The sequence below is a fragment of the Lygodium microphyllum genome, chromosome 11 (genome assembly GCF_053477565.2).
Source record: "Lygodium microphyllum isolate KBCC chromosome 11, Lygodium_microphyllum_v1.1.10, whole genome shotgun sequence".
Lineage (NCBI taxonomy): Eukaryota > Viridiplantae > Streptophyta > Polypodiopsida > Schizaeales > Lygodiaceae > Lygodium > Lygodium microphyllum.
This window is the reverse complement of record NC_141145.1, coordinates 71466083-71754440: the sequence shown is the minus strand read 5'-3', so window position 1 is coordinate 71754440 and position 288358 is coordinate 71466083. Positions and strand designations below refer to the sequence as shown.

The following is a 288358-nucleotide window of genomic DNA, read 5'->3' as shown; positions in this document are numbered from 1 at the left end:
AAGAAATAAGCGGTCCATGGGTCTTGGCGGTTGAGTGAAAGCTCCCACACTATGGAGGATCACTGATGAGAAAATAGACAATCATAATGAGGCAAAAGCATTGACAAAGAAGAACAACTAATATTATCCAAGCATAATGCAAGTACAACTGATTGATAATGACTAATGGAATGAGTGTGGGGATGAGTGCCTTTTATAGGCTTATAATAGGTGGTATTGGTAGATGGAGATGGGTGGAAAGGGACCATGGTATTCAACAGCCGTGGTTTTAATAAATTGTGCATACATGACCTAGTCTAAAGCTTTATTTACAATCTGTTTCTTTGCCTTGTTTGTTCCAAACAAAGAAGCTATGGTGGATGTGATTGCACATTTCTCAATAGTACAACCTCTTTTTGCTGCATATTTTTTAGTTTGTGTTCACTAACATGAACGATGCATTTGTGCCAGATTTCTACATCCCGAACTACTCCATTATCATGGGCAAACATGGCTGCCTTCAATTCCAAGATAGATGCATCCAAAGTAAACATTCTGTCATCTCTCTTGCCTTTAGCAATCAATTTACAACCATTACCATTTTCTTCAATAAAACAACCATCCCTATTGAATCTAAATTGCAAATTCTATTTTGCCAATCTGTCCAACCGACAATAAATTCTTGGTAATATAAGGTACATGTAGTACATCATGTAGCCTCTTCTTTCTGCCATCATGCATGAGCAACAAAACCACACCTATATGCTGAATATCATGCTGTGTATCATCACCAGTACATACAAATCCATGAGACCTTGCTACTAACTCATTAAACCATTCACCGTGAGGAGTCATATGATTGAATGCTCCTGAGTCTATGTACCACTTCTCATCTTTGCCTTGCTTAGGCATATTCTTATATACATGCTGCATAGAAAACAATCTATCTCCTTGGTCATCTTGAGTACCACTGGAAGATGCATATTGTCCATATTGCCTACCTTTTTCCTTCATATCAGCTTGCTTTTTATGGTAGTCCTTCACAATATGCCCATATCTTCTGTAGTAATGATAGTATTTATCCCCGTTAGACTGCTCATGTGACTGCCAAGAACCACCTTTGCCTCTAGGTGATCTCCCCCTGCCTCTAAAGGCTCCAGATCCTAGTTGTTCTTGCGTATTTGAGCTATGCCAAGCGTTTTGTTGCTAATATCCATATGTGTTTCGAGTGTCTTCTCAACCCCGACAAGCTCCATGAGCTCTATCACCTCTAGCTCAGTGATTAGAGTAAAAGATAGTGTCTCTGATGTGAGATATGCTTGAACCTGTATTCAAGCCAAGCTTGATACATGCCCAATCAGTCATAATATATTGCATCTATGTCAAGTGAAGATGATAGGCATCCTTCTTGCAAACAATAACCAGTCAATATCCCAGTATAACCAACAAAAAATCAGTCCAAAATTTGGATTTTCAGCACTCATAGTATCCCAAAAAGCATCTATTACTCAAGAGGTATGATCCAAGCATTTGTCACTAGCAAATAAGCATCACAGATACTTCAACCCTATAGGTATATTAATTCCAAATTTAGGACAGCAACCAATTCATTGTTTCTAGCTTGCAAATAAGCTCCAAAACTGAGCATTTAACACTCCAATATCATGCTCAAATGCATGATAATAAGGGCATCCTGGAACCACCTGCTGTTTATTGTAGTAAATAGCCAGTCTACATAGGTCTGTGCTGAATATCTCAAAATCTGTGAGGAATTTGAAAAAAAATTCTTCTGCAAAGTTGTAGACCACATTAAAATGGTAAAAAAATAGTAGGTTGTTTCTCCAAAATTCATTTCTATAGCAAGATATAGCTTCTGCAAAAAAAAAAAAAAAAAACAGGCTGCAGGCATAGTCTCCTTTGATGACATTTTCTTCAGATCTAATGTCTTGATGTCAAATGGACACTGCCAAGCCTTCAGGCTTCAAGCGTTCAGCCTCTGATACCATGTTCAAGATTTAGAGAGAGAGAGAGAGAGAGAGAGAGACATGGAGGTATAACAGAGAGTAGTTAACTCTCTTTTTCTCTTCTTCTCATTTTTTCATAATGCTTACTAAAGTCTAATCACACATAATTGATAAACACACTAGGTCACTAACTTACCATACCACTTACTGTGGTTGAGTCTCACCAACTCAGTTATTACACCACACATGTAGAGTGACAGCTAAGATGACAATTGTTTAGATAAGGTCAGTCATGTTAGTGATATTGATCATGAGCTTGATTCTCAACAATAAGTGCCCCTGTTATGTAGGACAGCTCTTAAGGCTCAAGGAAGCTTAGAGGGGCTTTGAGCTAGTAAATTCCCTGTTGAACATAGATGGAGTGTGAGCACATACATCCCAATCACAAGGGATTGGAAGGTCCTATCCTAGGCTGGACAACGTCTTTCTCCATAAAGATAGATTTAGGAAACTATGATGAAGATGACTCACCGGATCAAGACAAGAGGTGCCACAAGTGCGGAGAGGTAGGACACATCCGTAAAAGATGTCCCAACCGCTGATGTTTCCATTGCAATGAACTAGGACACATCCAAATAGATTGTCTTGAGTTAGACCCTGAGAATCAAGAATGTGCGATCAAACAAAGCCGCCTAAACTCCACTTTGGCTCATATTATGAATCACATGATGATGAAGGCTTGGAGCCTGTTGTAACCTTTGAGGATGACTAGATATCCTAGGAAAATCTTCTTGAGGTAATAAGTCTTGTACTTGGAATGAAACCTATTGAATCCCATGAGTTCTGACAAGTTGTTATTTTAAGTTAAGAACTTGAGTAATCAAAGTAGTGTAGAGAAAGCGTGATGGTGGGCCCTAACCCACAGGCTCTAAGGCCCAGTACTGCTTGTCTCCCCCAGGTCTTTTCGAGATGAGAACATCTTGATTCCTCTAAGGGGGAGAGGATGTAACATTCCCCCCACCCCCAACCTGCCCCAGTGACCCCCCGTGCCCCCCCCATAGGAAGTCTTCCCCCCCTTAAAAAATTTTTCAATTTTTTTTAAATCTCTCCCTCTCTCTCCCCCTGCCGTGTGCATGGTGGGGAGAGAGAGAGAGAGAGAGTAGATGTGTGGAAGATGGGGGCATGTAGTCCCCCAGGTGGCAGGAGGATGTCGCCTCCCCCCCATACCACCTCCTCTATAAAGCCCCCCCCATGGGGGCTCGTGGAAAAAGAGGGGAGAAGCTCCCACCCCCATGCGGGCTATCAGAGACCCCCCTGTCAGAGACAAGCGCCCCTGCTGGCCGTAAGCACTTGTCGTGAGCAACAGCGGCCCCCTCCCTCTAGTTCTGCAGCGCCCACCCCCTAGTGTCTGATTGGTAGCCCACCGCACCTGTGACCATTGTAAGAAGGAGAAGGAGAAGGAAAGAAGAGGAAGAAGAAGGGAGAGAGAGAAGAGAGAGAAGAGGAAGAAAAGAAGAAGGGGAAGAAGAGGGAAGAGAGAGAAGAGAGAAGAAGAAGAAGAAGAAGAAGAAGGGGAAGAAGGGAAGGAGAAGAAAAGAAGGAGAAGAGAAGAGGGAGAGAAGAGAGAAGAGGGAGAGAAGAGAGAGAAGAGGGAAGGAGAGGAAGAGAGAGAGTAGGAGAAGAGGGAAGAGAGAGAAGAGGGGAAGAAGAAGAGAAGGAGAGAGAGTGGGAAGGAGAAGAAGAAGAAGAGCAAGGGAGAAAAACAAGAGGGAAAGAGAGAGAGAGTAGGAGAATAAGAGGAAAGAAGAAGAAGTGGAGGAGAGAGAGAAAGAGTAGGGAGATAGTAGAAAAAAAGAGGAAGAGGGAGGGGAAGAGAAGAAGAAGAAGAATAGGAAGAGAGAGAGTGGGAGTAGAGAAACGACAGAGAAGGAAAAGAAGAGAAGGAGAGAAAGAGAGTAGAGGAATAAGAGAAAAGGAGAAGAAGAGAAGGAGAGGGAGAGAAGAAGAAGAAGAGAGAGAGAGAGAGAGAGAAAGAAGGAGGACAGGAGAAAAAGAAGAAGAAGAGAGTGAGAAGAGGGTAACCGCTACGAGTCACCCAAACCACTCTCCTGGCAACGAACCCCATCCGGTGGTCTTCCCAACTAATCGTGTCAAACCAAAACCGTTAAGGTCCGGACTGCCCAATCTTCGCGAGATGAATGGCTCCCAAGAAGAAAATCGCGGAAAGCATAGGCGCCCAAGCCACCGGTAATGCTGGAGGGAGGAGCGGAACAACCAACGCAGTACAAATGAATCAAGCCCAGGTTCTAAGTGTTAAAAATTAATTTAGGAACTATTTCTCGAGGAAGGGATGAAAGGATTGATGTTGTGCATAGGGTTTTGTTTACTCTAGCAACTAAGTTGCATGCACGGAATGACAGAGTTTGGAATTCGCACAAGAGTTTATATGCATGAAATGATAGCTTTTACATGCATAAAATGATAAGGTTTTTGCATTATTTCACATAAAATAATAACTTTTAAACCAATTCAGTGCATGAATAGTCATTTAGAATTCATGTTTCGCGATCATGACTAAAAAAAATACATGAAATGATAGTTTCCGATGGATAGAAACCTAGACCTTCATGAGATCCGGTGCATTAGGAATAAGTATAATTTCTTGCAAATTGTTTTATCGATCATGCTATGGACTATCACAAATAGATACGCTCCTAGCTTAATTGAAGCTCGCGACCTAACCCTAAATGGATTGTTGACCCAAGCTATGCTTGGTTGTTTGAAAAGGTTGTAAATCCCTTGAGCAAGTGTTTTGATACATCCAAGTTAATTTCTGATTGTGCATGCAATGGGATTGCGATGCCTTGAAGCAAGAGGTTGTGCATTCAACTGTTTGTTAATGTGGTTTTGGATGTTAACCCAAGTGGGGCGTGTTTAATGATTGAATGGTCGGGTCTGAGATGACTGATTGCCATGGAAACAAAAGGGATGTTTTTTCTAGTGATTGTTTTTAAGCTGGTTGCTTCAGCTATGGTTGATTTCCTAAAGGGATAATTAAGGAAGGATGGCGTTAGCTACCCATCGCAAACCGCCAAACCCTAACCAAGGGGGTTGTGAATCCACGCCGGGAATGTGGACCGAACCCACCGCGAGAGGTCTCTCTGTGGAAATCACTTGGTGTAGGAGGACGCTTGGGTGCCAATGGGGGCTCTGGCCGTAAATCCTAATGCCTCCAAGTCCTACACAAGTGTTCTACGTGACTCGAGATGGGATCTCGAGGTCTTGATACTAGTTACAAGGAGGAATCCTGGAAGGATAAACCTTTGGGTTTTATTGCTGAAAGACGGAAGGATTTTTCTGCGGAGGCAGAAAGGAGCACTTAATTCTCCTGTATGGGTAGGAGATACACATTAATCCGAAGATAAGTTAAGGAAGTGTTTGTTCTTTTTTAATCTTGTCTTCGTGTATGTGGCCTAAATTACGTAAAGGAACCTGTGACTAACGGGTTAATTAAGGAAGCTGCTTTTATGTGTCAAGCATAATGTGGTAGGTAATTAGATAACTAAAACAACCCTCGAGGGAAGCGTGGTGGATGTGACCAATGGGTTTATCCTACGGAAGGGTGGTCTCAATTAGCCAAGAGCTTTCCTCAAAGGAGATGTTAATAGGAAAGGTTAGGAAAGAGTCGGTCTATGACCTTAGACAATGGGTTTATCCTACGGAAGGGTGATCTCAGTTAGCTGAGAGCTTTCCTCAAAAGAGATGTTAATAGGAAAGGTTAGGAAAGAGTTGGGTCTATGACCTTAGACAATGTTGACTAGGAACCCGGACTTCAAGTCGATCCTAGTGGGAATGGCGGGATAAGCTCCATTGCAGGGCAGACTCGAGAGACCTTAGTTGGAAAACCCCGTGTCATTCCTTGGGAGTGTCGGGTGGCGTCTTCTAGATATATCTCTCGATGGACTCCTAAGACGTGTCCTGTGATTTGAGGAGCAAGCACATTACAATTTTGACCTTGCATGGAGAATGGTTTAATGAGATGATTTCATGCTCACATGGCTATATATGTATTGTTAATGATATGGAGCATGACATTAAGCATACAAGTGTTGCACCACTAGTCATGCATGATGGGAAGAAAAAGAGTCAATATGATGTGTTGTATGTATCACTAGATATTTATTATCTATTGGAAAAATTCCAGAGAAAAATCTACAAGTTAGTTTTAATAGAGATGGTTGTTTTATTGAAGAGTATGGAAATGACTGCAAGCTGCCTGTTAAAGGTAAAAGAGATGGTAGGATGTTCACTCTGGATGCTTCTATTCTTGAGTTAAAGGCAGCCATGTTTGCTCATGATAATGGAGTAATTAGAGATTTGAAAATATGGCATAATAAGTACATTATACATGTAAACATACAACAAATGATAGCCATGTAGTAGAAGAAGATTGTACTTGGTTTGCCAAAATTCAACTATATGGAGTTAGGACATGTATGCTCTAGTTTCCAGTTTGAGAAGCAAGCAAGACTTCTATTTATCAAACATGTCAGAATTAGTACTAGATCATTGTATTTGGTGCATTCAGATGTTTGGGTTCCGTGCACATAATGCATCCTTCAGTGCTGCAAGATATTAATTATATCTCATTTATTGATGATTTCAATAAATATACTTGGCTATATATTCTCAAGCACAAGGATGAAGTGCTAGATGCTTTCAAGGATTTTAAAGCACATGATGAAAAAGAGTTTGGATGTTATATCTCATGCTTGAGATGCGTGGAGATGGTGAGTATGTCTCTTGTAAATTTGATAGGTACTTAGTTGAATATGGCATTAAAAGGCAGCTTACATGTAGTTATACACCACAACAAAATGGTGTACTAGAGAGAAAAAATAGGATGTTTATGGAAGCTACAAGAGCTATGCTAAATGAGAAAAATTTACTGAGCTATTATTGAGCTGAAGGAGTTGTAACTGCATTATATGTCTTAAACAAAACTCCTACATTTAATATTCATGATATTACACCATATGAGAAACTATATGGGCCTCATATGGGCACAAACTAGATATCGACCATTCTAAAGTGTTTGGATGTATTTCTTATTTACATGTGCCACATGAGAAGAGGAACAAGTTATATCTAAAGGCTACTAAGTGTCTCTTTATTGGCTATGCATAGGTTAGAAAAGCCTCAAAATGCTACAATCTAACAACCTGTGAGACATTGGTTAGTAGGGATGTAGTGTCTGATGAGCTGGCTTCATGGTATAGTAGTCCAAGTGTGGTTGTTCTTTATGGACAAACTAATGATCCTAATGCTAAAATTCGTACTATAGATAATACCACTATTAGTGGCCCCACATGAAACACATCCTCTACTATTAGTCCATGGATAGATCGCTTGTAGAGTCATGGTTGTGTATCTATTAACACAAAAATGTTAGTGAGGGGAGATTATATAAAGGAAAAGGGAAGATTTTTGATGTTACGAGGCCACTTACTTCTAGTTCTAAGTCACCTAGTAGTGACAGTCTTGACAGTGAACTTGGTACACCATCTCTCACTATGCCTAGAGTTAGGCAAAGTAAGTATGTACTGTCAAGATTGTGGGAGAGAAGGAAGGAGTCTCACTTGTAGCTTTCTTACACAATGGGGGAATACACACAAATGTGGAGGCTGAAAACAGTTTTCCTTTTCTTGGTTGTGTAAGCCAAAAGAACTCGCATACAAAGAAATAGAAGAACCCTATATATGGGTCTCAAACCAAACTCAACTAACTATGGTGGCATACTAACTGAACCATGAACTAGAGTAGATAAGGATAGCTGTCATCTAGCTATTATTCATGGGCGGTGTACCAACTGCATCTGCAACTAACAAGTCGGTGACATAAATGCACAGCGGTTACCCTGGCATATCACGAGTGGAGCTCGATATCTCAACACTCCCCCTCGAGCTCAATCCCAATTCCTGCACACCAAGCAGGTCTCTGAACTTGCGCAGCTTCTCTCTGCCCAATGCCTTCGTAAATATGTCAGCTACCTAATCCTCTGTGCCAACATAAACTAGATCAATAAGACCTAGTAAAACTCTCTCTTGCACATAGTGATAATGCACCTCAATGTGCTTTGTTCTAGCATGATAGACTGGGTTATTTGCCAAGTGTATACTACTCATGTTGTCACAATAAATGACAACTGGCCCATCTGTAGACTGATGCATATCATAAAGTAGCTTATGCAACCAAGCTACCTCACATGCAGCCATTGCTGCACCCTTGTACTCAGTCTCTGTGCTCGACAAGGCAACTATAGGTTGTTTCTTGCTGCTCCAAGTGACTGTAGCACTCCCAAAAGAGAACACATATCCACTGGTAGATCGTCTATCAGAAATACTACAAGCCCAATCAGCATCAGTGTATCCATGCAACTGTATATGAACCCCAGTCTCATAAAATAGTCCATACTACAATATGGACTTCACATACCTGAGTATGCGTCTAGCCGCATCTAAATGCTGTTTCCTTGGAGCCTGCATAAACTGACTTACCAATCCAACAGCATAGCTCAAATCTGGCCTGGTAATAGTCATATAAATCAAACTTCCTACTATGCGTATGTACATAGTAGGGTCTTCTAGAAGCTCACCTGCATCTCTGCTCAGCTTCACATTCTGCTCCAAAGGAACTGAAATAGGCTTATAGCCTATCATCCCATATTTGGATAGCATGTCCAATCCATACTGCCTCTGCAAGAGCCATATCCCACTTGATGATCTAATCACCTCAATGCCCAAGAAATAACGCAGCTCTCCCAAATCCTTTATCTCAAACTTTTGCTTCAATAGCATTTTCACATGAAGGATATCTTCATCACTGTCACCTGTGATAATCAAATCATCAACATAAATGACAAGTAGCATAATACCTTTCTCTGTTTTTCTCACATAAAGTGAGAAATCTACCTTGGAAATCTGAAAGTCCATAGTGACAAGATACTGTCCTATCTTGTCAGATCATGCTCTAGGTGCTTGCTTCAAGCCATACAAGGCTTTCTTCAACTTGCAAACAAACTTAGGATGAACAGCATGCACATAACCTAGTGGCTGCTCCATATAGACCTCTTCTTGCAAATCACCATGCAAGAAGGCATTCTTTACATCCATCTGATGTAAATACCATCCCTTTGATGCAGCCATAGCAATGACTGCTCTTACGGTTGCCATCCTTGCAACCGGACTGAATGTTTCTTCATAATCAATGCCATATGTTTGTGAATACCCCTTGACTACTAATCTTGCCTTATATCTGTTCAAGAACCATCTGCATTGTGCTTCACGTTATAAGCCCACTTACAACCAATTGCATTCTTATCTTTAGGCAAAGGTACCAATTCCCATGTAGCATTTGCTTCCAAGGCATCCATTTCTTCATCCATGGCTTTCTCCCATTTTTCTTTTCCCATGGCTTGCTCAAAAGAAGTGGGTTCTGGTTTCTGTATCACTTTGACCATATAGGCATAGTGAATGGCTGTAAATCCATCATATTTTAGCCTATCCACAGGATACCTAGCTCTGGCAGACCTGCGCAAAGTAGGTTCACTCCCAGGTGCTCTCAAAACATCCCTGGTCTTCCTTACTCCAGGTGTAACAATAGAAGGAATACCCAATTCATCATCAATGCTCTGTTCTAAGCCACTGGATTCACCATCCACATAAGAGTGACCTGCATTCACATCAAACATGGGCTGATCTACCTTCTCTTTTCCTTTTCGTGAAACCTGCATACCACTATCTGCATTGTTTTGAGGAGATTCTCCTGATCTCAATCTGCCTGTCCATGGCGAAGAATGTGAACCACTGCTAGAGGACACTCCAGGTCCACTAATATTTTGTGACTGCTGCTGTGAATTCTGTGCAGCATTACCATTTTGTGCATCTACATCATCAATCACATTTACTGGTTTATACCAGCTACTCATCTCATCAAAAACAACATCTCTGCTCACTGTAAACTTACGAGTAGAAGGGTTATAGCATCTATACCCTTTCTGCTATGCAGAGAGTAACCAATAAAGATGCACTTCTCAACTTTTGGATCCAACTTGGATCTCAACTCATCTGGCACATGAACATAGGCAATGCAACCAAAAATCTTCAAATGAGAAATATCTAGTTTCCTACCAGTATACCTATCCTCTGGAGTCATCCAATGTATTGCTGCAGTGGGAGTCCTGTTCATTATGTAGACTGCTGTAGCAACTACTTCAATCGAGTAAAAATCTGGCAAGTCTTTTTCGTTGAGCATGGCACGAGATACCTCTCCAATATGCATGTTTTTTCTTTCTGTAATTCCATTTTGTTGTGGGGTATGATTGCATGAATATTGCTGCTTTATGCCATGCTCCTGCAAGAACTTTGCAAACTCATTTGAGAGGTACTCTCCCCCTCCATCTGACCTTAGGCATTTTATTTGCAGGCCTGTTTCTTTTTCAACCATAGCTTTAAGAGTTTTGAAATGCCCAAAAATTTCACTTTTCTTTTTCATAAAATACACCCAAAATTTTCTGCTATAGTCATCAATAAAAGTGACAAAATAATGACAGCCTCCAAGAGATGCAGCTTTAGTAGTCCACACATCAGAGTGGATTAATTCCAATGGCTTCTTACTCTCTTGAACATGTCTAGGAAATGATTTCCTTGCCTGTTTTCCAAACTAACAGGCTTCACATATCTTATGCATTTCTGCAACCTTGAATTTAGACAATCCTGCAACAATATTTTGGGCCTATATTGATTTAAGTCGCTGTACATTAACATGACCAATGCGTTTATTCCATATATCAATATCTGCAACTACACCGGTCCCATGTGCAAACATTGCTGCACTCAACTCAGACATGTCTGCATCCAACGTAAACATTCTGCCCTTCTTCTTTCCTTTTGCTATCAAGCGACCTTTATTTTTCATATCCTCAACAAAGCATCCATGAGGATTAAATCTGACCTGCAAGCCTTGCTCAACCATTTGACCAACAGAAACCAGATTCTTGGTGATATTCGGGACATGAAATACATCTGACAAGTATTTCTTTTTCCCATCCTGCATAGACAAAGTAATTTTTCCAATCTGCACAATAGGATGTGCAGTATCATCACCAGTCTCCACAAATCTTGGTTTTTCCATTTTCCTTGCATCCTGCATCCATTCTGCATGACCTGTCATGTGGTTTGACGCACCTGAGTCAACATACCACACTTCGTTGCCTTCTTCTGCACTTGTCACAGAATTGTTCATGTGCTGCACCATAAACAAATGCTCATTTCTGTCATCACCCTGTCTACTAGAAGATGCATAATTTTCTTGTTGCAATTTTCCATTCATGATGTCATTCTACTTTTTCTAGCAGTCTTTAGCCATATGACCCATTTTACCACAGTAGTAGCATTCAACATTGTTGTTTGCATTTTGGCCTCTTTGTCATCCACCACGACCTCTTTGGCTCCCCCTGCCTCTAGAATTACCATGTCCTCCTCCATAGGACTGGTTTTCTTGAGTTTGCTGCATATTTTGATTTCTACCATGGCCTCCAGATCCGCCTCCTCTACCTCTGCCTCTACCCCTTCCAGCATTTGAGTAGAAGATAGTTTCTTTTAAAGTTCCTCCTGAAGAAGATGCATCACCATTTCTCTGCTCCTCAGAAATTAGAAGAGCAATCAACTCCTCAAAATCAGGAAATCTTTCACGGACGGAAATGGATGTTCGGAACTGTGCATAATCCTTTCCTAGACCATTCAAGGTCACGGAAACTAAATCATCATCTTCCACTAGCGACCCAATGGAAGCAAGTGCATCTGCAGTCTTCTTCACCTTCATGTGGTAGTCATTGATGCTCATACTTTCTCTTTGCACATTGTGCAACTCTTGCTTGAGCTGCATTTTCCTGGATTGCGTATTTGTGCTATACATTTTTGACAAAGTATCCCATGCCTCCTTTGGCGTATTTGCATCCTGAATATGCACAATCATAGAGTCTGAAATATTGATAGATAGCCAGTACATAACTTTTCTGGCTCTCTCATGCCATCCTTTAAATGCATGCATTTGCTGTTGATTGGAAACATCAGGAAGAACTGGTTCTTCATTTCCTAAAACAAATTCCCAATATCCTTTTCCTATAAGAAAATTCGTCATTCTAAACTTCCATGCTTAGAAGTTGTTATTGTCAAGCTTTTCAGTGACAATCTGTGAAAGAGAATCAGACGCCATTACAGAACAGCTTCAACCTCACAAGGGCAAATCTGCAAAACTGACGAAAGTGGTAAGTGACCACACAGTCACTTCCTAATGATGATTTTGCATCAACAGGTAACAAGGATGATTCTGTAACTCCCAATGTCTCTGCCCATAGGCATACGATGCAATTTCTACAGTAACTTTTCACCGACCTGTAGAACAGTGGTCGCACAGCATAAAATAGAGCCTTTTCCTGAGTGCATGCAGAAAACTTCCGCCTTTAAACCAGGCCCTGAAATGGCCTCAAATCAAAAAAACAGAGCAACCAAGGGCTAAAGCCCTTTCCCACAGCATATACTGCCCTCTTGCTACACCGCGAAGGGCGTCTCAATCTGAGACAATGCACTCTTGCACTTTCCGGCTGTGCTACCTGCAGAGACTTGCTCCCAAAACAGAAAAATGAAAGCAACACTGGTCCTCTTACCAGAACACAGCGAACTTGGTTTGCTTTCTTGAGCTCCTTACCACGAACAAGGCTCTGATACCATGTCAAGATTGTGGGAGAGAAGGAAGGAGTCTCACTTGTAGCTTTCTTGCTTGCACAATGGGGGAATACACACAAAGGTGGAGGTTGAAAACAGTTTTCCTCTTCTAAAGAACTCGCATACAAAGAAATAGAAGAACCCTATATATGGGTCTCAAACCAAACTCAACTAACTATGGTGGCATACTAACTGAACCACGAACTAGAGTAGATAAGGATAGCTGTCATCTAGCTATTATTCATGGGCGGTGTACCAACCGCATCTGCAACTAACAAGTCGGTGACATAAATGCACAACAGTCACCTTGGCATATCATGAGTGGAGCTCGATATCTCAACATGTACCACCTCATGAGAGTTACTCACATAGTGCACTATAGTTAAGAAGGTCAAAGGGTGTTAGAAAACCTATCGATAGGCTAACTTATAGTAGGTATTTAGCTAGACATTTTACTTACATGACTAAAGTGATGGGTCACAAAGAGCCTACAAAGGTTAGGGAAGGAGTTGATGATGAGAATTGGTGTGCAGCCATGGATGAGAAGTATGTTGTATTCCCTAAAAAGGACACTTGGGATTTGGTAAAGGAAAAACACCCATTGGCTATAAATGGGTTAATAAAGTGAAATGCATAGCAGATAGATCTCTAGAGAGATACAAAGCATGTCTAGTTGCTAAAGGTTATGCATAGTAATATGATCTTGATTATGAGGAGATTTTCAATCCAGTTGTGAAAATGGCAACTCTGAGGAGCTTCCATTGCTTTGGCAATGTGTAAGGGATGGAAGCTTTGGAAGATTGATGTCAAAAATGCATTTCTAAATAGAGATTTTATTGAGGAAGTGTATATGAAACAGCCTGAGAGTTATGTATATCCTAATTACCCGAATCATGTGTGTCAACTAAAAAGACACTTTATGGGTTAAAACAGGCATCGAGAGTATGGAATGCTTGGATCAGCTTGTATATTCACAACAACTTGGTTTTTAGATTGGACATACAAACTATAGTCTATTTATGAAGAAGACAGAGATAAGTTATGTATTATTGGTTATTTATGTAGATGAATTGATCACTATTAGAGATGGTGACCATGGTATTGCTGACATTAAATCCATGTTCCAAGAGGAGTTCAAAGTGAAAGACTTGGGAGAGTTTAAATGTTTTCTTGGCATTGAGGTAATGACTACACCTTAAGGAATTTGGTTGCTATAGAAACAATATGCATAAGATATGTTGATCAAGACTTATGGAATGATGGATTGTAAGCCCATGGAAACACCGTAGATTACAATGTAAATTTTAGAGTTGGTATTGATAGTGAGATAGCAAATGTTACATGTACAACAAGCAGATGGTGGGTAGCCTGATCTATCTTACCATTAGTCACCTTGACCTCCATTACTCAGTGGGGTTGATTAGTCAGTTTATGTAGAAGCCACACAAACCTCACTTGGATATGCAGTTGTGAGGATTATGAGGTATGTGAAGGGTACCACTAATTATGGATTTTTTAATGAGTTCAAAAAGCCACTTGAGTTGACAAGTTTTATAGATATTGATTGGGCTAGTGTGTAGTCTTAGTTGCATGTGAAGAACTTTGGCTCTTGAAATTGTTACATGACTTGGGTATATGGATGGACACAAAGGTCACATTGTTGGGAATAAAGGCCTCGTGCCTTTAAATGTGCTTGAATGTGAGCACACCCTTAGCACTTTTACTTACACATATATATCTATCTAAAAACCTAAAGGTACACACTTGTCATTGTACCTACAAACGTGCTCACTCTCTACTCTGCTCTATCTCACTCTCTCTGTCTCTTGCTACGTGTAAAGACTGATTGTCTCGATCTCCGTGCCTAACTTGTCACTACAAACTGGTATCAGAGGGTTGGTAACAATGTTTCCTTTCCCAAGAAGTGCAAATCAAGTCTACACAAGAGAAGAAGCTTGCTTCTGCATGTTAGTTGACAGTCTGAAAACCCAAGGTAGGAAACATGTCATTTTTGACCTGGCAGGCAGGCAACTTGTAGCAGACGTGATGGCAGCAGGGGCAGCCACGACCAGGCGCACACGACCAGGAGACGAGTGTAGTGCTGATGACACAAGCGGATAGTGGTTACGGGTAACAGTTGTTGGTGCACGACGGGGACAGGACCAATGGGGCGAGGACATGCCTAACAAGTCAACGGACCCGTCATCCAAAAATTCTTTTTTCTTTTAAAAAAAACTTTTGAAATTCCTCTCCACTCTAACCAAGGTTCATGCGCACAAGCACAAAATCTCAGTTCTGTACAAAATTGAGCCAAAAAATTGGGGCTTTTCCTGAATTCGGGGATCTGAATGCAGAATTGGACAATTTGACTCAAAAATTGCAAAGTTGGTGCACATTTGCCCGATAATTTTGGGATTTTCACATTTTAGTGAAATTCTTTCAATTTCACTAAAATTAGCGCATGTAGGACTTGGAAAATTTGGGGATTTGTCTAGATTTGGTTGGAGCAAGATGCAGTAGTGATATTTGTCTCAAAATTTGCACGAATTTTGTGACATTTTGTCCCTAACATTTGGGGCTTTTCATGTACATGTGCAAATTGGGCTAAAATTTATCCAATTTCTTGACATTGATGCACATTGGACCCTGTGCAATTTGGGGCTTTTGTAGTTTGGGTAAAATGCGTGCAACATTTGGTCAGTTTATGTACATGCAGGTTTAATTCCACGCAATTTGGACATCAACACTTGGTAAAACTTGGGGGTCTTGTTGAAATTACTCTATTTTGGCAAAATTGGCCTATCTTATGCATGACAGAGAAAATGCTGATGTGTGGTTGATGCTTTGACCACAAAAATTTTGGGGCTTTTGACCGTGTGTGCTGAATTTTATGCCTATGGGTACACTTACAATTACAGAAATTGAAGCTAAAATTTGGGATTTCTCATGTAATGTGATGCATATGCCCTTGCAACAAGTGTAATCAATTGTGGAATGTTGTAGCACATGGTTTGGTGCTTTTGAAAATTTATTTACAGATTTGAAATATGTGCTTCTACATGGTTACTTATTACTGGTTAGTACTTGTTTGTACGTTGGTCACTTGGCTGACGGTTTTGGGCCTGCATTTGCTATTTTTTGGTTACATTTGGGCTGAAAATCATGGCTGGTAGAAATCACAACAGTAATCTAATGCACATAAAGAAGCTTGAAGGCGCATATAACTTTGCAGTTTGGCAAAAGCAATGCCATAATATCCTGTTGCAAAAGAAGTAGGCAAAGCCAATCACAAAGGGGCAAAGCCTACGGACATGGAGCATGACGATTGGATTGAGTTAAATGAGCTTGCACACTCAACCATAGAGCTATCGATTTTTTATGCCTTGTTGTTCAACATTGAAGGTTTGGATTCTACATTTACTATATGGACTAGACTGGAAGAATTGTATGCACAGAAGAGTGCTGCAAGAAAAGTGTATTGGTTGAAAAAGCTTATGGATTTGCATATGAAAAGGGTACAGAAATGTCTACTCACTTGAGTGAGTTTAACTCCATTTTCAACCAACTGGTTGCCTTGAAATTCATGATTGATGAGAAATTTAAGGCTACTTTCTTGCTTTGCACTCTACTAGAGAGTTGGGATACATTCATGATTATTATGAGTGATTCTAATGTGATCCTTTTGTATGCCGATGCAAAGAGTGCTCTACTTATGGAAGAAATGAATCGGCAAAATAATGCATCCAATAAGTCTTCCAGTGCTTTGCATACTAGGGGCAGATCACAACAAAAAGGAAAATATGATAGCAAGGGATGCAGTAAATCACGTGGCAAATATGTTGAATGCCATCATTGTGGCAAGAAGGGTCACTTTAAACATGACTGCTACAAATGGAAGAAAGAGAAAGGAAAAGGAAAGAAGACATATGATAGCAAGGAAGAGAAGAAGGACACTTAGCTTAAGAAGAGTAGTGTAAAAATTGAAGAGGTGAATGTAGTCACTCGTGACAGTGACAGTGGGAGTGACGTACTTTTTGTCTCTTCACACTTTTGTGCACATGCTTTACTTGCAGATACAGATGATGGCATGCATACCTAGATTCTCAATTTAGGTGCTTCCTTTCATGTCACCCCTCATCGTGAGTGGTTCTCTACCTATACAAGGGGTTGACATGGTGTTGTCCATCTTGGGGACAACTATGCATGTGAGATTGCAAGTATTGGCAGTGTGCAATTACAGTTTCAGCATGGCTCTATCTTTACACTTCATCTCAAGAAGAGCTTGATTAGCACAGGGTAGCTAGATGACGATGGTTTTCATAGAGTTTCCATACCACCTTTGATGATGGAAAAGGGAAGATTTGTAAGGGATCAAGAGTGATTTCTAGAGGTTGCAAGAGTGATACTTTGTATCCACTTCATGTATCTAGTGTGTTTGACCATGTTGTTGCCACGATCGAGCAGCCAAGTGTTTCTTTGTGGCATGGCCAGTTGGGACACATGAGTCAAAAAAGAATGAAAGTGCTTTCTCGTTTGGGTTACTTGCCTTGTCTTTGTTATGCTGATTTTGAGCCTTGTGATCATTGTATTTATGGCAAACATGAACAAACGTCTCATAAAAAGTCTCTTTCTTTGAAATCTTCTCCTCTAGAGTTAGTACATTCGGATGTATGTCAAATGCCAGGATTATCTTTAGGGGGAAAGAAATATTTTGTCACCTTTGTCGATGATTCTACATGGAAGGTATGGGTTTACCCTGTTCGTAGCAAGGATGAAGTGCTAGACAAGTTTATAAAATTCTTGGCATTGACTGAAAATCAAACAGATAAGACACTTAAGTGTCTTCGCTCTGAGAATGGTGGGGAATATGTGTCCAAGGCCTTTCAGGCATTTTGTGACAGCAAAGGGACAAAGAGGGAGCTCACTGCCCCTCATAATCACCCCAAAATGGAGTTGCAGAGCATATGAATTGGACCATACAAGATAATGTTTATACTATGCTATGTCATGTTGCGTTACCCCATGTTTTTTGGGTAAAGGCTATTATGATAGTCGTTCACTTAATTAATCAGCACCAAACAGGTCTTTGGGGGGGGTATCCCCAAGAAGCATGGTCAGGCAAGCCACCTTCATATGCTCATCTGAAAGTGTTTGGCTGCAAGGCTTTTGTGCACATTTGTAAAGAAAAATGCAGCAAACTTGAGCCAAAGACCTGTAAATGCATTTTCCTAGGATATGGTGGCGAGGATGAAATGGGGTATAAATTGTGGGATCTTGAGAAAAGAGAAGTAGTACGCAACAATGATATTAACTTCCGGGAAGATCGCATGCATAAACAACCCGAAAAGACTGAGGAGATCTGTAGGATTGTATTCTAGGAAGATATACCTTTTGGATAGCAAAATGTACTTGCTGTATAGCAGTAAATACCTATTGTAAATGAACCTATAAATGCAAAAAATAATGTTGGAAATGATCATCTAGCTATTGCCCATGATAATGAGCCACTACATGTGTAGGAATAGCCAGGACAGCAAGTTGTTAATGTTGATTTGCAGGCTGAAATGCTAGGACAACATGTTGAAAATGGAAATTTGCAAGAACAGCCAGCAAACAATGAACATTGGGTTAGGAGATCGTCTAGGGCTACTAGACAACCTGGCAGATTTGTTCCTGGTGTAAATAATATGTTGTCAAAAATGGAATCTCTTGAGAAAAATGGCACTTGGGCCCTTCATGCAAATGGGTTTATAAGATGAAGGTCACTTCTAGTTCCTCACCAAAGTACAAAGCAAGATTGGTTGCAAAGGGGTACAAGCAAGAGCAAGGAATTAACTTTGATGAGATTTTCTCTCCTATAATCAAGATGACTACATTGAGAACCATTTTGGGCTTGCTTGCAATTGAAGATATGGAACTCATACAAATGGATGTAAAGATTGCATTTTTACATGGTGATCTGCACTAGGACATATGTATGCAATAGGGTGGAGTTTGTTGACCAAGGGAAAGAAAATATGGTATGTAAACTCAAAAGGAGTTTGTATGGGCTGAAACAAGAACCAAGAGAATGGTATCATAAGTTTGATACATTCATGCAATCTCAAGGCTTTCATAGAAGTCAAGCGGATCACTACTTGTACATCAAGAAGTTAGATGGCAACCTGATTATCTTGGTCTTGTATGTAGATGACATGCTGATTGTTGGCAGGGATACTCATGCCTTGGAATCACTGAAGCAAAGTCTTCATGGCAGCTTTGACATGAAGGATATTGGTGATGCAAATCACATTCTTGGTATGCGAAAACTTAGAGATAGATCAAATGGCTTACTCTATGGAGGGGGGGGGGGGAATTGGGGTTCCATTGCCTCCATATGTGAAACTCAGTGCAGAGGATAGCCCTACATCTGATGATGAGAAGGCTAAAATGGCCAAGATACCATATGCTTCAGCTGTTGGTAGTTTTATGTATGCTATGGTTGCTACATGTCCTGACATTTTCTTTGCAATGGGAGTGGTTAGCAGATACATGGCAAACCATGGCAAGAAGCATTGGGATGCAATGAAAGGTATTATGAGATACCTCAAAGGCATAAAGGAGTTGTGCATTTGCTTTGGGAAGTAGAAGGCATCAATTGTTGGCTTTACGGATGCAGACTATGCTAGTCATGCGGATTGCAAAAAGTCCACTTTTGGGTATGTGTTTACTTTCATAGGAGGAGCAATCTCTTGGATCACTAGGCTACAAAAGTGTGTTGCATTGTCTACTATAGAGGCAAAGTATGTGGCTGCCTGTAAAGTCTTGTCACAGCACAGAAACCCCCTGTCATCGCTAGCATGTGGTGGGGAGGGGGGAAAGAGGAGGGAGTTGGCATGATGAAGAGGACATGGCAGGGAGAGAGAAGGACAGCAGGAGGGAAATATGAGAGAGCCAATAGGTGGTAGGGATGACGACAGTCAGCGGAGCTGACAAGGAGGCGATGTGGGAGGAGGAAGGCCACGGGCCTATTTTCCCCCCTCTCTTCTTGGCATGATAGGTGGTGGGTGGGGAAAGACCACCCCTCCACCTTCACTCCACGTCCCCCCCCCCCTAAATACCTATATGAACCCCCCCATCGTCAAGGGAATAGAAGGTAGAAAAAGGCTATGACTTGTTGCTGCTCGGTTAAGAAGAAGAGGGAGAGATGAGAGGGGAGAAGAAGAGGAGGAGAAGAAGAAGAGAAGAATAGAGGGAGGAGGAGGAGAAGAGAAGAAGAGAGGGAAAGAGAGAGGAGAAGAAGAAGAAGAAGAAGAAGAAGAAGAAGAAGAAGAAGAAGAGAGAGAAATAGGGAGAGGAAGAGAGAGGGAGAAGAAGAGGAGAAGAAGAAGAAGAAGAGAGAGGGACAGGGGGGAGAGGAAGAGAGAGGGAGAAGAAGAGGAGAAGAAGAAGGAGAAGGAACCTTTCCCCTCCATAGAGGGTGTTCACATGCATACCTTCTCTCCCATTGGCTGCGGATCGGAACCCTGTTTCTGCATGTTCATCCCTCGACCGCAAGCTCATCTTACTCCTCAATCGTTCCTCGCTAATTGAAATACAAGACACGAAAGTCCTATGCAAATTACGGCTAAAAGAGGAGAGACCGAGGATGGCACCCAAGCAGAAGTTGTCACACCCAGATGGCAATCCCAGCACGAAAGCTTCAAGCGAGGACATCTCTACCAATCCAACCACAGTACTACCAATTGTAAGTAATATATTTTTGAATTAAAGGACTTCTTGCTTTGATTTCCACAACAAAATGCATTAAGATGTACTATACTGCACGAGATTAGGTTAAAGTCCGTCATAAAAATTTGAGGATGAAATTTGCGAAGTGCTTGTATCAAGGGAAGTTAATTGCCCTAGTTGCTATGCAACAAAACCATGCATATCATAAGCGGCATATAGTCATTCTAAAGTATTAAGCATCGATAAATCCTCGATTATTCTATACCTAGGACAATATTGTTAAGGCTTGCAGATGCACGTAGGCGGTATGTGCATGGGAAAAATTATATGATACATGCTTCGATGGTACACAAATTGATCTTGCATTAAAGTCTTGCTAATATCACAAACTATTAGTCATTGGGATCTTGAAGTTGCGTAGCTAGTACAAACAACATTCATTAGGACTATAACTATGATGCCCTGAGATCCGTCCGATAGTGACTATGTTTATCAATTCTATTTGGATTGGACTAGATCTGAATATGGCTCTGCCTCCCAAAGGCAAGTAGAGAGCTTAGGGGATTGAGAAGATTGAGTCATAGTCAAAGACCACTACTTCTTTGAAAGAAGGCCAGGTTATTGATCAATATAAGTGACTAATGGAACTTATGTATTGTATAGTGTTAAAACCCCTAACAAATGCCTTAGCTGAAAGAAGGCTGTGTTAAATAATTTTTATATGGAATCGCTCTTGATCCCAAGGGGGAGAGCAAATATGCGATGGATAGTTATCGTGAATATCCTTGAAATGTTTGGAAAATGACACCATTTCTTTTGTTGATTGATCGAATAACGTTCTAAATTATTTTTCATTAAATTGATTGTTGGAATGTGATCTGGATTATTATTCCAAGTGCTTGTGTTTGATGGTAAGTGCATGGCAGGGGTCTGTAATGACAAGTGCCATGGGAAAAAAGGAATGTTCTTGGAAGATGATATTAGACTGATTGCCTTGATTGTGCTTGATTCTTAATTGGAATAATTAAGGAAAGGTAATTTGCGCAGGTGGATCCTCTCCAAGGTCACACCACGTTTCAACCCAAGAGGGCACTACTCAATTCATGGGCTAAAGGTTGAGTGGTAAAAAGGCCAACCACGAAAAGTGTGTCTCACTCCTAGGTCACTTGGGGTCAGTGGAGCTCTTGACACCCCTTGCCAAGTCTAGAATAGAGCTATAGACTGTCATGAGCCCAACGTCTGGGGCATTGGAAGATCCTATTCTAGATACTGGATAAAAGTTATGGTGCCATGTGATTTGGACCGGGACTTGTGTTGGATAGAAGGGATACATAATTCTCCTGTATGGGCAGGAGACAAAGATTAACTTGAAGATAAGTTAAGGAACTTGTTTGTAAAAAGGCTGCTTGTTTTTTATTTTCTGTTGGTGCTATAAATTACACAAACAAACCCTGTTCCCTAAAAGGGTTAATTAAGGAAGTTGATTTTAAGTGTTGCACATAAATGTGGTAGGACCTAATTAGAAAACTAAAGTCATCAAGGGAAGTGGGTAGGCAGAACCCCAATGGGTCTGTCCTATGGCAAGGTGGTCCTAGAGAACTGGGAGGCTTCTCACAAGGTTCTATTGTCATTTGACCCTTAGATATGGTTAAGTTAGAACCCGATTCATGCCATTTCAGGGGACTGGAATGGGATTATGCCTATGAGTAGTGAGGTTGAGCAGTGTATCCCTCTCGTTTCCCATTCTCTTTGAACCAAGAGCGGTATGGATCCGCTTTGGATTGGGTATCTCTACGTAAAGTAGGATGTCCAAAATTCGACACTAGGATGCTGTCAAGGGACCTTGTCTACTAGGAACCCAAATTTTAGGTCGATCCTAGTGGGCTGGACATTCCATTGCAAGGTAGACTCGAGAAACCCTATGCGACAAATCCCATGACATTCCATGGGAGTGGCAGGGGGAGTTGCTTAGACTCGTCTCTCAAAGGACCGCTAAAAATGTGCTTGGATAGCCGATAGGTGGGTATGCTACACTGCCATTGAGCCATGCAAGGAGGCTTTATGGATTTCACGTCTAGTGGGAGAGCTTGGCATCACACAAAGTTACATGTTCTCCATTGTGATAGTCAGAGTGCTATTATGCTAGCACGGAATCTTGTCTTTCCATGCAAAGACAAAGCACATATAGGTAAAGTACCACTTCATTAGAGATGTACTTGACAGCAAGAGCATTGAGCTTGTCAAAGTGCATATAGATGATAATCCTATAGACCTTCTCACAAAGGGTCTTCCAATAGAGCGGTTTGCTCATTGCCGATAGATGATGGGAGTTGGATAGATTTATGCATTTCAGCTTTGTACATACTAGACTTAGCTGATTCTTTTCTCCTCTTAAGGCACATTGCATTTAGGTGGGAGGTTGTTGGGAATAAAGGCCTCGTGCCTTAAAATGTGCTTGGGTGTGTGAACACACCCTTAGCACTTGTACTTACACATATGTATCTATCTAAAAACCTAAAGGTACACACTCGTCATTATACCTACAAACGTGCTCACTCTCTACTCTGCTCTATCTCACACTCTCTCTCTATCACTGTGCGTAAAGACTGATTGTCTCGATCTCCGTGCCTAACTCGTCACTACACACATTGCATGGTGACAACATGAGTAGCGTGTTGTTGGCTAGCAACCTATTTTACCATGCTAGATTAAGGTACATTGAAGTTCATCATGTATAGATTTTCTTCATCATGTAAAGACTAAAGACCAAGAAGCTAACATCTTTACTAAATCACTTGGTAGGGATAAGTTTGTTCACTTCAAAGTGCTATTTGGAGTACAACAATTGACTTGATCTTGAGGGGGAGTATTGAGTTTCAAGATCGGTATCTACACTACATGGATCCATTCAAAGAACACATGCCTAGATCTGCGTTTCAGGAAAATCTGAATAATGCGTCTGAATAATGCTTTTGTGGGGAAGATTGTTTGTGCTTAAGGTATGCAATGGCTCATTATGCAAGTGTTTGATAAAGGAGGAGCTTAAAGTTCATGAAACAAATTCTGAATGCACTGAGAATTCTGGGCTCAAAGAACTAAGTCACTTTTATGAATTCCTCCAACAACAACCGACTCAGAAACACTAATGTCTCTTCTCTTACTCTTTTTCTTCTTTGCTGCACCCTTCTTGGGAGGTTCCACTTCCATCTATGTAGGCTTTGCTGAATTTCCATTCTCAGTTCCCTCCTGCTACTATCTCTGGAACATTGCTTTCAGTGTTATGATTTGCACTTGCAGAAGAGATTATTGAGCTCTTAGGAAACCATTAGAGGCCACAAAGCAAGGTCATAAAACTCTACTTCATCTTCTTCAAGAAATTTCATGGATGGAGCCTTCTTCTATCTCTGACAAAACCTAACAAGGAGCATCAATTCTTGAATCCAATGGTTCATGGGAGCACTCTTCATGAAGAATCTTGATTAAGAAGCTGGATATTATCCTTGGAGAGCTAAATTTGAAGATTCTTGGACCTTTGCAAGCTAAAGACACATTCCACAAGTCTATGTTAAAGGTTTGAAGCATCCACCAATGCTCTTCTCCTCTTCATTAACCATTCAAGATGATTTGGATCAGTAATGCACATGTTTCTTGAAGCAAATCATGGATACTTGATAATGCAGTTGGAAGACAATGTATCATCTTGGCTATAGCATATTGGTCACATGTATGATTATGGAATGTTGAGCCAAGTATATGACTTTGGATACTAGTGCAAATGTATGTATCTTGGCACATGAATGAATGGGCAAAGGTGTAATGCAGTAGGGTTGACAAGACATAAATGTTCATTGGCACTCTTATGGATAATTGGTATCATTAGCAGTGAATCTTGACTTGAAACACCATATTGGAGAATATGGAATTTCCCATAAGTTTGGGACACGTGGTCAAATCTTTGGATTTGTCATAACTTGAACACTATAATTCTAAATCAAGTGCTCTATAGCTCAATAGATTCCATTTTTCAAGTGCTTTCCAATGATAGGTTACATATGAGAGACTTATGGGTAAGTTATGAAGGTGCCACCTTTTTAGTATTCAAAAAATGAGAATTGGGAGATTCCCAAACTCACTAATAATGTGTTTTGATTTCATATTGCCTATCTCTCTGATTTTCACATAAGCAAGAATTGCTTCAATCTTGGATATTGTAGGGGTTGTTTCCACCTGCTTCAACATTCTACAACTTCCTCCTACTCACTGAAGTGACTTGGTATTGGGTATTAGCTTAAATTGGATAAGAAGTACCAAAAACATTTGCAACAGGGCATAAACAGGGTGCAATCCAAATAGGGACAAATCAGGAAAAATTGCTACAGAAATTAGTAGCATCATTCTAATGACAAATGGACAATTTGGCTTGATATTAGACATCACAAGCTTGGATTGGAGCTAAAAAATGCTTCATTTGGATACATATTTCTCAAGTTACAGCCTATTTTGTTCCAACAGTTCATTAGCAGTTTACTATGGATAGACTTAGAGAATCATTTCCAGTATGGGGTGTAGGTACAAAATAATGCAAACCAGGATTTTGAATTGAATGTAGACATTGTGGACTTCAAGTGAAGCTATCAAACATCTCATTCCGATTATAATTTCTCAAGTTATGGTCAAAACAATGCAACTAGCTACTTGGGATAGGGTGCTGTCTACTCTGGACAGTTCTGGAAATTCTTAAATAGAGAGAGGTATTGCTACTCCTGAATTCAAACTAGGGTTTATAATTGATGTTAGACATCCTAAGATCCAGGTCAAGCTATCATACACATTATTTTAAACTCATATTTTTCAAGATAGATTTGATTTTCTACTAGCACGTCATTATGGATATCATGTACCATAGGGGTGATAGACATGAAAACTTTAATGGTTGCATGGAAAATCATGCATGTATTGGGTCTTACGGACAACATGGTGCTTGTAACTTGGGTATCAATGTTGGGCACCAACAAAATCATGCATGTGGAGACTTTAATGCAAGTAGAAGTAATGTCTATGGATAGCATATGTTGGGATCAGTTGCTACTTCAGTGGATGGTTATGGATTCGATTATGGTGGCATGATTAGACATGAATATGCAGCACAAGATGGAATGTATGGGCATAGTTCTTATAACCAGCATTCCTTTTATGGTTATGATCATGATGATTATGCCAATTTAGAACCTAATTCTTTTGGCTGGCAACAGCATATTAGTCATAGTCATGTTTATGATCTAACCATTTGGGGAAAGCCTCCATCCAATGAGTGGGCAGTAGCCGCAATCAAATGCTCCTACAGAAATTTAGGTCCCTATGCATAGACAAGAAGTATATGAGCATGCCTATGTTATGGATACTTCTTCTTCTTAGCCACAAGTGTTTTATCATCAGCCCCAAAAAGGATTGGAAATTCTTATGTGTAGCCTTATATAGTTTACCATGGGCAATAAGATTGTGGTTATGGTTATCATTTGATAGATGGGGAAATTTTCTTTCAATTTTCTTTCAATGGTGTACATGGCATCTACTTGTCAAGTCATATCTTGGACACCATAACTTCCAAGGGCCTATGTTATAAATGCAATGAGAAGAACACTCTTGGGCATGACAATATATGTAAGGCAAAGCATATTAATGTATCAGTTGTTCTTGAGTTCCATACTCTTCATGGCATTGAAAGAAAGCTCATTTCTCATCAATAACTGATAGAAATGCAAAGGCAATTGATATGCTACAAGTGTAATGAGCATTGGTCACCTCATCATGAGGGTTATTGTAGGAATAAACATTTTGCTATAGCCCTTGTCTTGGAAGATCCAATGAAAGATGTATATGTGGGGCAAGGACATGATAGTCATGGGCAGCAAGAAGATGATGCCTATGCTGAAAATTATGCTGAAGATGTGACTGGGAAGCAAAGAAAAATTGCTCTAAATGCCATACATGTAACACATGTAATTGATAAGAAATCGTGTATAGAAGAACAAGAAGAAGAAAATGTTTTTAGTGACCAAGATGAAGAACTAAGAGATGCAGCTATAAATGAAGAACAAGAGTATATATATGTCAGCGAGGATCAACAGGACTTGTAGTCAACCAAGATGATGCATATGATGATGAATCTAATGCTAAAGATGAAAGGGTTGAAGAATATTCAATTGATCAAACAAGCATTGAGGATATGGAATCATTACATGATGATTTTTAGCAGCTTATACCTCATGTAGATGATGACTTTCAGCAACCTATTGATTATGATAATGATGTAGGAGGCTTTCTTCATGATTATGGGGATGATACCTTGCATTATGGAGGTGTTGATGATAATGCTGATGATCTTTCATTCCCATATGATCCATGGATTTACATGAATGCATCTATGGATTATGGACGGGATTTATCACATCCTTTTGATCCTGGAGGTGATAATAACTTTTATGCAGAATACCTCACTTATGGAAGCTTTGATGATGGTTTTTCATCTTATTTGGGTGAGGGTAGTAGTGTTTTGATGGATGACAACCATTTTTTGGGGATTCCTTATTATCTAGGTTGATTTTGGGATGATTTCATGTGTCTTGGAACAGGAGACAGCTTGCTGTATAGAAATTCTGTGATGAAGTAAATTTCCATGCAATCAAGATATGGGATTGAGGGTATAGGTTGATGCCTTGGGTTACATATTTCGTATCTACACCTCAAACACTGAATTTGGACACTTTAGCTAGAAGTTATGGGCATTTTACTTCAACTACCTTATTCAGCCCTACTCTCTGTTTCATGACAGTTACTCCTATCCTATGAAGACCATTTATTGAAGATCCACTTTTGGAGTTTATCATGGATTATGCAGTCTCTACTCTACCTTCTTACATGTTTCCATCCTTGTAATCAATGTAATTTCAACTTTGAGGACAAAGCTTCTTCAGGAGGGGATGGTTTGTCATGTAGGAATTTTGCCCCCCTATTTTTCCTTTGTAAATACCTTCACAAAGCAAGGGATATATGTGTAAAGAAACCCTAATTAGGGTTAGATAGGGATTAGTTAGGGTTTACCTATAAAATGGTAGCCAGCCAAATGTAGCATTATCACTAGATCATTGGAAGACATCTTGTTCTAGGGAACCTTCTTTCTTGTATTCCCTTTTTTTAGCTATGGTAGCTTACCATGTCAATGAAGTTAAGTCCCTTTCCATTTTCAGTTTGTCTTGTTGATTTCCTATTTCTTTATCCATGGTTGGACATGGAACTAGGCCAGTTTAGGCTAGTTAGGTTAGCTTAATTACATCCAATAAGATTTAGAACATCTTGCCCCTTGTTCCAAGCTTGAGTGCATCAAAGAGAGGGAACAATCTCACCCTTAAGTTGAGGCATGGGCCAAGCTCTATACCAAGGAGACCTCTAAGAGAGAGATAGCCACCGTGCACAAGGGTAACTCACATGTCTTGAATTTGTATCAATGTTTTGCCACGTTAAAGATACCAACAAGATCTAGAACATCTTGCCCCTAGTTTACGATGTTTTTGCATAAACTGGCGAATTAGCCCCACTACATAGCTCAATTCAAGATAGGTAATAGTAAGGTAAATTAGGCTACCCACCGTCTGTCTATACATAGTGACATTATTGATCTCAGTCCCAACATCAATGCAAGTTTTCCATTCTGATCCAATCGTGTTTCCATGGCTTTACACTCCATCATGCCATATTTCAGAAACATATCATGAGCATATTGTTTTTGTAATAGCCATATACCTTGAGATGTAGACACAACCTCAATCCTGAAAAAATACTTCAACTCACCAAGATCCTTGACTTTGAATTCAACATGTAGCATTGCTTTAATTTCAGCAAACCCATGATCATCATCTCCAGTGATGATCAAAACATTGACATAAACCACCAAAAAAACACAAACATGCTAAATAAGTGCTTATGCAAGCATTCCATGCTCTCGGTGCGTGTTTCAGCCCGCACAAGGCATTTTTCAACTTACACACATATGTCAGATAGTTAGGTTATACATAACCTTTAGATTGATCCATATACACCTCTTAAGCAAGTCACCATTCAAGAATGCATTTTTAACATCCATCTACCATAATTTCCAGCCCTTATAAGCTGCTAATGCAATAATTGTTCTCACTATTGCCATCTTGGCAACTGGGCTAAAAGTCTCCTCATAATCTAGCTCGTACTACTACACATATCACCTTGCAACCAACCAGGATTTATACCTTTCCAATGAACCATATGACTTGCATTTCACTTTATAAATCCATTTATAGCAAATGGGCACTTTGCCTTCATGCAAACAGACCAATTTCCATGTTTGATTTTCAGCCAATGTTGTGTATTCTTCATCCTGGCAGCACACCAATTCTCATTTGTAAGTGCCTCATTGAACATCATAGGCTCTTTGTAGCCTAACACTTTAATCATATATGCATAATGTCTGGTTGAATACCCAATGTATGTCAGCCTATCAATTGGTTTTTTGACCCTTTCAGACCTCCTCAACTGTGGTGCACTCTAGGCTTTTGCCTCTCATGAGGCAGCATATACCTACTTTGCCTCACACCAAGCGTCATAAAAATTGATGCTATGCCTAATTCACTGTCAAGTCTATCACTGCCAGGTGACTCATATCCATATGTAAGTGGGTCAATCGCATCGTCAAACATCTTTTCTTTTCCATTATCCAATCTCCCCCTCAGTGACATATCCGTGTCATTGGATATAGTAGCGCGACTGCAGAGTCATCTTGTCCAAGGACTAACAGTAGATGAACCATCACATGTCATGGTCCACTCATAGATGTACTAGCTGAAGGATAATTTTCACATAAGCAAGTCTGGTTGGGTCCATCAAAGACCACTACATTTGGATTACCATACCATGAAGCTCGCTCTCAAAAACTACATCCCTGCTAATTAAGGTTTCCCAAGTGGATGGATCATAGTATTTGTAAGCCTTTCTCTCCTACGCATAGCCAAGAAAAACACTTTTGGTAGTCTTTGAGTCTAACTTCTTTCTCTTTTCATTAGGCACATGTACATAGGCAATGTAACCAAATAAATTTAGGTGACTAATGTTGGGCTTGTGCCCATACAGTTTCTCATATAGAGTCAAATCGTGAACCCCAAGTGTTCGATTTAGCACATAAACTGTAGTAACCAGTGCTTCAGGTCAATAAGCATTTGGAAAATTCTTTTCATTAAGCATTGCCTTGGCAGCTTCCATAAGCACCTGATTTTTTCTCTCTACCACACCATTCTGCTGAGGTGTGTAAGTGCATGTGAACTATCTTTTTATGCCATATTTAGCAAGGTACTTGTCAAACTCTCTAGATACATATTCTTCACCTCCATCAAATCTCATTTTCTCTCTCAATCTCATATATAGATACACTGTTTTGATAGAATTGGCTATCTTTGACTCTCTCTCTCTCTCTCTCTCTCTCTCAATCAATCAATCAATAATACATAATCTCCTCACTATAATCCTCAATAATGAATCTCAATAATCCCCTTAGGTCGTGGATGCACCTCCCAAGAGGTATGGGAGGTATGAAAGGGCACCAAAGCCACTATAGTGTCTCTTCATAGCTCACTACTGTCTCTGTCACTTTAGTCTTCTCTTTAGTCTTCAGTAGCTACTTCTTCCATTTTTTTTAGCTCTTTTGAAATTAGATTCATCCTTTCCAAAAGTTAGAAAATTTTTCCAAAGTCACACATTCATTCTACAGAACGCTTACAGAAGATCTACAGAATAGAACAAAACAGGAACAGAGTAGAGACAGAACAAAGACAGAAGCTCTACAGAAGGTTTATAGAGGGTTACAAAAGGTCATTAGAACCTCATAACTCATACTAAAACCATTCCAAAATATCAAAAACTATTCAACAAGCTTTCAAAAGATTTCAATCTTCATCAATCATCAATCCATGCTTCATACAAAAGAAAATCAGAACAAAACAGAAGCTAAATAGAAGGTATCAGAACCAAATCAGAACCTCAACAGAACCTATCAGAACATCACAGAGCTTCATATTTCCACTAAGAATCATCATGAAATTCAAAAACATACTTTGCTCTTTCCTTTTCTATGAAGGGAAGGCAATGGGCTTGGTCTTGCTGTGATATCTTTAGCTCTTACCATGAACCATGGTTTACCATTAGTGCTTTTCAAAACAACTACTTGCTGAAAGAAAAGACTTCATGCTTGTTGAATTGAAACTTTTTTAGTACAGAAATAGACTTTTCCTTCAAGTTTTATTTCAAAATGTTGTAACATTTTTCTCAATCACTAGTTAATGTTTTCCTTTTTTTAAATTCTTAGATGTGGATTGAGGCTTTTAAGGTATGTTTTTCCTTTTCTTGTTTCCTTATGTGTTTGATTTGATTTTGATTCACCTTACCCCTTTAGCCTCCTCCTCCTCAAAATTTAGAAGGATCATTCCTAGGATTGAATGTTAGAGGGTAGAGGGTGTTCAATGCATGGGCATAGTGTTTTACTTTCGCATGAGCCAAGTATAGAAGTTTGGATTATATTCCATATGAGCGTGTCAATCTATGTCGAAAGGTGATGCCTACTTGGGTGATGTAAGTAAGGACATCAAGCAAGAAGTCAACAAAGTCTATGCGACTAGCAATGTACAGTTTCTCCTCAGTGAGGATGTGATCTAAGTAGGGGTGTCCCTGAATGTGTTCTTCCATGGGTTGGTCACGAATGGTCGTCAATACCCTATAAGAGGTTGGAGTGAAATAAGCTGGGTCATACTTTGATGTTTTGATTGTGCGTCATTGTTCTACATTTGTCATGATCTGACATCCTTCAAGCTCCCATTCAAGGCGAAGAGCATACCATTTTGTCAAGAAAATTAGCAAGATGTTTCAAGTCTTCTATCTCTTGATCGTTTTGGCGTAAGCTATGCACTTGTCATATGAGGTGATGAGGTGTTGTTTATTTCTCAAGAAAATTAAGGCACTGGAGTTTCATGGAGAAGCGATAGATGTCGTAGCTGAGGCAGAGATATGGATTGAGTCGATGGATGACTATTTCTCTACTTTGGGAACTGCCTCCATGAATCAAGCAATGATAGCCAAACTTAAGCTAATTGGCCAGGCTCAGTTATAATGGAAGCAATGGTGCAAGGATCAAGGTATTTTTGAAGCCATTATTATGTGGACTCAGTTGAAAGATGTTGTACGTGGATGATACCATCCGCCAACCTACCAGACTTTGAAGATGAATGAATTCTTCAATCTCAAGCAGCTGGAATTAACCCTAGAAGCTTAGTACTCAAAGTTTGTAACCCTACTAAAATATACACCACCTATGGATATTACACAATAAGTATCCAAGTTTTTCCATGGCCTGAACACTCCTCTTAACCATCGTCTTGAAGCAATGCGTCCAACAGACTTGCAAGATACATTACTCTAAGCAAACCCAATCATCCAAGAACTTAAATCGGGCAATTGTAGCAAAGATGAATCTGGAGATCAGGGTAAGAAACGCCACACATGCGGAGAGATAGGGCACATCTATAGGAGATATCCCTACTATCAATGCTTCCATTGTAATGAGCTAGGAGACATCCAAGCAGACTACCTTGATCTAAGTCCAGAAGACATTGAGTCTCTAAGAAAATGAAGCTACATAGGTGCAGTCTATGGATATATAGAGGAATCAGATTGTTAACCCTCAAACGAACAAAGGTGGAAAATCCGGAAAAGCTAAAGCAGAAGACAAATACAAAGGCCAAGGCAAAGAGAAATGGAAGACAAAGACGCACTAGAAGAAGAGTCCTAAATAAGGGAGAAAGGCGCACAAGGAAAAGAGCAAGTCAAAGCTTTTGTAAAAGAGCGCAAGCGCATCATGGTTTAATTCAAGGAGCGTCGGGCTCTCATCCGTGCAATTTGTAAATGTAGACGGGCGGTGGAAAGGAAGTTAGGAGGATAGAAGGACAATGGGAAAAAGGGCGTAGTCTACGGCCGGCCATGTAAAAAAGGGAAAAAGGGGGTGACCGCCCAAAAGGGATTTAGGGTTTTGTATATAAAGTTGAAAAGTGAATGAGAAGCTCATTCTTGTGTGTGGCCAAAAGTAGCTCTCTTCTTCTTCTTCTTCTTCTTGTTCTTACTTGTTTGAGCTTGTGCTTGAGAGAGGGAGTGTGAGAGTGTGAGGGAGTGAGTGTGTGAGGGTGAGGGACCGAGGAGGAGAAGCTCTCCATCTTCTCCTCTCTTCTTCTCTTCTCTTCCCTTCTCTTGTCTTGCTCGCAGACATGGAGCTTGGAGTGTGGAGCTTGAGGATGGAGTTTGCTTGAAGCTTGCACTTGGATCGTGAAGCTATCGGAGTGTGCGGGAGAGGAGGTAACTCGAACGGCATCAAGGTAAGATCACTACACCCGTAAGGTAGGCATTGCGCGTCGGCTATGTGAGAGGTAGCCATTAGTGCTCAGCTTGGAACGCTTGAAACAATAAGCGGTCCGAGGGTCTTGGCGGTTGAGTGAAAGCTCCCACATTTTGGTTCCGTTTGCCGGGACCAACGGATTCAAGCCTTGAGCGCTTGCACGCTTCGAATCGAGCATTGGAGTAGGGTTTTCCCCAAACCGGTACTTGAGGTAGATAGATAGGAAGCGAGGGGGTTGAAGAGGGTATTCAATCTCCTTGGCAAGTAGGATTTTTTGCTTTCTTGAGATTTATATTGTGGAATGAAGTAGTGTAGGTATTTACTTTGTGATTTGTATGCATTTAAGGTAGGAAAAAAACAAAGAAAAAGAAGCAAATAGTAGGGTTTTCTGTTGCTGTATAACAGACTGAACAGGAAAATAGGGGCACAGATCCTTGGAGTGCTGCTCGATTCGAGCACCATAGTGATTCCAGGCATGTCTGGCACTTCTTGGTAGTGTTTTGTACCTATCTGGAAGGCGCTGGCTGATTCGGTGTAGTAGACGTCAGTCTAGAGGCATCGCGTGCAACTCGCAGGCCATCGGCCGGTAGTCTGACCAGGCCGTACAAGTCCCAGAATCAGACTAGTTCAGAATCGGACCAGTCCATAATCAGACCAACCTGTCCGACTCAGACACTCGGACCACTCGGACTTGGACCACTCGGACTCGGACCTCCCCCAAGCAGGTTGGAGAGAAAATGCGCGCCGTGACAAGTCCTCCAAATTGAACCCGAGTGTAGTAATGGCTCTATACGAGCATGGATTCTCACTTGCAAAAGAGCAACCAAAAGCCCATACCTGAATAGAGAGAAACAGAGACCCTAGAACCTCAACGGGCCAATCTAGCCATTAAGGGAAAAAAGGCCACACCACGAGAACACAAAGACATTGTGTTCAGACCATGTCTAGTCAGGGCGGAAGGCAACATCAGCAAGCTACAAATGCCGGGATGACTAGACATGACACTCTTGACGAGAGATGTACCTTGAGCAACACTGCACAGACAACCCAAGACATTGGTGGAGAATCCATGTTTGGTCATGCATGTGGGGACTCAAGGGCATCTATCAGAAGGCTTAAATTTACAAGCCAAGACCTGGAAGATGAAGACATAGTACCACCTGCTTATCTTAGGGTCAAACTCACCGCGAAAAGAGAGCATACTATCGATGCTCTGATTGATGAAGGCGCAGATTTTAATATCTTGACCTATGAATCATGGACCCTACTAGGCCAACCAGAGCTCACACCGACTAGTGCAACTCTTAGCCCTTATGGGGGACACCCACAAGCACTCATAGGGAAGTGCAAAATCCTTGCGACAATTGAAACCGAAAGCTTGCCTATCCTATTTCATGTTCCTCCAAATAGTGCTAGCTGCGGGAAAGAAACCCTCCTAGGAAGGCCCTTCAAAAAGGCGACCAAGTGTGAGGCCGACTATGTACCACAGAGGATACACCTGACACTACCGGGTGTGAGGATAGTCACGACCTTTAGCAAGGGTGACCTCAGCAAACCTCGAGGGAAAGGCAAGGAAAGTGCTGACGTAACAGTCAAGCCCATTAACGAGAGCAAGGACTTGTTGGAAGAGTTAATACAAGCACAGGTCGAACAACGAGAGCCAGTGAGGGAGGCTATGCCTGAACCAAGAAGGTCAAGAGACAAGGCTAAGGATAGGGTTTGGACTCACAAATATCGTAGAAGACCACGACAGAAGCCCAAGCCTTATAGGCGAAGGCATCGATGGAGAGGTACCACAACGCCACGATGGATATCCAAGGCGTTGCTTCGTGCTCAAGGGTATTATGCAGGCAACCGATGGATTTGGTTACCAAAACCCCCTGCTAAACCGCCGCTGTCAGACGCCCAAATTATGTCAAAAGCAAAGAGGCGTAGGAGGAATTCTAAATGAAAATCCAAGTCTCGAACCAAAAATATGGCAGTGATTGAGCCCCACACGATGGAAGTCAAGAAACCAAACATGACCTATCAAAAAGTAGATCCTCGGCCTAGCATGCTTGACAAGCAGATGCCAGATGTAATCATTGAGGATACGCAGGAGCCGCTAGTGCCCAAGGAGCTTTTGATTCCCCAAAAGGATATCAAGCATCATAGGCACAACATTGCTCAGGGCAAGGTTAAATGCTCAACAAAGCAAATAGCACAATCATCTAACCGCCATGAGCAAATCTCCAAGCCAGCGTCAAAGCCACTTAGGAGTTCCAAGTCTCCTACACCCTCTTCCCCTAAATGGACTCAGGAAGCACAACATTCGTCAAGTGCGGCTACTCAATCCCAATCTCTACCTACATCAAAGCTTCCAAATGTCCAAGAGGCAGGACACAACACCACCCTTAGCTCTCAACCTAAGGATGTGCCTATGCAATCCACCGTGGCTAGATCAACGGATACTCGATCTATGCAAGTGAATGCTCTAAGGGAAAGAAAGACATGACCACTTCCAATTGCTCGAAGGACTTGACACCGCAATCCACCAATAGTAGCAAGCCCATTGAACTAGCTGCTACTACTTCAAATCAGGGATCATAGCAGTCACAGCCCTTGGCCGTGACAAGACCCCTTGCGGAACGTGTCCTTAGTAGTTTATCTGTGGAGGAGGTGTCACAACCAACTTCCTCGACAACTCCAGCACTTTCAAAGTGCCTAAAGCCTAGGCTGGTGGAGTTAAACTCAAGGGAGTTGGCTGAAGAGCTAGACTCCCCAAAAAGGGAGGTAGTTGTGCTCTCACAACCTAGCGAGGCTATTCAGCAGGCCACGGCCATGTCCCGTAAGGATACTCTAGAGAAGGAGAATGCTGAGGCCCAACCAAGCACCTCAGCAGCGGTCGACCTAGCCCAGGGTCCTGATCTGTTAGATGCACCTGCACTGACCAAGAAAAAGAGGAGAAAACAGCAAAGACAACAACAATCACAGGTGGTTGTGGACCCCAAGGACATTGGGATGAAGAGTGTTGGAGAGCTGATGAATAAAGCATCGAGTCCACCCACCAATGAGTCCACTAATGCCTCTCCTAGTAGCGGTGAAACCTCAGACACATCCATGTGCTCTGAAAAACCAAAGCAACCGTTGCCAACAACAGTTTCTTGCAACACTCTATCCACTGACAATGGAACTTACATTGATCAATTAAGAGTGGATACAACGCTGTCACAACAGGGTGACAAGACCATACTAGTCACATCCAAGAAGAACCATAACGCAATAACGAAGCCTCTAGAGGAACATGGAAACCCCAAGGGCATGAGCAATCCCAACGTTGACCAATCTTGCTCATCTAGGCCTGAGCCCCCAGCTATGCTAAAGCCCATGCAAACTCCTAGAACCTTGCATGAGATGGCAACTGAGCAAGCCCTCGCTGAACATAGAAGTGTCGCAGAATGCTTAACTGAGCTGCATGCTAAGCTCAAAGTGTTCGCACGTATCTACGTCCTTGCGGACATGGGTGCATGCCCTAAGGAGCAGCTTGAAGAATACTTGCCATTCCCCTTATCCTGGGAAGAGCAAGAACATCTTGACGAGCACTATAACAAGCTCTTACACGAACGCTTCCAACTCATCTCGGGCAAGAAAGCTGATGAACTGCGCTTAACCGTCACATTCAATGAAGTGCTTTGCTGACCGAATCTCGTAGACATAGAGCAACTAAAGCGATTCTCAGAGGGCCGAAGTCAATTTGAGCAGCGTTGGTGTGGAAACCGCGTTGCAATGGCCGAACTAGGAGCTCAGATCATGACAGTCTCTGAGGAGCGATTGGCCAAATGGCGGTCTCAAAGAGACCCAACCTATGTGGCACCAACTTCCCTTCGAGTGTGCTGATTGACATTCGGGGTGCAGACTTAGCTGGAACTAGCCTAGAGAGCCCTCTGCTTGATAAGGTTCTCACTGAGGAGGAGTTACATGTTGCCAGTAGACTCGGACAAGGGTCCATGCTGCTCGAGGTGGCAAAATATCTATTGGTACTGAGTAAGCTGCCACGAGTGCTGGATGCATGTGCCACGCTCCAGTACAATCCTGAGTTCTACAATTGGTTTTTATCCTCATGGAGTGACATGGTTTCATAACATGTACATAAATAAACAACGTGTTTTGTGACTGTGTAAATAATACCGAAAGAAGCAAAGACCAACACACCCCATGAGCGATGATGACCAAGTGCAAAGTGCAAGTCAAAGCTAAGGGATTCAGGTTGGCGATGTCTTGTTTAGCTGGACATTTTCATTATGGTTGAAGCATGTGACTTCCATGTACTCTCATGCCTTTCCAAGTTGATGCAGAATGACACAGGTCAATGTCTAGAAGCGTTTAATATCCACGTCACCACAAGACCACCAACCCCACAAAGAACCATTATGGAGGAACTGACAGGAATACCAAGAAACAAAAGCCATGACAGAAACGCCACTGGATGAGAACCCAAGGACACCTCTGTAGAAAAAGCACATATTACAACTGAGCATGGCCAAAGCATAATCTTCGATTACCTCCTCCTTCTTGGCTAAACTCTATGTTTGGGCAGGAGCCATGCTCTCAACAAGGGCGAACGTCTCTTCATCATCCAGGATTCAATTCGCAAGATGCTCTGCCCTTGTCCATGCACAGCTCACTCCAAGTGCTACCTCAATTGTTCGATGTCTCACATGTTACAAAGAGGTTTACAAAATCTCAAGTGTATCTCTTCATCTCAACAACAGTTCCTCTAGCATCAAGGCTGGTGACACAATCATCTCTATAATATCAATTCTTCATAGCCTTTGAACCCCAACATTTCTCAATCCAAATGAAAGGCTAACACCCTCAATGAATGGCATTGATTGTATTCACTTTTTCCACAACAAAAAAAAGGAAAAAAAAAGAAAAGAAAAGAAAAAAAATAAAGAAAGAAAAATAAAAATAAAAATAAAAAAGAAAAAAAGCACACACGATCACAGCACCGCACCTAGGGGTCCTCAAATTAGGTATGTCCAGTGACCTTGGTCGGCTGGCTCCATCCCTAATCCCCTAGCCCTTTGTATGTCCCCCACAATTGTTCAAGGCACATTAAGGGCAGGACATACCTAGGGAGCTTGTCTCGCCTATGGTTAGACCTGTCACCCTGAACCACTTGCACAATTCTTTTACACTCCATCTCAATGCCATTACAATCAACAGTGGTAAGCAAGGCTTGAAAGACAATGGAAAAGTACACCATACGTTCCAAGCACTACAAGTAGCCACTAGCTAATTGCACTTAGTTGTGTATGGGATAGAGCAATTACAAGGAGGAATCGGTCAATGGTTATGAATGGCATAATCATGACATTAAAAATTGTGCATGCAAGTATTAAGTAAATTTTGCATAGAATCGCTCTTTGATTCCAAAGGGGAGAGTGAATATGAGATGGAATTATCGCATCTATTCTTGTATTTTTTGGAAAAACTACAATTAGTTCTGTTAGTTGATTGAAAAACACCCTAAATGTTTTTCTTTCAATCAATTGATTGTTGCATTGTAAATTGGATAAATATTCCAAGGCTTGTGTTAATGGCCAATGCATGGAAAGATTCTGTAATGACAAGTTACCATGGGAATAAATGAATGTTTTCCTAGAAGATGATATTAGGGCTAATTGCCTTGATTTATCTTGACTCTTAATTGGATTAATTGAGGAAGGATATTTTTCACGCGTGGATCATCTCCAAGATCACACCGCACATTACCCCGAGAGGGCACTGCTCGATTTACAGGCTGATGGTCAAGTGGTGAAAAGGCCAACCATGGAAATAGCATCTCACTCCTAGACCGCTTCTGGGTCAGGTGGAGCTCTGGACACCCCTTGCCTTTCTAGAATGGAGTTGGAGATCCTCGTGAGCCCAACATCTGGAGGCATTAGAAGATCCTATTCTAGATAAAGGATGGAAATTTTGGTGCCATGTGATTTGGACCAGGTACTTCTGTTGGATAGAAAGGATACATAATTCTCCTATATAGGAAGGAGACAAAGATTAATTTGAAGATAAGTTAAGGAACTTATTTATCAAAATGACTGCTTGTTTTATTTTTGTGTCTGTGCTATAAATTACGCGAACGAACCCTATTCCCTAAAAGGCTTAATTAATGAAGTTAATTTTAAATGTCACACATAAATGTGGTATGACCTAATTAGAAACTAAAGCTATCAAGGGAAGCAGGTGGACAGAATTCGTGATAGGTCCGTCCTACGACAGGGTGGTCCTAGAGAACTGGGAGGCTTCTCACAAGGATTTATCACCAAGTGGACTTTAGGTATTGTTAAGTTAGAATCTGATTCATGCCATTTTAGGGGACCGGAATGGGACTATGCCCTACGGGCAGATAGGTTGAGTGGTGCATCCATCTCGTTTTCCATTCTCTTTGAACCAAGTGCGGTATGGATCTGCTTCGGATTGGGTATCTTTGCGTAAAGTAGAATGTCCAAAACCCGACGCTAGAATGCTATTAGGAGACCTTGACGACTAGGAACCCAAATTTCAGGTCGATCCTAGTGGGTTTGGCCATGAACATTCCCTTGTGAGGCGGACTCGAGAAACCCTAGGCGACAAACCCCGAAACATTCCATGGGAGTGCCCGGAAGCGACGCTTAGATTCATTTCTTGATGGACCACTAAAATGTGCTTAGATAGTCAATAGGCAGGCACGTTACAGAGAGTGATCCATACACATTTTCATTTTATAGGTAACATGGTAGAGGACAATGATTGGCAATGAGCGAGAGATAGGGGTAATGATAATAAAGAGAGAGCATACAATGAACACTCTCGAAAGGCATATGATTGCTTAAAAGTTTAGTGATCACCTTGGATGGAAGGGAGGCCCAATGCACAATCCAACGCCTCTCACAATGGGCTAATCTAGCCCATATACAATGAAAGGAGGTCAACAAGACAATGAGTGTAGAAATGGTAAAGATAGTCTACGAGTGTAGATATCAAGAAATGGCAATGGAAAGTAAGTAAAGGCCTTCATGAGATGGAATTAGGGAAAATGCTAAGCACCATTATGAAAAATTTGAGGTCCCAAAAATGCCCTCTAAGGGAGTTTGACCAAGATATTCCCTTAAAAAATGGAGGCATGACAAAATTTCTACAAATGAACTCCAAACTTGTCCAAGATTGTATTTTTAGAGCCTACTCTTCACACAAACTTTAAAATATGGCTAAAATTGCACTCACAATACATATATCCACCTGAAGGGATTTTGCTAAATTTTCATTCTATCCTCCATGTTTTTTCTTACAAATAGAACCTTAAATTTTCATTGGTAAAGTCAAATGAAGAAGAATTGGTGTCTTTGGAAGTTGGAAAATTATTGCCCTCATATTCTTGGATACTACAATGCATGGACATAGCAAGTAAGGCACGTTTTTAGCGGTCCGTCGAGAAATCTAAGTGTCACTGCCCCACACTCCCATGGAATGTTACGGGGTTTGTTGCCTAGGGTTTCTCGAGTCTGCCTTGCAATGGAACGTTTGTGGTCGACCCCACTAGGATCAACCTGAAATTTGGGTTCCTAGTGGTCAATGTCTCCTGATAGCATTCTAGCATCGGGTCCTTGAAATCCTACTTTACGCAGAGATACCCAATCCGAAGTAGATCCATGCTGCACTTGGTTCAAAGAGAATGGGAAACAAGAGGGATGTGCCGCTCAACCTCTCTACTCGTAGGGTATAGTCCCATTCTGGTCCCCTAAAACAGCATGAATCGGGGTTCTAACCTAACAATTTCTAGGGGTTAGAGCCTTCTAGTTCTTTGGGATCACCCTGCCATAGGGCAAGCCCATCGAGGGTTCCACCCACCCGCTTCACTTGATATCTTTAGTTTTCTAATTAAGTCCTAACACATTTATGTGTAACATTCAAAATCAACTTCCTTAATTTAGCCTTTTAGGAAACAGGGCTTGTTCACATAACTTATAGCACTGACACGAAAATAGAGCAAGCAGTCCTTTTGACAAATGAGTTCCTTAACTTATCTTCAAGTTAATCTTTGTCTCCTACCCATACAAGAGAAATTATATGTCCCTTCTGCCCTACAAAAATTACCTTGTCCAAATCACATGGCACCATAATTTCCATCCTTTATCTAGAATAGGATCTTCCAATGCCATAGACATTAGGGCCACAACAGTCTCCAACTCCATTGCGATCCTAGCAAGGGGTGTCCAGAGCTCCACCTGACCCATTGCAAGCTGCCTAGGAGTGAAACACCATTCCCGTGGTTGGCCATTTCACCACTCGACCTTTGGCGTGTGAATCGAGCAGTGTCCTTCTCGGGTTAATCTGTGGTGTGATCTTGGAGATGATCCACTTGTGCAAAATATCCTTTCCTTAATTCATTCATTTAAAAATCAAGCACAATGAAGGCAATTAATCCTAATATCATCTTTTAGAAAACATTCTTGTATTCCCATAGCAACTTATCATCACAGACCCCTACCATGGTCTTATCACCAATCACAAGCACTTGGAATAATCATCCAAATTGCAATCCAATTGTACGAGAATTTAGGGTGTTGTTGATCAACCAACAAAAACCAATTGTATTTTTCCCAAACAATACAAGAATTGACATGATAACAATTCCATTATTCGCTCCCCCCCTTGGGATCAAAGAGCAATTCTATGCAAAATTTACTTAGCACTTGTATGCACAATTCTTAATTTCATTCTTTTTACGACCGATTCTTCCTTGTAATTGTTGTATCAACGAATAATCCATATGCAACTGGGTGCAATTAACTTCCCTTGATACATGCATTTCGCAAGCTCCATCTTTCGAATATTTACGATGAATTTATCCTTTTCAATAACCCATTCTCGTGTGGCATAGTATGGGCCTGATATGTCTCATGCAAAACTAAAGTAAGCAGCTTAACAACTTAGAAATGTATTGTTTATATCCGATATCATAGTTGTATTGGCGGTGATACCCTCGCCCAAAGCTTGGTTGTTGGTTGTGGGATTGCCATCCGCACGCGACATTCTTCGCTTGGCCATCGTCCACAAGTAGATTCAAGAGATAAAGGAGGAATGAATTTGAGACGAGAGAGTGTAAGAGAAGATGGCTTAGTCGAAGACCGAGATAGGGGGAATTGAGCTCTCTCTCTCTCTCTCTCTCTCTCTCTTGGTCTCCTTGTGCTTCGTTGTCCCTCCCATGCCTCATATTTATGGCTAAACAAGAGAAGAGGGGTTGTAGTTGAGAAGAAGAGCTCTTTGTGGAGAGGATCTTGGAAACATTAGTGCTCTGATGCTCAAATCATAAATCTGATGGTTCCATTGGCTCTAAAAGGGGGGTAAAATGTCAAGACACTTGGTTAGAAATCTTTCAAAGTGCTCCTTCTTTTTCTCCCTGTTCAAAGTATTGTTTACTGCATGTAAACTACGATTGTGACACGTGCAATTTCGTCAATCCTTCCTTTTTTTGTATTAAATCTCCAAAACTAGCAAAAAAAATCACTCACTTTTTTTTACATGACATCTAGTTCTAGAAATTTCCATGTCTTTTTAAGATATTTACAATAAGAAATATCTAAAATATCTAAAATTTACTAATGTTGTCCAAAAAGCTAATATTTTTGGACCATCCATACTATACACATTAACACTAGTGATTAATATGGCTATGTTCCTTGTCGATATGAGAAAAATGTCAGATTATGACTCTCTATTTTTTAAATATATTTTTAATTAAATAAAAATTGTTAGTTATTAATGTTTGTTAGTTTTTACTTTACTTAGTCTTTAGTTAGTAGCCTTACTAACTTATTAATTGACTAACTAACTTTCGAACCAACCAACTAACTTTTAATTGCATGGAAATATTACTTCAATGATCACTCTTCTATACTCTTACTAGCTACAACTTATAACAAATGCTTGCAACAAAACAAAACAAAGAAACAAGTGATGCATTATAAAATCCATGGAATAAATAAATAAATACATAATTATTCAAACATTTCAATTCATAACCTTCAATATACAAGTTAAGTATAATTAATAATAAAACACACATACACACATGCAAATCGTATTTCTATATCTTTTCCACAATTGTATACAAGTCACAAAATATAGTCATTTTAACAATAAACTTTTGACTATTTTTAATTCATGTGATGTGAAAGAATAAGGAAAAACATCAGTAAACATTCAATAAGGATGATGAGAACACCAATTACTTTTGCATTTTAAGAATATGCATAGTTACAAGTAAACACACAACAATACTAGAAACATTCATAGCTTTTATACAACACAAATATTCATAAACACATGCATACCTATTGTGTACACATACTTATATTATAATATTACATAAATATTCAATAACCAATGTGTACACAACTTATAAAAAATAAGCATAACATCAAATCATATTTTTAATCAATGATAAACAAAGACTAACGAACTAATTTTTACTTGGTTAAAAACAATACAGTTCAAATGGTATCAAACAATAGCCATACCATGAACTAACATTGTCCAAGCTAGAATGCTAGCCCATTAAAAAAAGTTCAAAAATTCTTAATTTCTATTGTCTAACCCAATGTTTCATATCTAGGATACATATGGCCCCTGAGAGGATCAAATGCCCAAGATATAAATCACTTTGTGATTGTCCCATTGTTTGTTTTACAAAAAGAATGAAGACTAGCAAACAATCAAGGATTACCTTTTGCGCTTGTTGGAACAAGTAACCCAATTTTATTTACATATGCTTTGCTTCATTATTTTCAAGTATCTCTATGCAAACAATGGAATCTGGCTCATTCAAATATTTTCAGAACCATCCACTCAAAGCCCAAGATACTCTTAAAGTTGTCCCATAAGAGAGTTCTTCACTCAAAAGGGATACACTTCTAAGAGACTCACTTGGAAGCTAAAATTTAGAGAAATGCAATCAATGTCCTCTATATATAGTGGATTTTCTAGGATATTATCCTCATGTGGGTTTCTTTGTAGCCTGAATAGGCCCCTTGGGCTAGCTATATACACCAAAAGGGCAATCAAGTTACTGCAAACCCCTCCCAGTTTACCGATATAACAAGTTTCACTTGGTTAGTGTTATTAATATAAAATTGGAGAGTTATTGATCATTTACTTTTATAGGATTGCCAAGATGTAATCACACCATTATGATTCTTGACTGTATCATTCTCTACTATCATAACTTATGTTTTAACCCACAATGTTCGTTATGGCTCCCCTTGCCTCAAGGTTGTTGTCCTTTACCATATATATGTGAATTCTCTTGCAAGTCATAAGGTTGACCAAGATTTTATCCATACCAGCCACCACCTCAATCTCTATCCCACTATGATCTCTACTTCTACTTGTGTTAGGGTTAATCACCCATTCTAAACTATTCTTGCTTTGTGATGAAATTTCTATAAGACCTAAGTTCTTCTCTTCTAATATAAATGTAGGTATCAAATCTATAAAATTAAAAATGATATCCCTTGTGTGTGATGGAGGTTTGGAACTAATTGTTAGAAATAGTATTCTTCGTGTTAATGGAGATTTGGAATTGCTTGTTATCTTCACCTATTTCGTTTACTATATCATCATCAGCAATTTGCACTTTGATAGATCAAGGAGCTTCAACAATGCCCTTAAATCTTCAATTCATAACCATTAATGGGAAAATTGCTATGCTTAATATTCTTTAACTTATATTTTAACTGTAACTTTATGACTTTGATAATTGACCTAGTTATTCTATGTTTCTAAAAGACTATCTACATCTTGTAAATGTCAATTCTTGTTATCCAAAACACTTATGGGAATCCAATACATAACTTTCTTAGCATCTCTATTCCATTTCTTAAATGCCTTTTATCTAGTCATGCATAGCATTTTTCTCAGGTAACTCATGAGCCTTTGCATTGTCTTCTTTAATATTGTCACAATAACCTTTAGCCATACTAATATTATTCAATCTAAACTTCAAATTATGGAAATTATGCTTATTAAGCTTATAATTGATAATCTAATTTAAACCTCATAGACATTGAATTTAAAAATCCAAAAATTTTCTAAACTTGGTAGTTTGCTAATTTAAGTAGACCATCGCTTATACTAGCCTCACGTCATACATATGTGTTAGGTAATACTTGTAATATATGATAGTTTGGAAATATTATATGTCGCACTCAACACTTGCAACTTGTTTGTGAAATGGACAAGGTTGGTTGAGTCCTTAGACCTTACTAGATCTACATGCAAATAACCTCTAGTTCCCAAATAAAACCCAAAATGAACTTGAAACGTAAATTTGATTGCATACACTTAGATAAGAGGTCGACAACATTTCATCACCCACTCCAAGCTATGAATAAGGCTTATTTATATGAGATTATGTGAGAGAGAACTTTATAAGTGTTCTCCAAAATAAGTCTTTCTTGTAGACTCTTACTTTTGTGGTGTAAAAATTACATGACACAATGAACAAAATCTAACTAAAAAGGAGTGGAGAATACACAAAAAATATGAGAAGAACATAAGCTTATTTGATACTAAATGAATAGATACAAAGATGGATTTGTCCATCCATGCACTTCCACATTGAAGCTTAGATAGTGATCTAGTATGATGATAGGTGGGGAGCTTTTCAGTACACCTGGAAGAATTTTGATGAAGTAAAAGATTGATTGATTATGGCTTTGGAAAGACCTTTCCTTTATAGCTCAAGAAGGTAGTTTGGTCAACTTTTTTGGCTATACTATGAATTTTTCGTAGTCATCCACTCAATATTCTAGGGAATATTCCCTTTATTGTCTTGTCAAGGGTGCTACCCATGGACCCTTTTTAAGGGGGCCATTGGTCCCCCTTGAGACCCCCCAACTAGGGGGTTACTTCTGTGATATTTGGATCCCAAAATTGGAGTCCTTGATGACTCTTGCCATCCCAAAAAATGTAGTATGCCTTGAGTTGCTACTAACTTAACAACTCTATTTAATCCAAAGGCTAATCCCACAAAGATCGCCTTTTTGCCATCTAGCACACAGATCTCATTTGATATACAAGGGCCTCTTCCACCATGGGCTTTTGTTTGACAAAAATCCTAAGTACCCTAAGATAATTACAAGTGGTAATAAAGGCAGGGTCAAGACAAGATGAGAACTAGTTGAGGAAGTGCATGATGGATAGGCGGATGTACTGCTTAGTGAAGATTAGGCACTCTATGGGCTTTTTGCATTCACATTGTAGATCCTTGAAAAGTCATACCTACCATGCATTTTCAGGTTGTAATCTACCCCTATTCTCTATGGATATGGCATGTAGGTAGGGTCATTGCACTCGTTTGGTATGGTGCTGCAAAAGGCCATCCAAGCATCAAGGTTGGTGTCCTAGATGCATCACCACCATTGTAGTTGGGCTTCTTATCCATTGACGATCTTTAGAATCTCCTAAACTTTATCTTGCCAATAATCTGCGGGATCTCTTTGCCACCTTATGGGGTGTCTTCTTCTCTCCTCTATCCACCTATTCCCCAGTCATTACGTGAGCTTGATCACTTGCTCCATGACCCTTAGAAATAGAACTCTGTATAAAGAACAAGGATAGTGGAAAGAGAACTCAAAGGATCAGCATTAATTTTCCCATTGCTCCCAAACATCCAGTTCATGGGCCTAGTTTACATGGTTGCATTCCTCTCTTTGTGGGATTTGGACCTCATGAACTTGTTATGGCCTTGCTATGAGTCTCCTTCGTGGCAACTCTACCCTCTCTCTCTACTTGCACTTTCTTTCCACAACCCTCTCAAGGGCGGCTTTCTCACCTTTCTCTTTTGTGTGTGCTTGCATCTGTTGTGTTAGGCTTGGCACTTGTGGTTGTTCCTCTTCATTTTGGCCTTGTTTGAAGTCTGGCCCTTCTTCGCTTGGTGGTTTTGTTGGAGCTACAGGTAGGTGATTGAGTTGGTTGTTTTGGATCTCTAAACCCTAAATTTTCTAGCTCCTTCATGGAGAGCCCAGCCTATCTTAGGTATTGCCATATTGCTTTGTGCTCAGGCTGGTGCTCTCTTTTAGTACTCTTTCATGAAGGACGTATCTCAGGGATTGTCTTGTAAGTTCTAGCTTCCTCTACAGCCCTTCCATGGTGTCTTCACCCTTGGCTTGAGTCACATGCAAGAATCTGTTCAGAAAGGCATATTGTTGGACCTCAAGACTTGCTTCCGCCCTAGTCCATGTCATGATTTGTTCACTTTTTTCCAAGGCGAGGCATTTGGCAAGATCTCAAAGTTTTCTAGCAGTCTATTCCTCCCACACCCTGACCTTTTCTCTCATCCTCTCTATGCCCTAATTTTGGTAGTACTAAGACAACATCATGACCATCTGTTCTTGCTCCTTCCAGATTTCAAGCATTTCCTCTTTCTATTATTTGAGGCAATTCAACTGCTCTGCCAGTCATTCTTGTTCTAAGAGGGCAATTTGAAGTTGGTTTTCCATCTATGTTAGTTTTTTGGCTGCCACTTCGTCTTTTTGTGCCTTGGCCTCATGCATTTTCTTGAGCAAATCTTCCTTTTGTTGTTTCTTCTTTTTGCACTCTATGTAGCCTTGGGTCCTAACCCTTTCTAGCTCCTTAGTGAGCTCATCTCTCTTTGATTCTCTTTAGTCGGTCAAGGTACTCTTGCATATGCTCATTCTTCTTGCAAGAGGACTGAAAAGTCCTCCTCTAGAATCACCCATTCTTCGCTTTCCTTGCCATGGGGCTCTTTTTGTCAAAGAGAGAACTAGAGAGAGAGAAAGAGGAGAGAGAAGACTGTAGAAGAGAGAGAAAGACTGCAGGAAGAGAGAGAAGAAGAGTGATGAGGAGAGAGAAAGACTAGATTTAGAGAGAGAAAGACATGAAAGAGAGAGAAGCCATAGAAGCTGTGAGCAAGGTGGGAGAGAAAGACTATAATTATATTAATGTGACAAAATATGTGAAAAATTACATGTCCTCTCCTTTTATACCAATGTCAGTGTGACATGGCATAATATCAATGTTGTTTACACTAAATCCTTATTCCCAACTTCTTACAATCCATCCCTTCCTGAAAGTTTTTGCCCTAAAAAACAAACCTGGAAAAATTGGAAAAAGATGGATAGAATAGAGTACTACTCTATTTTACAGCTTTACAAATGGGGAATGAATGAAGTATGACCAACTACATGAACTGAAATTGAAGAACAGAAGTAAGCATCAGCTATATACATGATTTGGAGTACTTTAAAAGCATATGGAGCCATAAAGTCTTCAACAAATAATCTCAAAATAAAGTAGATAGCTTGCTGTGTAAATAGACCCTACTGGACCAATTCTGCCATAACTTCTAGTAGAAGTGTCCAAATGAGACGTACCATATATAAAAAAAAGCCTCTTGAAGAGTACTTTAAGCTCATGTAGATAGCTTAATTCTGAAATTTAAGCACGATAAAAACTGTTCTAAAACAGCGTGCAGTCTTGAACCTATCTGCATCATCACTAGCTCCATAAGCAATAGGCTTCAGCCACCCATGTATCCTTCAAGAAAGGAAACTCATCCAATATAGAATCAGTTCTCCAAGAAGCTTCTTCAGGTGGTAAACCTCTCCATTTGATCAAATATTCCACAATAGAAGGATATCGAAGCTTCTTCTCATGCTGACCTATAACAGCCTCTGGTATGTATACTGAATAAGACAGTCTTCATCAATAGGTGGCAGCTCATCAACTATATCCACTGGATCACCATAAAAGGGCTTGAGCTAACTAACATGGAAGACATTATGAATCTTTGTGGAAGAGGAAAGCTCTAATCTGTATGCCAAATCTCCAATTCGCTTAAGGATCTGGTAAGGGCCATAAAACCTGTAGGCAAGCTTATTACTAGATCCATCTTCTAATGTAGAGTACTTGGAATTGGGCACCTTCAATAAAACCAACTCTCCTTCTTGGAACTCTAAAGGCCTCCTCTTCTCATCAGCATACATCTTCATTTGATCTTGAGCCTTCCTTAGATTCACCTTACATTGTTGAAGAAGGGTCTGCATTCTTTCCAACTCTTCCTTCCCATGAGGATTGATCTTTTCATTAAAGATGATTGTGGGTAAGGGCACCTTGTAACCATACAAAGCCTCAAAGGGTGAAACTCCTATACTAGCATGAGTAGAATTGTTATAAGTAAACTCAGCCAAATGTAACCAAGAATCCCATGAGATTTGGACATCATAGTAAAAACGGGGAAAATAAGTCTCCAACCATTTATTAACTCTTTCTGTATGTCCATGAGTTTGAGGATGATAAGCCGATGGAGCCAATTTAGTGCCCATAGATGTAAATACCACCTGCCAAAAGTTACTCATAAACTTTGAGTCTCTATCATGGACAATCACCTACAGTAATCCATGTAGTCTAAAAATCTACTCCATAAACTGACTAGCCACTTGAGAAGCAGTAAACTGAATGTTGGTTGGAATAAAATGGGCTGCCTTGGTGAGTCTGTCTACCACCACATAAATACTATTCCATCCCTTCTTGGTAGTAGGTAAGCCAGTAATGAAATCCATAGTAATATGAGTCCATTTACCAGTAGGAATAGGTAATGGCTGTAACAAACCTCCTGGCTTATGGGTGCTGTCCTTATTCTGCTGACAAGGCATACACTTCATAACAAAATCCTTGACATATTTCCATAGTCCTTTCCAATAGAAACTTTTACTGATCTTGTCATAGGTCTTGAAAACTCCCAAATGTCCAGCTAGAGGCGAAGAATGTAGCTCCTCCTTTCGCTTAAAGGAAGAAGTAGAGGGAATAACAATCTTGTCTTTCAACTAAATAAGGCCATTTTTAAGTTGATAATGCGAGTTTTCTTCCATAAGACCTTGCTGTAATTTTTGAAAAATATGGCTAAATTCCTCATCTAGAAGATAAGCCTCCTGTAATTCTTCAATCCAGTCATTATGCAATTCTGTCATAGCTGAAACTTTGCAGGCCCACATACGAGAAAGAGAATCAGCCACTATGTTATCTTTGCCCCTTGTATGAGTGATGTCAAAATCATAATTCTGTAATGTAGCTACCCAACGATGTTGCTTTGGAGTAAGATTGGACTGAGTAAGGAAATACTTAAGTACCCTATGATCACTATGTACTCTGAATCGGCTGCCATATAAGTAATGGTGCCACTTCTTGATTGCATGCAAGATAGCCAACATCTCCTGGTCATAAACATTCGTGGCCATTTCTTTATCTGTAAGCTTACGGCTCTCAAATGCAATTACTCCATGCTCCTGAAGCAAAATAGCCCCAATGCCACGGCCACTAGCATCACACTGTATAGTAAATTCTTTGGAAAAGTCCGGGCATACTAAGATAGGAGCAGAGGTAAGGAGTTCCTTTAACTGGTTGAAGCTGCTATCTGCAAGAGCATCCCAAAAGAAAGCCTCCTCAACCTATCAGTCAAAGGAGCTACAATTGTCGCATAATGCTTAATAAATCGGCGATAGAATGAAGATAAACTAAGGAATCCTCTAAGAGAGGTAGTAGTAGTAGGCATTGGGGGCAATCTTTTATACATTGCACCTTCTTGGGATCAGCCTGTATTCCTTTTTCACTGACAATATGTCCCAAGTATTCCACTTCAGTCTGCATGAAAGAACACTTCTTCTCTCTAGCAAAAAGCCTATGATGTCTCAATACATCAAAAACCCTCCTCATATGTGCCAAGTGATCCTGTAAAGTCTTGCTGTAGATCAGAATGTCATCAAAGAACACCAAGACAGACTGAAAGAGGAAAGGTTGTAAAATCTTATTCATCAGGCTTTGGAAGGTAGTTGGAGCGTTTGTAAGCCCAAATGGCATCACTAAGAAATGATAGAGCCCACGATCAGTCCTGAAAGCAATCTTGAGGAGAGAGAAGACTGCATAAGAGAGAGAAAGACTGCATGAAGAGAGAAGAGAAGAAGAGTGAAGAGGAGAGAGAAAAACTAGATTTAGAGAGAGAAAGACAAGAAAGAGAGAGAAGCCATAGAAGCTATGAACAAGGTGGGAGAGAAAGACTGTAATTGTATTAATGTGACAAAAGATGTGAAAAATTACATGTCCTCTCCTTTTATAGCAATTTCAGTGTGACATGGCATAATATCAATATTGTTTACACTAAATCCTTATTCCCAGTTTCTTACACTTTTGCAACTTTCCCCTCCGTTTTCCCTTCTATTACTTGTTGGGCTTCCAATTCTTCCCTCAAGTCACTTATCTGCCTTTACTAGATGTTTATTTGACATGTTTTTTTGAGTTGGTAGGCTAAGAATTTTTTCTTTTCAATTTCCAGCTTTGCTAGTGTTGTCTTCCTCTCCTCTTTTATTCTTAGCATGCCTAGCACTTCCTTGACATACTCATCGTACTACACCAACCTTGGCATGGTCGAGGCTTCCACCCTTGCCTTCTTTGGGTCCTTTTTCTAGACTCAGCATCCACAAGAGCAAGCCTCTTTGTTCATAATATGGGGGCTCCTTCACTAGGTGCTAGTCCAAAATGCTACACTGTGTTGACTAGATATTACATCCAAGCCATCATGTTTATTTGGTCCACTGTGGCATCCATGGTTTCTTGGGTGGTAGTAGTACTGGCAACCATGACGGGTGAGGGTGGTTCCAACGGGGCCTTCCCTTTGCCTTCCACCACGGGTCCTTTAGCTGCTTCTGCTACTGCGGAACTGGTTCCATGTGCATCATCTAGGCTCCTTCTAGTTTGCTTTTTTGCATGGGAGGGTTTCTCAACTGAGAGTCTGATAGTGAGAGCCATTTGCTCATCCTCTTCTCTACTTACCCTTTCCTCCTCCTCTTCTTGCTTCTTCCTTTGTTCTTCCTCCATCCTTTGGGATTCTTCTTCTACCTTTTGCAAGGGCATTTCTCCTCTTCTTCCTACTTCTTCTTGCTTGGAATTTTCAATACGATTTTCTTCTAATCCCCCTGGCTTGATGGGATTGAACCCTCCCCCACCTTCTTGCTCACTCACAGTCCCTTCATTGGACTCTTCCTGTTGCTATTGAGCTCACGATTGAACTTCCTTCTTTCTTGAGGCTCTCTCTACCTTCTCTTTCTATGGCTTGCTCACTTCTTTGTTTCCCACCTTTCTTACTTTCGGAGACGTTGATGGGCTTTGTGGGATTGGGGAGAGGTGCTACTCTTGGGTGGGAGATCTCTCTAGAGTCTCCCCTACTTCCTCTTCCCTTTTCGTCTCTCCCATAGCTTCTCAAATGATGGCGGTCTTAGCACCCTCAAAACCCTATCAGGGATGCTTTTGATGCATGCATTTTTTGGTCTGATTTGGTTGTGGTGGCTAGCGACTCCCCTCTTGCAGGTCTTTGTTTCGATGGCAATGCCTTGGATAATGATTCAATTGTCTTGCGAATATAGGCATTTAGGTTTACTTCATCTAGGGGCCATGTTGCAATACTTTCAAGCATCGACACTAGAATTCAAGACATGAGGGTATTGCATCAGTGACTTAAAAATAGGGCATGCACCATCTTGGCCTATAACTAGATGGAAGGGGCAAGGATGTCTACTAGACTAATCCCGTCATCGGTGTGAACCTTTGTTTTCAGCATCTTCAACATACTATAAATGTCCCTCTTTGGTCTCTTCCCCTACGTGTTTTCCAACCCTAAGGACTTCTCCACTATCTCCAAGCTAAGCACAACCTCTATCCTTTTAGGTGATCCTTCCTTCCTGATAGTTATCCTGCCATTGTTCTTCCTTGTGTCAAAGGTTCTTAGGAATTCTATGCACCTGCCATGGTTGATCTTTTGGCCCACCTTCTCTACATATCTGTAGAGATTGCATTGGCCAACTATTTGCCTCACCACTCCTTCCTTGTTTACCCACTCTCCCAAATTGTTGATGCTATGGTATTTCACATGGTTGTAGACTTGTGTTTCAGTGGGGTGGCTAGTTAGTACCTGTTGTGCACTTCCTGTGAGAATGGAAGTTGATCTACCATCTCGAGTTTCTGATATGGCACAACAAATTATAATTAGCTCCTTTGAGATTACTTTTTTTTAAAAATGAAAAATTTTAAGACTGAACATTATGAAATGGTGTGATGTTTTAGTAAGGAATGAAAACTTTTTATACTTCAAGCAATCCACACATTCCAAGCACAAATTCCATAATATATTTTCTTCAAGTACAAGTTCCCTTTATTCATCATTTTTTACTTTTTTTGCTTTTGAAATTTGGTTTGAAGTTTTGAAGTTCAAGTCATGTTTTCTTTTCCACCTTACCCCCACTCCCAGGGAATGATGAAAATCCTTCCTAGGATTGGAGGATGAAGGGTTAAGGGCATGAAGCACTTGCATGTGGTGGTTTATTTCTTCATGAGCCAAGCATAGAACTATGGGTTATATTCTAGATGGGCATGACTATCCATGTTTTGAGGCCTAATGCCTATTTGCATAATGTAGGTCAGGACATCGGTTAGGAAGTCTCTAGAGTTAATCCTACTGGCAACATGTAGTTCCTTAGTTAGGAGTCATTCCAAATAGGGATGAGCCATGACATGTTCCTCTAAAGATCATTTGCGCATGATGGCCAAGACTCTCAATGAGGTAGGAGCCACATAGGTAGGGTCGTACTTAGCAATTTTTATTGTGTGTTTATGCTTAGCATCGGTCATAATTTGGTATCCCTTTTTTTCTCATTGGAGACGCAAAGCATACCATTTTCATAGAAAAGAAGAGTTAGAGTCGGCTAGCTTTGTCAGCTCTTCTAGCACCTAGCTTGTTGTAGAGACTTTGCTCCTACTATAGGATGTGATCAGCCATTGTTTGCAACCTTGCTCTTGAGAGATCTCATTGGTGATTAATTCCTCGGCTACCTTGGGAATCTTGACAAATATGAACTCATATTCCTCCCAAGTGCGTAACAAGGAGTGCACTTCCATTGCTAATGTCTCGTCGAGGAGACCTAAGTTAGTTGTTCATAGTTCCGAGCTAGTGTGGTGAATGTGGTATCTAAGCCTCTGATACAGGTGATGAGGTTGTCCCCTGTATTCACAACTAGGTCTGAGGCCAATATAAGGATGGATCTCTGCTTATAGGAGGGTCTAAGGCCTATGGGAGGTTGGGTTTTTTGGTTGAGCTGGATAGCTCAACTACTGATGCCTACCTCATGGGTGGTTCAATGAGGTGTCTATTGCAATGGATTGGTCTTGCATCTTAGTTGATGTGCTACTCTCTACTTGTGGAGCACTTGGAATGGTAAAAGTATCAGGTTGAGTTATTTAGATGCCATGCGCCTACAATTTGGTTGATAGACCTATTGGGGCTCTATGGATTTGGTGTTGGTTGAGTCAATTTGTTTCTCATTTTTGGCTAGCTTCCCATTTTGTGGAGATGGGCTGGAGGGCCTGGATTGAAGAGGGCACACATGCCACTCATAGTCTTGGGAAACCAAATCCAGTTGTTTCCTTCGTAGTAGCCTTGAGTGTGCAATAGGGATTTGGGCACCCATCACGACTTGACTGTTTGTCTATTTTTGTTTTGCCAGCTTTGTCTCCTAGGCCTATGGCATGATGTTATGTGGTTATGAGTGCATATGGTTCGGCTTCTAGGTAGCTACGATTGGTTTTTAGGCACCCGATTGAGTTGTTGCTCAGTGGTCTTGGATGTGGCTCCCTTGGACTGTGGATGATTTGTCTTGGTAGGGTGGGACAAGTTATGAACCCCCTCCTTGGAGCTTACAGTTGGTTCCTCTATCGATGGTACTATAGGCTACGATAGAGCCATGATGCCCTTGCTAAAAGCCATCACTATCTAAACATTTCCAATGGTGAGATGAATGCGCTATGAGTCAATCGATATTGTAGTGTGCTTGTTTCTTGAATGTGCATCCTAGCGATGATTCCTTACTAGTGGCCTTGGTGTTAGACATAGGTTTTAGACTCGATAGAGACCGCTATTTTGCATTTCCTCAGTAGTGAGTAGGACTATGCCCCAAATGGGTTGAGTTTAGTATTAGTAGGTTGCAATTAAGGCTAACCAATGAGGATCCAATGGTCGTGTGTAAGAATATTAAAGTCAACTTCCTCATCAATAACTGCACCAGAGACATGTTTCTTTTGGGCAGTCACTAATATGCATAGGTAGGAGGTGCCAATTCTTCCTCATCCTCTTCCTCAATCTTAGTGATGGTGGCTACTCTCATTTTTACAGGGGGTTCTAGCCTTGGAGGCCTATATGGTGAGTGCGATGGTGTTGGTCAATTTCTAGAGCTCCTGGCCATCAGGCAGAGTGGCACTAATGGTGGGATCCTACTCTTCGACAGCACCTGAGATGATGTGACTTTTTGGGACCCACTGACTATCCTAGAAGCCTACTTATAATCCTCCTCTTCATCTGACAATGGAAAATTGATGGTGGCTAGTACATGCATCCAATCTCGATCATCCTTGGGGCAAGGGATATACTTTGTTCCTAGCCCATAAGAATTGCTAACTTGTGAGTCTCCTTTCAACATAACCAAGATGACATCTAAGTCGACTAGAGTGGTCTTCCAAGAATCCATGTCGACTCTCAGGGTTTCCAATATGTTGCCTAAGAACATTGGACCGTTGCCCTAGTCTTCTATCACTCATGCATTTCTCATCTAAGGCCAACCTAGCAGGATGACATAGTCCACTTCCTTCATAACTATGAAGTTCATTGAGAACTAGACCCCCACTCTCTTCAAGGGCTAGTCTTTTAGCACTCCAAATGGTTTGACCTTCATTCCATTAGCTAGCATGACATTAAACCTTGTAGTCTCCACATGTGGGTTACTCCAAGCCTGCAAGACTGCATGGATGAGCACACTGACTCTAGCTCCCATATCTACAATTCCCTTCCTTGTAGCATCTTCCAATGCATTTATAGGTAAGACTTCATATATCTCTTTGCCTTTCCAAAAGGCATTTATGTGCAAAGACAGACACTGAGTTCAAGTTCAAGCTTGGTATGTGTGTTACTGTATCATAGTCAGGCAAGTCGATCACTCCAACCTCATCTAGTTTTTCTACCCACTGCTTCAACCCTTGCAATAGCGTCGAGTTCTACTTGAGCAGCTCTCCTAGAGGTAGGGTCACATGGACCGATATCAACGTCATGAGAAAGTTGCCCACTACCTGCTTTTCATCAAGCTCCACAATCTTTTGCCAATGATCTTGGGCAGTTTTTCCCACCTAAGGCATCTAGGCTCTGTCTATGCGGCATTACGTAGGATGCGAATGTGTCTCTTGATTTGAAATGAGTAGGAAAAATTGGTGTGCTCAAACTAGAGAGCTCATCAATCTCATCTTCAATAATGGGTTTGGCATCCTTTAGGTGTGCTTGGGCTTCTCTCACCCACTCCTTAACTTGATCCACTACTTCCAATTTGTGCCTTGGATCATGATATTCTCCAACCTTGACACTTTCCTTTTCTATTGTCTTAGGAGCAGTTGTCTCTGCTTCTATGTCTATGACTTGCTTCCCCTTTAGTAATGTGGTGGCACTCTCTATCTTAAGTGTAATATTCGTCTTAGCCCTTTTTTTCCTTCTTCTACGGCTTTTCTTCCCTATTGAAGCTGCATCTAGGTTTGCTAGGTCATGGTAATGAAATACCAGCCTACTTTGCCTATGATCAGGTTATGATATTCTATGGAATTAGCGTGGCTTCACCACAAAGTGTTTCAACTCTAAACAGTCCCAATGGTATGGATGGCATGATAGCCAAACTAGTGGAAGGTTTTTGCATAGGGCACTCGATGTGCAAGTTTTTGATCCCACACATAGGGCATCTCAGGTCTGCCTTGTCTTAATTGGCTTGCTTCCTTTTAGGGCATCGAGATGAGATATGTCATGGGTGATTGCAAGTCTAGCATGCAATGGGTTCTTGTCCTTCTAGACCTCTTCATCTTCCCGTGCCCAATGTCGTCACCAATACTATTTTGAAATCCATCAAGATGGGATTTCCCTCTTTATTGTATGAGACATAAGGGTTTATGTATGCTTTGTCCTCATTCGGCTCCTCTACGTAATGTATAGGAGCATCGCTTGGTGGATGGGTTACAATGGGTAGAAATGGTCTACATATCCTTGTGGGGTTGATATCCATCCTAGGGATAGCTAGCTTTGAATCATTGGGTGATGAAAGAGCTAGTGAAACTCCCCTTCCGTAATGTGGTGGCCTATTCTCTAGGTAGTAAGCATGATTCTATGGCTATGGGTATGGCAACCACCTCAGTAATCAGAAATACATTGCTCCTCTCCTTAAGCAGGGCATCCACTCGTATGGCTTCTTCAAATAGAAAAGTCAGGATTTGTAGTGAGTAATCCATGATATGTAAACAATGTGCTTCTCCACATATCCTTGAGATAGTGGAATCCTTGTAATTTTTTTAAATAAAGAATGAATATAAAATTTTTAAAAACTTTTGAGTACTTTCAATTTAGATCATCTTAGTTTACTATGATCCAAGTGTACGATAATACATACTGTAATTAGTCAATCGTACTGGTTAAAATCATAATTAAATTACAGGCAAGAAGTCTATAATCTATGCAATATTGTCTTTGCATAATGATATATTATAGCTCATCTCTTCTACTTATTTCTTAAAATTAAATATTAAATTGGATACAAGGGATTTTGAAGGTCTTTCAGATTTCTTTTCTTAAAAATTTTCTATATTTTTTGTAGTTAGACTTAAATATACTCAGCGATCCAAGTATATTCGAGGATATAATAATGTAGAATGAAGCATTTGTCTATATGAGTAATTTTAACGGTTACTTTAAAGTATTAAAATAATGAAACTAAGGTAAGAGTTTTAATTTGAAACTTTAGGGTTTAAAAAAAACATTTATTTAAAACCCTAAATACATAAAAGCTATAACTCCAAACTCATTTTCACTTTCATTCTCTACTTTCCTACACTTGTGCTCTCCTCTCTTCTCTCTTTGTGTGCCATGGCCACCACTCCTGCCTTCGCCACACATGGACTAGCTCCACATGCTACGCACAAATAGGAGACCAAATATACCCTAGCTTTTGTGGGACCTTGACTCTAGAGAGCTCACTTTCCATCATAGACCCTAGCTCTTGTATACTAGCATCATTTTGTGATGCGACTAACCCTCTCACCTGCTCTATTCCAGACTCAGCTCTCAGATGGGTCCCCATAGATTTCCTATATAGTTTACGTGTTGGATCAAGCCATGCAAAGGTAATAAATCAAGCCCTCGTGCATGTGGGGTAGTATCTCCATGCTAGAGAAGTGTCCACCTCATCCTAGGACCAAGCCATGATGGATCTCATCAAGTGTGATGCAGCATTTGCCATATATGTTTTGTGCACTGCTGAGGTGCAAGAGGACAGTGAGCAAGGCATCGACACACCATCTTAGCCACAACTAGAGTATTTTGAGAGGGATCCTGAAGAGATCACACTCAATTCGATAGTAGAGGTAGCACAAAGCTTAGCCATTGTGCACCCACTTCCTTGCCCTATTGAGATGTCGACAAGCGATGAGCCACCCCTTGCTTCTCTCCATGCTATCATCATCGAAGGGGTGGAATATTTACTTATGAACGATGTACTAGAAATTTTGGAGCTAAGGGAAGAAGAGCTATATTATATCATGGTGTGTGATGCACTTGATGATTTTATAGATTTTGATATACAAGATGCGCCACAGCACATGTTGATGAGGTGGCTCAATATGATGGCACGAGTGTCAATGACATCTTTGCCATTGTGAGCATCCAAGAGTAGATTGAGAATGCGGTGCCAAAGTATGAGATCTCAAATGAGGAGTTTGAGCGGTTGTAAGAAAGCATTTTTGGACCTCGACCCGACTACGCAGTACCTTCCCAAGAGAGAGACAAGGGTGCTCCTAAGAGAGAGAAGGTAATGTTATTGGATTAATGTTATCAAATTTGCATCAAAATTTACCAATAGGGTCAGATTCAAGCCCCCCCTAAGGCATCAGGAGTGTGCACATCAAATATTACCGGGATCGGGCCCCCAGAGCTGCCCTTGGCCAAAGGCTCGTGTCTGGGGGCCTGAATCTATAGGGGGACCGATCCCGGAAAAATTTGATGTGCACACTCCCGATGCCCTAGAGGCCCTACTGGTAAATTTTGACGAAAATCTGATGTATATATGTTTACCACACTCCATGCATAGTGAGTTTGACACATTGAGTCTGACACTGAACTTGTGTGATGCAGGACATTGTCTATATAGATAAATTTTCATCTAGATAAGGTGGTCGATCTGGTAGCCAAGGAAGGGTGTAGGACTCGGCATTGAAGGAGCATATCGGCCATCTTGTGAGTGACATTTTTGTATTCCATAAGACATGCTCTTCGGCTTTTTCTAAGAACTTCTTGAAGTTGAGGGTACTAATGAAGGCTGGGCCCTTCAAGACCATCCCAATGAACTCTAACTTGGAGAAATTAGTGTTGCTTGGATGTTTGAAAATCCTCTACTTATTCTCTAGTACTAGGTTTGGGCTACTTTTTTCCATGGTGGCCCGTGGCATGGTTACTGGTGTTGAAGACCCCAATGTCATTAGGTAAGAACTACTAGGGCAAAATGTGTTACTGCCTATGATCATGGGGAGTCTAGCTCAAAGAAGTCTAGGAGAGAGTAGATGTACTTAGTGCCAGATGATATCTCATCACCAATGTAATGTAATTTGTAATATTCTCTTGAAGTAATGAAAACCGATATTTGTTGGATTTGTGTGCAATGTAGTTTGTCGTACACGTTTATTATTGTTTTTTACTTGAATATTATGTATATTTATCAAATTTATATGCAACACAATTCATACCCTAAATTTAATATGTAGTAGTGCTTTATCAAGTTCTATGCAATATGTATTTGTTCGAACACATGTAACGATAACTCAAAGACATAAATTAAAAAAATAACAAGTGAATAAACAAAAATAAGACGCGCCAAAAAAAAATGTATTCATATTCATAACATTTTACATGGGATCCATTACAACCATGGTTTTACAAAATCTCTTTGGAAGCTACATTCTGTATATGTTTTGGTAGTACACCCCTATCATTGTTGATCTCCACAAGGACTATCCTTCCATCACTGGAAGAACCTTACTATCCACAAATCCCTATCGGTGATGGTGACTCTCCTTGCATGTACTATTGCATAGACTGAGTCTCCAAACAAGTTGATGATGTAAGCTTTGGCAGCTTCCTGTGGTGTATGGAGGGCTTGGGCTCTAGGAGAGAAAACCCAAAACTCAAAAGTGAAATGTGTAAAATGAGGTGAAACTTTAAACTTATAGCAAAACCTTCAAAAAACGCTTAAACCTGAATTAATGTATTCAAGCTTTGAAACAATATGACTAGTGATCTAATTTACATGAAATTTTACCTGTGGACTCCTTTAGCATACATCAACTACCCAAAAACAAAAGTCCTCAACAGAAGTCTCTCGGACACCTATCCGAAGACTGGCGTCTAGGACCCTGAATTTAGGGATTCATGGCCCCAGACAGATGCAAGCCTCCAGACAAGTGTCCCAAAGACTTCTAATGGGGCCAATTTTTTAATATCCATAAATTTTTATGATGCCTAGAATGTGGATGAGGTTTCACCAGATTTTGATTTATAAAATTGACGATTCAATCATTTTTTGAAAATGCATTAATTGGATCATACTTCACTGATAATAGAAAAACTCACCACCGCACCGAGTGTATGCAACTGCATATTAAATGTGTTGTCAACCAAACTACATGAAATATTAGAAACTTAAACATTCACAAAAAATAAGTCATGGGTCAAATGGAATATCACATATCGGATATAGTGTTGCCAAATCGTTAAATACAGTAAAGGTATAGTGCATCGGCCCATGTACAACTAATCACTGATGTCTGCATGATTGCGCATTGAATTTATCCTTAACAAAACTACTTTCAAAATTAGAAACTTGGAAATATGCACAATGCAAATCAATTTAGAAAAGTACAAAGCTAGACAGGTTGCACAGGGTTTTTCACAGGTTGAAGGGTTTGATTTTCAAGAGTCATTTTGCCCCAACTGCCAAAATGACTACTATTTGCACAGTACTTGCAGTGGCCGCCCACAAGCAGTGGCGAATTTACCAAATAGATGCTAAGTCAGCGTTCTTAAATGGTAACCTCACGGAGGAGATTTACGTGGCTCAGCCACTAGGGTTTGAGGCCCCCCATTCTAAGAACAAAGTGTGTAAAGCTGAAGAAGGTATTGGCTGAAACAAGCCCCCACAGCATGGTACTAGTGGATAGATAAGTTCTTTTTAAGCTTAAACTTCAAAAGATGTGCCTCACATGCTAACTTGTATGTTTACATGGATGGTGAAAAGTCTGTAGTGATTGCCCTATATGTGGACGACCTTCTTATTACAGGTGACTATGAAGATATGATCAACCAAACTCGAAAGGCTTTCAGTTCTGAGTTTGAAATGACGGACTTGGGCTTATTGCACTATTGTTTGGGAATTGAAGTCTAGCAAGAGCTAGGAAAGATCTTTATCTCTCAGAAGAAGTATGCATGGGAGATCTTGAAGGTATTTGGCATGACTAAGTGCAATGAGATAGCTACACCTATGGAGGTGAATGCAAAGTTATCCGTTGAGGATACATTAGCACTGGCATATGTTGGAAGGTACAAAATGATGGTCGGTAGTCTGATCTACTTGTGTAATACAAGACTAGATATCAATTTTTCTATTGGTGTTTTGAGCAGATTCTCAACAAACCTCATGAGAGTCATTGGAAGGCTAGGATGCGGGTGCTTAGATACTTGAAGGAAACTCTTGACTATGGTATCACATACAGTTCCAGAACTCCTATTGTGGGGAATTGTGACTCAGATTGGGCAGGAGACAGTGATTACAAGAATTTAGTTTCTGATTATTTTTTCTCTTTGGTTTGGGAATTTTCTCTTGGATTAGTAAGAAGTAGGAACAATGGCATTGTCTTCTACCAAAGCAGAGTACAAGGCAGCTTGTTTTGCTCCATGTGAAGGCTCATATGGTAGGTCGGGGTCTCATGCCGACCTAACCACCTTCACGGGCTATAAAAGCTAAACCCCTTCACAGCCATCGATCATCTATCTTTCACCCAGTCAGAGTTGTTCTAGCTAGCCTTAAGCTCTTCACGTGTATTCTCTCTAGATTACCATCTAAGCTTCACTGTGGAAGCGCATGGGTGGATAGAGCCATCTCTGTATCAGTTGTTTGGAGCTAAAGAAATTTTCTAATTCTCCTCTTATATGTTGTGTACTCTCTATCTCTATCTCTTTCTCAGATTCTGTTCGCTACGCTATGTAATTTTTACAAAGAGTACAAAAAAGTTTGGACAAAACTAGAGCTTTGAGAGGGAATGAAGAAATGCTCAGAAATAGGCATATACTTGTCCAAAAATAATAAAATTTTACAAGGAAACTCTCAAGTCAAAAAGACATCTATGGGTTTAAAAAAATCTTAAAATATGATGTGTACATAATTTTATATCATTTTTTAACTTCCACCCTTTTAAGAAGCAAGAATGAGAATGGTTCTAACATATTTTCATGTTGAAAAGTCATGAGGGCATTAAAGAGTTGTATATTAATGATTGGCTTCATTTTTTCAAAAAATAGAATTGTATTTTTTTAGTTATGAGGATTTTGAGAAAAATTGATCTTATCCTACAGTTTGAGAATAAAATAATAGGTGAAATCTACTAAAAATACAAATACAAGATTTGCTTGATTGTAGAAGATCTCTTATTCTAATATTATTTTGGAATCTCTTTTTAGAGAGAGAGAGGTGAGAGAAACCCCTTAAGGGGAAAAAAAGAGAGTCCATATTTCTCCTAATGTCCACTATATACTCCCTGAACACCACATCATGAATTGCTTTGATCTTCTTTGCCTCTTGGTCATAAAATTTATAAATCTTTTTCTCATAACTATAATCCAAGAAGGTACATTTAGTTCTTTTTTGTTCTAACTTATTCCTTTTATCCTTTGAAACATATGCATAACATTCAAATCTAAAATTTTTAAAGTGTGAGATAGATCATTTCTTACCAATATAGGTTTCGTAAGGAGTTTTTCTCTTAAGAGCCTTGTGAAACTCGAGAATGTAGACTACAATAATATTAATAGCTTCAGTCCCCGAAACTAATTAGGCTAATCCCTTGCCCTTAAGTATATACCTTGCCATTTCCATAATGGTACAATTTCGACGTACAAAAATACCATTTTTCTCAGGTGTATGAGGCTTCATCAATTGATACTTAATTCATTTTCTCTTACAAAAGTTATCAAACTCCTTTGCATTGAACTCACCACCTCCATTTGTTCTCAAATCCTTCACACTTTTCCATATTTCAATTTCAACAAGTTTTAACCATTTTTAAACTTACCAAAAACTTGAGCCTTAGCAAAAGGAAGCATACCCACATTTTTCTATTGTATTCATTGATGATCAATATGAAATAAGAAGATCTCACCAAGGCTTGTGTAAGCATTTTACCACACAAGTCAATATGCATTAATTCTAGAGAAGCCTTCATTTCATCTTGCTTTCTTATGGAAATGGCTTTCTCTATTGCTTGCCTATCATATAAACCTCACAGAGCTCCTTGACTTTAGCTACTATGGTAACCATACCTTGCTTATGAATCTTGTTTAACACATAATATCCATTGTGACTAAATATTTCATGCCAAATTATGCATGTGTCCACGCTCATAGTAAGTGTAAGAGTACTTAGCTTATACAGGTTTTTCTTCTTTCTCATTTGCTAATAGCATTTCCAATACTGTCAAGAATTTTTACATTTGTTGTCTTGGTGAACCTCACTCCATGACCAAGCTTAGCTATGGAAGCAACTAATAATAATAAATTTCTGTTAATCTTTAGAACATATAATACATTTGAAAGCTTTTTGACTTCACCATTTGCAGCAACAAAGGAAATAGTACCTATGCTCTCAATAGGCCATTTCATATCATTTGTAATTGTCACAATGATGAACTCTTGCAAAGGCTACATAGAGTTGTATTGAGTTTTCTTATTGGTCATGTGATGGGAGGCACTACTATCCAATACCTACTATGAGTCAATGATAAATACTTCCTCACACCTTCTCAATGACCATGAAAAACTCCAATTTTTCTTCAATTGTATTGGCTATCCCCTATCCTTTATTTTTCATGATGGCATTCTTTTCATTTGCCTTCTTGACATGATAATTTGAAATTTCATGACCTTTCTTCTTACAATCACTACAAGGATATGGAGGCATAGCGATGGAAATTTGCTACACAAAATAGTGACGTTTGCGATGCTAATAGCGATGCAAATCACGATGGTACTCAGACAAAAAAAATACGGGCCGAAAATCGAGCACGTTATTTTGTGCACATACACAAAAGAGAGAGCGAAGGGAGAGCAAAAGGGAGAGCGAACATCTTGCATTTGAGAGGGAGAGGGAGAGAAAGAGAGAAAGAGAGAGAAAGAAGGCTTCACACCGTCACTGCCGCCATTTGCAAAGAAGAGGAGGAGGTGTATAGAGGGCGAAGAGGAGCCTCCAAACCCTTCTTCGAGCATTTACGGTGAGTGCATTGTCCATTCTTGCTTTGCTTTTGTGTTTTCTCTCTCTCTCTCTTATTTATTTTTGGTATAATTTGTGTGTATTGAGAGAGGAAGAGGAAATAAGAGAGGGAGAGGGAGAGGGAGAGGGAGAGGGAGAGGGAGAGGGAGAGGGAGAGAGGGAAAGGGAAACATTAAACATAATAGGGAAAGAGAGAAAGAGAGGGAGAGGGAGAGGGAGAGAGAGAGAAAGAGAGGGGGAGGGGGAGGGGGAGGGAGAGGAAATGAGAGAGGGAGAAGGCAACATTAAACATAATAGGCAAAGAGATAAAGAGAGGGAGAGGGAGAGGGAGGGAGAGGAAATGAGAGAGGGAAAGGAAGAGAGAAAAAACATTAAACATAATAGGGAAAGGGAGAAAGAGAGGGAGAGGAAGAGAGAAAGGGGAATGAGAGAGGGAGAGGAAGAGGGAGAGGAAGAGGGAGAGGGAAGGAGAGGAAAGAGAGGGAAACATTCAATATAATAGGGAAAGAGAGAGGGAGAGGAAGAGAGAAAAAACATTAAACATAATAGGGAAAGAGAGAAAGGGAGGGAGAGGAAATGAGAGAGGGAGAGGAAGAGAGAAAAGGAAATGAGAGAGGAAGAGGAGAGAGAAAAAACATTAAACATAATAGGGAAAGAGACATTAGGGCCAAAAACGCTTCAAAAAAAGCACTTGTAAGAAAATGATTAAGTTGCTAACTAGTTGAGATTTTGGAAGAATGAAAACACCAAATTTGGTTGCTCAGATGTGATTAATGAATTCATCAAAGAGTTGAGCCATTAATTGTTCCTCAAATTTAGTTTATGTCACTGTCACCTTTTCGGCCTTTTTTGTCTTGGAACTTGGGAGAATTTGTATTTTCAAGAAATGTCCACTTATATCGCGATTTTTCTACTCCCGCGTCTTCTTTTCACACGCTCTTTCTCCATTCTCTTTCGCCATTCTCTTTCTCCATTCTCTTTCGCCATTCTCTTCTTTGTGCTCAGTTTCTTATCACTGTGATTGTTGATCTACTAAAATGTTTAGCAACACCTCTGCAAGTGATACAAATGCGAGCACATACAAATACAAACTTACCATCCAACTAGATCAAATTTATTCATATTGGAGAAGTATACATCATCTTAACAGATGAGATGGAGGCCAACAGATTGCAACGAACTCAAGGAAAGAAACATATAGATTTGTGGGTAGATGGAAATATTTATCCAAAGGATCCTTCAATAGGTAAACCTCCTAATTTTTTTAATATTCATGACTACGTGAGATATGTTGGGGAAGGTTATAATGGGATGCTTGGATATTGGAAAAGCTTACACTCTGCATCTTACACATACATGGCTCAGATGAATGAAATGAGAAAAGCATTATTTATTGTAGAGACAAGCATTTCAGAGCTAACAAATAAGATTGACATTTTGGAAATTGCTAATAAGTCATTACAAGACAAGTTAGCACATTTAAAAAAAACTCCAATAGGATTAAGAGAGAGAAAGAGACCATTAAAAAATATAACTAGCTTGTGTGAGAGAGCAAAGAAAAGAAGATTGAATCTTGCAAAAAAATATGTCTCCAACATGTCGGGTATAAATATTCGTGAGAGTGAGGAGAGAATCAGTTTTTTAAAAGAGACCATGAATAAGAATGATATTTTGAGGATTCTTAGGTCACCTCAAAATATGGATTTGAGAGGCCTAACTCTCAAAGAATTAGTGAAGGATTTAAAGGACACAGTAAAACCGAACAAAATTATAGAGACATATGATACTGTGGGCATTAGTCGAAAAGGTTATCGGGCTATCTCAAGATTATGGTTTAAAAATCTAAAATGTAATAGAATAACTGCATTTGGTTTACCTCGAGCCCTAGGAGTATCGGTTGCAAGGACTGCCATGAATTGTAAGATTCCACAAGGTTTTGGGGAATACATTCATATTGAAGCATCTATGCCATATGAAAAGACAAAAAGAAAATCTAGTTTTGAATACAATGTATTTAACAATATATGGGTTGATCTAAGAAGAGTGCAGATTGCAATGGTTCACATGCATAGACTCACGTTGGAGGAATGTCATGGTGTTTTAAAGTTTGCCTTGAAGTTAGATGAAGCACAGATTCAAAAAGGACAAAATATGGAAAGAGTCAGCATTTGCATCACGAACAGGGCATTGGAATATAGCAATGGTGGGGGTCAAGCACCAGTGCATAAGTTCCAGTCTGAGATGGAGATTTGGTGGGTTGGTGCAGCTCAGGTACCAATTGAGAATCATGAAACACTGAAATGGTTGTTTACTAACACAGGTATTCCAAACATTATTAAGTCTCAAAGTGAAGGAGAAATGTTAGTTGTTGATGGGGTTGGTAATTTTAACGTGGAATGGCACATGAGCGCTGACTTGAAAACTATCAAATGTATGCTTGGAATATATAATGGGAAAAATGCAAAATATCCTTGTATTTATTGAATGAAAAGTGTTGGGTCTAAAAATTGTTGGGGCAAATGCTTGGAATATGTAATGGGGAAAATGCAAAATATCCTTGTATTTATTGCATGGAAAGTGTTGGGTCTAAAAATTGGAGCAACTTGCACCTTGTAAAAAGAGCCCCAACTAGAGACTCTATAGATCTAAGTTTGTAAAAAAAACAAGGAAGATATATGGGATCCAATTCTTTCAAGTCATCTTACTAATGTTCATATATGTACTTTGCATGCAGAGATTAGAATTATTGATCAACTTCTCAGGTTGCATCTTGACTATGCATACTCAATTAAGCCTTTGTCTTTATCGAATGAGTGTGTTGACAAATGTGAGGCATTACTCTCCAAAATGGGTTTTCATGGAGGTCAAGTTCATTTAAGAAAATATCCAAAACTTTCAGGGAAAACAAGAGATGTCTTGGCTGATGTCTCAATGGGAGGCTCAAAATCTAGACGATTTTTAGGTAACCATATAGGAAAACATGTGAGCATTACTTGGGAGCATTGGAAAGAGCTGTGTGGGATAACAACAAACGTTGCAACCACACCACGACTTGCATTTCTAAGGATGGAGGTTTGGAGACATGTTGATGTCTTCCTAAAGCTCCTCAAGAAACAAAGAAAAATGTACACGTATCAAGAAGAGTTTAAATGTTCGATTACAAATCTTGTTCACGCAATAAAGGAGGTATGGGGAGAGAAAGATATCACTTTTTATTTTGTAAGAGAGAATATTTAATCCAAACTTTCTTCGATTGGCAGAAACTAATTGTTACTCTTATGAATTTGCAGCATATCCTTCATATCCACGGGCCTTACTTTGTGGAGGAGCAAGGCCCCCTCGCAACTTATAGTGGCCAAGTCATGGAAAAATCTCACTATCAAGCACGTACAAGTTTTTTTCAAAGCACAAGACATGAAGGTGGAGTTACAAAAAGCAATGCTCTTGAGGAGCTATTCAATCAGTTTTTTTGACGACAGCTTCAAAGAATGAATACTTCAACTTAAGAATTCATAGTATTTTTTTACGACAACTTCAAAGAATGAATACTTCAACTTGAGAATTCAAGAAAGGAAAGTACAAAGCTAGCTCTCAGGAGCCTTTACATCATCCTCCCTTTCCGGGATATTTGCTCTATAACGCAGAAATGTTTTTCTCTTGTAGCCAACTATTGATTTTATATCAGTTCGATTTGCTGCCAAAGCATAAGATGAGAGGGCCAGAAAGTATCCAGCTTTAGAAGCAGAGAAACCAGGACCATAACCAAAAATCCTGATTGCCGTAGTTTTCTCCAAAAGCATCACCTTGTGTGCATTGTATTGTAACCCAGAGAAACCAAGTAGCCTTGTAAGTGCCTTAATACATAGTATAGGCCATGTTGCTTCCTCTAAGAAGATGTTATGAAAAACCAAGAAAACATGCGGATCAATCCTTGCTAAGTAATGGCCAAGTGCAACATCTTTATGTGAACTAATACCAACTCTTGTCCCTTTACCCCATCCCAAGAAGTTATCAAAATCTTCAATCTCCAACTATAAAAAAAGATAAATGTCAAATGAATATTGAAATCAAACATATTAATGTATATACATCTTACAAAATTTGAGATAATAGTACGAATTGATTTTCATCATTTTCTAGCTTAGTTGGATTCCATATATTAATTGATGATTGTGCCTCATTGGTATCTTCCAATTCTTTAACATATTGCGACTCTTCTCTTCCAAAATGGGAAATTCCAAGTCGGTCTTCAAGGCCATGGAATTCCTCTTCAGTAATCCCATACTCTTCCTCAGCATTCTTTGCCTTACGAAAACAAAGAGAAAGGGCATCCCCTGCTTCAATAAACTTGTCGTCCGTAATTTCAGTGTCAAGTTTAAGTAACTTTTCTTTCAATTCATTTTCGATGTCAAAAATGCCATTTGTAGCATCAGAAGCCTTTGCAATGATGGCTAAACAATAATCCTCCCTAAGATTAAAGAGCCTTTGAATGTCTGCTTTAGCAGTATGTATTCTTTGTCCTTGATAGGGAAAGTTGGAAGTGAAGCAACAGTATAAAAAGAAGAGTCAGAAACAAGATCTACATTTACATGGTTTTCTTCAATAATGGTCTCAACTTTGAATTGGGCAACATCTAGTTTGCCAGCAATATTTGCTTCTTGCTCAAGGTCCAAACATTCCTCTGCATCATTGTCATTTGCTACATCGTCCAAAAGGCAAAAGCTAGAACATTTTGGACCTTCTAATTATTTCTCATCAAATTTCACAGGATATTTTACAAGAGAAAATGCAATGAATGCAGCTATTTTGGACATAAGCCCGCATTTCCTAGAATGAGTAGAACAAAACAAATCTGAGGTACAAAACCGGTCAAGAGAATGAGATGTACACTTTCTTGAAAATGAGTACTTCTCTGAAGGTGAGCTCCCAATAGGTATGTGAACATATTCCTTTGCATCCTTTTCAACCACTGGAAATGCAAGACTTTCAAACTCAGCAAACTCCTCCAAGAAAAACTTCTCACATGAGTTCAATACATGGTCAATATCCCAGTCAGGGTTGAAAATATCCTTTGCAGTTCCATAATAAGATAACTCCATGCCATTCTGAAGAAGAAAGTCCAGGAGCCTTTCAGATGGAGAAACATCTGTGATTTGAGACAATCCAGAAACCATCAAGGGTGACTTGCCTTTGATTGGAGACTTCTTAGGCATTCCCACACTTGCTGCTAAACAAGGGGAGGAAGCTGTGGGAATTTCAGGGGAGAAGGCAGCACAACCAGAAGCTCTTGTTGACCCTGATGACAATCTTCTTCTTTTTTTAGAAGGGATTACCTGCTCTTGGGAGCCTACAACATCCTTAGGCTCACACATGAGTGAAAATACGATACCGCGCAAAAGTGTACAACCACTCCATGAGCGATGCCTTCTCGTTTCGTATTTGCTAGTTGACAATACGACGTGAATTGGCAAAGCGACTTCAAGAACAATATCTCCTCGCTTCGTATCAAGGGGTAAACAAAATCGCAGAAATTCACATAAGAAACCCTGAAAGTGGACCTCAACTCTAAACAAGCTTGTAAATTTGTAAAAAAAAAAATCATAAATGTTTGACAACCGTGTTTATATAGAGCGAAAAATATTTGCCACATGCGATGCCACGTAGATAGCCACGTGGATGGCCCGTGCAAAACCTAACCAATTAAACACTGCCACATGTCATGGACCCCGCAGTTATAAAAGATCGATTGAAGCTTACGTGACTCACTTTTCAAATCCAGAGCACGAATACATAGCCACATCAAGATCATCCTCACCCTATATCGATCACTGCAATTACGGTATGAGGAGTTGTTTTTTCAACCTGCGCTTAAACATAGTCACGCCGTATCAGTAATCACAAATACGGCGTGAGCATGTACTTTTTTTAACATGCGCTTCATTGTTTTCGCGCCGTATTGAACACTACAAATCCGTGCTTTTCGTTGTTTTCGTGTTGTATACTTCACCACAAATACGGCGTGAGAGGTTACTTTTTAAAGCTTTATTTCGATGCATTCGTGTCATATTTGTAAAATCGTGCTTTAGCCTAAGGCAATAAGGCAAATATGACGCGAAGATTAGAATTTTTTACCCACAGTTTGTCGCCATCGTGCCGTATTGGTCATCCGCAAATACGGTGCAAGATGTGGCATTTTAAAACTTTGTTTTGATGCAGTCGCGTCGTATTAGTCAAAACGTGCTTTTGATCTTTGTAAATACGACGCGAAGATTAGAATTTTTGACCCATGTTTTATCGCTATTGCGCCGTATTAGTCATCCGCAAATACGGTGCGAGGAGCTTATTTTCAAACCCGTATTTGTTATTTTTCTTTGGGCATTTTTTACTCATAGTTTTTAAATGTTCTAACAAGTCTCATTTTTCTGCAGGTTCATGGCTAGGACAAAGCAGACTGCAAGGAAGGTGTATATAGACAGTAAAGAGAGTGAGGAGGAGACAAGGCTTTCAGCTTCTCAATCTTTCCATCCTGAGATCCCACCTACACCTGGTTGCCTTTAGATCCCACCTACCCCTGGTAGCCCTCAGATCCCACCTAACCCTGGTTGCCCTCAATCTCCTGCCATGGAATCCAAACAATCTAGTGCAGAGACAATGTCTTCTCCTACCCAGAGTCAGCTTCATCTTGTACAGTCCTACCCTACAACAACTGCTAAGTTTCCAACCACCCTTGGAGCCCCTATTCAACAAACAGAGCAACCTGGATCCTCCTATCCCGATGGAGAAGAAGAATCTTCCAAGCTGAAGAGAAAGAGAAAGTCTAGATTTTTTTATGTTCAAAAATGTTTTAGTGAGATAAGGAAGACACAAAGAGCTACACAGCATGTGATTCCAAAGACAGCATTTATTAGGGTTATCAAAGATATTTCTTTTAGATTATCAAGGGTGTCCACTGAAGTTGGCATGCAAAAAAAATGGCAGCTTGCAGCCATTCTTTGCCTTCAGGAGGCTTCTTGCAGCCATTCTTTGCTTTCAAGAGGCTGCTGAAGACTTCTTATTGATCTTATGAACGATGCTTACATTGTTGCTGCCCGGGCTCATAGAATGACTTTGATGAATAAAAACTTTAGTATGGTTAGCAGAATCAGGTATAGGTTCGACAAGGTATTGAGGCCTTTGCTCACTACTAATACAAAAGCATTTGAGATCCTTAATGTTCCTCCAAAATTGTCTAGGAGAGTGAAATGGCCAGTGATTGAGGACGTGACACATTTACACCTTCCAAAGACCACCTCCGAACAAGTGCCTGCCTATTAAGAACCTAAAGAAGTCACCCATCAAGAACGACCACAAGAGACTATAGAGTCAGAGGATGAAGTTTGCAAGAGAAAAATCGATGTCCTTGGTCCTGTCAATCTAAAGAGAATGGATGAGGTATATGGGCAAATGGTTCTGAATGTCTCTTACACTTCTTTAGAAGACTATCTTAGTATTTCCCATGAGGAAAAAGGAATGTTTGTTAAGAAAGATATTCAGTTGTCAGATTCACTAGTCTTTTGTTGCATAAGGTAAGGATTTTTAGCTCAAATTTTTTTAATTGAATGATAGTGTTGTTTTGTTCATTGCAATTGACATTCATTTGGTTTTGCTTTTGGTTTTAGGGCGTTGATTTCTTCTCTTAGCCAAGAAATCTCTAAAACTATATTTATCGTTCGTTGATCCACTGTTATTAGTGGAATTGTTTTCAAAATCTCCTTCAAACCTAGAATTATTTTTCAGATCGTTTGATCCAATTACAAACTACCATATTTTTTTTTCTTACATTGAAAGTTATGCAATTTTGCAAAGGGTTTAATGTATACTTCTTTATAGTATGCATTTCTTACTAACATTTTACTTTGCAGAGGACATTGGAGCTTAATATATATTGATATTTTCACTTGAGAAATTATCCTTATGAACTCTCTGAGGGGTATCCACGGTCAAGCAAAAATGTGTGTTGAATACAAATCCTCACTTTTTCGTTTATTGTTTTTTTAATTTATTGTACTTTTTTTATAACATGTTTCCATTGATAGTGCTGGGAGGTTGGTGGTAACCATTTTGGATACTACATATGAGGATATTGCTGATCCTCAAAAACCATATAGTTTTCTCTTACAAGAAGTACCCTTACAAAATGATGCATATTCTTGTGGATGGAGAGTAATTTCAAATGTTTGTAGGATAATAGATTCAAAGATTCTCAAGATAGATGGGGTTAATGTAAGTATCTTTCACATTCTATTTTGAGCAACGTTATTATCTTAAAGATGTAAGGGATACCTTGGAGATGCTAGACTGTACATCCCCAGAATATAAGTTCAAAGTAAACAGTAAAATAGTAGGGAATCCACATGCCTATAACTTGCACCTTAAGATTGAAGGGCATGCAATCTGTATCTGAATCCAAGGGAATCCACATGCCTAGTTTAAGTTTGTATCTCCTATAATCAAAACCCAAAGCAAGAGTTTGTCATGCTATATTATAACACAGAGACAAAGATTGGGGGCATACAATACACCTCATGGTGTCACCCTTATGGTCAACATCTCTAGATTTCCAAAGCTTCCCTATAATGTTATCTAGTTCTACGCTTGCAAAATTTCTACTGAGCCAAGATACTTTTGTTCTCTGTAAGTTTGCTATTTTGAAGCAACCCACAAAGATATGTAAGGGGATAAACCATGATAGGCGTATTCTTCTTGAGATCCTTCCAGCTGTCATGGACTTTTGAATATCTTGACATATTTTTAATTTAAAACTATGCATGGTTGCTTTATCAAGAACCTTCCAAATAAGAGAGGAGAGACTTGGCAATGGCAAATCCTCGATATGTCCATATGTACCCTCTTTACATGGAACCACATATTGTGCATAATATATAAAAATTCTTCTCTCACTGAAAGAACTAACGGTCTCATCAGCATATAAAATGTCTACAAACACCTTATGAATCACATTCAAAGTTCCACTCAAACTCTCCACAGGTTGCCATTCAATACTTGTTGATGGAAATATATCTACAACGAAGAATTCAAAATTAATACTTGCTTAAATTTTTTAAAAAATCAAATATGTCATCAACTTAAAAATTACAATGTGTTTGCTGGGAAACACATTCATTAGGAGATAAGTGTATATCCCTAGCCATGTAAACATGTTGCACTTTAACTAACCACCCTTCATGCGTAATTTTGAAAGTAATGATACGCCCTTTCCAGTGATGTTTTATATCCTCTCTTTTTCTTCTTTTGACCTTGTGAGAGCCTTTTCAAGAGGGCAACATGGTCACCCAATCGTTTATGCAAAAGGTTTTGGGCTCCCATTTTCCATCTACTCCTTGGCCATAGACAGTGCAGGAGTTTACTAAACGAGACGGGCACCTTTTGGATGCCATATTTAGATTGAAATCGCAAAGAAAAGTGCTCACTGAGAAAGGCAAATGAGCAAAGAAAGAAGCTCACCGAGAAAGACAAATGAACAAAGAAGAAATAGTGAAAAGACTAATGAAAATATAGTCGGGGCACCAAAAGCTCTCGACTTTCAAAAAGGTTAGTATTAACTTCACAACATCATTATTATAACCAGTTTTGTCAGATTTTATAATTAAATAAGGACTTCGAGACCATCAAAACATGTTAGAGTTTGGAGATTTTGGCTAAAAGAGAGAAGAGAACCACAGAGTCCACTCTACTATCTCCAAAAAGGAGGAGACAAGAATGCCATATTCTTGCACACGTGGCAAACTCTCTTTGGCCCTTTCTTTAATCCCATGATTAATAAAAATGCATTTTTTAAATCGTTTTTGGCCCTAATGGAAAGAGAGGGTGAGGGTGAGGGTGAGGGAGGGAGAGAAATCAAAGAGAGAGAGGAGAGAGAAAAAGAGAGAAAAAACATCTAACATAATAGGAAAAGAGAGAAAGAGAGGGAGAGCGTGAGGGTGAGGGAGGGAGAGGCAGTGAGAGAGGGAGAGGAAGAGATAAAAGGAAATGAGACATAATAGGGAAAGAGAGAAAGAGAGGGTGAGGGTGAGGGAGGGAGAGCAAGAGAGAAAAGGAAATGAGAGAGGGAGAGCAGAGAGAAAAAGAGAGAAAAAACATTAAACCTAATAGGGAAAGAGAGAAAGAGAGGGTGAGGGTGAGGGAGGGAGAGGAAATGACAGAGGGAGAGGAAGAGAGAAAAGGAAATGAGAGAGGGAGAAGAGAGAGAAAAACATTAAACATAATAGGGAAAGAGAGAAAGAGAGGGGAAGGGTGAGCAAGGGAGAGGAAATGAGAGAGTGAGAGGAGAGAGAAAAAGAAATGAGAGAGGAGAGAGGAGAGAGGAGAGAAAAAACATTAAACCTAATAGGGAAAGAGAGAAAGAGAGGGTGAGGATGAGGGTGAGGGAGGGAGAGGAAGAGAAAAAAGAAAATGAGAGAGTGAGTAGAGAGAGAAAAAACATTAAACATAATAGGGAAAGAGAGAAAGAGAGAGTGAGGGTGAGGGAGAGAGAGTAAATGAGAGAGGGAGAGGAAGAGAGAAAAGGAAATGAGAGAGGGAGAGGAGATAAGAGAAAAAATATTAAACATAATAGAGAAAGAGAGAAAGAGAGAGAGAGGGAGAGGGAGGGAGAAGAAATGAGAGAGGGAGAGGAAGAGAGAAAAGGAAAGAAAGAACAAGGTAGTGGTAGTCATGGTCGTGGTCATGGTTGTGGTCATGGTCGTGGTCGTGGTAGTAGTAGTAGTAGTAGTAGTAGTAGTTGTTGTTGTTGTTGTTGTTGTTGTTTCTTCTATTCATGTTTATTATAGTGGCCATGGTAGTGGTAGTGGTAGTGGCAGTGGTAGTGGTAGTGGTAGTGATAGTGGTAGTGGTAGTGGTAGTGGTAGTGGTCGGGGTCGTGGTCATGGTCGTGGTCGTGGTCGTGGTCGTGGTCGTGGTTATGGTCATGGTTGTGGTTGTTATCGTAGTCATAGTGGTAGTCCTAGTCATGGTCATGGTCATGGTCGTAGTTGTAGTCATGGCCATGGTCGTAGTCGTATTTGTGGTCGTGGTCATGGTCATGGTCGTGGTCATGGTCATAGTCGTAGTCGTCGTAATCGTGGTTGTAGTAGTAGTAGTGGCTTTCTTGTTTGTTTGTTGTTGTTATTGTTGTTGTAGTAATGGTTTTTTTTGTTTTCTTTTTTATTGTTGTCTAGTTTTCTTATTTGTTGTTGTTGTTGTAGTAGTGGTAGTAATAGTAGTTTTTTAAAATTTTCTTGTTTGTTGTTGTTGTTGTTGTTGTTGTTGTAGTAGCAGTAGTAGCTGTTGTTGTTGTTGTTCTAGTAGAGAGAGATATATATTTTGTTAAAGAAAATGAGAGAGGGAAAGGAAGAGGAAAAAGAAAAAGGAATGAGAGAGAGGGAATAAACATACAGAATAATAAAGAAAGAGAAAAAGAGAAAGATGGAGGAAGAGGAGATAATGAATGGATAAAAAACAAAGAGAGAGTGGTGGCTAGGTCCGGTGAGGTCTGCTACAACACCATGAGATGGAAACACTCTGACATATATACGTTAATTTGTGGGTGAGTGGGTGGAGACTTTACATACGTTAATTTTTGCTGAGTTACAAGAGAAAAAATCTATTCTCAAACAATTTAAGAAAGAAAAAAAGAATGATAACAAAAACAAATTGTTTGTCGTAACATAGACAAAATGGAAAACGATGAAGGTCTGGTTGTTCAAGATCACAAGGCATATCTTAATTAGCGTGTCCCATGTCCTTGCTCTCAATGCAAGCTGGCAATTAGACGAAAGCGTCGATTGTCTATAGAACACATACGACACTTCGGGGAGTTTCAATCTGAGATCATTGATCAGGCGATCTTGGATTTTCAGCAAACGGTAAGAAAAGTTAATATCAATCATGCATTGTACTCGCAAGCTAAATGAATACCATATATAAGAAGATTGGGTGTGGCTAGCAAATTTTCTATCTAGGGAAGTGATGTCTCGTTCCAAGGAGGAGTGCACCCTTTGCGGCCAATTAGAAGAGTTTGTGGGCGTGCAATGGATGGAGTGCTTGAGCCAATCCACCACTTGGAAGATACTACCCAATCTATACCGTTAATACTAGAGGAGATAGGCAGCCTTCCAGACCTACCTACAATCTTGGAGCCTGAGATGGAGGCAATGATCGATGCATTGATTTCCATGGATATCGAGACTTTTGATTTGCTTAGAGAGGAAGCATCCATATCATTATATGATGGGTACCGAGTACCTCGCCTGAAGATACTGCTTGCACTCCTACGTGTGTAAGAAAAATACGGGTGGAGTGATGCAAGTGTGACCGAGTTGTTCAAGTACCTTGTATGTACGCTTCATTGATTTCTTTTGGCACTATCATTAAAAACATTTGTGCTTTTTCAAGGTGTTTTATGACTTTTTTTAGGTTATTGAAATATCATATATTACCACCTGCAAATACCATGCCTGAGTCTCATAATGATGCACGATATGTTTTACGAAAGCTTGGCATGGACTACAACAGCATCCATGCATGTATCAATGATTGCATACTGTTTCGAGGAGAATACGAGACTATGGAGACATGTCCAAAGTGTGGTGCTTATAGGTATCGATAGGACTTGCAAGGGCAAACCATCCATCAAAAAGTTCTTAGACACTTTCCGCTTATCCCCCGCATAAACCACATGTTTCGTACGTCCGGCATTGCAAGCTTCACAACGTCGCATGCGCAGAATAGGTCCATAGATGGAGTTCAACGAATATCAACAAATTCACGCGCATGGAGCCACATTGACTCTACCTTTCTAGGCCTTTCCGGAGAGCCAATGAATCTTCGGCTCAGCCTTGCAATGGATGGCGTGAACCCATTCTGTCTGTGCTCAACTTCTTACAGTGTGTGGCATATAGTCCTTGTCAACTACAATATCCCTCCATGGCTTTCTACGAAGAAAGGACATCTCATCCTTAGTTTACTCATCCCTGGCCACTACAAAGTCAAAAATATGGACGTGTATCTTTGTCCATTAGCCGATGAACTTAAGATTTTGTGGGAGGAGGGGGTCACCATGCAAGATATGAGCAAGCGCGATGGTCGACGGTCCGCCAATATTCGAGCCAACTTCATATGGACGATGCATGACTTTTTGGGATTCGGAGAGTGCTCAAGTAAATAGGCTTCCGTTCTCATTGGTAATATCTATCATAGCTCATTCAAGTTTGTATTCATTGGATAGAGGTGTTGGAACAGGTTTGGTTACCTCACGTTATCATGCATGTCCATTGTGCAGGTTAAAGTTAGACTCCCAAAGGTCACGAACCATGAAGAATATGGTATATCAAGGACACGCCACTTTCTTGTCAGACGATTCTCAGTTTTCTACGAGTTGCCATATTGAACCCACTTACAGATCAACCACTTGTTGGATCCCATGCATATTTTCAAGAATGTGGATAGCTTACTATGGGACCACATCACAGGAAAGAGAAACACTATAGGGGCACGAATGGATTTGAAGAAGGTAGGCAAGATGGAGGCGCTTTGGCTGCAGTTGAGTGCTAATGGTCCCGTGCAGCTACCTCGCACTCCTTGGGTTTTGTCCACTAAAGAAGAGTGCATTGTGAAGCAAATAGTCAATCTATCCGCACTCCGACGGGTATGATGCGTTCTCTCAGGTTTGCGTTTTCTAAAGACGACCAATTATTAGGGCTAAAATCCCATGACTGGCATAAGATATGTCACGTTTGTACTAGGAATGGATTGTAATTAGTGTGTGCATTTTGCTATTTAGAATGTAGTCCTTGTTCATAATGCTTTCTCATTTGTGGCAGTTTATACTACTGATCGCGATCGCAAGATGCCTTACTCCAGAAATACGCGAGGCCATTTATAGGTTGTCGACTTTAGTGCAATGGATCTCATAGAAGGAGATTAAGACATCCTCTATTGAATCCGCGAGGCGGGGAGATGTGGAGACGGTCTGTCTCTTTGAGAAATACCTGCCTACCAGCATGCTCACGATACAAATCCACCTTCTTGTGTATCTTGTAGATGAAGTGGAGATTGCTGGACCTATCCATATGCGATGGATGTTCTTCTTGGAGAGCTTCATGAAAACCCTGAAAGGCTTTGTGCGACAATGATCTCAGCAAGAAGGTAGCATGGCTGAAGGTTGGTTGGTGTCTAAGGCGCTAGTACATATTTCACAATGGCTACCAATGGTGGATCCAAACAACAATATGCTATGGTTGCTGAAGGACGATAATAGAATGACCGGAGATGTGGTGGTCAGAAATGGGGTAGAAAAAAGAATGGATGCTGCAATGAAGAAGAAGGTGAATCGCTTTTGTATGCTGCACCACGCCTTTATGGAGACGTGGCTCGCCAGGTACCAACAAGCTAGGCAAGATCGAGAGGAAGCATGATCTGAATTTTGACGTAGTACATGCCATCAACTGATTTGATATCCCGAGGGCATGGAGGAGATGCCACAATTCATGTCAACGCGATCGAGGAGGGTTGACCGCATTGTCTCGCGATGGTTGCATGGAGCGTTGACCGCAGCATCTCACGAAGGGGCGGATGTCTCAACCGAGTGAAAATTCTCGAGGGGATATAGTCCAAAGGTGATGACGTGTTTAGGATTTGTTATATCTATATTTTATATACAATAACTAATTTGAGTGTTTCAATGTACAGTACAAAATATATAGTGCATCGTGGTCGCGCGAACGGCATTTTTACGTGGAGTGTATTGACAAAATGCGCTCCACAATAGACTGTGGTATCATGGCAAGGTTTGAGCAAGAGAGCCAATGACGAGCAACGGATCCAAACACGGTTATAGATGAGATGGAGTATTTTGGGAACTTGCAAAGTATTGTTACGATGGATTACCGTAGCTTCTCCATGATACTATTTGATGTGCAGTGGTTCAAAGTGGTACTTGCAGGAGTTGGACCAACAATTCGACGAGGTCCATTTTGATTTCTCAAAATAGATTCTGAAAAAAAATGGACGGATTTGCGTGACACCTTTGTGTTGCCGACCCATTGTGAACAGGTGCATGAACTCATTTGTTTGTTAATTTTATTACGACATGGTACATGTCACAATAGTTTAACCTCTCTTGTACATGTCTGTGAACATGTAATCTCCTATCAAAACCCCCGACAACCTCAATGGTGGTTTGTTATACCTTCAGCTCCCCGAAGTGCAAGAGTATATGATCAAAGCGATGTTTCGAGCATAGATGAGGACAATATGCAAATAGAGGGGTCGATATTGCAAGGGGTTGAGGCCACCGAAAGCTTGGAGCATGTAGAGGGGCCAATGATGAAAATATAGGAGTCCAAGAATTCTTCGAGAACGAGGTGGACTCATCCTTTTGTGGTGACATGTCTAGCGACCTTCCAGTGTATGCGGAGCTATGTCAGGAGATTGACATGGGACCATAGGATACTTCATACTTGGAGCATCCATTTACTCGATTCATTGACTAATCGCTTATAAGGATACATAAGATATGCATTTTAAGTGAGATTATTTTTTTAGGATTTATATTACTGTGCTTTGTATAATTTAAATTGATTATGCTAACATCATTTTTTGTATGTGCAGGTGACCTTTGTGGATACTTAGATCATCAGGATGAGTTGAGGGATGAGCGATGAGGAGTTGCAAGATATCTTCACGCGCATGTCTCCAGATCAGATGGCACGATTCAAAGACATGACGGACCAGGAGTTGTCTCGGACATCCTCAGGCCACTCTAGCTTCAGATGCTTCAGCTTCAAGCAAACGAGGTCGACGCTCCAGACTTGGGCCAAAGGAAGGGAGTGCTTCAGGATCAGGGGGATACTATAGAGATACGGAGGCAGTGAGCCCACAGTCAGCATGGGATACACATGCTACTCCTCGCTCTCATGCGATTCCAGGGAGCGTGGCTCAGGTGGTTGTTGTGGAGGCATGGATACGGTGTCTTCATCTCATCGTTCTGCTGGAGTTGCATCACCTCCAGGATTTGTCACACCTGTAGGGATGTCTACTCTAGTTACTCCGGCTTTTGCTCAACCATCTACAGGTGGCACCCCTATGGGTGCTACACCGATAGATACTACCCCGGTTGGTACACCAGATGTATAGGGGTCTCCTGGATATGCCCATGAGCGTGGTTGTAGGTGGGAGAGGACCCATCTTAGGCATACCTCAGGGATATGCCTATCTTATTGATGATAGGTCAGGAGCCATCATCATGAATGATGAGGGGAGAAGGGTGATGGCTCGTATGAGAGAGTTGTGCCAACAAGTTTTTCGAGACAACGTCTTAGATCATTGGAAAAACATACCGGAGGGAGCAAGGACTACATCGTAGCATCCTTGCATGAGGATTTTCCGGTTCCAGCCATAGCACATAGATTTTCTACGGGGCTGGATAATGGAGTGCATGCGTGCATATGTCGCACAGATGATCTGTCGCACACAAGGCACTCAAGAGTGGGGTTGCAAAGCCTGAGTGGCTAGGTGCGGACGACTTGCACCGACTGAGGGAGAAGGCTACAGATTCTCCAGGATGTTGGAGTCAACAACGCGAGGTGGCGAGGGCACGACTAGAGGTCGCAGTGGTCCATCATCTTGGGAGTGGCGGCCATAGGACATATCTAGAGGACTTTGTAAGTTTTTCTTTTGTTTTGCTTGCTTATTTTTTTGCAATATCCTTTGTAGTACTGACAATCGTATTTCTAACAATTAGTATTTTGTTTTCTTTGCAGCACTCCATTACAAATCGCGATCCGATCGGCCTTGAGACTCAATATGCAGAGAGGCACAGTCTCCCTACATTGATCAACTGATTGTATAGATGTGGCGGCCCTGTAAGTCACTCATCATTCTTGTCCGTAGTTACCATGTTTAATTAGAATGCATTATTGTATAGTGGTTTCATTTTTTACAGATTCCATTCGATGCTCCTTTGCAGTGGGACGAGCTTTCAGATGGCCAGGATATATAGCTTGCCCTTGATCCCTGGAGCTCACACACCCTTCTTTTGTGGTCATCTGATATGTGTAGACATTTTCTATGTAGTAGTGATATCTTGCCATGATTTTACCATTTGCTTTCATTTTTTGATCATGTATTTATTTCATGTATCAGTGTTATGATTTAAGTACACTTTGTCTTTATTTACATGAGCATTGAACATAGTGTAGAAACTATTTTGTATGGCCCAAATAAAGCACATAGTGCTATATGTGACAGGGCAGCTTCCTGCCCTGCCACAAAAAAAAATTACCCCTGTTACCGTTGCTATTAGCGTCATAAATTTATCTACACGCGTCGTTCACTACAAGATATAGGCCTTATACCGACGTTAAAAGCAACAAAAATGCAAATAACAAAAAAAAATTCCGTCGTCGCAAAAAGCATCGTTATTGGCGACGCCATAGAATAGTCAGTATCAGCGTCGGTATCAGCATTGCGTCGGTATTGTGTAACCGACGCTGATAGCGATGGTTTGCGATGAAACTAATGACGCCAATAACGATGCGAGCAATAAAATTTGTGACGCTAATAGCGACAGTAACAAGGAAAAAAAAATTGTGGCAAGGCAGCAAGCTGCCTTGCCACATACAGCACTCTGTGCTTTATTAGAGCCATACAAAATAGTTTCTGCACTATGTACAATGCGCTTGTAAACAAAAACAAAGTATACTGAAATCGTAACACTAATACATGAAATAAATACATGATCACATAATAAGAGATTGGTACAATCATGACAAGATATCACTAATACATAGAAAATATCTACATAGATAAGGCGACAAAAAAATAAAGGTGTATGAGCTCCAGGGATCCAAGGGTGAGCTACATATCCTCGCCCTTTGAAAGCTTGTCCCGTCGCAAAGGAGCATCAAACGGACTTTGCAAAAAAAGAAGCAACAACACATCATTCCACCATACAATAATGCATTATAATTAAACATGGTAACTACGAACAAGAAAGATGAGTGGCTTACAAGGCCACCGCGTCTATACAATCGGTCGATCAATGAAGTGAGACCGTGCCTCTCTGCATATCGAGTCTCAAGGCCGGTCAGATCGCGATTTGTAATGGAGTGATGCAAAGAAAACAAAATGCTAATTGTTAGAAACATGATTGTCAGTACAAAGGATATTGCAAAAAAATAAACAAGAAAAACAAAAGAAAAACTTACAAAGTCTTCCAAATATGTCCTGTGGCCGCCACTCCCAAGATGATGGACCACTCCAGAGTCATGTCCTCGCCGCCTCGTGCTGCTCACTCCAATGTCCTAGAGAATCTGTAGCCTCCTCCCTCAGTCGTCGGTGCCAGTCATCCGCATCTAACCACTCGGGCTTTGCAACCCCACTCTTGATTGCCTTGCGTGCGTTGGATCATCTGTGTGACATATATGCACGCATGCAATCCATCATCCATCCCGTAGAAAATCTATCTACTGAGGCTGGAATCGGAAACTCCTCATGAAAGGATGCTACTATGTAGTCCTTGCTTCCCTCCGGTATGTTCTTCCAATGATCTAAGACGTTATGTCGAAAAACTTGTTGGCACAACTCTCTCATGTGAGCTATCACCCTTCTCCCCTCATCATTCATGATGATGGCTCCTGATCTATCATAGACTAGATATCCATATCCCCCTAGGATCTGCCTAAGATGGGTCCTCTCCCATCTGTGTCCATGCTCCTGGGCATATCCAGGAGACCCCTGTGCATCCGGTGTACCGATCGAGGTAATATCTCTCGGAGTGGTACCCATAGGGGTACCACCTTGCTGACGGCTGAGCAAAAGCCGAAGTAACTGGAGTAGACGTCCCCACAAGTGTAACAAATCCTGGAGGTGACACAACTCCAGCTGCATGACAAGAAGGAGACATCGCGTCCGTGCCTCCATAGCATCCATCTGAGCCTGAGCCACGCTCTCCCTGGAACTGCCATGAGAGCGAGGAGTCGCACCTGTATCCCGTATCGACCATAGGCTCACTGCATCCATATCTCTGCAGCATCCCCCTGACCCCAAATCACTCCCTCCCTCTGGCCCAAGTCTAGAGCGTCAAGCTTGTCTACTTGAAGCTGAAGCATCCAATTGCGTTGAACTAGATCTAGCAGAGCGCCCTGACTGTAACTTCTCATCCCTCGACTCATCCTGAAAATGTCACCTACATAGATAAAAAATGATGTTATAATAATCAATTTAAATCATACAAATCACAGTAACATAAATCCTTAAAAAAAGATCTCACTTAAAATGCATATCTTATGTACCCGTATAAGCGATTGGTCAACGAATTGAGTAAGTGGATACTCCAAGTATGAAGTATCCTATGGTCCCATGTCAATCTTCTGACACAACTCCGCATACACTGGAAGGTCGATAGACATGTCACCACAAAAGGATGAGTCCACCTCGTTCTCAAACAATTCTTGGACTCCTGTATTTCCATCATTGTTAGCCGATGCTGGCTCGAAGATTTTGATGGCCTCCACCCCTTGCAATATCGACCCCTCTATTTGCATATTATCTTCATCTATGCTCAGAACATCGCTTTGATCATATAGTTTCGCACTTCGGGGATTTGAAGGTATAACATACCACCATCGAGGTTGTCATGGGTTTGGATAGAAGATTACATGTTCAAAATACGTACAAGAGAGTTTAAACCATTGTAACATAAACCATGTCGTAATACAATTAACAAACAAATGAGTCCATGCACCTGTTCACAATGGGCCGGCAACACAAAGGTGTCGCGTAAATCTGTCCTTTTTTTTTGGAATCTATTTTGAGAAATCCATATGGACCTCATCGAATTGTTGTTCCAGCTCCTCCAAGTACCACTTTGAACCACTACACATCGAATAGTATCATGGAGAAGCTACGGTACTCCATCGTAACAATACTTTGTAAGTTCCCAAAATACTCCATCTCATCCACAACCATGTTTGGAACCGTTGCTTGTCGTCAGCTCTCTTGCTCGAACCTTGCCATTATACCACAGTCCATTGTGGAGCGCATTTTGTCAATACGCTCCATGCAAAAATTCCATCTACGTGACCACGCTGCACTATATATTTTTTACTGTACATTGAAACACTCAAATTATATGCCACATATAAAATTTAGATACGACAAATCCTAAACACCTCATCATCTTTGGACTACATCCTCTCGAGAATTCTCACTTCTCCATTGAGACTTCTATCCCTTCGCAAGATGCTGTGGTCAAAGCTCCATGCAACCATCATGTTGACATGAACCGTGGCATCTCCTCCATGCCCTCGGGATATCAAATTGGTCGATGACATATACTACGTCAGAATTCAGCTCGCACTTCCTCTCGATCTTGCCTAACGATCTGGTACTTGGCGAGCCACGTCTCCATGGAGGCATGGTGCAACATACAAAAGCGATTCACCTTCTCCTCCATTGAGGTATCCATTCTTTTTTCTACCCCATTTCCAACCATCACATCTCTAGTCAGTCTATCATCGTCTTTCAGCGACCATAACATTTCGTTGTCTGGATCCACCGTTGGTAACCATTGTGAAATATGCACTAGCGCCTCAGATACCAACCAACCTTCAGCCATGCTACCTTCTGGCCAAGCTCGTTGTTGCACAAAGCCTTTTAGGGTTTTCATGAAGTGCTCCAAGAAGAACATCCATCGCGTATGGACAGGTCCAGCCATCTCCACTTCATCTACAAGATGCACGAGAAGGTGGATTTGTATCGTGAGCATGCTGGTGGCAGGTATTTCTCAAAGAGACAAACCGTCTCCACTGCTCTCCGCCTCGCGGATTCAATAGAGGACTTCTTAATCTCCTTCTATGAGATCCATTGCACCAAAGTCAACAACCTGTAAACGGCCCTGCATATTGGAGTAAGACATCCTGCGATCGCGATTGGTAGTACAAACTGCCACAAATGAGAAAGCATTATGAATAATGGCTACACTCCAAATAGCAAAATGCGCATGCCAATTACAATCCATTCATAGTACAAACCTGACATATCTTATGCCAGTCATGGGATTTTATCCTTGATAATTGGTTGTCTTTAGAAAATGCAGACCTGAGAGAACGCATCATACCCTTCGGAGTGCGGATAGACTTGACTACTTGCTTCACAATGCACTCTTCTTTAGTGGACAAAATCCAAGGAGCGCGAGGTAGCTGCACACAACAACCATCAGCACTCGACTGCGGCCAAAGCGCCTCCAATTTACCTACCTCCTTCAAATCCATTCGTGCCCCTATAGTGTCTCTCTTTCCTGTGATGTGGTCCCATAGCAAGCTACCCACATTCTTGAAAATATGCATGGGATCCAACAAGTGGTTGACATGTAAGTGGGTCCAATATGGCAACTCAAAGAAAACTGAGAATCTCCGCATTCCGTTTGGATGTGATTCCGTGTGGACCATTTTCAGCTCGTACCAACTTGCGGCATTCATACGTGTTGGAGGTCATCCAAGAAAATATTCCCTGCGTTCATGATCCTCTGGCAAGAAAGTAGGGTGTCCTTGATATACCATCTTCTTCATGGTTCGTGACCTTCGAGAGTCTAATTGTGGCCTGCACAATGGACATGCATGATAACCTGAGGTAACCAGACCTGTTCCAACACCACAACCCAGTGAATACAAGCTTGAACGAGATAAAATATAGATATTACCAATGAGAACGGAGGCATGTTCACCTGAGCACTCTCCGAATCCCAGAAAGTCATGCATCGTCCATATGAGAATGGCTCGAATATTTGCTGACTGCCGACCATCACACCTGCTCATATCTTGCACGGTAACCCTCTCCTCCCACAAAATCTTAAGCTCATCGACTAATGGATGAAGATACACGTCCATATTTTTGAGTTTGTAGCGGCCGGGGACGAGTAAGATAAGGATGAGATGTCCTTTCTTCGTAGAAATCCATGGAGGGATATTGTAGTTGACAAGGACTATAGGCCACACACTATAAGAAGTTGAGCACAAACCGAATGGGTTCACGCCATCCATTGCAAGACCGAGCTGAAGATTCCTTAGCTCTCGGGCAAAGCCTAGGAAGGTAGAGTCAATGTGGCTCCATGTGCGTGAATCAACTGATATTCGTTGAACTCCATCCGTGGACCTATTTTGTGCATGCCACGTTGTCAAGCTTGCCATGCCGGATGTATGAAACATGTGGTTTATGTGGGGGATAAGCGGAAAGTGTCTGATAACTTTTTGAGGGATGGTTTGCCCTTACAACTCCTGTCGATACTTGTGAGCACCACACTTTGGACATGTCTCCATAGTCTCGTATTCTCCTCGAAACAGTATGCAATCGTTGATACATGCATGAATGTGGTTGTAGTCCATGCCAAGCTTTCGTAAAACATATCGTGCATCATCACGAGACTCAGGCATAGTATTTACAAGTGGTAATATATGATATTTCAATAACATGAAAAAAATCATAAACATCTTGAAAAAGCACAAATGTTTTTAATAATAGTGCCGAAAAAAAAATCAACGAAGCGTATGTACAAGGTACATGAACAACTCGGTCACACTCGTATCGCTCCACCCGTATTTTGCTTGCACACTTAAGAGTGCAAGCAGTGTCTTCAGGCAAGATACTCGACACCCATCATATAATGGTATGGATGCTTCCTCTCTAAGCAGATCAGAAGTCTCGACATCCATGGGAATCAATGCATCGATCATTGCCTCCATCTCAGGCTCCAAGTTTGTAGGTAGGTCTGGAAGGTTACATGTCTCCTCTGGCATTGACGGTATAGATTGGCCTTGCAAGTGGTGGATTGGCTCATGCACTCCATCCATCGCATGCCCATGAACTCTTCTAATTGGCCACAAAGGATGCACTCCTCCTTGGGACAAGACATCACCTCCCTAGATAGAAAATTTGTCAGCAAGACCCAATCTTATTGTATATGGTATTCAATTAGCTTGTGAGTACAATGCATGATTGATATTAACTTTTCTTACCATTTGCTAGAAATCCGCAATTGCCAGATCAATGATCTCAGATTGAAACTGGCCAAATCGTCGTATGTGTTCTATAAACAATCGACGTTTTCGTCTAATTGCCAGCTTGCATTGAGAGCAAGGACATAGGATGCCCTGATTAAGATACGCCTCGCGATCTTGAACAACAGGACCTTCATCATTTTCCATTTTTTCTACATTACAACAAACAATTTGTTTATGTTATCATTCTTTTTTTTTCTTAAATTGTTATCCTCTCCTTCCATCTCTCTCTTTTTTTTTTCTTTCTTAAATTGTTATCCTCTCCTTCCATCTCTCTCTCTTTTTCTACGTTATGACTATGATCATGACCATGTAATGGAGGGAAAATAGTTAGGTCAAGTTGACCTAAGTATAAAAGGTGTAAGGGACATTGCATAGGTACCATTTTGATAAATATACATCTGTCCTTTCACCTTCTTCCCTGTCCTTCCATGGCTGCTAGCCATTTCTCTCTCCTCTTCTTGTCTTTCTCTCTCTACTTCTAGCCTTTCTCTCTCCTCATCACCCTCTTTCTCTCTCTTCTTGCAATCTTTATCTCTCTTCTGCACTCTCTCTCTCCTCTCCTTCTCTCTCTCCTGTCTCTGTCATTAGAGTTGGTATCAGAGCTTAGTTTTTAGATCCTTTCTTTTCTCCCTCCTCATTTTCAAAACTAGTCTACTTTTAGTCAAAAACCCCAGTTACTCAGACACACAGGTACACAGGGAGTACTATAGGCAGAGATGGCAGCCTTTCTTAGAGTCTTAAATGGAGCTTGGACCAAAAAAAATGGAGGCAGAAAGACAAAAATGGCAGGTCGTTTTTCAACATTGAGGTAAAAATTCCAGGGTTTTAGTGGAGGAGGACACTGCAGCACTTAGAGGAAGCACTGGAGTGACTAGTGGGCATTCCCAAGAAGAAGACAGGTAGCATTGAAGACTTTTCATAAGAAGACATGTAGCATTGATCCTTCCTTTCTCTCTCCTCCTTCCTCAACCCTTGCACTAGTTTTGTTGGGTCTGAGTCAAAGTAATGGCTCACATCTGTGAGTGATATCTCTGAAGAGTCCAAATTCTGGAATGTAGCATCCGCAGTGGCAAGTTTAGAGGCTTTCTCTGTGGAATACGGAATGACACCCTCCGGCCACTTTGTTGGGATTCCAGCAATATCTCCTTGCCCAAGCGCCTCAAGAATGATGCCTTCTCAAACATTGTGGCACCGGGAACTCTCATGTCTATGCTTTGCTGGCCAATGGCACAAATGGAGCTGTGACATCATGCTGGAGGAATCGCACTATCAGTGCAAGCGTCCCACCTTCTCAACCTTTCCTCACGTTGTCAAGCGGAGTCGATTTTGTGTGCGATTTGAAGGCTTCTGACAGGTTGGTGAAGTGCTGGGGATTGTCAGCATCATTCAGCATCCCAAACGCGTCTTTCATCTCCGTCTATGCAGGAACACACCATGCTTGTGGCTTAACAGCAGCTTTCAATGTCCAGTGCTGGGGAGATGACACATCCCATCAAAGCACACCTCCACATGGGAGGCAATTTTTATCTCTTGCGTTGGTCACAAAGGCCCTGCCTCTCTGGTAGAGTGACGGGATCGATTAGTACAATCCGAGCCTCATCTCAGACAAAAGGTTGTCTCCCAGTATCGCATTTGTCATGCCCTGGGACAGTGGCATCCAGGTAATCAAAAGGATTCCTCCCCTCTCTCTGGAGCAGATTTTGTATAGACTCAAGAGGCTTACAGCAAGATTCACCAAGCTTGTGCTTTATCACACCATTCGATTCGCAGATTTGCCATCTTTCATCTTTCTGACAGAGACTGTTGCCAAGCAAAGGAATCAGTCCTTATCTGACTAGAGATTTTCTATCCTATATCTGCTCAGTTGAAGGTTTTAGCAGAGAATTATCAACCTTAAGGTTCATCAGAAGTAGCCATCTTCTTTAGCAGAGCACGATTGGTGCTACAAAGAATCATTCAGTCTCAGACTTCTTGGCAGAGCATCATTGGTGTAACAGATAATTATTAATTTGAGTCCCCTCAGAAGTAGCAATATTTTCTACAGAGTACCATTGTTCTTGTACTTTCCATATTACCAATCGCAAATTGTGATATTGCATCCATTACTGCTAAAGAGAAGGCTACCTATCCACTAGCCAATGGTCAGTCCTTTTTCTAGTGCTGACATTGCTTTACACACCTCTCAGCAGGGGCTTATCAGCGGAGGTTACACAGGGAGGCACTGCTGCAAGCTGTCATATATTGGTCTGCCTCAGCAACGGCAGATGAGGTTGTCCATTCGGACAGCGATGCAGAAGGTGATGAGGAGCATCTGCACTCCGAGGCCAATGATACTGCCAATGGTGATGAGAAAAGATCTAAGCCTAAGAAACCCAAGAAGCCCAAAGTTATCGTCGCAGAGGCTGCAATCGCAATTGATGCATCAGACTTGGCAGCATTTCTAACACAGATATCAGAATCATTTGCCAAATTTCCCGATGTACAGCTTATGCATTTTGCTGATTACTTTGGAAGATCTTTCAGTGCAGTCACACCCACTCAATTCGGTTGGAACAAAATTTTGAATGAATCATTAGTCTCCAACGCTGTGCAGCTACCACTCCTAAACATTCCTGAACCCGTTTGCAAAACTGCCTTAGACTGGCTTGCAACAAGGCCTTTAGATGCCCTTGGAGATCTTGTCATTTGGGGACTGAATGATGTTTTGAGTGATGCTCAACCACAGCATGGTACTCAGAAGGGATCAAAAGGAGGTTATGTTAATTCATCTTCCAAGACAAGGGTTGCCGTTCTTTTTGTTCTAGCTTTAGCTTTGCGCAAAAGACCTGAGGCACTGGTACAGAAGGCTACACTTCTGAGGACAAACCCACAGAGCCAAGGCCTCAAAGGGGCTACAATCAACAGTGGGTGAGGTGAGGCGAGTGGGCCGAGGACTTCTCCATCTTGAATTTCGAGGATCTCTGCAAGCACTATGAGCCTGTTCTATTCAGGGAGGAGGCCCAGCCACATAGCTTTATGGCTGATGTGATGTGAAAAGTAATATACACTGTGACACCTGAGCAACTCCTTGAGAAGATTGATCGCTTCTTTCTGAGCATTTTGGGAATTCCAGTGGTGAACAAGGACTTGAAATGCATTGGAGTGCTTTCCAAGAAGGACAGAGCCAAGGCCTCAAAGGGGCTATAATCAACAGTGGGTGAGATGGCATGATCAAGATTGAATTCTTATAGTTGAGCCATTAACACTTTCGAAGTGATCCACAGGCCCTTCAGGTTGTCACAGTTCTTTGAAAGTGAGGTGATACCAAACAGAAACAAAGTGATCAACATTCTTCAAAATTGATTGCCATTGCTTCAAATGCATCAGAGATTGTTAAAAGTTTTCAAATTCACTTTGTCAGACTGAAAGGGGTACTATTTACTCGGACCAACTTGGAGACTTTTGCACATGTTCACAATTGCATTTTGTCTTAGTACAAGCAACTGCTTACATCCAAACCTAAGGGAAGAGATCTAGAAGTGAGCTACAATGTTTTGGCTAAGGGGGCAGAGATACTTCAACACTCTGTCATTTTGGAACATGCACTTATGGCCACATTTGAATATGCAACTGCCATGTCAAGATACAATGTTCTGGCTATAGGGGGCAGAGATACTTCAACGCTCTGTCAAATTGGAACACGCATTTATGGTCACATTTGAATGTGCAACTGCCATGTCAAGATACATAGAAATTAGTTGTTGATTCTGAGAGGAAATTTCCAAGTGTGGAAATTCAACTGTGTTCAAAATGTTAGCTTGAGAAATCCTTTGCTATTGCCCACCATCCATCATCATTTCAGGGAGAAGCTCGCAAGTGGACAGATTGACAAGGTCTTTAGGAGACCAACATATCCTTGTTTTCCTTGCAGACTAGTTGGTGTTCAATCCATCAGTTACATTTCCATTGCCCTTAGAAGTGGCAAATCCCCAAATATGTAGATGAGATCACTGTCAAATTTGTTGCCAAATGGGAAATGGGACCATTGTCTTCACTACCCCTGAGGAGGGAGTGCAATTTTATGTGAAAGATGGGTACTTTACTTCTATCCCGCCATTACCAAGGCATCTGTGAAGAGGAGAGTCTATATATGTGGTTATAAGTGTGTGCAAGCACTTCATCGACTTTCTTGGTGGCTACATAAAGGCTTGCAAGGTGATCAGTCCTGTCATCTTCAAAAAATGGCACCTTCGAATTCAAGCCATACACACTGCTTGATGATGCATATACTATAGTTGGCTGTGGTTTGGAATTCTTGCTTCAGAAAATGGCACCTTCAAATTCAGACCATACACACTAGATTTGCAGATGTTAAGTGGAGAAAGCATTGGATAATAAGTCTGATTAACTTTTAACACACATTGAACAATGTTCTGTATAGAGTGAGCGACATACAATAGCAAACAATAGTGTGCAGATTTGATTTTCAGCCGTAACACTAGGGATCTTTTGATGCTCTGATGTGGCAAACAATATATGTCAGTTGTTGGTGCTAAGCTAAATCACATATGGGCAATTTTGATAACCAAAGTATTATACAATACGACTTTGGACAACACCTAGGCTATGTACCTTGTCATGAGGGTGGATCATACTCCAATGGATTTGATCAATAGTATGGCTATCATGGGCAGCATGATTACGCTTACAAGCACTCCTTTATGTAGCAACATAGTTCTTATGCAAGTCATGATCATGGACATGTATATGGTAGCTCATAAGCATTGGTCAGCAGCATGCATATGGAGATTCTTATGCAATGCAAGAGTGGCAAGCAAGTGATTATGACTGACATCATGCCAAGTGACCTATGCTCATGGACTTGCCAATCATCATACTTATCGTCAGCCTAGGATGCAAGGACAGTGTTGTAGTCATGTTGAACAGTCATTGTGCAATCTTGGACATCATGTTTATGGGCAACAATATGGCCAAGGTTTTGGTAGTAGGCAACAACAAATAGATGTATTTGGGCAACAACATGAACATTTTTGTGACTTGCATTCTCATAGAGATTACGTACAGCATGACCAATGTTGTGGGATCAATGATCAAAGGCAGCATGCTTATGACGGTTATGCATGTGATGCGTAGCAGGGCTATTATCACGACATGCAGTATGGACAGCATGAGTATCATTATGAGCAGCAGCCACATTGCTATGACCATCCATATGGACAGCATGAGCATTATGGTCATGGGCATGGACAACCATCTGTTGTACATGACCAGTAAGATGACTATGAGCAGCATGTCAAAACTATTACTGAACTGACCAATGGTGATGAGCATGTGTGTAAATTGCTATCTAAGGCTAAACACATTAGACACCTTACTAGTGATACGATATGGGAATTGCATGCTACGGGCTTATGCTATCGATGTGCTAAGATGATATCTTGTAATCATCAAGCCACATGCAGGGCAAAGACTGCCAAAATACTCTTGGTATTAGAGTATTATGATGTAAAGGATGGAGAAGATCTTGTTGAAGACCATTTTGGTATGGGTCTACAACAAGAACTTCAGTTCAAGAAAGAAGATCATGGGCAGCATGTGGATTTGGATGATCATGACCCCATGTGGGAGCCCCTTCAGTCCACAGACCTACAGTTTGAATGCTTGGACATCACTAAGAATGCAGGGTCCATGAATATGCAACACTTAGGGGCTGATGCAGTCCATGCAATGGTGACTTCAGCCTCATATGCTTCAGTCATACAGAGCATGGTGATGCCTGAGAGGCTTATGGAAGAGCTAGCGAATACCACCATGGTGATCATGCTTCCAGCTGTACTTGACTTTGACCTTATGGAAGCTGATCTAATGCATGGCAGCGATACCACTTTCCCTTTTGATCCGGGTGGCTACAGGCTAACCTTGACCCTCTGCATAGACTAGTACTACTCTTTAATATTAGGCAATCTTTTACTAGGTCTATGCCAAGAATCCCCCCCTCCCCACTATCTTTTGCCACTTGTAATGCTATACAGAGTAGTACTTTGCAACCCACTACTTGGCTATACCAATAAGTCTGATCTTTGTTTTTTAGGACAAAAACTTCATTTTGAGTGGGGATGGATTGTAATGGAGGGAAAATACTTAGGTCAAGTTGACCTAAGTATAAAAGGTGTAAGGGACACTGCATAGGTACCATTTTGATAAATATACATCTGTCCTTCACCTTCTTCCCTGTCCTTCCATGGCTGCTAGCCATTTCTCTCTCCTCTTCTTGCAGACGACTATTACACAGTTCTTTCAGACAGACAGAGTGAGAGCAACTATACCAGCCTCCAGCCAGACCTCCGGGCTCACACTACAGCAGGCTGAGGACCAGAGTACCCGACGCCGCACAAGGATCCGAGGGTTTCGAACCCCACAGCCACACCAACAGGAGATCCGGAGGATTCTTGATCTACATCGACAGCAGACTGAGATCCGACGACACTCGACACATTGGATCTCAGATCTCCAATTTGCTCTTTCTCCACCGCCGATGTACCACATCCTGCATCCAGGAGGGATCACCTGCTATTAGCAACTTCGACGACTGCTACTACATCCCAGGATAGTATATCTTCCTGCATCTGTTACATATACACATCGCACCACTTTATCACAGCCGACAGTTGTTCCCCTATCACAGCCGACATTTGTTCCCCTTTTGTAGCCATTATCTGGAGTACCAGAGCTACATATGCACATACACATATACGACACTTATCACACTCACAGCATCGTATTTTCAGTTTCCAGTTTTTAGCTTTTCATTTAGCACTTTTATTTTGGATAGCTGGACCTCATCAGTTGTATCACAGTTTGTCTCATAGGCCAGTTTTGGTCTTTAGAAGACGTTAATATAACTTTCTTTCTTTCTTTCTTTCTCTCCTCATCACCCTCTTTCTCTCTTCTTGCAGTCTTTATCTCTCTTCTGCACTCTCTCTCTCCTCTCCTTCTCTCTCTCATATCTCCTTCATTACAGACCACGACCACGACCACGACCACAACGACCACAATGACGACTACAACCACGACCATGATAACTATGACCATGACCACAACCACGGCTATGACTACGACCATGACCACCACCACCACCACCACCACCACCACCACCACCACCATCACCACGACTACGGCTATGACAACGACTACGACCATGGCCATGACCATAACCATGACTACGACTACGACTACGACTACGACGACCACAACCATGATCCACAACCACGACCATGACTACGACGACCATGACTACGACCATGACCATGACCACGACCACGACCACGACCACGACCACGACCACGACCACGACCACGACCACGACCACGACTACGACTACGACGACCACGACCACGACTATGACCACGACCACAACTACAACCATGACCACGACCACGACCACGACCATGACCATGACCACAACGACCATGACCACAACGACCATGACTATGGGTAGGTTGCACTCACTAAGAATAGAATTGGCGATTCACCTCATCTTCTCTCTATCATCAATGGAATTCTCATTTACCATTTACAACTCACCCATCTTCTCTCCACACTATTGCACACTACAATCTCTATGAGGGCATGAGATTGGGATCTCCACAGATACCAAAGCATGATCTCTAGCTTGATGGTTGCATATATACTACTACTACTCATGGAATAAACCTTAAAATAGTTATTATGCTCAAATATATGCTTGTTAGAGTATAAATTTGTTCCTAAGACTATTCTAAGGAAGAAAGAGGGTTAATGATAAAAGAGTGTCCTTCCTTCAAGTGATTTTATATTATATTTATTAATTAAAATTGATACTTGAAGACGAGTTTCCTAAGAGATCTTGTGGTGATGCTGTTTTAGTTTCGCGAAGCATATATATGAATGATTCTGTTTTAGTTTTCTGTATTTGCCTTTTTAAGAAGAGATTGATTTTATGGGATATCCAAAGTTATTTTTGGGATTACGTTATGAAAATTGAATGTTTTTTATACTGATAGGCTGATTGCCTTCGTTGTATATTTGCGTGGTGGAGGTAGGACAAGCCCCATGTATGAGAGGTCTCTTTGCAAGAAGAACATTATGCTAGGAGACACAAGTATGCTAGGGCTCTCTAGCTATATATCCCTTAGGTTTGTTGAGGATCGGCCTAACCCGTATGAGCCTAGGATGAGCTTATTGTAAGGTCCTATTTACTTTTCTCTCTTTCTCTCCCTCTCTCGTTTCCTCTCCCTCCCTCACCCTGACCCTCTCATTCTCTCTTTCCCTATTAGGTTTAATGATTTTTCTCTCTTTTTCTCTCTCATATTTCTTTTTCTCTCTCCTCTCCATCTCTCATTTCCCTTTCTCTCTTCCTCTCCCTCTCTCACCCTCACCCTCTCTTTCTCTCTTTCTCTATTAGGTTTAATGATTTTTTTCTCTTTTTCTCTCTCCTCTCCCTCTCTTATTTTTTCTCTCTCCTCTCCCTCTCTCATTTCCCTTTCTCTTTCTCTCCCTTTCTCTCCCTCTCTCATTTCCTCTCCCTCCCTCACCATGACCCTCTCTTTCTCTCTTTCCCTATTAGGTTTAATGATTTTTCTATTTTTCCTCTCCCTCTCTCATTTCCCTTTCTCTCTTTCTCTCCCTCTCTCATTTCCTCTCCCTCCCTCACCCTGACCCTCTCTTTCTCTCTTTTCCTATTAGGTTTAATGATATTTCCTCTCCCTCCCTCACCCTGACCCTCTCTTTCTCTCTTTTCCCATTAGGTTTAATGTTTTTTCTCTCTTTTTCTCTCTCCTCTCTCTCTCTCTCATTTCCTTTTCTCTCTTCCTCTCCCTCTCTTATTTCCTCACCCTCCCTCGCCCTCGCCCTCGCCCTCGTCCTCGCCCACACCCACACCCACACCCTCTCTTTCTCTCTTTTCCTATTATGTTTAACATCTTCTCTCTTTTTCTCTCTCCTCTCATTCTCTCTTTTTTTATCTCTCCTCTATCTCTCTCATTTTCCTATTATGTTTTCGTCTCCCCCCCTCTCCCTCTCCCTCTCCCTCTCCCTCTCTCATTTCCTCTCCCTCCCTCTCCCTCCCCCTCTCTTTCTCTCTCTCTCCCTCCCTCTCCCTCTCCCATTTCCTCCCTCTCCCTCTCTTTACTTTCCCTCTCTTTCTATCTCTCTCTCCCTCCCTCTCCCTCTCTTATTTCCTCCCTCTCCCTCTTCCTCTCTCTCATTTCCTCTCCCTCTCTCAATATACACAAATTATACAAAAAAAATAAATAAATAAGAGAGAGAATACACTCTCCCTCCCTCTCGTTCTCTCATTTCATCCCCCTCCCTCTTCCATGTCCTCCCTCTCCCTCCCTCTCCCTCTCTCATTTCCTCCCTCTCCCTCTCTTTCTCTCTCTCTCTCTCCCTCCCTCCCCCTCCCTGTCCCATTTCCTCCCTCTCTTTCTCTCTCATTTCCTCCCCCTCTCTCTTCCTCTCTTTCTATTTCTCTCCCCCTCTCTTTCTCTTTCTCTCCCTCCCTCTCCCTCTCCCTCTCCCTCTCTTTCTCTCTCATTTCCTCTCCCTCTCACTACAACAGAAACGAGGCATAGACGCGCATGTTAGACACGCAAAGTCAGGCGCGTCTATCATTGCATCTATATGTGCGTGTAAAAGAGCGTGTAAATAGACGCGAATTTTGTGTCGATATATCTGCGTAAATAGACGCCAATATAGGCGCGCCAGATGCGCAATTATTTAACAACTTAAAATTAGAATTAATATAATTAAAAAACGAAAGTTAATAATTATTTAACCACCTGAAATTGATTCTTGAGCATGCACGTGTGCGCATGATAAAAACCATAGAATTAAGAATACACATTGAATCATTGAATAAAAAAACCAGAGTTAATAATTATTTTTCATTGCTCTCTAATGAATGGTAGTTCCTCAAGTTGACAAGCCTGATATAAGTAATTAGCGACAAGCGACAGAAACCTTATTGTACAATTAGTAGCAAGCATTGCAATATGTATCTTGTAATTTCTCTACTTGAAGATGATAAAAATACTTCCTTTTTATTATGGAAAATTCAATTTAGCTTTAAACTTGACTATTGATTCTTGAGTATGCACGTGTGCGCATAATAAAAACCATAGAATTAAGAATACACATTGAATCATTAAGCAAATTAAGTATGTTACAGTGAATGATCCATCTCATCTTCAATGAGATCAGCCCTTGCTAAACTATCTACTTCAAGGTCTATGTTACCAAGAGGTAACCAAACAAATAAGTCTATCCCACTATCAGATGTGTTGCTATATTGCTCAATAACTTCATTAATATCATCGACAATCACATTATTGTCTTCTTCTGCGTTTCCTTGAACATCCTCGCGAGGTTCATCTTGTACTATATCACGCATATCATCCATTATGGTGTCATCATGCACATCATCATTAATTGTTGGATTGTCATCCGCTATCTCCATGTTGGTAATATTACCATATATTGGTTTTGAACGATTAGATATAGGGATGACATACCACCATCGGTTATTGTTTACCATTGGATGATACACAACCTGTATTTGAAAAATAAAAGCAAGAAACTTAAATACTTATTATATTGTGTATATCTATCACATGTATACATATTTAAAAATTAGCTTTTGCATACATACCTGCTCGCATTGTTGAGGTAGTACTAATGTGTCATTCTTGTTTTAGTGAAATTTTGTAGAGTCAATGATTACAAAACCACTTAGATGATGTTTGATTGTGCAACGCTCACCATTTGTTACCACTTCACATCTAGTACATATATAAAGAATCGTCTGAAGTCAAGCTTCAGAATATCTTGGATCAAGCCACAATAACCTTCCATGGTACCATTGGCATCCTCGAAGTGAGCAAGGACACCACAATCTGGGTATTTCTCTTTTCATCTATGCGTTGAGTTCGAAGATGTTTACCCTCACACCAAAGTGCATTGAATAATGTGCACTAGTAGTAAAAGAACACAATATTAGTGAGTTTGGGGATCTCCCAATTCCCACTTTTTCAATACTAAAAAGAAGGCACTCGGATAACATGCCCATAAGTTTTCAAAACCATATGATGTGACCTATCATTGGAAAGTGCTTGAAAAATGGAATCTATTAAGCTATAGAGCGCTCAATTTGGAGTTACAGTGTTCAAGTTATGACAATTCCAAAGATTTGACCACGTGTCCTAAACTTATGGGAAATTCCCATATTCCCCAATATGGTGTTAAAGATAAAAGATCAAACATGTCAATTATTTATATAAAATATAACTTATAGAAATAAATTAATTGATAGTATGTCTCACCTTTGATAAGCAACCTCGTGCGTATTCCCACTCTTCTTGAGATATATTAATTTCCTCCTCTTTTTCCATTCTCTCCATTTCCTCATGTAACCAATCTATATCAATATGACGTGGGAGCGCATTTAGATGATCTGGAAATGAGACATTACATCCATATCTGGTGTGAAATGCTTGTCTTTCACTTTTTCTTCTTGCCCTTGCTTCATTATATAGTATCACCCATTTGCTCATTACATCACTATTGAGCACACAAAAACTATTTAACTTACGAAGTTCTTCTTTTGTTAGCACTTTACTCATTCCTTTTCCTTGAGGTATTATAGAGGTCATCCTCAAGTCTTCATCAACTTTCCATACTACGTGGTTGAGAGGGATCCACTTCAGCAAGATATTCAGAGATATAAAAAAGGGATGATTGCACTAACCAACCCTCAGCCATGCTTCCCTCAGGCCATGCTTTTTGCCTCACAAAATCTTTCAAGGTTTTCATGAAGCGCTCAAGAAAAAACATCCACCTTGCATGAACTGCCCCACAAAGTGCGATCTCATCAATCAAATGTAGGAGTAAATGTAATTGAGTAGTCAAAACGGATCGAGAAAAAATTTCCTCCACCAAACAAACCACCTCAACAGATAATACTCGAGCATCTTGCAATGTGTTTGGATCAATTTCCTTCGAGCTCACGTATCTGTCAGGATGTATTTGAGAATTGTTTATTTTTGTGTAGAAATTCAAAGATATATAATGAAAAAATACAATGTATACACACCTCACAAGCTCTCCCATCTTGTAAATGATATCACGTACATCTTTGGATACACAATGGGATATGCTAGTAGGAAGCACGAACTGAATGTAAACAATATTCATAGATCAAATGATTAGTTGAGAAAAAAGTCATCATACCCCAAAGTTTACACATAGTTACTCCACTAATTACTATATTCATGGTTAGAGATACCCTTACTTGAATCATTTTGTGCCAATCGTGGGACTTCAAACCAGATAGTTGCTCCACACCTCTTTTCTTTTTCTTTATGAAGGCTCCCTTGAGACATCTCATACATCTTGTGGGTGTTCGAAAGATACATATTTGTTCCTTCACTATTTTTTCCTCGTTCTTTGAAAACATCCAAGGTGCATGGGGTAGCTCAATCTTTCCTCTGGGTCCAATGCGTAGCTAGGCTCGTCTCATTCGACCAATGTTACGTAAATCCTCCCTTACATTGACTGAATCACGAGCCCCTATCAAGTGATCCCATAATGTAGATACAACATTTTTGAATATGTGCATGGGATCTAACAGGTGATTGATCTTGAGTTCAGTCTAGTATGGAGACAAAAAAATATAGAGAACCTAACAAACAAACAATATATTATGTAAACAATTCATCATGCTAAATACTTTAAAGTCAATCGAGAGAAATGCACTTCTTGCTGACTCATGCCGAGTGGAGGGTGGTTGTCGGCATTAATCCATCTCTCCTTCCAATCTGGAATGGTTAGAGATTGTGGAGTCATTCCATTAGTAGGGAGAACATATTTGGGATGGTCAATAGGAAGAAATCGATTATGATTGTCATAGATAACCTTCTTTAAACGTGCCAGCCTAGAGAAAACTAGAGAGGGACCGCAAATAGGACATGCATGATATCCTGATGTGGTTAAACTTGAACAAACAAGTGAATTAATAAAATGCAATTGATTCAAGTCTTGAATTTCAAATATAGAGTTATATACATGTACCTGAACACTCTCCGTATCCTGGAAAGTCATGCATGGTCCACAACAACATGGCCTTCAATGTGAAATCTCTAGAGGATGCAGATGCACTGGTATCTTACACCTCAATACCTTCCCATAACATTTCTAACTCTTCAATCAAAGGCTCTAAGTAAATGTCCATGTTTTCTACCTTGTGCTTTCCAAGAATTAGAAGGGATAACATTACATGTCCCTTTTTAATTGCCATGGATGGAGGAATATTATAGTTCACCAATACCACTAGCCATACGCTGTATGATGTGCTTTTGATGCCAAATGGATTGATTCCATCCATGCCTAAACCAAATCTCAAATTTCTTGGCTCTTCTTTGAAAACGGGCCACAAATTATCTATATGTTGCCATGCCGATGTGTCTGCAGGGATCCTCCATTTTTCATCACTTGAACAATGACTAGCATGCCATGACATGAGCTTTCCAATAGACTTACACTTGAACATAAGTTTTATACGTGGAACAATCGGAAAATGTCACAAAACCTTACGAGGCACATCCATTGACTTCATCTCCACTTCGTATCTTGATTCGCCACAAACAGGACACTCTCGTACGAACTCATGAATCCCACGAAATAAGACACAATCATTGACGTATGCATGGATCTTACATAATCAAGGCCTCCCAACGATGTCAAATAATGTCTTGCTTGCTCTCTCTTAGTTGGCAATTTGTTTCCTTTTGGAAGCATTTGTGATAATAACCTACATATATTTTTAAAAGTGAGTTAAAAAGCCACCAACATATATTTCTGTTTGATTTCAAAATAGAACAATTAATATTATGATTCATAAGGCAAACTAAATTGATACCTACTTCAATAACGCATCCAAACTGACATTACTCCATCCATAAATTGTTTGCAAGTTAAGTATCTTGAGGGACACACGAAGAATGGAGTACGTACAACCTTCATACAACGGAGTAGATGATGCTACGTATAGTGGATCATCTGGCTTCATAGAGTGACCTTCTCCTGAACCGGTTGCAAAAATAGATGGTGTACCATGTTGTCCAAAATCTCATCCTCTACGACTTGATGGGGCATTTCATGAGGGCTACTATCATGGTCGTGAGTCTCTACTCTTCTTGAAGACTCTGCCTCCTCGCGTTGACGTTTTGCAGCCTCTTGACGCCCACAAGAAGCATCTGAGAATGTGGCACTGCATCCTGCTCAACCACAAAAGGAAGTTTCATGTACGTTGATATATATTGAGTAACATAGACTAGCAATATTAGTGGTAAAAAAAACAATGAATACCGGTGATTTTTCTCGGTCCCATTCTCCATACAAGCTGAGGTGTGGCATTGCAATTCGACGTGCTCGAAAAATACACCCTCGACAACGATCACACATGCATTTAATTTTTCGTCGTAGCCATGCATCTCGATTATGAAGACGTAATGTTTCATCCTCACTTGAGGATGTGCACGTTGACTCATCAGCATGCACCGCACTAGATGATGACGCGATGACATGATTAAACCTAATTCATGACAACATCAAAATATTTGTCATTCATATGTTTACATAAAAACTTCAAGCTAGCGTATTAATTATTCTAAGATCTCAATTTTACACAAAACTCATCATAAATACATTAAAACTTATGATAAGAATTCACTATCAAAACTTATCTTAAAAACAAAAAATTATGATAAAGCCTAAATGCACGTCTATATTTGCGTTTACATACGCGTCTATTTGCGCGTCTATGTTCGCGTCTATACTCGCGTTTACATGAACAATAGACGCGCATATACACGCCAAAATAGACACATATATCAAAATTCAAACCATACTTAAATCATTTCTTTTCAAACTGCGCCTTTCCTTTCCTACGTTTTTTGCGGTTTTGAAGCTTGAGTTTAGCCGACATGCAGTCTCTTCATACCTCACCTCCTCATGACTCACCTCTTCTTTCATTTCAAACACACAAGAAGGGAAAAAGGAAAGCCAAGGAGAGGAAGAAAGAGAGAACAAGAGAGAGGAGAACAAGAAGAAGCAGCAAGCAAGCATCAAGGGAGGGTAACTTACCAAGGAGAGGAAGAAGGAGAAGGAAGAAGCACCACCACCCGCCACACCAAATACCCAAGCTGAGTCTCTGTCTCTCTCTTTCTCTCTCTGCTCTGTCTGTGTATTAGGATTTCTGATTCCATTATGTATTGCATTTTGTAAATCATCAATGGCGGTCATCGGACTAGAATCAGCCGACTGAGCGCGTCTGCCAACGCATCTACATTTCAGTGTAGACACAGGTATAGATGCGAAGAAATGTTTTCTCTCATTGCATCTGAGGACGCATCTCAGAGCGCGTGTGCTGGTGCATGTGCTCTGCAGTCTACACGCAATGATACACGCGCGCGCTAGAGCATTGACCTGGAATATGCATCTGACAGCGCGTCTATACTGCATTTCAGATGCCAATATAGACGCGCTGGACAGAGGGTTGACTTTAGGAATGCGTCTGAGAGCGCATCTAACCTGCAATTTAGACGCGGTCATACACACGCCAGCTCTCCCTGCTCTGATGAAAAACAATATATTTTTGCAATGATGAATGTGACCGATCCCATGTTTGTGTTTATCAGTTTTCTTGTTTATGAGAAGCATTAGCACTTATGTTTTATGCTCAATGTCTAAAGAAAGCTCTTTGAAAATGTTTAGGTATGGATGAAGGTAATATATGATTTTTTGTATGCAAACAAATTTGTCTTTTTCCTGTGTTTTTTTTGCAGATGTCGTATCGTGGTTCATCTAGCAATGACCCGGATTTGGATCGCATGAATGATACATTGGCCTCGTTCGACAAGGGGATCAATGCATTTTTTGGAGGTTTTCCTAGTAAGGAAGACTTCGTGGGAGAGATGACGAGACACCTTGGCTGCTCTCCCACAGCAGACGAGGTGTTCACCATCATGTCTGGAACGCCTTTGATGTCTTTGCCTAGCACTACTTTCCAAACTCCAATTGCAGGTACTCCACATGCAGGTACTCCACCTGCAGCACTTGTACGTGCATCGGCTGAAGCACAAGCGTCAGCCGACGCACGTGCATCTGCAGAAGCACGTGCATCCAGCGAGGCAGAGGGTAGTCGACAGAGAGGGAGGAGGGAGAGTCGAGGGGAAGGACGAGGCTTGTGTGGGGGTTGCCTAGGAGGTGGCGAGTGATCACCCTCACCAGTAGATCACGTAGAGGAGCCAATACGCCAGTACTATAGAGTTACAAATACTGGTGGCATCTTCCATGATGATGAAGAAAGGGATGTAATGGCGTACATGAGGAGTGTCGTGCATGCGAAGTATAAAGATTATTTCATCTACTTCAAAAATCAGAAAAGCGGCTTGTGGCAGGAGGTGTTGAGGGCAGTCCATAGAAGGTACCCAAATCTTGAGGGTCAGCGATTCTCGGATGATTGGGGACACACAAAAGTGAGGGATTTTCTTCACAACAAAAGATCCCACCTCATGACACGCGCCAGGGACTCACTGCGGAGGCAGGAGGAGGGGTGTGGAGCCTATAGCCAACCACCTATGTGCCACCGCATAGAGTGGAAGAAATCCAAGAAGAAAGCAGCAAAGAAAGTGAAGAGTCGCTAGCACGCAAAGGCGTGACGGATCCAAATGGAAACCATGGGATTGTCGCATTATGGATCGGGCGGCAGAGAGTCGTGGGAGGCAGAGTTTGTAAGGATATTTTGATTTTTAGTTTTTTAAATTTTATATTTCTTTCAATTCTTTATATAATTTATTCTAACATATTGTGTCTCATAATTGTTTGTATATATCATAATTGTTTTGCAGACTACTATCGTTGGTAGGATAACTACTCCTAGAGAGGTAGGTTATCATTGAGGCCATAACTGCGTAGCCACATGGCTTCACTTCTATAAGGAGGGTCTCATCACTGAGGACCAATACAACCGGGCTATGAGGATTCGACAGCCAGAGGAGGTATGTTTTTCTTACTTTCTTATTAAAAGTATAGCTAATTATAACTTTTTCTCTACCATGTCTACATAAGCAACCTTGATCTTTTGTGTGTGTAGGCGAACCCGGATGTGGAGCATAGCGAGGAGGGGGATAGCAATGCTAGTAGCCATGGTGGTACTAGCGAAGATGTTTCTTCTTCAGATTCGTAGAGGAGCACCATACCTCCTCTATGGCCTTGTTTTCTTATATATGTATTATCCATCTTTGAGCCTACTGCTTACGGCCACGCTTTAGGTCGCAAGCACTTAAACTTCCCATGTAAATGCTTTTGATCTATAATGAATACATGGACTTTTATTTTCAATTCTCGTGCTTTTAGATCCATTGTCTTTTTCCCAAATGCACAATCTGATGTATGGGAGGGGGGAAAAAAAAAACCAGAGAGTGACCACATGCTCTCTAGTTTTTTTTTCCAGTTCTGTTTTGCGCATCTATCTGCACGTCTAAATTGCAGAAAATGTGCGTTTATAAGCGCGTCTACAATGCAGAGTACACGCGCTTATACACGCACTAGATAATTCAAATTTAAAAATATATATATATCTTTTTTTAAAATGAGATTTTTTGTTTTCCGTTCGCGTCTATGGGTGCTTGTAAAAGCTCGTCTATGAGCGTGTTTATATGCCCGTCTAACTGCCAGATAGATGCGCTAATAGACGCACAAAATAAATTAAATAAATAGCAATTTTGGTTTATTTTGCGCTTGTATTCACGCGTATATATGTGCGTCTATTGCGCATCTATTTTTGCGTGTAAATTCGTTCATACATGCGATTATAGACGCGACACTGTAGACGCGCGGATAGACGTGCCCGTAAGATTTTCTCTATATTCAAAAATCACGTCTAAAAGTGCGTCTATGAGGCCTTTTTGTTGTAGTGTCTCTCAATATACACAAATTAAACCCTAAACAAGTAAAAGAGAGAGAGAATGGACTCACCATAAAGATTTGCAGGAGGGTTTGGCGGCTCCTCTTCACGACGGCGGCTCCTCCTCTCCTTCGCGAACAGCGGCGGCGATGGCGGCGGTGGCGTAGCAAGCCTTCTTCCTCTCCCTCTTTCACCCTCTATGCAAAACAATCGCTTTCTCTCTCTCGCTCTCCCTCTCGAAATGTTTCACGAATGCACGAAATGAAACTCGCTCGGGTTTTGGCCCACTTTTTTTTCTCTGTGGGGCGTCATTATTTGCGTCACTATTAGCGTTGCATTTGCGACGCAAATAGCAACGCCGCTATTCTTGCATCGCTACCCACCGTCGCTATACCTGCATTTCCTTGTAGTGGTTATTGGCGTCGTTATTAGCGTCACAAAGCATCGTTATTAGCGTCACTATCAGCGTCACAATATCGACGAAAATAGTGACATTGATAATGATGCTAATACGGATTGTTCTATGGCATCGCCAATAACGATGCTTTTTGCAACGATGGGGGCAAATTTTTTTATTTATATTTTCGTCGCTTTTAACGTCGGTAAGGCCTATATCTTGTAGTGAATAGAAGGACTCTCCTTGAAATTTCTTTTTACCGTTCTTATTTTTATTGCCATTAGTAGAAAATACAACATCTCCATTGGTAGAGGAACCACCTTTTCCTTTTGCATTGGTAGAGAATGCAACATCTCTAATATTGCTACTAGCTTCTTGGGCTTTATGCCATAACTTGTCCATTAATAGTGTACAAAATTCTTGAAATGTCAAAGTTTAGGGTCTCACTTGAGTGTTTAGAGTAGTTATCAATCCATCAAACTTTGATGGACAAATCCAAAGACACCTATGAGCTACCTCCTCTCACTAGTCTTTTGTATCCCAATGCTAGTCATTTGGTTGCACAAATTCTTAATCTGAGTGATGAATGCTTCAATTGTCTTCCCTTCATTGAACTTCTTTATTGCTAGTTGATTCTCTGAGTTTTGAACCATCATTTAGTTTTACATTTTGTAGTGACTCCTCAATATATTCTAAGCCTCTAATGCCTTAGTTATATGTTGAATCAAGGTTAAAACACTATCAGAATAGCTTATATCTAAGGTACACAATACATCTACATTCCTTTATTTCCAATCTTGTAGAAGATTTGTACTTGGAGGAATCATAACACTCAAAATTGATTGGTTGGGCATGGTTGTGCTTCTAGGTGAGTTCCCAACACCATCTCTAGAAGCTCATAAGAATCAAAAATAGTTATAATTTTAAACTTCCATAAAGTGTAGTTTGTACCATCTAACTTATCTTCACTAAAGGTTGGTGAATGTATAGTAAGAATTTGAATTATCAATATAGCAACACCACTATTTGATGCATGAGATGACATTGCTCCTCTTCACTATTAAAGCCCTTTTCTCTCATGTACTCATTGTGATATCATGTAAAAGTACATGAAACAATGAACATAATCTAAGCAAGGACTAGAGAATCCATAGGAAATATGAGAACAACAAGGATATTCCTTTTATAGCTAAGAAGGTAGTCTGATCGGCCTATCTGACCATATTATAAATTTTTTCAAATTGGCCAAGGAATATTTGCTTTGTTGTTTTGCAACTCAATGTAGTGTGCCTCAAGTTGCTACCAACTTAGCAACTCTATCTATCACAAATACTAGACCTAGAAAGGTTTTTTTTTTCCATCCAATCACATAGATCTCATTTCACATGCAAGTCAAGACCCAATTAACGTCCCAGGCTCACACATGGTATCTTCTAATAATGGGTGCCTTACAACTTAGAGCACTATGGATTATTTCTACCATTTAAAAGGGTGGGACAGTGAGTATATCTAACATGTGGCTCATGGCTTCTCACCTTAATAAGACTCTGATGATGTAAAAACATTGAGAGAGGGGGGGGGGGGGGGGGGGAAGGATAGGAGGGATTGAGTTGTTATGAGACACACACCATACATAGAGAATGCAACCAAGATAGGAAGCTAAAAACCATGTTCTTCTTCTCTTTCTTTTTTGTAATAATAACATAAAGTAAGTTCCTTAGGCAAGGTTGGACGAGAGGAGTTTTCTTTTGTGGCCAACTTGCATACATAATTGACAAGTGGTCCATAATGTGAATATGCTAAGTAGCGATCAAGTTAGATAGACATTGCATAATTCGATAGTAGGTGGACTGGTTGTAAAGTTATCATGAAAGCATATGCCAATGTAGGTATAAACCACTCTAGTGGTGTGAATGTGAAATGATCATTCATCTACATGAGTGCTGAGCTTGACAGCTCAACAAATAGATGGAAAATCCATCTAGTTTTCATAAAGATCTAGCATTATATAGTGTTGTTTCAAGATAATGTTGATTCCAATATTCTATTGAAAACATCAGAAATTGTTATCTTGACTTTAGTGCTTTGAAAAAGAGGAAAGTAGTGATGTTTCAAAAGCTAAAAATCAAGTTTATAAATACTCTTAAGTATGCTAATGTCATCGCATTCAAAGTAAGCATGAATCATGTGAGAATATTTTACAACATCACTTTCCACATTGAATATTGGGCATGTGACATTGAATAAAAAGGCATCGCTTTCCTCATTGCATATTGGACTGACGGGTGACCTTTAGTTAGGGGAGAAGCCCCAGCATAGATAACTAAAATATGGGGACGGCAAGAAACTTTCAAGCTCTTTTGTAAGTTGATAAATATATCAACTTCTTGCCATACTCGTGTAGGGTAGGTGTACCATGATCTTATACTTCATTCCTTATCCAAAGGAGCACACAGAATTGGGAAGATTAGAAACGTCAAAAGGGTTACACGATACATCTTCCTTATAAAGAGGAGGAGGCGGAGATCACGAAAGTCTTCGAACTCGATACAAGGCATTTCTTTATAAGGACAAGGCCTTCAATTGATGGAGCTAGAGACTCGACAGCATTATGTACTTGGTCGATATAAATATAACACTTTCAAGCTTATCTATAATCTCTTTTTCCTTCTCCTCCTCCTCTGCTCCTCTCTCTCTCTCTCTCTCTCTCTCTCTCTCGCGACTTGTTTATCCCTCTCTCGTTGCTTCTATGACTTTCGAGGCGCGTAAAATATAGTTGTATACATATACCTATTCATAATACATGTATTGCTTCTCTCTCTCTCTCTCTCTCTCTCTCTCTCTGTGTGCGTGAGAGTACTGGCTGTCTCTTCATCTTAGATCTTCGGATGTAATTGGACGGGGACCCGCCGTCACCCACGTGAAGAAACCTTAAAAAAGAAGCTCATGAATGGTGTTCTATGGACACGAGATCGGCGTGGGAATGAAGATCAGGGACGACTAGGCAACCGTCCAATCTGTAATAACGTTGCAGTACCGTAATGCCTTTAAAGGAGAAGCGACGAGGCCTGGAGATAGACAGAAGGCGCACCCCAGAGCGAGAGAGAGAGAGAGAGAGAGAGAGAGAGAGAGAGAATCGTCGATCATGAAGGTGGTGAAGCATGAGTTTCAGGTGGGGCAGCCGGCGGAGGCCATCTGGAGGGCGCATGTGAAGAACTTCCAGGTGACGCTTCCCAAGGTCGTACCCCAGCACTACAGCTCCATCGAGTACCTCGACGGCCCCCCTCTCGCCCCCGGCGGCGTCTTCCGCATCGACTTCAACCCCGCATGTAAGCCATACCACTACCATATCTCTCGTATAATTACCACTCTAGCCTGTCTCTCCTATAATTATCACTTTGACATGCTTGTATACTATAAGGTTACGTTAATTGTTGCCTCATCTCGCCTTGCACAAGAAGTTTTTGGCATTTTCCCATGTGGACAAAGGATTTCAGAAGGGGCTTTTTTCCCTTGTTTTTCTATGTTTAACATCATGAGCTTCTACATGGAGGCATCACATACCTAGCTACATACCATTGGGGGCAGGGGGATTGTCATCCCAAGCTAGGGGCCAACAACCCCCTACCCCAATGGCACCTAGCTAGGTATGTGAATCCCTCCCTTCTAGAAGCTCTAGGAAATAATCACAATTTTCTCTCTTTACAAAAAGGAAACTAATCTTAATAAAAAATCAATGAATTCAATCAACTCAACACAATGTTACAATGTAGGGGAGTTACAATGACAACTTGTCTAAAACTTCTTGTGTTGGCTCTTTCCTCTATAGCTTTTCCTCACTTTGACTACCTCAAGGCTAGATTTGATATCATCGACCATGACAATCTCTACTGCAAGGTCACCATCTTTGAAGGAGGGCACCTTGGAAAGCATGAGAATGCCACCTTGATTTACACCTTCAAGGTGGAACCTACGCCAGGAGATCCAAGTTCTTGTATTGAAAAATGGACATTCGAATTTGATGAAGTTAGGGAGGATGAGTTCCATGATTTCATAAAGGATGAGATGAATGTGCTTGGTAAATCACTTGAGGTGCATCTCTCATCAACTACCACCAACTAGTGTGAATCCTGGGCAACTAGCCATAAGATGATATGTTGCCTATAAAATGGTACCAAAAGACACCAACGATAGCCTATAATGGTATAGCTACATCCATGACTTAAGATCTCTAATATTGGCGAACATTATTCCATTGTGTTTATTCCCATAAGACCCTATATATGCTCTATGATGACACAACGTTAATACATTCTTGCAAATGATCACTATACTTTGTAACATATTGGTTTCTTATCTATATATTGTAAGAAATAAAAGTTGGGCCACCTTCAAATGTCACTTTGCAAATTGTTTATAAATAATCTCCTTTACATGTATGAGCTTTAATAAGCATCAATTGTGTAAATATAATTTAAGCCAACCTATTCACTCTAAACTAGCAAAAGTTCACCTCAATTTAATAGATAATCAGCACAAGGTTTTGTATGTTGTCATAAAAACACTCCCAAGACCAAGACAAGCATAGCCAATACCACCATGACCTTAACTACAACACCTTGTTGAGAAGGATGAAAGAATGATATCATGTATCCATTTAGAAGTATTTTTGGTAAATAAAGTAAGGGTCATAAACACTTATACTACAAAAAATAGTGGTAAAAGGAAATTCAAAACTTAGATAAATAAGCTTCCTAACCCTTAAGAAATTTTGAATGTACACGGTAGTGTGTCACCTTCTTCCTTGCAAGATTCACACTTTATTACAACTACTATCGGAACCATGCTCTATTGGTAGTACTAGATCTATCATTTCTTCTCCCCTCATCTCTCACCCCCTCTAACTTTTACTCCCCCCTCGTCTCTTGTGTCTCCCTTTTTCCCTTCTAGTTGAATTGCTTCTCTCTCTCTCTCTCTCTCTCTCTCTCTCTCTCTCTCTCTCTCTCTCCTCTTCTTTATCTCATTTATTTATAACTCTATGTCATATAGAACAAACATCAAGTGAGTTATGTACATCTATAAGATCATCTTATAGATATTCAAAATTCTTTGACAAGAGCAACCATGGTTTTTTATTATCTATGGTGCATTACTTCCTCAACATTACTGGTAGTTTTAATAGGGAAGGATGACACAAATCTCTTGGTAGGATTTTACAACATTTAGAACTACAAGGAATTGTAAAGAGGATATTGTCCCCCTAACCAAATAATTCAGGAGGATATTTTAGATAATAGAAAGCCATTACTAAGCATAGTTAAATGTGTTAAAAGTCACAGATAAGCTAGCTACAAAGAGAGTAGCACTTCATATAGTTGCTAACAAGATAACAAAAGAGTAATATAGGATAAGGGAGTCACTAGATCCTTGGTATCTAATGAAAATTTTTGAAGAAATCTCACACTGATATTGAAGCTAAATATTTTAAATGGGTAGGAGGAGGTCATAGATGTAGGACTAATTGTCAAAGTGAAGATGTTGTTCACTTCATCATTTAATTTTGGAAAAACAATACAAGGGTATCGACAAATAAGAAGGATGTCTATAGGTAGTGAATAAGTTCTAAAAAAGACTATGAATTTATCCATGCCATTATTTATAGCTTATTAAGGTATGCTTACATTAAATGTTATAATCTTCAACATGGTATAACTTGCCTTTACCTTATTTTCTTCAATGAACTCTCTTTGACATTAAAGCACTTCTTCAATATTTTCATATAGATTCTCGTATAAATAATTTTGTAAGTATAATCAAAGCACAAAGATGTACTTAGTGTATATTACTAGATTCGTAGATTTGGTCTCTCAAGTGGTACCACTAAACTCTTTGAACTTGTTTCTCCAAATGATTGACACTAAAAGGATATGAGGGTATAGCGATGCCCATTAGCGACGAGAAATAGCAACGTCACTATTTGCATTAATATTAGCGTTGCTAATAGCGACGATACCCAGAAGAAAAAAAAGAGGGCCAAAACCCGAGCACGTTATTTTTCGCGCATTCACGAAAGAGAGAGCGAAAGGGAGAGCGAGAGGGAGAGCGAACATCTTGCTGAGAGGGAGAGAAAGAGAGAAAGAAGAAGAAAGAAGGCTTCTCACCATCACTGCCGTTCGCAAAGAAGAGAAGGAGATGTACGGAGGGCGAAGAGGAGCCGCCGTCGCAAAGAGGAGCCACCAAACCCTTCTTTGAGCCTTTACGGTGAGTGCATTGTCCATTCTTGCTTTGCTTTTGTGTTTTCTCTCTCTCTTTTACTTGTTTTTGGTATAAATCGTGTGTATTGAGAGAGGGAGAGGAAATGAGAGAGAAAGAGAGGGAGAGGGAGAGGGAGAGGGAGGGAGAGGAAATGGGAGGGAGAGGGAGAGGGAGAGGGAGAGGGAGAGAAAGAGAGGGAGAGGGAGAGGGGGAGGGAGAGAAAATGAGAGAGGGAGAGGGAGTTTTCTCTCTCTTTTACTTGTTTTTGGTATAATTCGTGTGTATTGAGAGAGGGAGAGGAAATGAGGTATAATTCGTATGTATTGAGAGAGGGAGAGGAAATGAGAGAGAAAGAGAGGGAGAGGGAGAGGGAGAGAGAGGAAATGAGGAGGGAGAGGGAGGGAGAGAGAGAGAAAGAGAGGGAGAGGGAGAGGGGGAGGGAGAGAAAATGAGAGAGAGAGAGAGAGAGATGGAGTTTTCTCTCTCTCTCTTACTTGTTTTTTGTATAATTCATGTGTATTGAGAGAGAGAGAAGAAATGAGAGAGAAAGAGAGGAAGAGGGAGAGGGAGGGAGAGGAAATGAGAGAGGGAGAGGGAGGGAGACATTAAACATAATAGGGAAATGAGATAGGGAGAGGGAGAGGGAGAGGGAGGGAGAGAGAAAGAGAGGGGCAGGGAGAAGAAAAGAGAGAAAAAGCATTAAATATAATAGGGAAAGAGAAAAAGAGAGGGTGAGGGTGAGTTAGAGAGAAGAAATGAGAGAGGGAGAGGAAGATAGCAAAAGGAAATGAGAGAGGGAGAGGAGAGAGAAAAGATATTAAATATAATAGGGAAAGAGAGAAAGAGAGGGTGAGGGTGAGGGTAAGGGAGGGAGAAGAAATGAGAGAGGGAGAGGAGAGAGAAAAAGAGAGAAAAAACATTAAACATAATAGGGGAAGAGAGACAGAGAGGGAGAGGATGAGGGAGGGAGAAGAAATGAGAAAGGGAGAGGGAGAGGAAGAGAGCAAAAGAAAATGAGAGAGGGAAAGGAGAGAGAAAAAAAATGAGAGAAGGAGAGAAGAGTGAAAAAGAGAGAAAAGATGTTAAACATAATAGGGAAAGAGAGAACGAGAGGGTGAGGGTGAGGGAGAGAGAGGAAATGAGAGAGGGAGAGAAAGAGAGAAAAGGAAATGAGAGAGGGAGAGGAGAGAGAAAAAACATTAAACCTAATAGGGAAAGAGAGAAAGAGAGGGTGAGGGTGAGGGTGAGGGAGGGAGAGGAAGAGAGAAAAGGAAATGAGAGAGGGAGAGGAGAGAGAAAAAACATTAAACATAATAGGGATAGAGAGAAAGAGAGGGTGAGGGTGAGGGAGGGAGAGGAAATAAGAGAGGGAGAGAAAGAGAGAAAAAAATGAGAGAAAAAGAGAAAAAAATGAGAAAGGGAGAGGAGAGAGAAAAGAGAGAAAAAACATTAAACCTAATAGGGAAAGAGAGAAAGAGAGGGTGAGGGTGAGGGAGGGAGCGTATACAAGAGAGGGAGAGAAAGAGAGAAAAGGAAATGAGAGAGGGAAAGGAGAGAGAAAAAAATTAGAGAGGAAGAGGAGAGAGAAAAAGAGAGAAAAAACCCATATACCTAATAGGGAAAGAGAGAAAGAGGGAGAGGGAGAGGGAGGGAGAGGAAACGAGAGAGGGAGAGAAAGAGAGAAAAGGAAATGAGAGAGGGGAAGGAGAGAGAAAAATGAGAGAGAGGAGAGAGAAAAAGAGAGAAAAAACATTAAACCTAATAGGGAAAGAGAGAAAGAGAGGAAGAGGGTGAGGCAGGGAGAGGAAATGAGAGACGGAAAGGAAGAGAGAAAAGGAAATGAGAGAGGGACAGGAGATAAAAAACACTAAACATAATAGGGGTGAGGGAGGGAAAGAAATAGAGAAAAGGAAATGAGAGAGGGAGAGGAGAGAAAAAAATGAGTGAGGGAGAGGAGAGAGAAAAAACATTAAATCTGATAGAGAAAGAGAGAAAGAGAGGGTGAGGGTGAGGGAGGAAGAGGAAGAGAGAAAAGGAAATTAATTGTTGTTGTTTGTAGTAGTAGTAGTTTTTCTTTTCTTTTCTTGTTTATTGTTGTTTAGTTTTTTTTTGTAGTAGTAGTAGTAGTTTTTTCTTCTTTTCTTGTTTATAGTAGTAGTAGTAGTAGTAGTAGTAGTAATAGTAGTAGTAGTAGTAGTTGTAGTAGTAGTTGTTGTTGTTGTTTCTTCTTTTCTTATTTATTATAGTGGTCGTAGTCGTGGTAGTGGTAGTAGTAGATGTGGTGGTCATAGTCACGGTCGTGGTAGTGATAGTGGTAGTGGTAGTAGTAGATGTGGTGGTCATAGTCATGGTCATAATCGTGGTAGTGGTAGTGGTAGATGTGGTGGTCATAGTCATGGTAGTGGCAATGGCATGTAATTATAGTCGTGGTCGTGGTCGTGGTCGTGGTCGTAGTCGTAGTCATGGTCATGGTAGATGTGGTGGTCATAGTCATGGTAGTGGCAATGGCATGTAATTATGGTCGTGGTCGTGGTCGTGGTCGTAGTCGTAGTCGTAGTCATGGTCGTGGTTATCGTAGTCATAGTCGTAGTCGTGGTCATGGTCGTGGTCATGGTCGTGGGCGTAGTCGTGGTCGTGGTCGTGGTCGTGGTCGTGGTGTTAGTCGTAGTCATAGTCGTGGTCTTCATTGTAGTCGTAGTAGCCATGATCGTTAAAGAAAATGAGAGAGGGGAAGAAATAGAAAAAAAGAAGAAGGAATGAGAGAGAGAGAATAAACATACAGTATAATAACGAAAGAGAAAAAGAGGGAGAGATAGAAGGAGAGGAGATAATGAATGGATAAAAAACAAAGAGAGAGTGGTAGCGAGGTTCGGTGCAACACCACGAGATAGGAAACACTCCGACATATATATGTTAATTTGTGGGTGGGTGGGTAGAGACTTAACATACGTTAATTTTTGTTGAGTTACAAGAGAAGAAATCCCTTCTCAAACAATTTAAGAAAGAAAAAAAGAATAATAACAAAAATAAATTATTTGTCGTAATGTAGACAAAATGGAAAACGATGAAGGTCTTATTATTCAAGATCACAAGGTGTATCTTAATCAACGTGCCAATTAGATGAAAATGTCGATTGTCTATAGAACACATACGACGCTTCAGCGAGTTTCAATCTGAGATCATTGATCAGGCGATCTTGGATTTTCAGCAAATGGTAAGAAAAGTTTATATCAATCATGCATTGTACTCGCAAGCTAATGGAATACCATATACAAAAAGATTGGGTGTGGCTGGAAAATTTTCTATTCAGGGAGGTGATGTCTCATCCTAAGGAGGAGTGTACCCTTTACAGCCAATTAGAAGAGTTCGTGGGTGTGCGATGGATGGAGTGTCTGAGCCAATCCACCACTTGGAAGGTACTCCCCAATCTATACCGTCAATACTAGAGGAGACAGGCAGCCTTCCAAACCTATCTACAATCTTGGAGCCTGAGATGGAGGTAATGATCGAAGCATTGATTCCCATGGATGTCGAGACTTATGATCCGCTTAGAGAGAAAGCATCCACACCATTATATGGTGGGTGCCGAGTATCTCACCTAAAGACATTGCTTGCACTCCTAAGTATGTAAGTAAAATACGGGTGGAGTGATGCAAGTGTGACCGAATTGTTCAGGTACCTTGTACGTACGCTTTGTTGATTTCTTTTTGGCACTATCATTAAAAACATTTGTACTTTTTCAAGGTATTTTATGATTTTTTTCAAGTTACTGAAATATCATATATTACTATCTGTAAATGCCATGTCTGAGTCTCGTGATGATGCACGATATGTTTTACAAAAGCTTGGCATGGACAACAACATCCATGTATATATCAACAATTGCATACTATTTCGAGGAGAATACGAGACTCTAGAGATATGTCCAAAGTGTGATGCTCACATGTATCGACAGGACTTGCAAGGGCAAACCATCCCTCAAAAAGTTCTTAGACACTTTCCACTTATTACCCGCATGAACCACATGTTTCGTACGTTCCGCATGGCAAGCTTGACAATGTGGCATGCGTAGAATAGGTCCACAGATGGAGTTTAACGAATATCAGCAGATTCACGCGCATGGAGCCACATTGACTCTACCTTCCCAAGCTTTATCCGAGAGCCAAGGAATCTTCGGCTTGATCTTGTAATGGATGGCGTGAACCCAATCGGTCTGCGCTCAACTTCTTATAGTGTGTGGCCTATAGTCCTTGTTAACTACAATATCCCTCCATAGATTTCTACGAAGAAAGGACATCTCATCCTTAGCTTACTCGTCCCCGGCTGCTACAAAGTCCAACATATGGACGTATATCTTTATCCATTAGTCAATGAGCTTAAGATTTTGTGGGAGGAGGGGGTCACCATGTAAGATATGAGCAAGCGCGATGGTCGACGGTCCGCCACGAGCCATTCTCATGTGGACGATACATGACTTTTCGGGATTCGGAGAGTGCTCAAGTAAATAGGCTTCCGTTCTCATTGGTAATATATATATTTTATCTCGTTCAAGTTTATATTCACTGGATAGAGGTGTTGGAACAGGTCTGGTTACCTAATGTTATCATGCATGTCCATTGTGCGGGCCACAATTAGACTCCCGAAGGTCATGAACCATGAAAAAGATGGTATATCAAGGACACGTGGCTTTCTTGCTAGAGGGTCATGAACTCAGGAAAGGTTTTCTTGGACGACCTCCAACATGTATGAATGCCGCAAGCTAGGTAAGAGCTGAAAACGGTCCACGTGGAGTCACATCCAAACGGAATATGACGGTTCTCAGTTTTCTACAAGTTGCCATATTGGATCCACTTATAGATCAACCACTTGTTGGATCCCATGCATATTTTCAAGAATGTGAGCAGCTTGCTATGGGACCACATCAAAGGAAAGAGAGACACTATAGGGGCACGAATGGATTTGAAGGAGGTAGGCAATATGGAGGCGCTTTGGCCGCAGTCGAGTGCTGATGGTCGCGTGCAGCTACCTCACGCTCCTTAGGTTTTGTCCACTAAAGAAGAGCGCACTGTAAAGCAAGTAGTCAAGTCTATCCGCACTCCGACTGGTGTGATGCGTTCTCTCATGTGTGCATTTTCTAAAGACGACCAATTATGAGGGCTAAAATCCCATGAGACTGGCATAAGATATGCCAGGTTTGTACTAGAATGGATTGTGATTGACATGCATATTTTGCTATTTGGAGTGTAGCCATTGTTCATAATGCTTTCTCATTTGTGACAGTTTGTACTAGCAATCGCGATCACAGGATGCCTTACTCCAGAAATACGTGGGGCCATTTACAGGTTGTCTAATTTGGTGCAATGGATCTCACAGAAGGAGATTAAGACGTCCTCTATTGAGTCCGCGAGGTGGGGAGCAGTGGAGACGGTCTGTCTCTTTGAGAAATACTTGCCTGCCAGCATGCTCACGATACAAACCCACCTTCTTATGCATCTTGTAGATGAAGTGGAGATTGCTAGATTTGTCCATACGCGATGGATGTTCTTCTTGGAGCGCTTCATGAAAACCCTGAAAGGCTTTGTGCGACAACGAGCTTGGCCAGAAGGTAGCATGGCTGAAGGTTGGTTGGTATTTGAGGCACTAGTGCATATTTCACAATGACTACCAACGGTGGATCCAGACAACAAAATGCTATGGTCGTTGAAGGACGATGATAGACTAACTGGAGATGTGATGGTTGGAAATGGGGTAGAAAAAAGAATGGATACTGTAATGGAGGAGAACGTGAATCGCTTTTGTATGTTGCACTATGCCTCTATGGAGACTTGGCTCGCCAGGTACCAGATCGCTAGGCAAGATTGAGAGAAAGCGCGATCTGAATTTCGATGTAGTATGCGCCATCAATCGATTCGATATCCCGAGGGCATGGAGGAGATGCCACGGTTTATATCAACGTGATGGTTGTATGGAGCTTTGACCGCAGCGTCTCGTGAAGGAATGGAGGTCTCAATTGAGGAGTGGGAATTCTCGAGGGAATGCAGTCCAAAGGTGATGGCATGTTTAGGATTTGTCATATTTATATTTTATATGCGACAATAATTTGAGTGTTTCAATGTACAATATAAAATATATAGTGCAGCATGGTCGCGCGAACGGTATTTTCGCGTATCATGGCAAGGTTCAAGCAAGAGAGCTGACAATGAGCAACGGATCCAAACATGGTTATAAATGAGATGGAGTATTTTGGAAACTTGCAAAGTATTGTTACGGTGGATTACCATAGCTTCTCCATGATATTATTCGATGTGTAGTGGTTCAAAGTGGTACTTGAAAGAGCTGGAGCAACAGTTCGACGAGGTCCATCTAGATTTCTCAAAATAGATTCCGAAAAAAAATGGACGGATTTGCGCGACACCTTTGTGTTGTGCTGGCCCATTGTGAACAAGTGCATTAACTCATTTGTTTGTTAATTGTATTACGACATGGTACATGTCACAACAGTTTAATCTCTCTTGTACGTATTTATGAACAGGTCATCTTCTATCCAAACCCCCGACAACCTCGATGGTGGTATGTTATACCTTCAACTCCCCGAAGTGCAAGAGTATATGATCAAAGCGATGTTCCGAGTATAGATGAGGACAATATGCAAATAGAGGGGGCGATATTGCAAGGGGTGGAGGCCACCGAAAGCTTGGAGCATGTAGAGGAGCCAGCGTCGGGTAACAATAATGAAAATACAAGAGTTCAAAAATTCTTTGAGAACGAGGTGGACTCATTCTTTTGTGGTGACATGTCTATCGACCCTCTAGTATATGCAAAGTTGTGTTAGGAGATTGATACAAGACCATAGGATACTTCATACTTGGAGCATCCACTTATTCAATTCGTTGACTAATCGCTTATAAGGGTACATAAGATATGTATTTTAAGTGAGATCATTTTTTTAAGTTTTATATTACCGTACTCTGTATAATTTAAATTGATTATGCTAACATCATTTTTTGTATGTGCATGTGATACTTAGATCATCAGGATGAGTCGAGGAATGAGTGATGAGGAGTTGCAGGATATCTTCACGCGCATGTCTCCAAATCAGATGGCAAGGTTCAGAGACGTGGCGGACTAGGAGCTGTCTCGGACATCATCAGGCCACTCTATTAGATCTACTTCGACGTGATCAGATGCTTTAGGTTCGAGCAGACGAGGTCGACGCTCTAGACTTGGTCCAGAGGGAGGGAGTGCTTCAGGGTCAGGGGGATATTGTAGAGTTATGGAGGTAGTGAGCCCACAGTCGACACGGGATACACGTGCTACTCCTCGCTCTCGTGGCGATTCTAGGGAGTGTGGCTCAGGTGGTTGCTATGGAGGCAGGGTCACAGTGTCTTCGTCTCGTCGTTCTGTTGGAGTTGCGTCACCTCCTGGATTTGTCACACCTGTGGGGATGTCTACTTCAATTACTCCGGCTTTTGCTCAGTCGTCTATAGGTAGCACCCCTATGGATACTACACCGATAGATACTACCCTGGTTGGTACACCACCAGATGTATAGGGGTCTCCTGGATATGCCCATGAGCATGGTTATAGGTGGGAGAGGACCCATCTTACGCATATCCCAGAGGGGTACGCCTATCTTGTTGATGATAGGTTAGGAGCCATCATCATAAATGATGAGGGGAGAAGGGTAATGGCTCGCATGAGAGAGTTGTGCCAACAAGTTTTTCGGTTCAACATCTTAGATCATTGGAAAAACATACCAGAGGGGAGCAAGGACTACATAGTAGCATCATTCCATGACGAGTTTCCGATTCCAACCACAACAGATAGATTTTCTACGAACTGGATGATGGAGTACATGTGTGCATATATGTCACACAAACGATCGGACGCACGCAAGGCACTTAAGAGTAGGGCTACAAAGCCCAAGGAGTGGCTAGACGCGGACGACTGGCGCCGATTGAGGGAGGAGGCTACATATTCTCCAAGACGTTGGAGTTAGCAACGCGAGGTGGCGAGGGCACGACTAGAGGCCGGAGTGGTCCATCATCTTAGGAGTGGCGACCACATGACATATTTGAAGGACTTTGTAAGTTTTTCTTTTGTTTTGCTTTCTTTTTTTTTTGCAATATTCTTTGTACTGACAATCATGTTTCTAACTGTTAGTATTTTGCTTTCTTTGCAGCACTTCATTACAAATCGCAATTCGACCGGCCTTGATACTTGATATGCAGAGAGGCACGGTCGCACTGCATTGATCGACCGATTGTATAGACGCGGCGGCCCTTTAAGTCACTCATCTTTCTTGTCCATAGTTACCATGTTTAATTAGAATGCATTATTGTATGGTGGATTGATGTGTAGTTGTTTCTTTTTTTGCAGAGTCCGTTCGATGCTCCTTTGTAGCGGGACGAGCTTTCGGATGGCGAGGATATGTAGCTCGCCCTTGGATCCTTGGAGCTCATACACTCTTCTTTTTTGGTCGCCTGATCTGTGTAGAAATTTTCTATGTAGTAGTGATATCTTGTCATGATTGTACCAGTCGCTTTCATTATGCGATCATGTATTTATTTCATGTATCAATGTTATGATTTAAGTACATTTGTTTTTGTTTACACGAGCATTGTACAGAGTGCAGAAACTATTTTGTATGGCCCAAATAAAGCACATAGTGCAGGGCAGTTTGCTGCCTTGTCACAAATTTTTTTTTTCCCTGTTACCATCACTATTAGCGTCATAAATTTACCTGCACGTGTCATTATTTGCGTCGTTATTAGCGTCGCAGTGCATCGTTATTTGCGCTGGTATCAGCGTAGCGACGTTGATACGGACTGTTCTATGGCAATGCCAATAACGATGCTTCTTGCGATGATGGGGGCAAATTTTGTTATTTACATTTTTGTTGCTTTTAACGTCAGTATAAGGCCTAAATCTTGTAGTGTGAGATTATTAGTATTATTGCTAATGACTAGTCTCATCACCACCATAACCACTCTCTAACCATTGAAACTACTATCTGACAGTATCTAAGTTTGTCCTTAGAAATTCTTAAGTTTGTATTTTTTTATTTTGGTGATGTAGACAAATTTCTTCATGAACTTCAAAGAGTGACATCCCTCCATTAACATTGGGTTTTTGTGCTTTTCATATCATGAAGCCTTTTTTTGTTTAAAAACTTGAGGAGAGAGACATGCTATTATGTTTACCATTGTATGAAAATTGATTTAATATTTCTTATAGTGACATCCATGCAAATGGATAGAAAATCATTACAAGGTGGTGCATGTGACTCCTTGTATATGGTTAGGCCAAATGTAGAGAAAAAATGTAATGCTTATGTAGCCATTTTTCTTGAGTGTCAGAATTCTATAGGTTGGTAATATATCTAATAAACTGTCAATTGAATGGCACAAGTTGTATTCTCAGAAGGAGCATCCAAGAACTATCCAAATCCTTTTCTTGTCCTTGTGAGCTTGATGCAACAAATCAATAAGTAGAAAATGAGAACTTTTTTTTGAACATCACAAAGGACATAGAATAATGTCAAATAAGTCTATAACACATCTACTAGGAGACATTTGTGAAAGTTCTTATTCCAATGTTTTCACATCATTTAACTCTATTCATTCAAATAATCTTTAAAATTACTAGTAGGGTTCTCAATTTAAATAATGCTTGATGACTTTTTGGATTATAAGATGATGTTTATTTTTTGCTTTGGAGAGAATTGTACCTTCAAGGTGTAGAATAAAATCTAGTCCATGCAATGGTATAGTGAGTAGTATACAATATTGGTACTTTTTTTTTTTGAAAGGAGGATACTACTTTAAAGAACAATCTATCTTTTGTATTTTGGATGATATATAGCATGCCACATTATTCATTCAACATTGTTTTATGCTTTATTACCAATATGCTGTGTCTCAAGGGGACTAAAGCATATAAGGCAATAGGATAGGTCTAATGGAGGAGCATCTCAATTTCAGGCAACATAATCATTTTAACACTAGTCTTGTAAATTGCCACAAATTGGATGCAAGCCACTTTAGTGGCTTAGGTCCTATCTCACTATATTAGAAATAATACATGTGTATGATACTAGAATTGTATGGTCATTTTCCTGAGGGTAATAAGGCCAAGATTTTTGATGGATGATTAGGAAGGTGGATAGGAGATAAGCTATCACTTCGTTGATGAAGTGTGTGCCTTGGTCACTAACAAGTTCGATGGGGCAGTCGAATCATGAGATCACTTGCTCCCATAAGAACTTGGCAATGTTCGTAGTATCATTTTTACTTGTAGTGCGTGATTCTTCCCATTTCCTTAGATAATCTGTGGCAACAAGGATGTATTTAGCTTATGAATACTGTATCACGGGACTAATGGGTCTGATGACGTCAATCTCCCATTTCTCGAAGGGTTGTTATGCAGTGATTGGGATTAGCTCCATGTGATCCTCATGAATAGGGACCTTAGTCCGTTGGCACTCATCACAATGCTTTATGAATCGTGCTGCATCTCAAAAAAGAGTGGACCACCACAGTTGAGACTACAACACCTTGTGGGCTATCATGTCTCCACTGAAGTGTCCTCTTGCGATTCCACCATGTGCCTTTGTGAGTACGTCATACATTTCATGCTCACACATGCATTTGTGCAACAACCCATCTTGCCCCAACCTATAGAGTTGTCTTACTATCAACTGATAGGGTTGGATCTTTAGGATGAGTTGCCTAAGTTAGGTCTTTTCTATTGGCCATTCAGGTAGTGCATGCTCAAGCACTTGGACTATTTCATCTGGCCCAATATGGCGTCATGTCAGCTCTAAACAAATCTTTTTCACTGGATAAGCGAAATAGATGTGCATATGGAAGTTCATCTACAATGCCTTGTCCAACAGCTTCTCCTATGGCGATGCGAGACATATGGTTAGCCATGTAGTGATGCTTCCCTTTATGTACAACCACTAAGAAGTCAAACTCTAAAAGTAGAAGTAGCCATCCAACGATGTATCCTGTAGCACAAGGTTTATTAACAATATATAACAAGGCTTGATGGGGTCAAAAAAGAAGGTAAAAGGTGTAGCCAAAAGATAATTTCAAAATTTCTTTACAGCAAATATCATGGCCAGACCCTCTCTCTCCAATTGTTGAGCAATTCATTTCGGTCTCAGTGAGTTGTCTGGTAGTAAAGCTCACTAGGTAATCTAGGTTGTGTTCACTAGGCTAGCACAACATAGCTCCTACGGCAAATTTCAAAGTGTCAATGTGCACATGGAACATAAGTGTCCAATCCAGGGCTCGTAGAATTGGTGCAGTGGTCAGAGCCTTTTTCAGTTCCTCATATGTGTGTTAGAATTCATTGGTCCATTCCAATATGATCAACAACTTGTATAGAAGTCTAGCAATCAATGCATAGTTCAGCACAAACTACCGATAATATCCTACATGGCCTAAAAAGCATTGAATGCCCTAGTAATAAGTTGGGGGTGGAAGATTGATAATGACCCTAACCTTTGAGAAGTCTGTGGCAATGTCGTTCTTCAACACTACGTGCCCTAGGATGCATCAGTGGTTCACCCAAACTAGCACTTCAAGGGGTTCAACAAGAGGCAATATAGTCGACACCATTCAAAGACCGCTCAGAGTTTTTCTAAGTGTTCCCTCCAAGTAGAGTGAACACACAAGTCATCCATGAAGACCTCTAACTACTTCCTAAGCATATCTTTGAACATAGTGCACATTAGCCATTGAAAGGTAGCTGCGCGTCAGTCAACCCAAAAGGGCATACATGAGGAGAATGGTGAGGCGCTTGAGATGATGGGTCCATTTTTTGATGTTGTGCTACCTCTAAGAAGGGCACACTAGCAACAACTCAGTGGCATCCACTTTAGTGAGGAGGATATTCGAGTCCTCTCAGACCTTCAAAAGGAGGTTAATGATCGTGTAATGACAGTAACTTAAGGTATCGTGAAACTTTAAAAATTTTGCATATTTTTCTCATATGCATATGGCCTAAATCTTACCATTTATTTTATTTTGCACCTTAATTCTTATAAACCTTCCCTCTGATGTTGAAGAGAAGGATTTCGTCATAGATCCTCTCCTATCAGACAGTTTTGACCCAAGAGAGAACATCATATCTAGACGTGTGCCTGTGGTACCGAGATTGCAATTTGGATCTTGTACAACATTTGATAATGGCATACCATGAAAGATAAGGCCTTTTTGATATGTTTATTTTAAGTTATCTCAAATATTTTTTTAACTGCCAAAATTTATTGTCCTCCTTGCCTTGCAGATCTCATTGGAGCCTGATTGTTTATGATATTCCCACATGGAGATGCTTTCTAACTAACTCAATTGAAGGATGCCATGACAATGTGAAGCAATAAGTTCCATGAGAGGGAGAGGGAGAGTGAGAGGGGGAGGGGAAGAAAGAAAAACACTAATTATGTTTTCCTCTACCAAAACAGCTCTTTGAAAAAGCTAGTAAAGGGCTTCGAGGCAGAGGTTCAAGACCACAAAATGTTGGACAACAAAATAATTATTATTTGCAGAGTGGTAGACTAGGGTGACGGCCACCATAGCTGTGGATGGAGAGTTCCCTACAATATAGAACTACTCTCCTGGAACATCTACTTCGGAAACAAACTGGCAATGTAAGTTTACTTTCTGTTGATTTAACCCTGCATAGCCTTAACAATTTTATACTTAGTCTCATTTCTTTAATTTTATGCAGGGTGAGCACTTAGTAACTTATATAAATGATGACCTTCTTCTATAAAGAGCAGAGATTATTGAAAATCTAGTCAATTGTTCTTCTCATTGAGATCTCACAATACCACTTGTGTATGACCCTCCAGCTCCACACCCAAAACCCCGAGTTGGAATGCCATATCCCCATCCCAATGTTATTGATGTAGGTGATGAGCACTCAACTGACAACACTAACTATTTGGACAATTCTAATATAGAGAGAATGCAGAGATTTTGTATGCCAAAATTATAGTATTCAAATCAGAAATTGCCCTCTTGTATATAATTCAGAGCTTTTGTAATCAAATTTCCATAATTGGAAATGGAATTTAAATAGTTTTTGTATCACTTTTTGTCCTTCTTACAATTTTGCATCTGTATTTCCATTTGTACTAGTCGAGGCAAGAGGAAAATGTGTGTAGTGTGATCCTTAACATAAAGTATTTCTCTCTTTTCTCTGGGGCACCTACACACGTAAGATTCACCATGATTTATGTTATTTGAAAACATGAAAAATGTATCTTAGACAATGTAATACACTTTTGGATTATATATTCTATTTACCTTGTAATTATTGCACTTGAACAAATAAGTAGTATGGATATTTAAATCCTCATTCGTTAGGTCCATTCGCACTTGATGTAAAGAGACGTTTGCCCTTACATTGAGCATTCTTAAGAGCTCATCCTCCAACAAAACATCCAACATCATCACAAGATTATCAGCATCACTTGTAAGTGTTGGTCAATTGCCGCAATCTCTCCATTCACATAATGCCATCTCATGTAATATATAGTCAAAATAAAATCTCATGATACAATCATGTACTTGCAAACAATAGATTTTTTTGTTCCACTTTGGACATAATCCCACACACTTCTTTATATCCCAGCTGTGATCCAAGAAGTCCATACATTTCTCCAATTTGCATATGAATATTAATGTTGATTTCTGAACTTTCTCATCATTTAAAAAAATCCACAAAAATATGTAATGGCATGAAGATTGTGATCTTCACCTATTTGCTAGCTACATTAGGTTGTAGATATCATAGAATATTTGCATAAATCTTTATTTTATAAGATTCACATGTTTCCACTTCTAGGATTGTCCACTCTGCAATATCCAACACGGAGTGGAAGAGGGTTGAGAGATCCAAATCCTGTTAAGCTTAATGGTGCATTGTAAAATTTTTCATTTAAAAAATTCCATCCTTGGCCAATGACTTGTTAGAGGTCACTTTCTACAACTTCTTGCCCCCAATAGACCCATGAATGGCATCAAAGATTCCAAGTACGTTTTTGATAGGTTACCAATCTTCAAGGTTTGATGGATATATATCTATAACCCTAGACTTCAATAAATTCCTGAAACATAAAAACTCGGTTTCAAGCCTATTGAAATTTTCTGAACTTAGAGTATGGTCTATGGCATGGCACATCAATAGGCCAGTTCAAAACCCAAAACTTCCTACCTATATCAAGCTCTGGTTTGGGGATGAAACCCTTACTTTGATGCTCGATTTGAGGTGCGCAAGTGCTCAACATTAAATCACTTGGTCCCAACAACAAAACCAAAATGTAGAAGGGAGCTCACGCTCAATCGCCAAGACCCACTAATCGCTTATTTGTTCAAGTGTTTCAAGTGAGCACCTATAGCTACCTCTCACCTAGTCGACATGCCTTCAATCCTATTGAGGTGTGGTGAGCTTACCTCAATGCCCAAATGATTTGCCTCCTCCCTTAAGCACACTAGTAGCTCCATGATTCTTGATGCAAGCTCAAGCATCCTCAAGCCTCCACCTCCAAGCTCCATCCTCCATAACCACATGGGAGACAAGAGAAGAGAAGAGAAGAAGAAGAGAGAAGATCGTGGAGAGCTTCACCTCCTTGATCCCTCACCCTCACACACTCACACTCTCACTCGCACACACAAGCAAACAAAGAGAAGAGAAGAAGAGAAGAAGAGAAGAAGAAGAGTCTCTTGTTGCCACACACCAAAGAATGAGCTCTCATTCACTTTTTGAACTTTATATACATTCTTTAAAATCCCATGGGCACCCATCCCCATTTTTACATGACCGGCCATTGTTGTAATGTCCCTATTACTTAGTTTATTTTAACAAACAATGTGCGTATACATTCCAAAGAAAATTGATTTATGTTGCACATCCACACATGGAAAAAAAATATAGAATCTCTACATAATTTATAGGAAGCAGGACTGGTTTACTAGAATAGTTTGAAATCTCTAGTATCATGTTTAAATGACTTAATTCCCACTTTATATGGATCCAAATATATACTATGACTTATTTTGAAGGGAATAAGTCGTCCAAGACAAATGATGGATAAAAATAACACGATTTACATACATCTTCATTTTCACTTATTTTTTATAGATTTTTCTAATCTTACCTACGTTGACTTATTGACCAGATGCATTTTGATCATTTTGAGTACCCGAACGATTATATTTGGAGTTTATATGACAAAGATATGATCCAAACACGTTGCAGGGTTTTAAAAAATGAAATCTTTGTCTCTTTATCCCCCTCATTACTATATAAACAGGGGTAGGGCATCACATCAAACACACACACACACAACGACCTAAGAAAAAGTCACATGTGGTATCAGAGCCTAGATTTTAAAAGAGCTTTTAGTGTAAGGTTAAGTAGTCAACATATAAAAGGAATTAATAAAATAACCACAATTGTTTGAAGAAAACCATTGTTGAATATCTTGCACTAACACTAGCAAACACATTGTGCTCACATGAACTTAGCAATGAGGAAGCTACATGTTTGTAGGATATTTTTTCCATCATGTATCAAGTAGCCTTAGGGTCGAATAATTTCTCATTCCGCTAGGCTATATTTGAGATAATGGAAATGATATTTATTCCTCCGATTATATTGCAACCTCATCCTAACTCATGGTACATGAGAGATTTCTGGCCAAGGAATAAGTTACATATGGGGATATATTGTGGGCGTAACATCCTTCTTCACTATGAGCTATGGAGGATTTGATGGGTTGAACGACTAAGGATAGTTAAGATCTATCTTGTATTCAGTGCCTTTTCTGAAGTTACTAAACATTGGGAATGAGCCTATACCTAAAACCTTGTGGGTATATCAGAAAGTGCTATAAATAGTACAATATGAGAGAGTGGTAGTAGTGCCAAGAAGGCCTTATTTTGGTACAAGATGTTTTGATTATCCCCAGAACCACCATATTATGTTGTTTGCCATGTACATGAGAATCCTCCAAGATATGAGAGCCTAGACCCTGATACTTTTCATGAGGAAAGGATCCATGAGATGCTGTATTGGTAGATCATAAATATGATCAATATATCTTTTTAAATACTTTTCATAAATATAAATTTTTGCTATTATTATTTTTGAAGAGTGTGAGTTATGAGCTTATGATGATAATTGAACTGCTTTGACAAGTTAATGATGAATTACGCTTTATGCGAGTGAATTTTGAGATAATGTATTCCACTGCTTACCAGTCAAACATGTTGGAATTAAGAGAAAGCATAATGGCTATCTTAGAGAAGAATCATTTATGGAGTTGTTTAAGCTTCTGAAGGGGCTAAAATTGGAGCCTAATTCTAGGGAAGGAGCAACCCTTACCTGTACTTAGACTCAACTCTATACAAAGATGTGAAATTCCATCTCAAGTTGTTGAAATTGCTTGAAGAACTAAAATTAATCGATGTTCTTATACTATGACAATTAATGGGGAGCCAATGACCCTACATCATTGGGTGTACGACTAATATACAAAGGTTATCTTTCTTGATAGGATAACACTTATACTGGGAGTGTAAAGTCAAAAAATTTATGAGCTTCGAGAGTATCCCAATCTCCCAAAGTCTTATCGATTCCTAGAGACAAAGGCCAAACCACCTCACTTTGTGAAATAGAATAATCAGAATCACCAATTGGTGCAAATTGATAAAACATATAAGGAATTTCAAGAGAAGAAGTTTCTTCTCAAGCAAACATCAACACCTAGGTTTAGCGGTGAAAAAACCAAGTTGGAGCAAGATGTAGAAGCGTGGATTGAGGCTTTGGACGACTATTTCCTAGCCGCTGAAACTATTGCTGCAAATCTTTCCATGAGTGCTCGTCTTTGTCTTATTGGCAAAGCTAAGCTTTGATGGAAACAGTTTTGCCAAGATAAACAGGTAATAGAAGCTTCCCAAACTTGGGAGAAGATCAAAGAAGTTGTGAAAAGATGTTATCTTCCCCCATCTTTTGAATCAATCAAGATGAATGAATTCTACAACTTACGACAATCAAACCTAACCTTGGAAGGATACTATTCTAAGTTTGTGATTCTGCACAAATATGCACCCCCAACGACAATGTCTCAATAGATTGCAAGATTCTACCAAGGACTGAATTCACATTTGGACACTCACCTTGAATCAATGAGACCAATGCCTCTCGAAGATGCTCTTATGTGAGCAAAATCTATGGCCAAGGAAATCTCTCGAAATGGCCAAAAGAACCATCCAATAAACAACTATGGAAGGGGCTATCCAAAACATGGTATTGACATGGCCAATGCCAAAGGAAATGGTAGAGCTAATGCAATCACCCAAGGACCAATGGGATAGGAATCAGGCAATGCTACCAATGCCAAAGGGCTGGACACCTAAGGGCTAATTGTCCTAACCATCCTCAAAATCCTAGCCCAAACCAAGTTGGTGGAAGAGGCCGAGGGAACGGCAACAACAACCCAGACCGTGGACGTGGAAGGACAGCTACTAGTGCCCGGGTAAATACCATGATTGGATAGCCCGAGGAATGCACATTAGGCGAAGAATGTGAAAGAGGATCCATTCATGCTACCATGGAAAGTAATTCAATCTCTAGCTACTTACAAGGGTACGTAGTTTATGATCTTACTCGATTGTGGTAGCACGCATTCCTTGCTTGCACCCAAGGTAGTTAAAAGATTGCATTTACAATCCAAGGGGACAAGGAAAATGATAGTAGAATTGGCTAGTGGGAAGGAAATCGCCTCAATCGAAACTGTAGGGAAACTTCAAGACAGCCATATAACTGAAATAGAATTTCAAATCCTACCAGTAGGATGTTACGATTGCATTCTGGGAATGGATTGGCTCAAGAATAACAAAGCCCAGATCCTATGTGCTGAAGAGGAAATAAATTTTCAAAACTTGGAAGGAGAAACTGTAAAGGCATATGGGAAAGCTAGAAGAAGTAGAGTCCAACTAACCAAGGCAAGTTGACTCAGGAAGGGATTGAAGAAAGGTCAACCAATCTACATGATCTGGTTGAATAAGGCCAAAAAGACTAATGAAGGCACTCTACCTTTGTGTAATGACTTTCAGGATGTCTTTTCAGAAGAATTGACTCAACTGCCTCCAAATCATGAGGTTGATCATGAAATAAAATTGATTCCTCGAGTTGAGCCAGTGTCAAAACGACCGTATGAAATGTCTATTCCTGAAGCTATTGAGCTTAAGGAACAACTGAGGCAATTGATAGAGCAAGGATTTATCCACCCAAGTAATTCACCTTGGGGAGTGCCTGTCCTCTTCCAGAAAAAGAAGGGCGGAACAGTTAGACTCTGCATTGACTTTAGAGGACTAAACCAGGTTATGATAAAAAACAAGTACCCCATACCCAGGATAGATGAACTTTTAGATCACCTACATGGAGCCAAGGTTTTTTCCAAGATTGATCTAAGGTCCAAATACTATCAAATTCGAATCAAGGAACAAGATATCCCAAAGACTACCTTCACCACTAGGTATGGTCATTATGAATTTTTAGTCATGCCATTTGGATGACTAATGCCCTAGCTACATTCAATCGTCTAATGCAAGACATCTTTCGACCATATCTAGATGATCATGTGCTAGTATTTTTTGATGATATACTAGTATACTCCATATCTAGTATACTAATGCCCTAGCTACATTCAATCGTCTAATGCAAGACATCTTTCGACCATATCTAGATGATTTTGTGCTAGTATTTTTTGATGATATACTAGTATGAATTTTTAGTCATGTCATTTGGATGACTAATGCCCTAGCTACATTCAATCGTCTAATGCAAGACATCTTTCGACCATATCTAGATGATTTTGTGCTAGTATTTTTTGACGATATACTAGTATACTCCAAATCGATAGAGGAACATGAAGGTCACTTAAAGATTGCCCTAGTAACACTTCATGAAAATTAGCTCTAGGGAGGTAGGTGTTTTTGGTTTTTGGTTTTTGATCACTTGAGCACTTGAGAGGGCAAAGGGCCAAGTGGTAAGTGCCCTTATTATGTAGGACGGCTCTAGAGGCTTAGGAAAGCTTAGAGGGACTCTGAGCCAATAAATTCATGTTGATCTCGCAGATGGAGTGCGATCACATACAACCCAATTCTGAGGGATTAGAAGGTCCTATCCTAGGCACGGTGTCTTTCTGTGGAAGACGGTTTTGTATCACTCTGCGGAGTGATGGTGAAATAAAGTATCTGATTTTTGAATTTTTTGTTATGTGCTAAAGATCGAGTTTAACGAACCCAGTTTAACAGGTTAATAAAAGGAAGCTGATTTTTTATGTCCAAATAGTGTGGTAGTATGCATTGGTAATTAGAAAACTAAGCAAACCCATTGAGGAAAGTGGGAGGATTCGATCTTGACGATTGGACGCATGTGGCTGGGTGGACCCGATAAGTCGAGTAACTTTCCAACACTGGTTCCATATAGTCCAGGGCTTGAAAAACCAATTAATGTTGAGGTGGAGTGCCATAATTAGATGGAAAACCTCATGTTTTATAGGATAGACAAGTGGGATAGGCAATGCTCCTACTAAGCCAAATTGTATAATAGTCAATGAAGATTTCTAAACATATATGCACCATCCCTAGGATATGTTATGGTTATGGATTGTGGTGAGACATACTTGCCTAGGAAACCTAAAAAATGTTGGATAGTTGCCTAGTTGCTTGTCCTAAACATCTCGACCCAGATCCCATGGCATTCATATGATTAGACGGTTAGGCTGATTTTGGGTCTACCTTGCAGGTGATCACTCGACTTGACCCATGAGCATTGACCTAAGATTCCTAAAGACTCAACTACAATAATTAAGCATTCTAGCATAGAATTAAGCCACTTGTGTGAACAATCAAAACTCAAAGTAGGCAAGCATCATGCATGGTTCAATTAGAGTTAGAAAAAATGAGGGGGAGTGGAACATTGATCCCTCTTTACCTAAGGCATAGTCTCACCTTGGTACCCCTAAAATAGTGTCATGCAGGGTTCTAACACCCCATGAAGTAATCATTGAACTCTAAATCCTAGTTGTTGAGGAGCCATTGACTAATTGAGTCTACCATCCACAAAAGAACTCCTATTTGGGGAAGTTGTCCTCCTACTTTCCACACACACATTCAAGAACATCTTTAGTTTCCTAATTAGAATCCTAGTCTTAGCCTTAACATTTAAAATCATCTTCCTTAATTCATCATTTAGCAAAGGTTCATTACATGGATTTAGATTAAATACACAGAAACAAGTGAAAATAGTCCTTCAAAAATAATCCTTCTATTAATATAATGATCATCAGCATCATACCCTCTCCTCAATGAGACGCAAAACTTACTGTAGGCAAAAAATCACTTTGTACCAAGCTAAAATCCACTCTAGATAGATCATTCAATACCAAGCAGACCAATATAGATTGAAATGATCAATATTGAGTGTTACCTTGGATAGACGAGCAAACCACTTTAGACTAAAACTATTGGTATTGGGCCTTCACCAAACCATCCTCTAACTAGTATAGGGACTTTTCAGATCACATCCAGGTTTTCAAGTCACTAATACTATCTTGGACCAATGAAAGTGTCCCTAGAGCCCTACTAGTCATCACACTCTTGGATGATCAATTTGGAGAGACCTCTCATCTATGGGCCTAGTCTTAACACACCAGTCACATGAAAGTATCTTTTGGTGGTGGGACTCAATAGTGTCTTGGGAAAAATAGCCACAAACTTTCTCCCCATACACTCTAATAAACTACGTGATGTAGGTGGAATAGGGGCTATACTTGTCATTGCAACCACTCACTTTAGTCTCATTGTGGTTGGGACTTACTCTTCTATGGTTGCACTTCATCTCTTTGGGTCCATCATATTGTAATGATACTTGATTGTCTCTCTAAGTAGAGTGGATAATAGAGAGATTGATTGAGAAAAGGTGATAGAAAAGGGTTGATAAGGATTAGTTTGAAGTTGGGATAGGAAGGTAAGATGTGGGCATTTAGATGGTGGCAAGAGTATAATTGTAGAAAATCTAGTTGCCTAGCTCCTTGCTCTCACTATAGGCAAAATCAGGGTGTTCTCTCCTACTCATTTTTGTTCCCATGTGATACCTTGTCCCTCTTTATATACTAGTCAAAAAAGGGGGACTTGCTTTTAGCATTTTCAACTAGCATCGTTGATTATATCAGAGGGTTTATTTCACAATTTAAGGGAGAAAAGAAAGGTGATACATTTTAATCATGGATATCTTTTATGAAAAATAACACTTTTTATAAAAAAGAAAAAATTGGTCTACTTGATATTAGAAAAGAATTCTAGCATCATCCAATTGTAATTGACCATATACTAGGCAACATCCCTCTTGTGACTCACAACTAAGGCAATGAGTCTACAAAGGCTTCATTGGTGCCATTAATTATGTGTAAGGTACAATTGTTTACTTGTAGAAAAAACTTTGTGAGGGGTTACCCATCCTAGTAGTGTCATAACTTAAGCACCTCAACCACAAAGTGACTATGCATCAAGCTATTCCTTGTTATTGTGCTATTCTGTAAAGATATTTTTAATACATTTTTTATGAAATATCATTTTGAGTACCTCCTACTTATAAATTTTTTTAGAACACCTCATTAATAGTGACTTTTATCCTCATTATTGAGACACGATTACAACTAGCAACAACAAACTATAGGAGTGTTTTATTGCATGAAAAGTGGGTACATTACATCTCCCTTAAAGGAATTAAGATGTCCTCATCTCAAAGAGAAACTAGTAGTTCTTTGTAGAGAGTGACTTCATCTACCCAAGTAGTAATCTCTTTAGGGAAGTCTTTTCATGTATAAGATGATCTCGAATAGTCCCATTTCTAAAAATCATTTCTTTTGTCTCAAGAATCCTCTCAAGGTGCATTTCCAAGTTTTCTTGTTTAGCCATTATAATGTGACTGACATCTATACATGTTCTAGATTAGGGACATATGCCTTAATGAGACTCACATGAAATACATTGTGACCCTTGAGGTGAATTGTAGCTTGTATAGATGTCTTCCTAGGCATTTCACAATCTTGTAAGGACTACAATATCTTGGGCTCAACTTCTTGAAGTTTTCCAATGATAAGGAACTCTTCTTTGGTGAACCTTGCTTACTAAGTTGCTTAGAGTACAACTTGGGCACACTCTCTCTTTTTCCTTTTGATAGTGACCCATAGGATGTTTATATAGCCTCTCCCAAGCTAGGGTTAGGGTTTCCCTTGCCCCTTAAGGCCATTCACATACATTTTCCCTCATAGACCCTTGGTTAGGGTGGATTCCCATGCCTATATTCTAACACCCCCCCTGAATGCCAAGGTGGCATTTCATCACAAGACATGCTAAAGTTCCCCCCCTCAATCAAATGGGATGCCTTTATAAATCAGGCTACAAGGATATTCATAGGTAGAGGATATTACAAGACTCAAAAGAGTCGGTCATCTATGGATTGGGAGAGGCAAACTTGGCCTCCAATTCCTTAGGTACTTCTGGAACACTGTGACACTTATTGGTGATATGCCCGGTCTTTTTGCATTTATTGCACTTCATTTTTTCATGATATTTCTTCCAACAATTGCTTATAATATGCCTTTTTTTGTGATAGAAGGAGCACTTAGTAGAAGTGGTATGGACTAACACTTGCTCATGGAAAGTAAATGATAAAGTCCCTTTAGTATGGTTTCTCTTTTCTTCATCCAAGCAAGACTGGACTATACTTGCTAAGGTTGGGTTTAGGATATTAGTTAGGGTAGTCACAAGGGTTGGAAAAACCTTCTTTAGAGACTTCACAAGGATGGCAATGGCAACTTCATCATGAATGGGTGCTTGAACAGAGGCTAGCTGAGCCATAAGCCCCTTTATATGTGAAATAAACTTGCTTAGATCTTCTCCATGTTTGTACTCTAAGCTAAAAAACTCAATCTTTAGAAAGATCTTGGAGTTCTTCCCTATAGCGGTGTAGAGCCTTTCAAGTTCATCCCACTTCTCCTTGGCAGTGGAGAGTGAGTCAATATGATGAATTAAAGATTCATCTAAATGAAGCATGATGATGGCTTGAGTCCTTTCATCATCTTTTACATCAAGGGGATTGGATGGGTCAATAACTTTGGTCCCTTTTATGAAGGGCCAGTAGCCTCTTTCCATCATTTTGTATTTTACTAGGACATGCCAAGGATAGGAATCTTTTTGATTGAACTTGCAAATTTGAGGCCTTACATCTGCATAGGCTGTGGCCATTATAGGAAGGTCTTACCTATTGCCTTAAGAAATGGCAGTGTCTAATCCCTTACAAGAGTAGAAGCTAATAATGCTTGGATCAACCAAGTAACAAGCTAAAGTGATTTAAATCTGATTACCATTAGCAACATAGTATTGGGATATGGTCTATGTGCTTTTAGTTGTATACATAGCATTACAACCAAGAAAGAAGAGGTTAATGACATAAAGCACTTGATGGATTTAATTTTTTGATAAAAACACTAGATTGAGTCAATATCCAGCTAGCAACATGATTGTAAAATGCAACATTAGTGCTTACAAGCACTCATCTCAAAGTTTATGCCACGTGAGATGTGAAATGTGGGTTGTTTGATGAACTAACAAGGTCCAACGAGGGTAAGAGACTTTGAAATAGAGCTTTCAAATCTTCAACTGACTTTGGAGAAGATCTATTAGTGATTAGAATCAATGTTAGTGATAGCAATAGTGTGAAAAAATTGAAATGTGAAGAAAGCTTGAGGTTTGGCTATGGTTGCCAGGAAACAGGCAGTTAGGGTTTTCCTCATAGCAGACAATAGAGGGAGAATTTCTTCAAACCCTATTAGAGGGAGTTGGCCGACTAGGAGGACTATGAAAGCTCTATGGTGGTTGGGAGGATTGCTCCATCTATAGGTCAGCAGAGCTCTGAGAGATGTTACCTATAGATATGCACCCTTTTCACGATCTGTGCAATGTTACCCTCCACGATGCCTTATGTTTCCCTCCAATGTTCCACACTAGGTTTCCTTGAGCTGAGGAAGAGTTCCTTAGAAGAATCCTTGAGCTGAAATCTCCTCCTTTGTTCTCCAAAAGTCCTCCAAGGTCAGGGGATCAAGGTTTGGCTATGGAGGTAAGAAGAAAAAGATGAAGATGATGAATGCTCATGTGCACTTAGTGAAGCTGAGGATAGAGGAAGCTGAAAGGATCAGAGGAGGTTCTACTACCATGTGGAAAAAATAGATTTTGCAGTAAGAAGAATGTGCACAAGAGGGAGAAGAGAGCTCAAAGTACAAGAACAAAATCTTGCTTACTAAGTTTCTTAGAGTACACTCTCTCTTCTTCCTTGATAGTGACCCATAGGCTATTTATATAACCTTTGCCAAGCTAGAGTTAGGGTTTCCCCTGCCCCTTCAGGCCATTCACATACATCTACCCTCATAGACCCTTGCTTAGCGTGGATTCCCATGCCTATATTCCAATAGCTTCAAGTTTCTTTGGAAAATTTATATTGATAGCATCTTCTTTTTTCGATGTTCCATTTTTAGTTTTGTTGGAGGAGTCATAAGGACCTTCTATACAAGTGGATCCAAGGCTTTTCTACAAACCATATAGCTTCAATAACACTTTGTTAGATCTCCTACCTAGAGCTAGGGTTCCTTTTGTTGAAAGTCAGAGAAGGGTTGAGGAAACATAGAGTAGCAATGTGCTATCTCCTCTCATTTCTCATTATTCCATAATCACACATAGCTAAAGTGAATACAACACTTAGATCTAAGTGACCATCTACACTAACTATGATTAAACCTAGAGTCACCGATATATTCAATGTCCACATATGGAGATAGTTGGACAACAAATAAGTGTCAGGTATACACTAACCAAAGGTGAAAGAGCTTCAAGTATTATTCTGACAGTGTATATGCCTGGTACTAGGCAGAGTAGGTACATTCTGCCTCATGAGAGAGGGGAATCGAGTAGTGCACCACCACAGATTAGACACTCACAGAGGGTTAGGTATCATGTGGATAGATTGACTTGCAGTGGTTACTCTGCAAAGCATTATGCTTGTATGACAAAGGTTATGGAAGTTAAGGAACTTGCGAATTGGTGCACAACTATGGATGAGGAAATAAATGCCTTGGCTAAAAATAGTACTTGGGATCTTGTTCCATTGCCAGAAAAAAGACCATTGGCTGCAAATAGGTCTATAAGATTAAATACAAGTCAGATGGCAATGTAGAGAGGTACAGAGCCAAGTTGGTCACTAAGGGTTATGCTCAATAGTAATGGACTAGACTACAAAGAAACTTTCAGCCATGTTGCCAAGATGGAAACCATACAAACAATGATTGCATTGGCTGCTGCTAAAGGCTGCGAATTGATTGCTCATGGTCATAGACAAGGAAGGATGTTCACTTTGGATGCCACTTTACCACCCTTGAAATCAACCATGTTTTCTCATGGCTTAGGCAGCACAGTTAGAGACTTAGAAATATGGCATAAGAGAGTAGGGCATATTAATCTTTAGTGGTCGGCTGCAAATGATATAGAAAAACAACTTGTGACAGGTCTACCCAAGTTTGCATACACTAATATTGGTCATGTTTGCGATGCTTGTGAATTTGGTAAATAGTCACGATTTCCTTTTGTCAAGCATGTACAAAATAGTACATGACTATTGCAGTTGATTCACCTTGATGCATGGGGGCAAGCCCATAATGCATCTATGGGAGGTTCCAAATACTATGTGACATTCATTGATGACTTTAGTCGTTATACTTAAGTGTACATACTGAAAACAAAAGATGAAGTGCTGGCTTCTTTTAAGTAGTTTAAGAAGCAGGTTGAGAAAGAATTTGATTGCTACATCTCTTATTTGAGATTGGACTGTGGTGGGGAGTATGTATCACATGAGTTTGATAATTTTTTGGCTGAAAATGGCATATGTAGGTAGCTTACATGCAACTATAATCCACAACAGAATGGAGTAGCTGAATGGAAGAATAGGGTATTGATGGAAGCTTCCCGTGTAATGATGAATGAAAAGAATATACCGCTCTATTATTGGGCTAAGGTTGTTATGATAGCCATGTACATCTTGAACAGGTCTCCCACTGCAGGCATTCATGATGTGATACCCCTTCAGAGGTTGTATGGTTACAAAACTAATGTAAGTCACACGAAAATATTTGGGTATATTGCTTATGTGCATATTCCTGATGAGAAGAAAAAGAAGCTGGATCCAAAAGCACATAAGTGTGTATTTATTGGTTATGCATAGGAAAAGAAGGCATATAAATGTTATGATCCCTCTACATGGGAGACACTTGCGAGTAGGGATGTTATATTTGATGAGATGGCTACTTGGTATTCATCACCTACAGAAGTACCATCCAATATGCCTTCTGCACATGCTTCTACAGTTGATTTGCAGTAGAGTAATGCATTGTCAGGTCCTAGTGTGACACATGTATCTTCGTTTGTATCTCCATGGATAGAGAGATTGTGTAGTTTTGGCTTCGTCCATTGACACCACTATGTCAGCGAGGGGGAGATATGATGTGATGGACAACAAAGGAAAATACAAAGTCTTTGAGGATGCATTTGGTATGATGACACCTGGCATGATAACTTCAAGCTATGACTCAGCTCTGGTAGTCTAGACAGTGAACTTGGTATTTCGACTATGTATATGCTTGGTACTAGGCAGAGCAGGTACATTCCGCCTCATGAGAGAGGGGAATCGAGTAGTGCACCATAACTCAAGCTCTTGCAGAGGGTTAGGTATCCTATGGATAGATTGACTTGCAGTGGTTACTTTGCAAAGCATTATGCTTATATGACAAAGGATATGGAAGTTAAGGAACCTTCCACTTATGTTGAAGCAGTGATGGATAAGAATTGGTGCACATCTATGGATGAGGAAATAAATGCCTTGGCTGAAAATAGTACTTGGGATCTTATTCCACCACTAGATGGAAAAAAGACCATTGGCTGCAAATGGTTCTATAAGATTAAATGCAAGTTGGATGGTAGTGTAGAGAGGTACAAAGCCAAGCTAGTCACTAAGGGTTATGCTCATCAGTATGGACTAGACTACGAAGACACTTTCAGCCCTGTTGTCAAGATGGCAACCATACAAACAATGATTGCATTGGCTGTTGCTAAAGGCTAGAAATTGCAGCAGATGGATATCAAGAATGCTTTCGTCAATGGTGACTTGGAAGAGGATTTTTATATGGATTAGCTCGAAGGATATGTACACGCTTAATTTCATCATTATGCATGCAAGCTGAAAAAATCATTGTATGGGTTGAAGCAGGCTCCAAGAGCCTGGCATGCAAGGATCAATAATTACTTGTAGAGTTTGGGATTCACAGTTGGCAAGGTTGATCATAGTCTGCTCAGGAAAAACACAGACAGAGGCTTGGTAGTGCTGGTTATTTATGTGGATGATTTGATAATCATAGGTGATGACGACTTTGGGATACAAAATGTTATGAGAATGTTGAAATTTGAATTTGATATGGACTTAGGTGAGTTGAAGTACTTCTTGGGTGTTGAGGTAATCAAGGCTAAAAATGGTTTATGGTTGATGCAGAAACATTATGCCATGGAAATGCTGAAGAAATATGGAATGAATAAATGTAAATCACTTGTTACACCTCTTGATCAGAATGCCAAGTTGGACATTAGCATTGGAGCTAAAATTGATGATGTGACTATGTACATGCAAATGGTTGGAAGCTTAATCTACTTAACCATCACTAGGACTGATTTGAGTTATTGTATTAGGCTCATAAGTTAGTTCATGCAGAAGCCCAAAAAGCCACATTTGTATGCTGTTAGATGGATTATGAGATATGTAAAGTCCACAGTAGATTATGGGCTATTCGATGAGAAAGGTAATGCCCTAAAACTGGTTGGATACACGGATGTAGATTGTGCACGATGCTCATATGATCACATGTCTATGAGTGGTTATGCCTTTGGATTTGAAAGTGGAATGACTAGCTAGTGTAGCAAGAAGCAACCAATGGTTGCATTGTCTAGCATTGAGGCAGAGTATAAGGGTGTTGCATTGGCAACATGTGAGATTGCATGGTTGCTCAAGCTTATGGCTAATTTGGACATTAGGGTGGATGCTCCAGTAACTTTATTTTGTGACAATCTTAGTAGTGTACTTCTGGCAAAAAATCCAATATACCATGCCAGAACTAAACGCATTGAGGTACACTACCATTTTATCAGAGAGATGGTTCTTGCAGGCAGAACAGATCTTATGTATGTGAAGATGGATGAACATGTTATAGACATCTTTACCAAGTCTTTGGGTAAAGATAAGTTCAGTGTTTTCAAATAGCTACTTGGTGTACATATGCTGTCTTGAGCTTGAGGGGGAGTGTTAAGACTTCAAGCTCTTTCACCTTTCGTTAGTGTGTACCTGACACTTAGCTATTGTCCAACTGTCTCCATATGCAAACATCAAATAAGTCAATGGCTCTAGGTTTAATCACAATTAGTATAGATGTTCAATTAGACCTAAGTGCTGTATTCACTTTAGTTATGTGTGATTATGGAAAAATGAGAAATGACAGGAGATAGCACACTGCTACTCTATGTTTCCTCAACCTTCTCTGACTTTCAACACCTTTGAACCAATTAATCATCCTTGCTCTTGCTTCAAATAGCCATGGGTTTCCTAGTAGCAAGGGGTAAGATGTTCCATGAGAGTTGGGCTTTACCACCTAGTATGTCATCTAATAATCTCTTCCTAAAACAATAGTCTTTATGTAAGAAAGAATACCTAAAGGCTTGGTTCTACTTTGATCAACCAATAGTCTGATGAGCCACTGAGTACGTTGCATGCCTTACAAGCCTAGATCTTTCATTGTTATGTCAGTCATGGTGTTCATTGAGGAGTCTCCATCTATCAATGCACTTGCAATGAAACACCCTTCTATCCAGATACTAGTATCTAGAGTGCCAGGATCCACGAAGTAATTGGCAACATCCACTTCTTTCACAAGCTCAAGGCCTTACTATTTTCGGTAATAGCAGGGTTGGCAATCCTTAGACCGCATCTTTGCATGAGAATGCTTTTGAATCTCTTTCTACAATTGGGTGAAAGCATTAACAATTGTTGAAATGTCAAATTAGGGTGGAAGGTATCAAAGTCCTTCACCAAATCATACTCTTTTATGAGATCCATGAGCTTCTCTAATCAGCTAGGGAATGGGGCAATACCCACTTTGGTTTTTCCTCTTTCTTCAAGCAAGGGCTACATCAATGCTTCGTCTATTACTAGAGGTACATCCATCTCTTTTGTCTCTCAGACCTCTAGTTTTGTGGTGTCCTAGACTATCTCTGTAACCTTCTATGGTATTGGTCTATTCTATAGTGTACTGTCTTGTTTTGTATTGCTCTTGGCTTTGTTGGGATCTTGAACTTGATAGTTGTAGGTGGAACATTCTCTTTAGGAATGATTTTCTCTTTTCTTGACACACGTAATTGTAGCTACTTTCAATTCCACCAATTTGGAGGAAGGCTCCTGATTCTTCCATTGGTTGTCAGTGGCATTAGCCTTGGACTAGAATAGTCTTTAGTAGTGTGGCCTTCTCCTTTGTACTGGCTATAGAGGGGCCTGTAATCCATGTACCTTCTAGGATTTGGGTAATTTGGGGAGATGTGATCCTTCTCTCCACATTTATAGCATTCCAATTCTAATCTCTATCCATTGGACTATCTTCCTCTTATAACTTTGGGCAAAGAACCTCCTTAGACTAAAATTAGGACCAAAATCTCTAGGATTTGGGCCAATATCTTGGGTTGTCATCTTAGAATCTAGTATATTGAACCTTACTTCCTCATCTTTATTTCTTCTATCATGCATCTCATTAAGAGAGCATATATCCTTTGTGTGATTCTTTCTTAGGCAATTAGAACAGAATGCTCTAGGGATAGTTGTCTTTCAAGTACATTTAGTGGCTAAATATCCCACTTGATGTCACTTTCCACACCATATGTTTGATTTCATCACATCTCTTTCTCCTCCTACAGTGTTAGATATACTAGAGGTGTTCACTTTTAGTGTCTATAACTATTCTATGATCACATCCATCAACTCTTTCTTGATGCTTGCAATTGAACTAGATAAGTAGTCCTTCAAATTTTCTCCTCTTTGAGTACTTGGTGAAGAATTGTGGTATGTCTCTATAATCATCGCATAGATTGGTTGGATTGATGCAAAGGGTCCTCTATTTTAACTTTGATTTAGAGCTTCTATTGGGGTTATTGGTTTTTTCTAGTTCCAGTTGGTAGGGCTCCATTGTTGTTGTTGATTTGCCATTATGGGACCCGTTTGAGGCCACTGCTATTGTGGTTGAACCATCATTTGAGGCACTGTTGTATCTGCGCGGCCATTGTGGATTTGGTGCATTATATTGTGGTAGGTAGATATACCATTCTTGGCATTGGAAAAGGTAGGTCTCCTCTTCTTAAGATCATAGACAATGTTGCTTCAACTTCATCATATAGTCTTGCACCTTTCACTACAGCTTGCAAGTTGACTGGTCTTCTTAGCTTCATAAACTTACAAACTTTAGGTTGTAGGCCTATAAGAAAAACTTCCTTCTAGATGTCCTCATCCAAGTTATGGTTGGTCCATCTCTTTAGTACGGTTTCCATTCTAGAGACATATGTTTTCATCCGTTCTCCACATGAACTCCTCTCATATTCTCTTTTCAAAATCTTTGCACATGAATTTGGTGAGAAAGGCCACCTTCAAATTGTCTCATGTGCCAAAATATCTTGCGTCTTGTCTCTCATACCATTGAAAAGTCACACCTTTGAAAGTGGCTATTGACTACACACACTACCATGAACTTGGCTACATGAAGATATAGGTTTTCATTGTCTCATGTGCCAAAATATCTTGCTTCTTGTCCTCATACCATTGAAAAGTCACACCTTTGAAAGTGGCTATTGACTACACACACTACCATGAACTCGGCTACATGAAGATATAGGTTTTCATTATATTCTCCCTTAGAAATTGGCAATGAGACTACAAACGCTACCCCAAACATTTCCAAAATAGATCTACTTTGGAAAGGGACCTTTGTTTTATATTGGGACTTCTATAAAAAGTGCCACAAGGGGGTCAAAGGAAGCTTTTGCTACTAGCTTGCTCTTGGCTTTGATTTTTTCCTTCTCTCTTCTCATGTACCTCTAGATTTGTCCTAGTGCTTGCTCCTTATCGTGTTATTAAAAGGCAACACTCATCAATGCTATTTGGAGCTTTTAAAAAGTTGACAATTTTTGTCTAATTGGAAGTCTCTTAATTGAAATACATACTATACATATCAAAGTATTTTCATGGAAGTTTTAGCTTGATAGAAAGTTTCTTGAGATGGTTTTGATTAGAAACATTAGAAGTTTTTGATTTTCTACGAAAATGGCCTCAAAGATGGACATAGAAATATATTGCTTCCTAGACTATTTTAGATAAAGTGTGAGAAGTCCCATTCCCAACATGGCCAATTTTTTCTATGGTTAGGTTATTTATTGTAAGAATGCTCTAATAGTATGTCCATTTTCAAGCTTGTGTAAGCAACTCTAAACACTTCGTAAGGTTTTTGGTGCAGCATGGAAACCTTTTTTCATTATCATTTTGAATGATGGCATTAGCTTTGACCATGGGACCAAGCTATTATGTCATGCATCAAGATTGCTATAATATGCACCTCAATATTGTCCCTTCTCAACACCATATGATGGAGGAAAATATTGATATAAGATGCACCTCAGTGTTGGCCATACTATATTCAAATATATTGACAATGTGTATTTAGTTTAAGAATCTGTGGTATTCACAAGATCATGCATTGTGCTTTTGTAGGTTAAATTTTGTTCTTCCGACCTTCTCAAGCTAAAGGAGTGACCTCAATGTTCTCTCTTCTAAACACTAGAAGATGCACCTCAATGCTGCTACAAGATGCACCTCAATGTTACTCTTTTCCACACTATAAGATGGAGTTTAATAATTGAACCCAATGTTCTTTGTTCTCAACATGAGAGGATGCACTTCGATATTGATACAAGATGCACCTCAATGTTCCTCTTCTTAATATTGTAGGATGAAATTTAAGATAAAGAATGTATTTACCTCTTTTGACATCTAAAAGTGAAGAATGTGCTTTAACCTAATGATACTAATCAAATCTTTAGGACCATTAATCTACCAAAAACTTCATTTCAATGACTCAATTCAAGTCAACTACCTTTACTACACTCTTCTTCACTATGACTAGTACTTTGACATCATAGTACTTTGACACCATAGTTTAGTTAAAGTTGACCTCTTTAAAATATTTTAGGATGCAATTTGAGTAGCTGTTGTCATTATTTTCCACTTTGACATTCACATGAAAATTACTTTGACATTGTACTTAGGTTTCCATCAAGTTACACACTTAAAAATAGATGATAGTTTTTTCAATTCCACTTCAACATTGACATGGAAATAACTTTAACATTGACATGGAAATAACTTTAACATTGTTCTTAGATTTATGTTAGGTTACACACTTAGATATCAATGACACTTAGATATATGTATACTTTTTCTACATGTGAAGTCCATGTTAAGCCCGCTTTGAATATGGTACACTTGTACACTTTGACATCATATTGTTATCATTTTTTAAATTCAAAATTGGCATGAAAATTACTTTAACATTGTTAATTTATATACTTAGAAATTGATAAACTTTAACATGTTTCATGTAATACCCCCTTAGAATATGATACACATTAACACCCAACGAACGCTTGCCAATTCCCCTTAAAATAGGGGTACACTTTGACGTCTTGACTCAAATTCAAGTTTTAATGCAAATAATAAAATCATATGGATTATCAATCATGTTGTTATCATTCTTGACATCAAAATTAGCATAAAAATTACTTTAACATTGTTAAGTTATATACGTAAAAATTGATATGCTTTGATCTATTTTGTGCCAAGCCTCCTTAGAACAGGTTACAATTGACACCCAACAAAAGCTTGCCGAGTCCCCTTAGATTAGGGTGCACTTTGACATTGTGACTCAAATTCAAGTTTCAACATGGATAATCAAATTGTTTGAATGATTTAAAAATTGATAAAATATTATTTTTGATATGATACACTTACCTATCATAAGAGATATGTAGGGAGCTACATGCTAGATCATAATAATTAATAATGTATGCTTACGAACATTTTTGACCCATGTCTCTTGTAAGACTTCTACACATGGTCTTCCTTGTACTAGCTTAGAGAAGTATTGATGACTTCCTACTCATGGTAGACTATCTTGTGGCCATTGTCAAGTACTTCATGATTGAAGAGTTTGAATCTTTTGTAATTCTTGCTCAAATTACATCTTCGTAATCATGCAATTCTTATAGTCCCTTAAGAAGTCTTTTGTATATGTTATCTAAATTATCACAACACCATATACGTGATTAGTATGTGAAGAAAAATCTATTAAATATCCTTGTTTCTAATTATAATATGACTTTGCTTAACAAAGTATCTTGAAGGCATTGTATAGCTCTTTTAAATGGTGAGTAAAAGTTACTTAACATTAGCTTTGCATTGCATAATGCTCTCCAATCACAAGAGTAACCATCATTTTGTAGAGGAACCTATGATATGTCAAGCAAAAGTTTAAAGTTTTAGTGTCAACCTTTATTTACTTTTTGATGTAGAGGCATGTAAGGTATTTTAACTTCTAATGACTACATACTTGTACATCCAACTAATATGCTTTCTCATTTACAGCCAATGCACTTAGCATTGTCTTCACACTGCTGCATTACAATGTAAAATATTGGTTATGTAATTTTTGTTTAGCATTTGTTTCATAATATTAGTCAAAAACCATATACTCTCTAAGTTGAGTATGTGTGTTAGATAGCAAGCTGAGCATCTAAGATCTTTTCTCATGGAGATCCACTGAAACAATATTCCAATGATTGCTAGGTCATGCACATTTAAAAATTTTATATCAACAAGTTTTTTTATTATATAGATCCATTGAAAGAGTAGTAATTTAATTAGTGAAAGCATGCACATTAAATTTGTGAATCAACATCTAATAGTCTCTAAGCTATATACGTTATATTTTAAAGGTAAAATGATAGGACCTATCATTATAAGAAAATACTAGGTTATCAAATTTTTTGATACTATATTTTCGAAAAAATATGTCAACTCCAAGACGTGATCACAAAGGTAGTGACGTCAATGGGTCTATAACTAATATACTATTTTGTTGCTCAAGACTCAACTCTGACTTTGGAATCTTGTAGCCCATCAAAATCTAGAAGTTTGATTTATGTAACAAGCATGCGAGATTCAGAAAGTACAATGTTTATATTATTCCCTCAAAGATGCAAAGATTATAGGGTCTGAGACATGCGTTGCCAGATTGCAATATACATAGATCAATCTTATGCAACTCTACTTTGATCAATCGATCTGTGTCACATATTTCTATTGTTATGGCACCAGAAAGTTGATTTAGAGTCCCTATAGTATTTTCTAATAGCAACACAAAGAAAAATACTTTTTTTTAGTGGCCATATCATAAATTTAAACTTTGGGTCCCTAGAAAACAAACATATAAAATTTAGTGTGGTATTTATGCACATTGAAATACTAACCTTGAAATATCAATCCTCTCTCTTTGAGATCTCTATAAAATAGATCTTGAACCATTGGGCTAGATAGTTTTTAACTTGACATTGTGGGTAAGAGAATTCTCACTCTCTCTTTGATCAGGCAAAGCTTGGCCATGTGATCTTTAAGCTTATGTCAACCCTCTCTCATTTAAGATATCTTTTAGGTAGAGCTTGGCCATATGCTCAAGCTTATGGTAGACCCTCTCTCATTGAGATATCTTTGGGATAGAGCTTGGCCATATGCCTTTGAAGTTCAAAGGCTTGTCATGTCCTTAAGTAGAGCTTAGCCATGGTAGAGTTTCTCTTTAGGACAAAGCTTGGCCATGTGATAATGATTAACTCTCCCTTTGAGATACAAGCAAATACATAACACACATTATCAATGTGTACATGATTTATGAGCTCAACCAAAGACATACATAAATACCCAAATGTAGATTCTCTAATTTGGAACACCTATTCAAGAAAAGGTCACCCTCCATTTCGATACTTGCTATGCATGCTTGCCATTTAAGGTCTTGTTCTGGATCCTTAATTGCATCTTCTCGATCTACCAACCATTTTACATATGCTTTTGCATTTGAAGAAAACTTGAAATTTGATATTCAAGATTGAATCTTTGGTTTAATCCAATCAACACACATTTCTTGCAAAAAATTATATAAATTGTCTTCAATCATAAATTTTTTACACAACTATTGAATTTTTCATTGGCAAATGTATTAAATATAGAAAGTAGCTCCACCTACACAACTCAATCCTACTTTATTTTTTTCACTCTATCAACTACTATATCAATCTTATCTATATCCTTGGCACCCTTTGCAAGCAATATCTTTTTCTATAGAATCTTTGTCTGTAACATTTTTATGTCTTTATAAGTACTAGTAATTGGCTTTTTTCAATCCAATTTTCCTTCTATTATATAATCTAGAAATTTGAGCGGTCATCTCATCAATATTGAAAATTTTCTATTTAAGACAAGCGATAAAAAAATCAATTGCTTTCTTGAAAATGTTGCATAAACAAAAAACAATAGCTCTAATACAATGATTGAGCGGATAATTGTTTTGGAGTACTTTCATCCCATTGTTGGCGAGTTTCAAGAGATTTGGTCACACTAGATGTAGGTTTTGAAGGCCTTCCATAGGTTATCCATTGGGATCTCAATTGCTCCAAGGTGCTCTTCTATGGTTGTTTCTCCAAGTGCTCCCCCATTTATTCATTAGATAAGATAGATATAGCAATCGATACCTCTAGAGGGGCATCCACCACAAATATGTGTCATTTGCTTGATGTAATGCTACTTAATACTCTTATTATCATGTAAATTAATTTTGATGAGCATTATTGTAGTATAAATTGAGTGTTGCCTCCTAATATGTAGTAGAAATAATGGTTAAACTCTTCTTCTTGCTAGGATAAAGGGTAGTGCCTATGTCTACCCATAAGGGCCAGGTTGTAGATAGTACATATACCTATCTAAAATCATTATCGAGGTACAATCTTTAGTACCACAAATCTTGTGTCTCTATCTCTTCTCTCTCTCAACCTGCATCTCTACATAGAAGCTCCATTACAGCTACCTCAACAAAGTGGTATCAGAGCTTGGTTCAGGCAATCAGGAGCTTGGCATTTCTTCAAGTGTAGGAGCTTGAAGTTGAAGGAGAGTTCACTGTGAAGAGTCTGTAGGAAAGTCTGCAGGCAAGGAAACAAGGTTTGAAGCTTCTTCTTTAGTCTTGAAGCTTCTCTCTTCATTTGAGCTTGTTGGAAGCCATCATTGGTCACTTGGGGACCCTCCCCATTATCTCCAACACTTGGACTAGCATTCTAATCTCTTTAGGGTTGAAGGCGTCATCAGCATGGATATGTAGATCTAGTTTTCAACATGCTCAGGACCTAGAGCAACTGCTCCTCTTCATTTGGCATCATGGTTGTGATCCAGACTTTTCATCTAATGCTTAGCATTGAGCATTGAAGTGTAGTATTACACTTGGGGCTAATATACATTCAAATTCAGGTCTAAAATACACAGTATTCATATCTGTAATAAATAGAAGAGCACTTGCTCTCTTGAGATTGATGCTCATATGATAGCTATTTGGATGTATCTTGATGTTGGATGCTTTGGGAACCATGTGGCATTGTCTTGAGGACATTTTGAGCTAATCTTGGCAAGGATTTGGCTCATTTTGACAGAGATTTGGCTACTAGAATAACACGACTGAATGACATTTTGACTGCTTATGCATTATGTCTTGCTTCTAGACTTGGTCTCGGGCATTCTAAACCAAGTATTCATGCTTATGATTGATGTTGCATGCTTGAATTTGATTCCAAAATGCATTTGAGCAGTGATTAAAGCTCTTTTTTGGATCAGCTTTACCTACAGGTCTATTGTTGTACATTCAAGACAGTTTCCTTCATATTTAGGACATCATACCTCACTCTTAGGAAAATTGATATGTTTCTATGCATGAACATTATGGTGATGTTTTGAGTAGCTTTGCATGATCTTTAGAGCTCAATCTCAGTCAATTTGAGAGGATATTTTAGTTCTGAATTTTCAGGACATATTTTTCCTGAATATCAGGATTGATTGTAGGACAGCCACCTGTATTGTTAGGAATTTCAGGACTGCACTCTTGAATTGCAGGACAACCACCTGTATTGTTAGGAATTTCAAGACTGCACTATTTTTGTATAAAAATTGGTATGTTTATTGTCATTGAATGCTTTTGAGGCATTTTGGGCAATGAACTGATGCATGTTATTACTGGTACATACTTGGGGATATTACTAACATACTATTGAGTGGATTTTGGAGCTTCCATTGCTTGTCATTAGCTGGCATTTACTATCTTTGGTTGTGAATCATGGCTAGCAGTAGTGACAATCATCTTGTGCATATCAAGAAGCTTGAAGGAGCACACAAATTTGCAGTTTGGCAAAATCTGTGCTATAATATCTTGTTGTAGAGAAGCAAGCAAAGCTGATTAAAGTAAAGGGAACAAAACTAGCTGATGTAGAGCAAGATGACTGGGATGAGTTGAATGAGCTTGCATGCTCGACCATTGAGCTATCGATTTCTGATACCTTACTATTTAACATTGAAGGGTTGGATTCTGCTTATGAAATTTGGAAGTGACTGGAAGAATTGTATGCCTAGAAGAGTGCTACAAGCAAAGTCTTCTAGCTGAAAAAATGGATTTGCATATGAAAGATGGTATTGCAGTGTCTACTCACCTTAGTGAATTTAACTCCATTTTCAGCCAGCTTGCCGCTTTGAAGTTCAATATTGATGATGAGTTCAAAGTTACGTTCTTGCTTTGCACTCTGCCAAAGAGCTGGGATACCTTTAGGACTGCTATGAGCAATTCTAATGCTATGCTTTTGTATGCTGATGTAGAGAGTACTCTACTCATGGAAGAAATGAATCGACAAAACAATGCATCTAGTAAGTCTTCCAATGCTTTGCATAATAGAGGCAGATCACAGCAGAGAGGCAAATTTGATAGCAAGGGATGCAGTAAATCACATGCTAAGGATGTTGAATGCCATCACTGTGGTAAGAAGGGTCACTTCAAACGTGATTGCTATAAATGGAAGAAAGAGAAAGGGAAGGGCAAGAAGACAGATGACAGCAAGGAAGAGAAGAAACAGAGTCAGCTTGCTAAGAAGAGCAGTGTAAAGATCAAAGAGGTGAATGTAGTTAGCCATGAGAGCAACAGTGGGAATGATGTACTCTTCATTTCTTCATGTTTTAGTGCACATGCTTTGATAGCTAATACAGATGATGACATGCACAAGGATTTTGGATCTAGGTGCCTCTTTCATGTCACCTCTCACCGTGAGTGGTTTATAGACTATACAGGAGGTTGACATGGTGTTGTCCATCTTGGGTACAATTAGATATGTGACATTACAAGCATTGATTGTGTGCAACTACAGTTTCAACATGGATCTATCTTTACTCTTTAAAATGTAAGGCATGTACCACTGATTAGTACTATTCAGCTAGAGAATGATGGTTTTCATACCTCCTTTGGTGATGGAAAATGGAAGATCTGCAGAGGATGTAGGGTTATTGCTAGAGGCTCAAAGAGCGATACTTTGTATCCTCTTCATGTATCTAGTGTCTGTAACCATGTTGTTGACGTGGCCGAGTAGCCAAGTGTTTCCTTGTGGCATGGCCAGCTGGAGCACATGCATGAATGAAAGTACTTTCTCATTTGGGTTACATGCCTTTGAAAGGAAGCGACGGATCGAAGGTTGGACTCGAGAGTTGTGCCGGGAGAGCAAGAGCAAGAAAGGGAAAGACTAGAAATGGGAACTCCAACAGTCACAATGTGTGACCGGGCCTTCCTTTATTCAAATTGTCACTAAAAGAATAAAGAATAAAGTGATGGTGACGGGTGCCCGCCACCTGCAGTGTGCATTGGTGGTGACTATCAGTGTAGTAATACACGGGCGGCTAGGTAGAGGCGCCTTTACCCCCAACAACCTCCCACTTAAAGGCGAATCTGCTTGAGTGAGGAGTGAAAAGAAAAAGAAAAAAGGCAGTACAACATGTACACATGTACAACAGGATGAGGAAAGACATCATCTCTTCCCATGCCCATCAACCTCCTGAGGAAGGCAAAGCACTCTGTAGAGAGGCTTTTCGTGAGCAGATCTGCAAGATTCTGGTCAGTCGAGATCTTGACAAGATCAAGAGACTTGTCCTCAATGACCCCACGTATGAAGTGATACCTCACCTCAATGTGTTTCGTCTTCGCATGGAAGACTGGATTCTTGGCTAATTGAATAGCACTCATAGAATCCGAATGCAATGTAGGGATAGCATCAATACCAAGGTCAGCAACTAAACGACCCAACCAAATGGCCTCCTTGCAAGCCTCAGTGGCTGCAACATACTCGGCCTCTGTAGTAGAAAGGGCCATGCATTTCTGCACCCTGGACATCCAAGAAACAGCACCTCCAGCATAGGTGAATACATAGCCGGAAGTGGACTTCCTACTATATGCATGTCCTACATAATCAGAGTCAGTGTACCCCATGACTCCTATATCCTAGCTGCCATAGCATATGCACATATCTGCGGTGCCCTTCAGGTACCTCATGATACCCTTCACGGCATCCCAATGCTTCTTGCCAGGTGTAGCCATATAGTGTGCCACAACACCAATTGCAAAGGCAATATTTGGACAAGTGGCTATCATGGCATACATAAGATTGCCCACTGTGGATGCATAGGGAATCTTGGCCATCTTAGCCCTCTGCTCATCTGTCTGTATAGAACCCACAGACAAAACATGATTAAGGGAAGAGGCTAATACAATCAAGGGGTAGAGACTACCAGCCTTGGCACCTCTCTCAATCACAAGTCTGCCACGAGTGATCTTCCATGCAGAGTCTCCAAAACATACATGATATCTTGCATCATCAAGTTGTCCAGCTGACATGAGACTACGTGTCAAAGCAGGTACATGACATACATCCTACATAACAAAACTGCTGCCAGAAGGAAATTGCAGCCTAACATCACCAATGTCCACAATATCAAGAGAGTTGTCATCACCCAAGCGCACAGAACCCGAAACAGTACGGTATGAATGAAATCACTCTCGGCAAGGTGTCGCATGAAAGGACGCACCTGAGTCCAAGAGCCAACACTGTACATACATAGAGTGTATCTCTGTCATCTGCGAAGCACTAGAAGAAGCTGCTAGGATATAACAATTGATCCGCGTTTTTTACAATCCGGATTACTATCACAAAATTTGGCCAAAGCCCCCTATCAAGAGCTTACCATATCACTTTGGGTTTACTCTTCAAGCACTAGGTATGCTACATTGCTTCTCGATTATGATAACTCTAGCAAATGGGGGGAACAAGTTCTTAGGAGGCATGTCAATGTAAAGGGTAAAAGGGATGGTTATCTTAGTGAAAATGAAAATGGATTACACCTAGGAGTTGAGTGAGTGCATAGATTTTTTCAAAGGACTAGCCTCCAACTACACATGGGCTATGTCTGCATCACTAAGATTTGGAATCTATCACCATCATTAGAGGACACCTCACCCTAGCATATAAGTCAATATCCACATCATGGTGTCATTTGGATCTTGCACAAAAGCTTACAAGCATGAACCCCTTTTGCCACATCCTTATATGAATTTATATACATATGGGGGACTAAAGTCAAAGCAGCTTTTGGAAGTCGTTTTTTATAATCTCAATAACTCCCAAGAAAAAGCGAATTTCAAGAAAATCCTCATAATGCCCGATCGGTTTCGACCTGGTCTACAAAGTTGCAGAAGAAACTTTTTTCAAATTCCTCACGGATTTGAAGTTACAAAGGCGCAGACTGCTAGCTGCATGCAATTTGCTTCTCTCTTTCACCACACCAACTTTCCACTCTATCCTTCTTGTAATCTATATGGGTAAGAGGCAACCGTTCATCATTTCAGCCCTCACCATCATCAATATTCTCAAGCTGCATAACATTGATCTCTTCAATTTTAACACTGGACTTTGCAGGTACTATGCTGCGATCAAAAGACTTATCATGCACTTTGTCTTTCCCCTTATCTTTGCGCCTTTCATTACGCAATTCATGGCATTGTGGCCTAATATGGCCCTTTTTTCCACAATGGTGACAAGTAACATCTGCATTCCTGCCACGGGATTTGCTACATGACTTCCCACGAGACTTGGACCGAGATTTCTAAGAATCCCGTCCATGGCCATGACCACTGCCATGCTTTCCATATCCATCATTCCTGCCTCTAACTGTCATAGCATGAGACACACAAGAGGCATCCAAATTCTTACGATTAACCTCTTCTTGCAGAAGAGCACTCTCAACATCAGATAATTTCAAGGTAGCAGTAGAGGTACATAATGCAGTGTGGAATACATCCTATGACTCATTAAGAGTACCAAGCAAGAAAAGAGGAGTGACATCCTCTGCAAAAGTGGTCTTGTGAAGTCAAGTTCTTGAGTATAGCATGGAACTGTCTCAAGTGAGCAGACATAGTCACATTCTCCTTCATGCGCAGATCCATAAGCTGCTTCAGCCAACACATTTGACTTGCTGGACTTTTCTTGTCATAGAGATTTTTGATCTTTTCCCACAACTGCCATGCAATCTGTTCTTCCTCAAAGACATTATAGTGAACCTATTCTGTGAGAGACAATACAATAATGGACTTGCATAACTCATCAAGCTCAAGCCATTCCTCATCTGGCATAGTTGCAGGCGGATGCCCGCTTAACCTCAAAGGTTTGATCTGTGATTTTTGCACCAACACCTGCCAAATCTGGCTCTTCCAATAAGAGTAATTTGTACAATCAAGCTTAGTGATGTTGAAAATAGCATGATCAATGGGGACGAACTTGCCATAATGCAAGCTAGAAGACTGTAGACAGTTCAAAATTGCTTGCTGTTTATTGCAGAAAATGACCAAAAAATCACCAAAATCGAGGAAAAATGGCAAAGAAAGTGGAACTAAAGCTGTTGCCCACCAAGTACTAGTGAAGTACATCATTTTAGAGTGTTTCAGCATGAAAAATTCATGTCAGCCCATACATATATGCTTGCTGTAATAAATTTCAGATTTCAGTAAAAGAGAGCTAACAGTGCCAAAATTGGATCCCAAGGCAATCAGATACTACCAAGACCAAAGTCGGCATCATGCGGGCATAGCATAAGCATATGATGGTCGATAAGCATGAGTCCAACACCCAAGTATGTCATACGAACATCTGCTAGTGAGTAGGCACACCCCCTAGGCAACGGGGCAAAGTGTTCATGCCACTACCAAAACTTGACACAAGTAGGTGCCAGTTCATAAAGATACGGATCCAAAATTGAGACTTAGCTCATAAGCATACAGTGAGCCAAGACATATGATGTATCATCCCAAAAGGTAAGAAGTCCCAAAGTCTCAAGTGTCTGTAACTACTCAATAGCATGTAACGGCTCAATGCATAAAAGTACCACCTGCTCAATTTCTAATAAGCATTCAAGAATGCTCCCACTGGCACAAAAGCCATATGTACGAGCTAAAGAGCTCAAGCCAAGGTAAGACACAGTGCCAATGACATAAGTCCAAGACAATACATCAATCGTACATTCGGAACATGTAGGCGGTAGAGCATCTGTATGTAGCATCCATAAGCATGTAAGACATCAAGTACATCCCAAGATACAACTCTTGCAAGCCAATAAATAGCTCAAGTAAGCTCTAAGAATCCAAGGTCAAGCCAAGACTGAGCTCCAATAGCAATAGGATCCAAACAATGTAACTAGCATGTAGTAATGGCATAGGCTAAGCATGCCAAGACCGGTCAGACATAAGCAACATACATGCCATAAGTACATCCAAGACGGAGCATCCAAATTCTTTGCAAAGCAAGCTCAAGCTCAACCAATGATCATGAATCAAAACCAAGCTCTATGTCAAGCCCCAAGTGTCAATACATCACCATATATGCCCAAAACATAGCCCGAAAAGCATAGGCATAAGTATACATGAGTAAAATGACTTCAGCCCAACTGTGTACAGTAGTGATTTACTATTTAAAACTGAGAATTTCAGCACCAAAATCAGCTCCAAATGGTTGTCAAACAATAGGCATACATTCCCCTAACATCCGGGCATCAAACGGGACCAACCGGGCATCAAATGATAATGCCAGATAAGCAGTAGCATCAAATGTCAGTGTAACACTGTCATAAACTACTTGTGGACTGTTATGAAAGTCCCAAAATAGTGTTAAATCAGTCCAAATTCTATGCCAACACATCAACCATCAAAACCAAGCATCAAAGCATGTTCATATGCCCGAAATGGAGCCTTTCCAAGTGCCAATGGAGGTGGAGAGCTATTGTTGTGACTGTCAATGCTGAAGACACATATGGGAGGGCTGCGCGATTCCGCCAACTGTAAATGCTGGTCCTAGGGCTGCAAAAAATGGTGGCCAAGCTTTGAAGGGGTCCGGTTAAAGCCAAGGAAGGCCTGAATCAAGCTCCAGCAAGTCTTGTTCAAAGGCAAGTGAGATATGAAGCAAGGGAGCTTCAATGGTGGCTGCCCCAATCTTGTTTATAGCCTGTGAGACCTAAGAACTGAAGTAAACCCTGAAGAAAATGATCAAATACCTCTGATGTAATGCCTTGAAGGTGCTCAACAATGCCACGAAGGTGCTCGGGAAGCTGGGGAGTGACGGGAGCTTGAAGGAGTCGGATATTTGCCGGGAAGGAGACCCAATGCAAGTATGGATTTGGTGGGATGCTAAAAATGCTACGAACCAAGCTCAAGAGTCGGAAAGCAAAGCTCTGATACCAGTTGAAAGGGAGCGATAGATCGAAGGTTGGACTCGAGAGCTATGGCAGGAGAGCAAGAGCAAGAAAGGGAGAGACTAGACATGGGAACTCCAATAATCACAATTTGTGATCGGGCCTTCCTTTATTCAAACTGTCATTAAAAGAATAAACAATAAAGTGACGGTGACAGGCGCCCGCCACCTGCAGTGTGCAGTGGCGGTGACTGTCAGTGTAGTAATACACGAGCGGCTAGGTAGAGGCGCCTTTACCCCCAATAGCCTTGTCTTCATTATGCTGATTTTGAGCACTATGATCATTGTGTTTATGGTAAGCATGCGTAGACATCTCATAAAAAGTATCTTTCACTGAAATTGATGCCTCTAGAGTTAGTACATTATGATATATGTCAGATGCCGGGGTTATCTCTAGGAGGAAAGAAATACTTTATTACATTTGAATATGATGCTACTCAGAAGGTATGGGTTTACCCTATCTATAGGAAGGATGAAGTGCTTGACAAGTTTCAAAAATTTCTGGCATTGGTTGAGAATTAGACTAATAAGACACTTAAGTTTCTTCGCTTTGATAACAGTGGGGATTATGTGTCCAAAGCCTTTCAGGAATTTTGTGACAGCAAGGGGATAAAGAGAGGGAACTCACTACCCCTCATAATCCATCCCAAAATGGAGTTGCAAAGCGCATGAATTGGACTATATAGGATAAGGTATGTACGATGTTGTCTAATGTTGCATTACCCTATGGATTTTGGGCAGAGGTTGTTATGATAGCCATTCATCTGATTAATAGGTCACCGAATAGGTATTTGCGGGGGAGAGTTCCTCAGGAAGAGTGGTCAGGAAAGCCACCTTCTTATGCTCATTTGGGAGTGTTTGGTTGTGAGGCTTTTGTGCACATACAAAAAGAAGAACGCAAAAAACTGGAACCAAAGTCTTGTAAATGTATATTCCTAGGATACGGTGACGAGGGTGAGATGGGGTATAGACTTTTGGATCCCAAGAAAAGAAAGATAGTATGTAGCAATGACATCATCTTCCATGAAGATCTCATGCTTAAGCAGCTTGAGAAGATTATGGAAGTCAAGAGGATTGTTTTCAAGGAGGATGTACCTTTTAGACAACCATTTGTGCCCAGTGGATAGTAGTGCATACCTGCTATAAATACTCTTGAAAATGTAGAAAGTGGTGTTGGAAATGACCATCAAAAAGGTATTGCCCATGATACATCACAGTATCATCTTGAAAACATGTAGTTAGGATAGCCTAAATAGTCAGGACAACATGCTAGAATTTTAGGACAACAACCTATACATACAAAATTGTAGGCTCGTATTTTATGATAACAACCTGTACATAAAAAATTGCAGTCATGTATTTCAAGACATCAACCTTAATTGTAGATTTGTAGGCCCAAAATCCAGCAAATAGAGAACCTTCGCTGCGTAGGTCAACCCGACCTTCAAGGCAGCCAAATAGGTTTGTTCCTGGTGTGCAATATGCTATAGATTATGACATGGTTACTCACTGTGATGAGCTGTCATGCTTCAAGGAAATAATTACTAGACCAAACAGTAAGAATTGGTTCAAGGCCATGTTGTTAGAAAATGAATAACTTGATAAGAATGGTACTTGCGACTTGGTGTAGCTGCCTAAAGGGTAGAAAACCCTTCCATGCAAGTGGGTTTACAATATGAAGGTCACTTCTAGTTCTTCACCAAAGTACAAATCATGGTTAGTTGCAAAGGGGTACAATCAGAAACATGGAATTGGCTTTGACAAGATCTTCTCTCTCCTACTCAAGACGGCTACTTTGAGAACCATATTGGGCTTAGTTGCAATTGAGGATATGGAGCTCATATAGATGGATGTAAAGACTACATTTTTACATGGTGATTTGCATGAAGACATATACATGCAATAGCATGAAGGTTTTCTGGCTAAGGGCAAAGAGAAGATGGTCTGTAAGCTCAAATTGAGTTTGTATGGACTGAAACAGGCAGCGAGGGAATGATATCATAAATTTGATACTTTAATATAGTCTGATGGCTTTTAGAGAAGTCAAGTTAATACTTTAATATAGTCTGATGGCTTTCAGAGAAGTCAAGTTGATCGCTTCTTGTACACTAAGAAGGTAGGAGATGGCAGCCTGATTATCTTGGTTTTGTATGTTGATGACATGCTGATTACTAGCAGGGTACTCATGCCTTGGATTCATAGAAGCAAAGTCTTCATGGCAGCTTTGACATGAAGGATCTTGGTGATGCCAATCACATTCTTGGGATGTGGATACTTAGAGATAGATCAAAGGGGTTACTCTCTCTATCTTAGCATGAGTATGTATCCAAGATTTTGCAGTGTTTCAATATGGAGGGGGGGAAAGCAATTGGAGTTCCATTGCCACCATATGTGAAACTCAGTGTAGAGGACAACCCTACATCTGATGATGAGAAGGCTAAAATGGCCAAGATCCCTTATGCTTCATCCGTTGGCAGTTTGATATATGCTATGATTGCTACACATCCAGACATTGCCTTTGCAGCAAGAGTGGCTCGCAGATGCATGTCAAACCCTGGCAAGAAGCATTGGGAAGTAGTGAAATGTATTATGAGATACCTCAAAGGCACAAAGGATTTTCACATCTAATTTGGTAAGCAAAAGTCATTTGTCATTGGCTTTACGGATGCAAACTATGCTAGACATGAATACTGCAGGAAGTTTGCTACAGGGTATGTATTTAACTTCATTGGAGGATCTATCTCTTGGATATCCAAGCTGCAAAAGTGTGTTACATTGTCTACTATGGAGGCAGAGTATGTGGCTCCCACACTGAGGCATGCAAAGAAGACTTATGGCTGTCATGCTTGATTTTTGAGCTTGGGATTACTAAGATTCCTATTCTCCATTGTGATAGTCAGAGTGCTATCATGTTAGCACGGAACCTTGTCTTTCATGCAAAGACAAAACACATACAAGTGAAGTATCATTTCATTAGAGAGGTACTTGACAAAAGTTCATTGAGCTGGTCAAGGTGCACACTAATGATAACCCTGCAAATCTTCTCACGAAAGGTCTTGCAAAGCAGAGAGGTTTGCCCATTGTTGGCAGATGATGGGTATTAGATAGGTATAGTCTCTTCAACTTTGTATATACTTAGACTCCTCTACCTTTGGGCACATTGCCTTTGGGGGGAGGTTGTTGGGATAAAGGGCAGTGCTCATCTTTGCCCATAAGGGCCACGTTGTATGTATTACTACATATACCTATCTAAAATCATTATTGAGGTACACTCTTCAGTACCACAAATCTTGTGTCTCTATATCTTCCCTCTCTCAACTTGCATCTCTACACAGAAGCTCCATTGCAGCTAACTCAACATTTCTTTGACTAACTCTCTTGGTGTGGAAAGGACTTTCCCGTGAGAGTTCTTATATATTGGCATTAGATATGCACAAAAGGAGGTTGGCATGGGCTCTTATTGAAATTTTCTCAATAGGTTACATACACTTCCCTTTGGCCTACAAATGTGTTGGGATGGAGCTTCCTTGCATTTTACTACTAGAATGGAATATTGTTTGTCAAGGCAAAATGGAAAGCACCGAGCATACACATTAAGTATTAGGGATCTTGAATTCTTTTTTAGCTTTGCAACTTGTTGTTTATTGATTTGTGGCATCAATAAAAGCTCCTAATCCTTAGTTGTTCTTTTGGTGGTGCTAGATCTCTTGCTTTTGATGATTGTCCTTTTGGTATTGCCTTAGTTTTTTGTTGGGTTTTCTTCTTCATACCTTCAAATGCTATGACAATTTTATAACTAGTTAGGGTTTCACTTTGGCATACAAGTTCCCATCCCCTAGTAAACATATTATCATGAATATCCCGCTACATTTTTTCCACATTGTATACATCAAAGAGGATTTGATATTTGAATTTTCCAATGATGACATCAAGGCAAGATAACTCTTATTGACTAGTGACCCTTCCAAAAACAACTTTCTTTATTGTCCAATATCATCCCATTTTAGCTCATTGTCCTCGTCATTTAGGACAAACAAGTGTTGCTTGTTGAGAAATTTACTAGAAGGGGTGAATATTTCAATGTAGCAAGACTTCACATCAAAAGATGAAAAATTCACTATAATGGGCTCTTTCATAACTGAGGCCTTTCTTTTTGAAGCCATCTATTTATACACATTACAAAAGAATAATGTATATAACATAGATTCAGATACTCTAGAAACAACTATTTCAATGTAGACACAATCATAACTTTATAAACACAAAATCAAATAAAACATAAGGTCCAAATTAGCCATATGTGCAACAAATGTAAGCCACATCTCTTGAGATGCTGAGCTTTGTTTAAATTTTATGTATACAATGTAGAATGAGGTACTCCAAAAATAATTATTTCAACATAAACATAATCAAAACTTCAAAAAGTCATATATGCAACAAATTCAAGCCATATCCATTGGCATGTAGAGCTTTGTTTAGTTCCCTTTTCTCTCACTCTCTATCATTTGATTTTCATGCTTTGTTTAGCTTCTTTTGGTGTTAGGACACTCATCTCAAGTTTATCAATTCAAGTTAAGGCTTTTTACTTTATCATTTTTTGTGCTTGGCACATGAAATCTATCTTGGAGATCTCTCTAGGTCCAAGGTTGCCATATGCTCAAGCGTAGCATGGAAAGTGTACCATCATCTTCCAATGGGACACATTAAACTCAAAAATTCATGGCTAGGATGTACACAAAAGATAGTTTAAACTCTACTTGTAGATCTCTCTAGGTGTAGGGCCTGGCCATGCACTCAAGCATAGCATGGAGAATTTCGACTGAGACATGAAGATAGTCTAGATTCTACACTCTCAAACCTTGCTGAGGGAAACATAGCTAAAAAAACATCAATATGGTTATTCACTCTCATAAGGATGTCCTTGGGATAGAGCTCTTATTACTCTTGTTTTATGATCTCCTACATACAGTATGATCTCTTATATAAGGATACAAATACAAGACTAGTGCTACATGTACATGGAGATCTCCTTGGTGTAGCGCTAGGTAAGATTGTTTCTTCTCTATCATGTACTCAATCCTAGCGCTACATGCAAGATATTCCAAATCTTGATGGATATCTTTAGCCTCTGGCACTAAGTACAAGATAGTTTAGAGAACACCAATACAAATTCAGGACATGGGAGTCCTCCTTGTGCAAGATTCTTATCTCTCTCTTAAAGATATGCTTGGTGTAGAGCTTGTCCCTATGCTCATGCCTAGATCTAAGGGTGGGATTTTTTCCTCTCTTTGATGCACTCAAGCTTGGCATTAGGGGCAAGATGTTCCAATTCTAGCACAAACAACAATAAAAATTTTGGATATGGAAGTCCTCCTTATGTAATTTAGTTATCTATCTCTTGGAGATCTCCTTGCTCTAGAGCTTGGCCTTGCACTCGAACTTGAGAATCGGATTTTTTCCTCTCTTTTATGCACTCAAGCCTTTATTTAGGGGTAGTATGTTCCAAATCTCATTGGATATCTCTAGCCTAGCACTGAGTGCAAGATAGTTTAGAGAAAACCAATACAAATTCAAGAGATGGGAGTTCTCATTGTGTAAGATAGTTATCTCTCTCATAGAGATCTTCTTGTTGTAGAGCTTGGCTCTATGCTCATGCTTGGACCTAACGTTGAGACTGTGGGAGCCTTCGCTCAACTTCCAAGACCCACGGACCGCTTATTGCTTCAAGCGTTCCAAGCAAGCTCTAATGGCTATCTCTCACCTAGCCGATGCGCCGTCAATCCTAACAAGTGTAGTGAGCTTACCTTAGTGCCGATATGAGTTGCCTCCTCTCTCACGCACGCTGGTAGCTCCACGATCCTAGATGCTAGCTCAAGCATCCTCAAGCCTCCTCCACCTCCAAGCTCCATCCTCCATAGTCGTGCATGCAAGAAGAGAGAAGAAAAGAGAAGAAGAGGAGAGGAGAGATGGTGAAGAGATTCACCCTCTTGATCCCTTACTCTCACACACTCACTTCCTCACACTCTCACACTCCCTCTCTCAAGAGCACACACAAGAAAGAAGATGAGAAGGAGAGAAGAAGAAGAAGACTCTTGTTGCCACACACCAAAGAATGATCTCTTATTCACTTTTTGAACTTTATATACACAAACCCTAAAATCCCATGGGCACCCATCCCTTTTTTACATGACCGACCATTGTGGCAAGATCCTTTTTCCATTTCTCTCTTCTAGCCTTGTGCCTCTAGCCTACGCCCATCTAATATTTTACAATTGGCACAGGAGGGAGACTGGCGCTCTTTTACAAGAGTTTTCTGAGTTTTTTGAGGCGCCTTTTCATTTAAGGTTGCGCTTTTTGCCCCGGTTCATCTTTAGAGGCCGCTTGCATGTCTTTGCTCTTTTTCCATCTTCCTTTTGCTTTTTCCTCCATTTTTCCACCATCTCGGCTTGGGGTTAAGATTACCCCCCTCCTAGATGGGTGCCAGTCCCATGGCACTTTTGCGTTGGTGTAAGGGTGAGGGCCACATGTAGACTCAGGTGCTTGTGGAAGTTCAAGAATGATGTTCGTCGGAGCAGCTCACTAGATGTCATGGGTAGATGAGGGCCTCCGAAGTTGGTGGTTTGGCACTTTTGGGGTGCCTGAAGAAGAAGGTGCGGTGCTCTACCTAAGGGGACTGCCTCCTCAGTGTGTTGGTGCAGTGTGTTTGTGCTAGTGGAATGGGGAGGTGGTTGAACCGCAGGTGAGCCCGGGTGATGTCCCACACTTGAGGACCCATTTGTGCCAAGGGAGTGTGGTGCCAGTGGCTTAGGGTGACACGTCTAACCGTAGGTGAGTGTTACCTCCCTAGGTGTGTCATGCCCTTGATGTGCCCTAAGCATGATGTGGGAATCAAAAAGGGCTAGGGGGTTAGGAGTGGAGCCAGGCGACCAAAGCCACTGGATACGCCTAACTTAAGGACCCCTAGGTGCAGTGATCGTGATTTTTTCTTCTTTTTCTTTTTTTTTGATACATTTAGGGATAGTGTTACATCAGGAGTATGACAGCCAAGTTTAATTCTCATCATCGGAATGAGGGGGGAGGGAGGGCGGATGGATTTTCATAAAAATTGGTGGCTTTGCATGTACCCTTTCAGGTTCATGCGGACGTGGAGAGAGGTGCTGGATAGGAAGGGGTGATTACACCTAGTGAATTGGCTATCGCTCATATTCTCTAGGGGAGCTAGGCAAAAGGAAGGTAGGAGGCTAGCTCTCATCATTAAGCGGGCCATAACGCAGCTATCAATAGCATTAGGATAAAAAAAGAGGGGAGGCAAGCCATTTTCTTGTGGTGCCGGGTCTTGCTGAAGTAGGAGCTTAAGGAGCCTAAGGAAATTACATGTGGTATGAAAGCGGGATTGGGACAGGAGGAGAATTCAGCGAGGAAGCGCATCATGGAGGCGGGTAGGCTTCCTAAATCAAAAAGTAGAGCATCCTCAAAGGAGGTGGCATTGGAATTGTAGATGACGGGGAAGTCATGCCTCCCATGGAGGGTGGCGACAAAATCCATGCTTACCCTATGAGGATACGCCATGAATGTGGGGTCGTTCCTCTCATGGGGTTGGGTGTTGCAAAATGCCATCCAGGCGAGCATGTTGGTATTGCATATTCGCCTTCTCCAGAGGGGTTGGAAGTCGTAGCCCCTTACTGTGTGTGGCACTTCGTACACTTTGTCTTCCAAAATTTGGCTTCCTCCGTGCCCCATAGAGTGGGGGTCCTTGCCCTGTCATCCAGCCATTTTTGGCATAGTCGACTGCCAGCCACGATCACCTCCTCCATTACTTTGATCGGCAGGACCCTTCTCAGGCTATTAGGCATAAGGAAGCTGAAGGAGAAGGGGTCCGTTTCGATTTCCTGCCGTTCCCAAACCACCAACTCCGTGTGGAATTGCATTGGGAGGTCATCGGGGCATGGTGGGAGGGATGTGGATGGCCGCACGACTGGCCTAGTCTATAGCTGCCTCTTGGCTTCTTCCACCAAATTTTTTAGTCGCTCCTTGAGCGCGGCTTGTCTGTGTCCAAGGGCGGGTCGAGTTGTTGATGTTCCTATTCGTGCGGTGAGGGGGGTTGTGGGATTATTTCTTCGTTGGTTCTTCTTATGACGAATTCGATGTTAACATCCTCCCATGCCGATCGTCTAGCTGTGCCCCTTCCTCAAAGCCAAGTGCATCTGCCTCTTGGGGGTTAGGCCAGCCAGTAGTAGATACTTTTGCTGTTCTTCCAAGCCCAGCCTAACCTCCACAGGTTGGGGTGGCATCTGTAACCCTGCATGCAAGGCTCTGCGTGCGATGCTTAGCTTCTTTTGCACCACCTCCAACGGCTCCTTTCCCTCCGGTTGGGTTGTGTCTAGTAGTGTGCTGAGGAAGGCCTGTTGCTGGGTAGTGAAGGCTATCTGGGCGGCGTCCGCTTTGCTTTCTGCCAAGATTTTTTACTTCTCCACCAAGGCGAGGCACCGCGCCCGTGCCTTCACTCGTTTCTCATTCTGTGTGGCCCATTCCTCAGCCCTTTTGCTCATTCCTTCCATGCTCTCCCCCTAGTTTTGTGCTAGGGTTACGAGCTTCTACTCCTGGGCTCTGAGCTCTTTGCTCATGTTGTCTTGCTCTTTCTTCTCGAGGTGTAGTTGATCGGTCATGGACTCGATCTCTTTTCATTGTTGCTCCATCTCTTGTCTTCTCTCCTCTTCTTTGGCGTTCAATTCCTCCATCATCTGCCCAATGGTGGCGGTTTTTGACTCAAGTTTCTTAGATTGCATCAAGAGGAGCTTGTACTCCCGCTGCATCTGCACAAGTTCTTGATTCTCGTCCTCCAGCCGCTGTATGTAGCTTTCTTCCCTGTCCTCTTTTGCTTTCATTTGACGTTGCTGCATGGCGATGATGCGGGTTTTCTCCAGTTGAAAAGCCACCACTGACTCTTTCTCCGTCACCAACTCAACCACTACCATTCTTTTTTCCTCCTTCTCTCTCTCCAGTTGGGAGAGCAGCTCAGCGATGTATTCATCGTAACTGGCTGGTGGCGTCATTGTTGTGTGGGTGGGGGTGGTTGAGGCCTCCATACGCGGACGCTTCTGGTCCTGCCTTGATTCCACATCTGTGGCTGGCCTTTTTGGTCCGTGGTCATGGTTTCCGTTCTCTTCCCTTGGGCCATTTCCTTACTGATGAAGTATTGCATCCAAGCCACCAGGTTGGACACTTCCAAGCTGGTGGGGATGCTAGGGGTGAGCGTTGTGGGTTCAGCGGGGGGTGCCATGAGGGTGGGGATAGGATGGAGGGGTGCTTTGCCTTTTCCTTCCGAGACTGCGGGGGGCGCGGGTTCTGGTGCCTACATGCTGGAGCTAGGCCCTTCTTCCCTTGGCTGGTTCCAGGCTTCTGGGTCGTCTGCCCTGTATTGCTACTCGATGGACTGGCGTGTAGCCTCGGCCAAGTTCTCCTCCTCCTTTCTTCTTAACTCCTCTTCCTCCTCCGTGACTCTTCTTTTCCTTTCCTTTTCGGCCTTTTTGTATTCTTCCTCTAATTTCTCTTTTTCCTCCTGCTCTTCTCTTCTTCTCCTTTTAGCCTCTTGCTTTGATGCCTTCTTAGCCTACCTGACTTGCTCTGTTGTTTCTTCTTCTTCCTGCTTCCTCTTCCTTTCTCTCTCCTCGGCCTCCTTGAGGGATTGTCTTTTCGCTTTCTCCAAGTCTTCCTTCTCCTTCCTACGGCCTTCATCATGTTTCTTTTTCTTTTGCGCTGTTTTTTTCTTGGTCTCCTTGACGTGCTTTTTGCTTTTCTATTCTTTCCCTTCTTCCTCGGTCTCCATCCTATCACTGGACCTCTCCTGGTGTTGATGAGGAGGTGATCTGTCGGGTGTTTCCCCCTCCCCCTCTTCTGCTTCCTTCACGGCCTCCTGGATAAGCGCCGTTAAGATGCCCCCGTAGGTGATGAACGAGGCGTTGGAGGAAGCTTTCTTCCTCTCTGTAGCCTTGGAGACTAGAGACCCACCACTTGCTGGCACACTTCCTGCGCTTTGGCTGCATGGTCAATAGTTTTTCTTACATACCCGTTCTAGTCAACTTCATCCAGGGTGTGGGCCGCTATGTTCTCTAGCACAGGCATGCGGATTCGATGCATCAAGGAGTTGTAGCACTGGCTTGAGAAGAGGACATGTACTATCTTTGCTTACAGCCTAGCTTCTACGTTGGGGATGTCTAGGATGCTAATGTCGTCATTGGTGAGTACCTTCCCCTTTTTCATTTTCAACATCGCATAGACATCCCTCTTCTGTTTTCTCTCCATCTTTGGCTCCAACCCCAACGCCTTCTCCACCAAGGCTGGGTCTAGACGGACCTGCACCTGGTTGGTACTTTCTCCTCTACCCACCATCACTATGCAGCATTCTTGGTCTGGGTTGTATGATCTGAGGAACTCTACACACTTCAGGTGGTTCAGCTCTTGTGAGAATTTTTCAAGGTACTTGCTGAGGTTACATTGCTCGACCACCCTCCTAGCTACTTCCTCCCTATCCACCACAACTTCTATGTTGCGGACGGTTCGAAACTTAAGTTGGCCGAAGGCACGGTTTTCTAGGTGGATGTGATATTGCTCTCTTTCATCGTCTGTGAATGGGAGTCGGTGCACGCGGTCTTGCTGCGACATCTTGTGTTCCTATCATAAACATTAATTTTCATTAGTGCTTGTGACATAATAATTTACTGAAAAAGAAAAACTCTATGCTTTTGAATGAATTTGTTAAGATCCAATGTAGATTCTCCTTTTTAGACTTTGACTTTTTTCCCTTTACTTCATAATATATGCTTATGTATTTCACTAATTCCCCCTCCCCTTCCACTTAAGAAGAATCCTTCCTAGGATTTAGTGTTAGAAAGGTGAGAGCGTTTGGCATGGCGGCGTAGTATTTACTTGTGAAGGAGCCAATTATAGAATTGGGGGTTGTACTCTAAGTGAGCATCGCGGTCCAGATCAAAGGGTTTAATCTCCACTTATGTGATGTATGTGAGAACATCTGTTAGAAAGTCACCAGAGTTGACCCGGCTAGCAATGTGTAACTCCTCTTCGGTCAACAAGCGATCGAGGTAGGGGTGTCCTTTGATGTGTTCTTCTATGAGACGGCCCCATAGAGTGGTTAACACTCAATATGAGGTGGGCGCGACATATGTGGGGTCATATTCTACTGTTTTGATAGCACGGCGCTACTCAACGTTGGTCATTATTCGGCATCCTTCAACTTCTCATTGCAACCTAAGAGCGTACCAATGCCTTAAGAACTGGGATTTTGTCTCAGCAAGTCTTGACAGCTCTGCCACTTCTTGGTCAGTGATGGCAGAAGTGGCTCGCTGATCATACGACGTGATGAGGCATTGTTTGATTGCTTGCTCTTTGGAGATCTCACTGTTAAGAAATTTAGCAGGGGAGGTAGCGGCTTTTGCAAATTCGAATTCAAATGTTTCCCAAGAACAAGGCATCGTTTGAACTTTGGTTGCAAAGGATTCATCCAATAGGCCTAAGTCAAGGCGATCGTAGCTCAGAGCGAGCGACACAAAAGTGGCGTCCAGTCACTTAATGCAATCCACCACATCATCCCCTGTTTCTTCAGCTAAATCAACTGCTAGGGAGAGAAAGGATTTCCTCTCGTAGGAGGGCCTAAGGCCCGTGGGTGGTTGGGGTTTGGTAGGACTTGAGCCTTTGGCGATGAAAAGTTGCGGTGATGAGTGTTCTTGAGCTTGCAATTGGGTCGCTGGGACAAAGACTAGGGTAGCAGCAGCCTCAAGTGACAGCCTGCTGCTTTCAGGATGGATTTGGAAAGTTGGATCGACTCTGGCGGGTGATGACTCTTGTGGCGGCAGCTGTTGCTTGGGTCGATAGGCTTGGGCGACTCTCTTGGGTTCGTGCGTGGATGAACTTGATGGTTGCGAGTCCGAGAAACTCTGCGGCTTGTGGTTTTGAGGTTCTACAGTTTTTGGGATGATCAAGCTTGAGGCTGGCATACGAGTGGTGCCTCTGCCGTGTGGGCCTTAGGTATCCATGGCCAAGCATTACCCTCATAATAGCCTTGTGCGTGCAAGAGGGCCTTGGGGACCCATCTTTGACTGATTACACGTCTATTCTTGTAACTGCGTTTGGGCCTTCTAGGCGTAGAGTTTCTAGTCTTATGAGGGTAGGAACGTCGACTTTTAGGTAGCTGTTGCGGTTGTTTAGGCATCCATTGAAGGCGAGGCTGTGGGGCCTTAGCTTTGGCTGCTATGGGTTGCGGTCTATGAAATTCGGGGAGTGGCAGCCGTGCACTACCCCCTCCTTAGACTTGACTACATATGTTTCTATCGGTGGCTTTGTGGCCTGGGATAAGGTTGCACAGCCCTTGCTAAAAGCTATAACAATGTGAACGTTGCCTATTGCGAGGTGGATGCACTGCGACACATAATCGACATTGCAGTGAGCTTGCTTTTTGAAAGTTCGTCCCAGCAGGGACTCTGTGCCTACGTCTTTAGTGTCTGGCAACACGTAAAAAATCAGTGGTATAGTCACAGACTCGATAGAGACGGCGGCTCTGCATTTACCCAGAAGTGTGTATGAGTGGGTCCCATATGGGCTTAGTTTGGTAGTGGTGGATTGAAGCTGTGGTTTGCCAAGTTGAGTCCAATAATCGTGGGTTAAGACATTGAAGTCTGCTCCCTCCTTGATCAAGGTGTTGAAAGCACATGTTTGTGTTGCCGTGACCATGATATGGAGGTATGTGGGTTCTATGGCTTCCTCATCCTCATCGTCAATTTCAGTGATTGTGGCTACTCGTATTTTGACAGGCGGTTCTAACATCGATGGCTCATGCAAAGGATGCGTAGGAGGGTAGTACTTCTTGACACAACTGCCATTGAAGAAGCCTATTTCTTCATCGTTTAGGGTCTCAAGTTTGACATTGCCTGTTTGGCTGATCGCACAAACTTTGAAGGATCCAAGACCCCTAAATTTCATTTTTTTCTTATGTCCCTTAACTGAGTAGAGGAGCACTAAGTCACCCTGTTCGAACTCGCGTTGCTTGACGTGCTGGTCAAACCAGCTCTTGCGTCGGGCTTTCTCACAGATCAATGCATGGGTGGCTAGAAGACAAGTCTCCGAGAGGCGTTCGAGCTCAACTAGGCATTGCATCCATGCCTCCTTCCCTTCCCATCATTCTTGAAGCGCTATTCTCAGGCTAGGAACGAAGAATTCTAATGGTAGAATCACTTATGTTCCATATGTCAGCCTAAAGGGGGTTTGACCGATAGCCGTTTTATAAGCTGTTCGGTAAGCCCACAGAGTTGCCATCAACTTGTTGTCCCAGTCACTACGTGAAGTAGAGACAACCTTGGTTAGGACATTGACAAGAATCTTATTCGTTGATTTGGCCTGGCCGTTTTCCTGAGGGTAGTATGGCAAGGATTTGCGATGGATGATGAGGAAGGTGGATAGGAGATGCGTGATCACTTCATTGATGAAGTGCATGCCTTAGTCACTGACCAGTTCGATGGGGCAGTCGAATCGTGAAATCACCTGATCCCGTAAGAACTTAGTCGTCGTTCTAGTATCGTTTTTTCGTGTTGCTCACGCTTCTGCCCATTTATGAGGTAATCCGTGGGCACAATGATGTACTTGGCCTGGAATACTGTGCCGCATGACTGATGGGTCCAATGAAATCAATTTCCCATTTTTCAAAGGGTTGTCGAGCAATAACTGGGGTTGATTCCATTTGATCCTTGCAAACTGGGACCTTTCTGACACTCGTCACAATGCTTGACAAATCGTGCTGCGTCGTGGAAAAGCATGGGCCACCACAGTTGAGACTGCAACACTTTTTGTGCTGTCATGTCTCCGCTGAAGTGCCCTCCGGCAATGCTGCTGTGCGCTTCTAAGAGCACATCATGCATCTCATATTCGCACACGCATCTACGCAACAATCCGTCTTGCCATAGCCTATAGAGTTGGCCTGCAATCAACTGATAGGGCTGGATCTTAAGGATTAATTGCCTAAGTCTGGATTTTTCTATCGGTTGGTCAAGCAGTCAGTGCTCAAGCACTTGGACTATGTCATCTGCCCAATATGGCGTTAGATCAGCCTTAAATAGATCTTTCTCACTGGAAAGGTTAAACAGATGGGTGTCGGGCAGTTCATCAACAACACCTTGTCCAACGGCTTCTCCGGTGGGAATGCATGACACGTGATCAGCCATGTAATGTTGTTTTCCCTTCTGTACCACCACGGAGAAGTCAAACTCTAAAAGTAGAAGGAGTCATCGAGCTATGCGTCCTGTAGTGCAAGGTTTGTTTACTAGATAAAGCAAGGCTTGATGGTCCACAAAGAAGGTAAAAGGCGTGGACAAAAGATAATGCCAAAATTTCTTCACTGCGAATACCATGGCTAATCCCTCTCTTTCTATTGTCGAGTAACTCATTTCCGTCTCAATGAGTTGCCTGCTAGCAAAGCTCACTGGATAGTCTAAATTGTGTTCACTAGGTTGGCACAACACTGTCCCCACGGCAAACTTAGAAGCATCGATATGCACGTGGAAGGTAATGGTCAAGTCTGGGGCTCGTAGGATTGGTGCTATGGTTAGAGCCTTCTTCAATTCTTCGTATGCCCGTTGGCATGCTTTAGTCCATTCGAAGACAATAAGTAGCTTGTACAAGGGTCTAGCGATCAACACATAATTCAGTACAAACCGTCGATAGTATCCCGTATGGCCTAGGAAGCATTGAACTCCCTTGTAGTTATTTGGGGGTGGAAGGTCAACAATGACCCTAACCTTCGAGAAGCCCGTGGCAATGCCGTTCTTCGACACCACATGCCCTAGGATGCATCCATGATTCACCCAAAACTGGCACTTTAAGGGGTTCAAGGAGAGACGATATAAGCGACACCGCTCGAAGACTGCTCGGAGTTTGTCTAAGTGCTCAATCTAGATTGAGTGGACACAGAGGTCATCGACAAAGACTTCCAACTCCTTGCGAATCATGTCCTTAAAGATGGTGCACATGAGGCATTGGAAAGTGGCAGGGGCATTAGTCAACCCGAAGGGCATGACTATGTAAGCAAAGACACCCCACTTGGTGGCAAAGGCAGTCTTATGCCTGTCCGCAGGATGCATTTGCACCTGGTTGTACCCTGAGAAGCCGTCCAAAAAACTATAGGCTTCCTTGCCTGCCACTCTTTCAAGCATGTACTCGGTGTATGGCAACGGATAGTTGTCCCTCTTGGTAGCAGCATTTACCTTCTTGTAATTGACGCACACTCGGATTTTTCCATTCTTATTCATCATGATGACTATGGGCGATACCTAGTCTGTATGCTCAATTTTGTAAATGAATCCTACTCTCATCAGCTTATCAATCTCTTCCTTGACAGCATGAGCATTTTTTGGATTCATAGGGTATAGTCGCTGCTTGACCGGCGTTGCGTCTGGCATCATGGATATGTTGTGAGTCACGAAACTCAGATCTACCCCCTTAAACTCTTCTAAGGACCAGGCAAACACATCTATGTACTCTCACAAGAGAGCGACGAGACTCGTTTCTTCTTCATTAGTCAAGTCATCGGCAATGAAGACTGGTCGGGGTGTTTCCCCTTCCTGGGCTAGGTCCACCTCTGATTGGTTCTCTTGTCTGTGCTTGACGTTTGGCACCTAACAAAACTACCACCCTGTCCCCTTTTTTGAATTTCGTGAATCCTTTAGGGAGGTCCTACGATTTTCGTTGTTCTTCCATTCGAGTATCCCTGGGTTGTTTTACCTTTTCATGCCTTAATCGTCTGTGCCTCAGGTGGACAGGTAGGCCCCCCTTGGTGCGTCTAGTTGTAGGCGGCCTAGGGATTTCTGGATCACTATCTGAACTAGCCTCCGATTTAGAGTTGAACCCTCCATCTTCGCTAGAAGAGGTGGTCTCCCCTGGTGGGCACAGTTCAGATGGTGATTCAGTCCTAAACACTGATGTCATTCATGGCTGGGCAAGTCCTTCTTGCTCAAGGTCTATGGCTCCTACATGTTCCAACCAGGCGCGATCACATTCCATGCGCATGACTCCTCGCTCCATCCTGAAGTTACTCTTTTTCTGCGGCTTGGAGTCTGCTCGTATTTGCTCTATTTCTTATCCTTCAATGTCGTATTCCACGGTATCTACCTCACCCTCACTTTCATCACTGAAGGATTGGCAGTCTTCGTATTCGTCGTTAGAATTCTCTTCATCAGACTGCTCGTCGTCTCCTAGGGCTTGGTATATCTCTGGTTGTTGATTAGGAACGAGAGCCGAATTATACATGAGGTTTAAGTCATGCACTCTGGTCCATTGCCACTTGGATTCATCTAAGAGAACCTAGAGTGGTTTGAAATTTGCAGCTGGATTGCCAGCTAGCTTGTCCGTTAGGTATTCTAGTATCTCTTGGAGTTTCCTTTTGTTGGTTGGGACTTGAGAGTTGGCAGGCTTTGATTTCCCACGAAGGCTTCCTGTCATCATGCAGACTGGTACGGAGGGTGTGTCATTAGCCTTGCCAATTTTTTTGATGACTTGCTCATATGCCTCGTGATCAGAGAACGGCAGGTCGATTGTAGCAAGGACATGCATCCAATCCCGCTCGTCCTCTGGGCATGGGATATACTTGGTCAAGGGCCCATAGGACTTCGTGACCTGAGCATTACCCTTGAGCATAGCAGAGATGGCATCTAAGTTGACTCGTGAGGTCTTCTAGGTGTCCATCTCTATTCTCACGGCGTCCATCCTATTGCCAAGGAAGATCAAGCTGTTACCCCAATCTTCGATGACTCTAGCATTGTGCATCCAGGGGCGGCCTAATAAGATGTCATAGTCCACTCCCTTCATGACTATAAAGTCAACGGAGAACTGGACACCTGCGATCTTCACTAGCCAATTCTTAAGCACCCCGAATGGCTTGACTCTCATACCGTTTGCTAGTGTGACATTGAACCTGGCAGTCTCAATGGGTGGGTTTCCCCAAGTTTGAAGCACTGCGTGGCTAAGCACACTAACCCCAGCCCCCATGTCCACGATTCCCTTCCTCCTTGTATCGCCTAGGGCTAAAACCGGTAAGACTACATGCATCTCGAAACCTTCCCAGAAGGCATTGACGTGCAAGGACTTAGGCATAGAGTGCAGTGTCAAACTCGGTATTTGCGTCTCTGCATCATGGTTGTGAGGGTCTACCATGACCTACTCTTGTGACCCTTCAACCCACTGCTTAAGATCTTGGCATAGGGTGGGGTGCTGCCTAAGTAGATCCCCCAGGATAAGTGTTACAAGGGTAGTTACCAACGTGGTCAGGAGATCGTTCGGTGTTTGTCTCTCCCCTAACCTGGATCGTCCTGACCAGTGGTTGTGGCTGAACCGCGGCCCTATAGCAGCGTCGAGGCTTGGCCTTAGTGGCACCGCTTGAGGTGCAGTTGCTTCTCTTGACTTTGGTTGTGGAGGCGAGGTTGGCGTACTTATGCTGGAGAGATCATTGATCCCATCCTCTATGATGGGCTTAGCATATTTTAGATGTTCTTGGGCTTCCTTCACCCATTCCTTCACCTTTTCTATGGTCTCTAATTGTTGCTTCGGATGCGGGTATTCCCCTACCTTAGTGCTTCCCTTTTCGGCCGTCTTAGGGGCTGAAATTTCTGCCTCTGCGTCAGAAACCTTCTTTCCAGCAGGTAGAGTTGTAGCACTCTCCGTTTTTAGTGTGATTTTAGCTTCCGACCTCTTCCTCCTCCGTCTACGGCTCTTGTTCCCTATCGAGGTTGCATTGAGATTGCTAGGTCCTGGCAGAGATGCCGGCCTGCTTCGTTTGGGCACAGGTCATGACCTGCAATGGGATAGGTGTGGCCTTCCCATCGTGGTTCTCAACACCAGACATCCCCAATGGGACAGATGGCTGAGCTAGATGATGGCTTTCGCCTTGGGCAATCGACAAAGAGATGGGTGATTCCGCACTCAGCACACCTTTGGTCAGCCTTGTCCCTGTTTTGCTGCTCCCTTTCAGGGCAGCGTGATGAGACATGACCTGGGTGACCACAAGTCCAACAGGTGATTGGATCCTGTGTCTGCCCTCCTAGGCCTTTACCTTGTCCTCTTCCTAACGCCATCACTGGTATGGGGCGATAATCCATGAGGACAGCATTGCCCTCATCGTCATGCAAGATGTAAGGGCATATGTAAGCTTCTGCCTCGTTTGGTTCTTCCACATAGTGGACCGGAGCGTCACTCGATGGATGGGTTACGTAAGGACCAGGTGGTCTAGGAATGCTTGTGGATTTATTTCCATCCTAGGAACAGTCGGCTTAATGTCGTTAGGCGCAGGGAGGGCCAATGGGACTCCCCTTCCGAAAGATGGCTGCGGCCTGTTCGCTAGGTAAGGCTAGCCATATGGTTGTGATTATAGAAGTCTCCTTGGCAATCTACAATGTGTGACCTCATGTTCAAACCTACCACAGTTAGTGCAAGGCCTTGACCTAGGGTCTTGACACTCGGCTGGCAAGTGGTTTCCACCATAGTACATGCATTGGATGTGTGGGCGCGTTGGTCATCTCAACATGTCATGCAACTTGGCTAGTTTCATCTTAACTTCAGCTAAGTCGTGGTTTGTTTTGGTGGTTTTCCCTTTATCCTGGGATGATGGGGCTGATCGCTCACTTGAGGCTGACGCTCTCTCTGAGCTTCGTGAGTTGGTCTCTTCTAGGTTTGCGCTTCTGGAGCTCCACTCCTTCAGCTGATCGTCAACTCGGATGGCTTCCTCAAAGACCCTGGCTAGTGCATCTCGCTGCAAGCTCCTCGTTCTAAAACCCGCTGATGAATACACTTGATACTACTTTTTCAGTCGGTCACTCTCCAGTAGGGATTCTCTTAAAGAGACTTCGCACATGGGTCACATAATCGTGAATGTCCTCCTTCTCTTTCTGCTTGACGTTTATCAAGCGTACTAGTAGGTTATCGGAGTATCGGGCTCGGAAAATCTCTTAATGAAGAGATCCTTGAGGCCATCGAAGTTGGCTCTCTCTGCGTTATCTAAGCTTGTATACCACGTCCTACCCTTGTCGCCCAAGCAAATCCTGAACGCTTGAGAGCATTGAGTCGGGTCGTTGAGGCCGTTGGCTTCGCAGACTTGCTCGAACTGCTCAACAAAGCTGTATGGATCATCATGGGGTTGATACTTATTGAGTTGCTTGGCAACAATAGGGATTTTAGACTGGCTCTTTGAGCCCTAGTTTTCTCCTAGTCCTGCGAGCAGTGATGTCGCTAGAGTCATGGCACTTTTGTTTACAGCCGTGTTGTCGAGCAGTCGCTTCATGAGAAGCTCACTCAGTGTTAAGTCTCCTTCTAGTGCTCTCTCATGGTCTGTTCGATTTCTACCAGCCAAGTTCAACACTCGTTGCACCTCTTGCAACTCCATGCTTTGCCTTTGGCTCCTAGCCTGCTGATCCCTATTGTATTCAGCCATGCTTTGCAATGCTTTGCGGGCCAACTTTCTCTCTCTTCTAGATCTGTGATGATAGCGTCTGCTATCCTACCGGGGTGCTCATACCGAGCATGAGTGTCGTAACTGCTAACCAGATGCTGAATAGCATCTGGAAAGGCTTCTAAGTCTAATTCCTCGTTAGATTTGTAGTCTGACCTTTCTTCTGACCTTTCTTATGCCATTGTTGAGTTATCGTGCTCCACCAAGCTATCAATTGGGTTCAGTAGACTTGGCAAATCCACTTCGTCGGTGTCCCTTGCTTGGTTCTACTTTTGCACGTTGATGGTTTGTCTTTGTATTGGATTCTTTCCTACTGGTGGGTTCCTTGAGTAGTTTATCTGGGTGAGTTCCGTTAGTTATTTAATACAGTCCTCAATTTATGGCCACTCAATGTGTCTTTCCCTGTGCACTTGTGCTCAATCAGGCCTTCCGTTTCCTTAAGTGTACTTCAAGTGCGAAAATTCAGGGTGAGTGCAGCAACCAATTTCTAGACGTCTTATGCACTCTCGCGTTGTTTTGGGCTGAATAGGCTTGTTGGTCAATTTTCTGGCCGTCTTGGCAGGGTTTAGGGTTTCTCTAATATGTTGCCTCATTCCTTTTTTGTTCAATCAGGCTTTACAACTCAGCGGTTTGCATCTAAGCCTCCGGGTCTCGCAATTGTCCACTTCTAGCTGCTAAGCGGCGACGCCCTATGATTTTGCCTATTCCATGTGCCAGAATCGAGTTTTGAGCGTCCTAAGGGCTTTCAATAGTTTGCGCTGCTGAGTTCTAGCCGGGTCATGTCAAATTTCTGGTAAAAATCCACACTCGTCCCAACTGGTCTGAATTGCAGGGTTTGAGTGGGTTACTCAGATGGGCCGAGGCGAATGGCCTGAGGGCCAAATTTGGGACTTGGACAGGGTGGACTCGGACGGGCCGAGGAGTGGACTCGGATGAAGTCGCTCAAACGGGCCGAGGCAAGTGGGCCAAATTTGTCCATGGTCCGAATGGTAGACTCAGATGGGCCGAGTAGGTTTGGGCCGAGTGGGCCGATAAGGGTTTTGGCTGGATGGGCCGAATGGTAAGGGGCCGAGGTAAGTGGGCCGAGGGTCGAGTTTGACACGTGGCAGTGGGTCGAATTTGTCCACGGTCTGAATGGTAGACTCAGACGGGCCGAATAGGTTTGGGCCGAGTGGGCCGATTAAGGTTTTGGTCGGATGGGCCGAATGGTAAGGGGCCGAGGGCCGATTCTGGGACTCGGCCCAGAAATGACCGTTCAGAAGGGCCGAGCGCAGCGCACGTAAACAACGTGAGTTTGATTTCAATCGTTTCTTGTGATTCACTCAATCATACCAGGCACAAACCTCCAGATCCTACCTAAGGAGGTAAGAGAAGGGATTTATATACCTGGATAGAGTTGTGGGCTCGTCGTTGGTGCGATCGAATCTAATCGGGCGCTAGCTCTCTCTCTCTCTCTCTCTCTCTCTCTCTCTCTCTCTCTCTCTCTCTCGCACCACTTTATCACAGCCGACAGTTGTTCCCCTATCACAGCCGACATTTGTTCCCCTTTTTTAGCTATTATCTGGAGTACCAGAGCTACATACGCACATACACATACACGACACTTATCACACTCACAGCACCGTATTTTCAGTTTCCAGTTTTTAGCTTTTCATTCAGCACTTTTATTTTGGATAGCTGGACCTCATCAGTTGTATCACAGTTTGTCTCATAGGCCAGTTTTGGTCTTTAGAAGACGTTAATATAACTTTCTTTCTTTCTTTCTTTCTCTCTCTCTCTCTCTCTCTCTCTCTCTCTCTCTCTCTCTCCCTCTCTCTCTTTCACACTGAAATGGTTGCAAATGAGTCCTCCCTTGGCCTCTTGGCTCTTATACCCCTTCCCGGGTATGGTGTTGATGCCCCCAATCACTCACTTGCCAATCTTAGGCATCACAAGCGAGACTTTTGCCATTTTTGCACAATTTTTTACCCTGTTTTGCAACAGTACACCCTACCCTTCTCCGGTGCGATTTCCTAATCCTATCCTACTCTAAATGCAACAAGAATCGAAAGCAAAACACTGAAATGATTACTCCATGTTTCCTAATCATCAAACAAATAAAATAACCCAAAATACTTACTTGTTTTGCATATCAAAAACACCCAAACTTCCTACCTATCTCAAGCTCCGTTTCGGGAATGAATCCCTTACTTCGATGCTCGATATGAGGCGCACAAGTGCTCAACCTTGAATCTGTGGTCCCGGCAACGGAACCAAAATGTGGGAGCCTTCGCTCAATCGCCAAGACCCATAGACTGCTTATTGCTTCAAGCGTTCCAAGCGAGCTCTAATGGCTATCTCTCACCTAGCCGACACACCGTCGATCCTATGAGTGTAGTGAGCTTACCTTAGCCGATATGAGTTGCCTCCTCTCTCACCCACGCTGGTAGCTCCACGATCCTAGATGCTAGCTCAAGCATCCTCAAGCCTCCTCCACCTCCAAGCTCCATCCTCCATAGCCGTGTGCGCAAGAAGAGAGAAGAGAAGAGAAGAAGAGAAGAGGAGAGGAGATGGTGAAGAGCTTCACCCTCTTAATCCCTCACTCTCGCACACTCACTCCCTCACACTCTCACACTCCCTCTCTGAAGAGCACACACAAGCAAGAAGATGAGAAGGAGAGAAGAAGAAGAAGACTCTTGTTGCCACACACCAAAGAATGATCTCTTATTCACTTTTTGAACTTTATATATACAAACCCTAAAATCCCATGGGCACCCATCCCTTTTTTACATGACCAGCCATTGTGGCAAGGTCCTTTTTCCATTTCCCTCTTCTAGCCTTGTGCCTCTAGCCTACACCCATCTAATATTTTACAATTGGCATAGGAGGGAGCCTGGCGCTCTTCTACAAGAGTTTTCCGAGTTTTTTTAGGCGCCTTTTCATTTAAGGTTGCGCTTTTTGCCCCGGTTCATCTTTAGAGGCTGCCTACGTGTCTTTGCTCTTTTTCCATCTTCCTTTTGCTTTTTCCTCCATTTTTCTACCATCTCGGCTTGGGGTTAACAGAGACTGTTTCATGTCTTTGATTCCCTCAAGGCTAACACTAGGGGAAAGATGTTCTAAGTCTTGTTGGATATCTCTAGCCTGGCAAGGCTTATAAGATATTTTAAAGAACATCAATACAAATTCAAGGCATGGAATTCTCCTTTGCAAGATAGTTATCTCTCTCTTGGAGATCTCTTTGGTGTAGAGCTTGGCCATGTGCTCATGCCTAAATCTCATGGTGAGATTGTTTCCTCTCTTTAATGCATTCAAGCTTGGCACTAGTGGCAAGACATTCCCGATCTTGTTGGATATCTCTAATAGGGGACTAAGTGCAAGATAGTTTAGAGAACACTAAGAAAAATTTAGAAATGAGAGTTTCCCTTGTGCAAGATAGTTATACTCTCTTTCCTTTGTGTCTAAAGGTTGGCCATGTGCTCATGCTCGGACTTGAGGGTGAGATTGTTTTCTCTATTTGATTCACTCAAGGTTGGCATTAGGGGAAAGATGCTCCAAGTCTCGTTGGATATCTCTAGCTTGGCATTGAGTGGATATCTTAGAGAACATCAATACAAATTTATGACATGGGAGTTCTCCTTGCACAACATAGATATCTCTCTTAGAGATCTCCTTTGTGTAGATCTTGGTCTTGTGCTCATGCCTAGACCTAAGGGTGAGATTTTTTCCTCTCTTTGGTACACTCAAGCCTAGCACTAGGGGAAAGATGTCACAGATCTTGTTGGATATCTCTAGCATGGTAGAACACCGATAGAAATTCTCAAGACATGGGAGTTCTTCTTATGCATGATAGTTGTCTCTCTCTTGGAGATCTTCTTACTATAGAGCTTGGCCTTGTGCTCATATCCATACTTTAGGATTAGATTGTTTCCTCTTTTTTATGCACTCAACCTTGATCTAGGGGCAAGATGTTCTTGATCTTGTTGGATATCTCTAGCTTATGTTGAGAATCAAGCTCGTGATCAGTATCACTGACATGAACAACCTTATGTAGACATGTATCATCTTAGCTGTCACTCTATATGTGTGTTGTAATAACTGAGTCGGTCAAACTCAACCACAGTTAGTGGTATGGTCAGTTAGTGACATATTGTTTTTATTAGCTATGTGTGATTAGAGTCTAATAAGAATTATGCAATAATGAGAAGAAGAGAACAATGAGAGTTCACTACTCTTTGTTACAAACCCATGTCTCTCTCTCTCTCTCTCTCTCTCTCTCTCTCTCTCTCTCTCTCTCTCTCTCTCTCTCTCTCTCTCTCTCTCTCTCTCTCTCTCTCTCTCTCTCTCTCTCTCTCTCTCTCTCTCTCTCTCTCTCTCTCTCTCTCTCTCTCTCTCTCCCTCTGAATCTTGAACATGGTATCAGAGCCTGAAGCCTAAAGTCTTAGCAGTGACCATTTGACATCAAAGACATTAGATCTGGGAAAAACGTCATCGAAGGAGACTGTGCCTACAGCTTGTTTTTTGCAGAAGCCATATCTTGCTACAAAAATGGATTTTGGAGAAACTGCCCACAAATCTTGACCATTTAGATGTGATCTACAACAAAAGAATTTTTTTTCAAATTATTCATAGATTTTGAGATATTTACACAGACCTATGTAGACTGGCTGTTTCTGCAGTAAATAGCAAGTGGTTCCAGGGCACTGGTGTCTTTCATCCTAACAATGTATATGCCCTTATTCTCATGCATTTGAGCATGGTTATGGAGTGTTAAATGCTCAATTTTAGAACTTATTTGTAGACTGAAAAGAGTGAATTGGTTGCTATCCACAATTTGAAAACAATATACCTACAGGGTTGAAGTATTTGTTACATTTATTTGCTACTAGAAAATGCTTGTATCATACCACTTGAGTGGTAGGTGCTTTTTGGGATACTGTGAGTGCTAAAAGTCCAAAATTTGGACTATATAGGGGTATTGACTGGTTATTGCTTGCTGGAAGGATACTTATAATCTTCACTTGACATGGCAACTGTATGAGATTTTTTAGGATGTTTTGAGGTCTGAATACTCTTGTTTTAGCATAGAAAATAATGATGGTTATAGTAGTGGACTAGCTATAAACAACATGTGGTTAGAGTATTTGGTACTGCTACTTGCATACAGTACAAATATTGATGGTTGCTTGGTCACATATTGAATTCCCAATGTACCGAGACATGTCTACGGTGGTTTAAGGATATTTTTGTGCTAAGAATACCTTGATTATTGCAGAGTTTATGTTGTTGGTTATAATAGGTTGTTTGCCTATCATAAATTGCAGGAAAGTCTAGTGAATGTCAACATCAATTCTATGCATCTATTGATGCTTGTATGGACATAATTTGTTGCTAGGATATTTTGCCACTACCATATAATGTTTTGATCTGATTTGAGCTTGGTTTATGCTCAATTGACTGTGTTTTTTCATTGCTAGAATACAGTTTACAGCAAGCAAGTTGTGAGGAAACTCTACCTAAAGAACTGTAGGAAACTCGTCATGAACTATAGGAAATTATTCCTGAACTACAAGAAACTGGTCCTTAACTACAGGAAACTATTCTTGAACTAGAGGAAGCTGGTCTTGAACTATAGGGAGACTATTCCTAAATTGCAGAAAGTTTATTCTTGAACTGCAAGGAGTCAAGCACTTACAAATTGCATATATAATTGAGTACCTTAGTTGCAAATATGGCAAATGCTCAAGGCACTGAGAATATCACTCAAATTGTGGGAGAGAAGCTTGATAACAAAAACTTTGCTCTATGAAAGTTCTAGGATGCAAAACTTTTTGATCGGTAGAGGTTATAGGGATTTATGTACGGGGGCTAAAGCTAAACTTGAATTGCCTAAACAAAATCCTACACAAGAATAGCGGAGAGCTCACTGATAGTGGTCAAAAAGAGCTAGTAAAGTACTGCATTGGTTTTCTTTGTGCATTTGTGAAGTGATGGCTATGTAGTTTACTAGCTGCTATTCCCCAAAGGATGCTTGGGATGCACTCATGAAGAATTATGGTAATGTCACACATGCAAGAAAGATACAGCTGAAGTAGTATATCAACAACAACATGTCTAGGAATGGCAGGAGGATTCAATTATGCACGACTGAAATAAAGGCCATAGCTGACCAACTGGCTACTATTGAATCTCGTGCTTTAGAGGATGATATGATTGCAATAACATTGAATGGGTTAGGCAAGGAGTATAAGGCATTTGATACATCCATTTCTGTGAGAACAGAACCCCTTGATTGGGATGAATTACTTGCACTACTGCTACATGAAGAAGTAAAGCTTGTCTTAAATATAGGTTCAAGCACATCTCAAGGTAGAGACACTGTCTTTTACTCTAGTCAACAAGCTAGAGGTAGTAGAGCTCGTGGAGCTTTTTGGGGTCGAGGAGACACTCGAACACATATGGAAAACAATAGCAAAATGCTTGGCATAGTTCAAATACGCAAGGACAATTAGGATCTAGAGCCTTTATAGGGAGCATGAGATCACCCAGAGGCAAAGGTGGCTCTGGGCAGTCGCATGAGCAGTCTCATATGGATAAAGGCTGTCATTATTGCGGAAGATATGGGCATATTGCAAAGGATTTCCATAAAAAACAAGTTGATATGAAGGCAAAAGGAAAGCAACATGGATATTATGCATCTTCCAATGGTACTCAAGATGACCAGGGAGATAGACTGTTTACTATGCAGCATGTATCTAAGAATACGCCTAAGCAAGGCAAATATGAGAAATGGTACATAGATTGAGGAGCATCCAATCGTATGACTCCTCATGGTGAATGGTTTGATAAGCTAGTAGCAGGGTCTCATGGATTTGTATGTACTGGTGATGATACACACCATGATATTCAACATACAGGTGTCTTTCCATTGCTCATGCCCGATGGTAGAAAGAAGAGCCTACATGATGTACTACATGTACCTTCGATTACCAAGAATTTATTATCAGTTGTTGGACAGATGGAAAAATAGAATCTGCAAGTCAAATTCAACAGGGATGGTTGTTTTATTGAAGAATATGGCAATGGTTGTAAATTGATTGCTAAAGGCAAGAGAGATGGCAGAATGTTTACCTTGGATGCATCTATCCTAGAATTGAAAGTAGCCATGCTTGCCCATGATAATGGAGTAGTTCAAGATGTACAAATTTTGCACAAATGCATCAATCATGTTAATGTAAAAAAGTTGAAAAAATATGCATCAAAAAGAGGTTGTACTTGACTTGCCAAAGTTCAAGTACATTGATCTTGAACATGTATGCTCTGCTTGTCAATTTGGAAAACAAGCGAGATTCCCGTTCATGAGATGACATGTCTGAAATAGTTATTGGCCTTTGCAATTGATACATTTGGATGTATGGGGTCCTACCCATAATGCGTATTTTGGTGGTGCCAGGTATTATGTATCCTTCATTGATGATTTCAACCAATACACATGGCTATACATTCTAAAGCACAAGGATGAGGTGCTAGATGTCTTTAAGGACTTTCAAAAGCATGTTGAAAATGGATTTGATTGTTATATCTCATGCGCCATTATCGTGGAAGAATAGGCCATATTGCAGCCCATTGCTATGCAAACAAGGATGATATTCGTAGTGTTAAATTACAGCAAGGAAATTATGCATCGTCTTCACGACAAAATGAATTAAAAAATGAGTGTTTGTTTGTTATGCAGCATATGATGAATGTAGCTATAGGAAAGGGGACACATGATGATGTACAATATGTCGATTGAGGCGCATCTAATCATATGACCAGTCATGTTGAATGGTTTGGAGAGATACAGGACTTACAAAACCCAGGTTATGTGCAGATGGGTGATGATTCATGCCACCCAATTTCACAAATGGTGTATTCTTTTATTTTCTTTGTTCTATTGATCGATTCTATGAAGATGTTGAAGATTATGGTTGATTCTATCAAATCGGGAGATATCTACTATGATGATGCGTGAAGATTTGTTGTTTTCTTTGTTTTGGTCATCAAAAGAATGAAATAAAAGCATGATGATGTTACAAGATAGATTTTCTTGCAATAGAATCCCCTTTTCCTTGGTGTCTCTCTTGGGGCTCCATGTTTTTGGTGCTCCATGTTACAAGCATCAAAAGAGGCTGAAAATGAAGGAAATGGCATTGCCAAGAAGAGGAGAATTCAATGGATGTTTACAAAGTTCCTTCTTCTAGTGAAGAGTTGAATATTCTTATTGCCAAAGCCACTTTCCACAAGAAGTTCATCCCACAATGGCGGAAACATATAACCATCATTGATGGGACCTGAAACGGCCCGGCACTGGCTCATGCACTAGCCGAACCTCTATCATGCACTCAACAACCCCACGGCCTCGCGACCAGGAGTGTGGATGACACATACATCATCTTCCTAAGCATCTTGCATTTGTATGACGTCTTCTAGTCCAACTCTAACCCAATCAACACTCCTTAGAGGGAGTCCCAGCACATTGCCAAATAGCATGAAGCACAAACATAGGAGGTCCTCCCATGGCTGAATGCCGCTACCTCACTGCGACTCTCCTACACCTTGGGGATTGGCCCCTCAATGCGTTGCTAAACATATATAACATGCACATACAAACTCCTCTCTTTTATGATTCACATATTTCCAGGAGATATACCATGCTTCCTCACTTTAATTTCCCCTAGACCCAATGCCTAGCCTACAGCTTGGACAACTTTACTCACTCAACGTTGGTCATATCTCTAAAAAGCAATTGCTATGCATCTAGGAGGTATTGTCTGACACCTTTTAAATTTCATGCTTCATGCAAATTGTGAATGTCCACGTGCTCAAACAATTAATAAAATCAGCGTTGGTGCATATGTGGAAAACATTTCTTTCAATGGATTTCTCTATCACTCGTATGCGGTGTTGCATGAACCTAGCACCGAGAAACCCTGGTGCTACTAGGTCCTTAATTTTTAAATATCGTCCAATATATATGGTATGCATAAAAAACCAGCAAGCTCTTCATCATTTCCTTCAACATTTACATGATTTTTCATATACTCCAACCCCCTCACCCGTTTAGGTGGTGCATGTTGCATAGGTTTAGGGTTCATTTTCCACATTTTTATTGCATAAAAAGCCATAAAAACTCACTATAACATAAAGATAGGGCTGAACTGAGGCTAAACCTCATACTTCAAACCCCCACACATCCACAAACATGAATCTTATTTTTCCTTAATTTTCGGCACTCAAAATCCATTTTCCCCCTATTTTCCCTATTTTCCTTGTATTTTTCCAATATTTAATGACTGAAAATTCAAAATGGGTTATGGGCTGTGGCCCTTAGGTTCATTTGCAGCAAAAAGACAAGTTTAGTTGGTGTGTCTTATGATATTTTACATTGATATCTCAAAAACACCCAATTTTTCCATATTTTGCATATTTACGGGTTTTTCACTACTAATTTCATCCACAACACTTATGATTTTCTGATTTTCTGATCATAAATAGTTGAAAGACATTGAAGACAATATTATAATACATTATCATCTCATGGGAACAAGAATGCATCAAGCAAATTGCATAAAAACACCATTTCCCTTCACAAAAATGAGATTACCGTTCTTTTACGGGTTGCGGGTTTTTATTTGCCATATCTTGGGACTGATTTCCAGCCACCATTACTGCTCATGACAGTCCACATTCAGCAATCTTCAATCTTCTTACACCATCGAGTAACCTAGTCTTCATTGGGCAAGCATCCATCATCCATTCTTCTTCTTCCTCTTCACCACATGAATCTGCCTTTAGGGGAGAGAGAGGGAGAAGAGAGAAAGACTGAAATCAGAATTCTTCATAGAGACCACCATTTGACGGGCGAGAGGCGGCGATAGAGTCAGCATCCAAGAGGAAAGCAAGGCCAATGATCAGTTGGGGGGGTTGTTTGCAGCAGCCATGATGCCTCTCATCCATTCATGGCGCATTTTTCGGGCGTCATCTTCCTCCACGTTTTCTCCACATTTTTTTCACTCATCTTTCATGCCACGATTTTGTTTGGCATAAAATGCTTCCAAGACCCCAAGGGTCACTTACCACTTGGCCCAAATCTTGACCAATTCTTGGCCATTTCCCCGTCCGGACTTGGAATTGAGCTCTGAAAAATCCTGGGCATCCGGCTCGGCATCCCACATTGGCCAGTAACTCGTATCAACCCACATGACTATCTGAAAAATTATGAAAAATCAACAAGTGTCACTCGGGCACCTTTAAAGCACTTTGGCGCTCAATATCGTCCTAGATCGAGCTGCCGCCTTTGACATTAAATATTTTTCCCTTGATATTCATAATTTTTAGCTATTTTTAAGCACTTCTCGGCACCAAAATTCCGCTCTCATTGGCGACCACAGGATAGGGCGACTCAGCCCGTCGAATCCACGAACATATCTGCACATAAGCAACCAAAGAAAGCATCAAGCTAATACAAAACAAATATGCGATAAAACCCAGCACAACGCTCACCCTACCCCTTGACAGAACCAAGGCATGACATCCACAAGGAGTAGGCCTAGCATCATCGAATAGAAGATCCGAAGCGAGTCACTAACCAACTGCTCCAACACAGCCAAACTAAAAAGAATTATCAAAGAGGTTGCCCTAAGTGGTGGTCTGAGCTACCTACCAACTAAGGACAACACAACTAGGAGCTCCTACTAGGCGAGGACTCCTATAGCCTGATCAAAAAGTATTTTCTTTTTAGCATATTTCTACTTTTGGGGTTTTTATTTTATTGACATACTTGGGCATGTAAAAAGGAGGGAGCTGAGCGTAGTGACCCAAGGAGAACAGGGCATCGGCCTCAGGACCTATCTCGACACCCAAGAACCTACCAAGCCCTCGCAAGGCGACACTTAATCCTTTTCTAATGCTCACTTTTATTTTCACTCCAACCTTCCTTGTTTTGTTTTTTTTTTCAGCAAGAAGCCACCCCTAGGAAGACAAGGTATTGGCCCCGAGTCTGACTCGTCCCTAGGAACCTACCAGGCCTTCGCAAGGCAATGATCAACTTCTTATACCTTTTCATTCCTTTTCTTTTCTTGGATAGGGATTAGAACCCCTTTTTACACACCTTCATATTTATTTTCATCTTTTGGGATGTTCAGGGTTTCTTGGCATCATCATTATTATCTTCTGGCAGTCTTCTCTAACTGCCTCACAACTAACAAGAACTCCTAGAACGGCTGCCTAGTAGACTAGCAGAACAGGGTCACTAGAACTCCCTTCTAAAACAGGTCTTTGACGCTTAGCAATGTCTTTAAAGGAGGCAATGACTACTCCGACCTCCCTCAAACATACTAAACCGAAACCGCAGGACTTCATGCCTTGGGCGCCGGTCCCCAACAAGAAACGAAAAAACCCCTTAACAAGTACTCAACCACATATAACAAACAACCACAGTACTCATAAAGGGTAGATATCACCTGGATAGGGCCACGAGAAGCGTCGATTCCACGACAAAGGCTCCCTCCAAGCTCGTCTTCCAAACCTATCTAGCACAAAACTCAAACAAGATACCATTAACTGCACCTGCACTAAACAGACAACTAGCCCTCTTGGCCTAATGAAATAAAACACTTCACTACAAAACTGAATCGGCCCTCTTGGCCTAATGAAATAAAACATAGTAACACCTACACAACCTTCCTTGGAATAGCACAAATATACAATCATAAGCTCCTTTCCAAGGAGGAAAAACTGGCTCGTAGCCCTAAACTAAATGCATGAGGTTATGACCCATCCCTCCTACATAGATAGCAAGAGGCGTACGCATAATATGATGTCTAATCAACCTATGGGTCCTAGATAATAACGGTAGATTGGTCACGGCTACTCTCTGCATCACCCATATCAACCATCCTCTTCCATATATTGCATGTTCTGATAACATCCCCCATAAGCGACCGGGTCATGTTTCATCATTAATCACAATATCCAAACTAGGACCACAATTAAAGAGGAGGTCTTCTTCATAAGCAAGATTTGCTAATGAATCCGCAAATTGATTCCAGTAACGTGGAATCAGCTAAAAATACACTCTCTCGAACTCCTCTAGTAGGGTCATAGCAGTCCGATGATACATACAAAGAATGGGATTCTGCACTATGTATGTCCCATCTAGCTGATTCAGGATCAACTAGGAATCCCCTTTTACTAACAATCGACGAATACCACCTTGCTTGGCAATATACAGTCCCATAATCAGTCTTTATACTCGGCCATATTGTTAGTGAATCCTACCCCGAGATAAGCAGCTAACTTAATTGTGACTCTTCGTCGGGGGTCGTGGATTACTACTCCCACACTTTCTTTTCTATTAGGGCCCCTGGACGCTCCGTCAAAATATAATGTATACGTCCATAATGGGTTTACACAGCCGGCCATCGCGAACTCCTCTATTCAAAATTATGGTAATCAAAGTTTAGCATGTTGAGAGGATGAACTGACGGCTCCATCCCACCGTCTTCATTGAACTCAACAGGGATACTCGTCAACAGTCGTAAGCAATGATGGTAGAAGACTTTGATCTCCCACACAAAAGTTCCGTCCTCTTGCTCAATCACCTTATATCCTTTGCTCCACCAAATGAGTTTCCCCTGATGGTATCTTTGCTCCAGATATGGGTGCTCCAGATATGTGTACTTCTTCGCTTTTAGATCATGCAACTATTCCATGCGACGTTTAGCCATCTCTTGTGTAATAGGCTTTGCAACTTAATTTCATCCAGGTGTGCTAAGGTCGTAAATCGCTCTAATAGGGCATCCTCATTACCCAAAGAATGGTTTATTGCGAATCTAATAGTCGGTAACTCAATTTCTAAGGGTAAAACGCACTCTTCACCATAAACTAGTTTGAACGGCGTGTGGCCAGTGGCTCGCTTGAACGTGGTATTATATGCCCATACTGCCACATACAGCTTCTTATCCCAGTCGCGTTTCTTTTCAAATACGACTTTCGATAGGATATCCACAAGCTGCTTGTTGGTGCTTTCAACCTGCCCATTCGCTTGCGGATTATAAGGAGTCATTTTGTTGTGCTTGATCTGCCAAGCCTCTGTCAAGCTTTTGATCACCTTATTCAGGAAATGGGTTCCACGGTCCGACACTAATTCTTTCGACGGACCAAAACGGCATATTATCTGCTCTAAAAGGAAACTAGCAGTTTCTTTAGCATCATCTTTCCTTGTTGCACGTGCTTCTAACCACTTTGTGATGTAGTCAGTTGCTACGATTATATACCTCTTTTGCGCAGTCGACGACGAAGTAATAGGACTCACAAAGTCTATTCTCCACTTCTCAAATGGAAGTATCGCCATAATAAGGGTGAGTGGTCTTTTCCTATTCTCTCGACTATCATGTCGTTGACAAATATCGCATCTCTTAACATACGCAAACGCATCCTGGAAGATGGTAGGCCACCAATAACCTGCTCTTAAAGCCTTTTGTGATGTCAGCTGTCCAGCAAAATGGCCTCCGCAAGCAGAATCATGGCACTCTTCCAAAATGAATGGCACCTTGTCAAGCATCACACATCGGCGATTGATGTCATCAACCCCTTGCCGATATAATGTACTTGCGATCAAGGCAAACTTTAATGCTTGCTGCTTAATTTTCCTTCTCTTAGCTTTAGATAGTTCGGATCCAGCCTCTCCCGTCGATAAATAATGTGTTATTGCAGCGTACCAGGAGGGAATAGACGCCGTATCTATTTTAAATAACAACTCCATGTCACTACCTTCAGCCACATATTCTTTCGACTCCCCAAAGTCCACAAGACATTCCACGATGCCTTGCAACCTTGGTGGCTTACTCCTGATCTCATAATCAAATTCCTGCAAAGTGATTAACCACTTTGCTAGACGATCAGGCGGTTGTAGCTTATTCATCAATAGTCGAAGCCCCTCGCCTTCGTATAAAGCACAACTTTCTCATAGAGAATATAATGCCTGAATTTCTTGGTCCCAAAGACCATCGCCAGACACAACTTCTCCATGTAGGTATAATTGATTTCGGATACCCCCAGCTTCCGGCTAGCAAAAGCAATCGGGTGGTACCATTTTTCTTTCCAAATTTGGGCTAAACAGCAGCAACTGATACTATGCATGGTGACTGCTGAGAATATATAGAACACCTCACCTCTTTTAGGTGCTTTTAAAATGGGAGATCTTGCTAGCTCCTGTTTCACATCCTTGAATGCTACCTTACAAGGGTCACCCCATACAAACAAACAGCTAAAGGACAATAGATTTGTAAGCGGCAATGTTCTTTCTGCCAAGGCATTTATAAATCTACGGTAATAACCAACCGAAGACAGAAAGCTATGAACTTCTTTCGAAGTGCGTGGTGGACCCATGGCAACTATGACTTTGACCTTCTCGGGATCTGTCGCAATTCCTACCGAACTGACCACATGACCCAACAAGAGCCCATAAGGTACACCGAAAACACACTTCCCTGGGTTTAGGGCGATATAAAATTGTCTACAGCGCTCAAAGCATTTTCTTAAAATGATCAACTACCTTTCTCTCACGGTGGCGGCCCCTAAGTCATCAATAAACACCTTCAACTCTTCAAGGGATATGTCACCGAATGTCCTATCTACTGTTCGTTGCCACGAACCAGGCGCATTGCATAAACCAAAGGCCATCACATGGTATGCAAAAGTACCAAAGACAGTAATTAAAGTTGTTTTCAACTTGTCCTCTTCTGCAATTGCCATCTGGTTATATCCTGCAAAGCAATCCATAAACGAATATATCTCCCTACCCGCTAATTGATCCAAAATCTGGTCAATAAATGGCAATGGGTAGTAATCCTTAACCGTTTGCTTATTCAGCTCTCTAAAGTCTACACATAATCGGATTTGATTATTCTTCTTCTTTCTGATCACAACTGGCAAACACCATTCCGTGTGTTGCACAGGAAAAATCAAACCCGCTTTTCAAAGCTTCTGTAACTCTTCAAACAGCCCATCCCTCAGTTCGAAAGGCATATGCCTTACTTTCTGTCGTACAGGACGACTGCCCTCTTTCAACGGAATTGTATGAACAGCAAGACTAGGAGGAATGCCTCTCAGCTCATCATAACTCTAGGCAAAGATATCGCGAAATTCTTGAATCAAGGACACATAGTCCTCCCTTTCTGCTGTACTGAGCATAGACCCTAATTTAATTGGCCGTGAATCGTTTGGCGTGCCAAGGTCTAGCTCGATAACATCCGCATCTCTTATACGATCTTGGGCCTCTGTCAGCTCGTTCAAAGTGATCTGATAGATATCTTCCGTGGTGGATCCCTCTTTGGACTCATCACTCGATGATGTCTCACTGGTAGATAAATCTTCTAATGTCTCCAATTTTGTAGAAGATAGAGGAGCTCTCTCACTCTGCGGGGACTCAGGATAAGCATCAACCACCATACGCTGGGCACCTCTGCCAAATATCAGCCGACCGGCGAGTATATCCACTTGGCAGTCCGCTTGCAAGATCCAAGGTCGCCCAAGTAATACTTGGTAACTTGGACGCCCTGCAAAACGAATTACCCTAAAGTCCAACAGGCATTCTACATTTGCAATAGTGACATGGACCTTAGTAATGCAGCCTTCTGGCTGTCTCAAACTATCATCCGCCATTCTGAGAATTGTGGAGGTATCTTTCTGGATCGCAAGACCCAACCTTTCCATCAATTTAGAACTCATAATGTTAACAGATGATCCCGTGTCGACAATGGCATAATCTACTAATATCCCATCGACATAGGCTGCAACCCTTGGGCAATGCTTCTCAGCATGCTCGAACCAGTCATCACCAACTCGCGCAATACCCAAAAGTTCTACGATATACCTGGTATGCCGGATCTTTCTAAATTCCTTGCGTACTCCTGGGGAAAGCTTAATAAGCTGTAAAAGATTCACACCCGGCTTGACTTCGCAAAGAGAGCTCGCCAAATCAAATTCATGATAGTTCGATAGAGTTCGCTTTTCACGCCAAACCATCCGCTCTTTAGGTCGCTGAACCGGCTTTATTGCCTCTTTTTTAACTTTCACCTTCTTCTTTGGTGGTTCCTTATCAGCTTTACTCTCCACAGGCTTCAAAAGTCCCCCTTCCATGGCAGGATCCAAAACTTGCGTTCCTTTGTCGCCTTGTTTAGGGTTTCCGTCGACAGGCTTATCCTTGTCGACCTCTCTACCCTTTTGACCTCTTGTAAGGACAGCTCGCAGATTAGAGGTTTCAGCGTCATTAACGCACACAGACTCAATCAAACTAACCCCACTACCACTAGGCAGCTCCTCTACTATAGTCTTTGGTCGTTGAAGTATAGTACGATGATTAACAGGCCCTGGTTGCCGACTACCTCGCTGGAGGGAACTAATATTACTCTAGCAAGTGGCTGCTAAATGGCCGGATTTTCCACAGATGTCGCACTTAACATTTGGGCAATTTCTTGGATAGTGTTGCCCACCACACCATTTGCAACTAAACTGCGAAGGTGCACCCTCGTCTGGGTATCTACTTCCTATCAAATTTTGTTGTTTTTTTAGGAAGTTGACATCAATGGCTATTTGTCGATACTACTCCGTAATCATGTCGGTATAATGCTTCATCATGTCCTTAACCTCGCCAAGAACATTGGAAGCGCTCGACTCGTAGCCTTGATCATTACCATGTCATTCCATCGGTCTAACGATTCGATTAGGAACTGGTTGTTGAGCCACATGCATGGTATTAGAATTAACTGGCTGGCCTCCACCATTTGGAGCCATTTGACTGCCCGTAGGCATCGACATGCTAGGGGGAGCTGGTAATAAAGGCACATTCTGCATCATGTTCCCTCTTCCATTAGGATTAGCCATCGCTATCCCTTGGCTACCACTGCCATTGGCCATCGCCATATTGTTTCCGTTCAAATTGCCTCGAGAAGCATAGGCTGCTTGTAGTCGGGATTCCACCTCTTGTGCTCGTGTAATGGCAGTATCAATATCCCCCAAAGGGACACTACTCAACTGCAACTGGATGTTAAAGTCCAAACCATGTAGGAAATATTGCAATTGGGCAGCTGCAGGGATAGGAATAGAGGTGTCCAACTTACGGAAAACCTCTTTTATTTTCTTCGCATAAGCACGAATATCCTCGTGTGGTTCTTGGTGGGTTACGTTGAGTACACGCAACCAATATTGCCCACCCCTTTCAGGGGCAAACTCCCTTCGAAAAGCTCCATAAAATGCATCAATATTCAATATGGTTCCGACTTCTAAACCATGATACCATATGGCAGCTCTTCCTTTGAGAGTCATATTGAAGAACATCATTAAATGTCCTTCTTCTTGGATACGACAGTTAAACATCAGCTTTTCCAACTCCCTAATGTGGAGTTCCGCATCTTCCTCAACTAGCCCATTAAAAATGGATAGCGGGTAACCTAGAGCTGGAAAATCCATCGTTCCTGCTGGAATTGCAATAGGCTGCACCATGACGAAAATTGGATTTGCACTAGGAATAGGGGACGGTGGGGTTGCACCTCCCGCACTCGATGTAGACTGGCTTATGGATGGAAGGGGAGCACTAGAGCTTCCACCTTCTCCTAACTTACTGCTTGTGGCACCAAGACCACTAGATCCACTCCGTCGTAAGGGTTCAGCACCGCTACGCTTAGGGGAATATCTCCTAAAAATTTCAGCACGTCGCCTAGCTCTTTTGTCTCTCTCTTGCTTTTGGATTTTTGCTAGACAATGCTTATCGATAAATAACGAATCAATCTCAGTATCCTTTGGCATAAACTGCTAACTGGTCCCAAGACAACCAGGATTCAAGGACCGCCACTTCTAAGCGGCTCTCGGCAGACGCACCACTGATGGGACCTGAAATGGGCCGGCACTGGCTCATGCACTAGCCGGATCTCTATCATGCACTCAACAACCCCACGGCCTCGCGGCCAGGAGCGTGGATGACACATACATCATCTTCCTAAGCAACTTACGTTTGTATGACGTCTTCTAGTCCAACTCTAACCCAATCAACACTCCTCAAAGGGAGTCCCAACACATTGCCAAATAGCACGAAGCACAAACATAGGAGGTCCTCCCACGGCTGAATGCCGCTACCTCACTGCGACTCTCCTACACCTTGGGGATTGGCCCCTTGATGCGTCGCTAAACATATATAACATGCGTATACAAACTCCTCTCTTTTATGATTCGCATATTTCCAGGAGATATACCATGCTTCCTCACTTTACTTTCCCCTAGACCCAACACCTAGCCTACAGCTTGGACAACCTTACTCACTCAACGTTGGTCATATCTCTAAAAAGCAATTGCTATGCATCTAGGAGGTATTGTCTGACACCTTTTAAATTTCATGCTTCATGCAAATTGTGAATGTCCACGTGCTCAAACAATTAATAAAATTAGCATTGGTGCACATGTGGAAAACATTTCTTTCAATGGATTTCTCTATCACTCGTATGCGGCGTTGCATGAACCTAGCACCGAGAAACCCTCGTACTACTAGATCCTTAATTTTTAAATATCGTCCAATATATATGGTATGCATAAAAAACCAGAAAGCTCTTCATCATTTTCTTCAACATTTACACGCTTTTTCATACACTCCAACCCCCTCACCCGTTTAGGTGGTGCATGTTGCATAGGTTTAGGGTTCATTTTCCACATTTTTATTGTATAAAAAGCCATAAAAACTCACTATAACATAAAGGTAGGGCTGAATTGAGGCTAAACCTCATACTTCAGACCCCCCATACATCCACAAACATGAATCTTATTTTTCCTTAATTTTCGGCACTCAAAATCTATTTTTCCCCTATTTTTCCTATTTTCCTTGTATTTTTCCAATATTTAATGACTGAAAATTCAAAATGGGTTATGGGCTGTGGCCCTTAGGTTCATTTGCAGCAAAAAGTTAGGGTTCATTTTCCACATTTTTATTGTATAAAAAGCCATAAAAACTCACTATAACATAAAGGTAGGGCTGAATTGAGGCTAAACCTCATACTTCAGACAGAAGGTACAAGAGCCAGCCTACAATTTGGTAGAATTGGAAGAGTTGCCGCTATCACGCATGCCAAGAAGAAGGAACCAGTTGTCTAGAAAGAGAACAACTCTCCTGCCAAGACTGTGAAGTTCAACCTACCAACAGAGGGACATATCAGTACAGGACAAAAAAGTGCAGTTACAGAGCACTGTAGTGCCACAGAGAGTCACAGAGACAGTCCCAGAAACAGGACCAGAGGTCTAGGAGATAGATGATGCAGAAGCACATCTCTGAAAACAGAGAAAGCGCGAATGCTACCATTGCTACAAGAAAAAGGAAAGATGAAAATGGGTGTAGCCCCATTTCCCAGTAGGTTGGAAAAGCCCGTGGATCCTATCAAAGAATATGACTTGGTAAAAGACCTAGACACTTTTAAACCAAACTTAACATTCTGACAGTTGCTGATGTTGTCTCCCAACTGCCAAAACAAATTCAAAAGCATCTTGACAAGAAGACGTGGACTAAGGACTGCACCTTCAACAACGACCAAGACCAATAAGGCTCGAGAGCCTATAAAGGAAGTAGATGTGGCTAACACCTTCCAAGATCCTGCAACCCCAGAGATTAGTGTATGGATAGAAGGATGCTTTGTTTCATATGCATTGATTGATGGAGATTCATCAGTAAACATAATGACGGATGTGACAATGAAGAAGTTAGGGTTGCAAGGAGTTCAACTTACATAGTGGCTTATCAGATTGGTAGACCAAAGAAGAATTAGACAGTTGGGCATCCTCCCATACGTAAATACAACCCTTGCAAGAAAAGATTATTGGCTGACCTATCTGGTGGCTAAACCAAATTATTATGGGACCTCATACCCCTTGCTATTGGGAAGACCTTGGCTTTTTGAAGCAAGAGCCAGGACAGACTGGTTCAACAGAACCCTAACCCTAAGCAGAGGACCCAATAAAGTGGTATTAAAATTGTATGGATTGCAAAAAGGTAATGGATCCACATCCATCAAAGTCATAATTGACTCCTCCAATGAAGTAACAGATGGTACATCAGAAGATGAAGAGGCTGTTAAACAAATCTTTCCCAAGAAAACAGAGGCATAGTCCCTAACAGTGAGCACTGTAAACCAACTACCAAAGCAAGCAAAGTCTTTGTCCATGGGAGAATACCTCCTGCCTCAACTAGAATTAACTTCTGAAATCACCTCTGACAGAGAGATAGAAGTATGGATATACTGTTCTCCCTCTTATATGTCAGTCGCAAAGACAGTGACAGAGATAAAGCCAGAGATAGAAGGAGAAGCAGAAATAGACACAGAAGGAGGACACTAGTTCTAGTGGAACATCAAACGATGACACTACTCCCTTGAAAGAGTCAAACCTCTATCCAGAAGCAATCCGTGGGACATTTATCCGCGAAGTGGAATGTGAAAGACAAGTGACGTTCCTGGATACTGACGGTACTAAACGCCACCTAAAAGTGGGTCTCAATCTTCCAAAAGAAGAACTAGTGGTCCTATGAGACTTACTAAAGGAGAACTTAGACGTGTTTTCTTGGTCGTATAAAGACCTAAAGGGGATTGATCCCACAGTATGCCAACATCATATTGACCTAGAGCCTGATGCCAAACCTATAAAGAAAAGACAAAGGCATATGAATCCTAATTATTCTTCTCTGGTGAAGGCCAAATCATTGAAACTTCTTGAAGCCAAGCTCATTTATCACGTGGCTAACAGTGAATGGGTTTTTCCCATTATGGTAGTATCCAAGAAGAACGGGAAACTTCGAATATATGTTTACTTTCGAAAGTTGAACTCAAAGAAGAAGAAGGATCATTTCCCTATCCCTTTTACAAACCAATTGTTGGACATAGTGGAAGGCCATGAGTTGTATTCCCTCTTGGATGGATTCACCGGATATAACCAAGTCCAAATCGCAGAAGAGGACCAATCCAAAACAACCTTCACCACAGAATGGGGGATCTATACCTATAGAGTGATGCCATTTGGGCTCTGTAATGCTCCTGCCACCTTCCAACAAGTAATGATGGCTGCCTTCCAGAATCATCTGCATGATTTCATTGAGGTGTATCTTAATGACTTCTGTGTCTATAGCTTAATCCATGAGCACTGGGGACACCTAGAGCAATGTTTTGACAGATGCCGAGAGTATGGGATTTCTCTCAACCCCGACAAATGTGTCTTTGGCATCTCATCAGGAGTTCTTTTGGGCCATATTGTCTCTGCACAAGGGATTGCAACATACCCAGTGAAGATTGAGAAGATTGCCGCTTTGACAGCACCAACAAACCTCAAGCAATTGAGAGGATTTCTTGGTCATGTGGGCTACTACAAAAGATTTATTGCACATTTTGCAACCAAGGCAGCCCCTCTGCATAAGCTCGTAAGGAAATATGCGGATTTCCTTTGGACTGATGATTGTGAAGAAGCCTTTAACACCCTAAAACAATGCCTTATCCAAGCACCTATTTTGCAACCTCTTGATTGGACGAAGGAGTTTCACGTGTGCATAGATGCATCAATCGAAGGGCTAGTTGCTGTCCTATGTCAAAAGGGCCCCTCTAAATTAGATCAACCAATATATTATGCAAGCCTAAAGGTCACTGATAGGGAATGGAACTACACAGTGACAGAACTTGAGTACTTGGCAATGGTGTTTGCATTGGAGAAGTTTCGACACTATCTATTGTCAATGCATTTCAAGTTCTACGTGGATCATGAAGCCTTGTCCTTCCTGATGAACAAAGCAGATGCCAAAGGATAACTAATGAGATGGTTGCTCCTATTCCAGGAGTTTGATTTTGAAGTGGTTACTAAGCCTAGCCGTTCCCATGTCCTAGCCGATCATCTATCACGAATCCCTCAAACTGCAGAAGAGGAACAAGATGATCCAGACCTTCCTGATGCTTCCTTGTTTCTAGTTGAAAGAGTTACTCCCTGGTATGCAGACATAGCCAACCTCCTGGAAACTCAACAATATCCTCCTGGCATCTCAAGTCATGGGAAGAAGAAGCTTCTGTTAGAATCAACCCCCTATACTTTGCTAGGCGATGCACTGTACAAGAGAGGCAAAGATAAAGTATTACAAAGATGTGTTGCAGGACATGAAATCAACATAGTATTGAAGGCATGCCATGACGAACCATGTGGCAAACACTTCGCAGGAGAAGCAACATCCAGGAAGGCTCTGTTGGAGGGATATTGGTGGCCGACCCTCCACAAGGATGCACATGACTACTGCAAGAGATGTGATGCTTGTCAGCGAATGGGGAAACCCATCAAAAAACAAATGCCATCCCACTGCAACCTATTCTTTCCCTAAAGCCGTTCGAGAAGTGGCGGGGGATTGATTTTTTGGGTCCAATTGATCCACCCACCAGATGGAAGCAGAACAGATACATCTTAGTATGTATAGATTATGTCACAAAGTGGTGTGAAGCTAAAGCTCTGAAGCGGGACGATGGTAACAACGTAGCTCTATTCATGTATGCAAATATTATCACCCGTAAATGTTAGTGGGATCACATTTGGTTTAGGTAATATTGATTAGTGTTTGGGTGATATTATTATTATTATTTAAAAAAGTTATAATTTGAGTGTGTATTTATTTTTTCTTTTTTATTTTGTTTATTTTTATTTTATTATTTAAAAAATTTACAGTCTATTTTTGGAATTTAAAATGAATTTTTTACTAAATTTAGGTTAAAAGTTTATCATTTGGGTCCAAAAATAATAGGGTGATCAAGTGCCAAGGCTTTTTCTGCTTATAAAATATTCCAAAAGCAGTTAAATGCATTGACAAATTTTTTTTGTGATTTTTTTGAATTTAATTCTGATTTTTTAGAGATTTTTAATGAGTTTTTCTCAATTTTTAGTGATTTTTTTTTAAAAAAATAATGTTACTTTTTTTACAATTAGTTCTTTGTATTATAATAAGAAATATAAACCAAAAAATTACTCAATTTAGTAAGGAATTTTTAGTAATTTTTTATTTTTTTAAATTAATTTTTATGATTTTTTAAATATTTTTAAGTGTTTTTAGGTATTTTTCATGGGTTTGTGGAAAATCAAAGGAGATACCGGGGCTTTGTGTGAACAATTGCGTGTGCTCGAAGACAGCACGTACCACTGCATGGATAAGACCAAACGCGCATCCTCGCGTGTGAACACCCCATGGTAGCTCACGATCATGCGAATATGCCTCAGCACCTACGCGAACACATGCACACGGGACCACCGGGCAGCAAGGGGGCCTGCGTGTGGAGGGTTGTGGTAGAGTGTTGTGGGGTCCCGTAAGAAACGGGGTTGGCTAGGGGTGGGGTTGGTGGCAAAGGGTGCTAGGAGGGGGGTAATTGGGAAGGGGTAGGAAAGGGGGCTTGGGTAAGGGTAACTTGGGTTAGGGTGGGTAGGTTAGGTGAAAGTAACTAGGGTTAGGTTAGATGTGGGGTTAGGTTAGATTAACTAGGGTTAGGTTAGATGTGGGGTTAGGTTAGATTAACTAGGGTTAGGATTGGTGGTGGTTAGGTGAGGTTTGGGGGGAGGAATGGGAGGAGGCGGAGTGGAGGGAGGAGGCGGAGATGATGGGAGGAGGCGGAGATGGGTGGGAGAGGAGGGGAAGGCAAGGTGGAGGAGGTGGGAATGGGTGGGAGAGGAGGGGAAGGTAGGAGGCGGGGGCGACGGGGCGGAGGGGGCAGAGATGGGTGGGAGAGAAGCGCGCGGAGAGGAGGCGAAGATGGAGAGGAGAGAGGGGGTGGAGGCGCTGAAGACGAGGGGGGAGGGGCTGAAGACGAGGAGGGAGGGGGAGTGGAGGCCCAGGGACGACAAGGGAGGGAGGGTGGAGGGCCGTGGAGCGTAGACGACGAGGAAGAGAGGGTGGAGGCCCTTGGACGACGAGGGAGGGAGGGTGGAGGGCCGTGGAGCGCAGATGACAAGGGAGGGATGGTGGAGACCCGTGCGAAGAACAGGTAAGAAGGTCTTTGTTCTTTTTTTGTTTTTTTTTTCTTTTTTTTGTTTGGTTGTTTTTTTTTTGTTCGGTTATGTTTTTTTTTGTTTTGTTTATTAAGTTCTTTTTCGTTTTTTTTCTTTTTCTTTTGCATTTATTGCATTTTATTTTTTTCTTTTTCTTTTTGCTTGGTGTTTTTTCTCACTCATTTTTTTAAATAAAAATGGTGGGTTTTTAAAAAATATATTATTATTAAAAAAAGGTGGTTGTCACTCTCTTTTTATTTTTTGTTTTTTGTGTTTTTTTGTGTTTTATTTGTTTTTGGTTTTTTGTTTGGTATGGTTTTTTTTGTTTGTTTTTTGTTTTTTTTAATTATTTTTTGTGTGTCGCTGTGGGTTTGTTTGTTTTGTTTTTTTTTTTATTGTTTGGTTGATTTTGTGTTATTGTTTTGTTTTTTTTTTAATTATGGTTTTTTTTTGGAAAATACATGAAAAGGTGAACACACCCCCGTCCCGTGCGCATGCGCGAGGCGAGAGAAAAAAAAATTGCATTAACAGGATCAGACAGGGCAGGGACGGCGACACGCGAGGCACAGAGGCCACGAGGGCGTCTCGATGCGCTTAAAACCAAAAACATACACGTTCACGTGCGACACAAGCGACGCGGCCACACGTCAAAAGGAAGAAAAATGAATAAAACCCAAACTGTACACCAAATTGAAAGACCGTAAAAAGGAAAAAGATACTAGGAGATGAGGGGAAGATAACAGAAAACTATGACACGGGTGCCGGGGTAAAATCAAGGTGTTCACATGGAAAAAACACCAAAAACGGCTTCAAAAATACATACGTGGATTAACATGGGAAAATTCGCTCACTGAAACACAGGGCGGAAAGAAGGCAAAATGTGCCAAATAACGTGTCCAAAAATCCTATCATGTTGACACGTGGTTCTAATCGAGAGAGGATGCATTCACATGGAAAAAACCCAAAAAACGAATCTAAAAATGGGCTCAAAGATGAATACGAAAAGAACCAAGCAGCGAAATGAAGGGCAATAAAAAGGAAAAATGTCAAGGGAAGGGGATGCACAGGGGTGTCACATCAAAACTCACTTTCGGTGAAGTTAGAAGGGGTTCACATGCGAAAGACACCAAAAACGGAACCAAAAATATATTAAAATTTTAATAACAAAAAATAAAGCCGTCGAAATAGGGTGGAGAAAAAAAGAAAAATGTGGAAAAAGGCTGATGGGACACAGTAGTCAAATGAAACTAGAATTTCGGTGAAAATAGGGCATGTTCACATGGAAAAAAGTTAAAAAGATGCATGAAAATTACCCGAAAACGCACAAAAATTAATAGCGAATGAACCATGTATCAGAAGGATAGGGAGCAAAAGGGAAAAGTGTTAGGAGGAAGATGGAGGACAGGGCTATCACGTCATATTGTTGCTTGGAAGCAATAAAGGTATGTTCTCATGGAAAACCGTCCAATTTACAGAAAATGCTGCGAAAATAGCCATGTTCTCATGGAAATGGTTAGGTCAAAGGAACGAACATGGCTATAAGGTGGGATGTAGGTTTCGATGAACGCAGGATATGTTCGCATGGAAAAATGTCACAATAAGGAATAAAGGGAAAAAAAAAAGAAGGAACGGCCCCAAGGGGGGGCTGAACATGGATGGGTGGGTGGGTAAGGGACCTCATCAGGGTAAAACCAGGTCAGGGCATATATACAGGATTAAAGTGAGGCATATGCAGGGGAGTATGCATCATAGACGTGCAGGGGCGCGTCCCCACACTGAAAACCTTAATGAACAGGGTTAGATACAGCAACATAGCCTAGGACTCGTCAACCAACTGGACTCTGGCATCCCCACACTTAAAACATAACGTACACTTGCAATCTTAAGGATAAGGTTAGAAAGACTTGGCCTCTTTTGCGTATGGTTGAAGGAGCCGTCATTGCTATAGAAGGATTGGAATGGGCTGCAGGAGGTACCACGGCTCGCTCCAGTGTTCAGCCAGCATGGCAGGGACCATGTAGCAACACTAGGGAGGTAGCTCGTTGATGAAGCCTATCGAGGGAGGTGTCGTTGATGAAGGATAGTCACTCAACTCATGGGCACTCAAGTGGGATGAAAGAATAGTCACTCGCCCCATAACTTACATCGCTCGAGTTAATAATGATGAAACCCAGATCTCACACCCGGTTTAGGAATCGACAAGGAAATGGGGCAGAGGGAGTATGCCAGGGTGCATAGTTGATAGTGCATCAGTGCGTCCAACCCTGTCTGGCATAAGTGCAAGTAGGAAGGCCAGGGAACCTTGCAATATCGTGTATAGAATAGAGTGACGTGTCCTGTGCTGATGGCAAAGACCCATCCCGTAGGTGCAGAGGGGAACATAAATGTATCTGATGCCAATTGCCGTAACGTTCCTCAATCCTCACCTCTCAATACTTGATTGAATAAACATTCGTCACACTCAATCCACCCTCTGTCTCACGCTCTGTTGAAAGATGCAGAGAGCAGCCCATTCCTGAAACCCATTGATGTAATCCTCACTATCACTTGTGCAGAGGTTGTATGCCTTGTGCGCATTCGATGGTGCAACTGTGCATCCCGCCCTGTGCCGGCATACAGTGCAAGAAGAAAGGCCAGGGAGCCTTATGGTGCAGTCCACATGAACAGATTGTGCGTTGTGCATTGAGAGGCCCAACCCGTGCATGCAACACTCCATTAACACATCTCACCTCTCATTTGATTTGAAGGGAAAGACTGGTCACTCAGCCCACCCTCTATCTCACGCTCACTAATAGATACAGAGGGCAGCACGTACTCACGTCCCCATCTTGTTAGGATGAAAGCTTGCATCACTCAGGGGGTTGGTGATGAAGATCGTGTCGTTTGTTGTTGTCATTAGGATATTGAAGACGAGACATATCTAGGGAGGCAGCCAACAAGTCTAGTACTTCAATGATTTGTAAGAAAGGTCGTTTGCTAAGAAGGGCAGACAGATTGATATTGCAGAGACAGTGCACCAAGGGAGGTGGCTTCAAATTACTTGCTGAAAAGGTGTTGTTGGTGAGTCAGCTATCTTGAACTGCGGGGTGTTACCACCTTTTCCATAGTTAGCTTCCCGCCCAAGGGTGTTTCCACCTTTTCTTGGAACAAGGCCTGTTATGACAAGAAATTTTTCCTTTTCTCCCATAATTTGTCTGTTTTGTTCTTGTTTTGTTTTGTTTTTTTTTGTCAATAAAGAAAATGGTAGAAATACCATGTGTCAAGACCAACCTCGCCACCGTTGTTGGATCAGATGAGAAGAGAACAAGGTAGGGTGAGAGGTATCTGTGAGGGGCTGGCAGAACGAGACCGCCTCATGAGGAAAATCATAAGGGCTATTAGAAGCACGAAGAGAAGGACAGTGCAACGCCCAAAAGGAAAAATGTGGGTCAATTGTGATTGTCAAGATCCCCAGGGAGGGAAGTACTTCAGGCGATAGCCATTGATCAGAAAAGGATCATCAAAGGCATCAACGGTCTGCACCTGAACAGAGCCATTATGATTGACAACAAGTACCTTGTACGGGCCCATCCACCATTGTTGAAGCTTGCTAGGAAACTTGCCACATCTCGAATCATAGGACAAGACAAGATCACCTTTTTTGAACTCCTTGTGCTTGATGAAACTGTCATGATAGGCCTTGCGCCATGCTTGAGTGGTTTCCATACACTATAGGGTCATCCGTTGAATCTCATCCAAACATTCCAAGTGTAGGAGGCAGCATTGCAGTGACTCATGATCTCCCAAGCGTTCTTTAACTGCCACTCGCAAAGAGGGCAATTCCAGTTCAACAGGGAAGATGGCTTCTGTACCATACACTAGCTGGAAAGGGGTCTGTCCTGTAGTTGCCTTGTGGGAGGTTCTATATGCCCAAAGAGTCGATTGTCCCACTCGCGACGATGTGTGGCAATCATTCTTGTCAAGATAGAGCAGAGGATGCGATTGGTGACTTCAACTTGGCCATTGGCTCTGGGATAGTAAGGAGTGGATTTGCGATAGTAGATCTTATACAGCTCTGTCAGCTCCTCCATGATTCTGTTCAGGAAATGAGTACCTCTGTCACTTACCAGCTTGAGAGATATTTATTTTATTTTTTAAAATAATAATGTATTTATTTTTTTCAATCAGTGGTTTTTACTTTTTTGTTGGATTCCTTGCATTTGGGACTACTCAGTGCGCCCTCAGTCTCTTGCATACACACCCCTACCAGGTATCTATTTTTCATGCTTTATTTATTTTTTGTCATCCCCCTTAACAACGGTTAATTGTTAAAATGAACTTTATTGACCCACTTTTTCGCATGCACTTGCGCTAAACACACATTTTTCTAATAAATTAAAATCAACCCACTGTTCACTTTACACGCGCTACATGCACTTCAGAGGCACTTTATTTTTAAATAAAAATGAACCAGCCGTCACAAAAATGCACACGCTGAAAAAGAAGAGTGCTTCAGATACTAAATTTTTAATCAATGAATATGAATTTAGAGACATGAGTCGCATTTAGAGACATGAGTCTGGGTATCGAAGTCCGGGCTTCGTTAAAAGTACCGTTTCACATTAATAAATTGTAACTAACAATTTAAAAATAAACTGTCGTTTTCTTATTAAGGTTTACAACCTAATAAATTTTCAACCATTGTTAATAATTTATTAAAATGAACCCTTCACTAAAATCATTTCCCTCAGCGTACTTTTTTTCCTTTTTAATAAATACACTTCGTGGGATGGGCATGTGTAATCCTTTAAGCTAACATTGTTTATCAAAGTCCTGGTTATGTCTTGATTAGGTTATTGAGGTATTATGGTTTGATTGTGTGATACGATTATGAGTGCAGTCTATAGTTTTCTTTTTTGCCTGATACGGGGTCTTGGGTGCATGCTTGTTGCATAGCATGAAGCTTTCGGTCGCATATGTTTAGGGGTCATGCCAAATTTTTTCTAGGATGTGGGTTGTTTGGGGTGGTCAGTTGGTTAGTTACGCCTATGTGTGCTTATTTTGGTCGATTTATTTTTTATAGCTATTTTGTTGTCTTAGCATTCACTATGATTGTCTGTGTTTGTGGTGTGTGTGTATATTCCATCTGAATGGCACCTCAAGCTTCTCCTCATGTTTAGTATGTCCCATTGATCAATAGGGATTATTCTTCCCTACTGACTTTTAAGCCTATTGTGAAAGATGGTCTTACATCTTTTGTGGCTGCTTCACTCCCTCTGATTCCAGTCGATCCAGCCCTATGTGATGAGTTTCTTGCATCATATAGTAAGAAATCGGGCTTGGTTCGTGGTACTTCCGTGGTCCCGACACCTAGAGGGTTAGGGAAGGCTTTGTCTCCTCCCTACAAAGGGATTTTAAGTGATGTATGGTTATTAATGGAAGTGTTTAAGAGTGTTTTGGATGATATTAATTATTTTTTGGAAGTTCATGATGATTCTTAGTGAAAATATGAAGCTCTGTAATGTTGTGATAGGTACTGTTGAGGTTTTGATTGGTTCTGATACCTTCTGTTTAGCTTCTGTTTTGTTCTGATTTTCTTCTGTATGAAGCATGGATTGATTATTGATGAAGTTTGAAATATTTTGAAAGCTTACTGAATATTTTTTGATAGTTTGGAATGGTTTTAGTATGAGTTACAATGTTCTAATGACCTTCTGTAACCCTCTGTAAACCTTCTGTAGAGCTTTTGTCTCTATCCTGTCTCTGCTCTGTTTCATGTTCTTTTCTATTCTATAGATCTTCTATAAGTGTTCTGTAGAATGAATGTGTGACTTTGGAAAAGTTTTCTAACTTTTGAAAATGATGAATCTAAGTTCAAAAGAGCTAAAACAAATGGAAGAAGCAGCTGTTGAAGATTGAAGAGAAGACTGAAGTGACAAAGACAATAGTAAGCTATGAAGAGACACTGTAGTGGCTCTGGTGCCCTTTCATACCTCCCATACCTCTTGGGAGGTGCATCCATGACCTAAGGGGGATTATTGAGAGTCATTATTGAGTATTGTAGTGAGGATATGATGTATTATTGACAGAGAGAGAGAGAGAGAGAGAGTCAAAGTTAGCCAATTCTATCAAAACAGTGTGTCAATATTTTTCCATCCTTTCATGCCATATTTTTCCAACATCTCCAATGCATATTGCCTTTTTATCAGCCATATACCATGAGGTGTGTCAATAACCTCAATACCCAAGAACTATCTCAACAAACCAAGGTCATTTATATCAAACTCTTTATGTAACCCATGCTTGACTTCAACAATCTCCTTCTCAAGTGTACCTGTAATAATGAGATCATCAACATAGATGACAACAACAACCATACCATCTTCTGTATGCCTCACATAAAGTGAATAATCAGCTTTTCTCTACTGAAATCTCGTACTGCATAAGAATTTGCTGATTCTATCACACCATGCTCTTGGTGCTTGCTTTAGTCCATATAAAGCCTTCTTCAACCTGCATACATAATGTGGATACTTTGGATCTACATAGCCCTTTGGCTGATCCATGTACACTTCCTCTTCTAAGTTGCCATTCAAAAATTCATTTTTCACATCCATTTGATAAAGCTTCCAACCATAGATAGAAGCTAAAGAAATCACCGATCTCAATGTTGTCATTTTAGCTACTGGACTGAATGTTTCTTCATAGTCCAAACCATAAGTTTGTGCATATCCTTTTGCAACCAGCCTTGCTTTATACCTCTCAAGGGAACCATTTGAGCATATATACCCATTTATATGCAATGTTTTTCCTTAGTGCATCCATCTCTTCATCCATTTCTTGTCTCCACTCTTTGCTTTCTACTGCTTCTTCAAAACAAGTAGGCTCCACATGTTGTACATAAGAAACAATGTATGCATGATGCATCTTCATGAATCCATTATAAGTCAATATATCAACTAGATACCTTACCCTTTCTGACCTTCTCAATTGAGGTGCAATACCATGTGTCTCAAAACTGATCTAGCGTGTGGTGAAATATACTTTCATGTACTTCTAGTGCCATGTGTTTTAACATGTGAAATTCCACATTCATCATCTATAGATTCATCTTCTGAACTTTCAGCCATAGGTCTCTTTCCTTTCGCAACTTTTGCACTCCTTTTTGCACTTCTCAACCTACCACTCCATGGACTGTAACTGCCACTACTTTCCACATTCTCTTGAGGTCCTGAAGCATCTTCCACATGCTGATTTTCAGCCTTGTTGTTTGCTGAAATTTTCCTTCCATAGCCATCATCATCACTACTTTCATAGGAATCAACATCCACTGCAATTTTGGGCTTGTACCATGATTCATATTCACTGAATCTGACATCCCTACTTATGTATACTTCCTTACTCACTGGATCATAGCATTTGTATCCCTTCTTCTCATTAAGATATCCAAGGAAAATGCATTTTACAGCCTTTGGTTCCATCTTCTTTCTCAAATCATCCGAAACATGAACATAACAAACACATCCAAAGACTCTAAAGTATGCAACAGTGGGTGTCCTGCCATACGTTTTCTCATATGGTGGCATATGATGAGTTAAGGCTGTAGATGTTCTATTCATAATGTAACTGCAGTATGCACTGCTTCTGCCCAATATGACAATGGCATGTTCATTTGGTTCATCATTGCCCTTGCAACCTCTGCAATGATCCGATTCTTCCCTTCAGCCACACCATTTTGTTGAGGTGTGTACCTGCACGTCAATTGCCTTTTGATACCATGATCTCTCAAGAAGTCACAAAACTCATATGGCATGTACTCTCCACCATTATCTGACCTCAAAAATTTTATGTAGCATTCAAACTGCTTTTCAGTCATAGATTTAAATTCCAAAAACTTTTCAAATGCTTTACTTTTATGCTGCATAAAGTACACCCAAGTCATTCTACTAAAATCATCAATGAAAGTGATACAGAATCTACATCTTTCGCTCATGGAAACATTCTGACATGGGTCCCAAATATCTAAGTGTACCAAAGGATAGCTGCTTATTCTCCCCCTTTTTGGAAATGGCAATCTGGACTGCTTACCAAATTGACAAGCCTCACATACATGATCGAAATTCACATATCCAAAATGCGGTAGACCATTGACTATTTGTCTTGATTGTATTTGCTTCAATCTTTGCAAATTGACATGACTAATCCTTCTATCCCATAATACCACATCCTTATCTTGCCCATGTCCTCTCTCAACATACATAGAGTTTTGAATCATTGGAGTACCTGCATCCAAAGCAAATAATCTCCCTTTCTTTCTACCACAAGCAATCACCCTGCCAGGTCTTCCATTATGGAACTCCTCAATGAAACATCCAAACTTATTGAATCTCACCTACAATCCTTGATCTGTTATACTAATGCTAAGTTCTTAGTTATTGTGAGCACATAAAGTACATCAGCACAATCCCATCTTTAGTAACAAGTGGCACACTACCAATATGAGTAATTTTATATAAACTATCATCACCAGCGGCAACATATTCCTCATTCTGCATCTCCTCCTTGCTATCAAACCACTTAGCATGATGAGTCATGTGGTTTGTAGCTCTTGAATCCAAAAACCAGCCATGCTCGCAAGGAGCGTGAGTCATGCTCCCAAAGCACATGCTCCATAGCAAATAGGTGACCTCTAGGCGATCCACCTCTAGGTCCATAATCTGTACCACCATAAGTGCATGCATAGTGGCCATATTAGGTCCTTCCATGACCCCTAGACATGGCATTCTGTTTGTGATAACAATCCCTCTCAAATTGACCAAAGTGCCCACAATAATGACAAGTTCCATCTCTTTGTGAAGGACTAGACCATCCTCTACCTCTAGGGAAAGATCTCCCCCTATCTCTATGCATGAAGTCACCATGACCATAGTTACATCTTCCATGAGGAAAACCATCGTTACCATGACTAAATGAAGAGCCTCTAGCTCTAGATGAGCTGCCACGACCTCTTTGGTGATAGAAAACACTGCCTCCACTTGCATTTTTTCCATTTCTAGATGCATTCAAACCCAACTTGCTTTTTTTTGTAAGTAGCAATATCCAATAAGCTCCTCAAAGTCACGCATAGAGCCTCCTCTAACTCAAATAGATGTATCCAAAGATTTGAAATCTGGTCCAAGTCCATTTAGTGTCACTGACACTAAATCATCATCATCAACAGGTGCATTAATGGATGGAAGGTCTTCTGCAATTCGCTTAATTTCTGCCACATAGTCACTGATACTATGATTGCCTCTCCATGCACCATATAATCTCTTCTTGAGTTGTATCTTATGAGCCTCTATACATGTTCCATACATTTTTTCTATGATTTCCCATGCCTCCTTACAAATACTTTCCTTTTTTATACAAGGAATCAATGTTTCTGAAATACATATGGAGATCTAATGTAAAACCTTCATGTTCTTCCCTGTCCAATCCTTGTACGCTTTCTTTTGCTCTTCAGTTGGATGTTCATGAATTTTTGGACATTCATCATCACCTGTTATGAGGTCCCGTAGACCTCTACCCATCAAATTTTTTTTCCATCCTGTAAGACCAAACACTATAATTGTCTTTGGTCAATTTGTCTCCCACAATCTGAGTGATCTGTGTCGTGTCAGACATTATGGCTGTTGCAAATTTAGAAAAACCAACAATACAAACTATCCACAAATGGTACTCAGTAGCACGCCCTAATCCGAAACATCAATGGTCCAATCCGAGACCAAAAAGCATAAAAAATAGCATGAAAATGCATGTAAAAATAGCTTCTAGAAATATGACTGTCATACATGTGTCAAAAAACTATGATATGCATCCATCCATGATGCCAACATGTCATACATTCAGTTTTCCAACAAGAAACATCCAAATTGGATCCCAAACAATGTCCATATGACCCAAAATGCATCAAAACACGGGCGACCTTGATTCGATGAGCTCCTTGCTCCAATCTTGACCTCCCACACTCGTGCTCTAATACCAACTGAAAAGAGAGGGGGAGAGATGCGCAACAGTGAGTGGACGGCATGGGATATGGAGGCTCAACCATTTTTCATGTTCATCTTCTTCTTTCTCTTCATTCTTCCATTCTTGTAGTCTACTACAAGTGGTATATCCTCAAAGTGATAGTTACCCTCAACTTAAGGACACTTTACATATGCTTCTACTTTAGATACATACAACCATAGGATATGACTTAGGATATGCCATATTTATCAACACCCGTAGCTTTGACTTCAGTGATTTGTTGATCTTGAGGCTTGGTGGATTGTGACGAAGTACTATCCCCCTCCTTAGACTTGGTGGTAGGTTTATCTATTAGTGGCTTTGCGGACTTGGGAGGAGTCATGCAAACCTTGCTGAAAGCTGTAACTATGTGGAGATTGCCCATGGCTAGGTGGATACACTACAACTTGTAGTCGACATTGCAATGAGCTTGCTTATTAAAGGTTTGTCCTAACAGTAACTCTGTGCTTGCATCTTTAGTATTGGGCAACACATAGAAAATCATCAGCATGCTTTCATACTCGATAGAAACTACAACCTTGCACTTTTTCAAGAGTGCATATGATTGGCCCCCATACGGGCTAAGTTTAGCATTAGTGGGCTGTAACTACGGTTTGCCAATTTGGGTCCAATGATCATGAGTTAAGATGTTAAAGTTAGCTCCCTCATCGATCAATGCATTGAAGGTGCATGTGTGCTTTAGAGTGACCGTTATGCTTAGGTAAGCTGGTTCTACAGCTTCCTCATCCTCATCATCCATCATAGAGATAGTGGCTACTCATACATTGACAAGGGATGCTAGCATTGGAGGCTTATGTAGTGGATGAATGGGAAGGAAGTACTTCTTTATGTGGCTGCCATTGAAGAAGCCTATGCCCTCACCTTCGAGGGTTTCGAGTTCTACGTTCCAGATTGGCTAATGGTTCAAACTTTGAAAGGACCTAACCCCCTAAACTTCATTTTCTGTTTATGTCCCTTAACTAAGTACAGCAACACACTGTCTCCATGTTCAAAGTCTCACTACTTGATATGCTTGTCAAACTAGCTTTTGTGTCTTTTCTTCTCGCATATTAGCCCATGGGTGGCTAGAAGCCGAGTTTTTGAGAAGCATTTGAGCTTAAGTAGGAGTTCCGTCCATGCCTCCTTCCCATCCCATCTCTCTTGAAGGGCTATCCTCAGGCCAGGAATGAAGAACTCTAAGGATAGAATTTCCTCATTTTCATAGGTTAACCTAAAGGGATTCTGACCCACAATAGTTCTATAAGATGTGCGGTAGGCCCACAAGGCCGGCATCAACTTGTTATCCTAGTCATGGCACGAAGTAGAGACTACCTTGGTCAAGACATTCACCAAGATTTTATTTGTGGATCTAGGAGCCACCCTCCAATGGGCATGCCTGATATGAAGAGGTACCTGAGCCACTATAGTGACTCTTCACAATCATGAGCTACTATACCATCACTTCAAGTCTTCAACTACTACTTTCTTCACTAAAACTAGCAAATAAGAGCTTGCATTCTCCTCTTTCTAAAGTATGAAAACATTCCTAAGCTAAGAACTCATCAAATAGAACACATATAGTCGCATACGGAGGGTCATGTAAGCAATACAAAATGTACATAAGGTGAAATCCAGATGCACTTCTTCGGAGTTCCGTCCAACTAGAGGAACTATTTTTTACGGCTTTTCATGCCTGCTTTTGCAGGTTAGAGTGACAGATTTGTTTGTGCAAGACTCTAATTGGAAAGTTTTCAAGAAAGCTCCACCCAATTTTTCTGTACATAACATAAGGGAATCAAAGGGGCTTTAGTCTCTGGAGGACTCTCTTGCCAACATTTCTTCTACTTCATTCTTTTCAATTCTCTAATGCTTTCATTCCACTATAAAGGGAAATATACTCAGCTCTAAGGGTATCAAAATTCATTCTTCTGAGGATTGCTATAGTACCATTGTCATAATAGTACTAACTTTTGAGGGTCTTAATAGCATAAGTTATGAAGAACACTATGTCTACTAGTTTTTAGTGGGCTGCCATTGTTACTACACCAAGTGTCCCACATATCTTGTTGTTCTACATCCACAAACAAGTCCCAATTCTTTTCCTTCTTATTCTTGCGAACCTCCTACTAACCATGACTCCTAAAGCTTCTTCACAATCTCCCACTTAATAATGCTTGGAAATTCTTCAATGAAGGAAAAATCTTTCATTGATACTCATTTTGTCTATTTTTCTCCTCAATTTTGTGGAAAACAGTTGGCTATAGTGATATAACTCTTTGTAGCTTTAGAAGAAAGTGGGATTAGTTTATCACATAAAGCTTGCATCAAGATAATGACATGTTTCACCATTGAGAAATGTACTTATTGTAGAAAGTGGCTTTGGAAATGAATATCTCCAATTCTTCAACAGTAATAGGAATTCTACAATCTTCCATTGCTTATTTTCCTCTTCAACAATGCCACTTCTTCCATTTTCAGCCTTCTTTGTTGGTGCTTGTTGATGGTAGTTCTCCTCGAATGTGTACCAAAAAAATGAAGCCCTAAGAGAAACAAAAAGAAAATGGGAAAATTAATTCAATATTATCTATCTTGTCTCACCAACAAGCATGTTCTTTGTAATTTAATCAACCACAAGAAGAAAAAAAAAACAAGAACAACCAATCTTCATACAACATTATATAGTGAATCTCCCATTGATTTATCACAACAAATCTTCAACATATTCTTCATATTATTTTTAGAAACTATCAAAGGACAAAAAAATAAAATAAAATTAGAATGGAATTCATCACATAGTACTCATATTTCATCATCTTCATAGTCTTCATAGTCTTTCTCTCAATCTCTCTCATGTAGATACAATGTTTCTTCATAGAAATTGGCTATCTCTCATACACTATATGTCTCACACATATTCTATCTCAATAATACAAAAAATAACAAAAAATCACACTCAATAATCCTCTTGGTCATGGATACTTCTTCCAAGAGATATGCCTAATATGAAGAGGCACCATACATATTACAATGACCCTCAAGAGCTCATCAACATCACTATCACTTCAGTCTTCACTTTAAGTATTCATCAACTACCTCTTTTTCTTCTTTGAGCTATTAAGAGCTTACATTCTTCTCTTTCCAAGATTAGAAAATATCCCCCATCCATCAAAACACTTACAAAAGCATATAGAAGGCATACCAAAAGCTCAAAAGTACACTATAGAAGGTCTACAGAAGGTATAAAGACCATAGAGCTCAAACCAAAACCAAATAAACCCATAAAAAAACCCTCCAAAACACTCTCAATCATTTCTCAAACCACTCATTCACAACCGTAACCTCTCAAACATATAGAAAATAGATCAAAATAGACCCATAAGAACCAAACAAATACACCACAGAACCAATCAAAACATCGTAACTCAACTAAAAATCATCATGAGCTTCTCAAATCTACTCAATCCATTCCAACACACTTCAAAACCATCCAAAAAAACAATCAATCAACTACAAAATCAAACAAAAAGCACCCAAAAATCCAATAAAAATAGCTAAAAATATAGTCATTTCAGTACTCAACACTGTGCAAGGCAAGGTAGGATGGATATGTATAGAAAAGGGAATGATGAAGTATATAAACTTGGCTTACTTAATGACATTATGAAATGTGGTTTATAAAGTTTTAATTTTGAATATGAAGTAGAGCATCACCCTTTAATTAACACTTTGGGAACATCTTATGATCTAGAGTTACAACAGTTTGATATATCTACATTTGAGCCATTATGTGAGCTAGAATAGTTGTGGTTTCATGTAGGAAAATCTTACAGATTCTCCAATCAAAAGTGTGGTGAGAGTTCTTCTTTCAATTAGGTATATAATTTTTAAGAAAGCACATGAAGTTGTTTGTCAAACCATCATGTGAGAATAGCTCGTCATGCATTTTTGAGAGGGAATAGACAAATCCAATACATAAAAGTCACAAAAGTTTTAAGTATCCAAGCCATTTTTTGGAATTTTCACAATAGAACAAGGGCCTTCTCAACATTTCTTTCATTGCACAAAATTTGATGAACCTCCCTATAATAAGGGCTAGTAAAAAATGTCCCAGATGGTTTATTTGTTAATGCTGATGTTGCAACATCTAGCAAAGATGTGGGGAAGTGAGGTGAAATAGAAGTAGCAATCTAGGATAACTTTGCTCCACTCCAAAGAGTGCTTCTAGTTGCCATAACAACATCTACAACTGCATTTTCCCAAGATCTAAATTCCAAGAAATTCAAGCACTTGCAACATTCCATTGATAGATGTATAAGTTGTTTTTCCTTTCTCATTCCATTCAATCCATTATTTAGTTGCATTTTATTCATTCACTCTATTATCATTTTTGGTTCTACAAGACTAAGAAACTACAAACATACATGATAAAATAAAGTGCTTATAAGGGCACGTGTTTGTTTGGAAGGAACACATGTAGCCCACCTACAATGTCATAGATTGTTATGAAGCAATGCATGGACTTGAATTAATGGATAGGGCACTAGTGCATCTAAATTTGGACATGATAGCACTGTGAAGTGTGCAACAAAGATATTGAAAGAATATGCTACTCCTCACCTAGTTGAAGGGTTGAAGAGTAGGGCATAATGTCAAGCTTGTTGCAAAGACAAAGAACTATGTCTCAATCAATGCCACAGTGAGCATATATCTGGGGTGTTAGATTTTGTAGAGTGTCAACCAAAGGATACTTTGCTTGTTGAAGGTACTCCAAACTAGCTAATTCCCAAGTTGTCTCATGGATTACTACATTGTCATTGCACCCCTCAAAATGACTTTCAGAAAATAGGCACATCCATAAACTCTTATTCACTTATGTGAATGAAAAATTTGCTTTACCAAACACCTAGAAAATATTATGTCAAATGAAGTTTCATTCTCGATTCAAATGGCTAATTATTATGCAAAATACTAAGCATATTTCTTGTGACAAAAAAGAGTGTTGAATGATGAATCTTGATTAATAAAATATTGCATGCTACAACTTATCATCAATAGCAATATTTGAAATCAAGGTTGGAAGTGAGATTTATTGCATCAATTTCAAAAAGATTATTTTAAACATATTAATTGTTTGTCAAGGTACTTATTTATGACTCAATCAAATTGAAATTTTCCAATTATACCATTGAATGACAAGGCTAATTGGCTAGTACGCTTAATCATGTGATGGAAAAAGGAACATTTTGTGTAGGTTGTTCCTAGCCATCACCATTAGCTAGATGACCCTCAATTGGTTGCATTTTGCCATTGCAGGTAACTTAGAGCCTACACTTTGCTAATTAGCTATCGTTACTAGCATGCCATGTTATGATTTGTAGCATTTTCAATTTCAGCAATTGTCCATGTCATCTAGAATGTATTCAGCCTACTGCCTACTCTATTCATCTACTCTTGAGATGTTTAGCTTGATTGAGCAAACTATTATAGCAATATTCTCTATTTTCATCGTTACACCCATAGTTGACATGGTATCAAATGTCTATGTTAGGTCCTAGAGTATTATCTTTTGTTGTTACAAGTCTACCAATTGTTGATTTTCCTCTTCCTTGATTGTTGTTGCCCAACAAACCCGATTCCGTGCAAATTGGCCTATTTTCAACCTGTCTTTCCTTCATTTTGACATCAACTTCTCGTGTTTTACTTTTTTCATCATTTGATTGTTGTATAGCATGTAATTTATGTTTATATTAATTGTGTAGTGTTTTCCAACATCTATTTTTTTAGTTATGTCCATCCCTAGACTAGAGACTAATTTTCTTAGCTCTATTGACTACATTTGATCAAATTTTCTTGTTTCAATAGTTTTGTTTTTGAGATAATTTGTGTTTACACTACATGTGAACTCTTAATAGTGTAGTCATTACTCTTGTGGGCAAACCACCAAGACTCACAGACACCTTATTGCTTCAAGTATTTCAAGCCAATAGCTTTCTTCAAGGGTCGAGGCATTTATGATGTAGATCAGAGGGAAGTCATACCTACCATGCACCTCCCAGTTGAAGTCAACTCCAATTCTCCTTGGGTAGGGCATGTAGGTAGGATCATCTCTTTCATGTGATAAGGTGCTAGAGAAAGCCATCCAAGCCTCTAAGTTAAAGTCTAAGATGTTGCTACACCACTTAGGCTAAGTCTCATATCCTTCCACTCTCCATGATACCTCAATTGTCTTGTCTTTCAAATAATCTGTAGGTTCATGTGATTGCCACCTTGTGGGATGTCTCATTCTTTCCTCCACCCATCTCCTTTCTAGTCTTGCTAAGAGATTTATGACATCCTCCTCCACCACTCTTGGAGATTGTCACTAAATTGATTGCTTATTACGAATTCTCTATTTAATAAATTTATATCAATAAATTAATGGTTCACTTTTCTTTAAGTGTTGATGATGATCTAGCATGGCCATGAGACCATTTAGAGACCAATAAACACAATAATAGTGAGTTTGGGAATCTCCCAATTTCCATTTTTTGAATACTAAAAGGTTGGCACCAGATAACATGCCCATGAGTTTCTCAAAACCATATGATGTGACCTATCATTGGAAATCGCTTGAAAAATGGAATCTATTGAGCTATCAAGCGCTCGATTTGGAGTTATAGTGTTCAAGTTATGACAAATCCAAAGATTTGACCACATGTCCCAATCTTATGGGAAATTCCCATATTCCCCAATATGGTATTAGTATTCCTATCGCATCACTTAATGGGGTGATCAAAGCATTGTGATGGGGATATCTAGTATAAGCGATACAATTTATGAAGGGGGAAAGAAGTGTTTGCCAAGTGTAAGAGTGTACACAAGAACCAAGGAGTTACACATAAATGAAGATGAATTAAGTTCTAATAAGAGGAAGTGCATTAGCATTGTTTATATGTATTTATGTGTGCATCCAGGAATGCCGGGGAACATTTACTTGTTTGTAATGAGCATTGCGTTCATTTGGGGTCATCCTCTCCCTTACAAGTCAAGGTTTAAGGTCTTTTCTTTCATTAAGAAAGACAAGAGAGGTAATTCTCTCACTAAGAAAGACGAGAGACATGATCCTCTGGAAGTGAGAAGAGAAGTGATTTTCTCTTTCTAAGGTCTAAAATGACACAAGCTTTTGTGTGGAAGTCAATCTTAAGGTTGAGGCCCAAGGCAATTTAATGAACTCTCCTTAAGGTGGTTGCATGGACCACAAGTTAAGATTACAAGTTTGAGAAGTTGTTTTTTCTTTTAAGACACGGTGAATCCATTTTTAAAATATGTCACGATAAAAAGATCTCTAAAAATGGCCCACTAAGGTTATCAGAAACAACGAGATCTACAACTTTTGTGTTGGACGTTTTTTCATCCGAACAACACACATAGAGATATCTTGCATGAAAATCAACTCAAGTCTATCAAGAGAAGTTCTTGAAATCCTATAAAGAGGAGGCTCTCCTTGGGTGTGAGAGAGGTGGAAGGAAGCATCACTTTGCATGCATCCAAGAGGAGAAGAGATGGTGCAAGTGCTACAAAAGCTATACTAAAATCAAGTTCCAAGGGGAGAAGAAAAGGTGCAAGTGCTACGGAAGCTTTGTTGAAAATAAAGCACCAAGAGGAGAGCCCTACACATATTGTGAAGGAGAGAAGGAGACTCAAGAAGGATCAAAAGGTGCCAACTTCCAAGTTGTGCAAGTGTTAGTCGGTTGTATACCATGCAAGGAACCGTGATCTTGTTTCCAGGATCTACAAGTAAGAACTAATTTATGTGTAACGAAGGAGCTTGCTCCTTGTCAATAATATAACTCCACAAGGGGGGGGGACTGGCCCATCTTCCAATCCCTAATGTATTGTCAATTTCTCTATCTCTCTCTCTCTCTCTACATCTTTCTTTTCTCTCATCTGTTCTCTCTTTGTGTTCCAGCATAATATTCACCATATATATTTTAAGTATATAAGAAAGTCAAGCGTATATCTCGGATATTATAACAGAGATAGTACCCTATCCAATGTACGAGGGAAGGTGAAGGAGTACTCGAAAGGGCGGCCACCCTTTCTTTCATTGCTACCACACTACAAGTTCCTAGCCCTAGTTTACAGTGTCGCACTCCTTACTTTGAGGGATGGCCACCTACAGAACTTACAATGGCTTGGTTTGGAACTTTCTATAAGCTAGTTCCACCTATTCTCTACATTTGTGCATCATCTTCACCATCCTTTCAGGTGGTATAGCTTCCTCCCCTTACTCTTCTGGTTGTGCTTGTGGTTGTAGAGGGGGGCTCAATTCATGCACTTTTTCTTCCTCATGTTAGTTGTATTCAAAATCAAGCCCTTCTTCTTGGATCGGCTCTGTTGGCTCTTGTGGAGGTGGCTGAACTTGTTGCTCTAGCTCCCCAAACCCTAGTAAGGTGAGTTCTTGTGAGGTTTAGCCAATTGAGATTAGATGGGCTTGTTGCTCCTCTACTCCCAAGCTGGTGTTGCTAGGCTTGGGTGCCTTGGCATGGAGTCCATGTTCCAATGCTCTCCTTGCCAGTTCTAGTTTTTTTAACTTTCTTTAATGTTTCTTCTTCTCTTGATTATACAATATTCAACTATGCTTATATTACTCTAGCATTCCTATCTTCACAACCATGGCTTTGCTCTCTTCCAACAGGATGGAATGGGCTAGTTGGTAAGCTAAGTCTTTGACTCTATCCTCATTATTGGATGCCCATTCCTCTACTTTCTCTTTCATCTACTCTAGCCCTTGATTTTGGTATTCCGCTAGAGTGGCGATCACCTACTCCTGTTTCTGCCACAATGTGTGCATTTATTGTTGCTCCTAGTTTTTGCATTCTAGTTGCTTCCTGATTATAGCTTGTTTGTGCAGAGTTGCTTGAAGTTGATTGTGAAACTTTGCCAACTTTTCGTGGTTTCCTCATCTCTTTGGGTCTTTGCCTCAAGCAACTCTTTCCTTACCTCCTCTCTTTGCCTCTTCAACTCTTCCTTTTCTAGCTTGAGGCATCTAATTTCCTTGGAGTTGAAGGTGCACATTTCCTCTAGGGCTATGTAGTTATCTCTTCTCTCATCATATAGAAATTTCAAGCTTTCTTCTCCCCATCTTGCCTTTAAGGTCTCTTTCAATGCAATCATCTCCCTATTGATGTCATTACCCTCATTTTTTCCACCATGTAGGTTGCAAAGGTGATCTTCTTCTCTTCTAGCTCTATAAGCACATCCTTTTTCTCCTTCATCATCTTTTCAAGTTGGCTTTAAAGTTCTTTAACCAACTTGTTGCATTCTACAGTGTTGCACATGGCTGGAGGCATCAAAGTACTTCCAAACGTGGTACCTTCAACCCTTGTGGCATGATTCTACATCAGCTACTTTGCTGCTACTAGCCTCTTCGTTCCTACAAGGGGGATTCCTTTGCTAGGGCCACGAGCAATCCCTTATGATTTTCTCACTAAATACTACACTCAATCCATGATACTGCTTTCATTGACTATCCCTTCAATAGTTCCTTGTGTTAGGGTGATTGTAGGGGTGGCTATGACTAGTGGGATTGCATGTAGAGAGGCTTTACCCTTGTCTTCCACCATTGGTCTTGGTCGTGTCTCTTCTCTGCTACTATACTTGTGCTTGGCATGTCATCTCATACTACACTCTTCATTGCCAATTTTTGAGATTGGGAGGGTTGCTCCACTAATCTCCGAATGGCCAATGCTATCTGCTCCTCCTCCTATTTCCTCAATTGCTCTTCCTCCTCTTATGGTTTCTTCTTGCTCTTCTTTAAGCATTTTCAATTTCTCTTCCATCCTCTATAGTTCTCTATTTTTTTAAAAAGGTGGACTGGGTTCTTCTTATGGGGATTTTAAGAGTGATCTTCCTTCTCCCACCCTAGCTTGACAAATTTGAGCTTACTACTTGTTGATTGTCCTCTCACTCAAAGTTTATTGCTACTGAGTGGTCAGTCAACTCCCTCTCATTAGCATCTCTTTTGGTTTTGTCTTGCTGATCCTTGTGAAATTTGTCCTTCCCTTGTTCTTCTGTTGAGAGTAAAATAGGGAAGATTGCTGGGGTAGGGGAGTGATTCTCCTCTTGGAGTGATCCTATCCAAGTATGTGTGGAGTAGGATGTTGCCTTCTAATGGCCAATTCCTTGTTATGGCTAACACACTAAATGAAGTTGGGGCCACATAGGTCAGGTCATACTTGGAAGTCTGGATGGCACATCATTGCTCCACATTGGTCATGATTTGGCAACCCTGTGGAGCCCATGAAATGCATAAAGTATACCATTTGCATAACAAATTGGACTCGGACTAAACTAAGCATTGAAGTTTAGCAAATTCCTGTGGTGGTATGGAAATTTTGCTATTCTTATAGGAGGTGACCAAGCGTTGGCTTAAGGTCACTTCTTGCAAATTTCCATTGCTAATCATTTCATTTGCAATAGTGGGGGATTTAATGAAAATGAATTTGTATTCTTCCCAAGAACATAGCAAAGGAATGCACCTCTTTTGCTATGGGTTCATCAAGTAGGCCTAGGTCCAAACGTTCATAACTTCTAACAACCAATGTGAAAGTGGTGTCCAATCATTGAATGCACATTATAAGTCATCCCCTGTGTCCATGGACATATTGGAAGCCACTTTAAGAATGGATCATTATAGTGGCGATGGCCTAAGACATGCTAGTGGCTTGCATTTGGTTGATTTGGACAAGTTGATACGTTGTACTTCCACTTGGGGACTCTTAGTGGGTGTGGCAAGCTTGGTTTGAGAAGTTTTGAGTTTGATTGATGTTGTATCATCATATTTTGTAGTGGTGATCACCTTAGAGACATTAGGAAAGGAGCTCATTCATGAGCAGTTGCTCATGGACTCTTGGTTAAGCTTTGGGTCAATAGACCATTTGAGCACCCAAGGATTGAGCACCCTTCTTTTTGGTTGTTTTTATCCCTTGTTCTGGTTTATGATTCTAGGCCTTGATTTTTGGGGCATGAGATTGAGGATTGTACATGGCACTGGAGTGGTTGGGTAGCCACATCAAGATGTTGTCTTGGACTCGCATTAGGGCTTTTGGAACTTGTGCTAGTCAGCCACATGTGAACTATAGGAGCACCAAGATGTTGTTCATGGATTTGGCTTGGCCATTGGCTTGAGGATAATATGGTGAGGAATTCCTATGGATTATTAAGAATGTAGATAACAAGTGAGTGATCACTTCATTGATGAAGTGTGTGCATTGGTCACTAATCAACTCTATGGGGAAACCAAACCATAAGAATGCTAGTAGCAAGGACCCGCAATGATAGAAGATCTATTAAGATTACCATGAGGTGTCTGGACAACTCATCAGACCTCTTGTACTAAATATCTAACTGAAACTTTACCTATTTAAGTTCAACTGTTGTTTGAACATTATTCTTTTCAGTTTGCTCAAAATATATCATCACTTTCTTCATCATGTTCAATGCATCTAACAAACTGTTGGTTGCAGCATCACCAACCCAAGAGTGAGTTGAAACAAATGGAACATCTGTCTTATCAACACCCATATGCTCGCCAACAACCACAGATTCTATAGGAACCTGAGTATCTACAAAAATATATTGTTGCTTAACAACAGATCCATGCATACTTCTTGGCCAAATTTTTACAATTTTCTATTTCTTTTTTGAATGCTCTTGGCCCTCAGATTTAACAGTACATGCATATTCTTGGTTCCCATGAGTAACCACATCATCCAAAGACACATCTTGATGATCTTTTTTAACAAATTACAATGCAACCTTGTGAGCATATTCTTTGTCATAACCAACCTGCACTAATTCCATGTAAATAGCCTTTTTGTGTTCATCACTTGCAAAGAGGCTATCATTGTCATCATCCTTTTTTATAGAATCAAAACCTGCATTCTGACCATCAACCTACATTGTATCACCTGATGTAGACAATGGTTTCAAACCATGCAAAGTATCCAAAGCGACATCAGGATACTGTGATGACTGAGCATATTCATAGAGTGCAGCTAAATAACACCCCATTCGAGATTTTTGAAAAACCCTTTTAGGCCTTGATATCTTAGTCTCAACCATGAGTATATCAAGCATCAATCCTGCCCAATTTGGCATGCCAATGTTCTTTGCGTAGTAAATAACTCCAAAGTTTCTCTCGCTATGCTGTTGGTTTTAATAAACATCATGAAGCATTCCATGAACCAACACAGCTATAATCTCCTCACAGCATCAATTCTTTTCAAGATATAGACATTTCTAGGACTAGTAGGGTCCCCAAATGCTTGGCACATATGCTCTTCACTACATTCCCCACAACGTCAGATTGTCATTCATGGGGAGTGAAAACACTCAGGCAACCACTGCTATAGTTAATTCTATGCGGCTTACAATCATACCCTACATTTGTCTCAACACATCCAATTGTGCTGACGCATTAACATTCGCTGCCCATCGAGACCATGGTAGACATGCAAATGCATATATGCCAATACTTTGTAGCCAACCACTATGGACCTCATCCTCAACATCAAGAACTAATGTAGAGTCAACAAAGGGAGTTCTCACAGTGCTGGGACTCGATAGCTGCGATACTTGCTTCGATGTTGATTCTTCATCCTTATGTCGCATAGGTCGTTCATCATCAGACACTTCATACTCCTCCTCCTCTTCTTCTAGTCGATCACATTTTGGTAATGCCAGCTTCCTTGCAGAGCTTTGACGCGTGTGGGACATGGCGGCAATAGTAGGGCGTGAAGCACACGGTGATGGAGAAAGAGAAGAAACATCAAAAGACCTTGTTTCCTTCTCCATTTCAAAAGTGAAGTCTAAGTCTTCTTTGAGTGACCCTTCTTTTGTGCCAATTGTCATGTCAGAATCATGAAATTGTGACCCTTCACACATGCAACCCTCAAAAATTGATTTGTTTGCACCAACATGAAAAAATAAATTAAGAGGTGAATAATAAGGTTGTACTAGCCTTGTCAACCTGAAACCATTAACTGCAAGTTTCAAGATATTTCCCTACAATTTTTTAAGCAGAAATGTACCTTGTCCAAGATCTTCATAAATGATAAGTGGTTCAGCATACAAAGCTTCGAAAATGATCGACACTTCAATGCCAATCTTTTCCTTTGATCTACTATAAAGTGTGTAGGCATCACTCCATCTTGTAAGAAATGCAACAGCTGATCATAATAGGATTCAGGATCTATTACCTGAACTTCAAAAAGTTCAACATTAGGAAGCTGATTAGGAACTCCTTCCTCCATATCATAATTGTCCAGTCTGCGGAGATAATCAGCTATAACATGCTCTTTCCTAGGACTATGAATAAATTTGAAATCAAATTCCTATAACAAAAACATCCATCTGGCAAAATCTTCGTGTTAATTGATGTTTGTTGATCAGGAACAAGAGTGCCTGATGGTCCACATGAAATATGACTTGATTCCCAAGAAAATAATGTCTGAATTTTTGAACTGAATACACCATTAGCTTGAGGATAATATGGTGAGGACTTTCTATGGATTATTAAGAATGTAGATAACAAGTGAGTGATCACTTCATTGATGAAGTGTGTACCTTGGTCACTAATCAACTCTATGGGGCAACCAAATCATAAGATTATTGTTATTGTGGGTCCTTGCTACTGGCATTGATGAAGTGTGTGCCTTGGTCACTAATCAACTCTATGGGGAAACCAAACCATAGTGCAAGTCTTCTGTCATTGCAGGTCCTTGCTACTGGCATTCCTCTCTCAATCCTATGCCTTGCCCAAAGTTCACAATTGGTCCAAAAAAGTGTCCTTGACCTCCACAATAGTGGCATGCTCGCGTTTGAGTAGTTTGTTGTTGTGTTCTTAAATTTCCCCAAGGTTGTCTTGCCTGCATTCTTCCAAATTGCCTACATTCTTCCAGATTCCCTGAAAGATCTTTGAGGCATTGTGTTAGTAATAACCTGATTTTTAGTAACGGGCAGCATAGGTCTCGGCCTAGACTGCCCCATTGGCATCTACTATGCCATCCTTACATTAGGATTGTACCAACATGCCCTAGTTTCATGGCCATTTCTTTGGCATATCTCATAGTACTTTTCCTTCCTCTTAGTGTCCAAAAGACCTAAATCTTTCACCTTCTTCTTAATCTTCTTATCCAGTTTACTCTCCTCTACTTTTCTTTTACTTGTGTCTTTTGTTTTCTTCTTTTTAGACTTGGCTAATCCTAATTTTTTCTTCTTCTTCCTATGTTTCTTCTTCCTAGACTCCTCATCATCAAAGTCATTGGAATTATTTTCTGTTTTTGAACTATTCTCACTATCATCATCATCAGTATCACTTTCAGATCCTGAATTTGAATCTATATTAGAATCTGAACATGAAGAATCATCATCTTTATGTGTTTTTGAACAAGAAGTACCCAACCTTCTCTCAACTCTCATAGTAGCCCTAATCATGGTATCCACTGTACCATTTTGTCCTAATTCTACATTAGTAATTGGGTTTCTGATTTCACTCCTCAAACCCTTAATGAAGTAAGTAATTTGCATCTCCACTGATGGTGCATCAACATTATTCAACTTGTTCAATAGATTCCTAAACTTTTGAGCATAATCTTCCACAAGCATACTCTGCTTAATCCTCTTAATCTTCCTCAGAATATCCCCTGGGGTTTTATCTTTTCAAAACCTGCCCAAAAATGCATTTTTAAATTCATCATATGTATTAAATGCTGCCATACCATAACTAGAAAACTAGTCCATGGCTTTTCCCTATAGACTGGCTACAAATTGCTGCTCTTTGACCTGATCTCCATACAATTGATTAAATCCACTTGCTATCCACCTTGTTTCAAACTGAGCCACATGGCAGTCAGGATCTTCCTTCTTCTTGCCTGAAAATTTAGATGCTCTCACCTTTGGATTGAATAGTTGATTTTGATTCATATTGTTTTGCTTCTTGGGCTAACTCTATGGTGGTAAAGGGTTAAAACTCAAAGATTTATTTATTGGAACCCTTGCATTCCTTCCTAACACTGCATGCTGCAATTTTTCCAATGTCTGTTGCCTTGGAGGAGTACCCTAATAATCAAGATGCAATATTGATAAACCTAGTATGCTTGAAGGAGTTGGAGGTGTTTGGGGGGACTCTATAGAGGTGGCAGGAGAATGGTATATTGTTGAGGTACCCTCAGAGGAACCCAACCCCAAGGGATTCTATCCAACATCTGTGAACTCTTCTTCATCCAGCCTACTTAATTGCATTGCTTCATCTATATCATTAGGCCTTGTAGTTTGATGTTGCTGTCTTGACAACACCTCCCTCAAATCTTAAGATTTGATCCTTGTGAGGATAGGATTGGATAAATAAGGATAATTGTCTGACATAAATACTGTCCATGCAAGGCACCTTGTACAGCTCCAATGCTATTAGCATCTTGAATTCCTGCAGCCCAATTTTGTAATTATTCTTTCCAAGCTTGATGCCTAAATCATGAGAGTTATTTTCATGAAACTAGCAAGATTGACAAAGTGTTATGGCCTGTCAAGACCATAATAGAAAATACAGGAAACATCAAACTACCTAAAACAACTATATTACTGTAGGAAACTCCCTAACATGATTTACAGCCATTTCATACATTTGTTCTTCAGGAACACTATGCAAACATGAACTACATATTACATTCATCAACGCAGAACTACTGTCTTGAAAACTATCACACAGTTCTCTGTCATCACGACCACTCTTGATCAGATAACTTGAAATAGACATCATAAATATTTAGGACACAAATACACAGTAATAGAACTAGATATGAGCAACCAAAATCTGGCGCTATCCTGAAGAAGATAGCATTACTCATCATGTAGGATCTCAAAAGACACAATCTCCTGAATGTCAAGAAGGCACCTAAATGTCATGTAAAAACTTCATATGATATTTTAAGTCACTTTACATATGCTGATTCTATATGTATACTAGTACTAAGGTACAAAAGTACTAATAGCAAGTGCAATTCGAGCCTCAACAATTACCGAAGGAACTTGACCGTGGTCCTAGCATCATTTTTACAAGTTGCTCAAGCTTTCTCCCACTTGGTGAGGTAGTTTGTGGAAACAATGATGTACTTGGCTTGAGAGTATTGTGCTGGATGGCTAATTGGACCAATGAAGTCGATTACCCACTTCTCGAATGGCTAGCATGAAATTATCGGGGTCAACTCCATTTTGTCCTTACAAGTAGCAAATTTGGTCCATTGGCACTCATCACAGTGCTTCACAAACTTAGTTGCATTGCAAAATAGCATTGGCGACCACAATTGAGATTGAAGCACCTTGCCTGCTATAATGTATCCACTGAAATGCCCTCCAGTGATCTTGCCATGTGCTTCCTTGAGCACATCGTACATTTTGTGTTCGAAGACACATCTGCTTAAGAGTCCATCCTATCCCAATTGATATTTTTGATTTGCAATCAACTAATAGGGTTGGACCTTCAAGAATAGTCTTTTTAACCTAGTTTTTTTTATGAGTTGTTCCACCAATCTGTTCTCGAGGATGTGGACTATGTCTTCCACCCAATATGGTGTAAGCTCTACTCTAGATACATCTCATTCACTGGACATTCTAAAAAGATGTGCATCTAGTAGGTCAAGACTAATTTGTTGTCCAATGGCTTCTCCTATGGGTATGCAGGACATGTGATCTGCCATATAGTGTTGTTTTCCCTTGCATCATATGACCACACAGAGGTCAAATTCCAACAACAAAAGTAACCATCAAGCAATGTGTCCTATTGCACAGGGTGTAGGGTTTATTCACAAGATAGAGCAATGCTTGATGTTCCACAAAGAAGGTAAAGGGTGTCTTTAGAAGATAGTGTCTAAACTTATTTATGGCAAACAACATGGCTAACCCTTCCCTCTCTGTTGTGGAATAGTCCATTTCCATATTAGTGAGTTGTCTGCCTTAGCAAAGCTCACTAGATAGTCTAGATTATGTTTACTAGGTTGGCACAACATTGCCCCCATAGCAAATTTTGATACATTAATGTGCACACGGAAGATAATGGACCAATCTAGGTTTCTTAAGATAGGAGCTAAAGTTAGAGCTTGTTAAGGCTTTCATAGGCTTATTGACATCCTTCGGTCCACTCAAATAATATTAATAACTTGTACAAAAAGGTCTAGAAATCAATGCATAGTTCAGCACAAACCACTGGTAGTATCTTGTGTGACATAAGAAAATTTGAACTCCCTTGAAGTTGGTCAGTTGGTTAGAGAGGGAAGGTCTATAATCACCTTGACTTTAGAGAAGTCTATGGCTATCCCATTTCTCAACAAAATGCACCCTAAAATACAACCATATTTCACCCAAAATTGCACTTTAAGGGGTTTAGTGAGATATGTATTGCTGACACCATTTAAAGACTAGTCGTAGCTTTTCCAAGTGCTCTTCCCATTCTTTTTCATGACTATGACTATGAATGATACCCAATTTGTGTGCTCTATCTTGCTCGGGGGGGTCACTCATGAATATATCTATATATAACGTGAGTTCAAATTAAGGGATTTTTAAAATAGCATTTTTATACATTTTTACATATAGAAGGGTGTCATATAAAGGGGTCACTTATAGATTGAATAGAAAAGGGTTGTGTTTTATTCAAGAAAAATTCACAGATTAGGATATCTATAAATAGGCCATGAACGCACGTTATATAGAGAATATATGTATAGTGAACCCCTTGAGCTATCTTGTAAATAAATCCTACCCTCAATAGATTATCAATCTCTTTCTTTATGCGGTGTGCATGCTTAGGATTCATTGCATATGGTCATTGCTTGATTGGTAGTGCTTCAAGGGTCATGGAAATATTGTGTATCACTATACTCATATCTATTCCCTTGAGCTCATCTAAGGACCATGCAAACATATCAAAAAATCCCCTTAAGAGATTTATAAGATCATTCTCTTCCTCCTTGGTTAGGTCTTCTGCTATGTACACAGGTTGAGGCTTGTCCTCCTCTCTTGTTAAGTTGACCTCCTTAACCTTGGTTGGTTCTTCAATGGGTTCACTTGCTTGCCCTTTTTTCTTTAGCTCTTTCTCACACCACTATTTGGTCACCCTTCTTGCACTTCATGAAGCACTTGGACAGGTCTTGGGGTTTCTTTTGTCACTTAGCTTCTAAAGTCTTTGATTGTTTCTTTTTCTCCTCCTTTAGTCTCCTATGCCTCAGTGGACTAGAAGGTCCCCCTTGGTGCATTGGGCCACCCTAGGTGATCGAGGTATTTTGGGGTCACCCTAGGTGATCGAGGTATTTTGGAGTTGTACTTGTCATCCTCACTAGAAGAGGCTATCTCCCCTAGGTGGTCGCAAATTTGAAGTTGACTCCACTCCAAACAATGGTGTGGTGTAAGCTTGAACTAATCTTGCTCGCTCATAATATACCACCTCTAGGCATTCATTCTAGCTAAGCTTGATTGCAATCTACCTTGTCAACTCCTTTGCTCACTCAAAATGTGTTGACCTCTCGAGGTTTAGTGTCTACTCTCATTTTTCATCTTGAGTTTCCGACCTCAATAGAGCTTCTGCAAGAATTCAAGGTGTGTGTGCATGGCTTTCCGTTCCAATGTTTGTTAGGAGACCTCCTCTCTCTCTCTCTCTCTCTCTCTCTCTCTCTCTCTCTCTCTCTCTCTCTCTCTCTCTCTCTCTCTCTCTCTCTCTCTCTCTCTCTCTCTCTCTCTCTCTCTCTCTCTCTCTCTCTCTCTCTCTCTCTCTCTCTCTCTCTCTCTCTCTCTCTCTCTCGTGGGCGTGCCAAATTAGAAAATAGTCTAGCCTCCTTAGCCTTAGTCTAAGTCATATATAGCCTTATAAGAGGCTATTAGCCTCTCATTTCTCTTTGATTATGCCATCGTTAGGATCTCTCTCTCCCCCTCTCATCAATGCCTATGAGGTACAATCATGGCATAATTTTTTGGAGCTTAATGATTTTTGGGATGCATTCAAGATGGTGATTTGATCATTGGATTTGAGAGAGTGTATCAATGGTGCATTTGAGGAGGATGGTGGCACTCGATCAATTGGTGTCAACTTTATTTTAATATTTTTATTATTTTAAAGATTTTTTTAAGGCTTAGTCCTCTAAAATACCCCTCTCCCAAGACCCAGGCCACATGGGTGGGGGAGGAAGAACGAGAAATGTTACATCCTCTTCCTCTTAGAAGAATTGAGATGCCCTCATCTTGAAGGACATCTAGGCATTATTGTTTGGTAGGATAAGTTATATCATAGAATTTGTTGGTTAGGACCCACCATACTTCCACTATGCTACTTTGATCAAGCATGAGTACTCAACTTTAAGATAACATAATGAAATCAATGAAAATTTTATATATATCATAACTAAGCTTTCATGGTAATAGTATGGAAGAATTACAAGTATGGTTCTTATTAGATCTCATAAAGATCTTTCTAGGATTTCTAATCATCTTCAAAAACTTCAATGGATTCTAGATCTTTATCACTATCCAATTCTTGAGGAAAACCAAATGTTGAACTTGAGAAAAATTGCTTTGTTTTTAGTTCCTCCTCTTCTTAATCCAACTCAGGGAAATTGGCTTGGATATGTCCAATCTCATTGCAAAGGAAAATTGGGGCATCTCTTTTAGGTGTGCCCTATATCACTGTACACATGACACTTCTTTCTTTGGTCCTTTGAGTCATCATAGTATTCTTTGGTGTCAGATAGGAGGTAGTTATCTTCAAGAAGTTGATGTCCATTAGGCTTATCAAAGCATTGGATCGTATAAGAGCATCTTGCAAGCTAGTTGGCCTTAGAGATTCTAGGTGAGTGTCCAATGGTTGATTCAATCTATGGAAGAATTTGGAAACTTGTTGGGTAACATCCATAGGTAGTGCATATTTTTGCAATACTCTTCAATGCTTAATCCTAGCTAGTGTAAGGAAAAAAACCCATTCACCTAGATAGTATGATAGGAAGGTTGTAAGTATCCTTGTCTTATAGCCTTCTTGATGTCTTCCTACCTTATAAGGGTTTCAACATCAATGTCAATATATGGATACTTTTTGTGAATCTAGGCAGCTTGATTTGCTTTAAGAGAAATTTCTTTTCCTTGGAGTGTAACATTCATCTTTATAGAAGGTGTGTGGTTATCAAGTTCATATAATTTCAATGCTTTCTTTAAGATAGATTCAACTCTTTTTTTTCCTTAACTTACAAGTTAAAATGTTAAGGCAACACACATGCATCCCTAATTGCTAACTTATTCATTTTGTTTTTTCTAATACTACACGCAACATGCTAAATTGAGAAGCCCTCAAGGACTTGATTTGGTGTGCCATCATGAGATTTTCTTAAGAAACACTGCCCAATACTCCTTAGAATAACATGGGGTTTATCAACTAGGTTCTCTCCCTAGTCCACTTTGCAATAAAAGGTTCCAGCTATAACCCATAAGGATCAACCTAAATTTGGGTTTCTAGAGTAGACTAAGGTCACCTATCAACTCATGTAGCATTCGCAAGTCGACTCAATTTAAAGCAGATCAAATCTATTGGTTCATAGTGAGACTGAGAAATGAGAGATAGAAATGTGTGCCAACCATTCTACCCATAGGGTATAGTCTCCACTCTATTCCACTGAAATGACATTGATTAGGATGTAAGACAAGACACTAGGCAATCAAGCATTCTGCCCTTTCCTAATTCCATCACCTTGAAGGAAAACTCTCAGCTCGTTTGAGACCATCCATTCATAAGATGGACCCATTGGGGGATGCACCCTCTTATTTTCCTCGATGATGTGATTTAATTATTCAATTATCCTTATACATTTATGTTTGACATGCAAAGACAACTTCCTTAATTACCCATTAACATAGCTCCTTCACATTAGTTATCCTCATGGACACAATGACAATGTCAAATAAACCTTTGAAAGAAGTTGCAAAACATAGTATTTATCTTGCACCTTCTCCATGGTACAATGCCACCCTAGCATCCCATCCCTTAATTTGGGACTCCTATCAAAATCTCATGGCACACAATCCACCAATCTGCCCTTATCTAGCATCAAGGCCTTCCACAAAGTCCATCTTTGGCTCCTAGGGTTTGGGATGGTTCTCAATAGACCTAAGGGATTTATAGCAAGAGCCCCCCTTGCATCGTTGTTACCTCCTAGCCTAATGTCCTCTCCCTACGAAGAGGCCTCTTGCATATGGCATCGGTCCTAACCTCCACTGTAGTTAAACTAGCACCTTAGTGAAGGGCTCTTACCACTAACCTTGCAAGAGGTGTAGTGCATAACCAAAAATTGGTCATGAGAGCACAAGAACTTTTGTGCAAAACACAACTAAGGCAATTAGCTTATCATTAATAGCTAGAAAAACATTTTTGTTACTTCTTGCATCTTAGCGCATGCAATAGTGGTTATTTCTAGTTCTATATAGTTAGATGTGGATTCTTGTTCCTTTGGTTGACTATCGATGGTGTGGGCATTCATAGGAGCTGGAGTTGGGTTATCTTTTACAATGTGGCCCTCTCCATTGCATCAGCTATACAATGACTTGTAGCCCATTGAACTTCTAGGGTTACGATAATTTGGCAAAATATGGTATTTTTCTCCATACTTATAGCATTCCACTTCCGACCTCTAACTACCACTACACTATTTTTATTTCCAACTTTGAGACGGAAACTTTTTAGGACCAAAGCTAGACTAGAATTCTTTGGGATTTGGTGCAGTGTCTTGGGTTGTTGTTTTTTACTCCAAAAGATTGAGCCTTGCTTTCTCTTCTTTCATTTTCCTTTCATGAATATCTTTTAGAGACCAAATATATTGCTCCTAGGATTGTTGGTTTTCAAGTAAATTCAATGGTTAAATGTCTCACTTGGTGGTATTTTTTACATCATGTCTTTCACCTAATGGAATCTTTGGATGCTTCTATGATATTAGTGGCACTTGTGGTATTCACTCATACTCTTTATCCATTTTATTATCATATTCATAAATTCTTTCTTGATATTTACTACTCAATTGGACAAATAGTCCTTTAAACTTTTGAAAGGTGGAGTAGAGTGGAAACATGAGCAAAAGCAAGAGAGAAGCAAAAGCTATGGAGGTTCAAGAAAGAGAGAGTAATATGGCATGTGAGAACTCCAATAGTCACAATGTGTGACATATCTTCTCTTATTTTATTATAATGTAAATAATAAAAAATAAAGTGACATTGATGGGTGACTGCCACCTGTAATGTACATGTGTACGGATGGTAAGTAAAAGTAAATGTAGGTGGCTAGGCACATGTGACTTTTAGCTCCTAACAATATTTATTTAAAGGTGAATGTGTGTGAGTATGGATAAAAATACTAGTGACAAAGTACAAAGTATACATAGAAGTACAACAAGATGAGGAATAGGCATCATCTTATCCTATGTCCATCATCTTCCTAAGGAAGGCATAACATTCCACTGGGATATTTTACTAAGCAAATCTACAAGATTCTTGTTGGTTAAGATCTTGAAAATGCTTTATCTACTTGTTCTCAACCACCTCTCTAATGAAGTGATAATGGACCTCAATTTTCTTGGCCTATGCATAAAAGACCATATTATGTGCCAACTAAATGGCACTCATAGGGTCCGAATGCAATGTAGGAGCCATATTCATACCAAGGTTTCCTAACCATAGGGTCTCCTTACAAGCCTTACTGGCTACAATGCACATTGATTGAAATAAGCTAGCAATAAGTTATGCATCTTCTGCCTTAATATTTTTTACTGGAGAAAAAGAGTTGTAGCTATCCTAAAGAAATAGGCTAAATTATCTAGTCTTTATTATCAAGCACCTTCCAACAACATGGATGTTGATCTCCAAGAGAACAAGTTTATATTGAAACAAGTCAAGCCTTCAAGTCCATGAGAAAAGGATCCAATGTTGAGGCTGATGCTAAAGTTTGGATCAAAACCCTTGAAGATTATTTTAATGCGACAAGAATAAGCACAACTAACAAGGTTATAATTGTGAAGCTAAAGCTGGTAGGTGAGGCATGCCTATGGTGGAAGTAGTGGTGCTAAGACAATGCTACCATGGAAACCCTTGTAAGAAGTTAGGAATATATCAAGAAGGCCCTAAGACAAACATACTTGCTGCCTTTTTATCACACCATCAAGATGAATGAGTTTTTTTCCTTGGGTAGCTAGGACTAAGTTTGGAAGCCTATTATTCCTAGTTTGTAAAATGGCAAAAGTATGTGCCACCTATGGATATTACCCAAGAGGTGGAAAAATCTACCACGGACTGAATCAACCACTTGACAATTGTCTAGAATCCCTAAGGCTGACCAACTTGCAAGATGCTCTTATACAAGCCAAATCCTTGATCAGGCCTAATGAAGATAAACCTCTCAAAGATAACTACTTATTAGTACACACCAAAGAAGATTATGATGATTCAAAGGACAAATGAAAGAAGTGTCATGAATGCAATGAGATAGGGCACATCCGAAGGAGATGACCCCATCATCAAAGATTCCTTTTCAATTCTAGGATGTATCCAAGTCAATTGTCTTGAATTGTATCAAGAAGATGAAGAACCAATAGCTAAACTAAGTCATGTCAGTTTAGCATTTTGCTAAGTCGTGTCAGTTTAGCATTTTGGCTTCCCTCAAGAACCAGATAATGATGAAGACCTAGAACCCACTCAAATCTTTGAAGATGATTAGGAGTCCTAGAAAGAAAGTTATGAGATGTAATAAGCCTTATACTTGTAATAAAACTACCTTGCAATGGCTATTGTACCTTGTGTTTGTGATCATTGCATATACTTGTATATAATCAAAGTAGTATAGTAGAAGCTTTCCAGGTCCTAACCCATCGATTTTACAATACAACTTATGCCAAGGGACAATACCCCTAAGTTTATCTTGATATGAGGACATCTTGATTCCTCTAAGGGAGAGAGGATGTAATATCTCAAGCCTTCAATGTGTGTGGAACATCCTCGACCTTCATTTTTTTTACTTTCACCCCTTCCTAGATATGAAGAAGGCCTAAGGTTAGTGAGAAGGTTAGAAAAGAAAGAAAATAATATTTTTATAAAAGGTTTAAACTTTACTCCTTACCTCTGAAAGGATTGGCCATCATCGTTGCCATCCTCCTCCACTCCACGTGTCATCGACTCCACCTTTCACCTGCCAAAACACTACCAAATGGATTGACACACCACCACCTAGTAGGTATCAAATCTTTGCTCACCATATAAATCTATAAACCCTCCCCCCCGCCCCCAATTGTTTGTGCAATCTAGAGGCCTTCTTCACAATGAATGGAGAGAGGTGGTGGAAAGGAAGGGGTGATTACACCTAGTGAATTGGCTGTCACTCATGTCCTCTAGGAGAGCTAGGCAAAAGGAAGGTAGTAGGCTAGCTCTCATCATTAAGCGTGCCATAGCGCAGCTATCAATAGCATTGGGATCAAAAAAGAGGGGAGGCAAGCCATTCTCCTGCGGTGCCGGATCTTGCTTGAGTAGGATCTTAAGAAGCCTAAGGTAATTACACGTAGTTATGAAAGCGGGATCGGGACAGGAGGAGAATTGCACGAGGAAGCACATCATGGAGTCGGTTAGACTTCCTAAATCAAAAAGGAGGGCATCCTCGAAGGAGGTGGCGTTGGAATTGTAGATGATGGGGAAGTCATGCCTCCCATGGAGGGTGGCGACAAAATCCATGCCTACCCTACGAGGATACGCCATGAATGTGGGGTCGTTTCTCTCGTAGGGTAGGGTGTTGCAAAATGCCATAGGCAAGCATGTTAATATTTCATATTCGCCTTCTCCAGAGGGGTTGGCAGTTGTAGCCCCTTACGGTGTGTGGCACTTTGTACACTTTGTCTTGCCAAAATTTTGCTTCCTCCTTGCCCCATAGAGTGGGGGTCTTTGCCCTATCGTCTAGCTATTTTTGGCCCAGTCGGTTGCCAGCCGCGATCACCTCCTCCATTACTTTGATCGGCATGACCCTTCTTAGGCTGTTAGGCATAAGAAAGCTGAAAGAGAAAGGGTCCTTTTCGATTTCCTGCCGTTCCCAGACCACCAGCTTTGCGTGGAATTGCGTTGGGAGGTCATCGAGGCATGGTGGGAGGGATGCGGATGGCTGCACGACTGGCTTGGCTTGCAGCCTTTTTCTGGCTTCTTCCACCAATTTTTTTCGTCACTCCTTGAGCATGGATTTTCTGTCCAGGGGCGAGTCAAGTGGTTGCTATTCCTGAATGTGTGGCGAGGGGGATTGTGGGATCACATCTTCTCTGAATCTGTTCATGTCAAATTTGAGTTCAGCTTCCTCCCCCTGCCGGTTTCCTTGTGGTGCTCTCTCTTCAAATCCTAGGGCATCCACTTCCTGGGGGGTTAGGCCGGCCAGCAGTATAGGTATTTCCGTTGCTCGTCCAGGCTCAGCCTAACCACCGCAGGTTGGGGTGGCATTTGCAGTCCTACATGTAGGGCTTTGCGTGCAATGCTGAGCTTCCTTTGTGCCACCTCCAACGGCTCTCCCTCCTCTAGGCAGGTAGTGTCCATGATGGTGTCGAGGAAGGCTTTTTGTTGGGCACCGAAGGCCACTTGGGTGGCTTCTACCTTGCTCTCTGCAATGATATTTTCCTTTTCTACTAGAGCAAGGCACCGTGCCAGTGTCTTCACCCTCTTTTCATTATGCACTGCCCACTCCTCTACTTTCTTGTTCATTTCCTCCGTGCTCTCCCCTTGCTTCAGGGTTAGTATCATGAGCCTTTGCTCTTGGTCCTCCAATTCCCTGATTAGCCTCTCTTGTTCTTCTCTTTGAGAGTTCAACTGATCGGTTAGGTGCTCAATATCTTCTTGCTGCTCCTCCATGTCCTGCTTTCTTTTCTCATCCCTAGCATTGAGGTCAGCCATGAGCTCTTCAACTTTAGCAGTTTTTGCAATGAGCTCCTGATATTGCATTATCAGAAGCTTATGTTCTCTTTGCATCTTCACCAGCTCCTGTGTTTTATTCTCGAGCTCCTGCCTCCAGTGCTCTTCTCTGTCATCCTTAGCCTTTATTTCCTGCTTGAGATCTGTGATCTCCCTTTGCTGCATGGCTATTATCCTTGTTTTGTCAAGCTAGAAGGTGGCTATTGATTCCTTCTCAACCACAACTATTTTTCATTCCTCCTTAGCTCTCTCCAATTGTGAGAGTAGCTCGGCGACGTATTCGTCGTAATTAGCTGACGGCATCATCATTGTTTGGATGGGTGTTGTTGAGGCCTCCACCTTTTGTCATTTAGGATCTTGCCTAGACTCTGTGTCTGTGGCCGGCCGCTTTTTCCCTATAGCCGTAGTTTCAATGCTCGTCCCCTGGGCTATCTCCTTGTTCAGCCTCCTCATCAAAGATGAGTTGCATGCACTTATGTAGGAGTGTGTCATAGTGGTCGTTAAGATATTCTTGCTCTTCCCAGGATAGGGGACATGCAAGTATTCTTCACACTGCTCCCTAGGGAATGTGCCCATGTCTGCTAGGACGTAGACACGTGCGAATAATTTGAGTTTAGTAACCAACTTAGGCAAGCACTCTGTGACACTCCTATGTTCTATGAAGGCCTGCTTGTTTGCTATCTCATGCAAGGTTCTAGGAGTTTCTCTAGGCTTTAGCATAGCTGGGGGGTCGCCTAGATGAGAAAGATTGGTCAATGCTAGGATTTCCTATATCCTTGGGGTTTTCATGTTTCTCCTAAGGCCTCACTACTATTGTGTCATGGTTCTCCTTGTATGTGACTTGTATAGTTTTGTCACCCTATTGTGATAGTGTTGTATCCACTCTTGATTGGTCAATGCGAGTTCTATTGTTCGTGGATCGAGTGTTGCAAGCAATAGTTGATGGTAATGGTTGCTTTGATTTTTTAGAACACACGGATGCATTTGAGGTTTCACCGTTGTTAGGAGAGATGGCAATGGGTTCATTGGTGGATGGACTCAAGGCTTTATTCCTAAGCTCTTTAGCGCTCTTGGTCTCAATGTTCTTGGTATCTACAGCCATTAGCAATTGCCACAATTTTCATTATTTTCTCCTCTTTTTCTTGGGCAATTGTGATGTATCCCTTAAGGACTCAGGACCCTGAACTAGGTCAGATGTTGATGTGCTTGGTTGCCTCAGCGCTCTCTTCCTCTAATGTGTCCTCATGGGGTGTAGCTGTGACCTGCTGAACATCCTCGCTAGGTTAATTGGTCATATGCGCCATCTCCTTGGCCAAATCTTTGAGAGATTTCTCCTCAAGCCTAGGCTTTAGGTTCTTCGGTAGTGTTGGAGGTGTCAAGGATGTCAGTTGCGACACCTATTCTATGGGTGAATTGCTAAGGACATGTTCCGCAAGAGGCATCGTCATCACAGCCAAAGGTTATGATTGCTATGATCCCTGATTGGAAGTAGTAGGAGCTAGTACAATGGATTGGCTACTATTAGTAGATTGCAATGTCAAATCGTCGTCACGGCCAAAGGTTATGATTGCTATGATTCCTGATTGGAAGTAGTAGGAGCTAGTACAATGGATTGGCTACTATTAGTAGATTGCAATGTCAAATCCTTAAGCAAATCAAAATTGGCCATGTCTTTTGTTGCCCTTTGTGCATCTACTTCTTGTGCAGATCGACATCATTTGAGCTAGTCACAATGGATTACATAGGCATATCCTTAGGCCGAGAGCTACGAGTGGTGTCATGTCCCACCTCTTGGACATTTGGAAGCTTCACTAGAGATAGATATTGGGATTGAGCAGCTGCACTTGATGAATGTTGTTTTCTTCCTTTGTCTGTTTAGGGAAAGAGGGTGTAGGAGATCTAGGGCTCCTAGGTGGACTTGGCACTGGACGAAAGTGCGAGAAGTTGATGGGGACGCTTATCCTTTTTGGGCGTTTCATTAATTTAGTGTGTACATGGGTGATTCCATAGCGTGATTCCGCAAAATGCATATTAAATTAATAAACGTTTATGAGTTTAGAGTGCGCACTCGTAATAAATTAAGGTTAGGATTGATTTCTAACCAGTTGATTTATTTATGTAGCTGAAGACTGCTAGGTATTCACTTTTGTCGGTTTAATTGTATTATTTTACTAACGATTGTGAATGCTTCAGTTGATGTGTAGAGATAGCAGCAGTGGCGGAGGAAAGCATTGGAGGATAGCGAGTATTCGATTTATCATTTATATTTTGATGGGCGCATACCTTAGGCATGGCGCCTATATTTTGTCGCGCCTATTTATTGAGGCGTTGGATATTTATTTATTATTTTGTATGCGCATGGGCGCACAATTATGTTATTTGTACTTGGACATTGTATTGGGCATGCCAGACTCTTTTCTCATGGCTATTAGACGACTCTACCATTTGCTTTATTGAGCAATCGGCCTTATCATGGGTGACATTGCACATGCGGTTCTCATTATCCTCTTGGGAAATCAAAGGCTCCTTGGGCACTAGTGGCTTTTGTGTACTCTCAATGATTACATCTACTCTCAATGATTACATCTAATATCTGCTTGTTAAGCATGCTAGGCTGAGGATCTACCCTTCGAATAGTCCCGTTTGGTTTCTTGATTTCAATCATAAGGGGCTCGGTCACTCCAATGTTTTTGACCCAAATCCATCAGTTACCTACGTAATACCCTTGAGCACGTAGCAATGCTTTGGATATCCATCGTGGCATTGTGCTGGCTCTCCATCTATTCCTTCGTCTATAAGGCTTGGGCTTCTTTGTGGTCTCCTACAATATTTGTAAGTCCAAAGCCTATCCTTGGCTTTGTCTTCTGTCCTTCTTGTTTCAAGCATGGTCTCACCTCATTGGTTCTCTATGTTCAACATGCGCTTGTACCAACTCTTTCAACAAGTCCTTGCCCTCATTTTACTAGGATTGCCTGGTATGTCAGAATATTCATTGCCTTTCCCTCGAGGTTTGATGAGGTCACATTTACTAAAGGTTGTGACTATCCTCACACCTGGTAGTGTCAAGTGTATCCTCTATGCTACATAATCAGCCTCACACTTTGTCGCCCTTTTGAAGGGTTGTCCTAAGAGGGTTTCCTTTTCACAATTAGCACTATTTGGAGGAAAAAGAAATATGACATGCAAGCTTTCAGTTTCAATAGTTACAGGGATTTTGCACTTCCCTATAAGTGCTTGTGGGTGTCCCCCGTAAGGACTAAGAGTTGCATTAGTCGGTGTGAGCTCTGGTTGGCCTAGTAGGGTCCAAGCTTCATAGGTCAAGATATTAAAATCTGCTCCTTCATCAATGAGAGCATCGATACTATGCTCTCTATTTGTGGTGAGTTTGACCCTAAGATAAGCAAGTGGTACTATGTCTTCATCTTCCAGGTCTTGGCTTGTAAACTTAAGCCTTCTGATGCATGCCTTTGAGTCCCCAACTGCACAACCAAATGTGGATTCTCTACTGATGTCTTGGGTCATCTGTGCAGTGCCATCCAATGTGCATCTATCATCAGGACTGTCATGTCTAGACATCCTCGCAGTTATAGCTTGATGTTGTTCCATTCCGCTTTGACTAGATGCAATCCGAATGCAGCATATACATGTTTTTGTGGTATGGCCTTTTTGCCCTTGTTGGCTAGATTGGCCCATTGAGGTTCTAGGGTTTCTGTTCATCTTTGTTTGAGTATGGAATTTTGGTTGTTATTTTGCAAGTGAGAATCTATGCTTGTGCAAAGCCCTTAATACACTAGAATCTAATTTGGAGGACCTATCACGGCACGCGTTTTCTCTCCAACCTACTTGGGGGAGGTGCGAAGGGGGCAAAGCCCCCTCTACGGGGATCTGAGGGGGGCAATCCCCCCCGGCCCGCAAGGCTATGGGCTGAGTCGTCAAGGCTGAGGACCGAGTGGTTCATCCAAATGGGTTATGGCCGAATGGCCAAGGGCTGAGTCGGGTGGGTAGAGTGCAAAAGTGGTCCGAATAGTGAACTCGGCTGGTCAGCTTGTCTGAGTGGGGTAGGGCCAAGTCGGCAAGGCCAAGGGTTGAATATTTAGTTGGTCCAAATGGTTGACTCGGATGAGTGTCCGAATCAAGTGGACTGAGTGGTGGGCATCCAAGTCAGGTGGATCCTGGGACTTGGCCATCGGGCCGAGCATGATGTGTTTTTTGTCGAACTTTCACAAATTTTGTCATGCCGAGCAATCGAGGCCTTCCTATTGGTTGAGCACCTCAAGATCCTAGCTACTCATGCAACAGAAGGTGTGGAATTACCTATAGTGGGCAAAGAACTCCTCGATGACAATATTGAAGCAAGTCCATCTAATGAAGCTGTCTCTCCCTCTCTCCAACTCTCCTAAAACCCTGCAATGCAAAATGTGATCTTCCTTGCCACTCCTAGCCTCTTATTACCCTGCCCAGGCTTGCATTCACCTTGGTCTTGCTCCCCTTACCAATATTTAACCCAAATTTTTATTTTTTGCCCTTCTTTTCCCTGTTTCAGCCTGTTATATAGCAACAGAAAATCTTATTGCGTGCTCCAATATTTTGCTTCTATCCTACCTAAATGCAAGCAAAAATCATAAAGGAATACCTACACTTTTCCAAATCCAAAAAACCAAAAACCTACTCGCTAAGGAGATTGAATACCTCTTCAAAATCCCTCACCTATCTACCTCAAGCAGCACCGGTTTGGGAAAAATCCTACTTCAATGCTCGATTCGAAGCACGCAAGCACTCAAGGCTTGAATCTGTTGGTCTCAGCACGAAACCAAAATGTAGAGGTGATCAACCACCAAGACCCATGGACCGCTTATTGCTTCAAGCATTCCAAGCCGAGCACTAATGGCTACCTCTCACATAGCCGACACGCTACCCATCTCTACAGGTATAGTGAGCTTACCTCCATGCTTGATCGAGTTACCTCCTCTCCTGAGCACTCTAGTAGCTCCACGATCCAAGTGTAAGCTTCAAGCAAGCTCCACTCTCCAAGCTCCATTGCCATGAGCAAGAGAAGAGAAGAGAAGAGAAGAGAAGGAGAGAGGAGAAGATGGAGAGCTTCTCCCCCACAGTCCCTCACCCTCACACTCTCACACTCCCTCTCTCAAGCACAAGCTCAAGCAAGCAAGAACAAAAAGAAGAAGAAGAAGAAGAGGAGAAGGAGGAGAGCCACTTTTGGCCACACACAAGAATGAGCTTCTCATTCACTTTTCAACTTTATATACAAAACCCTCAATTTCTTTTGGGTGGTCATCCCCTTATCCCCTTTTTTACATGGCCAGTCATGCTATGCTCTTAAAATAAATCCTGATGCACCTTGCACTCTTTTACAACAGTATTTACTTGCGCTTCTCTTGTGCACCTTTTTCCTTGATTTAGGACTTTTCTGCACCTCTTGTGTTTCCATATTTTTCTTGGTGTGCCTTCGTGTTCCGTTCCACTTTTGCCTTGGCCTTATCCTCCGCATTAGATTTTTCGGATTTTTTAGCTTGTTCGTTTGAGGGTTAACAATTGCTTTCCCTCATTTCTCACTCTGTTTTAACCGTGTGACATTATTTTGCTTCTATTTGAGTTGACTTAAAAATCTTAGTTAAGCTAATAGGTGACCTCAGCTTCAAATTAGGAATTTGGATTTAGGTCAATCCTTATGGGTTACAACTAAAACCTTGCATTGTGAAAAAGTGGACTTGAGAGAGCATAGGCAACAAACCCCATGTTATTCTAAGGAGTACCAGGTGGTGTCACTTGGGAAAAGTCTATTGATGGAACATTAAATTGTGCCATTGAAGGTTTCTCAATTGGGCACATTACATTTTCTCACTAATCAAGTTAGCTTAAGAGATGAAGAAAAGAAACATATTAATATTTGGGTGAATGGAGGATTACATTAACTAGATCTATGAATAGATGGGCCACCCAAATTTGTATACTTTATGCTACAATTAGGTTCATTGGAGATGGAAATAACAAGTTACTAAGATGTTGTAATTATTTGCACTCTCAATATGAAATCAAGGTTCATAATGCCAAGAAAATGCTTATCAAACCATTATTTTGGGGAGGGAAAATTTTTTAAAACAAAAAACAAGTAGGTCAATTGAGGCAAAGACAAATTTGCAATTGTTAAGGTGCACTTAGAGAAGCTAAAGAGGAGAAGAAAAAAATAAAACTATATGTATGGAGTTTCTAATGAAGTAAAAACACCAAAGAGGATGAATGACCTCTTTGGGTAGACATGATAGGAAAGGCTTAGGTACAAACACATCATATTTATTTAATAAGTATTTTATCTTTCAACTTAACCTCATAAGTTTTATATTTTTCTCTTATATTTTTTATATTTTCTCTTCTATAACTTCTAACATGGTCGTTTTCTTATGCAACAACATTTTATTGAGGCATGGAATATCCCTTATTAATCATTAAGGACCATTTTTAGCATGAGATACCCAAGGTATAGATAAATCCACTAGCAAGCAAGGATGTTTTTGCTTATAACTAGAACACATGGCAGTGTGCTAATAAAAATTTTGGGGGTAAAGGCGTCTCTACCTAGCTGCCCATGTATTACTACACTGACAGTACCAGCCCCACTGCACACCTGTAGGTGGCGGGCCCCCATCAACATCACTTTACTCTTTATTCTTTTAGTGACAATTTGAATAAAGAAAGGCACTAATTGGTATCAGACATGGTTGCTTGAGCATTCCGACTTGGTTCGTGACTCCTTCAGCTTCCTATCGATTACATAGTCCTTAAGCATTGACTTCTTCAGCTTCCTATCGATTACATAGTCTGACTTTATTTACTCAGTTATTGACTATTTTACATAGTCCTCAAGAAGCCCAAAGCATGGCAGTCCTCTGTCGTTACACTTTATGCTCATCCTACATAGTCATTTGATGCCTGATTATGCATGGTTGGTGCCTATACATATGGGAAAGTATACCTATGGTTTGAGCTTGGATTGAGCCACTTTTTATCAATTTTGGATGTTTATTTGCTGCTGGAATATTTAGGGCTGATGCTCTTTTGCTTATGTTTGGATATGCCTATTGCATTCAGACTATGTCTTGGATGTATACATTGATGTAGCGACTCTCGGGGATTGACATAGAGCTTGGATTTACTCTTGAATCATTGATTGAGATTGAGCTCACTTCACATAGCATTTGGATCTTCATCTTTGCTGTACTTATGGCATGTACTTTGCTTATGTCTGATCGGTCTTGATATGCTTGGCCTATGCATCTACTACATGTCTGTTACATTGTTTGGAGTTGGATGCTAATGAGCCTTGCTTTGGCTTGACATTTGATTTTTCCTAGAGCTTAATTTGGCTATTTCTCGGCTTGCTAGAGTTATAGTTTGGATGCACTTTATGTTTATGGATGCTATGTACAGATGCTACATGGCCTATATGCTCATGAGGTCTTATTGATGCTTTATCTTGGATCTTTTGGCACTGGTGCTATCATATGCCCTTATTGAGCTTCTTTGCTTGATATTTATGGCTTTTGTGCCAATGGGAGTGTCTTGATATGCTTGACAGACATTGAACAGGTGTTTTATGCTACTTGAGCATTTGGATACTTGAGACTGGGATCTTCACTTGGATGTTGCATGGTTGATATGCGGTGGTCCTCACAGATGTACTTGGGCTGATTTGGGCTTTGCACTCCCTGAGCATACACCTCTTTGTGTCAGGTCTTGCCAGTGTTGTGTACACTTTGTCCTATTACACAGGGGGTTTGCCAGCTTACTCACAGATTCATTTGACATGCTTGGGTGTTTTCTTGATGTTTGTATGACTGTCACATGTTGATTTATGCCGGCTTGATGCTGGTTATGCTTTAACAGTCAATGGTTGACTTGGTGCATTCATTTTGCCTACAGTTTGCTCTCATTGTACTTGGCTATAATTTATTACAACAAGCAGTTATGCATGGACTGACATGGAATTTTCATGCTGAATCATTGTGATTTTATGTACTTTTGATGGTACCTGGTGGCAGCATCATTAGCTATCAGTTCGTGGTCATTTTCCCTTGGTTTTGGTGGTATTTTCAATGTTTACAGCAAAAAATAGCAAGCAATTTTGAACTATCTGCACAGTTTTGGATTGCAATATGGCATCTTCTTCCACTGACAGTGCTATATTCAACATCACTCGCTTGATGGTACGAATTATGCCTATTGGAAGAGCCAAGTTTGGCAAGTATTGGTGCAAAAATCTCAGATCAAGTTTGGCAAGTATTGGAAGAGCCAAGTTTGGCAAGTATTGGTGCAAAAATCTCAGATCAAGTATTGGTGCAAAAATCTCAGATCAAGTGACTAAGGAGGCATGGCGAGCAGCCTGAAACTATTGGTGCAAAAATCTCAGATCAAGTATTGGTGCAAAAATCTCAGATCAAGTGACTAAGGATGCATGGCGAGCAGCCTTAAACTATTGGTGCAAAAATCTCAAATCAAGTATTGGTGCAAAAATCTCATATCAAGTGACTAAGGATGCATGGCGAGCAGCCTGAAACTATGAATGATGATGAATGGGATGAGCTTGATGAGTTATGCAAGTCCACCCTCATCTTGTCTCTCATTGAACAGGTGCATTACAATGTGGTTGAGGAAGCACAAAGTGCTTGGCAGCTTTGGGATAAAATTAAGAACCTCTATGACAAGAAAAGTCTAGCAAGCTAGATGCATTGGCTGAAGCAACTTATGGACCTGTGCATGAAAGAGAATATGACCGTGTCAACTCATTTGAGCTAGTTCCATGCTATTCTCAAGAACTTGACTTCGCAGGGTATTACCTTCAATGATGAGGTTACTCCATTGTTTTTGCTTGGGACTCTGAGTGAGTCATGGGATGTGTTTCACATTGCCTTATGTGTTCCTGCTACTATTTTGAACTTGTCCGATGTAGAGATTGCTCTTCTATAAGAAGAGATCAATCATAAGAACTTGGATGCCTCTCGTGTGTTGCATACTTTGATTGTTAGAGGCAAAGATGGTAATGGAAAGAATGATCGTGGGTATGGACATGGCAGAGACTCGCACAAGTCTATGTCTAAGTTGCGTGGTAAGTCACATAGCAAGTCTCGTGGGAGAATTGCTAATGTGACATGTCATCATTGCGGCAAGAAGGGTCATATACGCCCACAGTGTCATGAGTTGTGCAATGAGAAGCGCAAAGAGAAGGGAAAAGACAAAGTACAGGAAAAGTCCTTTGATCACAGCATTATACCTGCAAAATCCATTGTGAAAATTGAGAAGATAAATGTCATGCAGACTGATGACTCTGATGGGGAGTACATACTTGCAGCTAGTTCTTGTGATGATACGTTGTTGACCGAGGTTCACTCTATGTATGTGCAGTGCTGGCTTTTGGATTTTGGTGCTTCATTTCATGTTATACCATGTCACGAGTGGTTCCATTCCTACCACACTATCTCTGGTTTAGTTCTCTTGGTGATGATAAGTCACTTGCTATTATTGGCGTTGGGGATATATGGCTACAGTTCTCTATTGGCAATACTTTTCTGTTACAGGATGTACGTCATGTACTTGTGGTTACACATGCAGGGTAGCTTGATAATGCTAGGTTTCATGTTTCATTTGGGGATTCTGCTTGGAAGATCACACGTGGCAAACTTGTGCTTGCTAGAGGTGCCAAGGCCGGTAGCCTCTATCCTCTTGTAGTTGATGGGTCCTCTATTGACCATATTTTTCAGTGGGTTATATCCCACATGTATCTCTTTGGCATGCCCATTTGGGCCATATGTCCTTGAAGGGAATGAAAATGCTTTCTGGTTTTTGCAGTACTTACAGTCCCTTGACTATGCATGTTTTTATTCATGTGAGCATTGTCTTTATGGAGACAGACTAGGAATATGCATAAGAAGTCTAGTAGGACATGCATTAGTGAGACTGTGGCATTGGTACATTCGGATGTCTGTGGTCCCATGCCTTGTTAGTCTATGGGTGGTGCAAAGTATTTTGTGATGTTCATTGATGATTTTTCACGTAAAGTCTAGGCTTACCCCATTAAGCTTAAGTCAGATGTCTTGGCTATGTTTTAGAGATGGCCTACATTGGTTGAGAACCAGACTAGGCATAGGTTGAAATGCCTTAGGATTGAAAATGGGGGAGAATATGTGTCACGTGCCTTTGAGAAGCTATGTGAAGAGAGGGGTATTAAGCATCAGTTGACCGCCTCCTATACCCCACCTGAGAATGGTTTGATTGAGCGGAAGAATAGAACCATCCAGGAGCGTATATACAGTATGCTTAGCCATGTAGGCCTACCATAGAGCTTTTGGGTTGAGGTAGTTGGTATAACTATGCATGTCATAAATAGATCACCTTCCAATGGTTTGGATTTCCAAGTTACGAAGGAGGTATGGACTGGGAAACCTCCATCTTATGCGCATCTATGTGTCTTTGGATGTGAGGCATTCTGCCGTGTGCCCAAGGACAAGCATACTAAGTTGGATCCTTAGAGTGTCAAATGCATTTTCCTTGGCTATGGAGATGCATGCAAGATGGGTTATTGCCTTTGGGATCTGCAGGCACGGAAATTTATCCACAACCATGATGTAGTCTTCCATGAAGACAAGATGCATATGTAGCCTCCTAAGAAGGTGGTAGAGATATCCAGGGTTATATTCCAGGAGGAGCCACGTGCTCCTGCACAACCTGTTGGATAGCCTACAACATTAGTTCATACACATGGCTAGGGTGTTGGATAGGATGCTAGACATGTAGCAGAGCCTGGAGTGAAGCCAGTAGTGAGACGATCTACTAGAGCAAGACATCCACTTGATCAATCTGAGCCCTTGATGCATTATGTCTTGTTTACATATGTAGGAGAGCCTCTCACCTTTGATAAGGCTATGTGCAAGGGTGACAATCACTCCTAGGAGAGGGCTATGTAGTCTAAGATAGACTCCTTGTATAAGAATATGACTTGGGATTAGGTTTCTTTGCCTGCTAGCAAGAAGACTCTGCCATGCAAATGGGTGTACAAGCTGAAAAGTACCCCTAGACACCCTAAGCCGGCTTATAAGGCAAGACTTGTTGCTAAGGGTTTTAAACAGGAGCATGGAGTTGAGTTTGATGAAGTCTTTTGTCCTATGGTCAAGATGACCACACTATGTTTGTTTTTGTCCTTAGTTGGCCTTAGTCACGCAGCTTGACTTGGGATGGATGTCAAGACTACAATCTTGCATGGGGATTTGCATGATGAGATTTACATGGAGCAGCCTAAGGGCTTTGTAGAACCTAACAGGGAGCACCTAGTGTGCAAGTTGAAGAAAAGTATTTATGGATTGAAGTAGGTACCTAGGGAGTGGTATCATAAGTTTGATGCCTTTATGCAGTCTCACTAGGCTACAACATGAGCGCTATGGATCTGTGTCTTTACACTAAGACACCCCGTGATGGCTCATTGCTTATTTTGGTAATTTATGTGGATGATATGTTGATAGCAAGAAAAGCTCATGTTGAGATGGATGCTCTTAAATCTCAATTGAAGAAGAGCTTTGAGATGAAGGATTTGGGACAAGCCTCTTACATTCTTGGTATGCGCATTACATGTGATAAGCATCACGGACTACTCTATCTCTCACAAAGGGAGTACATTCATAAAGTCCTTGAGCGTTTTTGCATGCAGGACGTGAAGCCTATTGGCTATCCATTACCTTCTTATGTGAAGTTTTTAAAGGCCGATTGTCCATAGATAGATGAGCAGAGGGACGAGATGGTGAAGATCTCTTATGCATCAGCTGTGGGCAATTTGATGTATGCCATTATAGCCACTCGACTTGATATTGCCTTTGCAGTTGGTGTTGTGGCAGGCTATATGGATACACCTAGCAAGAAACATTGGGATGCCGTGAAGGGTATCATGAGATACTTGAAAGGCACAGTAGATATGTGCATTTGCTATGGCAGTCACGATACAAGAGTTGTGGGGTACATAGACTCCGGTTATGTAGGATATGCAGATAGTAGGAAGTCCACTTCTGGCTATGTATTCACTTATGCTATGGCAGTCAGGATACAAGAGTTGTGGGGTACATAGACTTTGATTATGTAGGACATGCAGATAGTAGGAAGTCCACTTCTGGCTATGTATTCACTTATGCTCGACATGTTGTCTCTTAGATGTCCAGGGTTCAAATGTGTACGGATCTCTCTACCACTGAGGCCGAGTATGTTGCAGCCAATGAGGCTTGCAAGGAGGCCATATGGTTGGGCCTTTTGGTTCATGACCTTGGGATTGATTCTATACCTACGCTGCATTCAGATTCTATGAGTGTTATTCAGCTAGCCAAGAATCCAATCTTCCATGCAAAGACGAAACACATTGAGATGAGGTATCACTTCATACATGGGGTCATGGAGGACAAGTCCATTGACCTTATCAAGATCTCCATTTACAAAAACCCTGCCGATCTGCTCACAAAAAGCCTCACTACTGAGCACTTTGCCTTCCTCAGGAGAGTGATGGTCGCTAGACGAGATGATTTTTTTCCTCATCTTGTTGTACATGTGTATATTTTACTATCTTTTCTTTTTCTTTTCACTCCTCACTAGGGCAGATTCACCTTTAAGTGGGAGGTTTTTGGGGGTAAAGGCGCCTCTGCCTAGCCGCCTGTATATTACTGCACCGACAGTACCCGCTAATGCACACTGCAGGTGGCGAGTGCCCATCACCATTACTTTATTCTTTATTCTTTTAGTGATAGTTTGAATAAAGGAAGGCTCAGTCACACATTGTGACTGTTGGAGTTCCCATTTGGTCTCTCTCTCTTTCTTGCTCTTGCTCTCCCACCATAGCTCTTCCAAGCAAGCTTCGATCCTTCTCACCTCTTCCCAGTCCATACATCAAACTACCCAAGGCTGATGCATAAGGGATCTTGGCCATCTCATCCTTCTGTTTATTTTTATGTGGACAATTGGCCTATGAAACCTTCACATAAGAATGCAATGGACAGCCAATAGACTTCACGTCTTGCATGCGGAAATGCTCAAGGACTTTATGAATGTACTCCCTCTGTGAGAGGTAGAGTAGTCTGTGATGCTTATCACGTGTAATACGCATACCAAGAATGTAAGAGGCTTGTCCCGAATCCTTCATCTCAAAGCTCTTCTTCAATTGAGATTTAAGAGCATCCAGCTCATCATGAGCTTTCCCTGCTACTATCAGCATATCATCCACATAAATGACCAAAATAAGCAATGAGCCATCACGGGTTGTCTTAGTGTAAAGACAGATCCATAGCACTCCTATTGTAGCCCAGTGACTGCATAAAGGCATCAAACTTATGATACCACTCCCTAGGTGCCTATTTTAAGCCATAAAGACTTTTCTTCAACTTGCACACTAAGTGCTCTCTGGCAGGTTCTACAAAGCCCTTGGGCTGCTCCATGTAAATCTCATCATGCAAATCCCCATGCAAGAATGCAGTCTTGACATCTATCTGATACATGTCCAAGTCAACCTGTGCGACTAACCAAGCGTAGGGTGATCATCTTAGCTCTAGTAGATCGTCTCACTGCCACCTCTAATGCATGACTAGTATCCTGTCCAATACCTTGGCCATGTGTACCAACTATTGCTGAAGGCTAACCATCTAGCTATGTAGGCTCTACTGAAGCATGTGGCTCATCCTGGAATATAACCCTACATATCTCGACCACCTTCTCAGGTTGCCTATGCATCTTTTCTTCATGGAAGACTACATCATGGTTTGCAGATGACTTTTTGCACCTGCAGATCCTAGAGGTGGTAACCCATTTCACTTGCATCTCCATAGCCAAGGAAAATGCATTTGACACTCTTAGGATCCAACTTACTACGCTTGTCCTTAGGCACATGGCAGAATGCCTCACATCAAAAGACACGTAGATGCACATAAGACAAAGTTTTCCATTCCATATCTCCTCTCTGCAACTTGGAAATCCAAACCACTAGAAGGTGATCTATTTATGATATGCATAGCTGTACTGATTGCCTCAGCCCAAAAGCTCTATGGTAGGCCTACATGGCTAAGCATACTGCGTACACGCTCTTGGATGGTTCTATTCATTCATTCAGCCAAACCATTTTGGGGTGGGATATAGGGGGCAGTCAACTGACACTTAATACCCCTCTCGTCACATAGCTGCTCAAAGGCACATGACACATTTTCTCCCCCATTGTCAGACGTCCTAAGGCATTTCAACCTATGCCTAGTCTGGTTCTCAACCAATGCAAGCCATCTCTGAAACACAGCCAAGATATCTGACTTGAGCTTAATGGGATAAGCCTATACTTTACACGAAAAATAATCAATAAACATCACAAAATACTTTGCACCACCAATAGACTGACAGGGCATGGGCCCATAGACATCTAAATGTACTAATGCTAAGGGTTCACCCATGCATGTCTGACCAGACTTCTTATGCATATTCCTAGTCTGTCTACCATAAAGACAATGCTCACATGAACCAAAACATGAATGGTCAAGGGGCCGTAAGTACTGCAAACCAGAAAGCATTTTCATTTCCTTCAAATACATATGAACACAATATTAGTGAGTTTCCAATTTCCATTTTTTTGAATACTAAAATGGTGGCACTCAGATAACATGCCCATAAGTTTCTCAAAACCATATGATGTGACCTATCATTGGAAAGCACGTGAAAAATGGAATCTATTGAGCTATAGAGCGCTCGATTTCGAGTTATAGTGTTCAAGTTATGAAAAATCCAAATATTTGACCACGTGTCCCAAACTTATGGGAAATTTCCATATTCCCCAATATGGTGTTTATGGCCCAAACAGGCATTCCAAAGAGATACATGTGGGATGGAATCCACAGACAAAACATGGTCAATAGGGAACCCATCAGCTCTACAAGAGGATAGAGGCTGCTAGCCTTGGCACCTCTAGCAAGCACAAGTCTGCCACGTGTGATTTTCCAGGCAGAATTCCCAAATGAAACATGAAACCCAACATCATCAAGCTACCCTGCAGACATAAGACTACATGTAACCGCAAATACAGGACGTACAACCTATAACAGAAAAATACAGCAAGTAGAGAACTACAGTCGTACACCCCCAATGCCAACAATAGTAAGTGACATGTCATCACCCAAGAGAATTGAACAGGAGAGTGCGGTAGGAATGGAACCACTCACGGCATGGTGTAACATGAAATGAAGCACCTAAATCCAAAATCCAGCACTGCGCATACATAGAGTGAACCCCGGTCAACGGCATAGCATCACAAGAACTAGCTGCAAGTATGTATTCCCCATCGGAGACATCAGTCTACATGGCATTTATCTCCTCCATTTTTACACTCAATTTCACATGTATAATGCTACGATCAGAGGAATTTTTCTGTACTTTGTCTTTTCCCTTCTCTTTGCGCTTCTCATTGCACAACTCATGACACTGTGGGCGTATATGACCCTTCTTGCCGCAATGATGACATGTCACATTAGCATTTCTCCCAGAGACTTGCACAACTCATGACACTGTGGGCGTATATGACCCTTCTTGCCGCAATGATGACATGTCACATTAGCATTTCTCCCACGAGACTTACTACGCGACTTACCATGCAACTTAGACCTAGACTACTAAGTGAACTAAAATAGCACTTAATGCCTACAAAACAAGAAATGTAACAGAAAATGCTAACCTATTATTAATCTCAACACCAAGAATTCCATAGATGCTACAAGTACAAGGACAAAGTTGACAGAAAATGTAACAACTAAGACTAATCCTAAATTGAGTGTCCTTCTTGGATTCTTGAATAATGTGTCAAAGATAGTTACATTGGCACCTTGTGTCCCCTTTATACTAATCTCCTAAGCCTCCAAATTAATAGTTGTCTTTCAATTTTAATTCAAAGACTTATGAGTCCATTTCCTACATTAGAAACCATCCCAGTTGTAATCTAGTATAGGACATCATGAAGTAGCCAAAAGACCCACTTGGATCAAAAGGTATACCAACATAATAGTCAACACAAACCTAGCACTGATCATCCTCACTCAAAACAAAAGGTATGCCAAGATAATAATTGTCTAAGAGAGGAAAAATGTCATCAATCCTATCATCTAGATCATATACATATGTAGTCCCAACATAATATCCATAGGCATCCCCATTAAGAAATATGTATCCAAAATACATCTTTTGCTTGGTTGTTGCATACCATGATCATGCATAGGTGGACATAGACCATGATGACTCATTGTCTTCAAAACTTGCAATTTTAGCATAGTCATCTTGAACTTGCTTCTCTTCTTGCTCAACCTCTTGTGCATCCACATCTTCTTGGTCTCAACTTCTTGTTCTTTAGCTTCATCTTCATTTTTTTTTCTTCTTCATTATCTACATTAGCAAGTAAAGTGCCTACTATTACATAGGTATATCCCTTAGAAGCATGTTATCCATATTCAATGGAATGTGGATCCATAGTAGTAACATAATTTACAGTCAATGAAGACTGGCCATAGACGGAATCATGGTTAACAATTAAATGTTGCTCAGAACAAAATAAGTCATCATACACATGACCATTAGCATGATGTACATTAGAATCATGTTGTTGGGTAAAGATATCCTCATAAACATGATCAATACCACAAGGCCCATAGTAGCTATGCTTTTTTTTAGATTCACAAGAGTGTTGCCCACAATTTTGATAATATTCATAGCATACATTTTGCCCAAATCCATACTACATCATGAGCAAAATCATCATATTGTTGCCCAAAATCAAATGATGGCTATCCATACCCATTAGCATAGTGTTGTTGTCCATGTACATTCAAGAATCGACCATCATTATAGCAAGATGCATAGCATACATCTTTCCCAAGACCCCAAGACCCCCCAAGACCATGGTCATTGTATATACACTCATCATGATGCTAACCATAAGATGAATGTATTGTTGAGAATCAAGCTCAGTGATATTGACATAGACTCTACTTAGTAGAACTGTGGCTAGCTATTACCAATCATGTGTGGTGTAATAATGAGAGATGTCTAGTTAGTTAGTGACCTATTTTCATACACTATATGTGTGACTTAGACTTAGTACCTTTGTGTGTTACAATGAATGAATAATGGAAGAAGAGAGAGTACACTACTCTCTGTTCATGGCCCCCATTCTTGTCTTTTCTCCCTCTCTCTTTGAACATGGTATCAAAGCTTAGCTTCGTAGGAGCTAGACTTGACCTTTAGCCTATGAACCTCCTATGTCTATGAGAAACCTTACAATAGCCCAATGTTTTGGAGAAGCCATATCTTGTTGCAGAAATGGATTTTGGAGAAATGGCTCATGACTCTAACTATTTTGACGTGGTCTACACTTTTGTAGTAGAATTTTTTTTGAATTTTACACGGATTTTGAGATATTTAACGCAATCTTGTACAAACTTGCTACCTATTATAGTGGACAACACTTTGGCTTGAGATGTTAGTAAAATGTTTGGAAAATGCTTAAGAATGCTTATGGATGGTAAACATTAATGTATTGGAGCTCATGGGTGATATTTTGCTATTGTACCTCATTAGCTAAGGGCTAAAGACATTGATTTATGCTTGATGGTGATTGCGGATTTATTATTTACATTCTTCAAATGCTTCCATATTGTAATGTCTAATGCCTTGAGAATTGTTTTTTCAATTTAGAGGTGGTTATAGTAGGCCCCTTTTGTTGGTTACTATTATTGGCAAGAATCTCCTTCATGTTTGCATGAGTTCTATGCATCCATTGGTGTTTGTATGGATATGTTTTGATGTTGAGATGTTGTGGTTATGTCCTAAGATGTTTTTGAGCTGACTTGGGCCTATGTTGAGCTCAGTTAAATTGTTATTATGCTGCTATAATATAGTTTACAACTAGCACTCGTCTCAATAGGTCATCCATAAAGTGGTTTGATACCAATCAAGTACTTCTAGTGGATGTATTGAATCTTTGGGTGTCATGTACATGTATGAAGGTGATTATAGATGTTTTTAAGTTGTAGATATAAATTACATTTTCTATCTTGGATCTTGGTTACACTCACTAATTTTCGTAAATACACTTCATTTATGTCTTGAGTAATTAATTATATTTGTAGCTACAGCTAGTAAACTGTAACAAGGCTTTGGAGACTGTTTGAAGGCACTATTATTGCCTAGCTAAAAAGATATTGCATTGTCTTGAACTAGTAGCATTATGGTTAATGTAACAAGAACTAGTAATATCACTTAGATTGTGGGGGAGAAGCTTCACAATAAGATCTTTGCTCTATGGAAGTTCACAATGCAAAACTTCCTACTGATTGGGAGAGGTTATTGGGATTTACATACTAGAGATGAAGTTGAACCAAGATTTCTCAATAGAAATCCTACTCATGAGAAATAAAGAGCTCATAAATAGTGGATGGAAAGAGCTAGTAAAGTTTTGCATTGATTCTGCTTATGCATATCAAATGCTATGGCCATGCAAATCATAGAGTCCAAAGGATGCATGGGAGATTCTTATGAAAAACTATGGTAATATCACTCATGTATATTATTATATCATACGAGTATCATATAAAATTTTAGTTTCTTATTTGTTATTCTATTTTACATGTACATGCATGAAAATTTAGCTAAAGTAATAGTTTAATAACATGTCAAGAAATGGCAAAAGCATACAAGCTTATACCACAGAAATTAAAACCATTCCAAATAAGCTTACTTCTATTGGATTGAAGGTCGAGGATGAGGACATGATTACAATTATTTTGAATGGATTGGATAAGGAATACAAACCTTTGACACATCAATTTCTGTATGACCAAGCCCCCCTTATTGGGATGAGTTACTTGCATTGCTACTGAATGAAGTAGTCAAACTTGATTTAAATATAGGTTTGAGTACCTCTCATAGCGAAGATAGTGTATTTTACTCTAGTCAGAGAGCTAGAGGTGGTAAGGCTCATGGAATCTCTCAAGGTCATGGTGATACTCAAAATGCTTATGGACAGCAACAACAAAATGCTTGGCAAAATCAAAATGCTTAAGGTTAAAGAGGATTGAGATCCTTTAGAGATATAGGGAGATCACCTAGAGGCAAAGGTGGTTCTTAGCAATCTCATGATTAGTGGAATAGAGACAAAGATTGTGATTATTGTGGCATATATGGACATATAGTAAAAGAATGTCATAAAACGTAGGCTGACATGAAAGTAAAAGTAGACAACATGGTAACTATGCATCCTCTAGTAATGCTATTGATGAGTAGTTAGATAGGCTATTTGCTATGACTAATGTATTGAATGCATGAGCAAGGCAAGGCTGATGAAAAGTGATACACTAACTCAAGTGTCTCAAATCATATGACCCCGCATGGAGAATTGTTTGATTGTAGGCTCTCATGGGTATGTATGTGTACTAATGATGATTAAAAACATGACATCAAGCATGCAAGTGATGTATTGCTAGTCATGCATGATGGAAAGAAAAAGAGTCTGTATGATGTGTTGGTTGTACCATCTATCACTAAAAATGTATTGTCTATTGGACGAATGGTAGAGTAGAATCTACAAGTTATATTTAACAGAGATGGTTGTTTTATTGAAGAGTATGGAAATGGCTACAAGCTAATTGCTAAAGACAGAAGGGATGAAAGGATGTTTACCTTAGATGTTACTATTCCTGAGTTAAAGGCAACCATGTTTTCTCATGATATTGGAGCAGTTAGAGATGTGGAAATCTAGCATAAGCACATTGGACATGTAAACAAACAATGGATGAAAACCATGAAATAGAAGGAGATTGTACTTGGTCTGCCAAAATTTAAGTGTATGGAGTTAGGACATGTATGCTCTGCTTGCCAGTTTGGGAAGCAAGTACGACTTTCATTTATCAAACATGTCAGAAATAATACTAGACCATTGTAGTTCATGCATTAAGATGTTTGGGGTCCAATGCATAATGCATCCTTCAATGGTGCAAGACATTATGTCTTATATATTGACATTTCACCAAATATACTTGGCTGTAAATTCTGAAGCACAAGGATGAAGTGCTAGATGTTTTCAAGGATTTTAAAACACATGCTAAAAAGGAGTTCGGATGTTATATCTCATGCTTGAGAGATCTGATGCAGGTAGTGAATATGTCTCTCATGATTTTGGAAGGTACTTGGCTGAGTATGGTATTAAAAGACAGCTTACATACAATTATACACCATAGCAGAATGGTGTGCCAGAGAGAAAAAATAGGGTGCCTATGGAAGGTACAAGAACCATGCTAAACGAGAAGAATTTATTGAACTATTATTGGGCTAAAGCAATTGTAATTACAGAATATGACATAAATAAAACTTCTATAGTTGGTATTCATGATCTTACACCATATGAGAGACTGTATGGACACAAACTAGATATTAGGCATCTTAAAGTCTTTAGATGTAGTGTTTATGTATATGTGCCTAGATGAGAAGAGGAACAAATTAGATCTAAAGGCTACTAAATGCGTCTTTATTGGTTATGCATATAGGATAGAAAATCCTACAAATGCTACAATCTGACTATGTATGAGACATTGATTAGCAGGAATGTAGTGTTTGATGAGCTGGCTTCATGGTATGGTGGTCCAAATACAATTGTTTTTTTTAGACCAGTAGATGATACTCATGTTGAAATTCATACTATGAATAGTACCATCATTACTGGTGAGAGCGGAATTTTGGTGCCGAGAAGTGCTTAAAAATAGCTAAATTTTATGAATATCAAGGAAAAAATATTCAATGTCAAAGGCGGCGGCTCGATCTAGGACGATTTTAAGCATCAAAGTGCTTTAAAGGCGCCCGAGCGACACTTGTTGATTTTTCATAATTTTTCAGACTGTTGTGCAAGTTGACAAGAGTTACTGGCCAATGCAGAATGCCGAGTCGGACGCCCAGGATTTTTCAGAGCTCAATTCAGAGTCCGGACAGGAAAATGGCCAACACATGGGCAAGATTTGAAGAGGTGGACTTGTTTTGGCCAAGAGTGGGTAGTGACCTTTGGGGCCAAGAAGCATTTTATGCCACATGACAAATCGTGGAGAGAGAGAGAAGGAAAAAACGTGAGCAGAATGCGCCCGAAAATTGCGCCATCATGGGAGATGCTCAACCTCCAGCCTGCAAACAACCCACACCACTGATCATTGCCCTTGCTTCCCTCCTGGATGCCCATCATTTCGCCGTGCTTCGCTCCTCCAATGACGGTCTCTATGAAGATCTCTGATTTCAGTCTTTCTCTCTCCTTCCTCTCTCTCCCCTAAAGGCAGATTCATGTGGTGAAGAAGAAGAAGAAGAATGGATGATGGATGCTTGTCCAATGAAGACCGGATTGCTCCGTGGTTCAAGAGGAATGAAGATTGCTGATTGTGGACTGTCATGAGCATTAATGGTGGCTGAAAATCAGTACCGAGATATGGCAAATAAAAACCCGCAACCTGCAAAGAACGGTAATCTCATTTTTACAAAGGAAATTGATGTTTTATGCAATTTGCTTCATGAATACTTGTTCCCATGGGATGATTATGCATTATAATGTTGTTTGCAATGTCTTCCAACTGTTTGAAATCAAAAAATCGGAAAATCATAAGTGTTGTGGATGAAATTAATAGTGCAAAACCCATAAAATACACGGAATATAGGAAATTTGGGTGTTTTTGAGACATAAATGAAAAATGTAATAAGACACACCAACTAAACTTGTGTTTTTGCTACAAATGAACCTAAGGGCCACAGCCCATAACTCATTTTGAATTTTCAGTTATTTAATATTGTAAAAAATACAAGAAAAATAAGGGAAAAATGGATTTTGAGTGCCGAAAATTAAGGAAAAATAAGATTCATGTTTGTGGATGTATGGGGGATTTGAAGTATGAGGTTTAGCCTCAGTTCAGCCTTACCTTTATGTTCTAGTGAGTTTTTATGGCTTTTTATGCAATGAAAATATGGAAAATGAACCCTAAACCGGTCAATTATGCACAACCTAAACGGGTGAGGGGGTAGAGTGTATCAAAGGTGTTTGAATGCTGAATGAAATGATGAAAAGCTTGCTGGTTTTTATACATACCATTTAGATCGGTCGATAATTAAAAATTAAGAACCTAGTAGCACGAGGGTTTCTCGATGCTAGGTTCATGCAACGCCGCATACGAGCGATAGTCGAAATCATTGAAAGAAATGCTTTCCACATGTGCAACAATGCTGATTTTCTTAATTGTTTGAGCACATGGAAATTCACAATTTACATAAATCATAAAGAAATTTAAAAGGTATCAGACAATACCTCCTGGATGCATGGCAATTGCTTTTTAGAGGAACATGACCAACGTTGAGTGAGTAAGGTTGTCCCAAGCGGTAGGCTAGGCGTTGGGTCTAAGGGGGAAAGTAAAGTGAGGAAGCATGGTATATCTCCTGGAAATACGCAAATCATAGAAGAGAGAAGTTTGTGTTCATATATGTTGTATATGTTTAGCGACGCATCGAGGGGCCAATCCCCAAGGTGTAGGAGAGTCGCAGTGAGGTAGCGGCAATCAGCCGTGGGAGGACCTCCTATGTTTGTACTTCGTGTTATTTGGCAATGTGTTGGGACTCCCTCTGAGGAGTGTTAATTGGGTTAGAGTTGGACTACGAGACGTGATACAAACGCAAGATGTTTAGGAAGATGATGTATGTGTCATCCACGCTCCTAGCCGCGAGGCCGTGGGGTTGTTGAGCGCATGATAGAGGTCCGGCTAGTGCATGAGCCAGTGCCAGTCCGTTTCAGGTCCCATCAGTGGTGCGTCTTCCGGGAGCCGCTTAGAAGTGGTGGTCCTTGAATCCTGGTTGTCTAGGGACCAGTTAACAGTTTATGCCAAAGAATACTGAGATTGACCCGCGATAAGCATCGTCTAGCCGAAATCCAAAAGCAAGAGAGAGACGAAAGAGCTAGGCGACGTGCTGAAATTCTTAGGAGGTATTCCCCTAAGCGTAGCGGTGCTGAACCCTTACGAGGGAGTGGATCTAGTGGTCTTGGTGCCACAAGCAGTAAGTTAGGAGAAGGTGGAAGCTCTAGTGCTCCCCTTTCTTCCATAAGGCAGTCTACATCAAGTGTAGGAGGTGTAACCCCACCGTTCCCTATTTCTAGTGCAAATCCAATTTCCGTCATGGTGCAGCCTATTGCAATTCCTGCAGGAACGATGGATTTGCCAGGTCTAGGTTACTCGCTACCCATTTTTAATGGGCTAGTTGAGGAAGATGCGGAACTCCACATCAGGGAGTTTCAAAAGCTGATGTTTAACTGTCGCATCCAAGAAGAAGTACATTTAATGATGTTCTTCAACATGACTCTCAAAGGAAGAGCTACCATATGGTATCATGGTTTAGAAGCCAGAACCATATTGAATATTGATTCATTTTATGGAGCTTTTCGAAGGGAGTTTGCCCCTGAAAGGGGTGGGCAATATTGGTTGCGTGTACTCAACGTGACCCACCAAGAACCACACGAGGATATTCGTGCTTATGCAAAGCAACTAAAGGAGGTTTTTCGTAAGTTGGACACCTCTATTCCTATCCCCGCAGCTGCCCAATTGCAATATTTTCTGCATGGTTTGGACTTTAATATCCAGTTGCAGTTGAGTAGTGTCCCTTTGGGGGATATAGATACTGCTATTACACGAGCACAAGAAGTGGAATCTCGACTACAAGCAGCCTATGCCTCTCGTGGCAATTTGAATATGGGTCTAGCAGTGGGAAATAATATGGCGACGGGGCCAATGGCAGTAGTAGCCAAGGGATAGCGATGGCTAATCCTAATGGGAGAGGGAACATGATGCAGAATGTGCCTTTATTACCAGCTCCCCCTAGTATGTCGATGCCTACAGGCAATCAAATGGCTCCAAATGGTGGAGGCCAGGCAGTTAATCCTAATACCATGCCTGTGGTTCAACAACCAGTGCCTAATCGGATCGTTAGGCCAATGGAATGACAGGGTAATGATCAAGGCTACGAGTCGAGCGCTTTCAAAGTTCTTGGCGAGGTTAAGGACATGATGAAGCATTATACCGACATGATTACGATTAGGGGTCACCACCGTGAGAGAAAGGCAATTGATCATTTTAAGAAAATGTTTTGAGCGGTGTAGGAAATTTTGTATCGCTCTAAACCCACGAAAGTGCATTTTTGGCGTACCTTATGGGCTCTTACTGGGCCATGTGGTTAGTTCGGTAGGAATGGCGACAGATCCCGAGAAGGTCAAAGTCATAGGTGCCATGGGTCCACCACGCACTCTGAAAGAAGTTCATAGCTTTCTAACTTCGATTGGTTATTATCGTAGATTCATAAACGCCTTGGCAGAAAGAACATTGCCGCTTACAAATCTATTGTCCTTTAGCTATTTGTTTGTATGGAGTGACCCTTGTAAGGTAGCTTTCGAGGATGTGAAGCAGGAGCTAGTAAAAGCTCCCGTTTTAAAAGCACCTAAAAGAGGTGAGGTGTTCTATGTATTTTCAACAGCCACCATGCATAGTATCAGCTGCTGTTTAGCCCAAATTTGGGAGGAAAAGTGGTATCATCCGATAGCCTTTGCTAGTCAAAAATTGGGCATTTCAGAGATCAATTATACCTACATGGAGAAGTTGTGTCTTGCGATGGTCTTTGGGACCAAGAAATTCAGGCATTATATTCTCTATGAGAAAGTTGTGCTTTATACGAAGGCGGAGGGGCTTCGATTATTGATGAATAAGCTGCAGCCACCTGATCGTCTAGCGAAGTGGTTAATCACTTTGCAGGAGTTTGATTATGAAATTAGGAGTAAGCCACCAAGGTTGCAAGGCATCGTGGAATGTCTTGTGGACTTTGGGGAGCCGAAAGAATATGTGGTGGCTGAAGGTAGTGACATGGAGTTGTTATTTAAAATAGATACGGCGTCTATTCCCTCCTGGTACGCTGCAATAACGCATTATTTATCGACAGGAGAGGCTGGATCCGAACTTTCTAAAGCTGAGAGAAGGAAAATTAAGCAGCAGGCATTAAAGTTTGCCTTGATCGCAGGTATATTATATCGGCAAGGGGTTGATGACATCTATCGCCGATGTGTGATGCCTGACGAGGTGCCATTCATTTTGGAAGAGTGCCATGATTCCGCTTGCGGAGGTCATTTTGCTGGACGGCTTACAAGACAAAAGGCTTTAAGAGCAGGTTACTGGTGGCCTGCCATCTTCCAGGATGCGTTCACGTATGTTAAGAGATGCGATATTTGTCAACGACATGATAGTCGAGAGAATAGGAAAAGACCACTCACCCCTATTATGGCGATACTTCCATTTGAGAAGTGGGGAATAGACTTTGTGGGTCCTATTACTCCGTCGTCGACTGCGCAAAAGAGGTATATTATTGTAGCAACTGACTACTTCACAAAGTGGTCAGAAGCACATGCAACAAGGAAAGATGATGCTAAAGAAACTGCTAGTTTCCTTTTAGAGCAGATAATATGCCGTTTTGGTCCCCCGAAAGAATTGGTGTCGGACCGTGGAACCCATTTCTTGAACAAGGTTATCAAAAGCTTGACTGAGGCTTGGCAAATCAAGCACAATAAAACGACTCCTTATAATCCGCAGGCAAATGGACAAGTTGAAAGTACTAACAAACAGCTTGTGGGTATCTTGTCCAAGATAGTCTTTGAGAAGAAACGAGACTGGGACAAGAAGCTGTATGTGGCAGTATGGGCATATAATACCACGTTCAAGCGTGCCACTGGCCACACGCCGTTCAAACTAGTTTATGGTGAAGAGTGCGTTTTACCCTTAGAAATTGAGTTGCCGACCATTAGATTCGCAATAAACCATTCTTTGGGTAATGAGGACACCCTATTAGAGCGATTTACGACCTTAGCACACCTAGATGAAATTAAGTTGCAAAGTCTATTACATCAAGAGGTGGCTAAACGTCGCATGAAACAGTTACATGACCTGAAAGCGAAGAAGTATACCTTTAAGAAAGAACAACTGGTTTTGTATTATGATGCACGTAGGGAGTTGTTCCCAGGGAAATTGGAACCTAAATGGGATGGACCCTACAAGATTGTTAGGTTAGGGAAGAACAGGTCTACAGCCCTATTAGCTGATCTAGAGGGAGTAGAGTTTAAAAATAAGGTTAATCTTAATAAGATTAAACCTTATTACTTCTAAGTATGCTAATACAAAGGAAATGCATTGCAGGTCCATGCTAGGAATGATCTGAGACCTGCGGAAAAGAGCTTAAAAGCTGGTGGATGGGTCGGTTAATCCCTTATTTGGAGCACCCATATCTAGAGCAAAGATACCATCAGGGGAAACTCATATGGTGGAGCAAAGGATATAAAGTGATTGAGCAAGAAGACGGAACCTTTGTGTGGGATATTAAAGTCTTCTGCCATCACTGTTTACGACTGTTGACGAGTATCCTTGTTAAGTTCAATGAAGAAGGTGGGATGGAGCCGTCAGTTCATCCTCTCAATATGCTAAACTTTGATTACCACAATTACGAGTAGAGGAGTTTGTGATGGCCGGCTATGTAAACCCATTGTGGATGTATATATTATATTTTGACGGAGCGTCCAGGGGCCCTAATAGGAAAGGAAGTGTTGGAGTAGTAATCCGAGATCCCTGACGTAGAGTGACGATGAAGTTAGTTGCTTATCTTGGGGTAGGATTCACTAACAATATGGCAGAGTATAAAGCCTTGATTATGGGATTGCATATTGCCAAACAAGGTGGTATTCGTCGATTGTTAGTAAAAGGGGATTCCCAGTTGATCCGGAATCAGCTAGATGGGACGTACACAGTGCGAAATCCCATTCTCTGTATGTATCATTGGACTGCGATGTCCCTACTTGAAGAGTTTGAGAGAGTGTCTTTTCAGCTGATTCCACGTTACTGGAATCAGTTTGCGGATTCATTAGCAAATCTTGCTAATGAGGAAGACCTCTTCTTTAATTGTGGTCCTAGTTCTGATATTCTAATCAATGATGACACAGGACCCGGTTGCTTGTGGCGTATGTTATCAGAACATGCAATATATGGCAGACGATGGTTGATATGGGTGATGCAAAGAGTAGCTGAGACCAATCTCCCATTATTATCTGGGACCCATAGGTTGATTAGACAACATATTATGCGTACACCTCTTGCTATTTATGCAGGAGGGATGGGTCATAACCTCATGCATTTAGTTTAGGGCTACGAGCCTGTTTTTCCTCCTTGGGAGGGAGCCTATTATTGTATATCTGTGCTATTCTAGGGAGGGATGTGTAGGTGCTATTTGGTTTTATCTCCTTAGGTCAAGAGGGCCAGTGTTGCGAGGTTTTGAAGTGCTTTATTTCGTTAGGCCAAGAGGGCCAGTTGTCTGTTTAGTGCAGGTGCGGTTAATGGTTTCTTGTTTGAGTCCTGTGCTTGATATATTCCGTGGAGCTGGAGGGAGCCTTTGTCGTGGCATCGACGCTTCTTGTGGCCCTATCCAGGTGATATCTTTCCTTTATGAGTACTGCGGTTTTTATACTATACATGTTTGTGTACTTGTTAAAGGGGTTTTTGTTGGGGACCGGCGACCAATGCATGAAGTCCCGAGGTTTAGGTTCAGTATGTTTGAGGGAGGTCTGAGTAGTTGTTGCCTTCTGTAAAGACATTGTCAGACATCAAAAGACCTGTTTTAGACGGAAGTCCTAGTGGCCCTGTTCTACTAGCCTGCTAGGCAGCTGTTCTAGGAGTTCTTGTTAGTTGTGAGGCAGTTAGAGAAGCCTGTTGACAGAAAAAAAAGATGATAAAGGAAAAAAAACCCTGAATATCTTAAAGACAATAAATATATACAGAGCTGTGTAAAAAGGGGTTCTAACCCCTATAAAAATTGAAAATGAAAGAAAGAAAAATTTATGAGCAGTTGATCATCGCCTAGTGAAGGCCTGGTAGGTTCCTGGGGACGAGACAGACCCGGGGCCGATGCCTCGTCTTCCTAGGGGTGGCTTCTTGCTAGAAAATAAGAAATGAAGGAAGGTTGGAGCGAAAATAAAAGTGAGCGTCAGAAAAGGATTAAGTGTCGCCTTGCGAGGGCTGGGTAGGTTCTTGGGTACCGAGACAGGACCTGAGGCCGATGCCCTATTCTCCTTGGGTCACTACGCTCAGCTCCCTCCTTTTTACATGCCCGAGTATATGAATAAAATAAAACCCTAACAGAAGAAATGTGTTACAAGAAAATACTTTTTGATCAGGCTGTAGGAGTCCTCACCTAGTAGGAGCTCCTAGTCGTGTTGTCCTTAGTCAGGTAGGTAGTTCAAACCACCACTTAGGGCAACCTCTTTGATAATTCTTTTTAGTTTGGCCGTGTTGGAGCAGTCGGTTAGTGACTAGCTTTGAACCTTTTATCAGATTATGCTAGGCCTACTCCTTGTGGATGTCATGCCTTGGTTATGTCAGGGGGTCGGGAGAGCGTTGTGCTGTGTTTAGTATCTATCTATTTTGTATCAGCTTGATGCTTCCTTTGGTTGTTTATGTGCAAATCTGGTGTGGGATTCGACGGGCTGAGTCACCCTATCCCATGGTCGCCAATAAGAGCGGAATTTTGGTGCTGAGAAGTGCTTAAAAATAGCTAAAAATTACGAATATCAAGGGAAAAATATTCAACGTCAAAGGCGGCGGCTCGATCTAGGACGATTTTAAGCATCAAAGTGCTTTAAAGGCGCCCGAGCGACACTTGGTTTCAGACTGTTGTGCAGGTTGACAAGAGTTATTGGCCAATGTGGAATGCCGACCCGGACGCCCAAGATTTTTCAGAGCTCAATTCGGAGTCCGGATGGGAAAATGGCCAACAAATGGGCAAGATTTGAAGAGGTGGACTTGTTTTGGCCAAGAGTGGGTAGTGACCTTTGGGGCCAATAAGCATTTTATGCCACATGACAAATCATGGAGAGAGAGAGAAGGAAAAAACATGAGCAGAATGCGCCCGAAAATTGCGCCATCATGGGAGATGCTCAACTTCCAGCCTGCAAACAACCCACACCACTGATCATTGCCCTTGCTTCCCTCCTGGATGCCCATCATTTCGCCGTGCTTCACTCCTCCAATGGCGGTCTCTATGAAGATCTCTGATTTCAGTCTTTCTCTCTCCTCCCTCTCTCTCCCCTAAAGGCAGATTCATGTGGTGAAGAAGAAGAAGAAGAAGAATGGATGACGGATGCTTGTCCAATGAAGACCGGATTGCTCCGTGGTTCAAGAGGAATGAAGATTGCTGATTGTGGACTGTCATGAGCATTAATGGTGGCTGGAAATCAGTCCCGAGATATGGCAAATAAAAACCCGCAACCCGCAAAGAACGGTAATCTCATTTTTACAAAGGAAATTGATGTTTTATGCAATTTGCTTCATGAATACTTGTTCCCATGGGATGATTATGCATTATAATGTTGTTTGCAATGTCTTCCAACTGTTTGAAATCAGAAAATCGGAAAATCATAAGTGTTGTGGATGAAATTAATAGTGTAAAACCCGTAAAATACATGGAATATGGAAAAATTGGGTGTTTTTGAGACATAAATGGAAAATGTAATAAGACACACCAACTAAACTTGTGTTTTTGCTGCAAATGAACCTAAGGGCCCATTTTGAATTTTCAGTTATTTAATATTGCAAAAAATACAAGAAAAATAGGAAAAATAAGGGAAAAATAAGGGAAAAATGGATTTTGAGTGCCGAAAATTAAGGAAAAATAAGATTCATGTTTGTGGATGTATGGGCGGTCTGAAGTATGAGGTTTAGCCTCAGTTCAACCTTACCTTTATGTTCCAGTGAGTTTTTATGGCTTTTTATGCAATGAAAATATGGAAAATGAACCCTAAACCGATCAATTATGCACAACCTAAACGGGTGAGGGGGTAGAGTGTATCAAAGGTGTTTAAATGCTGAATGAAATGATGAAAAGCTTGCTGGTTTTTATGCATACCATTTAGATCGGTCGATAATTAAAAATTAAGAACCTAGTATCACGAGGATTTCTCAGTGCTAGGTTCATGCAACGCCACATACGAGCGATAGTCGAAATCATTGAAAGAAATGTTTTCCACATATGCACCAATGCTGATTTTCTTAATTGTTTGAGCATGTGGACATTCACAATTTGCATAAATCATAAAGAAATTTAAAAGGTATCAGACAATACCTCCTGGATACATGGCAATTGCTTTCTAGAGGAACATGACCAACGTTGAGTGAGTAAGGTTGTCCCAAGTGGTAGGCTAGGCGTTGGGTCTAAGGGGGAAAGCAAAGTGAGGAAGCATGGTATATCTCCTGGAAATACGCAAATCATAGAAGAGAGAAGTTTGTGTTCGTATGTGTTGTATATATTTAGCGATGCATCGAGGGGCCAATCCCCAAGGTGTAGGAGAGTCGTAGTGAGGTAGCGGCAATCAGCCGTGGGAGGACCTCCTATGTTTGTACTTCATGTTATTTGGCAATGTGCTGGGACTCCCTCTGAGGAGTGTTAATTGGGTTAGAGTTGGACTACGAGACGTGATACAAACGCAAGAAGGAAGATGATGTATGTGTCATCCACGCTCCTGGCTGCGAGGCCATGGGGTTGTTGAGCGCATGATAGAGGTCCGTGGCTAGTGCATGAGCCAGTGCCCGCCCGTTTCAGGTCCCATCAACTGGGCATATAGGAGATACATCCTCTATTGTCAGGTCACTTGCATAGTCATGGTTCTATGTCTAGTGACACGAATATGTTAGTGAGTGAGATTAGATAAAGGAAAAGGAAAGATGTTTGAAGATGTTATTGGGCCACTTACTTCTGGTTATGAGTCACCTGGTGGTGACAGTCTTGATAGCAGACTTGGTATACCATTCGTTACTACACATGGAGTTAGGCAAAGCAAATATATACCACCTCATGAGAGGGAACCACATAGTGCACTATAATTAAGAAGGTTAGAGAGAGTTAGAAACTTGTTGATAGGCTGACTTACAATGGGCATTTATCCAATAACTTTTCTTACATGACTAAAGTAATGGGTAACAAAGAGCTACAAGTTTAGTGAAGCAGTTGGTGATGAGAATTTGTGTGTAGCCATGGATGAGGAATATGCAACATTGGTTGAAAATGACACTTGGGATTTGGTTAGGTTGCCTAAAGGAAAAACACCCATTGGTTGTAAATGGGTTTACAAGTGAAATACAAAGCAAATGGATCTCTGAGGAGATATAAAGCACGGCTGGTTTTCTAAAGGGCATGTGCAGCAGTATGGTCTTGATTATGAGGAGACTTTCAGTCTAGTTCCAAAAATGGAAATTGTGAAAATTGTCATTTCTTTGGAAATGTTTAAGGGATGGAAGCTTTGGCAGATGGATGTCAAAAATGTATTTCTAAATGGAGATTTGATTGAGGAAGTGTATACAGAAAAACCTAGGGGTTATATACCCCTTGATCACCCAAATCATATGTGTAGGCTAAAAAAGCCACTTTATGGGTTGAAACACGCACTGAGAGCATGGAATGCTTAGATCAGCATGTATTTATAGCAACTTGGATTTCAAATGGAAAATACAATTCATAGTCTATTCACAGAGAGTAGAAAGAGTCATGGTATGTAGTCTTGGTTATTTATGTAGACGACTTGATCATTAGAGGAGATGATGATTGTGGTATTGTTGAAATTGAATCCATGTTACAAGTGGATTTTCAAGTGAAAGACTTGGGAGAGTAGAAATATTTTCTTAGCATTGAGGTAGTGACTACATCTCAAGGAATTTGACTACTATAGAAACAATATGCACAGGATATGGTGATCAAGTATGGAATGATGGATTGTAAGCCCATGGAAACATTGCTAGATCATAATGTAAATCTTAGAGTTGATGTTGGCAATGAGATAGAGAATGTTACAATGTATAGGCAACATCCTAATCTATCTTACCATTACTCATTTTAAAGTGGGACTGATTGGTCTGTTTATGCAGAATCCATGCCAACCTCACTTGGATGCATTTTAGGAGTATTATGCAGTATGTGAAGGTGCTTCTAATCATGGATCATTTTACGAGTTTGGAAAGCCACTTGATTTGACAATATATATAGATGTTGTTTGGGCTAGATGTGCATATGACAAGAAATCAATTGGTGGTTATACTTTCAGACTTGGAAGAAGTAGTATGGTTAGTTGGAGTAGTAAAAAGCGGCCTATAGTTTCTCTCTATAGCACAAAGGAAAAGTATAGAGGTGTATCCTTAGTTACATGTGAAGCAATTTGGCTCTTTAAACTATTACATGACTTGGGTATACAAATGGACATGAAGGTCACATTACATTGAGACAACATGAGTAGTGTACTAGTGGCTAGCAACCCAATTTACCATGGTAGATCAAAGCACATAGAATTTCATTATCACTTCATAAAGTAAAATGGTACTTGCAAGACAAATAGATATGCTTCATGTAAAGATTGAAGACCGGGTAACTAACATCTTTACCAATTCACTTGGTACTTGGACTATAACAATTGACTTGAGCTTGAGGGGGAGTGTTGAGAATCAAGCTTAGTGGTATTGACAATGACTCTACTTAGTACAATAGTAGCTAGCTACTACTAGTCATCTATTGCATAATAATGAGTCAGCTAGACTTAATTCATAGGTTAGAGATGGCAACTCTGTTAGTGACCTATTTTCATACACTATATGTGTGATTTAGACTTACTAATTTTGTGTGTTACAATTAATGAATAATGTAAGAAGAGAGAGTACATTTCTCTCTCTTCATGGCTCCCATTCTTGTTTGTATCTTCCTCTCTCTTTGAATAGCTACATAAGAAAATCGAATATATGACTACCCATATGATGTACTATCAATCAATCTATCAAGATTTAACTCCATGTTATGGAAGGTAGCCAAAGAAATCATCTTGTCAATTTTTGAATCCATCATGTGGCCAAAATTATTAACCACTTCTCTTAGTTGTCTAATATCATTGGCAACCATGCTATCCCCTATTTTATTCAGCATTCAAATTATTGATCTAACTGTATAACTTCTTGAAAATACTCTCTTGCAAGAGTTGCACCTACCACTAATCTCTAATAGCTTGGTTGTTGCACTACTAATTTGGCCCAAACTTCTTGGAGAGACCCTCTCTCATATGCCCTACTAATTTTCCTATCCCACAGGCTGAATGGCTATTGTATACTCCATAAGATGTCACATGCTTTGACAATGAGTATTGTTGATGTAGTATAACATGCTTGGCTAAAGAATGCACATCTTGAGTTCTATGCTAGCATTAACAAGAAGTTCAAATAGTCATTTTATGTGGGAAGAACATGCATGAGAACCATATTATCTCCAATATAATAGAGCATAAGCTTGACATCTCTAAACCTAAGCCATTGGCACAAAACCCCCTATAGATATTCTTGCCTCAAATGACATTTCATAACATTATTCCTACATCTTATTGGTGAATAAGTAAGCTGAGGCCACTATAATAATTGCAAAGTATCCTTTCAAAAAGGTCAATCCACTCTCTGGATTTCTATCCCAATCTTTAACCCCAAGACATAGACCACTTTACTTTCCCTTTAACTCTATTATGCTAAAATAACTAACTGCAACAGTTGTTACTATTCAGAATAGATACATTCACAGAAGCATTGCCACCAAACTCAGCTCATGCTCTGCTTATAGCTACTGCTTTATAAGCATCAGAAGTCCTCTCTTTGATGCAACACTTCAGCTCTAATCAACAAGTATTGCTTGTGTGGTAGCTATTTTCTAGTCTACATTGGATCTCCTTCAAAAGTTCCTTATATTCATTTAATGCTTACTTATAAGCAAAAGTAAAATTTCAATAATGAAATGGCCATGTTGTAGCAAAGTTTTGCATGTCAACCATTGCTTGTACTTGCTCAAGAAAATGCTTTGGTCAATGCAAAGCACAATGATGCTTTAGATCCAATGAACAATCCAAACACAACACACACAGGATGACTTGCTATGCATTCTATGCTAGCATGGCTAAGCATAAAATCTCAATATCTAGGTGGTGTGAGATTATTCTCTAGTCACTATGAGATGAAACTTTAGATTGTATTTTTTTCTAAAAAACTAACTAAGCTAATGTTGGAGTTGTTGCAGTCAATCTTTCTCATGTAAACATATTAGCACAGTGACATCAAGGAAGAACTATTGTCAACACATCTAACCACCAATGCCCATGGATACCAATAATGTAGGAGAAGCTTGCCTCTTTGGAAGATATTGAAAGGAAATCAAGGAATTAGAATATCCATGATGATTCTTATACCCTCGCACATCAATACGATCATAGGCTTATCACAATGCCTAACAATCACCTTGAAAGGCCATCTCTTGAATGGTTTGCTTACTATTACTATTGTGCATAGAGAAGTGTGGAAGTTGTACTATAGGCTCTTGTATTAGGTGAAGAACGTGAAGAGAAATCATGGTATATGCCCTCTCTGTTACCAAGACGTGCCTAAGTTTGAATCACATTTGCATTAGCCTTCACTGGACTAGTTGTAATGAAGAGGCCTGCCACCTATCTGATATGCAACAACTACTACACGCTACCTTGCAAACATGCACAATTTTCATTGAATGGTTGGTGCTATATATGGTTTCAAACCTCATCAATGTCGTTCTTGATGGACTCCCTATGAAGCATGGAGTTAAGACCTAATGGCTTCAAAGCCAAGAGAAGTGATGGTGAGAAGGTAAGAGTAGAAATATTCCATGAAAGTTGTAATGGATCTTGAAGAACGAAGGGAAAAACCATTTTCCCTAAATAGTAGTAAAGTCTTCAATCTCCACCAAAGTTTGAGAGCCCCATTTTGTCCAGGAACCTCTAATATTCTTTGAAATTTGATATTGAGCTGCTAAAATGGTAGGGAGGCTGCCATTTTTGCTAAGATCTTGTCCATCACCTTCTAGAATAGTCTCAATCTATTGTAGAGGTCACGTTTAGTCACAGTTAGGGTGCAACCTAGTCTTGTGACCAAGAATCTAGCTATAGTCCTACGGCCTAGTCCTCTGCAACTAAATCTATGGTTGACAATGACCACATACATGATTTAACCTATTGCTCTAATAACAATGTAAAAGAGGCCTACACTAACTAAACTACAATAGCACTTAATGCCTACAAAACAAGAAATGTAACATGAAATGCTAAACTATCATTAATCTCAACACTAAGGAGTCCATGGATTCTACAAGTACAAGGAAGAAAGAAAATGTAACAACTAACACTAATCCTAAATTGAGTGTCCCTCTTGGATTCTTGAAAAATGTGTCAAAGTAGTTTTATTAGCACTTGTGCCCCTTTTATACTAACCCCCTAAGCCTCCAAATTAATAGTTCTCTTCCAACTCTAGTACAAAGACTTATGAGTCCATTTTCTACATTACATTTAGCCTTTTATAGCATACAAATACATTGAGAACATATCTATAACATTCTTGCTATCCAAAGAGGAGTATGCTTCGAACATAAATAAAGCAAGAGTTTCAACAAAAAAAGATTATATATGGCATTTTAATAAGCTATGAATATCCTAAATCTTTTATGGATAATCTCATATACTTTTGTGGTTCAAGGAGAGTCCTATTCTTATTTGTGAATATCCTTGCTCATGTTTGTAATAGTTTAGCCCTATTATATCTTACTTTAACTTGTCAATTTAGCCCTTTATATTCCACATACATCATTCCAAACATGAACATTCAAAGAAACCCTTTTATGATGTATCAAATTAGCCCTGCATTACTTCTCTTGATTTAGGATAGCAATGTACATTAGTATTAGAATAGTTTAGACCTACTCTTAATCATAGTTGTTCAACCCTCTTTGAAGAAAATTTAGGCTTACTCTTCATCTCCTAGATCAACCATGTTATACGCAACCACCCTCTTCATAAGCTTGATGTCCACCCTTATGAAACATTTTCTCCAACATTATCAACTCCTATAGTAGCCATGTTTCCATCATACATCTACTTGATATTTGTAGTAAGCTAGCCATGGATTGCACTACTTCTTCTTTTCCTTGTCCACACTTTTAACTAGCAAAATTCAAATCATGTTTAAATTATTGCGATTGTGGCAACAAGCTCTATTATTTTATTAATTATATTGCAATTTTAAGAAATCTATGACACTTTGTTGCCTCTTTTCATGGTGTATAGCCATATGCAATGCCAAATGGGATAGTTTATTAGCTCACAAAAACATATCAACCTATTTTTTATGTAGATTTAAATGATGCACTTCTTGATGAGAGAGTAAAGATCAAACAGTCAAGGACTATGTCAAAATGGTTGGTGCAAACATTTTGTGACAATAAGCTGGATGTACAATTGGCTAGCCATACTCATTTTGTCTCTCATAGTGCCTCTTATATATTAGATTGTTATGCATTGGTTGTTTCTAGTTTGTGTGATGTGAGGATGAGCATGTGTCTTTTGAAGAGTCACAAAATTCAAAAAATTGGATGACTGCTATCTGAGTATGATATCTGACTATGATGCTATTATCAAAAATGGTACTTGTTGGTTCTTATGTAATTTGTCTCACAACAAGAAGGCCATTCATACCAATTGGGTTTATAAGTTAAAGCATAAGCTAGACGGTAGTGTTGATTGCTACAAAAGCTAAACTTGTGGTGATAAAGGGTTATACTTAGTAGAAGGAATTAATTCTGATGAGGCCTTTTCTCCCATTTTCCATATGACAATTATTCATAGCATTTTACATTAGAAGCTCATAATGGTTGGAATCTACACCAATTGGACATCAAAACTACATTTTTGAATGGTGATTTATATGAGAAAGTGTATATTTTTTAATCATGGTGTTGTGTAGAAAGGACAAGAAACCAAAGTGTGCAGATTTAAAAAGACTTTGTATAGTCTAAAGAAAACACCTCATGCTTGATATGTGAAGGTACATGTATACTTGAAGGCATGTGGTCATCAGAATGGTCCCACTAAGAGCACATTATATGTTAGACATGAGGGTGATGTACCTTTGATCATTAAGGTTTATGTTGATGATATGTTGCTCATTAGTCCTAATGAGACACATATTGTGGATTCCTAAGTTACCTTTAAAAAAGAGATATTTCAAAAGTATTTATAGTTCATGCCCTTTTTGTATGCATTCATCTTGTAACTCTCATTATTTGACACTTCGGCTCCTACAAACTCCTTTTTACACTATCTCTACTCTATTCTAACCTCATTTGTCATCGATACTCAATACTTCTTCTTCCATAGCTTCTTCTAGGTAACCATCTAACTCTATATAGGCACTTAATGCTACAATGCAACAAAGGATGATATTTGGTATCTAGTAACCTACTAGCTCTAAGATTGGATAGCAAGGCTTTTATCTAGTAAAGGTCCTCACAAGATTAATAAATAGAAAAGGAATATGTGAGCTTCCACTACAAAATGTGATTTTTGAGATTTAAGTTACAGCTTAAAAATGGCATGCAAACATTCAACACATGTAATCTACAAAGGATCTTCAATTGGTGCCTTCTATGCAACAATACTTTTCACCCTACATTGAGGTAACAAAATTTACCTTCAAAGAAATGTCAACATTCAATGTGTATCTTCTTATTTTAGTTTTTATTATTCCACTAAGCTTGTAAACTAACATTGCAAATCTTTTTATTTTAGTTTTAGTGTTTCAAATTTCTTTTCAATAACTTAAACTTCTTCCATTACTTTTTCTAGCGCACCATATAGCTCTATATGGCTATGCACATGTCAAAAAATAAGATAGAATGATGTATACGATCCAACAATATACAAGATCCACAATTGGACAACAATAATCCCCTCATATAAGCTTCAAATTATAAGATTAAAAAAGACATGTAAACATTTAACCTATATATTCTACAAAATGTCTTTATCTAGGACCTTTTATTTAGTAGTATTTTTTACATTATTGTAAGGCAATACTTACATCAATTATTTGTATTATTATTATTATTAAAAGTAAGATTTATGTCTAACTTTGAGAACTTTGTATAGATCTATAGTCTTGTCAACAAGTGTGGAGTGCCAAACATTGAAGTTACTAGCAAGTATATTAAGCATTAGGCATGCAAAATTTGGCTATCTTACTAGCTATCATTCATCCTTCTTTCTAAAAAGAAATCTATTTTTTAACTCTATAATATATATTTTTCCAACAAAGGGACAAATGTATGGAAGGTTAAAAGAACTTTCTATACTCAAATCTTACTACACTACAACTTGGGATATACTTGATGATGGATACATCTAGGCATTCAAGCCATGAAGATTTAAATCAAGATTTTTTGTCAAGGTTCTTCTAGGGTCCTTCTAGAGGATATTCCATTTGATGTCTTCTTGCATAATGTCCTCCTAAGGTCCTTCTTGGGGATGTTGAGTTCTTTTTTAATATGCCATTTTCACTCTTCTCATTTGTATTTGGAACTCTTCTCATTGGTATCCTCGGTGGATTTTCTTGTCTTTGAAGTTTACTTTTCCTTATCAAGGTCAAGTGATGAAGAATTTAGATCTTCAACAATATCCACAAGCTATCAATAAGTTTATTTATTTCTTTGGCTCTTAGAAACCATACATTGTGTAGCAATCTAATGTAAACTACATAGATGACACCATGGATATCGAAAATATGGATTGAACAAAACTTAAGCAGTGGAAACGATAGTTTCAAAAACCTCCAAGCATTTGTCATTAGTCTCCATCCAAAATTATTATAGTTTGACTCATGGGAGCCTTGAAGAGTGTACAAAGTTATTTCTTTATCCCTTTCTAAATGGAAATCCTCTAGTGTAGCATACACTCCTCTTGAAAACTATTTAAAATTTTATTGGAGTGTACATAATAGTGGAGCTATTATACTATTTTAGCCTTGTACTCCTCTATTATTAAATTGACATCAAGTTTGGTCCAAAACAAAGAGTACTTCTGGGACAAACTACAATGAAATAGAACTTATAGATGGACACCATCATTCTTCAAATGATCCCTTAAATATGTGGGAACAATTTGAAGACAATAACTAGTCTAAATAGAGTTTTCCTTTTCAAATATAATCCTCTATCCCCAAGGATCAAAAGGAAAAGTATCATCCCATCCATGCATTAAAGTCATAACCACCAAGCCATAATAATTATCATCCATGGAATCAAAAGCATGTACTTTTGGATCCACAAAAGCATAAACAACTGAATCAAATAGAAACTCATGGTCATGGTCTTCCTCATGTTGGTGGACATGATCTTTCTCACATTTCCCAACATAATCTTTAGAAGCTTCATAGGCCACTATTTTAAACCCTTTATCTTCCTCTTGACCTACATCAAAATTTTCCTCAACATGACCATCTTCATCCTCTTCATCTAAATTCTCTCTTATACATGGGGTAGGCCTTCTTGCAAAATAACATTACCATAAATATTTTTGAGAGCTTAGGTTGGTTGGCAAGATGGATCTTGGTGCTTCAAGAATTTGTCATTATAGTGGTTCATAGGCCTTATGTTCAGCATATGGTGGCAGACATCTTATATTTCCTGGACTTTGGGGAAGGTTCTTTTGAGTCAATGTCTAATTTCCTGATGCTCATCTTTTTGTGGTGGTGGTGGTAGACAATTCAAAATTTGTTGTTGCCAATCTGCCTTGGACCTAGTATGATGAAATGTTGGCTTTACCTTCAATGGACCATTGGAAGTGTCTTACACTTCTTTAGAGCTATAGATTCAAATCTATTCTTAGGTACTTATATCATTGAACTCTTTTTGGAGTGTTGTAGTAGGTGATCTTGCCGATGGAGTAGGATGCGGTCATGGTGGAAGCTCATGAGGGCCTGGCTATTGGTCATTTTTTAGCAAAAGTCACTATTCATAAAATCCAATAGAGGTTGGGCTATGGTGGCCTACCATGAAGGGCAACGTACAAAATGGGTTTGCTAGTGTGATCCCTGTGGGGCAACCTCTCACCAAAGATTAGCTCCCTCTCCACCCTATTTTACCTCAAGAGCCCTTTCACAAGTGGCATCCTCTACACATGAAATCAATATATCATTAATGCAGCCAACTACTGCATCAAATGGGTCAAGACTTGGGCTCTTTCAGATAATTTGGCTTAATTAGTGGGGTCAAGTTTTTGTTTAAGGATATTTTTACTCACTATGAGAGTCCAATGGAGCTAGTTAGTGACCAGGGATGGTCACTTCATTAACAATGTCATTAATAAATTAAATGATTTCTTTTTCATAATTCATTAGAAATTCTCTCCATACTATCCACATAGGAAATTGGCTTGGCAAATTCTACTAAGAAAACCTTTTGACCAAGCTGTTTGAACAACACTAGAAAGACTAGGATACCAAGCCACCAATAGAATTGTGGGCTTATTGCACATCTTTTAAGGTGGCAACTAGTTTGACTCTTTACAAATTAGAAATTTTCTTGGAGTGTGTGTGACACCCTTGGAATTCATGGTTCTGAGTATGAAAATAGCGTAGAGTGATCATCTCCTTTGAGAGGATTCCCTCCCCTTCCTCTTGGAGGCCCTAGCTACACAAGATGAGGATTGTATACAGAGCCCTTATCTCCTTTTGAAGATCTAGCTCTAGCAAAAGCATCACATGGATTGCCTGTCTAAGAAAGGGATCTTTGAGTAGGACTAGGCAATACTGGTTTTTAAGACCCAAATGGAAAATTTTCCCTCCACAACCTCAACTACCATTAGAGTGGTCCATTCCAGGTATTTCAAGGCACTAGTTGGAATGCTTTTTCCTTGATTGACTTTCAAGGCAACTCCTCTCTCACATTGCCAATGGGTTTCAATTGTGGCACTACCATGTAGTTGGCTTGATGTGCCATTTTCCATCATAGTTGGAGTTTTCCTTTGGCTTGGGGCCGAGTCTTTCAACTTTCAATCTAGCTAATTCCAAGTCTAGTCCTTTTTCTTTGAGGGTTGCTAGCATGCATCTCAAATTTGGTCCTTTTCTTCATGCTGCTACAATGTCTCTTATTAAAGGTTCTCACTCATTTTTTGGGACACTAGCTACAATCGATAGTGGTATGGCACATCAAGACACAAGTGGCACTCATGGTTTCTTATGGGATACTTTACTGATGTGGCATCCATGCATTCATGGTCTTAATTTTATTATGGTTCATGGTCTTCATGCCCATCAAAAGCAAGTTTTCATCCTTCTCACCATTAATTGTGCATTATCATCTTACAATGGCACTTGTGATTGTCACCTTCTCTAGCTTTCACACACTCTATTCATCATCTTCTCTACATACTTAGTGTCATCACTTTGCAAGGAAGCCTAGGTTCTGTACCGTCTCACCTTGGACAAAGTGATGCATTTTCTTCCTAAATTCAAGGAGGTAGTGTGTGAGTGGATACCAGCTCTACGCCTAGATGGGTTTGTCTCTATGCCTTGGGAGATCACCCATGTGCACCCAAAGGCGAATTCTTTTTAATACAATTGCATGAAAGTTCACAAGTGGAGCTAGGTGGACACACTTACAACTTGACTCCTCAGCAAGTCTAGGAGAAACTCCTTCTCCCTACTGGCCATGAGAAGGCACCCTCGTTTCTTCCTATCCCAAATATGGAATCCATATTTGGAGTGGTCTAGAAGAAGGAATATCGTCTTAGCTCCATGATAGAGAGCTACAAGCCACATAGGGATGCTTTGAAGTTCTTGCTTGATGCCTTGTACCTACAGTCCAAGGCTTTCACAGCGTCCCAAAAGGTGCCTCAATGTTCTTCCTCCCTGTCCACCCTTAGATTAATTAGGTTGGAGTCTTTTTGGGGCACCTCCACATTGAGTGCAAGCATGTGGCTACCTACTCACCAATGGTCCAATCCATTTGGGTGATGTATGGGCAACACTTCACCTTTCTCTTTCCTTATATGGCTACTCCAAAACTTCCCTTTTCTTTGGTAGCACAATTAGTCTAGTAGAACCTTCTTTGCATTCAGAGGGTATGGCAATTGAAGTGAAAGAGGAGTTCCCACTTGGTTGGGGATGCCTACGGCAAAGTTGAGATTGTGGAGCTGGGATCTATTTAGCAACCTCTTCCAAACCACCCTCCATCAGCTAGCAATCCCTTAAGGTCTGGATTATGAGGGAGCCAATTGGATTTCAAATCTAGGTTGCCATGCTTCAAGAGTCCCCCCATGTCAAAAACATAGTAAGGAGGAGAGTTCAAAGTTAGCCTATGAGGATTGCTTCTAGGGCTATCATTGCAACCACCAAAACTTTGGTTCAGATGACTCCAATTGCATCAACTTCCTATCCATGATTTTGGAGGAGTTCAATCTAGCAATGGTGCATGATTGTCTAGCTTATGTGGTGGCTAGACTCAATTGGCAACAGCAAGTGCAATAGGAGCCGAATTCACTTTGGGCGGAGATGGAACAAGTCCAACAAGAGAATGCAACTCTTCTAGCAAAGGTGCAGTAGTAGTAGGCTATGTCCAAGAACATTGGCATCACCTTCTATCTTGTCAATAAATCCTATTGGATTTTGCAAATCCAAGAACATTGGCATCACCTTCTATCATGTCAATCAACCCTATTGGATTTTGCAAATGCTATTTGGTACAGACTGAAACATGCAAAAATGAAGGTAGTTTTCTTGTGTAGTCAAGTGGCCAGAGCAAGGGATACAGAGGGTTCTATTTCCCTTTCTTTGGATATATTGCAAGGGTTGCAAGAGTCCTTCCAAGCAGAGTTGCATGAGTCATGAGAGGAAGAAACCAGCCAATTTTAAGCTTCTTTGGTGGACCCTTTCTCCTAATTGTCTCCCCTTTCCTTTAATGATGATAATCCAAAGGTGAATGCACAATTGCATCCCCATCCCCTTTCGTAGTCGACCCTAGACTTCCCAGCCATGTAGAATGTAGAATGTCTCTTCCAGTTTGGCTCCACATACTTCTCCTTTTGCCACTAGTTTTGTAGCTTATCTTCATTACATGGATATGTCTGGCACTCATTTTGTTGTCCTCCAAATTGTACCTTCCTTTGAGGTGGATGGCAAGGTAGAGGTAGGCAAAATGACAATATTTGAGTCAAAGGGGAAGGGCAAGGAAATAGTAGTATATGATCTTATCTCTCTTAGCAATGATGAACCCTCTCCCAAGGCCCCTATGCCTGATTTCTTTGATTTCTCATTAGGCAGCGATTTGGAAAACCCTAAGTGGTTTCTCCTAGTGGAAACCTTCAAGGTAGGTGAGGGTCACTAGGAAGATGCCTTGGAACAAGTGGAGGTGTTGTAGAATGATCTTTGCCAAGTCCTGGAAGAGTGGGAGACTGATGTGTGGTATCTATGGAAGCACATGCCACCTACTACCACTCATGCAAGAGTAGAGAACATGAGGTAGAAAAGGGGACTGTCCCCTTTGCTTCAAGCCTGGCTCCATCACCTTCTCTCATGTTGGTAACTAGCAAGCCTACAAAGAAGTCTAGTGGCTAAGTTAACCTCTCAAAACCAAGGACCTGTAGCTAGGGAACAAGGATCAAGTGGAGGTTGATATTAAACTAAAGGTTGACATTACCCTAACTCAAGGCCACAAGGCCATCTTACTCAAACAAAAATGTTGGCATCTAAACACTTGATATAGATTTATAGCCTCAAGGGGAAAGTTTCCAAACATTAGGCCCAGGTACAATATATGTTGGAGAATTCAATTGTGGTTCAAGTGGAGAGGAATTCCTTGCAATGGGAGATTCAGCTTGGAGTGCAGTACTTGAAGACCTTCATGAGACTGAATTGTATTTTTACAATGTTCCTCATCTACCCCTCTAGCATCAAATGGATCTATGGCTCTAGCAACATTACTTAAACTACACTCCGATCCCCATATTACCTCATCCACCTCATAGTTGTGTGCCTACCAGGAATTGGCTTCTTCTTCTTCCTCCTCCTCCTAGTGGTCTTGATGTGGTTCCTGCAGTGACTCATCAATCATTTAGTCTATTCCTATCCCAGTACCTATTCTTGATCATGTTGTAACATCGAATGAGGTCTCTAATGATGATGTTGGTGACATCAAAGATTAATTCTAGTAGTAGGTTGAGTCCATCGTGCATGCCACATGTTGGGCACATGACTGTAGTGGATCAAACAATGGTGTGCTAGAGTGTGGAGGTGCCAAGGATCATGGTGTGCTAGAGTGTGGAGGTGCCAAGGATCATGGAGTGAAACTATTCAAATATGTCAGTTCACAATTTGGGTGTGCCTATTTGTATCACATTGATGTATACTTTTGATATGAATGTATTTCATTATATTCATGCTAAGGATATCGATGTATTTTGAGAGCATTATGAGAGTGTGGGCTACTTACTCTACTATATTCTCTAATGGATTGTATATGGAGCTTTCTTTATTCTAATGTACTATCTACTAAATATTTCTATTCTGCATGCTATGAGTGATTTGTTATATTTAAACATTTTTGTGTTGGGTTTGGATATGGTATCTTCCAAGATTTGATGTTTGTGTTCATATCTAATTATAGTTCTAAAAAGAATATGCATCACTCAACTCTAGATCCCAATATTTCCTATTTATGAGCTTACAAGATTCTATCCTAATGCATGTGCATAGGTTGTGAAAAGTAGTGGAAGTGTAGACAAGGTTTGCTTCTTTATACCATTAGAAGATGTTTGTCCATTGGTTTACTCTCAAGAAGAAATTGCATACGCTCACTATTGATGATTCTCCTTCCATGAAGGATCATCTTACCAAGTTGGAGGATATGAAGGATGAGCTTGTGTCCCTTGGCAAGATGATCTCCTTAGAGAATATGGCTATGATTCTTTTGACTCGCCTACCATCTCCTCATTTTGATCTCTTTTTGGAGGATATGGCTATGATTATTTTGACTCATCCTCCATCTCTTCAATTTGATGTCTTCTACACTAGCCTTTTTCCATAGAGGACCCATGAGAAGCTTCTATGGAAGGAGCTTCCCTTGCTTGTTCGGTAGCATGACATGTGCCAAAGAGGTTGGCAATGGATCCACCTCCATTAAATATTTTGTTACAGGTTTGGGGGGGAGAAGAAAAAAAAAGAAAATTCAAAGGCTAAAAGATAGGAGAGTTCTTCAGGCTTTGACTCAAATTTAGAGAAGCCTAATTCCCATATTCTGGGAAGGGGACACATCCAAAGGAGAAATATTGGAAGAAGTATCCTGACCTCCAAAGGTTGGAGCTAAAACATCTGAGCCTTCTTCCTCTACTCCAGTGGTTATCCATGAGTTATTGTTCCTTCATATTGTTGAGTTGGAGGAGCCTTCTTCAATGGTTGCCTCATCTTCTAAGAGGCATTGGTTGGTTGATAGTGGAGCTTCTAGTCATACAACTCCATGAGGTGAATTGTTGTAGGATCTATGCCCTTCTGAGGGTTCTAATCACTATTGGTGACATTGTCTCAGTGCCTACTTGTGGTATTGACACTTTGCCTTTATTTCTCAACCGTGCTTCGAGCTCCCTTTTACCAACCCTTTATGTTCCAAACTTGAGCTTTCCACTTCTTTCAATTTATGGCCTTAAAAGGCTTTGTACCTAGGTTACCTTCAAGCTAGCCATTTGTATATTCTTCTACAAGGGTTGCTATAGTGATAGGTTAGTAAGAGAGTGGGCTTTATAGGATCTATTCCCCTTCTCTTATGTAGGGTTCGAGGTAGTTGTCAATTCCACTTGTGCACCACCTATTCTACAAGTTCCTTCCCATCCCCACCCCCTCCTTTGATTGTTCCTACATACCCCCCATCCCTTTTAGCAGGGGATGATCTTGGTGATATAGATGTGGATTCCTTGGCCCCTAGTGTTTCAAATGGATTTTCCTAGGATCACAAGAAGCTTCTTCATCGGTATTCTACATCGACGAACTTCATCGACACTGTCATCCCTCTTGCCACCCTGAGATCCATTTCTTCCTTTGCCTTCTACCACATCCACGATCTAAGAGGGGGTGGGTGTTAGCAATCATGTTTGTCATGCCTTGTCATCTTCAACCTGTGAGCCTCAGTTTGAGATAGATGAGGACCTTAGGAGCTCTTGTCTGTCACTTGTTTTGACAAAGGAGATATCTCATTCTAAAGCACTCAATTTATTACCTTTTAGTGCAGTTTCTCCTCCAACCAGGATTTTGTGTGCATTTCCTAGGCAGTTACTCCTTTCCATAGTCTACCTACACACGTCAGGCATTATCATTGTCAATTGGGATTTTTCCAAGGTCACTCCTATTTTTTAGGCATTTTATTCGTCATTAACCAACATTTATTGTTGGTTGGCCATCATTTATGGCCTTTTCCAATGCAAGTTGGCCATATTTGGGCATTTTTTGCTATACATAGCATACCCCTCCCATCATTCATTCATATTTCTCCTTCCATGGTAGGTGCACACTCCAACTCCATTATCTTCCTCCATCTCTAGTGCTACCCATATCATCAGCCTAGTCTGGTTCCCTCATTGATGTTGTGGGCTACATGTAGGGACTAACCTGTCTCCTTTTGCTTTCCCATTTGTATTAGCATTCTTTCTTGTTCAATGCAAATTTCATTATTCTTTCCTTACAATCTCTCTCTATTCCTTTGTCTTTGTGTTTCCATTCCATTCTGCTATTGCACACTCTCACACCTTTTTCATGCTACATGTTGAACATGCAATCACTGATGCTCATATGGATAGGTTCTGACTCTCAGATGTTATGGAAAATGTCTGAAATGTTGTGAGGTGCTACTGAGCTAAGAATACCTCAGTTATTACAAAAAATTTCACTGTTGGCTCTTATAGATTTCTTATTTGTCATTGCCTATGAAAGGGTTTCATATATATCGAATAGTGTGTTAGCATGCTTTATATAGAAAACTAAAGAAAAACCATGCTTAAATGGAAAGAGGGAAATTGTCTTTCCTTGATGGAAAATTATCAATGGATGGGTGGATTTGCTAAGTAAAGTACTTTTCCCAAAGGAAATAGTAGGACAACAGTTGGAGACAGACTTTCCACCCATCACTCTTAGATCATGGTCATGCACCATTTTAGGGAAATGGAGATGAGATTTTGCCTCATAGGTGGAGGGATAGACCTTAGCTCCCCCTCATCTCTCACTCACTATGAATCAAGTGTATCGATTGATTGCTCTCGATCTTTAAGGGTTACAATGTAGTGGCCTAGATTGAGCGTTAAAATGCTATTAGACACTATTAGGTCTTTTAGGAAATTGCAGATTGATCTTTGTGGGTCAAGGCCAAGCACTTTACACAACAAGGTAGACCCAAGGCCACCTAGTAAGATCAAAATTTAATTATTCTCATGGAGTACAAACAGTGGCAACTAGAATAGACCCTAGATGACTACTAAAAGTTACCTTTTGCAATTAAGTGATAAGTACATTACACATATTGCAAGGAGTTGATGGGTATTGGGGAGGGTAACTCATATGTATTTGTCTCACACATTCTTTTATTCTTTTGTCTTTCTTAAAAGCACATTGGCCTTTAAGTGAGATGTTGTTGGGGTAAAGGCCAATGTGATGGACCACCCATCTTACTCACTAACTCCAACTATATATATGTACAATCATTTATTATTTTTTAAGAGATAAGACAAAAATATGCTTCTCATAAGAGAGCTATTGGAGACACCATAATTGTAGCATCTTCTACACACACACACTCTGTGTGTGTGTGTGTGTGTGTGTGTGTGTGTGTGTGTGTGTGTGTGTGTGTGTGTGTGTGTGTGTGTGTGTGTGTGTGTGTGTGTGTGTGTGTGTGTGTGTGTGTGTGTGTGTGTGTGTGTGTGTGTGTGTGTGTGTGTGTGTGTGTGTGTGTGTGTGTGTGTGTGTGTGTGTGTGTGTGTGTGTGTGTGTGTGTGTGTGTGTGTGTGTGAAATTGGAGTGATAAGTCAACTCATGAAAAATCCATGCAAATCAAACTTGGATGTAGATCAGGAGGGTGCTAAAGTATGTTAAGAAGATAGTGAATTATGATTTATTCTATGAGAAAGGAATCAATACTAGCTTGTTTGGATATATAGATGCAGACTAGGTAGGAAGTATTATTGATAGAAGATCTACTAGTGGATATGCTTTCTCATTTTGTTTAGAGATGGAAAGTTGGAGTAGTAAGAAACAACATATGGTAGCATTATCAAGCACTAAAGCAGAGTATAGAGGAGTAGCATTGGCAACTTATGAGCAAACATGGTTGAGACTACTATGTGAGATGGGGGAGTTATCATGTATTGTGATAAGAACAATAGAATTATGCTTGCAAAGAGCCTAGTCCATCATGCTACAACAAAACACATTGTAGGGCACTATCGCTTTATCAGAGAGAAAGTCATGGATGGAGACAAACTTGATACATGTCAAAACCAATGACCAAGTTGCAAATATTTTTACCAAAGAGTTAGGTAAATATAAGTTTGAGTATTTTAGAAATGCACTTGGATTACTATCTTTGCAAGCTCATTCTAATCTTGAGGGAAGTGTTGAGAAATATACTTTAGCTTATGGTCATATCCTATGTATACATCAAACAAAGGGAGACTATGTGTAAAAGGAGTTTAAGTCAAAAGAATATCTACCCACTTTTACAGATACTCATTGTAGAGAACATAGAGAATGGAAGAAGAAGAGAATGAAGAATGAAGAAAATGAAAGTGGATTGAGCCTCCATATCTTGTGTCTATTTCCCTTCCATTGCACATCTATCTCAAGTCTTTTCAAAATGTTAACTATATTTAGTTCAAGCGACCTCGCGAAAAGAAAAGGAAAGAAATACCACACACCTGCCACCCATGAATGGAAATAGCAAGGGGGTAAGGACTTGCTAAGAAACTCCTCAATATGAAATAAAAGAAACTACAAAAAATGAACAAGTCCTAATTCGCTAAGCAACCCACAAGCCTCTTTCCATATAAACATAGAATGCAAATCAAGTGATTAAGAAACTACAAACAATGGTTTTCCTTAATTAGTTGGGCACCCAAAGGCCTAGTGAGGGCCTAATAATACTAAATGGAAATTGTTGACTGGGCAATCCCAAAAGCATCTAGAACCTAGAAAAAAATATATCATAGAAGAAAAAGACTAAACCTAATCCCAAAAGAGACAACCTCCAAACCAAATGGCAAGCACCAAGAAAAATAGGAAATTGTATCCTTGAAGAGGATTAAGCCCCACATGTTTGTGACAATCTACAAAGATAAGGACTCACCCACCATGAATGAAGACTAGTTACAACCCCCATCTATTGCTAGAAATGCATAGTCTATATCCATTGCTAAACCTATCAAGATTACTAAGTCTATCACCCAAGATCCATAACAATAGTAGCACCCCATTGGTCTAGTACTACTACAATGAGAAAAACCACAATTTCCATTGTTAAGTACAACACCAATTATTCAATAATGGACCTACCCTAATAGTGACCTTTAGTTGTGGGAATAAATAAATCCAACAAAAAAATAAGGGCAAGTTAGCAAATTGCAATAGCATCTTGATAAATATTTAGAGGTTAAAGACCACATGCACCATTGAGTGAGTCCCTTGAAACCTAAGCCCCCACCTACTCCAAAGCTTGATTGCATGTGGAGAATGATCTATAGAATGGTGGAAGACCTAGTTTTGCTTGGCATAGAATGTTTCACCTAACTTAATACAACATTTGCTACCCTCACTAGAGATTATGAGATTATAGATTTTGGTATTGCAAGAGGTGATATTTGAGGTCATATCTCATTAGTCTATGAAGTGGGAAGATTGTGAACACATCTACTTAAAGAGCATCTTAACGCAACAAAAAATCTTCAAGAAAATAATTGAGAGGGAAGTTATCCTTGAGAGAGTGCTATAGAAATAAGGTATAGTTGCTTACGTATGCAACTTATCGTATAATCAACATCAAATGGCATATATGAAAAAGGGAATGAGGAACATGAGAAGAGAAATGACTCAATGAATCATCAAAACAATGATAACAATACATTGAAAACACAAATAAAAGTGCCTTTACACTAGAGATTTTCTAGATACATAAGAGCTTTCGTAGATACAAAACACTTTTGATAGAATGAATTATTTAGTAAAGAATGATAGTGATCTATGTTGAGATTAGAGTAAGCTACTAATATAAGTCTTAATCAACTCTAGAATGGATAGAGAACATAATATTCATTAACGGATTAAACTCTATATTTACAATAGAAGGGCAATTATGGCTGCCAAGTACAAGTGAGGAGCTAATCCCCAAACTTGAAACTAGTAGTGATGAGCTCAATCAACTCAAATACAATGAGGGCACACTATAAAGAGTGTGAGCTACACTCCTCTCTACTCAATGGTACACTCTTGCGGTATCTATTGTCTTCATAGAGTTGGACTATGCCAGGACTGTACTAGTAGACTTTATTATGATTACATGTGTTTGTCACTACTTAGAACAACTTATATAAATCTCTCCTATGAGTGAAACTCAAGTTTTGTTTATTAAATGAATGCTTCATAAAGTGGGAAACAATTCTTTCTCATATTCAACATGAGATTTTCATGACAAATCCACGCATGTATGCAATTAGGGATGACCTTGTAATCATCATCTCATTATCTCCACTCCATGAGAACATCAAAGAACCATCACCATTTGACTATTTCATGAACTCCATCCACTACAACAAGGTGAGAATAAGAAATCCTTAAGAGTTAGGGCTATATAAATCCTTAGCAAAGCCTTGCCAATGCTAATTTTTCCACACTAGTTCTGCCAATATACAAAGAGAGAGAGAGAGAGGGGAGAGGAGTCGATGAAGAGGAAGGGCACTCAAGGATTATATAAAGCCTTAGTACCTTAACCCTTGGCATTAGCATGAAATGCTACAATAATTGAACGTGAGAGAGGTTAGTTGAAGGGGGCTGGGGCTACAAGCTAGGCATTTGCTCTTTGATGGGGGGTGATTATTACCGAGGTGTTGCTACAGTACTCAGAGAGAGAGAGAGAGAGAGAGAATAGTGGAAGTGTAAGAGTAAGAGTAAGAGGAGAAGAGGAGGAGGAGTCAAAGGGAAGAAGAGGGATGAGAGGGAGGAGAAGTGGAGGAAGAGAAGGGGAGATATGCAGGGGAAGGAATAGAGGGAGAGGGAGAGAGGAAGGATAAGAGAAAAGAGTGAGAGTGAGAGATAGAGAGAGTGAAGGAGAGATAGAAAGAAATTAAGAGAAAGGAAAGACAGAAAGAAGAGGAGGAGGAGAGACCTTATGATTGAGGGTTGAATAGCAAGCTGCACCATTGCAAAATCTTCCACCAATCCTTGTGCATCAATTGGTTCAACTACCAAATTTTGACAAGCGATATCATCGTTAAGTTGAGTAATACCTAGCTAGAGTTTAGTCCCTCGACCCCACATTCATCCTACAATTCCTATGGATATGAGAGCATGTCAAGTCCACAACTTGCAAAGGACTCCAAGTGCCCCCTATATTCCTTGCTTTGGTTATAAAGTTGAGTTGGGTTATAAAGTTGAGTTGAGAATTATGATCATCATATGGTCCTAGTTAATCTCCTAAGTCATATCTTTAGTATCTAGACCTCTTGCTATTGCATAGAAATGAAGGGTTGTTCGTGAAGTTGAAGCGTAAAGAGTTGTGCATAAAATTGCATTGTGAAGTAGCAACTCATATTGCTAAGTAGTACCTAAGTTGGTCATGCTATAGAGAATTTTAGTCACTCGATACAATAACACAAGGATTGGGCATAATAAATTGTTAAATCCTTTAAAGGAAAGCATGTGATTATCAATTAGAGTACCTTTCCATTAAGGTCAAATTAGAGACAAAGGTCAATCCTAGAAGTTGTATATTTTGACCCCTACAAATGTGATCTTCGTTAATGTAGTTTAAATAAAGCAGAATGCTTGGAAAGAAATAGGCTAGCCCTTAGCTTAGCTAATATTGGAACTTGGATTACAAGTAGCTTCTATCCATGCACTCAAGTTACCCAAGTATTCTCAAGTTATAGTGCCTCTAGAAGGGAATTATAAGACTAATGACTCTCTTGGAAAAATTGGAAGGCATTTCTCTTTGCACTAGGTTTAGGAAGGGATTGTGACTATCAATTATTGCATCAATCAAAGGAAAGT

The 288358-nt window shown here is 40.6% G+C and overlaps 1 protein-coding gene across 1 annotated transcript; it reads left to right on the top strand.

Annotated features, from left to right (window-relative positions):
• The first annotated feature begins 109144 nt into the window (after positions 1-109144).
• On the top strand, positions 109145-110483 carry LOC148028943 (major pollen allergen Bet v 1-G-like). Its single transcript, XM_087687706.1, has 2 exons — positions 109145-109411; positions 109912-110483. The coding sequence occupies exons 1-2, from the start codon at positions 109228-109230 to the stop codon at positions 110202-110204; spliced, it is 477 nt and encodes a 158-aa protein (XP_087543832.1). The 5' UTR covers positions 109145-109227; the 3' UTR covers positions 110205-110483.
• Positions 110484-288358: the final 177875 nt, after the last annotated feature.

Bases quoted from the DNA above. Each gene is read 5' to 3' on its own strand.
- LOC148028943 (XM_087687706.1), top strand. From the start codon at position 109,228: ATGAAGGTGGTGAAGCATGAGTTTCAGGTGGGGCAGCCGGCGGAGGCC. The intron at 109,412-109,911 runs GTAAGCCATACC...TTTCCTCTATAG, and splicing joins CATCGACTTCAACCCCGCAT to CTTTTCCTCACTTTGACTAC.